Here is a 280745-nt window from a genome sequence, read left to right as displayed (position 1 = left end):
ACATACATGGCAGGTGGCATGGAATGTTTACAAACAAAATACCAATGGACACAGATGCCATTGAGTGTTGTCATATCAGTGCTAAATTTCCCGCATGGCGCTGCCAGGTATGCAATGCCGCAGCGCGCTAACTGAAGCCTGGAATACAGGAAACTGGCCAGCTCTATGTGAATGTCTCCCTCTCTCTCACTCTTTCTGTCTGTCTCTTGTCTATTGTCTGACCCCTTGCCAGCTGCAGTGCTGCAATGCTTAGCCCTTAGCTGGTTTTCATTTCAAATTCAAATGCTGTTTGCATCAAAGACGTCACATGGTGACGGCCACGCCCCCCCCCCCCCCCCCCCCCCTCACCTTAACTCAATTGCCGTCGTTATTATGACTGGCCAAGTGACAAAAAAAAAACAGAAAAAAAGAATGTAAAGCAGCAGAGGACAAGAATATGGCGTACTAAAATTGACGTGTGCTCTGGCCAAGCTGTTGGCCGCCAGAGGGCGCTTCATGGTCGCGGGCCAAATCGAAAATGAAGTCAAATTGCCAAAGATGCCACGTTTGGACAGCAACAGCTGCCAGCCACTATGCTATGTGTGTGTGTGTCTGCCTTTGCCTCCTCTATGTGTGTGTGTGTGTGTGTGTGTGTGTGCTCTGTTTGGTTAAATGGTTTGTTTACTTTGATTACAAAAATATGGTAAATGTTTGCACGTTTGATGTCTCACTGAGTGTGTGTGTGTGTGTGACTGTATGTGTGTGTGTGCGTTTGCTAGAGATGTGTAAATATCGTGACGTGATTGACGTCAAATAAGTATTGGTTAAGGCACAGGAAATGCCTAAAAATATAATTAAAACTTATACGATTTATTTTAGTTCTTTTTAATTTTCTGCGAAAATGATTCGCGAACTGCTTTTCTTTAAATTGTAAAAAAAAATAACAACTAAAACAAAATTTTGTTGCCAATTTTAAAATATATTTTATACTGATTGATTAAATTTTATATTATATATTATAGAGTTACTAAAGAATGTCTTGCAGTACTTTAAAATTTATGATAAAACTATTTATTATTTAACATATATATTTCATAATATTGTACCCATCAGAAATACTAGCAATATATTTTAAAACAAAATTAAATTAGATTAAATAAAAGTTTTACTTTATTTATTATTTTATTAAATACATTTTTGTTGTCAATCAATTAAAAAATTAATAAAAAATAATATATTTCCTTGCAATAATATTTTAAAATGTATTTTTTAGATTTTTTATATAACTATTAAAATATTTTCATATGTACATATATATATTTGGTTAATTAAAACTTAATATTTACTAATATTTTGTGCCATTAGATAAAAAATAAATTACATAAATATGTATAAAAACATTTTTGGTTTGTTTAAATTTGACTTGTATTATAATTTTGTTTAATTAGATCAAAAATTAATTCTATAAAATATGTTTTAAAATATATTTGTATATATTTATATATTTTCGTTTAATTTAAATGTGATTTGTATTATAATTTTGTCTCATTAGATAAAAAAAATTAATTACATAAAATATGCATACCCTTATATAAATATCTAAATATAAATATAGATATAAATATCTAAATTCATATATAAATATAGATATTTAAATATATATATTTATATATGAATTTAGATATTTATTGGTATCATCACTAATGCAGCTATTGCTGGTGCCAAAGCGAACAGCGAGCATAAGGATAGCTGTGCGCGGTGCAGAGAGTAGGGGGTGGGGCACTACCGAGGGGTCAGTGGCAGAAAGAAAAACAAATGCCGCTTGTAAAATCCGAAAGCTAACATTATTGCAAAAAATCTGCTCGCATACATTTGACTTTGGTTTATTTTTATGAATTTCCAATGCTGTCCCCGTCCAGTGCAGTTCCAGCTCCGTTGGGGCCTCCGCTGCAGTTGGAGGCCGGAAGTGGTGGTAGGCCAGCAGGTGGCACAGAGGGAATCTAAACAATAGTGCCGCCTGGGCTATAGCCATTGATTGAAAGCATTTTTTATGACTTGTAGGAATACATCGAATGCTGGCGATATTGAAGTAGAAATGCCAGCAAAAGTAGCTAAGAGAGAGAGAGCAAGACAGAGGGAGAGAGAGACAGAGCAAGATTGAAGGCACACAAGAACTGATCAGGCTTTTAAGATAAGAGAAGACGAAGAAGAAGAGTCAATTAAAATGAGAAAAGAAACACTGTGAAGGTGGAGGAAATAGACGAGTCTGACTGAGTCGGATTAGATGAGGGTTGGAAATGCATATGAGAAGAGCTCTATATACATATTTACTCTATATATTTGTACATACAAGTTGATATTTGGTATAGCTGACGACAATTTCGCATACTCAATTGAACAGCTCTCAAAATGCATCGTACTCCACTCGCTTTGGGGCAACTTTGCTATCGGCCCTCTGCTCTGACCTCGGTTGTGTTTGCATTCGTTTAGTTGGTGCGCGAACCAAATTTATTTGCAGCTAAAACAAATGAGAAGGTGGCGAGTGCAAGACATGCGAATACCCTGTAAACAGATACAGATATAGAAGTTGCTCTAAAATTGCAATTGAAAGTGATTTCTGAATACCTACTTTCAACTAGATACAGATAAAATTAGATATACACAAATTATTAAGTGTGATTTTTATTTTTTTAATGGTGATAACGTCTATATATTTTCATGTATCTTAAAAATTCAACTTGTATTCAAAAATATACATATCTTAAAATAATAAAAGCAAAAAAAAGTTTAAGAAATAATAACGTTTGACATAATTTTGGCATCCTTCACCAAATACTCAAAATTTTGCTGGCCACATTTATGGGTGTGCCCAATAGATTAAAAAAAAATTAAAATTTCGGAAATATTGTGAAATTTCTATGATATATTTAGATGAATGTGTATAGTGCCCTGTATATCCGCTCTTATTCGCAAAGATATCTATCCATATTCTGTCCATATTCGACGCATCCATCTGGCAACTCTATAAAGTTGCCCATACTCGACAGAGCCAGGTTTGCTCTTGTTTTTTAATTTTTATTTATTTTTTCATTAATAGGCTCACAAAGAGGTTACTAGGTTACCTCGTAGAGCTTTATTAAATTATAAAAAAAAAAAGATTTAATCAATGATAAAAGTAAGAATTGTATTTGATTCGTTTGAATTTGACTTCCCTCAAATGGAGCCTCCACAACTAGAGGGTTGCCAGATGGCCAGATGGCCAGCCATGTGTATGTGTACTTTCACTAGACTGCACTTCACATGGCTGTCCGTTCCGCCCTATTCGTGTTAGCAGTCGCTACAGGGTATGCAGCACCGAGCCAAAACGAAAGCATAAACGGGTAGAATAACATTTTTATTAGCTTCTCTTTGTAGAGCGGACGACCAACTGCTACAATCACTGCGTGCCGGAAGACAGCCCAGCTGCCACGCCCACAAATGCCAAATAGTTTTACACCCCACATGCGCGCGCGCGCGTGTGTGTGTGTGTGTGTGTGTGTGTGTGTTATATTTATTTTTAGTGAATTTTATTTTATTAATGCGAATTTGTTTGGCCAACGTCAGAGCCGGCGGCAGGGCTCCCGGCAGGATGCATGTGTGTGTGTGTGTGAGTGTGTGTGTGTGCTTGGGACACCGCCTGCTCGCCGGCTATTATGGCAGCTATTTGTTTGCCAACCAGAGCGGCCATCGACCATCGAGCATCGAGCAGTGCCGAAAAACGGCAGCCAGCTAGCTTTTTGGCCCTGAGAGGGTTGGCCTATGGGGCGTATGCGCTATGCACGCTCGTATAATTATTCTCGCGCTCGGCGGTCTGGCCGGAGTGGGCCGGCGTGAGTGAGTGCGCGGGGGGAGGGGGGGAAAGACGTAGCGGACCACATGTCGCTCATGATTAATTGAAAGATTCTCTCAACTGTTTCGGTATGTTTGTCCTTTGTTTTTGGGCGCTGCCATAGCCATAGTCGGGGCTATAGTTATGTGTGTCTGTGTGTGTGTGTGTGTGTGTGTGTGTGCCATCGCAGTGGCCCTTGGCGTTTTGATAAATTGTCGCAGCCTTTAAACTTAAACAAATTTCTACGATTGTCGAGTGGTTTGCATGGCAAATGTCAACAAGAGTCCCAGAGCCAGAGCCAGAGCCAGAGCCAGAGTCGGAGCCAGAGTCGGAGTCGGAGTTAGTGCCAGCTGCTGGACAGGATTAGCATATGCTGCTAGCCAGGGCAATAACCTGTCTTTGCTCTGCTCGACTGTTTCACTGTTTTTTTTTTTTTAATTCAATAAATGTTTACAGTAAAATTTTTATACAAATTATGATTGACAAATTTTGCTTTAGTTTCATTCATTTTTCATAAATTTCCTCAATTTCATTTTGGCATTGCTTATGCCGTGACGTATACCTGACATGTTTATATATTGATGTATTGGTATCGACTGTATAATGTGTCGATTCTCGATATTTTGTACCCCGCTATAAATCGAGAAAAAGTTCCATCCCCTTTAGAGAAATTCCTTTTCGATTAATCTGGATAATTTGCATTTCTGTGCTAATTGAAGAACAACAAAATTTTGCCCTTAACATTTCGACTTAGCGGTACTCCATTGTTCTATTATAGTAGCATATTTTTACTTGACTATGATGGTGCTTCGTTTCGTATATACCCAGACTTGTGCATATTTTCCAACCTTAAATCTAGTGCGTCTATTGCCGAGAGAGTAGGGATCAGCACTGATTTATTAGAGATTCTTATTTTATCGCTGAGTTTGTAAGACTAAGCGTTCGTCTCTTACATAATCTGACTCTGGGGTTGCAAAGGTGAGGCTCATCTATCTACTTATAGAGTCCGTACTTAACTTTTATCTTGATCTATCTTTTCTTATCTTTTCCTATCGTACTACCTGCTAGTCGTTGAGTGTGTCTCAGGCATGTATACCATCTTCGTATATTCGTATGCCTCAACATATTTATATATATCATTATTATATTATTTTATTATGATATCATTATTATTAAAGGTTGATCAGAAGGAAAATAATATGCAAATTTGAAGTTATTAAGTTAAAGGCGCTTAATTGCAAGCAAACAAATGTTTGTTCCAGGGATGGCGTATACTTAATAAAATTAAATTACATCCCTTAGATGATAATATAGTCAGTCAGTAGAGTATTTTCCGGCAACAAACCGATTAAGATGAATGCCCATTCGCTATGTCTTTTACAACTTGATAGTCTATATAGATAGATAGACATTTCCATTCACAAGATTCCATATGTATATGCCTATATCTGTATTACAGTTTGACTGATACTGCGATAGTAAAGGTCTTCGAGTCTGTCTGTCTGCCTGCACGCAGCAGTTCAGTGTCGCCCACAGCTGTTTGTTTATCTTGAAATGGAAAAAAAAAACCTATTATCAGACCTCACTGTGCGCTGTTTCGCTGTTCCGGTTCAATATCCATTACCGTTATGTCGAACATGGGCGAGCTGTTGCCAGATAAGATGCCACTTCAGTGGGCAACACGCTATCTGGCCACGGTGACGGGGCCGCAGCCAGTGCCAAAATGTCCGAGCACAAGATCACACTGGAGCAGCTGCAGCACGAGCAGCTGGAGCAAGTCGTCCGGTCGCCGGCCAGGAAACGGGAGGAGCTGCAAGTGCTGCTGATCGGCGCTCGGCCCACGCTCTATCGGCTGTCGCCACGTCGCCTGTGCGTCTTCGCGTCGATCTGCAGCGTCGCACTGATCGCGCTCTACGCCTACTGGGATGTGATGATGCTGACGGCGCTGAGTGCTCGGCGGGATGTGGGCGCACGCGACTTGCGGAGCCCGCTGGCCGCGCAGCTGGAGCGGGAGGTGCGCGTGCTCTGCTGGGTGATGACCACGCCCAAGTACCACAAGACGCGGGCGGTGCACATACTGCGCACGTGGGGCAAGCGGTGCAACAAGATCTATTTCATCACCTCGGCACCGGACGACGAGCTCGACACGATTGTCCTGAACAAGACGGACTCGTACGACGTGCTCTGGGGCAAGACGAAGGAGGCATTCACCTACTTCTACGAAAACAAGCTGCACGAGGCCGATTGGTTCATGAAGGCCGACGATGATACGTACGTGAACTAGTTAGTGTGAATGAACGCCTGCAATTAAATGGAGTAATTTAGTTGGGGCAGTTCAACCAGTGATCTACTTCAACTAGGTCAGCAAATGAATCAGTACAAAGAATGATCCAGTTCAACTAGTGAACCAGTTCAACTAGTGAGCTTGTTCGGCTGGAGCCAGTTTAACAAGTGAATTCGTTCAAGAAATGAATCAGTTCAACTAGTGAACCAATTAAGTTAGTGAACTACTTCTATTAGTGAATCAGCTCACAGAGTGAACCAGCTCCATTAGTGAATCAGTTCAGAGTGAACCAGTTCTATTAGTGAATCAGTTCACAGAGTGAACCAGTTCTATTAGAGAATCAGTTCTATTAGTGAACCTATAGTAAGTCAGTTAAACTAGTGAATCATGTAACGAAATGAATCAGTTCATGAAAGGAATCAGTTCAAATAGGCAATCAATCCGACTGCTGAACGAGTTCAAGTAATGAATCAGTTCCCCTGGCTAATCAATCCAACTAGTGTGCTAGTTCTGAACGAGCTCAAAAGGTGAGCCCGTGCATAGAGTAATCCAGTTCCAGTGCACCGGTTCAACTAACAAATTAGGTTTAGAAATAAATCACTTCAACTAGTGAACTAGTTCAGAAAATGTATCAGTTTATCTAGTGAACCAACTTAGCTAGTTAAATGAATCAATTCAACAAGGGAACCAGTGCGGAACTGAATAAGTTCTTTAACATACAAATGTGCATGCCCATATTTTCTCCTCAGTTTCAGCAGGTCTTACAATGATAAGAGCTTGAACCTCGTCGCAAACAGTTCTCGGCGTCTCTCTATCTATCTCTTTCTTTGTCAATCTCGATCCTCTGTCTGATACTCCCAATGTTTCCCTCTCTGTCATTCTCACTAAGTTTGCGCTCACTTCAAAATCTGATTTTCCTTCTCTCTTCTCGCATCTTTATCGTTAAGTATATCCATAACAATTTCCTCTTCTCTTCTCTTGCAGTTATGTATTCGTGGAGAATATGCGCCACATGCTGTATCCCTACTCTCCAGATATGCCCATTTACTTTGGCTACAACTTCAAGCTGTTCTACAGTCCATTTGGAAACGCAGTAAGTGCGAATAGTATTCCAGAATATTGAAGATTTTCATATCGTCTGTTGCTCGGTCGCCTGGTCAGTCGTACATGTCGGGGGGCAGCGGGTACGTGCTTAGCCGGGAGGCGCTGCGCATCTTTGTGCACGGCCTGAACGATAGCAGCAAGTGCCGGCAGGAGGACAATCATGCCGAGGACGTGGAGATGGGCGTATGCCTCTATAATCTGGGCGTGCTCGCCGGCGATTCGCGCGACTCAACGCTGCGCAATAGATTCTTTCCCATGGCCCCGTACACCTTACTCATGTCCAAATACAATGGCTTGGACTTCTGGCTCTTCCGGTACGCCTACTACAATCCCCGAGCGGTGAGTCGTATCACAGACTCACCTTGATTTCCTTTCACTTGTTTTGTTGATCTGCAGTGCCGGAACTGCCTCTCGGACTATCCGGTGGCCTTTCACTATGTGTCGCCCGAGGATCTCTATGTGTACGACTATTTCTGCTATGAACTGGAACTCTATGAGCGCCCACAGGTACAAGAGCGGCTGCCGGAAAAGATTTTACCCGGGCAGCTCTATATACCGCCATCGGACAATAGGTATTATGAGCCATAAATGCAAAGGGACTCTCAGCATTTTAAAGCTTTTTTTTTCGTATATTAAATGACGTAAGATAAATAAATAGAATTGCTTTCGAATCGTGGGTAGAGTTGATTTCATATATTATCGATAATTAAGGTACATAGCTGATAAGACTTTCTGAATTGCTATAATAATCGATAATCGACTCTAAGCTCACACACTCAATAAGCATTGTGTTATCGACATACGGGTATCGATAGTCTAGCACTTATAAGCCATTGAATTTGCACTCGTGCCTCCATTGAAACTCACTTTAGATCAACATTTTCGCAACAAATTGCATGCGGCCCGAGGAGGGGAGGGAGATGTTGTGCCAAGCGCAGGGCCGTGTGCGACTCGGTGTGGCCAGTTAAGTAACTGCATACATGCAGGCAATGGAGTCCATTAGGTCGTCGAGCCTGGGACAATGGTCATTAGTTCTGGGCGTTCTTATTAAGCTGTGGCTGCAGCTGCAGCTGCAGCTGCAACCCGTCAGCCTTTCGGCTCGTCGGTCCGTTGTCCGGGCAACAGGAGCCAGAACAGCAAATACAATGGGAACAGGACGAACAGGAGCGACAACAGGAACAGGAGGAACAATGCGAACAAGAGGAACAATTGTAATCAAATGAAGTTGAGCAAGACGATGATGGAGTTGGCTTGATGCCCATGCTATGCTGTGGCCCAAAGCCGAAAGCCAAAACTCAAAGCATGCTGATAGCTGCCCACGCAGCGAGACAGAAAATGGCTGAGGAAGTGGGAGAGAGAGAGAGATAGGGAGACTGTGGGAGGGGCATTTGAAATTGTAAATTATGTTTTTTGGCCATGGAGCGACGACAGTGGACAGTCAACGCTGCTGCTGCTGCCATTGGCGTTGGCCAGTTGATGGGAATGTTTGTTGTAATGCTGCTCCTCCTCCTCCTCCCCCTCCTACTCCTGCTGGATGGACGAGCAATGAACGACAATGAACGATGAGCACGATGGCCACCGGTCTGAGCAGGTCGAGTGGCCGCTCTGCTCTGGCGACCGAGCTCTAATTATGCAAACTACCTGCTGTTACTCAATTAATCTTGATTACGTTTGCGTTATCCAAATATAATTATGTTGGTATTAATTACATTGGCCAAAAGCGTCATCGGTGCTCGGCCTCGACCACAGCCCATGCACCAGCTTTCGGCCAGCATGGGCAATTTGTGCGGCTGTTGCGGGTGCAGACCTCATATCTGGCTCATATCTGGCGCTGCTCGGCATCTGTTGCCGCGTCCTCTAGGCATTAGGCCAAAGTGTTTGGCATTAGAGCAGCAACAGTGCGACCTCATCATAATCAATGGCAGCATTTCACGTGACTTTGACTTGCTGCTAATTAGGCGGCCAGCCAATGCGAGCCAAGGCAAGCCAAGTCAGGCGAGGGCCAGCCACTGCCGGTTCATGTGGGGCCAATAAACAGGCCAACGATTTGTAGGTGGAGCCGGGGCAGAGGAGCCGGGGGCCTGTTGCGAAAACACCTCAAACAATTTGGCCAAGTTGTGTGGGTCCTATTAACCGTAATGCAGGGCACGTTGAAATTTATTGGCCTTGAAAGCAAAAGTTTGAGCAATTCAGCTAATCTATATAAATAACAAACTTATTGACAGATATTAGTATTAGCATTAGTATTAGTATTTTAATATTAGTATTGGTATAAGTGTAAGTGCTAGTATTTGTATTCTTATTAGTATAAGTGTTAAAGAATAGCATTAGGATTATTATTATTAGTTTTAGTGCTAGTTTTATAATTCTTATGAGTATTTGTAGCTGTATTAGTATAAGTATTACTTTTAATATTAGAATCAGCATTACTATAGGCTTGGGCATTGGTATTAGTATTGGAATTACTATTAGCATTACTACTACTACTATTATTAGTATTATCATTACGATTAGTGTTACTATTAGTATTAGTATTATCGTCATTATTATTACTATTACTATTACTATGAGTATTCATATTAATATTGGTATTGGTATTAGTATTTGTATTAGTATTGGTATATATATTAATATTAGTATTTCTTTTACTATTAGTATTTGTATTAGAATTACAGTTAGCATTTCTACTACTACTACTATTAGTATTACCATTACGATTAGTATTAGTATTAGTCTTAGTATTAGTATTATCGTCATTATTAGTATTACTATAACTATGAGTATTTCTAATCGTATTAGTATTAGTATTTGTATTAGTATTGGTATAGATATTACCACTAGTATTACTTTCACTATTAGTATTAGTATTAGAATTACAATTAGCATTTCTACTACTACTATTATTAGTATTACCATTACGATTAGTATTACTATTAGTATTAGTATTAGCATTTGCATTAGCATTAGCATTAGCATTAGCATTAGCATTAGCATTAGCATTAGCATTAGCATTAGCATTAGCATTAGCATTAGCATTAGCATTAGCATTAGCATTAGCATTAGCATTAGTATTAACATTAGCATTATTATTAGTATCACTTTTAGTATTATAATTAGTAGTAGCATTTGTATTAGTATTGTATTTTCATTGTAGTACTAAGATTACAACTGGGATTACTATAAATTGTGGTATTAGTATTGATATTAATTTAAGCATTAGTATTGACATTTTACTATTAGTATAAGCATGAATATAACTAAAAGTATTCAGATGAGTATTGCCCTTAGCATCGGCACTACCATTAGTATTAGCAGTCGTATTAACATTAGCATACTGGAGACCTGGATATGATGTGTTTGTGACAGCTTTCGACTTTTCAGCCAACTCTTTTGGCCCACTTTTAAAGCAATTAAAATTTGTTTTGCGTGCCAGCAGATTGACCTTAGCTTTAATTTGGGTTAATTGATTTCGAAGATAAAGCAATTGCCATCGATGGCAAATGCATTTTCATATTACAATTGCAAAAAAATGGAAATTGATTTTTGGACTGGATTTTGCATTGCTTTCAATTAACTGAATGTTTTTTCTAGATGCTGTAGGAAAACATATAAAATCATTTCAATAAAATGCCATCAACGGCAGCTGCCGCGCGAGGTCACTGAACCGTTAACTATGTCACACAGTCTCACAGTGAGCCGGACCGATTGAGCCATTGAGCCATTGAGCCATTGAGCGATTGAGGCAACGGCAGATGCAACAAAAATGAGAATTGCTGTCCCATGTGTCATTTCGTCTCCTAATCGTTCAAGCGTCAATGCAGGCGATTTATTTGATTTGCTATGAGCCAGCGAGCGAGCGAGTGTGTGCGTGTGTGTGCCTTTGTGTCTGTGTGCCTGTGTGTGTTTTTGGTTGTAGGTGACTCTGGACCCCACAAATCATTTTCAGTTTGTACAATTTTTATGTCAACTTGTGTTGTGTTTTTTTTGTTTTGTTTTTGCCAGAGCTCGTTGCTTGCTCTGTTTTTTGTTTAGCCGATTCACAAACACACACTCGCACACACCTACACACACACTCAGACGCACACACATCCAATCACACACGGCACGCTTGCATTGCTGTTGCTCGGCTGCACTTCCGGCCTCTCGGCTGCACCGCCATTGACTGTTCAACCATGCCGTTGCACACACACACACACACACACACACGCCTATTCACACTCACTAGCCACATATTCACACACACGAACAGTATCAGGTTCGCCGGCATATCCGGACTATGTGCCAGGCATTGGACATTGCCGTTGCCGGCTGCAGCCAACAACATCGCACAGTGGTTCAAGATCTAATGGCAGCAGATTGAATTTAGATAAGTTCAAAAAGTATTCGAATACATATATAATATAAGGTATTTTGTATTAAGAGAAAGCATTTATGCAAATAATTAAATTTGTAATTAATGAATATTATTCATACAAAATAAATTAAGTGTTAAAAGTTTTTCGTTTTATTTTATTTTATTTTTTTTTTATGTGAATACGTTAGATTTTATTCAGGTGCAATAAAAGAAAATTCTGTAGCTTTCTTAATTTATATATTTCATATATATATTTTTTTATTGTATATATATTTTCTTGTTATTTTTTGTTTTGACTAATTATTTATTTATTATTTATTTTAATATTTTTAAATTTTATTTTTTAAGTTTTTATTTTTTTCATATTATTTAATTTTTTTAATATTATTAATTTATTATTTTAAAACTTTATTTTTTATGTTTTTATTTTTTTTTATATTATTTGATTTTTTTAAATATTATAAATTTATTATTTCTACTATTATTATTATTATTATTATTATTATTCATTATTATTGAGTATTATTATTATTATTATTATTATTATGATATTATGATTATTATTATATTATATTCTTATTCTTCTTATTATTATTATTCTTCTCTTCTTATTATTATTCTTATTATCTATTATGATTATTATTCTTATATATTATTATTATTATTATTCTTATTCTTATTATTATTTGCTTATTCTTATTATTATTATTATTCGTATCATTATTATTTATATTATTTACTTATATTATTTATTTATTTATTTATTTTTTTGTAAACGCATAGCAAATTAAGTATAGTATATTTACTAAAATATTTTTAGTTTAGAAATATAAAAATATTTAATATAATATAGTATAATGTTAATTAATTATATACATATACTATATACATATTTCATTAGCTTAAAGCAGTTAGTTGAATATTTATATGTACATTTGAAATTATATTTATTTATATGAATACAATTTATTTATTACACAGCTTTCTTTTTGATTTTGTAGCCTAAGTTTTGCCACCTGTGTTCGAGCCAATTTCGCTCAGTTTTCGCCCAGTGTGCGGCATTATTTGTGCCTCTCTGGGTTGTCAGCTTTTTCAGCTTCAAGCCATTGAAAAGTTCTCAGTTGCAACTGCAAATTATGTTGCCTGGTGTGCTGATTGTTGTCGTTGTTGTTGTTGTTGTTGCTGGTGTTGTGATTGTTGTTGTTGCTGGCTGTGCCTGATAATGGCACACAATGTTTATTTACTTGCTTTAACATTTTTGCTGTTGCTGCTGCTGCTGCTGCTGTTGCTGCTGTTCATTTTACTTTATTTTGCCAGCGCCCCGATGGTGCAGTCGACGGCGTGTTGCATGCAACATGCTGACAATGAGACACTTGAGCATTTGGCGCCTGATTGCATGCTACACTTTTACTGCACTGCACTGCACCGGGCTGCACTGCTGCCAGTGCACTGGCCAATGCAGCGCGTGCGACAGAGATGCCACGACACTGTGTTTGCCTCCCCCATCTCGTTCGCACGCAATGTTTGTCTGCCTTTCTGACTTTGACTTAACTTATTTGTTGTCTCTGTGACTCCCACTGTACGCGTGTGTGTGTGTTTAAGCTCTCTCTCACACACACACTCACATACACACACACACGAACGCTTGAGGTGTCCGGCAGGATTGTCGCGACGTCCTGTCGCTGCTTCTGTCTCTGCCTTTGCCTCATCTGCTGCCGCTGCTGCTGCTGCTGCTTGCGTCGCAGTCAACGCTGTAAAGTGTCGTGTTGGATTTGCGTAATTTATGCTCTATTTGCTTTTCGGCTTCATTTCACTTTTTGCTACTGTTACTTTTTGCAAAGTATTTCGAGTCTTACAACTACCCTGGCCCTATCTCTCTCTCTCCCTCTCTCTCTCTCTATGTTTGTGTGCGTTTTGCAGTGGTTTGTGTTGATACGACCTTGATATCACCTAGAATATGAAGATTGGAGATTTTTGTGCTTGCTGCCGAAGCGAACTAGTTCCAAAAATAAGTTCTTGCAGGTTCACATAAATGTAAATAGCAGAGAATTTGAAATCTTGTACGAGCAATTTTAGTATTTAATTGTACAATGCATTTATCCATATATAAGAGTCAACTTGTTGGTGCAACTGGTTCATATGAACTAACTCAACTAAGTTGGTACGCTGCCCAGTTCACATGGATTTACTTTTATTGACTTTTTATTTATATAAAATATTTATTTTTCAGCTGGTTCATATGAACTAGCTCAGCTGAATTGTTAAGCTGATCAATATGAACTACTAAATCGACTTGAGCATCCCTTAAAAACAGAGCTTAGCTGACTTGTGAAAGCGGTTCATATGAACTGACATATATAACTGGTTCAAAAGAGCCGTTCAGCTGACTTTTGAAGATTATTCATATGAGCTAATTTGCTAAGTAAAATGAAACTCGTTCTTACGAGCTGTTTAACTGACTCGCATTCGTGGTCAACTGACTCTTGGAGAAAGTTCATATGAACGGTTTAGCTGACTAGTTCATATGAACTGCGCATCAACTTTGCAGTAACTGACTGTAAAATGGTGCATATAATTAGATTAGATAATTATTAGCAGTTTAAGTGATCTGCGTTTCGCGCTCATATGAACTAGTAGCTGGTTCAAATGAACGGATTGATAAATCGATAAAGGTGGCTCAGAAGAACAATAAAACAGTTTATTTCGCACCGTTCAACTAGTTCATATGGCCTGCAGCTGGTTCATATGAACTGCTTTCTTCAAATTCAAATCCATTCCAATCGTTCCTCTCTCTTTTAGCTGTGCAGAAGAGCCCGTCAAGTCAAGTGTACCGCACTACAGCCTCAACGCCCAACTTGAACTCCAATTCCAGTTCCAGCTCCAGCTCCAGCTCCAGCTCCGGCTCCCATTACTTAGTTCAGTTTTATTTGGTTGCTGTTGTTGTGGGCGGTCGGCTTTGTTTGCTGCATTATTCTTATAACGTTGCTCGATATGAGAACTCAATAAATTTGCCTTACTTTGGCGGCTGTGTGAGCCATTTCAACAGGCGATTAGTTGCCAGGTGCCTGGTGCCCGGTGCCCGGTGCTCGGAGCTCCTGCTATTGCCTGGTTCAGTGGCAGTGCCCCACTGCCCGCGCCTGCGGCAGCTCTTGTGCAACAGTTGAGCGCCCCGGGCCAAATTGAATGGCCGGCAAAGGCACACGTGAGCTGAGCCGAGCTGAGCCTGTTGCCAGGACCTGCAACTGGCCAGAGGCAGGGGCGGGCCGCCAGCAGGGGAGGGCTGGGCCTTGAGCCTGTGCTTGTGCCTGTGCCTGTGCCTGGAGCTGTGCTTGGGCAACTGGGCCTGGACTTGGGTGGCGCTCTAATAGGTTTTACATAACACACACGTCGCAAATAAATCTAAATGCAACAGCAGCAGCAAAAGCAGCAGCAGCGACGTCGGCAGGAAGCTTCATGAAAAATCCTTTAGCAAATAAAATTTACATAGACCGCACACCAATACACACACACACACATGCACACCCATGGAGGTTTTCCTGTGAATTTATTTGAAAATTTATTGAGTTTTCGTGTTAACCATGCATAATTAAGTTTTGCCAGCCGTCGACTGATGTTGGCACGGAACACCCGGTGGCTGGAACTGGAGCTGGGCCTGGGCATGCAACATGGACTGAAATCTATTGGCCTGCAGCCGAAGCCAACAAGTTTTTCTTTGCGATCCGATGCCCTACGCCCTTGGGGCAGCCACTCGACGTTTTAACTTATTGTAAATAAAGGATTATCAAATGCCAGCTATCATTTAATTTATTCATCATTGCATATTACGGAGCCATCTGCGAGTGACAGCCGTCGGAGTTGAAGCTCCACACTGTGGCCCCAAATGTGCGCCACAATATTTGCTGAGCCCCATTGAACTTTCACTAAATGATAATCGAGCCGGCTGCATGAACTAAATCAAGTTTAATTTATACAAATTTATGCATACATTGATATGAGATTCTCGTGTGAGCTTTCAGCTGGGTAAACCGTTTGCGGAGCTTTAAGAGCACTTTAAAGCTTTATAGGGGAGGCAGTACGTATTTTATGCAAATAAGTAGTTTGCTTTGAGTGCTTTTAAAGCACATTAAAGTTCATTCGAGCTTTTTCATACACTTTATATACATTTTAGAGCTTATTCATGTTAATTGATAGCTTTCGATTTTCAGATCTCCGAGCTGTTATTAACCATTTAAAGATTTATTTTATTTTTTTTAGTAAATTGAGCAAATTAAACTTTTATTATACAAATTTATACTTGGTCCACATTAAGACTCTCAATTGATTAATCGGATTAAGCTAAATTTGTTGGATACAAAATTGTAGTTTCCTTATTTTTGAATAGAGAAAACAGCGCAACTAAGGAAGCATCAAAGCTTTTGAAAGCTTACAATACTTTAAAGCGTTAAAGCACATGAATTTTCTGAAAGCTGAAAGCTTTTGCAAAGATTTCAAAACTCACAAGTAATATTTATTACATAGCTTATCCTATCAAATTGTTGAAAATTATATAAAAATATTTACGCTTAATTAACTGAAAGCGCTTCGATTTCAAAATTCTTTAAATATCTACGCCCAAATGACTTTTATCATTTTCCACTGCCTCGATTAGGTCACATTTTTTACAGTGTAGTTTCCATGTTTACTGCACATTTAGTAGGCGCAGCTGCCAGTGTTGTGTAATTTTCGGGGCGTCAAAGTAAGGCTTTTGACTTTATTTACGATCGAATGCGGGGAACAATAAAAAGAAAACCCTTTGACAAGCTGTTCGTGCAGTTCTAATACTTTCTTCGTTCGCCTGGTATTTTTAGGGGACTTTAGGGGCTGACAGTGGCGGGCTTAACGCCGTAAATGTTATTAATGCGTCGCAGGCGCTGAACGCTAGGGGAAATCAAGTTATTTGACTGCTGCTCGAATTATTATTCCTGATTGCATTTATTTGCTTTATTTCTCGCACGGAACTTCATCTATAATGCAAGCAAGTTGCCAGACAGCACGGCGCCCAGTCTCCGATTGCTTTGTGCGCCCATCACGCCCACCACGCCCACTTTCAGCTCGAACTCCAACGGCAATTCCAGTGCCAGTTCCAGTTCCGACTGCAGCTCAGCTTTTGCTCATCCATGTTGTTGCCCTGTCGCCCCGTTTGCCCTTTTTGCTGCTTAAGTGAAATGCATAAAAATCAAATAATTTTCCTGTTTTTCATTTGCTTCACTTTGCTGCATTTACCGCGCACCGCGCACCCGCCCCTCCTTGCTGCCCTTGCCCTTGCCCAGCAGACTGCTCTCTTCTTCTTTTCTTTTCCGCCGTCTTCTTCTTCTCTTCGCTTTTTATATATATGTATATATATTTACTTTGCAGCCGGCTGCCGGCTGGCGTCTCCGGCCTGCCCTCTGCTGCACCAACTGCCAGCCAGCATTCGAAATGTTAAAAGTAATTTCCTCGACTATAGTTGATAGCTACTGTGCCGGCAGCTGTTTGCGCCCGGCTCCCCGCCCTCCTCCGGCCCTGGGCGCTGCCTCTAACAGCGCCCCGGAGTCAGCTACTACGCGCTTGTCCCAGAGTCGAGGTAATGGCATGTCCTATAGCTCGTGGGTTAGCTACCAGCCTTGCCCGTCCCTCTGGCCGTCCCTCTGGCCGCCCCTTTTAATACCCATTACATGCCATACCCGCGCCCCCGCCCCAGCCCCTGGCACTGACTTTCGCATGCAGCTGTTAGCATGGCATTGCACTTGGAGGCATTATTCTCCTGAAAAGTGCTCATCAAGGCTCATTTAACATTGTTTCAGCATCATAATCATAGCCAAGAGTCGGCGCTGCTGCAGCATATACCCTGTAAGTGTAATTCAAGCACTTGATTCGATTCACTCCCTGCGCAGTAGGCCGGAGCTCCATTTCCGTAGCAAATTATAAATTCCCAATTGAAAGCCGTAGAGTCGTCCGGACGTAGAGTCGGACGAGACGGTCGCAGTCACAATCACAGCCATCACACCGTATTGAATGTCTTGGCTAACAATGCAAACTGAAGTCGTTACAAGGGGACAATAAAACATTATCTTGCGATTGACATTTCCATTAGGGCGCATTGGCTTATTTAGTGACATTTGTGTTGTTAGTTTGTCGTTCTCTGTCCTCTCTTTATGTATCTCTGGCTCTCCCTTTCTCTGCTCTGCTCCTCGCCTAATGCTCTTACAGTCCATATTCAGTTTACTGTTCATTTTCCTGGGTAATGCGACAGCCCCGAAGGTCAGACCGAATTATTGGCATTCCCAATTGGAGTCTAATTAGCCCCGAGCCGCAGTAAAACACAAAATTCTTTTCTCGAAGCCAGCATCCGCATTTTTATTGAAGGAACGGCTTCGGTGTATATAGAGTAGTATAAATGACAGCTGGTTTTATAATCGTTATATTTTAATTGATTTATTAGGAATGATTAATAAGGTATATCGCCTTCATTGTCTTCACTGCAGACGATGAAGTATATCGGGAAGTGCGAGTATTGTAGAACTATTTGATCTGTATGAAACTATAAATTTCATGTACGCCTTTGGAATGCCCCGACCGATCTGCAAATGGAGTTACGGATTAGCATCTATAGTGGCATCTGTAGTAATCGGCTTTACTTACCAGTCACCATCTTAACTGATCGAGACGTGGTGCATTTAATAGAAAATGAAAATTATATATACTCATATGAGTTCCATCCTAGCGTCAAAATGGAATCATATGGCATATAGCTATATATATCGTTATCTATTTAAGTTATGCTTGGTTAAGCATAAAAGTTTGTCATAATCCGGGAAAATTAATACGTCATTGGCAAGTAGTGCAAAAATATGGCACTACCTCCTGATGAAGTAATCTGCGCAAAGAGAAGAAATAGTTTCATATGCATATATGGAATGCTCATTTCAGATGCCTGAACTCACCTTTAGCATGTACTTTTGCCTATATGAATATATATGTGGGTTCGGCTATAAAATTAGCCTACGATCGTGTTGAATGGCAAACAGAGATCCCAAGTATTCAGATTAACTAGTGTGCGGCTTTCTGTAAAATGCAAAAATGCTTCAACTGATTGCAAAAAAAAAAAATAAAAGAAAAACCAATAGTTCACTTACCCATTTAACAATAGTGTAGTTTGATGTCTTTGCTCTTTCAGTAGTGTAAATATGTACACGTATGGACCCGTGCGAGTGTGCGTTAAGTAACAACTTATTATAATTATAATTCTTTATTCTCTAATCTATGAACCGAAGGAGTTGGTCTTGCAAGCGTATAACAACCGTTTGGGCTCGGAGTTTAAAAAGCGAATCGCCATACGTCGTACAATGTTGCTTTCTGCAACGAAAAAAAAAAACGAAAAAAAAACACACACACACAGTTAGTATAATTTTGAGCAATTTACGAGCAAATTCACTTTTTTTTTTTTTTTTTTTTTTTTTTATTCACCTCCGAAATACGTTGTTTTATTTTATAAAAACGACATGCGAGCATTTTGGAATTTTCACAAAATAAAATTTTTACAAAACAAAAACTTTACATTTACATGAAATTTTGTAAAAAAAATAAATTTCCGAAAAATTATATACAACTGGAAATGTTGTGCCCAGCTGGGCGATCCGAAATGAACTGAGGAAAACACATTCTATGCCTAGGCATGTGGCTCGAAAAACTGCCAAGGCCTACTTGGATGCTAGAAAAAACGAAATCAAGGTAGAAAATTTGTGTAGAAACATGAGCATGGGACGTCAAGATACCGTTGCATAAAATGTCAGCTATAATGACATATACATATGTATATATACATGTCTATATATGTGTATTTATATGTGTGTTTATATGCATATAGTGCTTAGCATTTGCTGTCACAACAATTCGCTTCGTTAAGAGCTTTTGTTGGCATTGAAGCCGCAAAGGAGCTCAACGTGTTATGCCCGTTCATGAGAGCGTCATGGGTATATTGGTTTTCAGCAATCTCTCTGTTCGCCCGTACATCTGTCTATCTGTTCTTCTGCCTATCTGAATGCAAACCATTTCGCCGCTGTTGACGCTAAAGACTTGAAATTTGGAGCCTATCCATCCACTAGGGGCGTGGCAAACCGGATGATGTATTTGGTGGTATCTCTAGAGCTGCTAGAGAGTGGAAATTTACAATGAATACATTCTAGCGTTGACAACAGAAGGTGAAAATGATATAGCGGATGTATCTACAGTTATGGGGAACATGACAAATTGGCTAAAGTCGTATCTTCCTTAGCTTTAGAGCTGGGATCGGATATGAAATTGTTATTGATTTACGCAATAACGCTTTATATACAGTAGAATCCGGTTAAAACGAAGCTCAGGGAGCCGTCCTTATATCGAGAAGACGCTATAGCCATAACGGTTTGTCTGAGAACTAGAATTTTCGTTGCTATAAGCGTACGTACTTTATAAACGGAGTCATTATAACTAAATTCTGTATACACCAATTGAGATCTTGGCGCATTGTGCAGTTGGTAACGCTCAACTGAAATGTTCCTGCTTGTTCTCTGAGGAGTTCATGAGTCGCCTTTTCGGTTGCTGCTGCTGCTGCTCACGGTAACTGTTAATAGTCCTTGGCTGAGCTGCGGCCATTGATGGGGTGCTTCAATTGGAATTCATAAAGGCTCAGCCAGTCGCCCGCTAGTTGCTTTCCCATTCAAGTCGCTGCCAAAGGCTAGACGGCATTTAAAACTATGCGAAGGCTGTGGGCGTGGGGCGTGCGGGCGCACGCGTCGTATGCGCAATGTCGAGTGCCTCGATTTACATTCCTTTTATGTTGGTGGCTTTTTCTTTGCGGCCAGAGCCAGAGATAAAGGGGCAACTGGAGAGTGGCCGGCCCCACTCGGGGTGTTAGCTGGCTGCATAATTTGTGGCATTTGGCTCGGTTTGTCATACGGCAAATCGAAATGTTATTTATATGCCGTACGTGTGCGACCGGCGTGCCACGAAGCCGAAGCTGATGACGACAAATGCGACAATGTCGCAGACGTGCACGGCTTATCGCTGGCTCTGGCACCGCTCCGGCGTACCGACCCCGCCCACTCTACGCATTTGTGATAAGGTTTTTACGTGTCCGTTGCCAGCCAGCCAGACAGTGAGCCACCGAGCCACTCAGCTAGCTCCTTGGCCAAGGTGACCAACTGCCCCCTTCGGGGGCCAATTTGTAAAGGCCATAAGCTGCGAGCATTCATGAATATAATCACAATTTAATTAAACACATTCGGGCCAGGTCTGGGCCAAGAGTCTGTTGGGCCGACAGTCGACTGACAAGCATAGCTGCATTAAGCACTACAATTAAGTGTTGGAAAAGGCAGTGACGGCGCCGTGCACTAAATCGCCGATAAATATCTGTCGTGAGTCATCACATGAAAATATGAATATGAAGGTGCCGATGAAAATTCATATGAAAATGCAAAACTTATATGAAGATGAAGATGGATATGGAATATGTATTGGAATGTAAGTGTGAGTGTGAATATGAATGTGAATATGTATATGAGTATGTGTGGGAGTATGCGAGTGTATGTGAATAAGAATTAGAAAATGAATATTAGGCTAACTATGAATATGAGCATGAATAAGAACTATGTAAAATATGAATCCGAATTCGAGTATTTATATGGGCATTTGTATAAGTATGAGTGCGATTCGGAATTCAATATGAAAAGAAATTTGAAGTACAGTGTTAACATGAATATTAGTCTGAATACGAATATGATATTGAATATGAATATGAATGTGAATATGAATATAAATATGAATATGAATATGAATGTGAATATGAATATGAATATGAATATGAATATGAATATGAATATGAATATGAATATGAATATGAATATGAATATGACTATGACTATGAATATGAATATGCATATGAAGATGAATATGAATATGAATATGAATATGAATATGAATATGACTATGACTATGACTATGACTATGACTATGACTATGAATATGAATTTGACTATGAATATGAATGTGAATATGACTATGAATATGAATGTGAATATGAATGTGAATATGAATATGAATATGACAATGAATATGAATATGAATATGAATGTGAATATGAATATAAACATGAAGATGAATATGAATATGAAAATGAATATGAATATAATACTATTATATGTATAAAGTAGAGCATGAATATGAGTATTGAGCATTGGTATTCACAGCAAAAGTGTGAATGAACATATCTATATGAGCAGGAATTGCATATGCAAATGAGAGTCCATACGAATTTAAATATAAATTTGAATATGAATGAGCTAAGGTGTGAATTAGGCCATTGAATGCTCCAATATTCCACTGGGCTATTCAAATTGAAGCCAACCTAATTGCACAGCTCTGCCATAGGTAAATGTATTTATAAATCAATGAATTGGTAAATTAATGATTAAAATAATATATTCGATGGCGACTCTCGCAACTGTCTGAGCCAACAAAATGGGCTGGCATTTGCAGGACGAGCGTTCAGTCATATTTGATACATAATTACGAATGCATTCGGAAATATGAATCGAAGCATGAATATCAGATGCATATTAGCACATTAATTACGAGCAGCCATCCCAAACAGTTTCGATGAGGTAGCTAATTACACACACGGCTGATCCTGGGCCCAAAACTGTCTGTTCGCCTGGCAGTAAGCAGATAAGCAGTGCAGAGCTCTGACGCTGACTGCACGCCGGGCCGGAGCCCGAGACAAGGTGTTGCCGACAAGCTCATTCACTAATGCTACAAATTTATGAGCCAATGCATATGAATATCGTGAAACGTATGCCAGATCGTATATTAGCTGCTAACGATGCCGCAAAGTTCTGCTTGGCAGAGCTCATCAAATAGCTAACGTACTCTTGCCACTTGCTCTCAACTCGGCTCAGAACTATGCAAGTTTTCGTTTACGCATCTGTGAACCTTTCGGAGCAACCTTTATGGGTGGAGAGTAGCCTGGTCTGGTCTGGCTCTGGGCTGGCTGAGCTGGCTGATGGCCTGGCTGCCTGTTGATTAGAGCATCGCATCCACTTGACTGTGCCTGGCACTGCTGCTGCGCCTCGCTGCATTGTTCTGCATACTCCGTTTTCTGTCCTTCCATCGGCTGCAATAAAAATGTGTGTTTATTGATGCAAAACTTGCAGCAGCAGCAGCAGCAGGAGCAGGAGCAGTGGCAACTGCCAACGACAGAGCCGCAGTTGAGAATGGGTTTTGTTCGTGGCATCAGCAGCAGCAGCCGCATTCACAATCGACAGCAGCAACAATAGGTAGCAACAGTGGCATCGACACCTGGCACTGCTACCTCCCCCCCCCCCCCCCCCCTCTCTCTCTCTCTCTCTCTGCTCTCTCTCGCTTTCGTTCATTTTTCAACTGGTTTTTGCTCTTAGCCAAGTTTTTAGTTGGTAATGAGACCGCAGCGGCCGCAATGTTTGAGCAACGAGTGCATAATAAATATGCAAACTTTGTGGCAAGTGGCAGCTGACGGCGCTAATCAATGCGCAAAATCAAAAGTAAACAAATGTTTGCCAACCGCACCAACGGCCATTTGTCGGCTGGCAGGGCCGGGCAGGGCCAGAGCAGGGCTGGGCCAACAGCCAATGTCGAAAGTGGCGCCCGCAGCAGCCATCACGTGGCTGCCACTTGACTTTAGCGTCCTTGTCACAATGGCAACACTCACACGCACACACACGCACACACGCACACACACGTACACGCACACCCAGTCGCTGTCACACAGACACGAGCGTACGTACGGACTCGCTTTCATTTCTATTTCTATATCTATTTCTATTTCTATTTCTATTTCTATTTCCAACTCGCACTTCATCGTCAACGGGCCATCAATGGCAACGTGTCGCATTACTCAACATGGCTACGTGACTTAAATGCTGCCATGGCTGCCATGGGTCGGCTGCCATTCTGCGGTCTGCTGTCCGGCAGCCGCCGTCCGATGCTGCTCGCTCTCTCCCTCTCTCTCTCTCTCTCCCTCTATCTATCTGGCGCTGTCCCGCTGCTGGCCAAGACATAAAGCCCGCGCCGCACATTACGTAATGAATGGAAGCGTCCAACACTTCGATGCTCAAGCAGCTCAACTTGGTTATGCAAACAGCAGAGAAATAAAGCAAGCAAAATAAATAAATGGAAATAAAAAAGAAACACAAATGTTTGTGTAAGCGAACCGAGCGAAGGCGCTTCGAGATGGACACGTGACAATCAAATGGCAAAAAATAAAATAAAATAAAAATAAATAAAAAATAGTAATAAAAAGTAAACTGCAAATAGACAAAAACCGTTTTCTTGCCAAGGAATATCCTTAAATGCGAAATAAATGAATTTCTTCTTCATTGATAAATGCTTATTCAAGAAATTATTTATACTAATATTTGTATAATCATTTATATATATATATATATATATATATATATATATATATATATATATATATATATATATATATATTTATATATTGGAATGCAAATTAATAAATATACAGATTAATAAAAAAATAATAATAAATAATAAATGCCGCAAATAAATTTAACAATATATATGTAGCTTCGCTTTAAGAAACCCTCTTCAATTTCAGCCTTAATTTGTATGCGCCCCTGGGCGGGTATGCCGAAAATAATCTCATTAGAGGCGACCCTATAGAAACGTGCTTTCGGTCCTAACGCTGAGCTCGTAAGTAAAACTACGAACCGGATGGGCATATATTCTGTGAACTGTGAATTTACGATATGCATAAACTGCATTGTTATTTTCTGTCATACTGATCAATATCATTCCCGAAGTGAAATGAGTACATTCACATTGTGCCAAGTGCAATCTCTCTATGCATCTATCTGTCCGCCTGTCTATCCGTCCGTATGTTCGCATAAAGCTAGAGACTTGAGTTTTTAGAAAACCATTATACTCCGATATCTTCGATCTTATGTAGCATCACATGCATTTTCCGGCATGTGAGAAATACCGTTACTCAATGAGCTCAAGAGCTGAAATCTGAATTAAGAATAGGAAAGGTAAGACTGATAAATCTAGTGTTTACATTTTGTGCAAGTCTTACTGTTAAGATCCTGTATAGATTGCCGCAGTAATCAAACGCCCACGTCCGCTATGGGCGTGGCAAATCGCATCTGGCTATGTAGCGATATGTATATAATCTCTTATATATCCAGCACTGTCAGTGGGACTTGATATTCTGCAAGAAGTACTTAACGAGCTCTCACTCAGTCCTCTAGCGCACTTATAACATTTGGTCGTTTCTCGTTGTCTGCCAATAAGTTTCTCTTACTCACCCTCAGGCAAAAGTTGAGAGAGGAGCAAGCAATTGCTACGGCTCTTTGAAGAGTTCGTTCGCGATCGGCGAGCAAGCGAGATCGTTTGCTTGAGCTGCTATTGGTATATACGTATATGCGAGGGCACACAAACAGCGTAAGAAAATTGAGCGTGCTTTGAGTTATTTGCCTACGCTTACTAGATCTCATTGTGCGAACGTCAAACTGGTCTCTCAATAAACGATATTCGCTTAAAGATCGTCTCACACGAATAGCTCAACTCAAGGTGCTCTAGAGAATGCATAAACGAACAGAACCGAAGCTGCTTAGGCAGAGCAAGAGTGTGGGAGAGCGTAAAGACTCAAACGGTCAAGTGCTATTTATATGGGACGTATACTCCCTATTAGGAGCAGCAGCTGAGCTGATCTAGCCAGTCTGCCCGAAGGTATGAACGGTGTAAGATGTCGGTGGATCTGTGTGCTGTGTGAACATATTCAACTAAATTTTTTGTATATAATTATTATTTTTATTATTATCATTATTTTTCTACATATTTTATTTAATTAATTTTTATATTTATTATTATTCTATATATTTTATTGAATTAATTTTTATATTTATTATTATTATCATTATTATTATATTTTCATTATTTTTGTTTTTATCATATTTTTGTTTTGTTTTTATTTTTATTTTTATTACTATTATTATTATTCTACATATTTTATTGAATTAATTTTTATATTTATTATTATTATCATTATTACTATATTTTCATTATTTTTGTTTTTATTATATATGTATATTTTTTTATTATTTTTATTTTTATTTTTATTAATTTTATAATTATTCTACATATTTTATTGAATTAATTTTATATTTATTATTATCATTATTATTATTACTATATTTTCATTATTTTTGTTTTTACTTTTTGTATTTTTATTATTATTTATTATTTTTGTTTTATTATTATTATTATTATTTATAATTATTATTATATGTTTATTTATATTTCTTTTTCTTTATTTTTGTTTTTATTATTTTTATTTTTATTTTTATTCATTATTTTTATTTTATTATTATTATTATTATTTATAATTATTATTATATTTTTATTTATATTTCTATTGCTGTTATTATTATTATATTTTTACTCTTATTACTATTATTAATAATATTTTTTATTATTATTATCAATATTTTAATTAATTTATAATTTTATATTTTATAATTATATTATTTCGATTATTTATAGATGCAGCCCATTACTTTAAAAGAGGGTTTTAAACAGCTTTACATGTAAAACTATCAATAGGATCTCTCACACATAGCCGAAGCTTCATTCTTCAATTAGTATTTTTTTTATATTTAATCTAAACTCTAATAAATAAGACAACTAAATTTATGACAAGCAACACAATAATAATAAAATATTTCATAATTTTCCTTTTTTTTCGATTAAGAGAAAGACATTTATATTCCTATTTAATTTCTGTTTTTAATACGCATTGCTTTAAGTTTTCGCTTCGGACTGTCACTCACTCACGATGCGCTCACGCTGTCACCTCTGGCTGGCTGGCTGGCACTTGGTGCTGCAGAACTTTTCCGCTTTTCATTGCATACTTTTCAGCTTGGCGCACGCAGCTGTTGCTCGACAAAGTTGCTCGAGCGTCCGGCAATGTGCACTATAACTAATCCTATTTACCGGATGTTGTCATATCACGCGCGCGTCATTTGACCCACACACGCTACACACACACACACACACACTCATATATATATTTATATAGATATATATATATAGATTGGGTGGATATCTCACGTCTCAGTCTCAATAGCATTTGCTTGGCTTGACCATGTGCGCCCTGGCTGGGATCACAGCATCGGTGTCGACATCGTGCCACGTTCATTGCCATTGTCAACATCTTGTGGCCAGCAGGGACACGTAGCGACACGAGCTGTGGCAGGAGTGGCAGGAGTGGCCACTGGCATGACCCTCTCTGTGCCTGCTCCTGCTCCTGCTCCTGCTCCGTTCGCCTGCCCAGTCCTATGACCACAATTTGCATTGGCTGCTGTCAAACGCAGCGAGGCGTCTGCCAATTTATGAAGGCGACCCTTGAACCGCCGCCAGCGGCGTTTGTTATGCAATAATTTATCAATTTTTTAAGCACAATAAAAATTGAATTAAATATAAATCAAAGCAGGCGCGCACAAACAATGACAGCCAAAAGGAGTAAAAATATAAATAAAATGCAAATCAAGCAAAAAGGCGGCACTAACTAAATACTTTGCAGGGCGAGGGGCGGCCCATTAACAGGGGACAGATCGGTGCGGAGTCATGTGTGTGCGGGTGTACGTGTGTGTGTGTGTGTGTGTGTGTAAAGTTTTTAACTCTTGCAACCGCAGACAATTGCCACATGTTTGTACGGCGCCTGTGGCAGACCCTTGACCACGCCTCCAGCCGCACGCTGCTCAAAATTGGCCACAGACCAAAAGTGCCAAAAACGTTTGCAGCAAATAACAACAACAAAAACAACAACAATAACAACAACAACAATAATCATAGCAACAATAGCAACTGTTTTCTTCTGTTTGTTTTTGTTAAATTGTTGCCACTCGTTGAACAAGCCGCCCACAGCCTGCACCACAGTGCGAGCCACTCGACACCATTCGAGCCACCCAGCACCACCGCCGCTCGCTTCTGTTTTGCCTTTTTATTGAACTCGCAGACGGTTGACAAAAAAACGCCGCGCAAACCCTTTTTGTTTTCATTCACAATTGTTTTTTAAACAACTTTATGCGGAGGTTCTGTGACACGATTTCGCCTGCATTTCCACTATTTATACTAATTTATTTAAGCTATGAGCTGGCAGTAGTTTAAATTGCATAATATGATATGTATTTACACTGGTCTACTGTTGTAATTTTAGTGATTTTAAGCAAAAAGATAATAGAGAATCAGTTCTGGCAATAATTAATATGCAACAAGATATATCAGCTATATGAAAAAATAATATTAAATTTAAATAAATAATTTTGAAATGAAAAGGCTTTACAAATAAAATAAAATAATAATGATATTGAAAAACGACTTTTTTTTATAAATATACAAAAATTGTATTTTATAATTTATTATAAAAAATAAAAGGATATATGAATTTTCCTTTAAGAACAAAATTAAAATTTAATGTAAAAGAGTCATAAGTGTGCAAGTTTTTAAAAAAATAAAAAAAAGGATGTTAAAAACATTTTGTATACTACAAAAACTTTTTAATTTAACGAAATATATATAAAGTACAATTTAATTGATTTATTTTAAGATTGGAAATTATGCAATTAATCTTAATATGTTTTTAATAAAAGGCATAAAAAGCTAATATACAAAGTCAAGTACAAAACACTTCAAAATATACAAAAATTGTAAGAATGATAAAAAAAAAATGAATACGAAAATGTTTATTAAACACAAAAAAAAATTTATAAAATTCTAATTGTGCAGTAATAATCATAAACTTCTGAAAGATAGCTAATTATACAAAAATATTGTACATACATACATATATGCATATATTATTATACTGCGCGATTACATGTAATTAGACTTCGAGTTTTTTTTTCGAAATTCGTGAAATACTCGAAATAGACTCTCCTGACTCGAAATAATCATAATCAGGTAATTTATAATTATTTTCCAAGCGGCATCTCTGAAAAACTATGGAAGGTTTGCAAAGTCAAAAGTCTTAAAAGTCAAATTTGACACACGAAAATGCCAACAATAATGCTAGCACACAGCAAAAGTTATTGGTACTTTCTAAGTTTTCCATAAATTGAACACAAATTTCGTTAAATTCTACGGAGCCTGTTCCTGTCCACAAAATGCTGTAAAATTTATTTTTGAAAAACCTTAAAAATGTTGTTAAGACGCGCTCAAAGTTTAAGTTGCTGAGTGGGTTATAATTATGATAGGCACTGTAGTATATTTAAATATGCAACTCAAGTTGGAAAATTCTCCCGAGCGTGAGACACGAGAAGATGTTGCTAGAATTATTTTATTATTATAATAATTAATTATTTATTTTATTTATTAAACGATTTCGTAGTTTATGGAATGCGATAGCCGTGCAGTCTGCTTGAAGTGCAAATGCGTTTCAATGAGCAGCAGCAGCAGCAGCAGCAACAGCAACAGCAACAGCAACAGCAACAGCAACAGCAACAGCAGCAGCAGCAACAGCAGCAACAGCAGCAGCAATAGCAGCAACAGCAGCAGCAGCAGCAGCAGAAGCAACAGCAGCAACAACAGCAACAGCAGCAGCAGCAGGCGTTGCGTATGTCCTGGCGTGGTTGTGAATCCTGTGCACTGGGATTGTCTGTCCTTTTTGGTCGCCTGTCCCATGTCCCATGTCCTGTGTGTCCCGTGTCCCGTGTCCCGTGTCCTCGGCCTGGTCTTTGTATAAAAGTCATATCCATTGCGTGTTGTTGTCGCGTTTTTTCAAGCGTGCTGTAATTTTTTTATGCGCTGCTTCTTGCACAGCCCGCCCGCGCACTCGACAGTCCCATCAGCCACCGCCCCCTTCCCCTTCCCTTTGCCTTTCCATTTTACCCCCCCGCCATCGACCGACAGCCAGTGTGTCTACGCCCGTGCGGCTAGACGCATAAATATTCTGATTTGGCAAAAATTATATGCCCGTACGTGCTGCAGCTCTGGCAACTGCCCCTCGCGCTGCTCCGGCCGCGCCTTTGTCTCGATCTCCCCGCCTCCCAAACCGAGCCGGAGTGAGTGCTCTACGCCCAACCAACTGGCTCGATAATTTTTCGTCGCCAAGCGGCGCTATCGAACCCGCTTGGACATTGTGTTTGTCTCTCCCTCTCGCTCTCTCTCTCGCTCTCTCTCTCTTTTGGAGCTGGCCAACTGGTGGCCGTCGGCCGTTGCGCTGCTTTATGACAGCGCATAATTTACAAATGGGCCAAAAGCCTGTTGCATAAATTTAAAACCCAGGCACGAGCCCTTTCCAGGGCGCAGCGCGGTGTTGGCCACGTCAAGCGGCGCTTGGCTCGAGCCGCTTAAAGCCGCAATTCGCGTTCGCATTCGCGTCGCGATTCATTTGCATGTTGTGCGCTGCCTGCTGCCGTCTCCTGCCGATGTCCTCGGCGTAGGCGTCGTGGCCCCCCGCCCCGCCCCGCCCTCTCCAGCCTGGCCGCCTTATCGCCGCTGCCCTCATTGCTTCAGTCGGCTTGTCGCACTCTTCTTCTTATTATTGCTCTGCTTGTATATTTCCACTTCTTCTTCATCTTTTTTTGGGGGGACCTGGAGACGCTTTTATCTTGTGAATGGCTCAAACTACTTTTAAGTTGTTGTGTCCGCCTCACAGTGGACATTAACTGGATTTATAGCGATTAAAAATCGGCTTTTATGCAAATGCTCCGAGCGCTTTTGTCCAAGTGTTGCCCGGCTATCGGTTAAGTGAATCGATTCATTTACTCAAAGTAGTGCGAGCAATTATTGTGCAGTAATCGAGTGCGGCCGAAATAAAAAACATCGCCTATTCATTCATATTAATTAGCATTAAAATTATGAAATGTAGCAAACATTTTGCGGAAAACATTGAACATGATTTATCGCCTTGCAATGCAATGAATTATAATTAAATTGTACATAAATTATGCAGTTAATTAGCAAAGCGTACGGCGATTGTCACACAAAACATATTTCGATTTTATGTTCTAGATATTTTAGTATATTCTTAAATGAACATTACTATAATGGCAAAAAATAACAGGAACTATTGAATAAATTAAGTCAAACGATATTTTTGTTATGTAATTAAACACAGCATTAATTGGCAATTAAATAAAAGCTAATATAAAATAATTGAACGAAAACATATACAAATTGATTTAAATAAAAATTAATTTAATTAAAATTATGTAGGTCTAGAAAATAAAACAAAATTATTGATAATAACTTTTCATGTTTAATTAAATAAACGAATAAAATAAAAATTTATATTAAACAGTTTTTTTTAAATTAATAATAATATTTAATAATTAAATTAATAAGTTATTTATTAAAAAATTGAAAAATCTTAATAAATTAGATTTAAAATATCATATTAGAGAAAATTAAAAGTCGAAAATATTTGCAGAATATAATATGAATCAGAAATAATTGAAATTAAATATTATAAATAAAATTAGATATAAAATATTTAGTTAAGGGAAATTTATTAAAAAATGCATTCGATTATTTGGTTGACTTTGCAATTATGTTACTTTATTAATATTAAAAAAATTAAAATAGCATCTTCAAAAATTAAGTTAAAAAAAATTTAAATTTAAAATGATAAAATTAAAATTAATTGATGATAATTAATTAACAAATAATAATTAGCCTAAGAACGTTGAATACAAAATAATTATCCTAGCCCATGGCCATGATAAGAGCCAATGCAATAACGCCAAAAAGTCCTCGATTATCTTGTTAGCTAAAAATAGAATGTTTTATATCCTGAAGGTCGTGTAGTGCTCATTATAGAGCACTAATTTTAGCCGCAGCTAAGCTTAGCACATTTCAAACTACATTCTCAGCTTGAAATCGAAAGTTTCCACGCCGAAAGTTAGCATCGAGCGGGTCGCAATTCAATCAAGAGCGAGTAATTAAATCTGTTTCAAATTTCTAATTTATCCCATGGTATGGCCCATACCACACCCTCCTCTTACCAGCTAGGACCCTGTCTTGGAGCTGCTGCTGCTGCTTTTGCATTATTAATAATTTTTTAGAGTTGAAAAGTTTGGCTAAAGATTTTCTATTTCGTTTGGCGCTTAGCAAGCGACCCAAACTTGGCGCAGCGCGTCCTCTCCTCGTGATTTATTTTTCTCGATGATTTATGTATAAGTCTATATGGCGCAGGCTGTTTGCCTCCGGTTTGCCCAAGATGCTCCACTTGATAGGCAACGCCTTTCATTCGTTTGCCTCATTTGTAGCCTCGAGATTTTTAGTTGGATATTGCGATGTCATGCCATGTATCTGTGTGTGTGTTCGTGTGTGTGTGAGTCAGTGTGCTCGTGTGTGTGTCTTGTGGCATGTTTTACTAATAACTTTTACGGGACATTCGCAAATTTTGCAATACAATCGACAAAATGTTTACTCTTATCCTTGTCATCTTAATCCTTGTGCGCAATTTGCTGGGCTTGCCTTTTGTCTGCCCGCCGGGAAGTTCCTCACACAGTGGCCTCCTCCACTTATTCCCCTGCTCTTGGACTTCTTCTTCTTCGTTTTTTAAATGGGTTAAATAACCTTTTACAAGTAATCTCAATGCAATGCCGGGTTCGTTGGCTCTCCACAAAGAAGTCAGCCACACACACACACACACACACACACACACACACACACACACACACACACACACACACACGCACGCACACAGATAGAGTTGCGCGCGTGTCAGCATCAGTTACAAGGCTCCAATCCCTCGGCCCTTATTCCTGGCTCTGGCCACACTTGCCGGCCCCTCCGCGAGCTACCCCCAATCGCTGTCAGTGTTGGGTTGCTTCCGCCATTGTCGCTCTTATCAACAGCATAATTTGTCTTGGCGTGTGGTGTAGCTGGAGTTATCCCTCTCCCAGACTCCCACCACCCCCCTCACTCTGGCAATCTTTTGTATGCGGCACATCCCTTGGGCAAATAGTTGTTGTTATTGTTTTTCTCACGCTTTTGCTGTGGCAAACATCGTTTTGTGGCGCTCAACAGACGCTTGCCTGCTGTCTTTGGCATTGGCTCTCAAGTGCTCGCCCCCCCTCCCCACTCCCCGGCATCACATACGCAAATTGGCGACATACTGCAACTATTTGGTGTATTCGTATGTGTGCCTGTGTCGGTGTCTGTGTGTGTGTGTGTGTGTGTGTGTGTGTGTGTGTGTGGCAGCTGCAACAGCTTTGGCCGCCTTTTTCTTATATTTGTTCAATTTGATGGCAGCCACAGCTGCAACTGCAGCACTGTTAAACAACAAATTGATCCACTTGTCGCAGACAAAAGCCAATTGCGGTCCGCAGGATAAGACAATAAAATGCAACTGAGTAGGCAAATCTCATTTGCTCGAAGGCCGCAACTGCAATTGCAATTTGTAGATTCAATTTCATTCGACTCAAAACTGTGACGCATTCTAGATATGTCATTGTCATTGTCATTGTCATTGTCATTGTCATTGTCATTGTCATTGTCATTGTCATTGTCATTGTCATTGTCATTGTCATTGTCATTGTCATTGTCATTGTCATTGCATTGTCATTGTCATTGTCATTGTCATTGTCATTGTCATTGTCATTGTCATTGTCATTGTCATTGTCATTGTCATTGTCATTGTCATTGTCATTGTCATTGTCATTGTCATTGTCATTGTCATTGTCATTGTCATTGTCATTGTCATTGTCATTGTCATTGTCATTGTCATTGTCATTGTCATTGTCATTGTCATTGTCATTGTCATTGTCATTGTCATTGTCATTGTCATTGTCATTGTCATTGTCATTGTCATTGTCATTGTCATTGTCATTGTCATTGTCATTGTCATTGTCATTGTCATTGTCATTGTCATTGTCATTGTCATTGTCATTGTCATTGTCATTGTCATTGTCATTGTCATTGTCATTGTCATTGTCATTGTCATTGTCATTGTCATTGTCATTGTCATTGTCATTGTCATTGTCATTGTCATTGTCATTGTCATTGTCATTGTCATAGTCATTGTCATAGTCATTGTCATTGTCATTGTCATTGTCATTGTCTGCTTTGCTTAATACACCTCGCGTGACTTTTGACCTTAGTTCCCTTAACGAGAAGAGTTACAGTTAAAGCAAATTCTTTTATTTGCGCGCACTCGAGCTACCGAGCTGTGCATTAAGATAATTGCCATTGTTATAGATATTGATTCAAGGGTGAGTATAACTTATCCTTGAACCTACTGCCAGCCTGAGCTATTTTATGCTTTGTCATTGCGCTTGACACTGCATTTGTTGTCAATGCAGCTGCTCCAGCACCCTCTCTTGCTGACTCTCTCTCTCTCTCGCTTCCTCACTCTCTCTCTCTCTCTCTCTCTCTCTCTCTCTCTATCCTCTAAGCTGCTTATAACTTTATAATGTAAGTTGACTTTGTGTGTTTGTTTGCCGCCTGACGTCACAGGGCGAGCATCTAAAGCAGCGATATCTATCTACACGTAGCTAATGCCCTCTTGCCCATACACACACACACACACACACACACACGCACACATTTACAAATAGCCAACCACCCGCCCACTCGTCCCACACCTTGTAATTTCCTTTCAAGTTGGCGTTGCTGCCAATTTGGCTGATTGCTTAATCGCATCACGACGCTGCGTTGACGTCGACGACGACGACGACGTCGCTGCCGGCGTTGTTGTATGCGAGACGCGTTGCGAAATCAGCTCACTTCCATATTAAAACAACTCCAACAACAACAGCATTAGCTACAACAATGGCAATCTGTCTAAGACCGCCCAACACTTTCGCCTGCCACGCCCACACACATCCACAGCCAACGGCGCTCGCTCTCCCTCTCGCTTTCGCCTCTGCCTCTGTCTCTGCCTCTGCCTCTCTGCACGCCCGCCCGCGCTCGCACAAAAGATGTCGCGTATAATTTAATGACTTTGTATGCCTTGAATTTTAATGACAACAACAACACAACAGAACACAGTAGCAACACCAGCAGCAACAACAGCAACATCAGCAGCAGGAGCGGCAGGAGCAGCATCTATTCTGCTGTTACCCCTGCTGCTGCTGCGTGCTATCCGCGCATCGCTGTTGTTAAGGATAATGGATCAAGTGGAGGCGGCGGCAGCAAACAAGCGACACCACAAATTGCAGCAGCACGCAAAGCCGCAGCAACAACAGCAACAGCAACAGCAGCAACAACAACAACAATGGCAACAGCAACTAGAAGAAGACATTGGCATGCATGACAGTCGCCTATGTAGACAACGGGATTTGTTTGTTTGCAGCAACGATCAAGTCCTTCTAGCAGACACCCGAATCCACGCCTCCTGCCCTACGCCCTACAACCACCGCCCACCGTCCTCCGCCCTCTGCCAATGGCCAATGGCCGGCGCAAGCAGCGCGCATTACTTTAGTGGCAAAGATTTATGGCTTTATTTGTTTATTGTGCAGTCGAAGCTGGCGTCGCGCTCTCCAGCTATTGCTAGGGTTATTTTTTATGCCTCGCGAGCAGCACAGCAGCAGCAGCAGCGGACACTGCAGGACAGGCTCGAACTGGAACTGAAACTACAATAGGCAAGCATTGCGGACTTCAATTGCGACTCGGCAAATGCCCTGCTGCTAGCAGCGCCAGAAACTAGAGGGAAATTATCTACTACGATGGACCTGAAATAGTTTGAAGTGCAATTGGAATTTTTGACACAGCATGGAAGCTGTTCCCAGCCCTATGAATGCTGTGAACTCGTCTATATGAGTGCATGGTGAGGCTAATTCAACTGTGGAGAATAATAAACTATCATAAGTTTGCTGAAAGGTTTACTCAAGCAGCCTAGATTATGGTGTTCTATCAGTTAACTTTAGCTATGAGAGTTAACCCTAGTATCATATTCTTCCTCTAAGGTAGACATAGTTGGTTGCATAGTTGGTTGCATTGTTGGTTGCTGTTAGTTAAAGGAAAGGAAGTCAGAGATCAAATGAATTCATAAGTATGCATATTTCATATAATAACAATCTAATAATCACAGCTCTATGCTCTTATATAGGCTATACTATATTATATTGTATTATATTGTATGTATGTATTATTAACTTGTATGTCATTATTTTATATTTATAGGTATTATCATTATTTTATTGCTATACTGTTTTGTATTCTCTTTATTTTATATACACATACATATATTTTTTATAACTTTTTATGATTTTTTTTCTAATATATTTTTTATTTTTATTTCTTTTCCCATTTCTTTTTATAATTTTTATCATTTTTTTGTATTATTATTTTTATTCGTTTTTATTAGTTTATTGTCATAAATTTTGAATCATAAATTAATTAATATTATTTCTCTCACGCAATATAAACTAAAATTCTATTGAAATTTAAACTTGTTCTAAAAATTAGTAAATAAGAAAATAAATAAATAAGTAAATAAATGAATAAATAAAAAAATAAATAAATAAATAAATAAATAAAGAAAAATAAATCTGAAAGTAAAATGATATGTAATAAAAAATAAATAAATAAAATAAATAAATAAAAATAAAAAAAAAAACAATAGCCTGATTTCCCATTTTTAGTGGATTTTCAGGGTTTAATAAATGAATAAATATATATGCCACATAAATAATTACAGAAATTCAAATAACTATGAAATATCCGCACAAATCCTTTATAATAAGAGCCCAGATATAAGAGAGAGAGAGAGAGCCATACAAGCTCTATTAGAATAAACCACTACAGCTATAGCCGACAACTACATATAAACAAGGGATTATAGGAATATCTCTGCACGAAAAAAAAAAAACCTAATGAAATGCAAAAAAAAAGGAGTCTATGTCATCTATGCAAATAGAGAACTACGAATTTTTTTGTTGCTTCTATTTGAATGTATATTTATATTTTTGCATATTTCTGAAGTAATCTAACATAATTTGCTAAAGTTACTTAAGGATCGATATCGAGAGTAGAGCAATTTCCTTGAATGTCAAATAGCTGAGAGGGATGCATAAATGCTAATTGTAGAGCGCTTTACGAAGGGCCTATACTGTGTTTAAACAGCTTTCAGTTAAAGTGAGCTCCCATAAAAAATAAGTTTCTAGTTTTTCACAGACCACTTTTCCCACTTTGTGTAGGGCATTTGATGAGTGGCTTGGCCTGCTCTACATCCTGTCTCCCTCTCTCTGTCTCTCTGTTGCTCATGTGTATTTGTTTTTAATTTCTCTCTTCTCTCTCTCACTCCCACTCGCACTCGCATGTTTTCTTTTTCTTTTCGTTTTGTGCTCTTTCTGTTCGCCCAACTTGTGATGTATTTTAGCTTTTGCTTGCTGTGACTTTTAGCTCGGCGCTCGCTTCCTGTTTATTGACTTGTCTCTCAATTAAGTTGGAAGCTCAAAGTCCGCACTAGCATAACCATGCCGGGGCCGTTGTCCTGCCTCCTGCCTCCAGCCTCCTGTGTCCCGCCTCCTGCTGGCCGCAGCCGCAGCCACAGCCACAGCATCCTTCACGCAGACAGCGGGCACTAACAAGCGAACGCAGGACTGTCGCCTGGCATTGCGTGTCCTGTGTCCCGTGTGCCTAGTTGCCATTGTTGTTGTTGTTGTTGCTGTTGTTGTTGTTGTTGTTCGTGTCCCTTTTCTGTTGCTTACATACTTATTTTACTTTATTTTTTTCTCTTCTCTCTCGCTGCTGTTGTTGTTGCTCCTTAGCTTGCTTTCTGCGTTTCCAATCTCAATTAATTTGCTCATAAATTTGTTGCCAACTTCCACTTGTGCCACGGCCAAGCACTTGGGCCACACCGCCCGGCCACGCCCTGGACGGCCAGCCGAGTTGTCGTTGTCTTTTGGTCCTTGTTGGTTTTGCTTTATGCCCGAACAACTTATTTTTTATTGTAATGCCATCTTATCGCCCGCCCAGCTTCCAGCAACAACTGCGTGATGTATGTGCCTCAGTCGGGCTATCTCACTCGCTCGCTCGCTCTCTCTCTCTCTCTCTCGCTCTCTCCTTTCTTTTTTTCTGCCGTCTGAATCGTTGCGCCTTGGCCTTGTTTTTTAGCCGTTCGCATGGTTTATGTATTTTAATTTATGCTCCCCATTTTTGCGCGTGCTTTTTTTTTTATGCCTTTCTTAGCGTCTCCTGACGTTGATTTCTATCTATTGAGATTGAGCCAGCGACATTCTGTTTAAGCAACAGCAACAACAACAACAACAATAACAAGCAAAATGTCGTTTTTATGGCGCTTAATTAACTTGGCCGCCATTTTCTAATTGCTTTTGCTGTTTGTCCAGCGTCCTTTTGTCAACTTGATTGTGTTTTGTTTATTTCTGCGACCCAAAAAAAAAAGAGAAAAAGGAGGAAAAAAACATACAAAAACTAATATATAGAGGCAGAGAGAGAGGGAGGGAAATTGTTTTGCTTTGAATTTTGTTTGGCATTCATTTCTGTTGTCTTTTTATAGAATTTTGATTGGAATTTGTGATATGAAAATTTGGGAAATGTCTTGGATTATTAGTTAATTAAAGTGCTTAGCGCAACGCTAATGATCGTACCCAAAAACGTTAAACCGAAAAAACGGGCTAACCGCGTCGCTCTCTCTCTCTCCTTGTCTCTTTCACTCTTTGTTGCTGGGTTTTTTTCCTGCTTTTTTTGTTGTCTCTGGTTTTCCGCCTTTAGCTGCCTTTTCACTTTTCACTGACTTTGAAATGCGCAGATTTATTGCGACAATTTGTTTAATGACAGGCATTTATTTTGATGGCGCCCCAGAGGGCGGCAGTGGGTGGCCAGACGTGTGTGTGTGTGTATGTGTGTGTGTGGCAAAGGGTTTGCTTCTTAGCTCTCTCTAATGGCCTGGGTGTAGTTGAAGGTCTCGCCCAACCGCTCGCTCGGTTGCCACTGACAATTTAATTATTTTACGCTTACATCTTTCTTATGAGCCAGCCACGTGTGTTTGTGTGTGTGTGTGAGTGTGCCTGTGTGTGTGTGTGTGCGTGCGAGTGTGTGTAGCAAACGAGGGGCGCTAAATAAGCTAAATGACTACGTCTCAGGCTGCCTCTTCTGACTCTCTCTTTCTCTCTCTCTCTCTCTCTCACTCTCTCCCTCTTCTTGCTCTTAATGACGCCCAATTTAAGCAGATCAATTTAAATTTTGTGTACTTTTTGAATTGCCAAAGTTGGCTCAAATATTCTTTTGGCTTTTTCATACCCATTCACAAGACGAAGAGAGTATATAGGCTTTGCATCAATGCAGATGCATTTGGCTTTACTGAAGCTGAAGTAAATAACCTGAAATCAACAGCATTTAAATATTATTCAGTTAGTATTAAAGTCGTTACGAGTTCTCTTTAAGTTGACTCTCGTCATGTTTATTACGTTTTGGTATAACTGTAATACTTTTGGTATTATTGGAGCGAGAGATTTTAGGGCTAGCAATCATAGACTCACATAGGCAATTATCTTCCATATCTATACAGTATATGCGTTTCTCAGCCAATGGGGGCGTGGCAAGTGGACAGTCTCTATATGCATACAAAGTCTAGAGACCTGGAATACACTATGTATATGGATTTTTCTAGGCAATTTCACCATCAAATTAATAGTAGAAGCATGAGAAATACCATATAGTTAATAATACTAAAACTCGAGAGCATATTATATATGTATATAATATTATTATTATTATTATATATTATTATACTGGCTTGCTATAATATTTGTATATCTATTTATTACACTGGATCCTTCGTAGTGCTACCTTTGGTGCATGGTATACCAATAGAACGACAAGCTGGGGGTAAACTCGGTTGCTGTGAGCGAGTATTGCGCAGCAGATTGCACTCGGCTTCTGGCTATCTTCTTCTTCTTCTTCTCTTTTTCTGTGCTTTATTTAATTTGCTCAGATTAAACTTTGCTCGAAAATATAATTGGGTTTTTTTTTTTTAAATTTCATTTCCCTTTTTCGACGGCAGCCTTTGCTAGCTCTTCCTCTTCTTCTGCCTCTGCTTCTTCTTCTTCTTCTTCTTGCTAGTTGCGTTAATTTTGCCAATTTCGGAGAGTTTTCCTCTTCAACGTGGCCGACGTGGGGCAACGCTTATTTGTAAACGATCAATCATGCAGCGCAAATGTGGTGCCGCAGTGGCTAAGAGGCGTCCCGCTGCTGCCACTGCCACGCCCATCACATGTGTATATGTGTGTGTGTGTGCGTCATATAGCGACAATTTATGCAGTGTTAGGGCAACGATTGAGGATGGGCTTGCCAGTGCAGGGCTGGCGGGGCAGGGTGGAGCGCGACGTATATGGCGCATATAATGATATTTTTTTACAGCGCCAACTGAATATAATAACGAGCAGCAGGACAACGACGTCAGCGACTGAGCCATGGGGCATGAGGCATGGGGCATGGGGCATGGGGCATAAGCACGTGGCTGTTGCTGCTGTGGCTCGAAGACAAGGATATTGCAGACGACAACAGCGACGCAGATAGTTGTGGCACATATGAAGACAAGGGTCTGTCAAATACAAGTTTCTGGCGGGGCTGTGCCCCGTCGCCAAGCCCCACCCCGCCCACCACCAGCAGCGCCTCCAAAGGGCCAGACCAGCAAACGCAGAAGGAAGCGGGGAAAAAAAATGTAGAGACCCAACGTGCAGGCAAGAAAAATTGAAGATGTTTTTAAAGGCAACACACATACACACACAAACACACACACATGCATAAAGCAAATACGACTATGCCTTGCCTGCTCTCGCTCCAACTCTCTCTCACTCTCTCTCTCTCTCTCTCTCTCTCTCTCTCTCTCTGTGTACAATATAAGCAGCAGCGTTACACACTTTGCTCAAATTGACAGTACACAAAACTGTCAAAAGCAGCGCCAACAACAACAACAACAACAGCAACAACAACAGCAGCAACAGCAACAAAGTCTGTGAAATATATACGAGTGTTTGGTGGGTGGGCTGCAGTTATTTTATGATGCCCTACACATAATACCCAATATGGGGTCGATAGGCGAGCCAATAGAGCGTAAACTCTAAGAATGTTGCTCATCGGGCGTTTCAAAATCAACCAGATGGGTATTGCAGACAAGCTATACCCTGTAAGAAATACAGATACGCTTTGCATCAGGCAGCATACACTCAAAGAGTCGTCCATATCGAAAAGTAAATGTATGCAAAGACTCAATTTTATTGGTTCAATTAAGCATGAGAGTAATTTACAGGGTATCGGCTGGTAAACGTGCATTTGCCATTGGTGCTATATATACAACATATTCATGGTATACACTTACAGAATATCTTACTGAGTGAACTCTCATCTACTATAGTTTACAGGGTATCTTCTAGTCCAAATACGCTTCTACAGCAACTTACAAGGTATTTATCTATCTATCATTTGCTAAAGCTTACACGGTGTCTGCCTCTAGGAAATCTACTCACACAATTAGTTACAGGGTATCTCTGAGTGCACTATCATTAAGCATAGTTTACAGGGTATCTGCCAGTCCGCTAGCAGCATTAGTTATTTAAGCACTAGCGTTTGTTTTCCATACAAATATGCGAGCCAACGCTTGGGGACTCGCATACTTCTCTAGAATTGCTTACAGGGTATGACGCAGTGCAGTCTCTTTAACAATTACTTACAGGGTATCTGTCAGTATATTATCCAATATTTTCTCGACTTTTGCAATTGCTGGTAAATGTGCAAACTTTTCATGTGAATATTCTTCAGCAATTGCTTACAGGGTATCTCTTAGTGTACTCTCTATGCAATTATTATGCACAGGGTATCTTCTAGTGCAGCAAGTCTTGCACTAGTTTCCCGCTCAACTACAAGTTCAAGTCAAGCATTCCAATAAATATGCTGGGTAGCTGGCAGTCGATCATTTCCCTTGTTTGCCTCTTTCTCTCTCCCTCTCTCTCTCTCTCTCTCTCGGAAAACTTTGTCGTTGCTTGAAAATATGCCAAAGATCAGGGATCAAGATTGTATGCAAGCAGCTACCGGGCAGCTCTCAAGTGGACACACTCCCTCTCTCGCTCCCCCACTCCTTCTCGCTCTCTCACTCCGCGCTCTCTTTCTGCTCTATTATCTTTCTCTCTCTGTCTCCGTCTCCGTCTCTGTCTCGCTGCTGCAGTTGAGGCAATTGGCAAACATTTACATTAGCACTTGTTGGAGCTGCAAAAAGAGAGAGATAGAGAGAGGTAGAGGCAGGGGCGGCGGGTGAATGTGCATAAGAGGGTAAGACTCTTGTGCTTGTGCCTCAAGAGTCGCCTTTGCTGCTGTTGTTGTTGCTTTGCAAATGCGAAAACAAACGAGAAACTACGCAAAAAGGTATGCTACACAAATAAGCGCTGTGTAGTCAAGTTCGTGTGTGTGTGTGTGTGTGTGTGTGTGCAGTTGAGTGTTTACATATATTATAACGTTAGCTGGCTGCCACTGCGTTTTAGAACGCCACATTAACTACACAACATTGCACAGCGAGGGCGACGCTGAAATAAAGCAAGACTCCAAGACTGAAGACTCGAGACTTGAGTTTTGAATCCTCCTGCCTTCGCCCTTCGCCCTTCTGCCGCCCCAGTCCTGGCCAGGGGTCGCTGCCGCAACGACTACAACCGAAAAAAGGAGAGGGGACGCAAATAAAAAACGGGCAAGCTGAAGTAAACGTGGCTAACAAGAAACTCGCTGGCAAAAATTGTCGTCAACCTTAACGTCTGTTGTCGCTGGCAGAACAAGCGATGGGGGGGGAGGTGCAGAAACAACGACTATGCAAATACTCTGTCGACTAGAAGAGAGACAGAGATGTTATGAGCAGTTACTGATCAGAAGAGTGAGAAAGAAAGGCAGAGAGAGAGAGAGAGAGAGAGAGAGAGAGAGAGAAAGAAAGGCAGAGAGAGAGAGAGAAAACGAAAGATTATTAAGCTATACTGAAAAATAGTACAGAGGTCAAACATAATATAAGACATCATAGAATCTGCATCAATAGGTATTCCAGTATTCCGTACTGCTCAATGGAGCTGGGTGGGTTGGATGGGCTTACACACATAAAGAGCATGAGGAGATGATTTCTGCAGTAGGCCAATAGGAGATTAGAGGAGCATTGTGATTGATTATAAATAGATGTAAATCTAAGCATATCGATGGCTATGAGGCTCTCGATAGTTGTGTGAATGTCTGAAGAAGTAGAAGAAGAAGAAGAAGAAGAAGAAGAAGAAGAAGAAGAAGAAGAAGAAGAAGAAGAAGAAGAAGACAATAATTGGGAAGTACAGTCTGTATAAGTTTGGAAGATTAGCTGCGGAAATAGTTCGACTAAAGAATGAAATAAAGCCTCCTACAATAGCCAATACAAATATATAACATATATAACAAATGAAACATATATAACATGTATAACATATTACATCCAAAACATCTACAACGTATATAACATAGTATATTTAAGATTTATAATATGTATAAGATATGTAACATACATATATAACATATATAAAATGTATACCATATATTTTACTTATGTGACATTTGTAATATGTATAGCACCTATGATATGTATAACATGTATAACATTTATAATATGTATAACATCTATATAACATCTGTAGCATTGAAAGCACATATCATATGTAAAATGTATAACATATATATCATGTTTAACATATATAACATTTGATTTCAGACATCTACAACATCTATAGCAAATTATATCTATAACATTTCAGACATTTTTTTTTTAACATTTCCGTTACAGAACCAATCACTTAGCTAATATGCTTGCCTCATAGATTGTTCTTTGGCTGTTGTTCCGTCAAAAATAGCCGGGCAAATTTTGTTTGTATAATATCCGCTTCAATCTCTCTCTATCCCTCCCTCTCTCTCTCTCTCTCTCTCTCTCTTGCACTCACTGCACTCCTCCTCTGTTCTGTTTGCTGGGATGTGGCGCATTTTTATGCCAGCGTTTAGCAATTTTCACTGTTTTGCTTGGGCTGCTTGATGCCAGCTTCTAGTCTCAGGTCTCAGGTCTCAGGACTCTGGACTCTGGACTCTGGTCTCTAGCTCTCCAACTCTCTAACTCTCTGCTCGCTGTCATTGTCCTTTCGCTTTTCTTTGCCTCGCTGCTGCTGTTGGAAAATTCAAATTCTCATGTGCTTATATATTTTTCAGCTCGCCATTTGTCCACTAGCTGCCTCCATTTGCCCCAAACTCGCTGCTCCACAACTTTTCGTTGGCGTAATGATGCGTTATGCATAGAGAGCTTAGACTCCTGCTGCTCCTGCGGCTGCTGCTGCTCCTGCTCCTGCTGCTGTAGCTCAATGGCATTGGGGATAAGCGGCGAGTGGGTGGAGTGTGGAGTGTCGGGTGTGCAGTGGAGAGGGGATGGTATTCGCCTTTTAATTTCCGTTTGATTTCGGCCACGCCCCCAGCCAGGGCACAGCTGGACGGGGGCAAGTGGAGGCATGCGTTAATGAGAGCGACTTTTTGCCAAATTTAAAAGCAATTTCGTTCAGTTTTTGTGTAGTCGAGTGTGTGAGTGTGTGCGTGTGTGTGTGCGTGTGTGTGTGTGTGTGTGTGTGTGTGTGTGCGCCTGCACAACAACGAAAAGTGCCAAAAATAAAGTTATTTCATAATTTCTATTATACTAAAGTTGAAATGCAACTTTGTCCAGCAGCAGCAGCAGCTCGAAAATGTAAAATAAAATCAACGTATGAGCAAATATTTTTGTTGGCCTAGTGGACAAACTGCCACACACACACTCGCACACACACACACACACACATACACATGTGTTTATTGCAGTTGCAGTTGCTGTTTGGGGCAGTTGCTGTTTTGATTTATTAATTACAATTTATTATGCCGGATGTGTTGCCAGAGTGAGAGAGAGCTAGCGAGTGTAAGAGCGAGAGAGAGAGAGAGAGAGAGAGAAAGAGGGAGAGAGATAGAGCCGTCTGCAAATGACACTCTACAAGTCAAGTTTTTGATAGTCCCACCGCAGAGCAGCAAACGATTAGAAGATGAGCTTTAAACTCATGAACAGCTACGTTGACAGACAGACAGAAGGAGAGAGAGAGAGAGAGAGAGAGAGAGAGAGAGAGAGAGAGCGAGAGAGGGGGAGAGAGAGAGACAGTGTCAGGTGGCAAGCGTTTTCAATTTGTTGGCCACACAGCCTAGCCTCAGCTGTCATCCATGCTTACACATGTCCTTGGCCCCTTGCCGTCTCGCTCCCTTACCCCTTACCCCCCCTTTTGTGCCACATCCTTGCTGCTTGTCGCTTTGTGTCCTTTGCTGCTGCAGCTGTCGACCAAAAATATCTTTTGACTCTTTGCATCATTTTGCAATAACTTTTGCTCCTTTGATGACGTCTGCATTTGCATCCCCTTCTCCTCCTCTTCCTGCTTCTCCTCCTCCTGCTTCTCCTGCTTCTCTGCGCAAAGCTATTGAAGGTTTGGGCCCAAACGGAATTTAATCTTCAAATAACCAGTCGACTTCATTACAATTGATTTTGGCCATAAAGAGAGCAGCTCTTCATAGATGTCTATAGATATCTATGTATAGACAGCAAAGATTTGATTTTGTTTAGAGTTATTATATTTTGGGCATACTTATGCTCGTTCACACTGCAGACTCATCTGGACTCTTGGCTCAAAAGCCGTGCATGATATAATTTATCTATTTATTTTTTATACCCTGAACCCATTGAAAATGGGAAATCAGGAAGTAGAGTATGTAACGGGCAGAAGGAATCATCGCAGATCCCCTAAAGTATTTATATTCTTGATCAGGCCGACGAGCTGAGTCGATATAGCCCTGTCCGTCCGTCTGTCCGTCGATATGAGTGTGTCGATCTCAGAAGTTATAAGAGCTAGAGAGCTGAAATTTGGCATGCATACTCGTGTATACCACACGCAGTACAAGCTTATCATATTTTTTTGATAACACATCCGATAACTTTTTTATCGAAAATAATCGAAATATTGATTTTGTTTTTTTTTCAGTCCCATTTGACTACTTTGAGACCTAAAGAGTTCAGATTTACAATGTATATATGTACATATAATGAATACAAACATTTTGTAATTTAAAAATTTTTCGATACCACGCCCCCTTTTGGCTGCCCTTGCCATTTCGAACTATCTTGTATAAGTCGCTACATATGTATTATCGATTACATTGTCTGTTGGCCCTCGCATTGCCCACACAAATAGACAAGTATGCATCAAGCTGAATCTAAAAATTTAAATGCTATTTATAGTTTTTTTTTTTTCAGTCCGTATAAAATCTCTCCTTGTCTTCAAGGAATCACCATTGAGCTGAGGGACACACAGATAATGAATTCATTATTTGGCATAGCGAGTGCGCATTAGGAAGTCGCATATACCCGACTGCAATGCCAATGGCCAAATATATCTGACTGCAGCATTGCCAGAGTCGAGGGTTTTTAGTTTCCAATTATTCCTTTATTAGTGGGCAGTGAAATATTTGCATGAAAAGTGCTAAGGGAGAGCGAGAGGGTGGGAGGGGGGAGAGCGAGTCGAGTGACGACGACTCAAGGCGATGCGAGTGGGCTGACAAAGAGGAGATAATTACGAATCGGACTACTAATTATGAAATCATAATGTTAAGTAATTTGAGCTTAAATATGTAGCACTTCACACACACACACACACACACACACTTCTGTTGGCTGCGATCTGCGCGCAACATGTTCGAGTTGGCTCTGGTTGCAGTTGGATGCGATGCCCAAGTCCGAGGCAAAGTCAACGCGGAGTCTCTGCCCCGCACGGCGCTTGGGGCCAAGTTAAGAAATTGACGGCTGACTGCGGCGTAATTCGTGTTGCCTTGGCTTAAGCCCAATGCCATCTCAATGGAATTTGATTTGTTTGCCACGGCTGCAGCAGCAGGAGCAGCAGGAGCAGCAGGAGCCGCAGCAGTAGCAGAGGCACAATGCAAAGAAGCGCGAATTTTTAATCTTATCAAAGCCAGAGCCAGAGCCAGAGCCAACAGCTGCTGCTGCTGCTGCTGCTGCTGCTGCTGCTGCTGCTGCTGCTGCTGCTGCTGCTGTAAAGATTGAGGACACGCCGCCTGGGAGGCTGGAGCGGGAGCAGCAGCAGGAGCGGGAGCTGAGTCTGTGGGCGGACTTAGCTCCATTTTCACTTTCTGGCAGCCTTTGGCCAGCCTCGACGCTTAAGTAAAACGTATGAACTCATTTTGCTGCTGGTTTGGGCTTTTAATATACTCAAGGATTTATGGGCACACACACACACACTGATAAAGAGAGAGAGAGAGAGAGAGAGAGAGAGAGACAGCTTCAGTTGGCATGGCGTCGAGTTTATTTAAAAATGTCGGACTGCGGCTTTTGGTCAAAAAGTTTGCCGTTCGCTGCTGCTGCTGCTGCTGCTGCCTCTGCCTCTGCTGCTGCTGCTGCTGCTGCCACGGCACAATGGCCGCATTGCTCATCTTGTCGTTCGCTAGATAAATGGCCCCGGGGACAATTTTAATTTACTGGCAAGCCAAACGATAACATGGCCAGAACGTGCCGTGTCTGGGCAAGTGGCCGCTCGCGTTGCTTCTAATTATTAATCAGATTTATCAAGGGAATGAGTACGGCCATCTCGCTCGCACTCCGCTCCGGCGCTCTCGCTCTGTTTGCTGAATCCGGCTGCAGCATCAACTAGCTGTAATGAGCGCACATTGAGCCCATGCGGAGCTTGGAGCAATCAGTGTCGTGTTTTCTTTGCTCTATTTTTATTTTCAACAGCCCACATTTAGTTGTGGCTTCTCTCTCTCTCTATCTCTGCCTCTCTCTGTCTGTCTGTGTGTTTAGGTAGCTGCACTCATCCAATTGAGTGCGCAACTGTTCCTGTCAATTTACAGCGCGTTTGCATTTCAATCCCATTTCAAAGGACTCGACTTAATTACAAAACCCATCCACTATCTGCTGCACCGCCCCCAGGCCACCTGCCTGTACGAGCACCGCCTCTGAGCGTATTCCATCCCGATTATAGTTAAATATTATGGCACCCATGTCGGGCCCACCTCTCGCCTCGCATTCGATTCGGATTCACATTCCAGTGCCTAAGCCTCGTTCTAATCGCTTTTAGGTTCAATTGTTGAGCCTGGCACCGCCTCGCAGCGCGATTCCCATTCGGCCGCATTACCGAGTCAAGAGAATTAATGCGATTATTTAGTCTGCCAGCACTTGAATATAAATTTAACTCTACCCAAGAGCGAGCCCGCCATTTAAATGGCAGCGCCTCAAAAGTCCCGTACTCTGTGTGGGAGGGAGATGGCTATATCGTTGGGAATTTCGCGAAATCTCTCGGCTATATATGTGAGATGGATGTAAGCAAAACAAAATTGAGTACAATCAATGGGGAGCAAGAGGTAGAGCTGCAGAGGAATATAGACAGAATTTGATTTCAGTTGAGTTGAGTTTGTAGTAAATTCGTCTCTCTCTCTCTTTCTCTCTCGTTGATTTCAAAAGGCATTTGGATCTCTTCTTCAACCTTGGCATACTTTTCCTGCAACTTTATATCTAATATTCTCACTCAGCCGTTCTATTTGCCTCTTTCTTTCTCTATCTGTTTCTCTCTCTCTCTCTCTCTCTCTCTCTCTCTAATTCTTACCCTCCTCCCTTAACTGTTTAATGTTCTCTTTCTGTTTTCCCTTCTGATCTATTTCACTCCATCACTCATGCTTGACTCTCTTCTTTTCTTTCTCCCCCTCTCTCTCTCTCACTCACTCTTTCCCTCTCTCTCTCCAACTATTACTTGATTAACTGAGAGATGGTTAGATAGAGAGGAGATGGAGAGACAGTGAGAGAAAGGAGAACAAAAAAAGGAGTGAGATATATATATTTCACACTTTCTCTCTCTCTCTCTCTCTCTCTCTCTCTCTATCTCTCCCTCTCTCTTTACATCTTTACATATTCAAAACATTGCAATCAATTTGTGCTCAACCACCTACGCTCAGTTCCTGCCTCACGTTCTCGCACCACCCGCTACCGCACCGCCTCCTGCCCGCCCACACCGCTAATACGTCTCTTAAATATGTAATTAAGTATATTGGACTTGAATCTTTGGCTAATGCTCGGGTGGCGCGTGCAGCTGCTTTAGTTAAGGAGGCTGTTAATAAATATTAAATACATTTCGGGCCACGTCAAAAGGCAACATCAAAGCGCGCACGTAAAACGTTTACGTTCGCTCGAAGGCGGCGTCCGTTAGGATCCTCAGCCTCAATCGTCATCATCGGCATCGTCATCGGCACCGTCATCGTCATCGTCATCGTCAGCACTGTCAGCATCATCATCATCATCATCATCATCATCGGCTTTTGGCTTTAGCCGCGGGCGCGACTGCTCAATTAACGAAATGATGAAAGACGCAAGGGAACTAAACAGCCAAAAAAAGAGAGAGCGAGAAAGAGAGAGAGACAGGGAGAGAGAGCGGGGAGTTTGACAGCAGCAAAGCAAATGTCAAAAGTGTTTTCTAATTTGCGCCACACTCGGCATGCCTGATGAACAATGAGAGCAACAACAAATGAAGTCAGGAAAGACATAAATACACACACACTCACACACACACATACACACATAACATATATACATATACTTGTGTTTAACAAAGTGCCAAAAAAAAAAAAAAAAAAAAAAACTGCGGCGATTCCCTAGGAAAGCTGCAGCCATGGGCGCCCGCTCGCGGGCTCTACAAAAATGTTTAATTTATCAAATGTCAACGCCTAAAAGACGGCAACATTTGTCGTCGTCAATGACAATGCTGATGACTACAGCGACGCGACGCGACGCGACGCGGACTGCGGCAGCGTCCAAAGCCAACGTCTGTCTTGGCATTGTTAATACATCGCCTACATGGCCATAGCCACGCTGTTCCCCCTCTCCTTCCATCCCCTGCCACAGCCCCTGCCCCTGCCCCCTATCAGTCGACAGCCTAGAACATTTTGTCCGGCATTCGCCCGCGGCAATGTTTTGAAAAATGAACGTAGATTTCCCCATACGGAATTATTTATTGTCGCCATCTTCAGCTACAGCCGCATCTTCAGGCGCAGCCCCTCACCTCCGCACCCACGCCTACGTCACCGCTCCATGCCCTTCCCCATCTCCGTCGCCGACCCAGTTCAGTGCGAATCGAGTCGAGTCGAGTCGTGCATTTGTTTAATGAATTTGACAAGTGAATTGTATCGGCAGCTGTTTTCTATAATTGGCGATGACTAAGAGACAGCAATAAAGCAGCAATAGCAGCAGTAGCAGTAGCAGTAGCAGTAGCAGCAGCAGCAGTAGCAGCAGTAGCAGCAGCAACAGCAACAGCAACAGCAACAGCAACAACAACAGCAGCAACATCAGCAACAGCAACACTAGCAGCAGCAGCTATTGCAGCAGCAACAGCAACACTAGCATCAACAGCAACAGCAACAGCAGCAGCAGCAGCAGCCGCGACACTAGCAGCAGCAGCAGCTATAGCAACAGCAACAGCAGCAACATCAGCAACAGCAACACTAGCAGCAACAACAACACTAGCATTCACAGCAGCAGCAACAGCAGCAGCAGCAACAGCAGCAACATCAGCAACAGCAGCAACATCAGCAACAGCAACACTTGCAGCAGCAGCAGAAGCAACAGCAGCAGCAGCAACATTAAACAATTCGGCGCAAGTCCTCACCCACATCCTTCAATCTAATACCGAACAGTATTATTGACAGCGCTTAATGTGCACACACACACACACACACACACACAATATCTCAGTTATCAGTCAGGCAGGCATTAGGCACGCATCAAGTCGAGCATTATTTGTGGAGGTGTTAGGCAGGGGCTCAAGGCCCCCTCGAGCCTCCTGCAGCCATGGAGAATTTGCATATGCTTTTGCTTCGAGCTCGCAGCTAGTTAAGGGCTCAAATAAGTTGGAGCATGAAGCTATGACGAGGATTTCGGATTTAATGTAACAGAGTTGAGGTGAATAGTTTGATTAGATTACTTAGTTCATGAGTTAGTTAATCCAGCTATATTTATTTGTACTATTTGCAACACTAAATTGGAATTGCATAGATTTTTTACACAATTTAATTGCTTGATATGTAGCATTTTTTTTAGTGATATATCGTCTTGTTTTGGACTATTGGAGAGATATGTATGTACATGCATACATATATAGAAAAAGTGATGTCAATAAAACTACTTGAACCAAAAAAGCAAATATGAAATAACAAAAAATTAATATATAAATAAAATGATTATTATCATCAACATAAAATTAAAAAAAAAATAATAATAATAAAAAAAATAATATTAAATAAAAAAAAGTAATATATAAATAAAATTATTATTATCATCAACATAAAATTAAAAAAAAAATAATGAATGAATTAAATGAAGTAAAATAAATAAATAAATAAAATGATTATTATCTTCGACTTAAAATAACAAGATTTTTTCTTTGCTTTAGAATAAAACAAAAATGAGTCTGTTGATTATGGAGAAACTTTTTTTCCCCCCATTCTATAGTCCTATTATTTACAATATATAATATTACAATTTTCATTTTTAAACTGTTTCAGTTTCTATCTATAATCTGCACTCTTAGCTCTCTCTATTTCTCACTCTCTCTTCCTCTCTCGCTCTCTCTCTGTATATATGTATGTATTTCTTGATATCATAATTGATCTACGCTTCATAAATTTGTCGATTATCACGTTTAGCATTGCGCTAGGTGTTCCCTCAGTTGCTGTTGGTCACAGTCGCTGCGTCTGCGTCTGCAGCTGCCTCTGCTGCTCCGTCTCCTGCTCCATTTCCTCCTGCTGCTTTTGCTTTGCTTCAGCGCCTGCCACACACCCGCTCCTGTCTCTCTCCCTCTCCCTCTCTGCAGGCAGTAAAAAATATGGCAAAAAAAAGAAAAAGAAAAAAAAAGAAAACGGCGTGGCATAAAATAAAATGTATCTGCAAATATCTGTGGCCCATCTTAATATTTATTTGTATTCGCATTTATATTGCGTCCATTTGCTTCAGCTCGTCCTCGTCGTCCTCGCCGTCCTTGTCGTCCTGCTGTTGTCCTTTTGGTTCGCCTGTTTTGTTTTTACAGCGCACGTAAAATTGACCACAAATGGTAAGCACATTCCTTCGACTGCCACGCCTCCTCCGGCCAGCGCCCCCTTGCTTGCCCCTTTTTGCTTGACTATGCTCTATGTCTATGAGGCGCTGCGTCGCGTCGCCGCCTGCGCAAGTTTCATTCAATGTCCGTTCAATTACACGCACGATTTCCGCTTCCTGCGGCGGCGGCGACACAAGAAATAATAAAAAACGGTAAAAAAAAGAACAACACAGAGAGTGAGAAAAAAACCGAAAGTATATAGATATATATCTATATATGTGTGTGTGCGTGTGTGTGTGTGTGTGTGTCGATACTTTCGTGTGCGTTTATTTGACAAATATAAAACACATTTTCACCCTGGCAGCGCAGATGCCGCCAAGCGCCGGACTTCAGATCTGGATCCAGGTTCCGATCCAGACGACCGAGCATTAATAAAAATAATATTTTTGCTTGCCCTTAAAGTGTTGTGCGTGTGTGTGTGTGTGTGCTGTAAAGTGGCAAAAAACACAGCGGGCGTCGCTACGAAAAATTGTCGAGCTCAGCAGGAAACGTGGCGCGTCCTGTGATGTCCTTGCCGTGCAGTTGCCAGCCGTCAAGTTTGGGCCAAGTTTTGTTGCCACTTTGCAAATATTTGCTTGTCGTTTCGACTGCGCGCAAAACACTTTTGCAACAAGCGCCGCAGTCCCGGCCCCAGCCACGCCTCCTGCGGCTACTGCTGTTCCTGCTGCTGACCCATCTTCAGTTGTGTTGCCCCTTCCTCGTTTCTTTTTTTTATGTTGTTTCATTTCCTTTTCTCTCTCTCTCTTTCTTTGCTTCGACATCTTTTTCGCATGTGTCAAAAACTTTGCAAACTTCATTACGGTTATTTGGTAAGCGCGAATGCCACGCCCACACACGCACACACACATGCAAATGCAGCGCAAATTAGCAAACTGCTTACCAAGTCCAAGTTATTACCGTTAATTTTGTTTGCGTCAAAGTTTTGCTTAGCTTTCGAATACCCACTACGAGACGCCCCATGGGGTATGCGGTGCGCTGGGCTTGGTATGACAACAGTATACCCCACTTGATATAGAACGAAAGATATCCATCCACATATACATACATATGTACATATATGTATATATAGATTCTGGTCTAACATTGTTTTCTTCCATTCCAGAGTAACTTGTCGTTCATCATCCTCCAGCTGCGATCCTTTCGTTTGAGTGACTGTTCGATAGTTGGCCAAAGCGATGACAAGTCATGCTCTCGCTGTGGGCGTGGCCAATCGTTTGCCCATCTTCCGAATTACTTTTAGCCAGTTTTGATTCTGTCTGCGTTTTCCTACACTTTTTTTTCCTTTTTGTTCCGCGTACCGCCCTGCAAAATGATAAATTATTTTGTTTACTTGGCGTGTGGCAGCTATTTTCGTTCCTACAGCCGCATTGATGAGCCGAAAGTGTCTATGGGAGAGAGAGAAAGAGAAAGAGAGAGAAAGAGAGAGAGAGAGGATGGGAGAGGGAGGTAGAGCAGACTAGGGAAAATGCAGTTTTAAATAGTTTGCAAGCAAACATCTATTGATGGAGAGCAGAGTGAGATAACAATGATAATTTTTAACTTTTCATGAGCTCGTACTTTACTTCGTTTCGGGAATTTTACTCTATTTACTTATTGCGCAGTGTATGGGTTCCGCTTTATATCACTAAATAGTTTGGGAAAAGGGCATTTAAAAGTACAGTCCATACAGTTCCTGTATATATGTATGTATATATATATATGTATATTTATTTTACAGTTCCCAGAAGGTGCGGTAGTGCACAGGCTGCTGTTGTACGGAGGATGCCGTAGTGCAGAGGGTGCTGTAGTTTAGACTGCTTCAAGCAGGTAAGCATGGTGAGACTAATTTGGATTTATCTTAGATTTTCTCAGCTCGCAGGTAAATAACAGACGGTTGGTAGAGGCCGAAAAACGTAATATTCGATGTAGAATGTTGTTGTAGGAGAACTAAAGCACTGATGTGGGCCATTCCATCATTATTCTTTGGGAATGAGATTCGTACTCGAATCAGAGGAAGCTCGAAATTCAATATATAATCTATATAACTATACCTACATATACATTTATATAGCATAAACATTAAACAGTCCAAGGCATTAAGAGGAGTAGAGCTTAACGAAACCCAGATATTGACATGGCTTGCAGATCTCTGCTCGGCACTACCTTTAAAAGAAGCGACTTGTACTTAATAAATACCCACAGCATATCCTGCATAGTTCACATATTCAGGATATATTCCCATTCCCAATGAGCAGCAATCCATTTCCGATGGACCTACGCCCATTATTTTGATCTCTAATCAGGAGGTAATGCAATACCCATTATTTCTCCCTTCGATTTCGGAATATAATATCTTTTGGAAAGTTTCCCTCAACTGAAGAACTCTTTGGCTTTAAGTTTCTGATGCCATGTTGGCCTACACTGCGCGTCTTCCGCCTGCGGAGTGTCGGGGAGCGAGCGGAAAAAGGCGTTAACTGAATTACACACTTTGTGGCTGTTGCCAATACTTTGTTTCCTTTTAGTTGTTTTTGTTGGGTTTTGTGTTGTTTTGTTTTCCCCTCGTGCCCTCGCGCTGCTCCAGCAACACCTCGCTCTGGAGCGCAAATCCTTTGCTTTCACACAGCTAGCTGATTTTTCAACTTTTAATGATGCGCTCTTACCAAAAAGTAATAGCTGGAACGAATGCGATGCGCAGCGCAGTGCTGATGAAAGCTTGACACTCCCAGCTCCACTTCCCACACTCACAAGCAACAACAACAGCAACAGCAACAGGAGCAGCAAAGCAGCGAATAGTTTTTATGCGTTTTTCAAGAAGCTTTTAACGTTTTAATGGACACTCGCTGAAGGCATTGGATTGTGTGTGAGGCAGAGACACTCTGAAATGGAATTGGAATTGGAACTGGAACTATGTTGGGAATGGCTCTAGGCGCTGGCTTTGGCTTTGGCTCTGGCTCTGGCTCTGGCTCCGACTCCTGCTTTGGCTACTGATAAGTCTCTGGCTCACAGAGTCTGCCCAGTTTTACGAGCGAAAAGTGCTGACTGTTGTCCATTTAGTTGCTCCAAAAATTGTTGACATGAAACTGTCGCCATTGTCCTGCTCATCACCCTCGCCACCACCCCCTCGCGCCCGGCCCACCGCCCACCGCCTGCTGCCAGTCGAGGCTTACGCTTACGCCGTATGTTTGTGGTAAATGCTAACAGTTTTTGTATAATTGTCAACAAGCAGCGGCAACAACAGCAACAATGAGATATAACGTAAACAAGCAAATGCGCATGAGAAAATTTGCGCAAATGTCAGCACAATTCCTAAGCACCAGACCGAACCACCCAGACCCAGCCTCAGACTCCGGCCAGACCCACCGACAGCCGACCACAAGAACGCAAACGAGCTGGTAACAAACCAAGTGCCCACAGAAAAGATTATATTATGTACCCCAACCACACACACACACACACACACACACACACAACATCTTTATATGTATAAATTTGTGTGTGTGTTTCCATTTATTGAGTTAACTAAACAGCAACAAGCAGCAGCAGTAGCAGCAGCAGCAGGAGTAGTAGCGGTAGCAGGAGCAGCAGCGATAGCAGGAGCAGCAGCTAGCGCAGAACTCAAAACTCGAACTGGACTTTGCTGCGTAACGTTATTTCCGCACAAGGATTAAGCACTTGGCCAGCGGCAGCTAGCTGTTCCAGCTACAACTCCTGCTGCTGCTGCTGTTGCTGCTACAGCTCCTGGTTGCCACTTGGATTATCATTTTGCTGAAATAGCAAAGCCATTGGCAACGGCAGCGGCGCTCACAATAAAAATGCAAAAGGTGCGACGACTCATCAAAAGCTGATGTTGTCTTCTCCTCACTTTTTCCTCCTCTTCTTCTTCTTCTTCATCATCATCTTCTCTGCTGCCTTTGCCTTACCTGCCCGGCAGATTTTTCATCTTAGATAAAAAGTGTAACTTAAAGCCCAGCAGCATACGCTGAATGCACAGCTTAACGATCTACATCTATTTATATACCCATTCGAGAAGTGAGTGGAGCCTATTGGTTTTGTGCCTTATGAGTAGAACCGTCTTTTAAATCCTGTCCTGCTATACCTTGACAGCTTCAAATGCATTGACTCCCATTTGAGATTAGGCAAACAATTGTGGGCGTAGCATAAAGGGAAAAAAGACTATATCATGCCATAAAATAGTCCTTGAATCATCGGAGCTTTAGCTGAGTGCGTATTATGTAGTCGGTAGTGCTCGACTGCACCGTGTCTGCTTGTTCTCGGCTTGTTTGTTGTCTAGCCAATTTTTTTCTTATAAATATATAAATACATATGCACACACATATATATAAATATATGTATATACATTTTAATGCACTTGTTGTTGTTGGAGGTGCATAAAAGCTGCTTACAGTTTGACAAGCACTACCTGCTGCACCACAGCCCAAATGATTGTCAAGACAACGTTCACACAGAGATAGAGAGAAAGGGGGAGAGATAGTCACACACACACACGCTCTCTCTCTCTCTCTCCCACACACACACACGCACTGCTGGATACATTGTCTACTTAGTTAAGTTGTTATTTTTATTACGTTCCGCCTTTGGCAAAGACCTGCGGAGAGGCGGGCGCCTGAGATGCTTCTGCTATTATGACAACATAAGTTTAGAGATAGATGGAAACAAAAGAGACAAAAAAAAAAGAAGCAGAGCGAAGCTGGGCGGACACACACAGGTGGAAAGTGGGTGAGGCTTCACCAGGTTGATAGTGGAAATTTCCAGCGTTTTAAGCGCTTTGCAATAACAACAGGCGGCAGGGAAATGTCCAGTAGTCGATGCATAGATAAGGAGAGAGTCAGCATGAATGTAGCTGAGAGTGGGAGAGAGAGAGAGAGAGAGTGAGTGAGAGAGTAACAAAGAGATTAAAGTCATATCTTAAGTATACCCTGTATGGTAAAGCATAAATAATCAAGTAGATTAAAAAGTTCGATTAGTGAATGACTTATTGATTGACAAGTGATTGACCGACTGATAGAGTGATTGACTGTTGGATTGTCGGAAACAAGAACAGACAAATCCTTAGAAGAACTAGAAGTTCAACTTTCATTCATGAAATGTACTATCTGTAGTAGAAAATGTGAACTAAAATGATATTTAAATTTGATTTCATAGCCGCCGGTCCACTTGAAAGTCGAAATTGTGTCGAGCAAGATTCTAAATTCTTCTAAAGTTTATTCGAATTGACCAGAAGAGGCTAACGGATAAGAGATTACGTCTTCAATTAAAAAATCCAATTGGATCCTTAGTTCGTAATTTTATCTGCCATAAGTTGAAAATATATTAAAGTGTTCTTAGAGGGTATATAAATGTTATCCGATAGTGGATAGAAATGCCAGCGTTGCTGCAGGGCAACAATGGCAACAGCAGGAGCAGCAGAAGGAGCAGGAGTAGAATACAACATTGGCGACAACAAGGACAAAGAGCGTGGGCCACGATGAGGATATGCCAAGCAGGACAAAGCATTTGCAGCTCTCTGCTTGATTTCATTGAAATTGCTTGCCAGAGCACTAGATGGCAGATAAGCCAAGGGTAGGAGATGCGGCAGGAGCCGGTAGGGACGAGCTTGGGTCACAAAACAAAACAGAAAGCGGAAAAAAAGACAGTCATGGTAAGTAGCCATAACAGTTAGCCAGAGCTGAAAGAAAGTAGATCAGAGAGTTGACGATAGCTTAATAGCCAAAATAAAGTAGAACAGGAGGGCAGCATTCAAGCAGCACTCATGAATGCACTCATTGAATGAGCTCACAGCTGAAAGTGCTTGATCTTTTGTTCTTTTGGCCGAAGAGTTAAGCAAGCAGCTGAGCCAAACGAGCAACCGAGTGAGGGGTTTGAGTCAAGTGATATGCTGTTCTCTTGAAATACTTGGAAAATGGAAACCCTTTTTTCGTATAATTATTTTATTCGTTACTATTGGTTTCATTAACAATATCAATATGGCTTTCGTTGTCATTGTCATCGTCATTGTCATTGTCATTGTCATTGTCATTGTCATTGTCATTGTCATTGTCATTGTCATTGTCATTGTCATTGTCATTGTCATTGTCATTGTCATTGTCATTGTCATTGTCATTGTCATTGTCATTGTCATTGTCATTGTCATTGTCATTGTCATTGTCATTGTCATTGTCATTGTCATGTCATTGTCATTGTCATTGTCATTGTCATTGTCATTGTCATTGTCATTGTCATTGTCATTGTCATTGTCATTGTCATTGTCATTGTCATTGTCATTGTCATTGTCATTGCCATTGTCATTGTCATTGTCATTGGCGCATCTATCCTTATTATAGTATAGCAATTTCTCAAAATTCAGACATCTATATGTTGTATATTGTATGTTGATATCACTTGATATTATCTATGTTTTTAGCTAGAACGACATTTAGGCTACTCCCCGCATTGTTTTCCGATGACTTTCCGCCGCTCTCAAGCGTCGTCCGCTTCGCCCTTTAGCCCATTGTTTTCGTCACTTACAGTTACAGCTAGCCGGCTGCCGCTCACATGCCTAGTAGTGGATGGGACCAAAATTGAGTGCGCGGATGTGAAGGACCTGCACAGGCACAAGGACAGCCACAGGCTGGCGCGGTAGCGGGGCGGTCGGCGCCTCGATGAGAGCTATGAAAATACCTGCAAGGAAATTATACGAAAACTGAACAAGCCAAAAACAACTCGGGTTGTTATTTTAGAGTTCAAGTTAAAGTTAAGCAGCGCCGGAGGGTAGACGGACGGACGGACAGACGAACGGACGGACGGACAGGGCAGCTCGTCCTGCCAGCCAGCCAAGGACTCTGCAGAAGCTGAAGCCGCCTAAACGGGCAGACGACAAGCGGCAATGAAGTGCACTTCAATGTGAATGTGAATGTGAATGTGAATGGAAAATGGGTGTGGGCATTTGGCTTTGGGTGCATTAAGTGTACGCTGTGCTGTGTGTGTGTGTGTGTGTGTGTGTGTAGAAGTTGTCATTGTCTGTGCTCGTATCTTTGTAGAACAATTTTGCCTGAATGCAAGCGGCAAAATGCTTCAATGAATGAGTCAGTCAGTCAGTCAGGCAACCAGAGAAAGAGAGAGCGAACGAGAGTGTGTGAGAGAGAGATAGAGATAGTGCATGGGCATTGCTTTTTGCCCGTTTCTATTCCAATTGCAATCTCAACAGCAGCAACGCCCCCTCCCTCCTCAGCCGCCTTCCTCGAATGACGCGAATGGCGTAAAAGTTTTTGCAGTTGACTTAAGTGATGCCAAGTGCAAGTGAACAATTGTTGTTGTTGTTGTTGTTGTTAGTGTTGTTGCTACTGCAATTAGTGCAGAACGCACTATTATTATCATTATGAATTTTAAGCAATCAGCAGCAGCAGCAACAACAACAACAACAACAACGACAACAACAATTGAAACTTTAACTTCATCGGGCAACAATTCAACTTAAAGTTGCCTGCCTAGGGAAGTCCTTAAGAGCACAGCCAGTGGGCGGGGCCAAGTGGGCGGAGACTGTGGGCTGGATGGGCGGCTCTTCAGTTAGTCAGTGGCAGGGCAGCATTGTCTGTCGAGTGGGCCGTCTAAAGTAAACACGGCCAACAGCAGCTCCGCAAAAAGCGCCGCAATTGACTTTTGTTTTTATTGGCGCTGCGCTATTCTTCTATTTATTTATTGTTTACCTATGATAATTGTGCTATTTATTTATGGCGAGAGCAGCACAAATGCACGCCGATGCTGGGCGAGAGCTGGAAACTGGCGGAAAATACACGAAAATATTTACCTTTGCCACCTCCAGGGCGGACAAGTGGCTTGAAAAGCAAATGTTTCGATTGACTGACTGAATCCTGTCCAGTTGACTGATTGAGTGACTGACAAACTGATTGATGGACGGTGACTAGACTGATTGACTGACTGACAGTTTCATTGTGGAAGCATCTGAAATATATGTAATGCCTATTGGCCAATTGATGGACTGATTGAAAGAAAATCTGAGCTGACTAGTGTCGTTGTTAGATGGAGTTTGATTGAAGGAGAATCTTAACTGATTGATTGGTTTATTGGCCGATTGATTGCTAAACTTATTGTATGACTGAAAGAAGGCCTGATGCTTAGATTGCTTGACTGACTAACTGATGATGACGAAAGCGCTAGCTGATTGAATGATTGAGGTATTAACTGGCGGACGCACTGATTGATACACTGAGAAGTCGAAAAACTGAGTGAAACTGAATGAAAGAAGAACTGCAATAGTGATAGGTTACATTGACTAATTGACCAATTGACTGAGTGACTGATAAATTCCGTGTTAAAAACAGACTTAACGACCCCGCAACTTACTGATTGATTGACTGACTGATTCCTTATATCTCAAGTGAGTAATTCAATGATTGACTGTCTAGAACACGGGCACACAGTATCCCCTGGTCGTGCACTCCCTTCTATGGCACTGCAGCTTGCTAGGGTAAGATAATGTGCGCTGATAAATGTTAGAGTCTATTCTTTTATGATTGGGGATCAAATCGTATTTGGGTGCTAGCCCAGTTCTGATTATTGATAGAAGCCCACATAATTGACAGCTGCCAGATGATGTTGTTGTTGCTGCTGCTGCTGTAGTTGCTGTTAACCTTCACCCTTTGGCCGTGGGGCAACTGGTCGAGTGAATTGAGCCCGGTCCCATTCGGGGCAATATCTCCCTGGTTACTGTACAACAGTTGTATCTACAGCGCCAGACGCAATTTGTATGCAAATTTCATGAGAATCTCAACACATGCAAAAACAACACACACGCTCACACACACACACACACAGAGACGCGGAAACACAAAAAATAACACATACGCACACATACAATAAAAGCAAACGCATAAAAAAAGACACGAAAAAAAAAACATTGCCAGAGCGCGAGTAGCTCCAACTGTTGTCGGCCGAGGGGGTGGGCTGAGCGGTCGCTCGGTCGCTTGCCAATGATCGAAATAAAAGGCGAACATGCAACTTAATAAGGAATGGCAAAGCAATTGAAAACTTTTTCGGCGCCGCTCGCAAGCGAAGGAGAGAATGAACGAAAGAGCCAGACCTAACGGTGAATGTCTTGGAAATGCAGCGTCTTAATGAGAAGCCAAAGCAGCCTGCGCGAGTGTGTGTGTGTGCGTGTGCGTGTGCTATTAGCACAAATAAGTACCAGATTAGCCGCAAGAGAGAGAGGAAGAGAGAGAGAGAGAGCAAGGCAACCGCACTTACATATAAAGCAAATAACAATAATAGTAAAAGAAAAAGTGAAATTAAAATTAAATCTGCGCTGAGGCATTCTCACTATGTACATACATACACACATACATAACATCCTTGTCTTGAGCGGAGCAGCGCAGCGCTGAGCAACTCTTGCGCTCCCGCTCACACCCACAGGCATGCGGTGCGCCAACCGGTTACCGAACAACTACATTGCTCGCTCGCTCCTTTGTCTTCTGCTATGCTGCTGCGGGATTTAAGTGTGACTGTGACTGTGACTCTGACTCTGACTCAGACTCTGACTGTGGCGGCAGAAAAATACCAAACATACCAAAGCCACTTTCTATGCAAATTTTTATGTGTTAAATGCATTTTGTTGGATTTAACATTCTCGCTGATTTTTTGGTTTACATTTTTGCATACAAATGAAGCCTGTGCTGCCATCAACGAGGGAGGTGTGTTGTCTATGTGTGCGTGTGTGTGTGTGTGTGTGTGTTATTTGATGGTGGGGACAACAGCAGCACACACAAATTAGAGGATTAAGTAGCTTGGCTGCTGCTGCTGCTGCTGCTGCTGCTGCTGCTGCTTCCATTTCTGCTACGGCTTGCGCTGCTGCGGCTGACGCTGCAGTCGCCATTTGCCATTCGCTATTCGCCGTCATGTTCATTGTCTTGACGGCGAAGAAGCAGCACCAGCAACTGTGGCAGCGCCGGCTGCGGCGATGGCGGCGGCGAGACAATTACGCTAATTCGCCTGAAATTGTTTTGCATTTTCCCAACGCTGTCTGCTGCAGCCCGCATACGTAAGTATTTGCGCGTGTGCCTGTGTGCGTGTGTGTGCGTGTGTGTGTGTGTGTGTGAGTTGGATCGAAATCTTTTCAACGCTTGTTTAAACAGTTAAATTTGATTGCGTTGTAAATAAGAGACAAACAGAAAAGCGAACACGGCAAAGCCAACGCAGCCAGCAGACGGCGGCGAATGGTGTGAAGCAATCTATGAATACATTTATCTATGCTAAAATAACCGTAAGATCAAACGACCCCGGCTAAGTTCAAGATAACGCCAATACAAGATGATTGCATTATCTCGCCCGGCAAAAAACAAGCTGGTTGCAAATAATGTAATTTAACATGCATGTTTAACTCGATTATATTTACAGTTATACAGTTGAATTCAAAGCGCAAAGCAGGCACATAACGGCATACGACAAATGCATATAAGGTATATACATTACGGCATATATCCTCGCTCACAATACAATTACCCAACACTACTTGCATTTCTCATTTTCAAACACTAAACGCTGCTCATAGGGTATTTGTCAGTCGTAGCCGTTGCTCGCTCTAGCCGGTTCATTCATTAAAAATAATGAGAATTGAATACAATTATACCATTGGCTGCTGTCATGATGTCATCCCTAATTATAATAATTATCAGAATGGCACATGTTTTATGCAATTAAACATTGATTTCAGTTCGTTAGATATTATTGAATAGCAAACATTACATTCGATTTATTCGCAACATCATCAAACAAACAAACAAACAACAAAATAACGGAAAAAAGGGAAAATAAATAAATAGCAACAGCAAATGGGCTGCAAATGTTTTTCTTTTTCTGTTGTCCATAACAATATGTATTTATGCACATACATACATACATACATACACATTTCAATAGTTGAATGCTCGCCACATGCATTAACTTAAGCCACCCAACCACCTTTACCAATTCTCTGTTTTTGTTGTTTTTTTTCGATTTTTTTTTTTTTTTTTTTTTTTTAGCAACATGCATTATAATTAATTGATGATGTTTTTAATGACCCATGTTGCTGTGCATACAAAAACATATTTTTAACAATTAAACTGGTTGACGATCCACAGAGTGAGAGCGAGAGAAGGAGAGAAGGAGGCAGAGAGCTAGGGGGAGATATGTATAGAGGGATGGATCAAGGAGATATAGAGAGAGCTCATAAACTCATGTTCATCAGTTTGAAATAAATGTTATAAACATATACAAAATATATAAATAAATAAAAAACAAAAAGTTAAAGTAAATAATAATGATACATTAATATAAATAATACTAATAATAAAGGAATAAATAATAAATTGGATCATTTCTGGAGCAACTAGTGAACAATATTCATAGCTTATGGAATTAGAAATTTATAGCCCATATCTGTCTCTCCCTCTATCTTTTTCTCCGTCTCACTCATTCTTTTTCTTTCTCTCTGTCTATCTATATCTTTCTCATTCTCTCACTCGCTCACTATCAGCCTCTGCTGAAGTCAAGCCATAAAATGAGCAGAAAAAGCTATAAATTCTTTTAAATTTTTATTAAGCCAACCCGAAATATAGTAATAGTGCAATACAAATAGCATTATTAAATAAATTAGTAAATAATTATGTGAATATTTCATATACCTACATACATACATATGTACATAGAATACTGAGTTTCACATATATTTTGGTGAGATATTTTTGTTTCTCCACCCGCTTAACTCTATTTGCCCCAGTGCTCTACGCAGCGCTAGTACTTTTCCTGGTACTTTGGCATATTCTTTGCATCAGGTTTTCTGCATTCTGATGGCCGTTCGCCCCGCTATATGATTGAGCTCATTATCTAATCCCATGTTGGCTTCCCAAGCGATTCAGCGATATGGAAACAATTTCTGAGGCTTTAATAGGCGCAGCCCAGCAGCCAAATGTTCTCATTGGGAATATGCTTGTGTGCGAGCGGGGGAAGGGGGGGGGGGGGGGGGGGGGGGTTGGTGCAGTGGTGTGCGATTGGTAAATGGTGGCAAGCGACGTCGCTGTGGGCTGTGGACTGAGGGGTGGGGGGTGGCGGTGGCATTCGGTTTTTGGCAGTTGGTTACAGCGATTGAATTTAATTAGCTTATCATGAAAGCGTATTTCACATAAATTTATCAAAATTGCTTTACACAACAGCAGCAACAGCAGCACGACCAGTGGATGGGGTGCGGGGGTAGCTCATATCTCCCGCTCGCTCTCTAAGCGGCTCATGGACTTAAACGGGGTTGGATGCTGCTGCCGGGGTGTTGCCCAAATTGCATTACGGCCGCCCATTAAACTGATAAAAACGAGCAGCGAGCAGCGAGCATCGAGTTGAGTTGTGTTGACTCCGGCGACACTTTAAACTCAATGCCAGAGATGGAGCGAGAGCGAGAGGGAGACAGAGAGAGAGAGACAGAGAGAGAGAGAGAGACTGCGAGAGAAAGAGGCTAAAATTAAATTTATTAACGCACATTACAACGCACACACTTCACAGCACTCAAAGGCGACAAACGGAACAACGACTGCGAGAGGAAGAGAGCGAGAGAGAGGGAGAGGGAGAGAGGGAGAGAGAGAGTGAGTGCGGCTTGTCTGCGGGTAATAGCGACACTCTTGGTGGTTACTTGAAGGTCGCCGGGGCAAGCGGCGCCCTCTGTTTGCTCGGGCTCATAAATATTTGCGAAACAGTGTTGCAAAGTGCCAAGCAACATTTGTAGTGCTTGACAACGGCTTGAAAGGAAAACTTTGAGTGTTGCTCAGTGGCTGAGCTGTAATATTTACGACACAAGTGATGGAGCATAAAGCTAAGGATGGGATCAAATCAAATGGCAGTCTAGGGAATCGGGCAACATTGAAATTATGTACGCGGCATGGACTAACATGTTTTAGACTAGGGTTGATCTAAACAAGTACAGTAGAATCTGGCTATAAAGTCTCCGCCTAGAGCTCGTACGCTCGTACGGCTATTTCTTTCTGATCTGATCTTCAGACAAACTTTTATGAGCTGAGTTATGTGGTTATAGCGTCTTCTGGGTACAACGACGGTGCTTTGAGTGTCGTTGTTCAGGCACGAACATAAGGATTGGATTGGTGATCATTTCGTCAAGAATATTAACAATCATCATATTTGTAGTTGTCCTGTATATTATTAAGATTTCAACAGGCAACAATTCACACACTTGGCCCCCCGCAGAATGTTCAGGCATGAACATATGAATATACGATGATCGTATACATGCCTCCGACGCACTCAGCGACTAGCAGGTAGCGCGCTGTGAAGAGATAAGGGCCACATGTACGGACTGCATAAATAGACAAATGAAGATCAACCCTTGCAACCCCAGAGTCAGATTACGAAGGAGACGAGCGCTGAGCCTTACAAACTCAGCGATAGGATAAGAATAGCTAATAGACCAACGCGGAGTCTTACACACTCAGCGATAAGATAAGAATATGTAATAGCCCAATGCTGAGCCTTACACACTCAGCAATAGATACATTAGATTTAAGGGTTGAAATTATACATGAGTCTGGGTATATAAACCCAGGCTCAGAATAATAAAGATCAATACGAAACTAAACACCATCTTAGTCAAGTGTATTCGTTCAGTCGTTATAATAGGACTCTACGGTATATATCATGCTATAAGTAAAGAGTGTGTAAGTATATGGACAATCCACAGCGATTTATTATGGGCTAATTGTCATTTTGAGGAGTGACGTCTCTACATCTCCCATCTCTCCTACTAAGCTCTCCACATTTCCATCTCCAGCATTTAAGAGGAAGGCAATGGTCGCAATGATGCTGTTTGAACAGTGGGAATGAGCAGTATGCTTACACAAAGCAGTTTTAAAACGAATTTATATTAACTTTTCCAACTATTTAAGAGAATTATTTGTTTATTTATTATAGATTGGAATTAGTACAACATTAAGAGTCACTAAAGAAGAAGAAGAGGTTGGCTGGTGGAATCCCTTCTTCTGTAGCACTCGTAAACTCATTCTGTATTCGAGGCAATTCAAGTGGAGGCCTTATCCATTGGGGAACTACACGAAGAGAGCTGTAAAACATTTTATAAATTGATTTATTGATTAACAGCGTTGAAAATAAAAAAATGATGCAAGCTGCATGCAAACTTTACACACACACGCACACACACACACACACGCACACACACACAAACACACACACACACACACACACACACACACACACACACACGCATATTAGATAAGATGGGGTTAGGCTGTTCTATTTACGCCTTATCGATGGGGCGTTGCCGTCGACAGCGGCTGCGACTGCGACTGCGACTGCGACTGCGGCCTCGGCTCTTTGATAGCTGGCCAACTGTGCTAATTGATAAGCGACGTTAATCGGGCGTTTGCCAAAACAAAACAACGGCCGTAAAAATGTTGATGCCACTCAAGCGCGTGAATGTTGTTCGATAAGTGCAGTCTTCCTGTTGCGTCGACCGCCACACCTCAGCCGGAGCCACACCCACAAGCCGCAGCCGTCCGTCCGTCTCCGTGCGTCTCCTGCGCCTGGCGCGCGTTCATTTGTAGTGTCAATGCGATTATTATGATTATGTCGCTTCACCTGATGCACACGATGCTAATCGCTGGCTTGGGCCTACGAACACCACCCAGCACCACCCGGCACCACCCAGCACTCAGCACCCAACAGCGGTGCTGCATGCAATTGAAGGCATTTGTGCGTGAAATTACATTGAAAATTTAATTGTGCACACAAAGTGCAGGACGCTGTGCATTAGATACGCAAAATTTGCTCATAAATTAAAATGCACACCATGGATCAGGACAAAAGGCATGCCCGAAGCACCCACGCAACTGCAGACCCACCAGCCCCATCCCAGCTCTATCCCACCCCACCTCCTGCTGCTAACCAGCAGAGTGCATACAAATGTAGTTAACATCCAGCTGACATGTTCGGTTCGAGTAGAGCGAGAAGTGTAATTATCATTTAAATGAGTGTTTTATCAGTGACCAGACACCACTACCATGCACTGTGTGAGAGAGAGAGGGAGGGGGAGAGAGAGAGAGAGAGAGAGGGAGGGGGAGAGACAAACAAGGCGAACTACAATATATACATATTGACTTTGTTTTTTTTCAGTGAGAGTATACTACATAGAAAGTAATCTATATCTTATTAAACTCTAGTTCAATATGTAGATAATGTAGATAATGGGTAGAGATTATAGATACTTCCCTTGTATAGCATATCTTATGGGATAGCAGCAGTAAAATTATGAGGTATAAGAGGGATATAGATGAAACATAGAGAGATAAACTTGGGTAACATAAGAATTTAACATTGGTAGATGCACATAATTAAGGACATCGTAATATTACTATGTTATAGTATTGATACTGCATAATATATCTTATAAGATAGCCTTAGTAAGGTGTTTCATATGTGGAAGACCCATACCATATGGAAGATTCATTACAATAGACAATAGTAAGTTATATAGTCACATTAGGAGTAAAGGTTTACATTCGGAATAGTATTATTGTGTTATAATTGAAAGCAGAGAATCTTTCTATATGATAATAGAATATCTTATATATAGAAAGTAAATAATATATTGTGAGAAAGTATAAGTATTGAGTTACCTACTGGAGAGTAAGCATTTACATATGTATGTATGTATGTGATAATAATATATCTGTTAGTTTCATGGATTGCAGAGAATGTCTTCTGGGACAGTATCAGTAGATATTAGACATATTGCCTAGAGTTACGCTTCCCCTGGAATGTTAATATAATAAATGTCACCTCTATTAGATGTTCATCACAGTTCTGCAGATAGTGAATGTCTTCTGGGATAGTACCATTAGTTATTACAGATATTACCTATAGAGATGCGTCATTCTATATGACTATATTATATTCCATTTATATGACAATATGTACATAGATGGTATAAGGTATTTAAAGCGATTGTAGTAGTAGAGGTTTTCTTGTAAGAGATTCCATCTGTTAAAGTATAATTGATAGCTCTACAGATTACACAGAATTATGTAATATTGACAGAATTGTGTACCACCCATTGTCTCCTATAGGTGCAGCTAACCCGAAAGAGATTCTATACTAAGAGAGTGATGTACATATGTATATAAATATTTATTGGTATTATATCCACCTATATCTATTGAAAACCTCTCAAACTTGAACTCCATCTGGCCTAACTTAACGTAACACATCCTTGATAGCTCACCCCAGCTCAGCTCAGCTGAACTAACGGCAAATACTTCCAGTTTCCGATAAGAACAATTATCTCAGTTGAGGAATTGTTATGCGAGCACGCGATCTATCGATCTCTGGGGCTTGACATGACATTTGGAAGGCGATGCGACGCGGCCTCCGCGTGGTATACTTAATGCCAGAGCCTTCGCCTTTGATGGTCGGCTGGCCCTGTTATTGCTGTCACGGCGTGAACTTTGAACTGTGCGCTAGGCATTGTGTGCTCGAGCCGTGGCACTTGGAGAAAGTTAGATATTTGCCGTGTTTGGCTGTTGTGTTACGACCGCACAAAAAGTCGTAAAACCAGTTGATGCAATTTTCCAGTGCGAAAATTAACAAATACACACACACACACACACACACGCGCACACGCACACGCACACACATTCAGTTTGCGCTCGAGAATTCAATTTGTGCAGAGAAAACGGAATCCCAGTGGGTGGCAGCATTGGGGGCGTCTGGGGGCGTCTGCATCGTCTGTTTACTTGAGGTTTTTTACCGTTGAGGCCCGGCCGGAAGGAAGTGCAAGCGAATAAACCGAGCACAGCACAAATACGTCCCGCAGGTGTGTGTGTGTGTGTGTTTGTAGGTGGGAACTGGGCTGGATTTGGCTGGCATTGCCACAAGAAAGTGGCTCTCAGGTGGTGCAGTAGCTTTTTCTATATATAAACTTTTCTTTTTTTCCTTTTGCATTGGCAAAATTGGCACAAGCGGAAGTGAGCGACGTTTGCCCCACAACATGCTCCCCACCCCCATACACCACAGTACGGTGTATATTTATTAGGAAATTTAATTTCACATGGAAAAACGTCAAGAGCGCTGCACTCGGAGAAATGGTTCACGAGTCGGAACTAATATGCTAAAAACTGAAAAACTGAGCAACAGCTGAGGCAGAGGCAGAGGCACAGGCAGAGGCAGCGACAGCAGCAGCAGCTGGCATGAAGGATGCCACCGAAAGTGGCACTTGCAACCCTTTTGGCAGGCACTCAACGGCAAGCCAAAGATATAGCTGCAGATACATAATCTGCTGCAGATACAGATACAGATACAGATACAGATACAGATACAGCTATAGAGCTATACAGATGCAGGCGGCGGAGCAGCAGCTACAGCTATATGCCATCCACATGCTCGTAGACCATAAGCAAACACAAATGATGGCAATCTGTTAGTATACCCAGTCCCGCTGCAGCCCCTCGCCCCACTTGGCCATCCCCCGAACCGCTCTCACTCCAGGGAACAGTCGCCGTCTCTGCACAATGCTGGCCAAATTTATATTATTAATGCCTGTTTATCTACATGCGACGATGTCGCCACCATAGATACGCTGCTAACAACCACGTGCCAACCACCCACCACACACCACACACCAGCCACCACCCAACCACCCCCGCTCAGCCAGCCCGTTGCCTTCCTCTATCCCTTAACACCAGCAGCATTGTCTGTTGTCTTTGTTTTCGCTGCTTTATGAGCTTCGATTAATATCCGCGTAAACAACGCGAGGTCACAACACACAAACACACACACACGCACACAAATGCACACATACATATAGACGTTATTTATATGCAGAAGGTTGAAAAACTTAGCAATAACCAGTTAAACTAATAACTGCTGTCAGAATCGACATAAGACTGATATCTTATATCTTATATCTTATATCTAATATCTAATATCTAATATCTTATATCTTATATCTTATATCTTATATCTTATATCTTATATTATATCTTATATCTTATATCTTATATCTTATCTTTATATCTATATCTTATACTTATTCTTATATCTTATATCTTATATCTTATATCTTATATCTTATATCTTATATCTTATATCTTATATCTTATATCTTATATCTTATATCTTATATCTTATATCTTATATCTTATATCTTATATCTTATATCTTATATCTTATATCTTATATCTTATATCTTATATCTTATATCTTATATCTTATATCTTATATCTTATATCTTATATCTTATATCTTAATCTTATATCTTATATCTTATATCTTATATCTTATATCTTATATCTTATATCTTATATCTTATATCTTATATCTTATATCTTATATCTTATATCTTATCTTATATCTTATATCTTATATCTTATATCTTATATCTTATATCTTATTCTTATATCTTATATCTTATGTCTATGTCTTATATCTTATATCTTATATCTATATCTTATATCTTATATCTTATATCTTATATCTTATATCTTATATCTTATCTTATATCTTATATCTTATATCTTATATCTTATATCTTATATCTTATATCTTATATCTTATAATCTTATATCTTATATCTTATATCGATATCTTATATCTATATCTTATATCTTATATCTTATATCTTATATCTTATATCTTATATCTTATATCTTATATCTTATATCTTATATCTTATATCTTATATCTTATATCTTATATCTTATATCTTATATCTTATATCTTATATCTTATATCTTATATCTTATATCTTATATCTTATATCTTATATCTTATATCTTATATCTTATATCTTATATCTTATATCTTATATCTTATATCTTATATCTTATATCTTATATCTTATATCTTATATCTTATATCTTATATCTTATATCTTATATCTTATATCTTATATCTTATATCTTATATCTTATATCTTATATCTTATATCTTATATTTTATATCTCATATCTTATATATCATATCTTATCTTATCTGCATTCATTTCGAATTCACTTCCATTAATTATGTTCCGCTTCAATTCGAAGGCAACTTTGGAGGCAATATTGTTTGCTAAAGGTATTCGATTTGTTCGGTCGGGTCTTGATAATTAATCTATTGTTCTATTGCGAATTGGAATATCTGAAAGCCTGTGCTGTTTGCAGGCCTCCTTTGTCTGTCAACGCATTTAGTTACTGGCCAAGTTAAGCATAATTATTTGCATAATAGCCATCATAGGCCGACTGCAGTCGTGCAGCTCATTCAATGCTCCTGCATCTCCGACTCGATATACTCAATGCATATCCATATACATATACAAATACATATGTATGCATATGTATAATGATATTTATATTTACATGCATATGCTTATCATGTTCAGCATGCGATTACAGGCATTAGCTCAACGCTCATGATTACATCACATGATTGCTTGTAGCTGAGGCTGGGCTGACTCAACGCATTATTCACAATGCCAAGCTGAATAGATTCGGTTTAGTATTTAGTTATTGTTTGACTCATGCACATTCTGTAAGCTCTGGGCTTTTACGCCCATGCGCATTCGCATTCGCATTCAGCAATTAGTGAGCTTAATTAGTAGATACAGTTATTACTAGAACCTCGATAAGGCTCGCTAATGGCGTCTCATATGAAATGCTACTGCAATGCAAAGAAAAACAAAATGTTCTGCACTCGAAGATACCCTGCCAAAGAAATTACTAATTATTCAAGTGAATTTTTATAGAAAATCGTTTCAGCGCGCGAGAGCAAAAGATATTTGGTATATCTCAGCTGTTGGCGTAGGTCGAGCATTTGTCATATTTCCCATTTATATATACTTATATATAGCTATAGATATAGTCGCGTACGTATGCTCAAGTTCATGTCGCATTTCTCATTAATTTTTACGACCAGAGGGCAACACAACCTTGAAATTAAATTTTACAAGCAAACAACAAAAAAGTTAATGAAAAAAATAAACAATTTAAAATATTTTGCCACGACGAATTGCGTTATGCTCTCAGATTAGAATTTTTGCTATAAATATGAGTCAAAAATTAAGTAAACAAAATTGAAATTAAATTGTATATATACATATATGTATATATATATAACTAAATATATAAAAAAATATATACAAACAAGCAAATTGGGAAGTGTAAAAAATAACCATGAGATAAATAATATATATTCTAAAAATAAGTAAGAAAAAATATATTAGAAACATCTGAAAATTAATATAAAAATATACAAAAACGAAATATTATAAATATTAGCCACAAAATATTATAATATATGGTAAAGTATATATTTTAATTGTTTTCTGAACATTAATTAAAAAAATTTGTTAAATAAAAAAATAAAAGAAAAACCCTTAAAGTGAGTCAACAAAATTATAATATATACATATATACAATATACAAGGTATGTCTATATCTAAAATTTAATAAAAACCGAGGAAATGCTGAAAAAATCAATACTAATTCGCCGTAAATAAATAATATTTATTATGGGTAAATGATAATGAACTACAAAAATTTCTCAGATTAAACAAGAAAGACTATTAAAATCAACCAAAATCACATGTGTTAATATTAAAATATATCCCATATATATTAAGTAATAAAATAAAATATGTTAATTATACCAACAATATAATAATTCGATATTAAATTAACATGTAAATAAAATAATATAATAAAATAAAATAAATCTTGTACATATAAAATAATAAATGCCTAGATCAATAGATTTTTAGCTTCCTCACTCTCCCTCTCCCTCTTACTCTACCCATTCCACTCACTCTCTCCTTCTGTAGGAATTTATCGAATCTATTTAGCAAGAACACCTTTACGAAAATTGGCAAATAACGCCTGGCTGCCAAATCGAGCTATAAACTTATATATAGCCGCGTAAACAATAACAAAACTGAAAACATGTTTATTCTATTATGATAGCTTGTCTAAATATATGTGAGTTCATAATCAAATAGCGAAACATACGCACCCGCGGCCAGATTAAGAGATCTTGATAAACAGAACTGAGCCAATAAACAAATACAAATATTGCAAAAAAAAAAAGAAACATGCAAACACTCACACACACACACATACACATGGGAAAAGCTTTGGTAAACGTTCTTATCGACTGATCGATAATGAGTAGGCGGCCGGCGGCAGTGAAGGAAGTGCATTATGTGTGTGGCTAGACTGTGGCTGGGGAGCTTTTCTGGCGCAAGGGGTCGGCCGACGTGACCAGCCGCACATAGAGCGCGAAAGCTCTGCGGCATCGGCGACGTCACTGCCAAGGCCTGGAACGGTTCCCGCTGGGCCGGGCCGGCGCTATATAAAGCGTCATGCAGGGCGAGCGTCCCGCGCATATTGCAAACACTAATATCTTCAGTCGGGTCGACTAGCTCGAGTTGTCGCTAACAAACAAATACACACACGCACACACACACACACACACACACGTAGACAGCATGTGGTCCAAGATTGCCATTGTCGGTGCCCTGACCATGATGGGCGGTGTCCTCTACTCGAGCGTTGTGGACAACTTTGCGTATGTGGATCGATCCCTGGACGTGGCCATGCCCAGGGCGCGGCGTCATGTGGAGCAGCCGTCGGAGTGAGCGGCGCATGGAGTTGGAGATGGCTACGAGGGGAATGGGTTGGGGACGATGGAAGTAAAGTGAAGTGAAGTGAAGTGAAGTGGAGTGGAGTGGAGTGAAGTGAAGTGCTTGGCCAGTGGATTCGCTTGCAACTAGTTCACTCCGTGTTGTTGTCGCAACCAAATGAACTAGTTCATTAAGACCTCCAACAGCAGCAGAGCTGCCATCTACTCTCCGCTTGTGTTTGTACAGTCCATATGCATGAACCACAAGCGCGAACCAGCAGCAAATGAACCAGTTCTTCACAGTGCCAAGATGAACAATAGTCAAAACATCAAGCAAAGCAGTTCGAGCTTTAAATTACTATATAAACTTTAAGTCAACCACATTTTTTTTCAATTTTTTTTTTCTGTTTAGTATTTAACTTTGGCTAAGTTCCTACGCTATAAACACTATTATATTATGTGCAAGTTGTAAATAGTTATTAAAAAACCAAAAAAAAAAAAAAAACGTTATATTTGTTTTATGAATTAGAGGGAAATGCGTTGTTGAGGTGGTGCTAGATAGCAAAGCAACTAAAATATATGTAGATATATATGTACATATATATGTACAGATATATAAAAAAATGAATAAAAACGAATATTGAAATGAATATCTAAAATAAATATTAAAATGAATGGCTAAAATTAATAAAAAAAAAATTAAATAACTACTTAGCTAAAAATACATAAGCAAAAGTTTATTGCTTCATAGCAAAACATAAAAAAAAAAAAATAAAAAAATAAAATAAAAAAAACCAAATAAAAAACTGAATAAAATAAATATATAAATAAATAGCTAAAAAATATAAGAAATGAATAAATAAATCTAAATACCTTAAATATATTAATATAAAAAGAATATATATATATATATATATATATATATATATATATATATATATATATATATATATATATATATATATATATATATATAAATAAATAAAAAAAAAAAAAATCTAAACAGGTATATAGTAAAAATAAGTAATAACTAAATAGTTAAAAAAATATACAATACTACTAGCCAGTTCGCAAAAAAAAAAAAAAATTTTAAAATAAATATGAAAATAAATCTTTAAACAATTTTAAAAAGGTATAAAATACTAATAGCTAAATTGCTGAATAAAAATATAAAAATAAGTCGCCAATTAAATAAAAAGTAATAACTAAACAGCTAAAAGAAATATAAAACATTATTTGCCAATTAGCTAAAATAAATATAAGAAATATATAAATATAATATATATAATATAAGAATAATTAAATAAATATAAAAACCAATCGCTGAACAGCTAAAATTACTATAAAATAAATGTAATTAATAAACAGCTAAAAAAAAGTATGAAAAAAAAATTGTTAAAGCGTTAAATGTTGTACATTTCACATCAGCTAATTTAGTGAATGACAACATTGCATAATACTATATAACAGTAAGAGAAAGATATTTCATTTTTCATTTGACACGCCCCATATGCCGTCTCACATAGCCCTGGAACTTTCTGTAGCCTAACCAGCTTTACCTTGGCTCTTTAGTTTACTTTGGAGTATCTATTTTTCAAGGAAATATTTGCTGCACTCGAATAGGTGATATATCATATATATATCATTGTATCATCGGGGCTGGCTAACTAGGAGAAGAAAGGAAATAAAACTTGTAATTTATTGATATATATGAAAGGTATGTCTACATCTAAAATTTAATAAAAACCGAGGAAATGCTGAAAAAATTAATACAAATTCGCCATAAATAAATAAGGTTATCGGAATGACAAATGAAAGACTTGGACTGTGTATGCTACATAATATGTAGTATAAAATTTATATTTAATAGGAAGTCTTAAATTCTTGGGGCTTACGTTGTTCTTAAAAGTCGAAAAACGGATAGTCGAACAAAAGTTCAGTCGGACAATGCTGTAGAATATATATAGTATATATTTGATGGGGTGTACCAAGTCACCTGCTGCCTTATACATATGTATATACATTCTCAGATATCGCTAATGCCAATATAAACTCATATTTTTAATGGGGGTTCAGGGTACAAAAGGAAAGTTTAGCTAAATAGATTGCAAAAAACAGTTAGCAAGCATATGTTTACATATATATAATATTGTATATACACATACATACAGTATATACATATATATATATATATAAATACATATATTGGATAAGGCATTAGGAAATGAATAACTGAGTCGCAGCGAAACATGACGTAAGCTCATCAATGTGACAACAACAACAACAACTACAGCAACAAAGAGAGAAAGAAAATAAATACGTTGCGAATTATTGTTATCATGCGAACATATGTTTATATAGTCGAAGTATATTTGAGCTAAATTGAAGTACTTTTAGATTAACTTTGTTGGCCAATGTGTGTGCTTGTGTGTGTGTGCATGTGTGTGTGAGCGTAAAATGCCATTAAATCAAAAGCTGCTCCCATCAACAATCATATTTACTTTGGTTTCTCAAAACTCATTTAGGGCTGGCCACCAACTCGACTGAACTGAACCGAACCGAGCCGCATCAAATGGAGCGGCCGTAAGAGGGTGCGAGGGGGGGCGAGGGGGGGGTTGGTGTTTGGGGTGATGGAGCTTAGGGCTGACGGGCTGCCAAAATCTGTGGGCGCACTAAAAATGACTGGCGAGCCGCAAATACTTTGTCAGGATCAAGTTGACACTCGTTGCCCATAGGATCCCCAGCTCCTGCTCCTGCTCCAGATCCTGCCCCTGCTACAGCTGCCGGGCCCTTCTCTGGCTGTCTGTTGGCTTGTGTGTGCTGCAGGTCTCTTCTGTGCATGGCCGTTCGCATTTGACACTCTTTTTTTTTCACATACACACACACACACATAGACACACAGACAGTGTAGCCAGTGTGGCCTTAGGCCAGCTTTGCAGCCAACATGCGTGTGCGGAGGCATTTTGGCAGAACAGATTGTTGAAGATTTGATTTTGGGCAGCCACCCAGCGGCCGGCACAATCGTTAATCTAATGAAAGATGACGTACACTGAGCGACAAATTTTGGACTCTAGCTCTCCCACTCTCTCTTCCTCTCTCTGTCTTTCTGTTCTGTTGCTGTTACTTCATCCGATTTGCTCTGTTTGCTAATCATTCATCATGGCTGGCCAGAGTCGAGTCGCCAAGTAAAACAATCTGAGGGGTGTGGGTGCGAGGTGAGGGAGGCTGGCCGCTCAGTATTGATAGTTGGCCTAGGTGCCTGGTGCCCGCTGCCCGCTGCCCGGTGCTTGGCGCCTGGGCAAAGTTCAATCGCTTGTCTCGTGTCGGCTTACCGTAGTCGCTGCTCGCAAATTCTCACTAAAATTTGCAACTTAACGAGTTGTGGCGAGTCCTGGTCACGCCCACAGCAGGGCCACTTGTCGCGAGTGGGCCAATAAAATTTGATTAGCCCCGGGGCCGCAGCGGCAAAATCCTTTAGGTCTCAAGATTGCAGCTGGCCAAAAGGGGCCAAAAGGGCCGAAAGGGCCGAAAGGCCGCAGCAATATGAGAATTTATGTATGTTTGCCTCACTGTTTCGGCATTTGCTTACCACCACCCACACACCCACACCCACACACACACACATACACGCAGAGTCGTAGTGAAAGCGTGGAAGAGAGACGGCACTAACTATTGTATATTCATGGGGCCAGTTGGCAACTTGGCCAGGCCGGCAGGACACCGAAACGTGGCCCGAGGCCGAGCTGGCCAACTTGGGTTAATTTACATTATAAACTTTGAATATTTTATTGTTTGTCTAGGAAAGGACACAGCTGCCGGCAAAGCAGATCGTGAGTGCTGCTGCCAGCCACTGTCTGTGTGAGTGTGTAGCTGTGTGAGTGTGTGTATCTGTGTGTGAGTGGGGGTGCTCATGACCAGGCTGCGGCTACAACTGCCAGTTAAGACCACATTTATTGACACTTGGCAATACACAGAGATGCAGAGACAGATAGAGAGTGAGAGAGGGGGCGAGCATGCGGTCAGCCTCCTGCTGAATAGCTTGAGCTCAACATGCGGCACCGTGGTCAGGACGAGCCAACAGCGTCTCGTTGCTTCGATTTAATGACGGCATAAACATTTTTGTCCAAATTATGAGACAGTTGTCCCTATCCCCATGCTCACCTGGCCAGCTACCAGCTACCGGCTACCAGCTACACCTGTGCAGCTGTCATCATTAGCATTAACATTAGCATTAACATTAGCATTAACATCGACATCGACAGCGGCATCGGCATGGGCATTGTTATTGGCGCTGCTTGTTAAGCTTTTAAGCATCGGGTTACTAAATAATTAAACTATTTCCAGCTGCCGGCTCGTAAACCAAATCAACCGCAGTTCTCTGTCGCTCCCAGCCCCCAATGTGGGGCGCTCATAGGTGCAAGGCTATGGGTGAGGCTAATGCGGACACAAGCAGCTGATAATTGGAAATTGAAAATTGATATGAAAATGGAAGTGCTAACAGTAAGCAGAAAAGCTCTTCTTAGCTTCATTTGCGAATAAAGAGTAGAGAGAGAGAGAGAGGGAGAGAGGGAGATAGTGGGGTGAAAAGTATTCGTATCAGAAAAGGTGAATGGCTTGCCAGACTAATTGGTTGATGGATAAAGCTAATAGAACTTTTTGATGTGCCAGTTCAATATTGAAGGGATTCCACTTTCCGGGAAAACACAGTGAGCTTTCGTAGCATCTTGCTGAACAAACATATTTCGTAAATGAACGAAGCCTTAGAAATACAAGTAGGCTGTATGAGCATAGCTATATCCATTATATGACTATGGCTTCGCTACTAGGCTAACTCGCTTCTGCTCAGTGAAAATGATTAAACTATTTCTCAGCTTGCCCGCAGCTCTTTACATTGATGAATATTTAATATTGCATGTATATGTATTTTTATTTAGTAATTTCACATATACATACGTAAATATGTGTATTTTGGTTTTCTCGGAATATTTGATGGCATTCCATTCTCATTTAATAATTTAATTTAATTTTGCCCAAAGAGCAATTCCCGCTGTGCTGCATATTAGCTTACAGAATGTTCAACTCAAGTCGCATTCTCTTCGCTTATTGGCAGTCGAAACGAGCCTGTGCAAGTTGCTCAAGTAGCTATCTCGCTCTCACACAGCAACCAGCCGAGGCTACGTTCCGCAACAGCTATCGTTGTCTCGCTCTTGCGAACTAAAACGCATGCTCACGCGGATAACATTTTGACAACAACTCAGTCAGTGCAAGCTCTTCGCTCTGCACTAATACTAATGCAACAATGGCAGCCAATTGCAGCGAAATTCAACAGCTTCGATTACTGTGAACAGCAAGGCAAATATATTTGCTTTCTCTGTCTTACGAAAGCACTCAAAGGGTGTATAAGATCTGTGCTACTCTTTACTCTTTAGCCTAAACGGAATAGGCTTATTATTCCAGTGAGTCTCTCAGAGAATTCGACTGTGTTATTGTAAGTAAGTAAAGTAGAAGAAGAAGAAGCAGTGCAAGAATCGTATTTATGTCAGAGTTGTATTACAATTATTGCTGCTTAGCCTCAACTTTGTCTATTTGGCAGCGGCTTTTCTCTCAAATCTCTTAGCTAGGTGCAAATTCCATTTTATGCGTTTGCTACGTTTCGCTGCCGTCGTCGCAGTCGACGTCGCCATCAACTGAAGCACCCTTTCGCTTATGAAATCGAAAGCCTGAGTAATAAAAATACGAGACAATTTAAGCTGCAATTTAGCTGTTGTTATGCTCTCTCGCTATCTCTCCCTCTCTCTCTCTCTCTCTTTCTCTCGCTCTGTCTTGTGCCTTAATCCCAGCCATACGCGACGCACGTGACCCCAGAGCCAAGCAGAGAAAAGGAGTACAAGCCGAGCAGCATTTTGGCCAGGCCTTAGCTGGGATGGCTGCCTTGGCATACCTACGCGCCTGACCAAATAAATAATTTATAAATGTTTCTTATGCAAAGATTAGCAAAGCATTTCGACGCCTCCACGCGTTACACTTTTTGTTCAAGTGCAACGTTTAAGAAATCTTTCCTCTCTCTCTCTCTCTCTCTCTCTCTCTCTCTCTCTCACTGTCTCTTTCTCACGCTGCTATCTGACAGAGAAAACTCATTTAGGGAAATTCTTTTTTTTATCGCCAGCGTCGCATCGAAATTAGCCATGGCAGTGGAATGGTCGGATGCATAGAATTCTCGCATAATAAATTATAATGCAAATCCGCGCTTAAGATCACAACAAACAGCGCTGGAAAAACAAGGCACTTAATGTGAGCCAGCTACGCCCCCTCCCCCCCCACACTTGACTGGGCTGCAGGTTTTCTTCTTCTTTCTTTACCGTTTTTATTTTTGCGGCCCCCATTTAAAATGATAAAAATCGCAAACAATTTTTGCCCGGACCGCAGTCGACAATGACAAAATACCAGCGCACACACACACACATACACACACATACTAGAGTGTATCTGTGTGCGCAGTAGAACAGTTATTTTTTGTTGTGGTGGCCATCGAAATAGTTAAGCAGGCAATTTGTAACGCTCTGCACTCACCAATCAATCAATCGGCAGATAAACAGAGATGCTTCAGATGCAAGCGGCAGAGATAAGTCCGCCGACTAATAATTTATTTCGCCTGCCACATCTGAAAGTATTATTCAAAGCGCACAATCAAATCCCCACGAAATCGCCGACCATAATAAATGTCCACAGCTTCGCTGAGTATTTTTTATATCCCCACTGTCCGACAGCGATGCTCACTATTTGCTCGACGAGGGGGGAGGTGGGTGATTGGAAATGAAATGAAACAATACAATGTATTGTTAATAGTCCCAGTCTCTATCTGGGATCATTATTCTAATTATTCTCTATTCGAGGAGTGAGAGAGCGTGAGAGAGAGAGGTCGATAATGGAACGAACCGAAGAGTACGGCTGGAATCTCAGGATCTCTTACAGCTCTTTGCCTACATGCTGACAATTGTTATTCACGTTGTAAGTAGGGAAAAGCTTAAAGATCAATTGCAAAGCTCTCTAAGTTATGTAAGCCATGGGATGAGCGAGTGAGAGGGAAGATTTATTTCTTATGCAAAGCGCATTAAACTTGGGCTGTAACTAGGACTTGAGCCTTGCCAGCTTCCACTATTATTCACATGCCTAAATATATATAGAGAAATAGAGAGAGAGAGAGAGAGAGAGAGAGAGAGAGAGAGAGAGGGAGAGAGAGAGAGTGCGACTTACATCTACGTTATGTGATGAATATATTTATGGGTTAACAATATGTAAATTCGCATTTAAAACTTTGCCCGAAGGCTATTACCCACTAGCCCCTGGTGCTATCGGGAAACTTGTTAATGGCCAGTCGCCAAAGAGCGAGCGAGAGAGAGAGAGAGAGAGGGAAAGCGATAGGTAGAGTAAAAGTAAAGGAAAAGTAAAGAAAAATGCATTTCTAACTTTCGCCATATGCTAAACAAAGGAGCGTCAACTGGGGGAAAGAGCGACAAAAGTTATGCAGGAACTTAAGCATCTGGGGCGGTTGTGGGACTCCTGCTGCTCCTGCTGCTGCTGCGTGCAATAATAATGGTAAATAATAAAACGCAGCGAGAGCAGACGAAGAAATGATAATAATGCAGCAGCAGAAATTGGTCAAAACAATATAAATGCAAATGCAGCGCCGTCGACAGCGCTGCTGGCGTCGCTGCCAGCAATGGTGCAGCCCTGAAAGGCATTTTAATCAGCGAGCTGGCTCCCTCTCTCTCTCTCTCTCTCCAAGTGGGCGTGGCAGGTGCAGACCGCGTGTTCTGCATAGCAAATGCGTCCAGTTTATGGTCTGCTGGAGCAGCAGCAGCAGCAGCAGCAGTTGGCCAAGTTGTCAACCGACGCACAAGCGCCACAAGTTGCAATGCGTTGCCAGCTCCTGCCCCTGCCCCTCCCCCATCTCCCCTCTCCCCTGCCATCTGAGGCTGTCGCTGTTGCCATGTAGCAACGTGGCCAATTTGAGCGCCTTAGCTGTTTACCTGTTGACCCGCCCGCATGCATAAATCATTGACAAATCGCCCAGCGACTCCCATAACGAGCAGCCGCTGCAGCGAGTGGGCGTGGCAGCGCCTGACGCAGACAGCCAACGGAGCTGAGCTGAGTTGAGCTGACCTGAGCGGCTTTGGCAAACAGTGAATGAACACGCTGTCCAAAATGGATTAAGGCCTAGCAATGGGTATTACTGTGATTGATCACGAGATACCCTGTAAATGGAATTCTTCAAGTAGACAATGTGTGAGCCACAAATGGAATATGTGCCGGATGATTCTCGAGTCTTATGAGCTAGCAAAGGGTATTACCAGTGAGTGTGACTGACTGTGAGATACCCTATAAATAGAATTTTTTAAATAGAAAAGGTATGAGCTATAAATGCAATATGAACCAGATGATTCTCCAGTCTTATGAGCTGGCAAAGGGTATTACGAGTGGGTGTGATTGACTATGAGATACCCTATAAATTTAATTCTTTAAATTCGTGTTTCGTAAAGTTCATGTGTCCTATGGTCTAATATAGTGTGTTATTCTTGACTATGATCGACTTTGAAATACCCTATAAACGACATTCTTTTAGTAGACGATATAATACTCGTGTCGTATGGCTTGTCAAAGGGTATCACGAGTGAGTCTGATAGTCGAATACCCTGGAAGTTGTAAATTGCATATTTCAATTTGAGAAGGTGCTAAACATAAGTAAATGAAGTCCCAAATGATTATTAGGTCTTATAACCAAGTCTTCTGGATGAAATGATTGACTATGAAATACCCTATAATGTTCATATATTTTCTTGATGGGTATTCAGCCCAACTGATTGACCAGGAGTTACCCTAACATTTTCATATGTATCTTAGCTGAGTATTCAGCTTAACTGATACACACTGAGATATCCTATAATTTTTATAAGCATCCCAGACAAGCTATGAAGAAGGTGAATACAATTGAATGTGATTGAATATGAAATACCCTATGAAAAGAGTATTTGCTCGTCAAATTTCTTGACTGGCATGTTTATTGAGATTACTTTTATTTTCATTTATATTTTATATATTTTTAATAATTTTTTAAAATTATTTTTTTAATAATTTTTTTTTTATTTTTTTTTTTTTTAGTAAATTTCTAGCTGTGTTTTCTATGGGTATATCAAATGTGAAGCGAGTCCAGATCCGATTCAGAGATTCGTCAGGGAGCACGAGACTCAATGCAGTTGGAGGTTTTCTTAACGACAGTATTGGAGCTTCTTCTTGCCATAGCTATATGCTATTATATATGTATATATGTATATGTCTGTATATGCATTTGCTGTGCATATGTATATTTAAGTAAATTATTCGATTAGCATTGTAAATGGTTTATTTATGCGCATTTATCTGCTTCAATTGCAATTTGTCACGCCGCTCTCGTCCCGCCCCGCCCCGCCCCGCCACTGGCAGCATTTGGCTCGCCTTTATTGACTAATTAGGAACAACTGCAGCAGCTGTCTCTAGTTTCAGTCCCCTCTCTCCCTCCCTCTCTCTCCCTCTCTCTCTCCCTCTATCTCTCTCACTTTGTGCTGGCCTTGTTAATAATGTATTTGTTCCACATGACGTCTTCTGGCATTAGCCTTAATTTCAAAAGAAGCTCAGAGAGAGAGAGAGTGGGAGAGTGTGTGAGTGAGAGGGAGTTTGGTGAATTTGCATTTTCATTTTGGGGCGGCGTCAGTGGCAGCCGATGCAAAATGTTAATGAATTGCCGAAATCGCAATGCAAACGAAAATTCAATTTGCAAAAATAGCAATAGCAACAACAACAAAAGCAACAACAACAACAGCAACTGCAACAGCTGCAAGAATTGCAATAAATTCATAGCACATCTGCCGCCGCCTTGGCAGCTTTGGCTGCAAATTGCCGTTGATTGGTTTTGCTGCATGTTGCATGTGGCAAGCGCAACTGCGTGCCGCACTCGAGCACTTGTGCCTTTGCATGCTTCATTATATTGTTGGCTTAATTAAAGGATAATAGATTTATATGCTTGCCTTGCCTTGCCTTGGCTTGCCTAAGACCGAAAGTAACTAACTTCTGCTAGTATGTGTGTGTGTGTGTGTGTGTGTGTGTGTGTGAATATTTGGCTGATATGCCCATGTGCTTTGCCCATGTGCAGCTGCCAAGTTAAAGCGCAAACTGCGCATTGCCAGTGCTGCAAAACTTTGAGAACTTATTAGACGGCAGAGTCCAGAGAGCTGCAGCAGAAAAAAGACAGCAAACAACAACAACAACAACAGCAACAACAACAGCGAGCAACGGCCAACCAATAATAACAATAATAATAATAATAATAATATGCAAAAGGCCAATAATAAAGTTGTTACGACTTAAGCAAGCGCAGATATCTATCCCTTTCTCCCTCTCTCTATCTCTCTCTTTCTCTCTCTGTATCTCTCTCTCTCTCTTATGCAGCAGCCAAAGAATGTTAAGCGAAAAATGTTTGAAACATCAAAAAATGCACTTTGATTCCATGCAGCAGCAACGAGCAGCAGCAGCAGGAGCAGCAGGAGTAGCAGCAGCAGCAGCAGCGGTAGCGGCAGCGGCGTCGCATCGCCCGGCAAGGCGAAGCAGAGAGGCGCTCGAAAGTATGCAACGAAAATGTTGCGATGCCTTGGCCATAATTGAATTTATTGCCAAAGCTGTGAGCGTATAATCGAAATAAGTGCGAGCACGCAGTAGCCAGTGCAGCCCGCATGAGTGGCAGAGTTGGCTGAGGAGAGATGTATGAATGGTAGGCACTGTATGTAGTGATTGCAAATGGGAAATTTTTGGTTGGGGAATATTCGAGTGGCGTTAACTCTATGTAACAGTCGGAAGAAAACTTATAGAGAAAACTTATAGAGTGCAATAAGAGAGAGAGAGAGAGTGTAAGTGAAAGAGCGAGAGGGAGAGGGAGAGGGAGAGAGGTATAGAGGAAAAGTCAGAAGAAATCTAAAGTGCATAAGGCAAATAGATAATGAGACTAAGTAAAAGATAGTGAAAGAGATAGATAGATAGAGAGAGAGAGAGAGAGAGAGAGGGAGAGGGAGAGGGAGAAAGAGAGAGAGAGAAAGAGAAAGAGAAAGAGAAAGAGAAAGAGAAAGAGAAAGAGAAAGAGAAAGAGAAAGAGAAAGAGAAAGAGAAAGAGAGAAAGGTGAAACAATTCAATAGAGCGCGGGATAGACAGAGAGATAGACAGAGAAAAAGAAAAATTCTATGTAACAATCGTAGGAAATCTATGGAGTGCAGAGCAAGAAAAGAGAGAAATAGCGACAAAGTACGAGTAAAGAGACAGAGAGAGAGAGTGAAAGTATGTTAACATACAGAAAGAGAAAGGTACAGATAGAAAAAAGAATATGTAAAACTAGAGAGAGAGATACAAATAGAGAGACAGATAGAAATAGATAGAGCAAAGGAGAAATTGTATGTAAAGACAGAGCTATAGAGCACAGAGCACAGAGCAACATGGTAGTGAGAGCAAGTAAAAGAGAGAGAAGGAAATAGAGAACGAGGCAGAGAGATGCATACAGAGATGGAGAGAGATAAACAGAGAAAAGGAGAGGTAGAGATATAGACAAAGTAATTATTATAATTCATATCATTGCAATCATGGACGTTCCAAGTATATGTCGCTTGGTTCGTTCAGTCCATACGTCTACTGAATGTAATCGACTTAGATCAGCAGGAAATGCTCAAATTTGATTTACGTATCAGAAAAATTTAATGAAAAAGTTTTCTTGCTGGTCGAACTTGATAAAAATTTTAATATTAGAAAAGAAAACTGCTGAATAAAATATAAAATGAACTGCTTGAGCCTAAAAAACTCTTGGCCAAAAGAGTAGAGTAGTAAAATTTTGAAGCCAGTAAAATCAAAAGAAGCAGATCAGGTGCTAAATCATCTCAGCATTTGTGGAGCTCAATATTGATTGGTGAAATCTTAGAAGATCAACAATTCATGTACCCAAGCAGAGGCAGCAAAACGCTTAAGAACAAACCCGAGTCGAGTTCAAATTTGACTTTGCAGCCAGCGCAACTTGTGGGAAATAGAAAAATAATCACTCGCAATTGCAGCTGAGTGGCGCTAAAATTGCTTCATTATCGGTTTGAAAAAGAAGAAGAAATATATAGAAAAACAAACAAACCAAAACGAAAACAACACACAAAACTTGGTTAATTGAGAAAAGAGACCGAAGAGAATATATAGTAAAAAAATATAAAATAAAAATAAAAAAAAAATGCCTCAAGTTTCTGTTTACGCACACAATTAGCCAAACGATGGACTTGAGGCAAGTTTGCAGTCAGAGCGAGAGAGGGAGAGAGGGAGAGGGAGAGACAGGGATAGCTAGTGAGAGAGCAGTCAGCGCGAACAGAAGGCTTAATTATGTTTTCTCTCGCTGAGAGCTACAGTCTTCACTGTCACACACAGCCAGGCCAGAGCGCGGCGGGTCGGGCGGTGCAGCAACATCAAATGGAAACAAATGTGGAATCCCTAAGCGCTCGCTGCATGGCCAGAGCTGCGCTGGGGGGGGGGGGGGGGGGGGGGGGGGGCGTGGCAGCGGCCGGGCTTTCTCATTAGCCAAAAGGCCAACAGCGACGACGGACAGTGTAAATGAAATGAGCTGCTTTAAACTCAACTCGGACCACAGCGCCGAGTGTAGGTGGAAGGGAAGGGGGGTGGCGGGTGGTGGGTGGTGGCGGGTTGACCCACGGGTTCGACTGGGGTTCAGCATCTGGAGTCGAGTTGACGTCGACTCGCTGAAGTTTTATTGCATAAATTAACTTGGCCAAACACAATTTCGCAATTATTTTGCAATTAATAATTTATATGCCCAGACGAGCGAAGAGGCGTGGCTGGCGTAGGCGTGCGCCAAGCCCAAGCTGCTGCCGTTGCCGTTGCCGCTGCTGTTGCTCCTTTAATCTGATTTTAAATGGCGACTTTAAATGATGCTAACCACAACAGCAGCGCACCACCGTGCCACGCATTTATTTTGATTTTGACAGTCGAGTGCGGCTTTTGGCCTTGTTTAAGTTTTGCGGTCGAGTTGTCTGTCCCGTGGCCGTTGTAGCTGTCACTTCATTACTGTCGCACGTTAACTGGCCGAGTGCTTTAAGTGGCTTTCACCTTGACGCCAGCACAACAAGCCACAACAAAATATCTGTGTGTGTGCGTGTGTGTATGTGTGATGTAGTTGGCCACAAGGGAACTCATTATACAAAGTCCGGCTAACAGCATCTGCTCAGCTTCCTGGCAGCTCTGGCTGTGCACGTTTTATGACAATCACACATGCACACATACACACATACATATATGTATATATATAGTATATGTGTGTATATAAAAACGCATCCCCTTCTCACACACACACACACTCACACTCACACATTTTATACATTATTGGAAATCGTGCGCTTCGTTAGCGACAAATCTGTTGCAAAGTAGCCAGCGCCTATGCCGGACACACACACACACCCACACCCCCACACACACCCACTCATGAGTGTATATAGCCATGGCAGACTGCTTTCATTTCATTTCGCTTTGTGTGTGACAGTTTCAGTTCCGCCTTCGCTTTGCCTTTGGCATTGTTGCCGAGGCTTATCATTTATTGCTGCTGATTGGTTTGGCAGTCCATCCAGGCTCCATCCCATCCAGCATCCCATCCAGCAACCCCCCACACATTATCAATGGCATCTGGCTTGAATTTTGCATATGCATTGCATATGCGAGGCATTCACAAAAGAATTTGCCGCAAGTGCTGGCACAGCGGATACCCTGTAAAGCGGGCTGCGTCTCTTCAAGTGAGCTTACATTATATGAATGGACTTACATCTGGTCTCATGTGCAGCTCGCCTCATCATGGCCCATATACCCTGTAATTCCGCTCGTTTCGCTGTAGTCGCATTGCATTGATTGAAAAGTGCCAATAAAAGAAATTTAATTTAATTTTCCACATTCAAGCATGACCTCTCCTGCTCTCACTCTCACTCACTCACACACACACACACACACACGCATAAAATCGAAACGCATTTGTCAGCATTTTGCATTTAAACTTTTGGCTTTAAGTTGAATTTGAAACATTTGCCGCCATTTGCGGCACATCAAACGAAAAAGCCGCCACTTGTCAGTCAAGATGCTGGGTGGTGCTGCTGCTGCTGGTGCTGGTAGTGGTGGTGGTGGTGGTGCCAACTGCCAAAATGTGTTTAAAAGTTTAGCTGAAAGATTGCTAAAATATCGAAATGGATTGGTCAGCGCAACTTCAAAAGACAATCTCCTCTGCCCCTACCTATGCCTCTACATCCGCCTCTACATCTGTCTCTACCGCTGTCTTTACCTCCGCCGTCACCTCTGCTTCTACTTCTATCTCGGCCTCTACCTCTAGATTTGCCTCTACCTCTGCCTCTACCACTGCCTCTATATCTGCCTCTACCTCTGCCTTTAATTCTGCTTCTGCTTTTTCCTTTACATCTGCCTCTACCTCTGCCTCTGCTTCTGCCTTTACCTCTGCTTCTGCATCTACCTCTGCATCTTCCACTGCCAGAGGAGGTTCACATATTTCTTTTAAATTCATGCCCGATGTGAAATGAGTATATTGGTTGTATGCAATGTTCATACCGCTCTCTTCCGTCCGTCCGCCCGTTCCCATTCCTCCATACATTCATTCATCTGTCCGCCTGTCTGTCCGTCCTTTCGATCATTCGCCTTACTCTAGACACTGCATAAATTCGCCTCTACCATATGCTCTTGGGAACCGCCCCATCTAAGATTTCCCTTAATGGCATGCCAAATCGGGAAATACTATATACCCGGCATCATAAAAGTGCTAGAGACTTGAAACCAAGAATACACGTACATCCTTATGTTCCTCACTCAAGCTTAAAAATATACATATACCAGATATACCTATATCGCCCCTAGGGGAAGTGGTAAACCGCAAAAGATTCTCTCAGATTTTAGAGCTAAAATATGTGCAATTTGTAATACATATACTGGGTGTATATATTGGGTTATGTTTTGGTAACTTTTCTGGGTGCATGAACGAGTATTATGCAGTTGGTAATGCCCGACTGCGATTTCTTTGTTCGCCTTTGCTTTGCTGTAATCAACAGATGCGGCGTCTTAGAGATCTGTGGAATTCTTATGAATCTGTTGCCGATTTTCATAATTCGCATTTTTATTGCCGATTCTCGGGCAGAGAAACCAAACTGAGAGTTGCGAATCGCCTGGAGATATATGGCTTCGCATTAATATGGACAGACATTGTTGGGGAGCTGCTGTGGGTGCTGTGTGTTTAATCGTCTTTGGCAGCGACCACGCCCCCTTTTGGGAATCTAATCAGCGGCCCGCATTTGAATGGCGCCAGGCGAACCCACAAGGGCGAAGACATGGACGCTGACTGATTAGAAAAAATGCTGTAAGACAACAACAAGCAGGCGGGAAACAGCAACAACATAAGAAAAAGAAAAGTTTTCGGGGCTGGGGCAGGGGGCGAGCGAGGCCAAAATGAATAAAAAAGAAATTCATCAAATTTTGGCAGCGTAGCAAAAAGCAACGCGCTGCCCTTTGTTGTGCTTAATATTGAGGATACGGGCAGGAGTGGTAGAAGGAGCAGGCGAAGCAGCAGCAGGAGACGGAGCAGCAGCTGGGAGCACGAGCCGGCGACAGGAAGCGGCTTGTCAGCACACAGCAGAAAAAAAAAACACAGACGGGGGAAGAAGAAGCACACAATGAGAAATAAAAAATGTTGTGAAGAAAAAAAAAACAACAAAAACAAAAAAATATATATTGTTGAAAACAGTTAGCGAAACAATTTAATGATGAATGATGGTCAATAGCAAATTTCTGCTCCTTGCCGAGCAGCGAGCCAGCGCCATCATCCAGATCCACTGAGGCATATGCACATGGCTCAGCTCCGCCAGCTAAGCAGAGGCAGAGGCAGAGGCGCAGGAGAGATGGGGCAGGGATGGGGCACAGACTGAGCTGAGCTGAGCTGAGCTGGTCACAATGTTTTTCAATTGAAAACCAATTTATAGCAAAGTAACGAACGTTGAGCTAAAGTTGAGGCAAGTCGCACACTCAGATACCCTTTCCGCTACGATGTTTGCCTGAATGAAAGTTAAGTTCTATACATAAATGATTCGGATATTGAATTGAGGTCAACTTAGGCAATAAACACTGCATTTTAAATATAGATTATTCACTGCACAGCGCACAGTGTACCATTAAAGTCTGCGTATAGCAGAAACTTGGTAAGATGAAAATCATGTATATATACATATGTATATTGCAAGAAACTTACCTACATATGAATACAGTATTATTATCTTATTTGTTAACCTCAGTTCACAATCATAATTAGGTCTATATGTAGCTTAGCTTAGGGATTAGAGCTAAAAGATCTTGGTTCCTATAATATATTTATATATTTTTTATTTCATTTTTTTTTTATTTTGTTTTTTAATCATAAATAGACTCAGAGTGTGATAGATAATTGGACTGTATCCAAGTTTTGGTTAAATTCTTGCAAAAATAATAGATAATAATAAAATAAGCTCCTGCTGTACGAAGACTTTATTGACTCACTATATGCTTCCTTACACGAGACACTACATTTGGTTAATAAATATGAGAGAGACACGAGAATCTCGCAAAGAACTAGTTGAGCGACTGCATCGAATGAGAGTAGACTTACAAATGCTTGAACAAAGAGATCAGAGCACAAGGCGTGGCACTAGGCGTAACCAGCATGCGACCAGAAAAAGTTTATGATATTCCGGTAAGGAAAAACTTATCCTAGACTTAATTAGTTATAAAAAATATATGTGTATATGCAGGCTTTTGGCTTAAAAAATAAACTCAATACAAAACCATATTCATTTACTAAAAATAAAAAAAAAATAATAATAATAATAATATGGGGGTTTATTAAAAGCAAAAACTTAGAAATGAAAAGTAAAGCGCAAAAATAAAACATTAAACTATGTGAAATCATATGCCGAGGATACTTTGAGCTAATCAGTGTCAGGTAGGCCAGTCGCTCACTCAATCACTCAGTCAGTCAATCACTCAGTCTCAGTCAATCACTCAGTCAATGACGTATCAACCTTTAATGGCCGTTGCCCACAGCGAACTCTAACAGGAGTAGCAGCAGCAGCTGAAGTAGAAATTGAAGCTGATGCTGTCAGTGCTCGGCGTGGCAATTATCGGACGGCAGCGTTTGATGGGCGACTTAAATTGGCATTTATCACATTGACAATGCCGAACGGCATTTGTGTTCATGCCGTGCTTCATTCATTAATTCACGCCAACCATCCGTCAGTCCGTCTGTCCGTCCGTCCGTCTGTCCGTCTGTCAGTCAGTCAGTCAGTGGGACAGTTGCAGCTGCTGTCGGCGGGGGCATTTGTCAAACGGCTGGCGGTACAGTTGACACAAAAGCTGCACAGACGTTTACCAACACTGAACATGCTGCTCTCTCTCCCTCCCCCTCTCGCTCAGCGAATTCTGACAAGCTGCCAAAAATGAGGTATTTTTTTTTCGCATATCATTTGAATGTGGCGCCAGGGCATTAACTGCTGGTCATGCTCAGATAATGCCAGCTGATGCCTAATGCCTGATGCCTAATGCCTGATGGCTGATGGCTGATGTGTAATGCCAATTGCTAATGCATTACATGGCCCAAATTAATGCGCACTCCATGACAAGACGAAACGTTTCAGGGTCATGATTAACAGATCCCTCTGCCCCCTCCCCCCCTCCACTCCCACGTAACGGAGAGGTGGGCAGGGGGCGGGGGACTACGCCACTAGCGTATAGCCATCCTAGAGGTAAGCCAAGGCTGGCTCCATCAAACTGGCTAGCCAATTAAGTGCGGCCAGCAGCCACGCCCACTGCGCCCACTGCTTGCCGTAGGCGAGCCAATCAGCAATTGCAGCCGGCATTTGGGGCGCCAGCCTCGAGGCGTATAATTTTATTGTGATGAACTGATAATGTGACATTATTGTTGCTCATTTGTCAACAAATTACATCCGCAGAGGCCGCCCCAAGAAAGGTGGGCGCGGCGGGTGGTGGGCGTTGAGCGATGCGATGTGATGCGATGCGGTGTGGCCATGTATCAATCAGTGTGTACATAACGGCAACAAATTTGGCAAGGATGTGCCCGATGGGGCAGCGGAGTGGAGTGGGGCGGGGGGGTAGGGGGGGTGGCTAGAGCAAGTCCTGGCGCACATAATAAATGAATCGAGCTTGCATTGAAAAAGATCAAAAGTGTCAATAAAACAAAGCAGACAAACAAACTGCCAAGCGATACAAATAAATGCGTTGGACTCGCACACACACACGCACGCACACACACGCACACACACACACATCGTTGGTTCCTTAAGTGTGTGTTAAAAAAAAAAAAAATATACGAAAAGAGAAAAGGAAAAGGAAGCTCAAAGCAAGCGAAATGACAAAAGTGGCAAACGTGGCATAAATTACAGCAGCAGACAGAGAGCGAGAGAGAGAGAGGGGGAGAGAGAGAGACGCACACACACACATGCTTGTTGAAGGACCTTTTGCTCCTTGACCAGTTTAGTTTTTGGCTTCGCGCAGCTAACAAGCATTTGGCTTAAGCTTAGCTGAGTCGAAAGCCATGCCCAAGGGTAGCTACAAGCCTGTGTGTGTATTGGTGTGTGTGTGTGTGTGTGTGCAGCATCTTCGGCATCTTCTGCATTGACAAAGTAAATCAAGGAAAATTAAATGAATTATTGCTGCATTAAATGTGGACTGAGAGAGCAATATAAATTGTGCATGACTGTCGCTTGGCTGCCTCCCCCAGACACACACACACACACACACACACACACACGCACGCACTATGCTCCACTTCAAATGGACAGAGACAACTGGACAACGAGTCAACTTGACACTGCGCGCGGCCATTGCGTCTGGCTGGGGCCAGTGGGCGTGGCAGCTTCATCGAAGCGTTGCGCCAGCATGGCGATGCCACTGCGAGCCGCTCTATGCGATTCTCAGCGCACAGTATCATGCATTTTAGACTGAATTTCAGTTGATAAACACACAGAGACACACACACACACACACATACATATATACACACTGTGCTACAGCAGGATATCTAATAATGCACATATTCAATATTACTTCAACTAAAGTCGTAGAATCACTTTCTACTGCTTGATAATAGTTATAATCGTTATCCTATGTTGCTCAGCTTTTCATATGGTTTTCTTGGTGCAGATAGTTGGGAATCGAAGTAGGCGTCAATCCATGATTTCTTTAACCAAAGATAGTTCTAGACAGCAGTCCCTATCAATTGTTGTGCTCAATGAAGTTCTATTTGGAAATTTTCAGAAAAAATTTGGTAACTCTGCCTGCCAAAATGAGGGAAACATTAAGAATTGACTTTTTGCCATGCAGAAGACAAATTTTTGGCAATATTTTTTGGTAGATTATTTCGATTAAAAAAAAAAAATGGATTTATATGTATACATAATATAGATAACACTATGTATTATAATATAAAAAAAAAAATATAGTGCATAAATAAAAGCAGAAAGAAAATTAATGGACTTCAGTTCGGGAAATATGAAAAGTATTTAACATTAGCGGAGATCATGGGGGATGCACAATCCTATATATATACACAAATATACATATATGATATTATAATATGATAGGAGACATCTCTCTCTCTCTCTCTCTCTCTCTCTCTCTCTCTCTCTCTCTCACTTTTCTTTCTACCACTCTTTATCTCTACCTTTTTCAGAGTCATTTCAGTCTAGCAAAGTTTTGACCCGTCCTCTAGCTACATCATATTTATGCATTGACTCCAGGAGTTTAGGTGCTTGAAGTTTCAGCATCGTCAGAGTATTTGGGCAGCGGCATGAGACAGACATGAGGAGATATTCAACTTCCCTCTAGTTTTCATACTATTGTTTTTGTGCTGCTGCTGCTGCTGCCTGCTTCTTCTTCTTCTGCTTCAGCTGTTATTTTTTGTTGTTGGCCGGCGACGTTTTTACTATTTTGGACTTTGATTTATTTCAATTGCTTATAATTTCGAGCACGAGTTTGGCCCCGACTGTGTGTGGGGCTTGGGGCGAGGGCTTGAGGCGAGTCGAACGCATAAGTAGAAATAAATAAAAATAGATTAATAGCCGACACGAGCATCCGCACCATAAATCGAGCGACGCGCCCACAAATGATATAATGGCGCTGCCCCGAAAGGATAATTTCACAGCCGATCGATACGGATATGGATAAGCTATATACATACATATATATACATATATATGATGTATGTGTGTGTGTTTATGTATGTAAGGTATTTGGACTTTCAACAGCTCATCGCACACACACACACACACACACACACACACACATGCGATATCTTAACTTAAATTTTCAGCCAAAAGTCGTCCTGCGTTGACAACAACAACAATTGGCGCAGCAACAACAAAAGCTTTTAGGGCCGCATACATTTTTAATGAAACGAAATGCGACCATTAAACATTCCAGAGTCTGAGTTCGAGTCGCTCTCCCTCTCAGTCGCTCCGCCGCTCAGCCGCTCCCACGCTTTGGCTCTCTCGCTCCACCTTGCGTTTGGAGTCCTTGTCATGGACAGGGCCAGTCGCTGACTTCCTGTCTGTTCTGCCCATGGCCAATGTCGAACAGCGTGCTCCGCTCGTCCGCTCGTCCCACCCATCGCCCGTCGCCCATCGCCCATCGGCCAACGGCCCCGCCTCTCATTCGCTGCAGTTGCTGCTGCCTTTAGCAACAATTTAAAGTTTTATTAATTTTACCGCTCCACTCCCCGACGGCAGCACGCACACACACACACACACACACACACACACACACAGCTCACACCCCTGGGCTGTGCTGCAAGCGTTTCCCATTGTTGTTGCGAGTTATTAAAAAACAAGCAGCATGAAAAATCTTTTCTTAATTTAATATTTCTTTGTATAAACGAAAAGAATGAATAAAAAAAATAAAAAAAAAGAACACATCATCAGCCAAGGCGCACAAAAAGAAAACCAAAACAAAATGAAGAAAAGCACACAGCTAAGAGGAAGCACGCCGTTGACTTCCTGTTGCCTTTAGTCCGCCTTACACACACACCTAAGCACCCACACACACACACCCACACATACACATAAGCGAGCGACGTCTGACAGGCCAACTTTGATATGATTTTTCATTTATTTCCGCTGCTCGTTTTTGCATTTAGTCGAAAAATGCGCGCTTTAGCTTAATTATTTGCCATAAAAAATTACTTAACTCAACTGGGTCAGTTGTGGCGCCATCTCGCGGCAGCAGGCATCATAATTTAATTACCCAGACTCTCGGCACCGCCCCGCACCCCCCCAGTCAGCAACAGCTGTGTATCTAAAGTGCCGCCACTTTGCGAAGACTTGCCAAATGGAGTCGCCTGCAATTTGCAAGCCATTTGTCTGGAGCAAGCGAGACAGCAACATATGCATAATTACGTTAAGCTGACGGCTCAATTAGTAATCATATAAGAGATAAGAGCGGTTCATTTGCCTTGCCTGCTACTTATACTAATTGCCATTTGTTGGCTGCACTTATACACACACATCGAAGTGTATAAGACGAAGTGTATGAGACACGCACTACTTGCGTCCTCTTCACTCCAGCGCACGATCAATGCGGGGGCTGCGCGCTCACTTTCTGCATGCTGACTCGAGTGTTTGCAGAGGTGCGAGCGAGACAGAGAGTGTGTGCGAGAATAAAAGTGATGCGAAAATGGCGTTGACTCTGCTCACAATAAATACGCAAACAATTTATGCAAATGTTGTGCTATCGATGAGTATTATTCCAAGTCATGTGTCGGGGCGATTGAGAGGATTAATTCGAGCAGCAGAGGTGAGTATGAGTAGTATTTGAATAAGTGCAAGTGCAAGCTATCACAAACAGGAGTGAGGGGGAGAGAGATAATTGGCATGTAACAAGTGAATGCAATTGGCGTGCTCGTTCTCCTAGGCGGGAGAGAGAGTGAGTTCGAGAGAGAGAGAGAGAGATAGTCGAGCGTGCCTGTTCGGCAAGTGTATGCAAAATGCGACCTTGTGCCTCTGGACTCTGTTTCATTGGCCTGCCGGCGAGAGCCGTCGCCGTCCAAGCTCCGACAGAGCGGACCATTTGTTAAACGTGCAATTTGCATGGCGCACCCAAATGGCGCCCAGAGGCGTCGGCGACGGGGTCGACAGTTTGACACATGGCCCGGCCAGGTGTTGCAGACGGTTCACCTCGGTCGGTCTCTCGGTCTCTCGGCCTCTCGGCCTCTCGGCTGGACGGACTGTCGCTTGGCTCATTTTATTTTTTGCCAGTTTGCTTTCTGCCTCTTTGCTCGTGGCTTTTCTTCCTGTTTTGGTTGTTTTTGCTTTTTTTAATTGATTTCACTTAAGGTCTCATAATCGTGACACTTTGGCGCCTCTTAATTTGATTTTATTGGCCCTCAACATGCCAGAGGCCAAGGGGCTGCGGACTGCAAATAGAGTCGAGCCTGGGGGTGGCGGGGCGACGTCGCACTCAAGGGTTGAACGAGTTGAGCCGCCTCATTGGCGCGCTTTATGACGGCAACCTCAACGAACTTTATTATATTATTTCAAACACAAAAAAACCAAGAAAAAGAAAAGTACAATAAAGTCGCATTGTTCGCATTGCTTTTTATCTGCTCCTGCTGCTGTTTTTTTTTTTTTTTTCTTTTCTTTTTTCTAGACTTTTAATGCCCTTTGCCGTTGGTTCGCTCGTTCGTTCGTTTGTTTGTTTGTTTGTTTGCCTAACGCGGCTGCCTTATTTTCGTTTTAATTTGCGTAATTGAGTAGCTCATTTTAATTTCGCCGGCGCCCGTTCCCTTTGTTGCCTCGACGCCTTTCGCCTTTCGCCCTTCTCATAAATGTGCCGGCGCATGCGGCGTATGCGCAACGCCGCCTCGCCCCGCACCCGTCGCCCGTCGCCCGTCCAGTGCGACTGTCATTTCAGCTGGTCAATTGACCAACTGGCTAACTGACCGAATAACCGAGGAGCTGCCAAAATGCCTCTTAATTTCAATTTACATTTCAGTTTCAGTTTTCTGTTTTCAGTTTTCGGTTTCAGTTTTGGGTTTCAGTTTCAGCTTCAGCATTGAGGCTCCGGCTGGGCTTCCGTTGCTGCTGCTTCACTTCAAAGGCGAGCGAATCCTTGGCCGGGGACACATTTGACAAATGCGCGGCTGTCGTTGCCCGCAAATACTTAGTCAACGACAAATTACATTTAATTTAATTTTGTGTATCGTCGAGTATCTCTTTGGCAACTGGCAACTGGCCTCTTGGCCACTTGACGGCCCCACACACACACACACACTCGCACACACTAGGCAGCGCCGTGTCGGCCTGTCAGGCTTGTCCATTTTGGCGCATTGAAGCATTCAGCCATCCATCAGGCGATCCCAGTCAGGGAGCAGCACCGGCCAGAGCAGGAGACGGCGCACATCGAGCTGATGACAAAGTTGAGCAGTCAAGCGCAGGCCCACCTCTACCCCACGAACCCCCCCCATTGTCAGATACCTTATCCAGGATACTCGATCCCATCTGTCTAGCTAGCCCTTTTGCCCCCAATTCGCCCCCAATCAGTGTTCGGTGGGCCGCTCCATTGATGCCATTCATTTATATACACGGCTAACGCTGGCAGGACATTTAATTTATTAAAGAATTTGTAAAGCAATAAGCTGCCAGCCCACTGGCCACGCCCCGCTCCACGACCACGACTCGATTTCCATTTGGCAACCGACTCATCCTAGTCGATAATCGTTTTCATTAAGCCAGGCCAGCGAGGTTGTTGAACAGGCGAGGAGCGAGGAGACGACACGGCGGCTTAATTGCTACGTCTCCAGCTAGCTTTTTCCTCTCTCTCTCTCTTACCCGCTCTCTCTCTCTCTCTCTCTTTCTCTTGGTATATCTTTACGTCTCTCCATTTGGTACGACCCATCAGTCAAATGGACATTCACACTAAGCGACACTTTTTAATTAAAACGTAAAAAGAAATTGCACGCAAATCTTGAACGGACTTTGACTTCCCCATCGACCGAGGCCAGCGGCAGCACCGCATGGATTCTCCAGCGTCAGCGTCAGCGTCAGCGCCAGACCACAAAAATTCAATCAAATCACGGCGCATAGCTGACAAGAACATTATCCGTGTACCGCCCCCTACCCGCGCATCCCCCCCTCCCCCCACCCCATCGCCAACTCAATTCCTGGGCAGCCAGACATCATTAGGCAGCGATGGAAATGTCTTGGCGCTGGCTGAAGCGAAGGGTTTGTCATTGTCATTGTGGGTTGCCCATGTAAGGGGTTCCCCACGTAAGGGGTTGCTCGGCATGCTTGCGTAGGCATTTGACGTAAGCCATACATATACGTCACAATAAGATTGCTGGCGAAATCGCATGGCATTACAATGCGAGAAGGTAGCTACGAGCTACGGCTTGAATCAAAGCTCGTCGAGCGTTTGCGGACGTCACGTAAAGTGAATAGAACGGGACCACATATACGTATATGTACATATATGCGTCAGTATATGAGCGATTGCTAAATCAATTACCATATACTGTCTAATATTATGCTATGCTCTGTTGGTTACGAGTTTGGGTTGAATAAATTCCGTCTTACGTCACGTAAAGTAAGTACGTAGAAGGGGACCACATATATGCGTCAGTATCAGAGTGTTTACAATATCAAAAACCATATTCTGATTAGTTTTATACTATGTTCTGTTGGCTAGGAGTTCATATTGAATAAATACCTTCTTACGTCACGTAAAACTAATACGTAAAATTTGACAATAATGCTCGCGAAATAAAATGCTATATAGTGAAAATATTTACAAGTTTGGGTTGAGTAAACATGACTTACGTAACGTAATAATATTACGTAAGACCTAGTTGCATGTTATTACCAATCCTATTCTTTTTTTCATATAATGCAAAATGAATGTGAAGCTTAATGATATCCTAATGAAAGTATCGCTTACGTAACGTAGTGTTACGTTAATTAAGGCTTAGCTGTAGCACTTTAGGTTACGTAATATTATTTTCCTTAACTATTCATTGAACTTACTCGAGATTGCTAACAAGCTAAACTATGCCATCAACTTTCCCATTACGTAACGTATTAATCTACGTTACGTAAAGTTGAAAATCGATTTCATTTCCAGTCGCTTGATGGAAGTGAAATCGAATCGTATATTCCAAGACTTCACATACGTACACCAAATGTCAAATGCCGTAAGAGCTTACGTAAGAGTAGCTGGCGCTCCACTGACCAACAGGTCCTCCACAGCTCCGCTCAGGTCCCCTCAGCACGTCCGCAATGTACTGAATGCGAGCCATCTAACGGCTGGGCAATGACAGTTGTAATTGCTTCAGCCATTCCTCGATCGATTCACACTTGCAGTGGCATTCGCATCGCACTCGTTCGCACATTCACGAGCTGCCTGACCACAGCAATCCAATCAAATCGCAACACATTCAACTGCAGGGGAAGGGATGGTGGGATGTTGTTGTTCCCCCCTTTAATGCTCGAGCTTTTGCTTTCAATTTGACTTCTGGGCTAGGGATCATTAGGCGGCAGGCAGCCCATTTGAACCCCAGGCAAGGGTTCGTTGTCGTCTCGAGTCTGGAGTCTGGAGTCTGGAGTCTCGGGTCTCAAGTCTCCTGCCCGTGCCCGTGCCCGTGCCCGCGCCGTGTCTTGCCTAGCGTTGCCTGCTCATTTGCGTAATGCGCAAATTTAATTTACCAAAACGCAGCAAGCAGCTCACGCTCAGCAGCAGCAGCAGGAGTAGCAGGAGCAGTAGCAGCAGGAGTCGCTTACCCGCAACGCATTTGCTGTGGTCCGCAACTTATGTAAAAGTGCGGCAAGTGCGGCAACTGTGGCAAGCTCGGGCTGGCTCTCAATTTCAGGCAAAGAGCCAACGTTAATTGTGTGTATCCTCCAGCCGCGTGCTGCCAAACCTCGCCCAGTGCTCGTTTTAATCAATTTTTAATTTAAATTTAATAGAGTAATACGCTAGCCGAAGACGACGCCGGGCGAGGCTGGGCGACCTAACAGGCGTATTGAGCAGCGGGCAAGGCGCAGCCATTGACGTTACAGCCGGAGCAGCAGCAGCAGCAGTAGCAGGAGGAGCAGCAGCAGTGGCAGCAGTGGCAGCAGGAGCCGGTAGCGGGTCACTCACAGCGCAATGTCGTGTTTCTGTTGGTGTCGTTTTACACGCATTCCTAGGTAAATAATCTGCGGAGCGTCACTAATGCGCTGACGACAAGGGCGCCAAGGACGAGCAGGAGGAGCAGGAGGAGCTTCTCGGACTTGGCGGCGTATGCGAGTGCCGCAGTAAATGTAAATTTGCGCGTCATTTAATGTCGAAATGTTGGCTTTGCTTTTTTCGCCAGCCCAAAGGAACAGGAAGGGCTCTGTCTAGGGGGAGGGGAGGGGAGGGGCCGGGCCAGGAGGCGCACTTTGCAAAAGGGAATATGGGCTAAGGTGTCAGGGCAGCGGCGATATTCGAAGGATTAAGTGATTTTACCAAAATTAACACAAGTCCCAGCCAAACAGTTGACAGCGGCAGGGGCAGGGGCAGGGGCAAGGGGAGCGGTGCCTGGTGGAGCAGTGGAGTGGCGTCTGCTTTGCCCGGAATGGATTAAGTGAAGGGTGTGCGCGCACTTTCATCGATTTGGCCTTGGCGCTGACTCCGACTGCGACTCCCTCTGGCTCTCTGGCTGGCCGTGTGGGCGTTGGCCAACACGGGGCGTGGCTGGCGTTGTCGTTGGCATTTGCGAGTTGCCGCAAATTGCGTGTTATTTTGACCATTATGCGAGGCTTAACATAATTCAATTTATGGGCGCGACGCTGTCGCAGCAATGCAAAGCGTGAGCGAGCGAGCCAGCGAGAGGGGGGAAAGAGAGAGAGAGAGAGAGGGAGCGAGTGCGAGTGCGAGCGAGCGCTTGGCCCACTGTCAATTGGTTATTTATGCGCGCTTTTTAGATTTTAGCGGTTAATTAAAACACATTATTCCTTAATTGCTAGATTAAAATGGACTTGCAGCAGAGGCCAAAGAGAGAGAGAGAGAGAGAGAGAGAGTGAGAGAGAGAGAGAGAGAGTGAGAGCGAGGTGGGTAACGGGCATTTTAATGACTTGCAATTAGTTGCAAATTAGATGGAGCTTATCTAAAGTATGTGCCGGGAGAGAGAGAGAGAGAGAGAGAGAGTGTGGGCGGGAGGGGGTGGGGCATGGCAGCAAGCTGGCTGCTTACTTATTATTAGATAATTTTTGGTCAAAAGCTCCCCAGGCTAAAATTAAAGCGCGCTCTAAATAACAATGTGCGAGAGTGTGTGTGAGGGTGTGTGCGTGTGTGTGTGTGTGTGTGCGAGGGTGTGCGAGCCCGGCATTTGTGTGCGTGTCACGCTCGCTCTCCACATCAATGCGGCTGTCAGCATCAAAATGTCTCCAGAGCATTCGAACAGCAACTCGAGGCAAAAACTGCAGCGAACAGGTGGGGCGGCTGTCTGCCTGTCCACCCGCCCACCTGCCCACCCATCCACCCGCCCACCTGTCTATCCGTCTGTCATGTGTCAGTGGGCCAGGCACACAGTCAGTCCACACAGCTGACTCCACTGAGCCACTGGCGGTGCTGCAGTTTCCCTTTTTGGCTGCGACGGCGACTGCGACTGCGACGGCGACTGCGACTGCAACTGCATTTGTCCACCTTGATTGTCATAATTGGATTTCTTTGTGTGCGTGCGAGTCGCAACGTGTCGGCAGCCTGCAGCAGGCAGCAGGCTGAGCCCAGTTTGTCAGGCAGTTGCTGGAGCCCAGTGCGCCCGTCCGTTGTAATATAATGATATTAGGCTAGGATAATGTATGCAAGCTCCCTAATAAGCGCACTGCACATCATTAGTTATTAATTAGTGAGGCCGTTCGCCTGGTGGGTGGTACGTGGGGCGGAGGGCGGTGGGCGGTGGGCGGAGGGCGTGCCGCAGCCATTGTTCGACGCATTGAACTACACGAATGGCCGTTGGCAACAAGTGCAGCGCTGCATTGTGAATTATTAGCGACGGAACTAATTGAAAAACTCTGTTAGTTAAAAAGCCACAACGTTACGTAATTACGTCATTATTAGCCAAACGGGCCGCCTGTCTGCCTGTCTGTGTGTCCTGTGTGTCCTGTGGAGTGTAGCTTCGTGTTTCTGATTGAATTTTATTCCATGGGTGAGATCAATCAATGCGTCTGGCTTATTCGATGTCTGAAACATTAGATATTATTAGTATTATATTTTTGTAGTTTTGATCAGATCCGGAAATCCAATTGAGGCTTAGTTGTGGCTAGTGATGGCACGATTCAATACGCATTCGAATTCCAGATGGTGGCAGAAAAGTAGAATCACACAAGTAGAATCGAAACTGATGGTTGCTAGGGCCTCGTTGAGGATTAATGCGGTCCTGACTGGTCCATATCATTAATGAGGTATAATTAGGGAATGTTCGGAGAGTAAGCTGTTCAAGTAAACTACAAATATTTACCATATAATATACATATAGAAATATATATAAAGTGATTCGGTATGATTTCATTTATAATCACTTTAATATCATTGTGATTTTTAGTCCTTACGTAGGTTCTTTTCTCTTTTTTTTAGCCAAGTCCTGATCAAGACCCGATCCAACAGGTCTTAGGGGTGCTGGCGTTTGAGTCACCTCCTTATGCCAGTACGGCGGTTGACTAAATACTGCGCTGCAGTGCCTAGGCGCCTTTAGTTCTTCAGGGTATTTATTGGATTTTGTCATCAATTTCGATAACGTTCAGCTCGCATTCGATATTTCTTGTTCTTATGTATAGTTTCTGAGATTTTCCTTCGAAATGACTTCCAAAATGAAAATGGAATACAAGAAATAGCACCCTATATGTAAGTAAATATATGTATGTATGTGTATATCTGTGTATACACATAAGTATAAATGCAAGCATATACCAAATTATCCAGAAACTTCTTAGATAACTGTTAAGATAGATGCACAGTTAAATTAATAATAATAATATATTGTATAAATATCTGTAGTCCATTTTACACTTTCTAATAGCTATTGGTGCATTCCTGCTGAGATCGTTGTCCAACACTAGATGTGGCCATTCTGCAACACTAATGCCGACTTCTTGCGTGACGTAATGGCGCAATGTGGAGAGCAACTGCGTTACGTAAGTGGCAGCGTTAATTGCCATTACGTCTGCAGCGCTGCCACAGGGTGGAGCTGCCGCCTCCTGCTCGGCTGCAGCGAGTGCAGCTGGCTTTATGGTTGGACATTTGTGCAGCTATTCCTATGTCAAGTCAAGTTATAATGACCTTTTGTCCCTTGCACAACAACTACAACAACAACAACAACAGCAACTGAGTCAAGTTCCTGGCAGCAGGAGATGGGGCAACAGGAGTCGCTGCTGCGGCTGCAGCTTAGCACATTATTTTCTATGAGTGAACGAATCCAAATCCACAAGCGGTCCCCAGACGAGCCACGCCAGCTGCCGGTGGTGCCGGTGGTGCAGTCCGAGTGCCTCAGCTTTAACTAGTGCTTGGACCATTTCCATGCTGCAACTGTCGCATATTGAAACGTTAATCGCATTCGCATTCGCATTCGCTTTTGGATTCGGATTCTCATTCCCATTCCCATTCCCTTTCCCTTTCCCATTCTCATTCGCCTTTGCTTTTGCTTTTGCTTTTAGTTTGGCTTTGCAGCAGCGACGTGGCTCGTTGGCTTCTGGACAACGGCAGCTGGAGGCCAAAGGCCGTCATAGTTTCGCCTCACAGTTGGACGCCAGTTGGCATCCTCCGCCTCATCCGTCTCCTCCTCCGTCTCCTCCTGCAATGCAATCCACCCAAACAAGTTCGTCGACAACGTTTGCGATGATTACTTTTGGTGGTTGTTGACTGCGGCTCCCCCTCCACACCGGCCAGCTCGTCCACCCCGCCCAGCCCTCGGCCAACGCCTCTTAACCGCCAGACCGTTTTGGCCCAATGCAACGCCCCTTTGTTGTACGTGTGGAAAGTGGAGTGCGGTATGTGGCCAGCGGCAGGAGGCGGCGGCATGCGGTGTGCGGCGTGCGGTGTGCGGCGTGTGGTCAATGACATTTGCTGGAAGGCAGCAGAAGAAGAAGAAGAGAAAAAGAAAATCAATGCAGTGACAACTTTTCTCCCTAGTTCAAGATCCAGATGGCGACTGGGAATATAAGTGATACTGAGACTAGAAACGGAGCTGGAAGGGATAAGGAAGAGCAGCTGGAAGAGATATTGGCAGATCTGCTGCAACAGAGACAGAGAAGGCAATGGAAACTGGAAAGGAAACTGGAACGAAGCCCGAAGTATGCAACGAATGGGGAAGACAAGTGGGAAGAAGAACTGGAAGGGCTATTGATATTGGAATGAAAACCGAATGAACTGTTGTGAATGAGGAAGAGAGCTGAAAAAGAAACGAGACCATCAGATGAACGGGAAAGATACATAACTGGAATGGAATCTAAGAGAGGAACTGCAAGGGGAAATGACCTAAAGAGCAACCGAGAAATTTTCTATAAACGGAAGTATATTAAGAGCGTGAATGGAAGAAAAACGGAACAAAGAAGAATGGGAACGAGAGCTGAAGCGAAAAGTAGACCAATTGAGCTAAGAGGCAAACGAAAGAGAAGTAAGAAGTGGAGTCGATAGATCTAGTATAAGGGAAGTCTAAAGCTGGAAGGGAGAACGGGAAATGAGCTGGAAGAAGAAATTGAATATGGAAGGAAAAGTGGAACAAGCAGAAATCGGATCGAAAATGAGGCGGACAGAGCGCTGAAAGATAGCAAAATGGAAGAGAAATTTGAATAGCAATATAGAAGAGAAAGAGAAAGTGAAACGGAATTGGAAAGGGCAGCTGAAGGAGAACTAGCAGATCAGCTGTCAGGAGAAGAGTATCAAGGAGTGCAACAGTAAGCCGAGCTGGAACTTGAATTCGAAAGGGAACAAGTCCTGTTCCATGAGAAACAGGAATGAAATCAAAAAGACGACTAGCTAAACTGAAGAGAGCGAGAGAGATAAGAGAGAGATGACAGAGTGGTCACTAAAGGAGCAGCTGGCAGGGTAAGCGGAAATGGGAAGTGGCAGCTGGACACAGAGTCAACAGAGTCTGGAGCACACTTGGTGCCCACCTCAGCTCAGCTGGCTTTTTCGGCTGGCGTCCAGTTGGGTGTCCGATTGCAAGCCTCCTGGCCAGGCTTTGTCTGGGAAACTCGATAAGTGCGACGTGCTAATTGTGCGCCATAATTGGCACTGGCATTGGCACGGTTGGGGGATCGGGGCTGGGATGGGGATTGCAGTCGAGACCGCGCGGAAGTTGTGGGCAGCCGAGGGCGACGCTGCACTCAGCCAGAGCAACTATCAGCCAAGATGAAGGCCACAAACGATGTTGCTGCAACAAATTAGGCGTACAATTACCTCGCCAGGCCTCGCCAGGCTGACAGGCTGACAGGCGGGCAGGTGGACAGGGGCGTGGTGGGTGCTGTGTGGGCGGCAGCCAATGTAGAGCTGAGCTGCGCCGGCTGATGTGTTGGCATTCGCTCATTAATTCCATGTAGATTTACTTTTGCTCTGCGCTAATGAGGCGACATGTTTCCAACTAATTTCATTTGGCTCGAGCCCCAACAAGGCTGCCCCTCACCTGCCAGGGGGTATGCTCGAATTTGATGTGTGATATGTAACAGCTGAAGGTCTTAGCTTTTTATTTTAATTTTATTTATTTATTACATTTATTTTAGTTTTTTTTTAATTTTTATTTTTATTATTTATATTTTTTATTTTATTATATTTTCATTTTTAAATAATTTCATTTATCTATTGCATTTATTTGATCAATATTATTTTTTTTTATTTGAATACATTTTGTTAAATACATTTTTTATTTTTATTTACTTAAATTTATTTTCTAAATTTTATATTTACTTAATTTTTTTTTATTTTTATATATATTTTTTTATTTTCATATATTTTCATTTTATTCAATTTGTATTTAATTTTTATTTATGTATGTATATTTTTAATATGTGTATTATATACCATTTACTATATTTTATATTTTATATATATTATATTTTATTTTTATTTATTTAATTTTTTTTCGTTCATTTTCACTTTTTATTAATTTTTTTATTTTATTTTTTTATGAATTTATTTTTTTCTTGTTGTCAATTTGATTTATTTAAATCATTTTATTTATCTAATTTTTTTTATTAATTAAATTATTTAAATTTTTATTGCCTATATAATATTTTAAAACTGTTTATTTATTTATTTTGATCGTTGTATATACTTTGAATAAATATATATATTTAATTAATTTAAATTTTTAACTATATTGTATATTATTTTATATTTTATTTTATTTTAATAAATTATTGTATTCACAATTTTTTTTAATCTCTGTTGCATTTATTTATTAATATAATTAGGTATATAAAATATTATTTTAAATTATAAAAATATTCAAATCAATTTTCATCTCAGCCTCTTGCCCAGAGTAAGTTTTAGCTCACATTCCAATAAGACTGTTTATATGAGTCTGTTAGGGTATTCACTCTTTGCAAAACAATTCCTAGTTTTCCTTTCTTCTATTTTTTTTTTGTGCTCGAGTGGGCGATGCTCTAGCCAAATGTCTAAGCTGCAGCTGCCGTTCCGTGCTCCGTGCTCCCTGCTCCGTGCTCCAGGGCTCTGGTCGGTGCCTGCCTTGCGGTTAAAAGCAATTAATTTTGCAGGTTTATTATTGCCAGGGCACATCTTTTTGCCTGTTTGTCATTTAAAACGATATTTATCATTGTTGCCCGCTCGAGCTCATTTGCATGCTCCAAAAGTGGGTCTCGCTCTGAGCGGGAGTGGGAGGGGGAACGGTGTGGGAATGGACACTGAAACTGAAACTGAAACTGAAACTGGGAGTGTCATTTGCCCGATAACTTTTACTACGTATTTTTAGTATTTCATTTCATTTCATTTATTTTCTTTTTCCCATTTTTTTTGTCATTTATTTATTTTTATTTTTTTTCTGTTTCGCTTTTGTGGTGCGGATGGCTGGCAGCTTTTTCACTTCATCAATTAACCAAAGGCAACAGAAAATGTGTTTTTGTCTCTCTAATTAGCATGCACATAAACAGAGTGAATCCTATTAGGGAACCCCCGGCCGCACCTTCGCCCCGCGGCGCCGCCAGCCCACGGGCCATCAGAGTTGTAAAAAGCTGAGCGATAAATACTTGGCAAGTGGGCGTCGGTCGTCAGCTCTGCTGCTCGTATTAATCACGAGCTCTTCACTTTCTCTCCCACTCCCTCTCTCCCTCTCTCTCACTCTCTCATTTACTCCCCTCTCTCATTAACAGCGCTTAGCTGCAAGGAAACCAAGTCGAGTGCGCTCTCGGCCAAGCAGTGAAGAGGTTAGCCGGGCTTAGGCAAGAGCATTAGCTGTAAGCTCTTGGAAATACTGCAGACCGCATATCCACACAGCGCTACAAATTTTGATTGCAGCTCACTCTTTCTCGTACTCTCACTCTCCATCTCCCTCGCTCGCTCTCTCAGTGAATCCATCCAATGGGGCATCTAAAGTATTCCTCACTCACTCCTCAATTGCTCTGCTGTTCAAGCTGCTTCTTTTTCATTTCTTACTATTATATATTACTATATCAATGGAGAATCAGACTTTGCCCAAATTTCATTTGTATTATACAAATTGTATATCGAATGTTTCTGATCTTATGTACATATCGACTTGATATAGTCGCCCATAATATATGTCCATACGTCCCATAGATGAATCTGTGAGTCTCTCTCGCTCTGGTGCTCTATCTTCCTCACGCGCACACTATCTTGCTATCTCTCTCGCATCCAATCTCCCTCTCTCTCTTTCTTTTTCACTCACACAATATTTATGTCACTCTCTCTCTCCTTTACACACACCCTGTCTCTATCACTGTCTCTCACACACACGCCATCTCTATCGCTCCCTCTCTCTCTCTCTCTCTCACACTAAATTATCCTCTCACTCTCTCATCCTATCTCTCTCTGTCTCTCTGTATAGCAGTTTCTCACACTCAAGCTCACAATGTCTCCCGAGCTCTCTCACCCTATGTATCTCTCTCTCTCTCTCTCTCACTTCTAGATCTCTATCTCTCACTTTCCTTTTCTTTCCTTCTTTCTTCCTCTCAAGAATATCTTTCTTTTGTTCTCTATGTTTATACATATCTTAGCCTCCCCCCCCCTCTCTCTCTCTCTCTCTCTCTCTCTCTCTCTCTATCCCTCTTTGCACCCTCTCTAACCCCATTAAAGCTGTACGTATTTGCTAGGGTGCAAGCCTGATCAACGTTGCCTCTGCCCAGGTGCGTGCAGCGTGTGGAGCGAGTGCAGCCAACTCAGTTGGCTCAGGCAATTGAGTCGGCTGAGGGGTTCATTAGGTCAGCAACAGCTGGAGCAACTGTATCCTTGGCGCTGCCCACCACAATGGGGGCGCCTGTGCGTAAATGCTATTTGTGTCCCTCTCAGCCACTCTCCCTCCCTCTGCATCGCTCTCTCTCTCTCTCTCTCTCTCTCTCTGGCTGGGCGATTACCCCCTTATTTTGTATTGCTCCCGGTTTCAGGTTGTTGTTTGGATTTGGGGATTGGGGCTAAGTGGATGCGTATCTAAATGACAAGCGTATGCTCGAGATATGAATATGGCAAAGCCAATTACCTGGCTCGCCCGCACCTGACTCACACCCATCCCCTTCCCCCTCCCCTTCCCCTTTTCCTGTCGGGCTCACATTCGGCCCGCGGCTGCTTGGGGAAATGCAAAAACTGGCGGACGCCGTCTCCGTGGGCCATGCGACAAATTTGACTTTTATGCTTTTGAGAATTGCCTGTGACACAGATGCAGCCACTGGTGGGAGGGGGAGGGGGCGTGGCGAGTGGGGGGATTGGTGTGTATGGTCACATATTCAGATAGCACTGCAATTACAACAGGTATGAATGGCCCCAGCGAGCCACTTGACTCCGGCTCTGTCTATGAGGCGTACTCCAGCTACGGCTACGGCTACGGCTACGGCAACGGCTACGGTTCCAGCGATTTGGTTTCAGTTTCAAATACAGATGGAAATTCAGCATTCGGCATTCAGATTCGAATTCAGATTTCGTTGCGAGTCCGGCCGCAAAACGAACACGTATCCGTCTAGCGATTTGCCGTTAAACTCTGTTGCGCTGTTTCCCCAGTTTCGCTGTTTCGCTGCCCAAATGTAAATGCCAAATGCGAGAACTTTTTGATGAACAACATGTTTGGCCAATTGCCGCGCGGGGCTGGCTGAGGTCGGGTCGGGTTTCGAGTGGAGGTGTCATTGCTGATGGCAATTGCTGTGTGGGTGTATCTACATATATCTAGATCTGTATAGCTGTGTGTGCGTGTGTGTGTGTGTATGTGTGTGTGTGTTGGTCAGCAGCAGAGAATTAAAATTCAAATTCCAATTCATCAAGATAATCGCATTTCAGAACTTTTATTTGCCAAAGCGCGCAGAGAAGTCACATGTGTGTGTGTCAGTGTGTGTGTGTGCGTGTGTGCTTGCTTGTTTATATAGCCCGGGCAGCGGATGTTGTAAATATTTGCAAATAGCCGTCGCTGCGCCAACTTCCCTCACCAGTCCAGGCGTCCCTTAACGGACTGCTTGTTTGTTGTAGCTGATGTAGTTGTTGTTAAGCACACCCTCGCACACACACACACACACACACACACACGCACACACATACACACACGCACACACACACACATTTGACAGAGAGTGAAAAGGGGTTTTTAGGGCCAATTATTATTAATTGCTTTACAGATACAAACAACGAGCCCGCAGCGCATCCAACACCCAAATAACAAACTCGCACACACACACACACGCACACACACACACACACTCAAATACGCTCGAAGCATAAAAAGTCAAAAGAGCTTTAAAGTAAATTTCAATGGCAAAAATGAATTTTATATTTTTATGGCTGCAGCATTAAAGCCAAAGCTGATTATCGCTCGAGCTGAAACTGAATACATACATATATATATATATATATATAACATGCATATATACATACATACACATGTATGCATATCTATATAGAGATATTCATATTTAAAGCGTCTAAATTTTGGGTTAGGCAAACGCAACGCAAATCGCATCATAACAATGAAAGAGTTGAACTTTTTATTGCATAGATACAACGTAGCTATTCTTGAGTTGAGTCAAGCGGATTTTCCAGCCAGTTGCTCCGGGGCTGCAGCTGCTGCTGAGCCGTTCGAGCGATAAATTGATGCGATTTAGTCTAAAACAATTTAATTGCTAAAATCCAACAGATACAAATCCAGCTTATGCACGCCGCGTCTCACATGAGCAGCATCGACCAACATTCTAGAAAATTTTCCAAATTTTGATTTGTATAAATTTTTGAAATTTAATTTTATTTCGATTTTGATTTGTATGTGGCGGCGCCTTAAAGCAGTCGCAATTGATGGCGCCGCCTAAAAGTATGCTGCAGTTTTTTGAGCACCCACCTGTAAAACCTCGCGCCGCTAAGTGGTATGCAGCACAACATGTTTGTCGGCGGCCGCAGCGTGCCAACATGTTGCGTTCCACACGCTCGTTGCGCGCTGTGTGGAACGTGTTGTTAACAGCCGACGCGCTGCTAAGGCGCTGTAACCGTAACAGCAGCAACAGATCCTTGCCAAAAGTTGTGACGAATTTAAGGGCATAAAAACTTGCATTTGTTTTGTTATTTAAATTTATTTTTATTTGTGTCTCATCAATAATGAATATAACGTTACTTACAGTTCGCTTAAATTATACAATAATAATCATAATTTAATGACAATAAAGTGCAAAACGTTTCTCTTTCTTTCTTGAATAATGCCAAGTTTTTTCTTTTGTCAAGTGTACACAGGTATGTGTGTGTGTGTGTATGTTTTTGTGTGCTTAGACGGTTTCTCTTTTGCTTGCTTAGCTGTTTACTCTGCGCTCTCTTGTGGTTTATAGTTTTATAAAATATCACATTTTAAGCTTTCTTTTAAGAAAAAAAAAAAATAAAAACAAACAAAATATATGTTTATATATCTTTCTTTACATATAGTATATATAAAGAAAAGTAGCATGAGAACTAAAGTTAAGAGAACTATTAATTACAACTATATATTTTTTATAGCATTTAGCATTAAACGAGTTCAAAAAAACTTCGGCTTGAATCAATTCATATTTTCGTTTTTTTTCTGCTTCTGCTTCTTCTTCATCTTTGTTAAACTTGTGTTTGTTTTTGTGCTAAATTTTTTGTTTTCTTCATTTGTTTGTTAAAAGTTTCTGGTATTTGAATAGTTACGCTGTAATTTTAATTTTTTTGTTTTTATTATTTATTTTAAATCCAATATTTTTATGCATTTCATTATTTTTGTTATTTTATTTTTTGTTTTTCTTTCATTTATTTATTTATTTTGTTTTGTTATTTTGCTCTTTACGTTTATTTTAGACATTTAAAATTCTGCAAAGTGCAGTTGAGAATTTAAAATTTGATATATTCGAGTGTGTGTGTGTGTGGCAGTGTGCGTGCGTGTGTGTGTGAATTGGAGCGGGTGCCAAAAAGTATGCAATGCTTTTTGAACTATGTCCCACTCCATGGTAGTCCATGCTGTGGTCAAGTGGCTCTGCAAGAGATGCTTTCTCTCTCCCTCTCTCTCTCGCTCTATGCTTTCCCTTTTGCTCTCCCTGCTCTCTTCACACATTCACAATTGCCCAATTTAAATGTATTCTGTTCTGTTTTCTTTTTCGCTTATGTTTTTACGTTTTTAACTTGACATTGAATTTGTTTTTTACTTAGTTCGAGTTCTAATTCGAATTCGAGTTCGAGTTCGAGTTCGAGTTGACACCACATTTAGGGAATGCTGCTTAGAAATACAATAAGGACAGCTTTAGAGCGTGCTCTCTATTTAGTTCTGGAATACATACAATATGCTAACCATCGATAATACACATATACACATACACAAATACATATATGCGAGTTGTATGTATGTATGTGCATGCATTTTACTTTGTTTTTCTTTTGTTTTTTAAGACACATTTTTTTATGTAATTTTCTTTTTGTAATAATTAAGTCGACGAGTGTAAATTGTATTATCTTACTTTGTTTTTCTTTTATTTTTTTATTTTATATATATATATTTTTTAATGAGTCGTCGCTTCTTCCTTCTCCTCAGTTGGCTGTGCGTCAATTCAATTCAAATCGATTTCATTTATTTACATTTGTTTAACACTCAGAGCTTAGATCGTACTAAGAGTTATCTATGCATATAATAATAATAAGAGTATTTGAAAAAAAAAAATATATGTTTGTTTTTTATTTTTATTTATTAATGTATATTTATTTTATTATTAAAATGTTGCCATCAAATATCTGTTTAACTCTATATACAAGCATTTGCAATATTATAAATAAAAAAAAAAATATATATTGTTAGTTATATATATATGTGTGTATATATATATATATTTAAGTTTACAAATTTATGCATATATGTGTGTATATATATATTTTTTTTATTTCGATTTCAATTTTCGTTTATTTTTTAAATAAATGCGCTTAGTTAAGACAATTTCTGGGCCAGGCCAGGCCAGATCCTAGATCTAGTCTATTATACCAAAAAAAAAAAAGTTTATATATATATATATGTATATATGTGTATACATATATATGTATGCATATGTATGTATATGTATGCATATATGTATATATATAGAACAACAACAATTCTCAATGCTAATTCTAGACGGAATTTCCAATAAAAAAAAAAAAACTTCATATGCCTTTCACATAGTTTCATATATATATATATATATATATGGTATGGATATCAATTTATTATATGTACATGAATAAATAGTATGTGTGTAAACTCTATATTTCGATATAGACACATATATATGTATGTATATATCGACATATATATATATGTATGTATATATATATGCCTAACATTTATAGCGCGTGCCATTTATAGCCGGATATCAATGGATAATACATATATTTTAAATATATATATTTGCATTTTAACATTATGTTCTGTGTGTGCTCTCGAGAAGGTATACATCCATATAGTTTTGTGTATACATATATAGCATATGTATTTATATATATATATATATTTTAACACTCGAATTTTTAATCGTTTATCGCTAATCGTTTGCTCTTTACTTTTTCTTTTCTTTTCTTTTCGTTTTTTTTTTTGTCTTTAGATAAACACACTCAATATCTATAAAAAAATTCACTACATCTTTATATTTTTTTGTTTCTCTTTTAGGTATACTGCCTGTGTGTGTGTGTGTGTAAATGAAGAAACTACCTATATAACCAGCTAACATTCAACATCTTCAACTGCTCAATCCGTATCTGTATCCGTCTCCTGCTCCAGCTCCAACTCCAGCTCCTGCTCCCTCTCCATTCTCTCCATTCCGCGTCCCTCCTCCTGCTCGCGCTCCTCCGTATAGTATAACACTTTGTAGTTTGTCTGCTGTAGGTACCGTGTGTTCCGCCTTGCCGCGCACCTCCTGATGCCCACTCACAACATGTCCGCGAAGGAGCCGTATTGCTCGTGGAAGATCGGACGGCAGCACTCCTCGACGGCATCGTATTTGTAGCTGTAGCGACTGCGGCCAGTGTGACCGTATCGATGTTTCGGCTTCTGCTGCTGCTGCTGTTGTTGTTGCTGCTGCTGCTGCTGTTGTTGTTGCTGCAGTTTCTTGTGGCTGGCGATGGAGCTGTTGCAGCAACAGTTGCTGCTGCCGTTGCTGTTGCTGCAGCAATTGCTGCAATTGTTGTTGATACGCTGATGCTGATGTTGATGCGAATGCGAATGCGAATGTGGCTGGTAGTAGTGGATGGCGTGGCATGAGGCAGTCTTTGTATTGTATTCCTGTTGAGAGTGTAAGAGAGAGAGGGGGAGAGAGAGAATGATTTATTAATGCGAAAAGTGAAATCAAATTATGCACAGTTAATTGAAATTTAATCATGCATTTATTATTTAATTTATTACAAATTCAACTTGATTATATTAATCGCTTTCGTTTCACAATAATTTTACTTCAAAGACAATCGAAATGGGTTTTAAAGAGTCGAATATTTAGTTAGAAATTGAGTTGCTTCAGTCGGGATTAGTAAATTATGTGAGAAAGCAAGGAATCCCTCCTGCTGCATGGGATATTTTCCATCATCTTATATGCAGCTCTCTACTACTCTCTATTTTCTATTCATTTTTCTCTATCTTCAATTCTCTACTCTCTATTCACCTTCATCCATTCTGTGTTTTTTATTCTTTATTCTGTATGTATTCTCTTTTACTTATTTTCAATTTTCTGTTGCCTTTTCTCTATATTCTATTCTCTATTTTCTATTCCCTCTATTTATTATTAACCAGTCTTTAGTCATCTATCGCCTATCGTATATCGTATATCGTCTATCGTCTATCTTCTAACGTCTGTACTCTATCCTCTATCCTCTATCATCTATCCTCTATCATCTATCCTCTATCCTCTATCCTCTATCCTCTATCCTCTATCCTCTATCCTCTATCCTCTATCCTCTATCCTCTATCATCTATCCTCTATCATTTATCCTCTATCCTCTATTTTCTATCCTCTTTCCTCTATCACTGCAGTCTCCATCTCTATTTTCTATTTATTCTCTATTTTAAATCATTTTTTTTCCTTTCTCTATTCTTTATTCATCATTCATCATTCATTATTCTTCACCATCTATTCTCTATATTCAATGCAGCTTTTTTCTTTCTCTGTGTTCTCTCTATCCTCTATCTACTATCCCCCTATCCTCTATTAGCTATTCCCTCTTTTCTCTTATTCTCTATTGTCTATTCTATTTCTAGTTCTATTCTAGTCGCAATTCTCTCTTCTTGCACTCTTCTCTCTTCTGCTTTCCTTCTCTCCTGTGCCTGGCTAATTTCTGATTTCTTCTATTCCCTTGTCTCTTACTCCAGTCCTTTTATCAGTGTGTTGCTCACTCTCTCGCACCCGCTTCCTCTTCCTCTCCCCCTCACTCTCTTCCACTATATTTTGCTTATCAGTCGCCGTAAATTTTGAGTGTCTGTCTGTCTGGCTGCTGTTGCTTTGCTCTCGCTGGTCAGCAAAATATTGCCAAAAATTTGTCGCAACAAATTGCCAAAAGCTTTTCCCTTCCATTTATTGCCCCCTCTCTCTCTCTCCCACTCTGTCTCTCTGCCTTGAAGGTTGCTGCTGCTGTGGCCCTGAAGCCGCATATATATATTATCAATAAATTGCATCTGACTGCCAACGCAGTTGCTTCGCCTGCTTCAGTTTATTATTAAAAGGCAAAATAAAATGTTGTCTTTCTCCCTCTCCCACTCTCTCTCTCTCTCTCTCTCTCTCTCTTTTTCTGTTGGCACTCTCGTGCAGCTGCCGCTTGTGGCACCTTGTTCTAATTTATTTATTGCCGCATGCATGTACAATATAATTTTATTGGGTGTCTGGCCAGCAGCGGGTAGCTACCCGTTAAGCCACCCTTCGCCTCACTTGTCTATGGTTGCCATTTTGTGCTTGTCTTGGCATTCACACACACACACACACACACACACATTCACTTGACCGCATTGCGAGCTTTAACAATTACGTTGGAAAATTTGTGAAAAGTCAACTGGATAACGGGCTGCCAATTTGATACACTTGCTCCACACACACACACACACATACTCGCACACACACTCGCACACCCTTGTTATTGTTGCTGCTCTTCAAGGGGCAGCGCTTGACATTTGGCGCCAAAGTTATTAAGCGGATAGACGAGCTGCGTACGACGAAAAGCGGCTTAAACAACACGCAAATGTTTTACAAAAGCAACAGCACACACACACACACACACACGCAGCAGCACACATGAGCGTGTGTGTGTGTGACGCAAAAGGTGACCTGCCTCCGCCTCCGCCTCTGCCTCTGCCTCTGCCTCTCTCGCCTCGAACGCTTTTTGTTTTAAGTTTATTGATGTCGACGTGCGTTTTTCATGCCTCAGCAAACAGTTGCACGAAAGTGGACAAACAGACAGAGAGCGGTAGACAGAGAAAGAGAGAGAGAGACACACAGAGAGAGAGAGAGAGAGAGAGCGGGAGGAGAGAGGAAGCGAGAGAGATGATGGCAGACGCGTCTGCGACGTGACAAAACCCATTATAGATGCCACCGCAAAGATAACACTTCGACAGAGGACCCAGGCCAGCAGCAGCAGAGGCAGGGGCAGAGGCAGAGGCAGGGGCAGAGGCAGAGGCAGTGGCAGAGGCAGCAGCAACAGAGGCAGGGGCAGCTACAGGTCGACAGCAGAGGCAGAGACGTGGGCAGAGGCCAAGCTGTTGGAGTCTGAGAGCTCGCATGAAGCGCCAGCTGCAGCTGATGGATCTGTGCATGTGTATGTGTGTGTGTGAGCATATGAATGGCAATGAAACAGGCAGCCCCGAAAAATAAAAAGATGAGACTCATAATATACCCAGCAGGCGAAGCAATCAGGCATGCCAGACTAAAGAAAAATAAAACTCTAAAAATATAAAAAGAGGGAAGAGAAGAGAAGAGAAGAAACAGATAAAAGAGAGAGTGAGAAAGAGGTAAGGAGAGTGAGAGATAGATAGATAGAGAAAGAGAGAGAGAGAAAGATAGGTGAGAAAGAGAGAGAGAGAGTTGCTAGAGAGATCTAGATGGAGAGACGAGACGAGAGGAAGAGAGAGACCCGAGCGGAGCGCAGCGACTCAGCTCGCTCTCGCAGCTCGGATCGATAGCGCGCGCGCCAATCCGAGCGCGACGGAGCTCGACTCGCGCTCTCTCGCGTCGATAGAGCGCGCGCTGATCGGTTGAGAGAGAGAGATAGAAAGATAGAGAGAGAGAACGAGAGATATAGAGAATAAAGCACAAAAGTTATATCATATGCCTAATTTGGCATATATGTATATGTAGACAGATTGATACATACATACATACATATGCATAGATAAAACTAAAAGAGGAGAAATCTATATACAGTCATCTTCCCATCAGAAGTCCCAGGAGCTGAAGAGTTTTCCAATGTCTCAGAGTAGCAACAACAGCTCTTGAGACTGTGCAGGGTATCTGCTAGTCGGGCAACTGTATTTTGTTTGCACAGCTTCTGCATTTGTCTCACAGTTTTTGGGATATGGAGAGTAGTGACAAGGGCAAAGGTGCAAAGGGAGCCCGAGAGGGGTGCGGCTTCATAAATTTCATTTTGTAACCATCAAAAAGTTAAGTCAACGATAAATTGAATGGCCGCTTGATTGACTGATTGACTGGCTGACTGGGTGACTGACAGAATGAATGAGACGTTGCCATGACCCCGTGTCCTTCCACTGGCACCCAAACGAAAACCCACACCCAGCCAACCTGCTCCTGCTCGCTTGGACACAGTTGTCAGCTGGTTGACCCGAACCATCGCTCCCCCCTCCTTCCCCACACTGCTCCCTTTCCGAAAAAAGAGAGCATTAAGTCAGGCTGTTGGCACTGCTGTTCGTCGTCGGAAATTATGCGGCTCGTCGGCTGGCCAGACAGAAGTTGTGCACACATGCACAGCTGCCCACCTGCAGGCAGACAGACATCCTGGACATCCGCACAACATCAGAGGGCTTTACTATATATCCGAAAATGGAACAACAACAACTACAAAATGCCAGAAGTCAAAAGCCGTCAAAAAGCGTCATTGAACTTTTAACCAACTTAGCGGGCCATGTAGCGCACTGTCCACAGAAGCACGGCCTATGTGGGCGTTGGGGGCGTGGCACGCACAATGTTACATGCTCATATAATGAAAGGACACACAGAGCAGCAAGAGAGCGACAAATAGGAGAAGCAGCACCAGCAGCAGCTGAAGGCAGAGTGATAGAGAGAGGGAGGGAGAGGAAGGTCGGCATGTCCAAGGGTCAATTCATTGGAATGCTATAGAATAATATATTATGCATATATATGCATAAATTGGCTGGTTGAATAAAGTTGAGACTATGAATATATATAATCTATAGGCAAACAAATAAAAAGAAAACAAGTTGTCTAAAGAGACAGAAGGACAGAGAGAGAGGCAGGCAGATACAGAGAAAATGTATTTTTCTGAATTTGTTATATATACATATATAGTATAAATAATAAATACATATTCCATGGAAGGAATTAATGAAGCAGAATGAACATAATAAAGCAGAATTAGCTAACATTTTAAAGTATAAATATAAAATAATGCTCTTAAAAACTTTGTATAAATTATAATAAAATTAAAAAAAATGTAAAAAAAAAAATACCATACATACTTGATATTTATGTATGTATTTCTACCTATTTAACTGTCCATCTATCCATCTATATAAATACTCATACATACATGTATATCCCTATATCAATGGCAGCCTTTTCTTTGCCAAGCTTTGGCAAACTAACAAAAACTGTTGCCTACTTATTGGGGCGCAAAAGTTTTCGCACAATTTCAGCAAGGCGCGCAGGGGGCGCAGTAAGGCATTTTCGCAACGCACTTAAAATATGCTTTGACTATATTATATACATGTATTTCGATATCTATTGTAAATATTATGTACATCAATAATATCTTTAGCTTTTGCTGAATTAAGCAGTTTGCGAAAAAAAAAAAAAAAGTGTTGCCTACTTATTCGGGCGCTAAAGTTTTGACACAATTGAGCTGAGCAATGGCTTTTGCGGCAGAGCACTTAAAGTCTGTGCATGTATGTGTGTATGGGTGTGTGTGTATGTGTGTGTGTGTGTGTGTGTGTGTGTGTGTGTGTGTGTGTGTGTGTGTGCTTTTTCTTTCTGTTTTCTTTTTAAGGCGCTGGCGATTTTCGACCAGTGGAAAATTCTGACAGGTCATAAATTGGCGCCGCGAGTGGGCCAAAAAAGGGGCGGACACACACACACACACACACACACACTGCAAAAGCCAATGCACAGTTATCGGAGCGCAGGAGCCTCGCTTGTTGTCTGCAAACACCAACACCAGCAGCAACACACCGATGAGTGCTGCTGTTGGTTGTTTGCCCGCTGCCCGCTGCCCGCTGCCCGCTGCCTGCGTCAGGGCCGTTGTTTATATTCCGCACCGAAACGAAAGCACTACGAAAGGCAGCCCAAACAAAAGCCGTTGCACAAACATAGGTGTGAAGCGGACAACAACAGCAGCAGCAGCAGCAGCAGCAGCGACGGCAGCGGCGGCAGCAACAAAAAAGCAATAAGCAAAACAACATCAAACTAAGTGGCAATGCCGCATGCGGCCAGTTGGCCAAGTGGAGTATACGCGGCCCGAACGGAACAAAGGAAATTTTTTATTAACTGTGAAATGAATAGAAAACAATCAAAACAAAGGCTTAATTGGCTGGAAAAGTAATTAAAAATAATTTGTATAAAGCGAAGAGCTCAAATTGCAATGGCAGGGTATCTGGCAGTGCAGCACATGACAAATAATCCACAAAAATATAAATACAATTTTTAAAAATATTTTTTAATTAAGAGTCCTGAGAAATTGAAAAATGGGATGCACAAAAATATTGAAAAAAAAAAAAAAAAAACATTTTTAATGCAACATTTATTTTTTTTTTTATAGGGTATCCACTAGTCATTCACATTTTAAAAACTGTGAAAAATAATATTGATTGACTGAAAAATCAATAAAAAAAATAATAACAGCCTTTGGTCTTTCGCTCTTTGCGATTCTCCAGGGTATCTGCTAGTCGGCTATTTGCTTGCACACTCGCGCTTATTTGCTCGCTGCGCTGCATTGTTGCTGCGGCTGCTTTACTTGTACAGTTAATGAAGCAAGCGCCGCATCGCGTTACGTTGCCAAACTAAAAGTTCGACTTGGTCTCTGGACTCTGGACTCTCGTGCGGCGCGAAAAACACGGAGACGGAGACGGAGAAGGCCAGGGAGAAGGAAGAGGAGCAAAAAAAGGGCGAAGCAAATAATTGTCGCTCAACGTTTTATTAGCCGGAGAGCAACAAAATGGCGGCCAGCGGAAACGGAAACTGATTGTGCGGTGGTGCCCCCACCCAACCACCACACACACTCTCACAAACACACACACACACATGCACATACAAAGCAACGTTTGTCTATGCTGCAAATTGTCAAATCTGATCTCATTAAAAGCGCGCGCGATTTGTGCGCGTTTCGCGCGCGACTTTCCACCAATCAGCCGACCATTTGACATTTGGTGCCTCAACCGTTGATTAAGCGAAGCGACGGGCAGCAGGCGGCGGCGGCGGCGGCGGCGGTTACTGTGTGCCACACGGACGGACACACACGCCTGCGGCGCTGCCTCGATATCTCGTCAATCGTTTTGTTTGTTTGCCAAAAAAATTGACTTTGAGATGTGCTTTGCACAGCCTGATTGATGGGCGGTAGAGGCGGCGTAGGTAGAGCCAGTGGCAGCAGTGGCAGCAGTGGCAGCAGTGGCGGCAGTGGCGGCCGCGGCCAGATAGCAAAAGGACGACGCGGCGAGCCACCAGCGGCAATTCGGATTTCGTCTGCTGTTGGGGACGTCGATGCGACAGAGTCGCTTTTGTTTTTAACTTTAGCGCGCTCCTCCTGTCATTTGCATTCCATGTCTTCTTATTCTATTTGTTGTTGTTTTTTGGCTATTGCTTTGGCTCAGAGCGACAAACGACAAACGAAACACACGACGGCATTTGATTGCAGCTGCGCCGAAAAATTTGTGAACTCGCCTCTGGGCCAGGCCAACGTAGCGTAATTAATGTGTCTGCATCGTTGGCCCGCCTCGATTTGGTTCTGTTGCCAATGCTAAGGCCTGGCCTGAACTCGTTTCAACTGATTCGAGCCAAACATCACAAAAGCTCGAATGAATAGGCGAAATCGTAATTGCAGAATTCGAGTATAAAGCCAATGCAATCAAGTGAAACCAAACTAAAGAACTGCTAAGAGTCTCTTCATATTCATACTTCATATAGGGTATACATCCATAGGGAACAAGGGTCTAAGGAGCTGGACAAGGGGCGACTGAGGATCGCTGTAAAATATTTGATTATCTCTGAGGATATCTGAGGATCTCTGAAAAACTTTGATCTCTGATCTCTGATCTCTGATCTCTGATCTCTGATTTCTATATAAACTTCCTCTCTTTAGAAACTTCCTATATTGAATATCTCCTTAGGGAACAAACAGCTGTGAAACTTGACGACTGAGGATCTATTTGACATGTAAGTATGCATTGCTTCACATAGATGACAGTAAAGTCTGCCAGCTAAATTGAGTTAGTTTTATTCTAATCTGGCTACCAAGAACAACTGGAATACTAGAATACTATAAATACTGTGGAATTGAGCAGAATGAGAAAAGAAACACATTTCAGCTATGTATCGTAGCCAAACACTGCAAACGCTACACTCTCTGCATCTGCATCTTAAGGGAATCCGAAACGGATTAGATGAGAAGCACAAATAATGAAGATCTAAATGTTCGCCATATCACTGCTTAAGCGATAAAGATGCATAATAACCAGCAATAAAATACATTAAAAACAAGTAACAATGTCCGAGTCGGGAGTTTCCGAATAGGTAATATCCTGACTTCAATAACAGACAAGGCTACATTCTCCCAGCACCTCATCCTATTCAAGAATGTACATATATACTTATGTACTTTATAACGCTATCATTCAAGCCCTTAACAATCTACTCAAGACCCAGCTCTAGTATACATATTCCTCCATCGAGCTATATATATATTTAAGTTCATGGCAAACTACGTGATGGCTGTAAATTTTCCATATGCCATGGCAATATCAACTGCTATCTGGGCTATCTAAACCGCTTATCTGCATTATCTGTTGGCCATTTTATTTATGAGTTTCTTAACTGATTTTCATATACGATTTACTTATAAACGTCTCGCTGCAGCTTAAGCATAATTACATTGCACTATCAAAATACGCTTGGCAGTCACGCACACAGAGCGGGCGAGTGAGTGAGAGAGACAGAGGCAGAGGCAGAGGCAGAGGCAGAGGGAGATGGGGTGGGAGTGGGAGTGGGTGAGGGAAGGGACCCTCCCCTAGTGACATCCTCTCAAGTCGACTTTGCTGCCGATAATTTAATGGTCTGCCATTTAATCTGCATTGAATTTATTATCTTGGAAAAAATTAATCTTGATATGTGGCCCGCTTATGGCGACGCTCGCTCGCTCGCTCGCCTCGCCGTTCGCCTCGTCGTTCGCTCAACAGAAATAGCTAAAAAGCAGCTCGAAGCACGCGTCGCAGCCAGCGTCGCTTCGGTGTATATCTCATAAAAATTTGCAATTGCTGGCAACGCATCTGTTCGCCAAGTGTCTCTAAATCTTTAAAGAATTATTTACTACAGTTTTTCTTGTGCCCGCAGACGACGCAGTTTCACAAAAAGAAAAAAAAAAAAGAAACCACAACAACAACAGCAACAAGATAAAGCAGAATGGGCGCAAATGGTGGGTGATTTGCAGACAACCCCCAGGAGCAGTCGCAGTTTCAGTCCAAGGCTGACAATGTCACGCCAACAGCAGCAGCAGCGGCGGTGGCAGCGGCGGTGGCGTCGACAGCGGCAGCAACCACCAAACTGTGCTGAGCCACCGTTGAGCCACCCTCATGTTATTGCTCTACGCCTGCCATTGTCCGCTGTGGCCCCTGCCCCGCCCTGTCCACGACGGCGTGTCCTTGGTGAGGCGAGTCACCATTCCGTCTCGCCTGTTGGCGCCCTGCCAGCGCACACTGGTGCGAAAGCATGCGGGAAGCGATCAAATCAACGGCTGGGTAATTTTTTTACATATAATTGATTAAGAAAGACTTGAATAAAAATTTAAAAAAATTCGTCAATAAAAAAAAATAATTATAAATACTATTTATGAAAAAAATAAAAAAAAAATGTATAAAATACATCTGTAAGTATATCATTTTCAATTTATATTTTTATATATTTTCTTTTAATATTTTAAAATATAAAAATAAAAATATCAATAGTAGGATTATTTATTTGTTAAAAAAAAAAAAAACTATTTTAGCCTAATATTTTATCAATAAATGTAAATATAATATATTAATTTACATGATATATTTTAAGTATTTCAAAATTTAATATTAAAAATAATTAGTGCTAGATTTTTTTTTAAGCATAGATTCATTTTATTAAAATTATTTGAAAATATTAATAGAAGAAAAAATTTGATGAACTTAAAATATTTGCTTAAGATTCTTTAATTTAAAAATGTTAAAAATATTTTGCATTAAATAAATAATTTAAAAAAATATATTTATATATTTTGTTGAATAAACCACAAGTAATTTTTGTTATATATATAAATATTAAATAAATAGCTTTATATTTATATAAATATATTTAATATTTATATAAACAATGTAACTTAAATTAAATTATAATATTTTAATAAAATGTAATGAAATTCAAGAATAAAAATACATAAATAAATAGATTCTTTTTTTAATTTATGCTTTTTTTACTAACATTTATTTATTTTTGTTTTTAGTTATTTATTTTTATTTATTTTGTTTGCCTGTGCACCACCGTGACGCGCGCGCTTAGCTGTGCCTTGTCTGCGAATTTATTATGTTATGTCTCCGGCTTCGTTTCGGGCGCCATCAGTGGGTTAAGGTTTCTTTTTTTCGGTCTTCCTCTATCACTGTCCCTCTCTCTCTCTCTCTCTCCTTCTCTTTGTCTCTCTGTGTGTAAGTGTTGAAGGGCATGACGGGCAATGCCCAAGCCAAAACTAAACCAAGACCAAGACCAATTCCAATAGCAATAGCAATCGCTCGCCTGCTCGGTAGCCCGCCCCTGCTACAGTTTTTGTGGATCCTGGATTTTTAGCTGGGGACATGGCCATTTTCTATGTCACTCGCTGTCGCTGTCGCTGCCGCTGTCGCAGTTCCTCTTCCTGTGCCCAGTCCCCTGTCCTGCTGGCCATCATTCAATTTTAATCAGCATGGCTAAATCTCACCAGCCAGACAAGACTCTAGAGCCAACTGCTTATCGAAACTGGCAACTGTGCGTTGAATTTGGCCAACAGCGCACAACAAAAGGCAAAAGCGGAACTGAGACGCGTTTCAATAGCTGCCGGAATACTAGATACCCTTTCAATTTCAGCTCACTTTTTGCTTAGCTGGAGTAACTTTTATAAGAGAGAGAGAGAGGAGAGAGAGAGAGAGAGAGAGAGAGAGAGAGAGAGAGAGAGAGAGAGAGAGAGAGAGAGAGAGAGAGATGATAGATAAGAGCGAGCGAGAGATTAGCGAGGATTGGCGCTAGAGAGATAGAGATGCGCGAGGCGCGATTAGAGAGAGCTCGAAGAGAGAATGCGAACGTAGAGCAGAGAGAGAGCTATGTATATAGGGTAAAAGTCTATCGCTCTCTTTCAGTCTCTCTCTCCCACATCTCTCTCTCTATAGCTGATATACCCGTTGTGTATTCGGAAAATGGAAATATGTGGAGAGCACATTTAAAATGCGACAACAACAAATTGACAAATTTCAACAATTTCGCCGTTTGTTGCTCTACTTCTGCTACTTTTGCCTCTGCTTCGTCTTCTTTGCAATTGAATTGGTTTCATTTTTTTTTTTGGTATTTTGGCATTGTTGTTGGCCGCTTTGCGTTTGCTCATTTCTTTTATTATGGCTAAGTGAATGAATGCGTCCGATTTGCCTGCATATGTGGCAGCACTCCTATCCCTATGCCCACTCCCTGCTCCTGCTCCTGCTCCTACTTCCGCTCCTACTCCTGCCCACTTGAAATGCGGCATCTGACCGCCATTGTCCAGCTACGACGCCATGTGGAACTGCCTGACTCTGGCTGCAGAGGAGACCTGCTGGAAATCCATTCGAAAACCATTTTCATATTTGCGAACAGACGTTTGGCATTTGATGTGGCTCTGATTTTATTTGGGTTGCCCTTTTGCCAGCTCCTGCCCGTCGCCCCCGTCCGTCTGTCTGTCCGTCTGTCTGTCTGCTCGTCCTTCACTGTTGTTGGCTTGCTTTATTAGCCTGTTTTGTTGATGTTGCTGGTTACGAGCGATTTGGCAACATTTAAACGATTTTCAAGTGAGCCGCGCCGCTTGGCTTTCCTATTTTCTCTCTCCCTCTCTCTCTGTCTCTCCCTCGTCTGCTTCTTTCGCCAAGGGCTGCCAAGCACCGGAAAAGCTTACAGCGAGGGGCGAAGAGAGGGAGCACAACATACGATAACTGCTGTCAAATGGACTGTATACAAATCGTTTTCAGATCAAGTTTTTGGCCAAGCTGAAAGAAGTTTAACAAGTCCCAGAGATCACTGTATGTGTGTGTGTTTGTGTGTGCATCGAGTCAGATTGCAGCCAGGTAAATAATGCATGGGTGCAAGTGTGTGCCATAGTTGAATTTCATATTACATATTCAATTAAGAGCACACGCAGCCAGTGCATAATTGATGAACGTGGCCAAGCCAAGAATCACATCGCATCGCATCGAATCGAATCGAAGCGGGCTAAAAGACTATTTGATGCGTTTTGAAGAGCATATCAATGAGTGGGATTGTGAGCCAAATGCAATTACAATTTATCTAAGCAGAGAGAGAGAGAGAGAGAGAGAGAGAGAGAGAGAGAGAGAGAGAGGGGGGAGAGCTACAGAGTGCTTTACATAACTTAAGAAGCCAATGCAGCTCGTTGCCTGAGGTGCAGCTGAGTCGTATCTCTTGCTGTTGTTATATGTATATGTATATTCGATGCCTGAATGAATATATGAATCATTTGGCATTCACACTTGCCGCCATGGCAGCTAAGCCATTCATGAATTGATTCATTATGCACTGCAATATTTATAACAAATCCAATGACTCGACTGGAGCTGTGCGAACTCTATGGAGTTATTACTAAATGCTTGCTGCTTCAGTCAGACACCCACACGCACACACACACACACACACACACACACACACACACACACACACAAGCGGCTGTTCGCTTGCTACTTAACACTCGAGGCAAATTAGTTGCGCCGCAGCACAATTGCGACTATAAATCAACACATGGACAACAACAACAACAGCAGCAGCAGCAGCAGCGGCAACAACAACAACAACAAACAACACGCACTTTGCAACAGATTTTTTATGGTGCCCAAAAACGTGCGCCCTTGCGGATGTGAATGAGAATGCGGATATCAATGTGAATATGAATGTGAATGTGAATGTGAATGTGAATGAGAATGTGCTCAAAAGCATTTCAACAGTGTCTCCGTCTCCGTCTCCGTCTCCGTCTCCGTCTCGGTCTCGGTCACAGGCTCAGACTCAGATGCTGTCTTGCTCGAATCGAATCGAAGCGAATCGCATCGCTGATTCACCCTAAAATGCTGTGAGCATCCCCGCCCAATCGCCCGCTGCCCTTGGCTCAGCCGCGACCCTGTCGAATGCACAAAGCGCACGCACAATTGTGCAAATTGACAGATTTATAACAAAATGCAATGAATAACGGCATCGTTCGTTCGTTCGTTCAGTCACAAGGGTTGCTGCCGGCAGAAATCGATAGTTGAGCCAGAGAGCATATTGGCCGCATTGGACGGATTGCATCTTAGGCTGTAAGAGTTTTAATGCTGATATTGGGATTTCGATTTCAACAGGCGCCTTAATGGCCTCACTTGCCCACTCATAATCCCTGTGGCAGACCAAGAAAATGGGGGCATGTGTGTGTGTGCGAGTGTGCGAGTGTGTGTGCAAACAAGTTCCCACATAGCTGCCCGGAGAGATGATGCGGTCCGCATCCGAGTCCGAATCCGGCATTACCCCAGTTTCCATTGCACAGATGAATATACATATACATGTATATAAAAAATAAAAGTGAAGCTGAAGAAGAAGAGACAGAGAAAGAAAGAGAGAGAGAGAGAGAGAGAGAAAGAGAGGGAATCAAATCTATGAAGTTCAATCAGTTTTAATTGATTCATTTCGTGGGTATTGAAAGGGGGCAAACAGAGCAAGAACAAGGGCGAACGCAAGGGCAAGGGCGGGGGCGAGGGCGAGGGCGGGGGCGGGGTGCGGTGGCAAGCTGCCCGCTACAGATAATGACGATGTTGTCTGTTGCTGCCGCGCTGCCTGTTAATAAATTTATTATCTTGGGAATATCCGAGAGCGGCTAAAGCGACGCGTCGACTGCGACGTCGACGGCGACTGCAGCAGCGGTAGCGGAAATGCCTCGTTGATTTGAAATGGAGCCCTGGGTCTGGGCCAAGCCGCAAATTTATTATGATTAAAGTTGAAAAGTTGAAATTGATGCTGCAACAGTTAGAGCGACAACAACAACAACAACAACAGCAACAACAACAGCAACAAGGCTGAGCTGGCGAGCATAAAAAAATTGTATATACAAAAGATAAACAGAATTGGGACAGCAGTAGTTATAATAATGATAACGATAACGATTACGATAACGATCATCATGACGATAACAATGACGACGATGAGGAGCATAACCTCTAAGGCTGAGTCCCAAACGCTGCGAGAGCCGAGGCAGAGCTAAAACGTTTAGCAGGTGTCATTAGCGAAGGAGCAAAGCCTTACGAGTATATGCTGCTGCAGATCTTGGGAATTGACAGAGATTTTCAAGAGAGATTTTCACAGTTTATAGTATTTTATTTATGCATAGCAATTAATAAATCATGTGGAGTGAGTGCTAATGGAACTCTTTAGTACTGAGGCGGATATAAGAGACTCTGCTTTAGTGCATATGTATTTTAAATATACTTTATAGCACCATGCATAACCATTTATAGCGTAATATATAACTGTTCTTTGCAAGTTTTGGCAGATTTTTCTTATTAAATTTTACGTTTTTGCTTTCCATTTCGAAGAAGTTATGCTTTATTATTAATTTTTAATTTTATTATTATTTTTTTTTTAAGTTTAATGGAAGTTTATTTTTGTATTTTTTTTAAATTAATTTTCAATTTAAAGTTACATTTGGTTTATTCAATGTATTATTTTATTATTTACTTTATTTTATATCATTTAATTATTTTTTATTCATTTATTTTTTATGTATGATTTTTTTTATTTTTTTATTTATTTTCAAATTTAATTTTTTTTATTTAATTTTGTTTTGTTTTTTTTTTTTTTTTTTTTTTTTTTTTTTTTTTTTGTTTTTTATCTATTATTTATAGATGGATTCTACAAAAATTGTAATGAAATTCGATATGAGTTCCATGAGCACAGCCAAAAGCATTGTTAAATGTAGTTGAGTGGACAGTAAGGAATGAACCAATCTCAAAATTTGCTTCCTCATCAATATAATCAACTTCTCTCTCTATGAGCCTACAGGTTAATATAATGAACTTTGAGGTTATTTCATAATTAATAAATAATAATTAGCCTCTTTGTCTTTGTATTATCATACAGATAAATCAGATATTTCATCAATATCCCATATATCTATCATTCACTCTAATATCATCCATATCAGATATATCGGCAATATCCCATACATTTATCCTTCATTCTGATGTCTTTCATGTATCATATCAATATCTCATATACATTCAGTCAAATAAGTATGTATCTATCCTTCACTTCAAGATCTTCAATATCAAATATATCATTAATATACCATACATCTATTGTTCAGTCTAATATCTTCAATATCAAATATATCATTACTATCCCATATTGATATTCCCATACATCTATACTTCATTTCAATATCTTCAATATCATTTTCGATTAATTTTTAATAAAGATATATCATATCATATCAAATGACAACATATTATATAATATCATATCAAATCTCTTACTTTACTCACCATAACAATGCTCCATTTCTTGCATATGTGACGCAGGGCCTTTTTGTAGCATCACGGTTTCATGGTCCAGAAGTTCTTTTTGGGTTTCGCGCCGGTGGCCACTGAGATGGCGCCGCCCGTTGCTGAGCCCGTGGCGGAGGCAATCGAACGGCCCGAGGACCGCTGCTGATCCGCCGAGCAGCGACGCGGATAATTGAAGGGCGACATCGAGCTGCCGCCTGACATCTCGCCCATGCCCATGGCCAGGCTCGAGTTCATGGGCGGCATGCCCATGCCCATGGCCATATTCATTGGGCACGGCATGCCCATGCCCATGTTCATGCCCATGCCCATGGGCAGGCCCATGCCGGCTATGCCCTGATCCTCGCCACAGCTGGCCATGCTGCTCTTCGAGGTGGAGGTGCCCGAGGCTGTCGAGGATCGGCAGCTGCGCAAGTTGTGCGGCAGTGTGCTGCTGTTACCGTTATTATTGTGGCCGTTGCAGTTGCTGTTGCAGTTGCTGTTGTTGTTGCTGTTGCTGTTGCAGTTGCTGCCGCTGCTGTTGCTGTGGTTCATCATTGTGGGATTGTGCCCATGGCTATGGCTGTGACTGTGACTATGGCTATGGCTATGGCTAGTGGGCGTGGCCGTCTTATAGTAGCGCAAACTCTCATTGTAGCTGGCGCCGCTGCTGCTGCCGCTGCCACTGAAGCCGCTGTCGAGGTCGCCCTCATCGAACTCCGGATTGATGCAGCTGCTGTGCGCATGATCCTTCAGCTCCATGCTGTTCAGCGTGCTCGACAAGTTCTCGAGGCTGGCGTGCGAGGCCGAGCTGGAGTTGGACGCGGCGCTGGCCGCGGCGCCGCCAAGCAGACCGCCGCGACGCGGCCGCTGCCCGGTACTCAGCACATTCTTGCCTTGCACGGAGGAGGACGATGAGGAGGAGTTGCCAACGGCGCCACTGCCGCTGCCGCTGCCGCTGCCACTGCTGCAGCTGGTGCTGGTGGCCGGCGCCTCATGCTGTACATCGTTCGAGCTGGCGCTGGCCGGGCCGCCGTGACTGGGACTGATGTCGGGCGGCGTGGGCGGCATTATGAGCGCCTCCAGCGACAGATTTAGCTCGTCCAGCACACGGAAATGATTGTGCTGGACGCGACGCAGCTCCTCCTTGACGTTGCCCACACTGGAGGTGGCAATGCGATTGTCGGAGAGCACTTTGCGTATCTTCTGATCGCTAACCTCCTCGTACAGGTTCTCGGTGGTGCCGTAGCGTGTGGTGTACGTGTGCCTGTCCCGCTCCTCGGCGCTGGGCGACGACGACGTGGACTGCCCGCTGTGCGACGATGACTTCGAGCGGAAGCTCTTCGCCAGCAGCGCCCGGATCGAGTTGCGCGGCGGACTCTTCGACGGCGCGTGATGGTGGTGTCCATTGCCCTGGCCCTGGGCGGGCACGTTCGTATGGCATTTGGCGGCGCCGGGCTCGTAATAGGCATAGGAGTAGACGTGATTGAATGGCGCCGCGGCTGCCGCTCCAGCTGAGCCACTGGGGCCCATGGCTCCAGCACTTGGGCCACCCACACCACCCGCAACTCCAGCACCACCGGCACCACTGCCGCCATTGTAGGCCACATGCAGCGAGGCCGTGGACGACATGCCGGCCGCTGAACCAGCCCCGTGCGAGGGCGTGGCACTGCTGCTGCCGGGCGTCATGACGCCAGCGGCGAAGCCATAATCCAGCGACGAGGTGGACGACGACGACTGCGCCGTGGCGGTGGGCTCGAAGCGCTCCATGGTGGCAGCGATGTTCTTGCGTGACCATTTGACCTGCGAATTATCGAAGCGCATGATTAACTATCGGTCGAGTTGCTCTCCAAAAGCTCAGCGATACGCGAGCCGTAATTAATGATGTGCATACTTTCTGCGGGCAGTGTAAAAGTGTAAAGGTGTTTAATGTGCCTAAATTTGGCAGCCCTCGCACTCATATTTCTCGAAATAAATTTACCAAACAAGAATTTAAATTTAAATAATAAATAAATTATTACTAATAAATATATCATATAAGAGATATACTTTTTCATTGTTATTTTTAAACTAATTTTAAAATATTTTCTTGAATATAAAAAAGATAAAAAAAAACAGAAATTTTGTATTATAATTTAAAATAATTAAAATGATAATACAAATAAAGAGCAATATTTTAAACATTTTATAGTTTTATGCAAATTAAAAAAAAATAACAAAAATTTTATTTATTTTAAATTAGAATACATCTTTTTTTTTAATATTTTAATATTTATATATTCGTTGTGTTTAAAGTATTTTTTTTTTTTTTTTTTTTTTTTTTTTTTTATTGTATGTTACTATATTATTTTATTATTATTATTATTTTTTATAATTCTTTTTATTTCTTTTTATACTTATTCTGCCATATTTATTCAAATACTGTTTAAAATATTTTGATTGCTTGTTTTATTTATTTTATTTTTTTTTTTGTCATGTATATACATGTATTTACAAATGTTATTAAGTTTTTTCTTTAATAATTTGATTTGTAATAAATATTTTAAAATGATTTTCAATAACATTCAATGCATAAATAATATTTTAAATATAATAAAAATATGAATATATTTTTTTTTAATTATTCTTTGGAAATATTTATTAAAATCTCTTTTAGATATTTATATATTTTCCCAAAATTTTAAAAAATACTTCTTATTGTTTTTTTTTTTTTTTTTTCTTAGAGTAATAATATATATTTTAATAATTTATGGCTTTAACAAAGTTTTTGTTTTATTCTCACCTGTTGCTCCACATCCATTTTGTGGTTGCTGCGACGACTGTGTCCGCGTCGTCGTCGCTCCGTGAAGGGCTCGCCGTGACCGCCTTGGAGCAGCAGCATCTCCCCGTTCTGCTGCGACGACGATGAGGAGGACGAGGGCGGCGCTGGCATGCAGAACTCAATGCTGTCCATGTCGTCCGGAAAGATTAGATCGCCGCGATGGCCATGGTGATGGCCCAGCGTGGCGGCCCCATGTGCAAGGCCGGCCATGCCCATGCCCAGCCCGCCGTGGCCATGACCGTGTCCGTGCCCATGCCCGTGGCCGTGCGCCATGCCGTGCCCGTGCCCGTGGCCGTGGCCGTGACCGCTCATAGTTAGCTGATTGCGCTGCAGGTGGCGCATGGAGCCGTGTCCGGGTGCACTGTGCACAGCCACCGTGGTCTGTGTCTGCAATTGTTGCTGCTGCTGCTGCTGCAATGTGGGTGGCGGATAATCGGCCGGCGGTGGCGGTGCAAAGCTGGCGAATTGTGGCGAGGCGCATCGATTCTGAAATTTGGACGCGGCGGCGGCGGTGCTGCTGGCGCTGCCTGGATACATCTTGCTGCTCTCGTTATTTTGCTATGCCTTTCCGCTGAGCTACCGACAATAATATGCTGACGTTGTCGGTTATCGTTATCGCTATCGTTATCGGCTCCAGTGGCGAAGTGAAGAGCGAAAGAGCAGTCCACTCAAGCGCACATCGTCTAGAAGAGAAGAAGAGAGAGAGAGAGAGTGAGAGAGGGGAGAGAAAACAAAGCCATTAATCAGCGTTGGAATTGAAAGCGTTACGAATGCGCATGCGGGCGGGCGGATGAATGGATGGGGCATCAGAGCCGGAGCCCAAAACACAGCCAGTAATAGCAACAGCAACAGCAACAACAACAACAACAACAACAGCAACCGAACGACACATGACTGACATGCCATGCCATGCCAAAATCCCACAAATAAAAGCTGGAATTATGAGCTTTGCTCCGGCACCGAAGCAGCAGGCACTGAGCCAGCGAAAACTCCAATCCCAATTTATTTATGCGACCGCCAAACAAAACATTGTTGCCGCCGCAACAACAACAACAACAACAATAGGAACAACAACACGCATGTAAAACATTTGGCGTTGGCATGCCATTTCCCAGTTCTCAGTTCCCAGTTCTCAGTTCCCAGTTCTCAGTTCTCAGTTCTCCATTCCCAGTTGCCAGTTAGCAGCAGTTCCCATCGCCCATCTACCAGCACCCAGTTCCAGAGTCGTCCACTCGACGAATGCCATAAAACAGCATTAAAGCTATTAACAGGCGGCGAGCGCAGGCAGAGTTATTTCATACCCTCTAACTGGCAATTAGGATGGGGTATATGTATGCACTTGCTGCCTCCGAAGTGTGATGATAATGGACAAAGTATCAGATATGATATGATACATATCGGAGTATTTTCATATGCCTAACATATACATATATGTATATCGATCTAAATGTTTCATAAAACTTTTCATTGACTGATATTAAAAACTCATCTATATACATTCTGTATTTTAAACATATAAAAAGAATCTTTTTAATGCACAATGTAGAATGATATAAATTTTTACATTGTATGCAAAGTCTTTATAATGCTGGTATATGTTTTTACACATTTGTTTGTATATATATATCTGTTTTTTTTATTATATAAAAATATATGTCATCTTAATATTTATTTATGTGTTTATAAATAGTTTTATTTTTTTTTTTTTTTTATTTTATTTATGTATTATATAATTATTGTTTTTTAATTTTTAATAGTTTTGTATTTTTCTATATTTTTACATAATTTATTCATGTTTTTATTTATTTATTTATTTTTTTTTTTTTAATTTAATGCATTTTTTCTTTAAATAAATATGTAATTTTTTTAAATTAATTTTTTCGGTATTTATTTTTTTTATATTTGATATAAAATTAGTATTTTTCTTATATCTTTCTTTATATCAATATTTGATACCACCTATCATTTATATACATTTTTTGTTTTTTACGTGCATATGTTTGGGTATACTTATCTATTTTTTATAAACTTTTGTTACATAAACAGTTTTTTTTTATCATCTTTCATTTTATATATTTATAACCATTTTTCATTAAGATTCATACATTTTATCATTGTTCAAAAGGTTTTCTCAGGCTCTCCAATCTCTCACTTGTCTTGCACTTCTCATATGAAACGTTCAACTTTTTACAGGGCATCTGTCAGTCGTTGTCCCTGTGGTCACTCACTCGCTGCTCCACAATTCATTTCATGCTTGTGCTGCTTCTTCTCGTGCGTGTGTGACTGATAGCAAAGCCGAAACTGAGATCCGTTCTATCTTCGTTTTTGGCCGCGCTCCCACCCGCTGTTAATCCTTTCGCCCGGCTCCCCGCCATCCCGCCATGCCCGCTGCTCCGCTGGCCCACCCACCCACTTTTACGAGCCAGTGGCCATAAATCAATCAGGAGAGCACTGGACGCAGATCGCCTTTATGAGCCACTCGCAGCCGTCCAGCCGCAACTCGGCTAATCCTTGAGGCAGCCGGCAACGGAGTGCACCTCCTCCCACCATCCCCCTCTTCTGCGCTGCCTCAAGGCCAACGTCGTCCAGCCAATTGAAATGCTGGCAACATACAAATCTTTTTCATGCCACCGAATGTTGCACTCGCCACGAATTTCGTGTTATTGTTGCTGTTGTTCTCTCATTCTACAGGGCTTGATTCGTCAGCTATGCAATTTGTCGTCTGTCCTTTCGCTTCTCTCGTATATAAACTAATTGCTAGCACTGTACATTCTTAGCCAGAACTTTCTTTTCTAGTAGAGTATTTAGCATTCGGCATGCTTTGCTGCTATTTGTTGTTGTAGCTATGTTTGCTTTTTTTTCTGCTTCTTTTTTTTTAGGCATTTCGATTTCACTGCACAGCAATAACGAACTACAAACAACAACAATCGAGGAAAGCCGGAGCAGGAGCAGGAGCAGGAGCGGGTGTGGGAGCGCTAGCGGAATGCCTGTCGTACCATCGAGCAGCAACTGGCAATCATTTTTATCCAACGCTGATTGATATATCAAATTGATAGCCCCGTGCCGTGCGCCATGGCCAAAAATGTTGTTTAGTTATTTTTGTTATTGTACTTTGGGCAGCGAGTCGATCCTACCAGCTTGTCAGCTCTGCTGACGATGGACACCTACAGCAATAGGCTTTGCTATTGCTCCGGTTCCCTGTTGCTTTCCCTCGCTCTGCTACAATCCCTGCCTCAGCGGCACAGCCCCTCCTACTCCTTCTCCTGCTCCTGCTCCCTCTTTCCTGCAACACCCTCAACTTTTTGTGTGTCTGAATGCGTGTGCGCGCTTATTTGTTTCATCAATTCGACTCTTTTGTTTTTTTGGCTGTTTTGTAGCCTATTTTTGGTTTAGCCTTTTTCAGTTTTAGCCGATTGCATTTCACATGCAAATTTTAACGAGTTGTTTGCGGTCGTCTATGCCACAGCAACAACAACAACAACAAATCACTGCCGTTTATTTGCAGGCAACATTTTGATTTGGCTGATTGAGTTTGCCCATGTCGAAGATTAATAATAAAAAAAAAAAAAGAAAAACCAAAAAATAGGTGGAGAAATCCAGAAACTAGCCAAATGCCATAGCCGACCAAAAATGTCCAGCAACTGATCAGATGCATTTTTTTCCAATTTAAATAATAAAAACATTTCTCTAATATATATATACATATATATGGAAGTAGTAGAAAAATCTATATCCATGCAATTTCCATTTCCAGTGCATAATTGAGTTGCCTGTAGAAAATTGATTTTTGCTAAGCGCTTCGCAAACACCAATTGCCAATTGAACAAACAGCTAAGCAAGGATATGCCTATATATTATATATTCTATATTCACATACATATATAGGCTAGGCATAGAATGCGATTGTTGCTTGACTCATAGCACTGAAAGCATACTGAGCAGTGGCTCAGGTTCTTTGGCCATGTTTGAAATTTAATGAGACTTTATAGCTGAATTTTATATATTTAATTTTATTTTTTTTTTTATATTTATTTCAGAATAAACATATCATTATGAGATTTTATAGCTGAATTTTATATATTTAATTTTAGTTTTTTATATTTATTTCAAAATTAACATATCGTTATGTATAATTTTTAATTTTCTTTAATACTATTTTTGTTTTATTTTTTTTAAATTTCATATTTACTTTTGCATATTTTAAATTATATTCATATATTTTATTTATACATATTATTAAAAAATCTTAATCTAAAACTTAATATTTTATATCCATATTATATATTTATATTTTATACTTTATATTTTACATTTCATAAGCATATTTTATGTTTAATTTTGTTTTTTTTTAATATTTCAATTTTGTATTTAAATTTTATATTTGTTTTTGAATTTACAATATTATATGATATTTAAAATTTAATATATATTTTATGTTTACATTTTTTATATTTCAATTTTTTATTTTACATTCATATTTATTTTTATTTATTTTTAAGTTAAATTATTTTTAAATGTAAAATTATATTTAATATTTAATATATTGTTTTTCAAATTTTTGATTAATTTTATATTTATATTTTATACTATACATTTTAGATTTTCATTTATTTCATTTCATTTATATTTTATATTTCATATTTTATATTCTATATTTTATATTTTATATTTTATATTTTAAATATTATGTTTTATATTTTACATTTTATATTTTCTATTTTATTTATATATTTTCTTATACAACCTTTTTTTTGTGTCTATTTTGTGTAGCCCAACTACCGTTTGCTTCTTCAAGTTTCCCCATGACTATTTAGCAGTTATGTAATTGCCTTTGATTGTGATACATTCTGCAATTATAGTCGAGCCTGTTCAAAAAGTAGTTCAAGAAACAGCTATAATAGCTGGAATATGTAATAGCCAGGCTAAATTAGTTTTGCGCTATTAGCTTTTTGCTGGAATTACGTAAATTGTGTTTTCGATATATCAATTATCGATTTGCTTGAATCGATTAGCTTCTTTTTTGCCATTTTTTTTTTTTTTGTTTTTTGTTTTTGTAGCCAAGTCTCAGCTCAGCTGGACTCGTGCACAGGTAGTCATTTTTTATTCAGAATTGGCCTGATTGCCAGACACCGTTCGCCCCACTGACTGACTGGGCGTGACTCCCCCACTCGGTGTAGCTGTGTGTGTGTGTGGGCGTTTGGGCAAAGCAATTTAGCCGAGGCTATTTCTATGATTTGAAGTTGTTTTATTAAACTTTTTTCGTGCAGCAGCTGAAGCAGCAAAAGGTCTCTCTATCTATGTACATATGTATCTATCTGGCAGCCAAGAGTATCTCATGGATACATGGTGGCAGCTGTGGCCAATTCAATTGGGAGTTGGGCAAAAGCTAAGCAAAGGAGAGTGCAACAGGTTTCAGTCGAACAAGATAAGGTGACAACTCATTAGTTCCCACTCTTACTCTCTCTCTCTGTCTCTCTCTCTCTCTCTCTCTCTCTCATTCTCTCCATTTAGCTCTTCCCCCCTCTGACTCCCCCTCAGTCATGTCAACTCATTAGCACATTTTGTGCGTGTTGCACATCATTAGAAGGCAGCAGCGTTCAAAAATCTAACTGCAAGGCATCGTCGCCATTGTCGAGTGGCATGTAGCATGTAGCATGCGGCATGCGGCATGCGGCATGTGGCATGTGAACGATGCTTTGTTGCCGCACACGTGCCACACGCTGCACCCACACCCGAGTCCAACGCCCCGAGCTCAGTTTGCCATAGTCAAAAATTCATTGATGTCAATGGCAAGCGTCGCCCATGCTCCATCCACTCACTCGACACACACTCACACACTCACACACTCATGCACTCATTCAATCGACATTCAACATTCGACAGCTCTCTTTCGCCTTGAGCCCCAACGCATCATGCATATGAAAATTGGCCAATTTGGCGGGCCAATTGAACTGCCAGCCGTAATGCTGGCCAAAACAGGGATCGAGCGACGTCTGGCAGCGACGCCCGCTTGCTGCTTGCCGCTTGCCGGTAGCGCCACAGCACCACAGCACCACTGCACCACAGCTGCCAGCTTCCGGCTTCCTGCGCCCTGCGCTCTGCTCCCATTCAGGCATCCTTCAACGTAATGACTTTAATTAACATGCATTGACTGTTGTTGTTGTTGTTGTTGTTGCTGTTGCACTCGTTGGTGTTGCACTCTAGCTGCAAGTGGCTCGCTCAAGTGGAAGTTTTGGCAAACGCGAAGCAGCTTGCCAACAAGCAATTGCCACACGAAATGTAGGCCACAAATTGAGAGCAACAACAGCTGCAACAACAACAACAACAACAACAGCAACATCTAAAGCAATTGCTATAGCAGAACAATTAATTAATAAAGCTTCAAATTTTCTGTACAACACGAACTGAATGAATGGGTCAAGTGAATAAATGAATGAGTGTATTCATTGCAGCAGTCGACCGTCTCTGGCTATTGTCATAAATTGTCTACTCTTGCTGTTAATAAATAAATTTATTGTTTTTTTTTTTTTTTAAGCTCTTAGTTTAGATAAATTTTATTTGGAATTTTAAATGGATATAAAGTCGGCAAATTTAAAAAAAATATATATATATATATATATATATATATATATATATATATATATATATATATATATATATATATATATATATATATATATATTTATCAACTTTATTTCCGTAAAATTCCATCTAAATTTAAATTTTTATATTTATTTATTTAATTTCTTTTTGTCTTATTTTAGAAATGTAAATATTTTCCGTCTCTAACTATTGTCATAAATTGTCTACTCTTGCCTTTAATAAATAAAGTTTATTGTTTTTTTTTAAGCTCTTAGTTTAAATTAAATTAATTAAATTTAAATTAAATTTATTTGGAATTTTAAATGGAAATAAAGTTAGTAAATAGAAAAAAAAATATATATATATATAGATATATATATATATTTAAACAAATTTTTTCAACTATTTAGAAAGCATCATTTATGTAAATTATATAAAAAATATAACAGTTTTTGTTTTTTTTTTTATTGACTATATGGAGCATATTTTTTTTAATGATATTTTTCAGACAAGTCTATATATTATTATTTGTTTTCTATCTATTATCAACTAAGTTGCATTTCATTTACTTGTATAAATATTCGTCTATACCTCATCCCATTTTGTTATTTATTTATTTATTTATTGTAGCTTGTTACAATTAGAATAAAATCAGCTCTAATTTAGGACTAAGTCAGCACTGATTTTCCTATAAGCTATACCAATTCACAGTTTTACAACAGATTTCGCAGATGATGAATTGACTTGACTATAGAGGAATTCGGGTATATAAGAAATTGTCACTCCCCATTATTGCCGCCTTATTTATTTTCATCTAAGTTACCTTTTCACATCTCTCTCTCTCTCTCTCTTCCTCTCTCATTATAATTTTTCCCAATTATTCGCTCAGCCAATTATATTCTTAAATATCATAATGAAATGGATATAATTAGTTTTTATTGCATCTTTATGCTTGACAGATTCGCTCAATTATCTCATTATGTTGTATCTTTATCTCTCTGAATCTGCACCTTCAATTTTTCTCAATTTGCAGCTCTCATCGTATTTTTCATTTACGCTGAATTTCAGCAAGCATTTGGCCACACTATGGCTTTTACTTGTACAAATCTTCTTCTTTAGCTGCTATCAAGCACAGGCACACACACACACGCACCTACTCCTGCCACTGCTCTCGGGGCGACAAAAAAATGTGAAAAATAAAAAGAAAAACCAAAGCAATGGCAAATCTAACCAAATGCCAACACAAATTTTGTTTGCACTTTGTATTAGGTTGACAAAAATCAACACCCAGACGGACGGACAGACGGACGGACGGCAATGGCTATGGAGACGAGCGTACAATGTTCTTGGAGCTTTGCCTCAATCAGAAGTCAGCCAAGCAAAGCCCTGCTGGGCGAATGCGAGCTGACGAGGGCAGAGCAACGTAGCTGCAGTTACTGTAGATAGATTTATGTTGCCAAGCCGCCCACACATTACACACACACACGCACACAGAGAGACAGATATGTGTGGACTGGGCTTAGCTGTTTGTCTTTTGCAAATGTTGGCAATATTTTGTGGTAAAAGGTGAATTTATTAGCACTCCCCACGCAGTCAGTTCTTTCAGTCTTTCTTTCAAATTATGGATGCCATATGTCTGTCTCCTTGCTACAGCCATCTCCCTCTCCACCATCCTCTCTCTCCCACTCTCCCTGCGACTGCTCAGTCTATGCCGAAACGCAACTCTTCAACAATTTCAGGTTTTCGTTTCGTTTCTTTATGCAGCTACCTGCCCTCCCCTCCCCCCCCTCGCTCTCTCTTCCTCTCTCTGTGTTTGTCACTGCAACTCACTCGCTTTCTCTTTCACTCTCTGGCCCAATTCTTATCGTAGGCGCTGCAATTTAAAACACATTTTCGGGGATTAAAATCTTGACAAATCATAAACAAAACGGCGTCGGCGAGGCAGCTGCGCGCTCTGCACGCAATTACGGATACATTTGTGGCTCTGTATATCAATGAGTGTGTGTGTGTGTGTATCTTTAGACGACAGACTGATTTACTTGAGCCTAACAAAAGAGAGAGAGGAAGAGGGAGAGAGAGAGAGATGCTCCACAGCAACAACAAAAAAGGCAGTCAACGAGCCCCAAAAAGCCACAATGACAATAAAATACCACACAGACACACACACACACACACGCACACTCGCACAGCTGAAATGCATATCTAATAGAGCGTGTGTGCGAGCGAGACAGCTAGAGCCTGGACAAGCGCTACGTAAAGCAGGAAAATTCTTGCAGCTTCTCAGCTTTTGTCCAGCGACAATTTATGAAAAAAAAAAAAAAACTAAAATAAAATGAAAATCTTTAGCTAAACAGCCAGAGAGGGCAGACAGAGCAGACAGGGCTGGCTGGCAGAGGGCGGGAGAGTGGCAGCCCTGCCCAATGCTAGCGGCAGCCGCCGCATAAAAGCCACATGATACGCATCTTTTGGATTGTTGCTCTTGAATTTTTTTTTAAGCCGCTTTTTGGTTGACTTTGCTGCGACATAAAACACAATAAAACTGATATAAAAAAACACACACGCACACACACGCACACACACGCACACTGGACAGCCAAAGAGAGAGGCAGAGAGGAGGGGAGATGGGGCATGACTAGATGAGATTGGGGAGCAGCGGCCATATCGAGGCTGACAACGCTTTCAACGCATGTCAATGTCGACATTTTCAAATTCCAATAAGTTTCATTTGCTGTTGTTGTTGTTGTTGTGATGTTCTTTGATAAAACGGTAAAATCAACAAAATGCACACACACACACAGAGAAGAGACAAGATAATCGTCTCCATATAGTATACATGTGGGTCGCTCTATTTACAGTATTTTCTTAAACTTACCAGCAGGTCGAAAAGCTCAATTTCCCCTCAAAAAAAAAATGTTCAGTTCAGCTCAAAGTGCTTGGCCTCGGCTGCTTATAAATATGGAAATGCTGTAATCATAGAGAAAGAGAGAGTGAGTGCATTGAATATATATATATATATGTATGTGTACAATTTAATTAGCATGCGTATACTTTTGGCATACACTATAAAAGGGAATAATAATAAGCAGCAGCAGAAAACTGAAAACTGAAAATGAAAAACTCATCAAAGTGAAATTTGCATGTGGAATGCAAATGTTTTATCAAGCGTAAGAAATTGAGTTATACAAATACGACATACTAACTACAGTGCCTGTCAGACACACACACCCGCACACATTTACATTTTAAAGTAAAAATGTTTTTTTTTTTTATTATTATTTTTTGGGTCAATTCCATGGCTAATTGAATGTTTGTCGAACAGATTCATCTCAATTAGTTGTCAATATCTGAATGTCAAATTGGCAGTTCGTTTGTCTGATGTTTGCTTTATATGAACTACACACACACACACACACGCATATATATACATACATATGGGCCTCACTGTCTCTGGCTGTCTTTGACATTGCAATTGACTTGAGCTCTCATTACAATTGAATTAACTCTTTGAGCAGCAAAAAGCCAACTGATTGACTGGAACTGAGAGGACAGTCTAAGCTCAACGCCCATAACCCATTGTTCGATTGTCTAGATCGAACTCATCTCGTGCTTAACTAGCTATATCTAACAATTTTGGACTTTATAACGAAATTAGCAAGCAAATATGTGACAGTGTGGGAAGGGGGGAAAGGGGCAGTCACCACAGAATACTCTGTACTCTGTTGGGTATGAACGAGTCACAAAAGTAATCTGCAAAGATCTTAACTCTGCCATTTAAGAGCTATGCAATGGGTGCATATAGTTAATTTTTTCCCAATTATCCAATCCCTCATAAGGTATACACAGTCGACTCTCGATAATGTGTGCCCCTCTTAATCAAAACCCGCGATAAATCGAACTAATTCTATGCCCTTGAACAAAATTCGTTTTCGATAATTTGAATTTCTGCGAAAATCGAAAAATAGAACCTTATATCCTTGACATTTCTAATTATCGAAATTCGCTTGTATATATGAAACTCTATATGATTTTTTTTCAATTCAATTTCTCAATATATATGTTATTTTCATTAATTTATTTCATATTGCACTACGTATGAATGAGTATATCAACTAAATATATGTAAAGCTGGGAATGCAGCCGACCCATCATATCATAAGCCAATTGCCCGCATTGGAAACTACTACGCCGAGTGCTACGACAGCAGCTCAGAGCTGAGGCACTTAAAAAGCTAGCAGTGAGAAGCTTAGGGCTAATAAATCAATTTCTGGGCCAAAAATATATCCACACAGTGAGCGAGAGAGAGAGGGAGAGGCAGAGGGAGCGCTGAGTAGAGGTCATAAAAGAAATGTCAAAGCAGACCGCAGAATGCGCGCTGCGATGGCAATGGAAACTCTTTAAGCAGCTTTAACAAACACACACACGAAAGGCAGCTCTACCTCTGGTAGGTGAGCGGTAGAGGCGGACAGAGAGGTAGATACGTATGTAGGTAGGTAGGTAGGGGCAGAGGGTAGCTTGGTTAGCTCCCACTCTCTCCTCACACAAAGTCCGAGGCTGAGGCCTTCTGAGTTGGGGACAATTTTTTTTGGCACTACCCAACACCCTCCTCCCAGAAAAAAAAATGTTTTAATTGAGCGAGTGTTGGCAGACCAGAAAGAACGCAAGCAACAGAACAAATGTGTGCCATTTAAGTGAGAGAGAGCGAGAGGGAGAGAGATAGAATATATAGAATAAAATACAGTGGAGACTGTCGAAAAAGTGAAAGCATTTCATAAAGGCAACGCAACCAAATGCCACAGCTCGCAAAGAGCTGGACTGAGCTGAGGACAGACGAAAGAGGAAAGGCGAAAGGCGCAAGGCAATGGCAATGGCAATGGCAATAAAATGAAATAGAATTTTAAACCACAGGCAAACGTGCGTTATTCATTTTTGAATTTATAACACAATTGGGAGAATGTCGTGCCGTGTACGAAATGCCAAAGGAGCTGCGAGCAGGACGAGCAGAAAGAAACAAGCAACAACAAAAAAAAGAAAAGTTAAAGGTGAACTAGATGCCGGCGGAGAGTCGCAGGAGTCGCAGGAGTCGCAGGAGTAGAAGGAGTCGACGACGCCAGCAACCAGAAGCTGCTTGCCAACAAGAAAGGAGTGAAAATGCGCAGCAAAATAAAATGCGTGGCTCCTTTGCCGTGTGTGACACATAAAAATAGAAATAAATAAGATGTGCCTCTGTGTGTGTGCGTGTGCGTGTGTGTGTGCGTGTGTGTGTGCGTGTGTGTGTGCTCTTTGGCATGGTCTACCTTTGCTGTCGTTGCTCGCGGAGCAGACGCCGTTGCGAAGCCTTGGCAGTTAAAGCAAATCGTGTTGTAGCAAATGCGACTAGAATTCCTGCTGTCTGCTGTCGTCTCTGCTTTCCCTTTCCTCGCCCTCCCCCCTCGCTGCCCTTGCCACAGCCATGCTGCCAGCGCTTGCAAATGACGCGAGTTCACAGCAAATTGACAAAAATGTCTAAGGCAAGCAGAGGCAGCGCAATGAATGCGGCGGCCCGCCATGATAATCAAACGCAATCATGATATTGCCAAGATGATTATGATGCTGTGCACATACATATATTGGCATCAAGTATGAATGGGCTTTAAGAGACTTGAACACAAATATTAAAGCAATGCCAGAATCGAGGCATTCACATGCAAATTGTAACCAGCTCCAAGTTCGTATGAACTAGTTCACCTGCAACAGCATGACTCATGACTCATCGAACCCGATGCCCCTTCAAATGGCCAAGTTTGTCGCTCTAATCAATTTACAATTGTTGTCCAATGATCTGTGATGCAATAATCGTCCGGGCAACCTGAAGTCCCACAAATAACCCATGTGAGCGAGTGTGTGTGTGCGAGTGTGTGTGTGTGAAGACCCACAGGCAACCCTTTTCTTTTTCATTTTTTGTGTCGTCATGTTGAGCTACCTCATGAGTCACGTGCAAGGCACCGGCACTGGCATTGTCCTGAGCCTGTTTACATGCAGATAGCTTCAGCTGCCACCCAAACCCAGCCCCGACCACTCCCACTCCCACTCTATAAATGGGCGCTCGACAAAATTAAGCATACATAACATTGGCATTTTCATATGCTTGTCATGGCCATAGGCCATAGATGGGGGGTGTGGGGGCACTCGTTCGCTTTATTCCTTCCAGTACAATCAAGCAAGACGCTGACGACCTTGTAGCAAAAGTTATTGACTGCACACACACGCACACATATGAGTGTGCAAATATGTGTGAAATTTATTTGCCACAATACGGGAACAACCCTTTTTCGGGCCATGAAGGGTTGCTCAACTGCTCAACTTCGATTACAGCCCCCGAATTTTTGTTGTTGTTTAAAATCAGTTGATTGCACAAATGCTCATTGAACTAATTTTATTTCGTTGCACACCCACACACACATACACAGAAGGCAACTTGAGCCACGTTTACATTTCATGGGTTTCCATTGCCATATGCAAAAGGCCAAAGCCAATTGGCTGAAGCCCCGAGCCTTACCTGAACTTAACTTAACTGAGCTGAGGTGAGCTGACCTGCCCATTCGAGCGTTCCGCTGGGCTAGCTAACTTATTAGTCCGGCGAATGCCCGACAATGTGGACAAACACAACGGCAACAACAGTTTGTGTTATGTCCTTTAAACAAAGTCAACAGCAGCAGCAACAACAACAGCAGCAGCAACAACAACAATGACGCTGATCAAATTACCAGACAAGCTGGTTGAACTTTGATTCACTCGAGTTAAGGACATGGAGTCGTCCTTTTTCCACTTTACTCAGCTTTCCATTTTTCCAGTAATTTCCATTCTGGCCACTTTCATTAATTACAGCTGCAAAAATGTGTAAGCTGACAACAAGGCGGTTGCGGGTATGCGCTTTACCAGCGAAAATGCCTGAAATTTCAGCACAACAACAGCAGAACAACAAAAAAAAAACCCCAACCCCAACGCCAACGCCAACCCCCACCCCAAACACAAACACAAACACAAACACAGCACAAGGCAAACATAATTTCCACAAATTGCGTCAAATTTGAAACAACACGAATCCATTTTTATGAAAATTGAGCAGTTGAGCTTCAATTACTTTGAGTTGGTCTCATTCAGGTTGCCTTGGCCCCAGTAAGCCGAGCTTAAGTTCCAACTAATAATAGATGCGCAGCAAATTAAATTAAATAAAAAGCAAAAGGATATTTAATGAGCATTAAAGACAATTATTATACAGAAAATAGAGAGAGAGAGAGAGAGAGAGAGAGAGGGAGAGGGGGTGTGTGTGAGACAGACTGAGAATAGAGATTGGGGTGAGACTCATTCGATTCCAACTTTTCACTTCATCAAGTAATGAAAGCCTTCTGCTATATCTGATATTGCATTTTTGGATCATTTTGTGACTCAATGTTGTTGGTATTTATGTGACTTTGACTTTGACTCATGTTTAATAACAATCTCGACTGCTCATCTTTGAAAAAAAAAAAAAGTTGCAAAGAATTTACATCAAATGCTGGGCTAATGTTGCCACAGGCTGACTCCCAGCTGAAAAGGCAGAGGCAAAGGACGATGCTACGCTACGATTGAGCTAATAAAAATGTCATCGAGGGCACAAAAAATTGATTGGAAGAAACATTGGCACAGGTGAAAGAGATTGCTTTGACGGCATCGAAATGGATATTCCAGAAGTTCTTTACAAGAACAATTCCAGAAAGGAAAAACCAAATTCGGAATAATTTTTAAACAGACCTTCTATGTATATGGTATATTTCTTAAGCTTTCCATATGTAATGAAATGAACGAAGTTGGAGCTTGAATTGTCTCAAATAATCTGTGATTATTTCACGCAAGCCATAGAGATGGGAAATTTCTGGACTTTGGAGTCATTTTTCGGTATTTTTGTATTTTTTAGTATTTTTTTCGGTATTTTTCGGTATTTTTTCCGGTTTCATGCGCATTTGTCCGAAACTTTAAAAGACCAGGAATATTATTGAATGTGATTTAATACTACGATATTTCGCATCGAAAATTATATAATTAAAAAATCAGTCGACGAATACAAGAGTTAGAGCCAAGCAAAGTCAATTTGTCGGTATTTTTAGTATTTTCGGTATTTTTCGGTTTCGTGCGCATTTATCTGAAACTTCAAAAGTACAGGAATATTTTTGAATTTTGTGATTTAATACTACGAACAAATTCGCGCCAAACAAGGCATTCCACTTGGAAACTGCATTGGAAAGTCCACATGATATGAACTAGCAAAGGCAGAGGCTTGACTAATTTTTCGACTCGATCCGAATATTTAATAAATTATTTTTACTTTTATTTTATCTATATTTATTAAATATTTTTTATCTAATGTATACATATATTTATTTAATTTTGATTTGTCTTTTTCTTATTATTATTATACCCTGAGCCCATTGAAAATGGGAAATCAGGGTATAATGGTTTTGTTAAAAGTATGTAAGAGGCAGAAGGAGGCGTGGCAGACCCCACAAAGTATATATATTCTTGATCAGGGCGACAAGCTGAGTCGATTTGGCCCTGTCCGTCTGTCTGTCCGTCCGTCCGTCCGTCCGTATGTATGAACGCGTCGATTTCAGAAGATATAAGAGCTAGAGACTTCAACTTTTTTTTAAAATGTCCGTATATATCACGCGCATATCGAGTTTATCACTAAAAAACGATAACTCATTCCGATACTTTTTTATCGGTAAAAAACCTTATCGAAGATCACTTAAAAAACTATATCTTCTACATCTTTCAAGCTAGAGTCTCCAAATTTAAAATGTATATAAAGATGTATTTTATACAATTTCGGTTTTTGTTAAAATTTACCCCCCACCCCTAAATCCACCCCCTCACCCTCATCTTTGTAAAAGTCGTATATCAAATACTAGAGACTTGTGCTTCGGTATACACATACATTTAAACATCATGATTACGTTCTGAAAGTTTCATTACGATCGTATGTCTAGAAATTAAATTATTCAACAAATAAGTTTTCATTTATTGCCAACACTGCAGCGCAACCCAAGCGCAATCGCCTATATATGCGTGTGTGTGTGCGTGTGTTTGTTTGTATGTGTATGTGTGTGCGTGTGTTTGTTTGTATGCGTGTGTGTGTGTGTGTGTGTGCGTGTGTGTGCTAATTATTATTGAAATATCAGTTCCTTGTAGGGTTCAGGGGATCTCGTAGTCGAGCTGTCTCGACTAGAGCTTTCTTTCTTGTTTTTTTTATCATTATTTATTTTTACTTTTATTTTGAAATTAATTAATTTATTTATTAAAAAAACAAAAAATACATTTTAATTTATATATTAAATATATTTACATATAGTTCAACTTTTATACATATATTTGTAGGCATATCGAGTTCAACTTTAAAGATTCTACTCTGATTTGTTCACTTGATTTATTATGCAACGAAAACTCAAATAGTTTTTTTTTATTTTATTTATTTTGGTTTTTTATACTTTATTTTGACATCTTTACGAAATGGCCGTCAGAGCAAACAACAAGAGTAACAACAAAGTTTATGTTTTTTTTTTTTTCTGTTTTGGCCACTTTATCTGTCGAGCACTAAAAGCTTTCAAGACGTTCATTTACTAGATCAAAAGCATCAGCCATGGGCCCGGGCAGCCCAAGTCCATTGTCCGCTGCAGTTTCTTTGGCATTTTGGCAATTAAATCATTTTGGTCATAAATCGAATTTCGGTTCACACACACACGCACACACAGGATAATAGAGAGAGAGAGAGAGAGAGATGCATAGACACACGCATCTTCAGTGTTAATCCAATTAACTGGCATCAAACACATTCCTTTCTATCGCCCTCTACCTACAACATAAAAACCCAACAACAACAGCGACAACAACAACAACAAACAGCTAAAAACTAAAAACAGTTTCAAAGAAACTCAAACTTTGGAGTTTTATAGTTTGTTTTGAGGCTGTTACAAATTTCATACGAAACTTGGCTCCAAACTTTTCAACGGCATTTCATTGGAATAGCTCCAACAACATGGGACGGGCCAAAGGAGTTAAAAGTTGGCGCTCCGAGCTCCATGCCGCTTGCCTCACGCTTGTAGGTGGAGCCGACAGAGATTTGCAAAGGTGGCTCAGCGGGGCTGTTCGAAAATGTTTTCATTGATTTTTACGAGCATCAAACGCAATCAAATAAATTCCTCTTCATCTCTCTGCTCCTGCACCCCTTGCACTGCCATCTCCTGCTCCTGCTCCTACTCCTGTTCCTCCTCTTCATCTCGTTGTTGATTTTGATTTTTTATATTTTCTTTTTGCTTTATTATTATTAGGGGCTTGGCGCCGGCTGCCGAATTGTTGGGCGCCCTCTCCCTTCGCCTTGCCCCACGATTTGCGTGTTTTGCAATCACACCAACAACAACAACAACAACGGCAACGGCAACGGCAATCGGTCTCACTATTATTTTAGTTCGGGACGCGTTAGTTTTACGAGCCTGTGGGCCCCACTCCGGGACGCCTTTAACGATGCTGCTGCCAGCGATGTTATTGCTCCTGTTGTTGTTGTTGTTGTTGCTGCTGCTGCTGCTGCTGCTGCTGCTGCTATTACCTCAGCTGCCGCTGCCGCTGCCTGCGCCTTGACTCTGGTCTAACGCGTGTGCGTGTCCTGTTACGTGTCGTAAACGCATCATAAACAGCTGACACTCCACACACACACACACACACACATAAACACAGTTGTAAACAACACACATGCTGCTTTATCAACAGAGTTTTAAAACACAGATTTTTCACCCGACAGCCGCAACGCGCTATTCGCATTATTTTTGACCATATTTTTCGATTCGGTTTTACGTTTTCATCGTGACATTAATGTCGATTTGAATAGCCTTTTATATGCGCGTGCTCTCAGCTCGATATTACTTGATGACATTTATAATTTACTTCAATTTTCTACAAATGCAATGGGCAAAGTGATAGAGAGGGGTTTAGGCATATTCTAGATACCATATGGGAAACGGGAGTTTCAGTCAAATGGGATTTGTGAATTGAAATGAAAATTTAATTGGAAGCAAGCTGTTTGAAAATTTAGAATCTTTAATACTTGATATTGATCTTAGGTTTGAGAGAGCTTTTCTAAAAAAAAAAAAAATAAAAAAAATACAATTTTATTAAAATTCTAATTTCATATTAATTAAATTATATTTATAAAAATAATATAATTTTCAATGAATAATTATAATATACGATTTTTGAAATTCATATTATTTAATATTTTTATTTCATTATTTTTTAATAATTTATTTCTTATTTATTTATTTGTTTATTTATTTATTTTTTTTTTTTTGTTATTTATAAATATTAAATTTTTTTATGAATACTTTACTTTTAAGAATGTAATTAATTACAAAACATGAATAATAAAAGTAATAATAAAATAAATAATAGAACCATTTAATTATTTATTACTACTAAAAAGAATGTTATCACATTAAAAATAATATTTTATTAATTAATATTATTGCAAAATAATATTAATGCAAAAAAAGATAATTATGATCGATATTTTATGTGCATCTATTTTAGTTGTTTATTTCAAATTCATTTTTGCACGCGTATTACTTTGGGTAATTTTTTTATAGCTCTCTCTCTATTTCTCTCTCTTTCTATTTTTATAATCATCTGTCCTTTTCTTGCTGTAGTAATAGTCTAATCATTAAACATCTATTCTTCAAGATTTATTTCTTCTCTTCTACTCCAACATTGTCATTGTTCATTGATATTATATTATATTTATATTTATTTATTATTTATTTTATTTATTTTTGTATTATATTTATTTTATTTTTTATTATACATGCATTTATTGAGTTTTAAATTTGTCTATATCTTCATTTCATATATTTAATATTTAACCAAAAGATAAAGTTAATTTTCTTTGGCAACTTAAAACTCGTAACTCTCGATAGTTGCTATGAAAATCTGTTTCTATTTCTTGGTGTTGCAGCTGTTGCTGTTGCATGACAGTGGAAACGTGTTATTTTATCAGTCGTTGCTGTTGCTGCTGTTGCTGTTGCTGTTGCTGTCTGTCAGTCAGCCAGTCAGTCTATCTGTCCGTCTGTCCGTCCGTTTGTCTGTTTGTCTGTGGCAAAGGTTTGATTAGCCATAAAAACGCGCATTTGGTGTCGACGCAGTAAGTACTTGTTTTCCTGATTGTTGGTTGCCTGGCGTTTTATGTCAATACCGCAACTGGCAGGGAGTTGCCCCGTGCCGCTGCTGGCTCTGCTGCTGCTCCCGCTGCTGCCACGCAACATTTTGTGGCACATTTTTTACGAGCTTTCGTATTTGAAAGTCATAAAATGCATTTTAACAGCTTCGCAACGCGCTGCCTCTGACAGCGCTCAGCGAATCCAGCTGCATGTTTTTGATGATTGCTGTTGTTGTTGCATGGATTGTTATTGTTATTGTTTGGCTGTTGTCTTTTTATATTGCGTTTGGGCGCATCAAGTTATTATTATGATTAGATGAACCTTAACCCTTGACTGCACACTGGAATTTCGCAGCCCAAAACGAGGAAAAACAAAACAAAATAGCACAAGAAAAACGAGGGAGAAAAAAAAAAGGGAAAACATCTTCATCAGCCAAAAGGGCTGCAGCCCAATAAAATGTAATTAATTCGGCCAAAAACTTTTTACCAACCAATAAAGCAAGCACCGTGAAGAGCCAGCAGCAACAGGAGATGGATGAGGAGGAGCAGCAGCAGCAGCTGAAAAAGCAGTAGCTGGGGCATTTGCATGTCAAGGATGAGCCAAAAGCCACCAAAAATGCCACAGAAACTACTTCACGAGCTTAAACAGGAGTTGCAAGCACAATGAGAGCGAGCGAGCGAGAGAGACAAAGAGAGAGAGCTGGAAGTTAGCAGCTGGAACTAGCTAGGCAAGGGACTGAGGAAGGGGGCAGGGGGCACTACAGGGCAACAGGAACCGGAGCTGAGCCACCAGCAGCTGCTAGACATGAACTTATAAAAGCTAGCAAAACTCTTGAACCGAACTCGGCAGAGACGGATGCATGGGGCATGGGGCAAGTGGGGGGCCGAGGTGGGGTGTGGGGCTTAGCTATGACTTCTCTGGCAACGCTGCATTAAAAAGTTAATAAAAGTGGAGCATGCCACAAGTCGTGCCGCAATTTGCGGCAGCTGCAGCTGCAGCACAAGGATATGGATATGGATATGGATATGAATATAAGTACACATGGCGCATGCATCTGTGCGTGTGTGTGTGTGCATGGCAACTTAAAGCTTTTGGCATGCTGCAGCGCAAAAAAAAAACGAGATGAAAAAGAGAGGGAAAGAGAGGGGGGGGGGGGGGGGCACAAGCTTGCTGCAAGCAAGGTGGCATAAGCAGTTCCTTTGACTTGCAACTTGCAACTTGCCACATGCCATTTGCCACTTGCCACATGCCACATGCCAGCGCACAGCCCGCACACAAATGGCAAACAATTAAAACGCTCAACATTGAGCAAGCTGCGGATTTATCGACACACACACATACATACGTATATACACGTGTGCGTACATGAAGTACAAGCAACTAATTGCAACAGCAACTGCTGCCAAGTGGCGCCACACTTGTGGCTAAGGGTCCCTTATCCGCCAGTCAACTGCAACTCAAGTAATGCGGCCAATTGTAAATATCGAATGTGCCACAAAATTGGCAGCACACACACACACACACGCACGCACACGCACACAGCCACCCACCCATGCACACACACGAATATAATTGCATCGAGACTAATTAAGGACGCATTAAAAACGATTCGTAGCTTCAACCAGAAAGTGTGAGCAATTTGTTAAGTCGCGCATCAGGTTGCGTAAAAGTGCTCGAAAAGCAAATAAAGTGTGTGTACGTGTGTGTGTGTGTGTGTGTGTGTTTGCAAAAGTCGAGGCTTCACTGTAGCCACAAGCGGCAAATGAAAATTAACTCAGCATTTGCTGCCGTTTTGCTGCTGTTTACCCCAGCGACGGATGCCGCCAACTAAACAGAAGTTGAAATGTATCTTGAAGCAACTTTTAAATACACTTGCCACACTCGAATACCCTGTAAGGGACAACAATTGGGTACCTCGTTTCTCTATGGAAATAAATAAACTTTGAACTAGTCATATATATTGTATATATATCGTAGCAGGTAATACTAATACAAACTCCTAGTCATACATGTACATATAATGTCTATATCGTAACGTCAATATCGTAAGCGAACAGAAATATCGCGCAACAGAAACACTTGTTCATATACCGTATATATTGTACATACAAATCATAGCAGCAGAACTCTTTCACGTACTTATATCGTAACTGCAAGACTATCCCATATATCGTATATATTAATAATATCATGTCGTATCAGCTCTAATGTACATATATTGTACATTTTGTAATTGTCAACTCGTATCAGCTCTCACATATGTATATCGTAACGTAACACATATGACACATGCTGTCAATATCGTAACGTAATAACTCTCACATATCTCGAAAGTATTAACAATATCGTATCAGAGCAACCCACACATATGGCGTATATATTGTGAATATCCCAACATAAAAGCTCTTATGAATATCGTAAATATTGTCAATATCGCTTTAATATGACTCACCTATGAATAACCGTATGTCTTTTGCATTCTCAATATCGTAACAGAATACAACTATACTATTTATTGTCCACATCATATCAAACTGACGTATATCGTATGTAAAGGCTTTTACATACATACATATATCGCAAATATTGTCTATATTCGGAACAACTTTCATATCGTATCGCTTAATATATAATAAGTTTTATTCATTGTCAATATCGTATCTGAAGGGCAAGCTATTAATATCGTAACATAAGCACTCTCACATATTTAGTACATATTATCTATATCGCATCAGAACAACTCTTATATCGTATTGCATATTTTATTCATTATTCGTATCAGAATCAAAATATCCTATACTGCATGTCATGAATATCGTAACATAAAAACACACACATGTACCGTAGATGTGGTCAATATCGTTTAGCACTGACTCTACAACATATCTCTCACACGATATTCACATAATACAATATCGTATGAGTATGTCACACGCATTCATTCTTAATATCGTATCAGTCAGACTCTCACACATATCGTGTTCTCGCATATACATCGTATCCGCAAAGCCTCTCGACTTTGTATACATATGTATGTATATATGAGGCATATCGTAACAGCACAGTCCTCTTATAGACACATACGCATCCATTTACATACATAAATACTCGCCCAATCAACGTATCGAGTTTCTTATGTTTTATTTATATACGAAAAAGAGAAAAAGAAACCGAAAACCGAAAAACAAAGACGCAGATGTGGCAACAGATAGAATAACGATATCTATATTGACTCGCCTCGGCTTGCTATTGATTTTATGGGAAACCTAAAAGACTTTGCATGGCCATAAAGACGCGTATATGTATATGTGCCCATATACATATATGACATCTGTTATGTTTTGGCTGATCGATAATTGATTAATAACATTTAAGAGACGATCGTGTTAAGAGTTTTTTAATGTAGCCAAAGTGCTCAACTCACTCTCTCTCTCTCTCTCTCTCTCTTGCACTCTCTCTTTTCCCCTTTCTCTCTTGCCGCAGCAGTTGTCTGTCGTTTCCGTCTTTGGGCTACGCACGTGATTGGAAATTTGAATATACGATATGTCGGTGTGTGTGTGTGTGTGTGTGTATAAACGACATATCAATAAAGCATTAAAATAATAAAACGAAGGTAAGCAAATGACAGCGACAAACGTGCCATGTCCAGGCGCTGCGGATGCCACGCCCAGTCGTTGCTGCAACACCTTCGACTTTAATATGCCGCCGACGTTGATGGCAAACTTTTTGTGCGCCCGCACCTTTTGTCAACCAGCAGCACGTTGTACCACCAACCCACCCACCCTTCCTCTCTCTCTCTCTCTCTCTCTCTCTCTCTCTCTGTCTCTCTCTCTCCTGGCACAGCTTTCGTTATATTCACTCTAATTCAATTTGAAGTGCAAGCATTTTGCGTACTGTGGCCGAAAGCCAAGTGAAAACTTTTCTTACAAATCGTTTTGGGGGCGCTGGCTGGCTGACCGCTGTCCACGGTGGGCGTGCCATTGAATTTTTGGGGCACTGCATAACTCCAGCTTGAAGCTACTGGCCTTGTCGAGTCTTCATTTGTAATAAGTTGCGAGGCATTTCGCATCGAGCATCCCGCATTGCATTTCATTTGGTCTCGGCTCTGACCGAGACTAGAACGAGTCCAGCAAGCATCCCAGCGATGTGGCACGCCTCCTCGAACACAAACACGCACACTACAACACACACACACACACACACGTATACATATGTATTTGCAGAGCTTGCCCCACCTGCGGCTCGGTGTGTCTGCCGTACGTGACATTTGGCGGCGCCACAAAAGCACGTAAAAGAAAATACTCTGTAAATCTGTACGTCATTTCATCTTTTCCGTAGTTTTTCTACGCTCTGGCGGCGGACGGCGGCTCGCTTTTTGCCGCTTGGCGTCCGTCTGCTGCAGCTCCTTTTTCTTTGCCCCCCCCACTGCTTCTCCTCTGGCTTTTCTATACTGTTTTTCCTTTCTTTGCATTTCTTTTTTTCTGCTGCTTCTTTTCTTTTCTTTTCAGTTCTTTTTTTTCTCCGTGTTGCAGCCTTGTTTACAACTGCGTCGCCGGCGAAGCGCAAAAGTGTTTGTTGCCGCAGGACGATCGAAGGCGAAGCCATTGAACGCCAACTGAAGCGAGCGAGACAGGGCGACTAGGAGACAGACAGAGAGAGAGATAGAGAGAGAGAGAGAGGGGAGGCGAGTGCCTGGCCTGAGCTGCTGGAACTGCCATAAATTTTGCTTATCTAAACGGAAAAATACAATTTGTAATTGAAAATATTTGTGCGCACTTTTACACACACACACACACACACGCAGACACACAAACACACGTCTGCTAAGTTTTTCATGCTACTTTTGCCTAGTTTTCGGGCCAAAAGCAGCGCCGCAGACTGCTCAAATGGCCGCTCAACATTTTAATGGGTTTCCGTCGCCCTGTTTAATTGCCATTGCGCCGTTCTATGTGCTTCTCACAAATAAGCCATTTGATTGACAGACAGGCCTAGCAACAGCCAGAGCTGCCAAAAGTATTGCAATTACTGGACAGCATAGCTATACATTTAGATAAGTAATCCTCTTTATAACCGTATAGCCATAGCAATAGCATTCATATAGATATATAGCTATACATTTAGATACATAATCCTATATATAACCGTAGAGAACTTAACTGATACTCATACATATATCACTGCTCTGCATATTGTGACTCATTTGCGCCTCTCTATGCGCTTCTCATGATCTCCATAACCTTTCGAATTTGTTATACTTGAAATTCCTTGGGCAAAAACTGAATATAATTATTATTTTTATTTTTTATTTATTTATTTTTTTTATTATGAGAACTTTGAGCTGTCTACGTTGGCTGGCTGAGTGAGCGTGAATTTTATGTGAATTTTGTGGCATGACAAAGAAAATTTTGCGAACAATGTGTGCTTGGCCATAATGTGGACAGGTCTTATGGACCAGAATACAAACATCTATATATATATATATATATATAGGTGTATATGCACATGTATATATAATACATATAATACATACATATGCATATTCATATACGTGTATATATATATACATATATATAAATGTTTTTTTTTTTTGTTTTCACAGGATGACTTTGCCGTTTAGCGCTTGGAGACGCCGACCAGGGCGGGGCGAATGCAACGCTTGTGCAATTTGTAGCCCAATTTGTTGACTTGCACCACAGTGTTGGCATCGACCGAGCTGTCCACCGTCTGGAAGAGCGCCTCGTGCAGATTGGGATCGAATTTCTGATTGATCGGATCCAAGATCTCGATGCCATGCCGCTTGAACACCTGCTGCAGCGAGGCGCACGTCAGATTGAGGCCCTCGTAGAGGCTCTTCAGTTCGGCATTCGTGCTCAGCTTGTCCTTGGGCACCGAGCGCGTGGCATGGCCCAGCACATCGGCCACCTCGATCAGATCCTTGCAGAAGCCCTGTATGCCAAAGAGCTTGGCCTCGTCGATCTGCCGGTTCAGCCGACGGCGCAGGTTCTCGCCGTCGGCCAGCGCGCGCTTGTACTTGTCCAGCAGCGTCTTGTGCTCCAGCTTCATGGAGGCCAGCTCATGCGCCAGCCAATCTATTTCCGACATGGACGTTCCACTCTTCGGCTCATCATCATGCGATGATGTTGGCTCTGACGATAGTTCTTGCTGTTGCGATAATTCCTGCTGCATCGGCTTGGACGATTCCTGCTGCTGCTGCTTGGACGACTCCTGCTGTTGCTGCTGCTGCTGCTGCATCGGCTTGCACGACTCCTGCTGCTGCATTGGCTTGGACAACTCCTGCTGTTGCTGCTGCTGCTGCATTGGCTTGGACGACTTCTGTAGCTGCTGCTGCTGCTGCATCGGCTTGGAAGACATCTGTGGCTGCTGCTGCTGCTGTTGTTGTTTTGTTTGTTCTTGTTTGTGTTGTTGTTGCGGCTGCTGCTGCTGCTGCTTCTGCTGCGGCGTTTGTTGATTTTGCATTTTCTTTGTACTGTAAATGCGACCAAATTCCTGAACAACTGGTGTACGCCGTGTGAGCAAATTATGTGCCGCTGCCATTGCCCTGAGCTGGGCCAAACGTTTGGCGAGCATCTTCAATGCGAATGCAGACTAAACAGACTGCTTGCAATCGATATGAGTTGAGAATTGAAAACTTGTAAAACTTGTAACTTTTCGTTGTAAAATATGAAATTTTGTTTATTGCAGCGCTTGCTCTCAAATGATTGACTCGACAAGCTCAACGGGTAGCAGCAATGGAGTAAATTCCATCGATAACTAGATTGTTCTGTTTATGTAATATATGTACATATATATAATGTCTCTGACCATGTCTTTATTTTTCTTACCAAGTATTTCGGATAACCTTAGCCAAGTCTATGTACTGAGAACTAAAATTCTAGGAATAAAATTCTATACAAAATTTTAGCTTGATTTATATGCTATTTCTAGCAATAATACTTGGATGAGCTGACGTGCTTCACTCTTTGGAATCGCATAAAACTATCGATAGGCATTGACAATACTCATATCGGATGGACGTTAGCCAACACTTGAGATACCCAACAATTGGAGGCTTATGAAATATGCGTTGGGCCCTTTGGCTAGCGTATGCAGCGCTTGCCGTCTCCCATCTCCCAGCTCCCAACTCCCGTCTCCTGCCACCAGGTCTGGCACCACAAATAGAATTGACACGCTCGCAGTTGGCAGCGCAGTCGGCGTCGCAGTTGCATGCCCATGTCAGCGTCGCTAACAATAATAACAACAAGCTGGGCGCAATGCCCACATCGGGTCGGAGCGGGCCTCGACATCGTCTTATCATAATGATGACGTTTACATTTCAATTAACGAAGAACAACATAATTGCAGCAGTCAAATTATATAATTATACACAAACAACACACACACAAACACACACACGGACACGCTCGCACATGTGTTTAAATATAACGAGCTGTCTGAGAGGGGCGGAGGGATTGGGCATTGGAGCCGTCGCATCGACATGACTCGGGCATTTGATGCATATTGAAGGCGGCTGGCTCTTTGGCATTGGGATCCGCTGCTCTGTGGCAGCTGCAACGTTGCGGACGGCGACGTCAAATGCTATGCAGGTGTTGCCCCATGTGTCAAAAAATAATCATTTCGGAAATCACTTCACAGCCAACAAAGAGCGCGAGAGACAGAGAGAGAGGGAGAGTTTGGGGGGGAGAGCGTGCGATGCCCGAAGGAGGTGGAGAGCTATGTAGACGGCGTGTTAGGGTGGTGGAGCGGTGAGGGGCAGAGCGATATGAAAAATGCGTTCGTTAAATGCACCCGGAACGGTGCAACGTGCCACGCAATGGGGCAACATGAGTGCCGGACCAGCGAGAGCGAACATGGCAGCCATAATGCAGCGCAGTCCAGCGCCTGCCAGTCAAGTGCTCGAGCAGCAGGCAGGCAGCGTGCGAAGCCCAGCCAGATCCAGGGCAGACCAGACCATGCCAGGCCAGGCCAGGCCAGGCCGGGCCATAATTTGTATAAAGCGCTGTCTGTCTTATAATTCCATTTCAACATTCAATTCAATGAACGACTTGAAGCAGTTCCCAGTCAGTCCAGTCGATCGCAATGGGTCGCAGCTGCGTGCAGCTACACTGAGCGAAATCAGGGCTAGCTAGAGGCCATTGCGGAGCTAATGCGGCAGCAGTGTTGGGCAACGCAACAAAATGAGCTTTATTATTTAAATAAAATTAACATGCAATATGCAAATCGTGTTAGATAACGGCGCAAAAAGAGCTCGGTTTGTGTATACTTAGTGCGAGCGAAAGCAGTGTTGGGTAACGCATGCAATAAACAATATGTGCGATTATTCATGTTTATGGCAAACTACAGGCCACGTACAGCGAACTATGGCGAAAACAGTGTTGGACAACGTAGCAAAATGAGTTAAATTATGAATATGAATACTGCTAACATAATTTATACATAGGCCAGCTAATTTCTTTATTAATTACACTTAAATACAGCGAAAATATGTAGCAAACAGTATAAAATTTCCATACAAAGCTTTGCAACTTTATCGAAATGGCTGTTAATACTTCCTTCTCTCTCTTTCCCTCTCCATCTCCATCTCCATCTCACTCTCACTCTCGCCCCGGCTTCTTTGACAAGCTTTACCCAACACACTTTTCCACATGAATCGATAAAAAATATAAACATTTTTCGATTTCAATTCACAAATCTACTCTGCTGGCTGTGGTAAAAAGTTTTCGTTATGAGACATCATAGAATCCCTTGACATTCATTTCACACGCCTGTAACTGGGTAGAGCTCAACTAGCTTACAACATTTGTTCATTATTGTTCGCACCGTTGAACTGAAGCCAGCATTTTATTTTTTTTAATTTTTTTTTTTATTTCCAAAATTCGTACGGTTTTTTCCAAATTATCGTATTTCGTTTCAAAATAATAAAACGCGAAATGGCATCTGACCTGAATGAAATGATTCCTGATAACTGCGAGGAGGAGCTGCAGGCATGCCCGCACTGTAAGCGCACATTCAATCCGGCGGTCCTGGCCAAACACGCGGACATCTGCGCTCGGGTTGTGAAGAAACGTGAAGTATTTGATTCGTCGCTTCAACGTCGCGAGAGATTCAGTTTCTTCAACATGAGCCTCCGGGCGACTCGCGAGCCGCAACCCAGCACGTCACATTCAACAAATACAGTGACCACCAATAGGAACGCCGCCGTTCCCAATGCGGAGTCAGCTGCCCAGGAGGATTCGGCTGCAGCCGCACCACCTCGATCGGATGCGACTAATAGGCCCAGGCGCAGATCAGGGCCAAGCACATCTGCAAGCCAAGAGTCCTCGACGAGCAGGCGCCTCGACGCTCTTCCATTGGAACGCTGTCCATACTGTGAACGCAAGTTCAGCCAGAAAGCCATTGACAGCCATATGACGTTCTGCAAGGAGAAGAGTGTGACGGCAGCCTTTACCGTCGCCTACGGGACCAGCCTAGATGACAAGATATCGGCCAAGAAGCGCATGGAGGCACGCATGAAGTACAAGCCCCCAAAGCCAAAGTGAGTCATTTTTCTGACATATTGGGCAAGCACTACTGAGGAATGAGCAATGAATAATGAGTAGTGAATAATATCTAATGACCGATGACTGGTGGCTAATAACAAATGAGCAATGACTAATGACTAACAATCAATGAACAATAAGAAATGACTGATGGCCAATGTCTAATAACCAATGACCAATAGCCAATAACCAATGTCATGTCTAATAATCAATGACGAATGACGAATGACCAATGACCAATGACCAATGACCAATGACCAATGACCAATGACCAATGACCAATGACCAATGACCAATGACCAATGACCAATGACCAATGACCAATGACCAATGACCAATGACCAATGACCAATGACCAATGACCAATGACCAATGACCAATGACCAATGACCAATGACCAATGACCAATACCCAATGCCAAATGTCTAATAACCAATGATCAATGACTAATGACCAATGCAAATGACTAATGATTAATAGGCAATGCCAAATGACTAATAACCAATGACCAATGCTAAATGACTAATAATCAATAGCCAATGACTAATGACCAATGACTATTAACCAATAACCAATGACCAATGACCAATAACGAATAACCCATGCCCAATGAGCAATGAGTAATGACCAATGACTAATGACAATTACATGAATTATAATGATAACGATCATACCAATAATTATAAGGCCTACAATAAGAATGCCAATGATAGTGATCAATTTTCTAATACTATAACATAACAAAAAATCTCTGACACTATCAACATCTTATTACAATTACAGAATAGATATTATCCTAGCTCCCATTATCATTTCAATCATGATTGCCAACGTACATCATTTCCATTCATAATTTCATGTACTAAATCAATTCCCATTCCCGATATAGGACCAGGAACTCAAATCATTAACAAAATTTTTCATGGACAAACCTTCTGACATACGCAAACCTTCAATATATCATATCTTTCAAATTTTAAGCGAAAAAAACAATTGGAACTACACGGAAGCACACGTACTTCCGATTCTACACCAAACACGAAAATGAAGCACAGGCAACTCACACCCAAAATCAGCACCAATAAACAAAATAAATGGAAAAACAAAAACAACAAATATGATCAACTCACGTCCACAACTGAAGCTGTCGCATGTCCACAGAGATGCAGATTGAAATTCCATAATTCCCTTGGAGAATTATCATATCATATTATCGTAAGTTCTACTGCAGACATACTTATATGTAAATTGTGATTTGAGTATTTCAACTTATGTCTGTTTCTTTCAGTGTATGCTCGGCGAACAATTCAAGTCCGAAAACCAACTGACACGTTGGCGTCCGACGTTGACGGCAGCGTTATGAAAGAGTGAGATTTTTAATTATTGTTTCCATGCAGCGCTCTCTTCTCTTGTGTGTCGCATGTCAGAGCCGCAGCAGTCCAAGCTCTCCTTTCATATACACGTATTCATTTTGTATATATATATATTTTTTCTTGACAACTGTAACAACCTCATAAGGAGCACGCATAAAAATGCCCCCACGCATTTGAAGCTCGTGAAAAAAAAAGGAAAGAAACAAAAAAAATTGCAGTTAAAATCTAAATCTAAAAAAAAGCAAAACTCAAAATTCAAGAAAAAAAAAGAAAAACGCAAGCAAAAATATTACGAGTTCGAATCAAGCTCAAAGAAAATGTTACGAGTTCGAATCAAGATCAAAGAAAGAACAAAATGTTAAGAGTTATGGAAAAGAGGAGAAACCCCAAAATGCAAGAACACGGACTGCGGGCCAAATGAAATTGTTTTCTATCGTGACACATGAGAGCGCTTTATAAGGTGCTGCTGAATAAAAACTTGCCTGTGTGTATAATTTTTCATAAAACGGTCCCACAAATGTGTAATAATTTATTAACATTTCGCTCCCACACAAAACACGCACACTCACACTCACACACACACACATACACACAGACACATACCTCAGCCATTTAGTGGTTTCGCTTTCAGCATTTTTGATTTAACCCGATTGAAAGCAAATTGAATAGCAACAGCAACAGCCGTAGCACCTGCACCTGCACAGGAACTACCTTTAGTTGTGGGGGGGTGGAGGGGTGGAGGTGGTTAGCTGCTTTCCGGAGATATGGTAACTACATACTATATACGATGGCCCAGCCGGGTAAATGGCAAACAGCGGCGCTGCTCTTGTTTGATGAAGCGCATTAAACAAATAACGCCCTGGCAATATTTCATTAAAAACTCGCAGACAGCCAACACATTTGAGTGAGTCTCTGCCATCTCGCTCTCGCCCCTCTCCCCCTCTCTCCATATTGCGTACCAGATTTAGCCATCGTTGTGTGGTGCTAATGCAGCTTTGGCGTGTGTGCCGCATTGCCATTTGATGCACTCCACTCCATTACACATTGGCATTGTGTGCGCAGATAGCAGAAAACGAGCTGCTTCCAGCCGGAGCAGGTAAAAGGAGCTGAAGCACAGGTGAGGCGGAGGCGGCAGGAGGCAAAAGGCAGACTAATGAGCGCCACGAAAACGAGCTATGCCCACACACAACTTAAATGTTCTCCTCACTCATAATGTGAGAATCATGTACAACAGCAAAAAAAAAAAAAAAAAGAAAAAAAATATTTAAAAAAATGGAAAAAATTGAACATTGCATGTTGAGCACCAACAGACATCAGTTTGAACCAGCAGCGGAACCAGTTGAGAATTCCGAACTGCTTGCCGTTCGCTTCTCATTGAATTATTGAATTCATTTTCGATTCGCTGCTCGTCAATGGCGCAATTAAAGCTGCAACTGCCGCAGCTCATAAAATTTTGAGCTATTAATAAAAGTGTGTTCACAAGTGCTCATTGCACTGCCACGCCCTTTTTGGGCTGACAGCGAAAGTTGCAGTTGTTAAGCCTTGACAACACGTTAAATGTGCCTGTTAAGCTTTGACAGCTGCCGGAGCATAGGCCAAATAGCCAAATTAACACAAATAAATGCACAAACTAAAAAAAAAAAAAAACAAACCAATGCAAGAAAGAAAGTAATTGAGAGAAAAACTAGATACAATTTGTGTGCCCCCATTTTAATTATTTTACATTTTCTGGAATTTATTTCGCAATTCATTTGAATCCTTTTCTCTCTTTGGTATTTGGCAAACTGAATAAAATAAAAGTACATAACAAACAATAATTGAAATTGACAAAAATTCGTTTTTCTTCTGTTGCTTAGAAATCGTTGTTGTTGTTGTTGTTGTTGTTGTTGTTGTGGCTATTGTGACTGCTGCCATTTCGATATTGCTTCAATTTAGCTGCAAATTATTGCTTTGAGCCAATAATATAGTATTTCACATAAATATGTCTTTTTGCATGCCCGCCCGCTGCCGCAAAAACCGGGGCATATTGGCTCTGTGATGCATTTGTTGTTGTATTTTCCTGCTGTGCTGAGTATTATGCAGTTGAGCATACCCGGCTGCAACTCATTGCGTTGCTTTCATTTGTAGTTGTACTTATTTACATTGTCTGGCTTCCTTTCCTTCGTTGGAGACTTTACATTTGGAATATATACAGTAGAATCTGGTTGTAACGACACCGCTTATAACGTCTGTACGAAAATTATGGTCCCCAGGCAAACTCTTCTGAGTAAACTTCTTATACGGTTATAGCGTCTTCCGGATATAACAGCAGTTCCTTGAGATTCGTTAGAAGTGGTTTCCACTGTAATATATATTATAACGGTGCACTCTTCTTATAAAGTATTTACATGAGGCGAGGCTAAATTGCTAAATACTATATTATGTACGCTGACCTCACAGAAATGCGCTTATCTAAGCGACTAGAGACTTGACATGCTGAATATATACCACTTTCAAGTATATGCTGCTATATAGACCCACTCAGTATGGACTCTTAGACACAAAAAAGCTAAATAAGTAAACAAAAATGATGAGAAAATAGTAAATATATTCATAAAAGAATTCAAATGTCAAATATGCTCGCTTTGACAGACTAAAATCAAATATCGATATCATATATCGATGATGTATCGATATCATATGTATATATATATATACTATATTGATATCGTATATCGATGATATATCCATATCATATATCGATTATATATCTACGCCCATCGACTGCCTGTCAAATATCGTAAAAGTTTTCAACCTAAAATCGCCAAATTTAACAGCAAATAAATGGGGGTAATACAATAAAATTAAGGCTCCGTCTCTGTGCGAATCGTGAATGTGTATCCGGCAGTTAGTAAGGCCCGTTCTTACTTGCTTTTTTTTTTCAATTTTGCATTCAACGTCGACTCGAAAAAGGCAAATTGAATTTGGCTAATTGGTGTGTGCATTTTTAATGATTATTATCTAGCGAGCCGCACTCAAAGCCATATACATATGTATATGATATATGTACATACATATGCATGTCCATAATACATATACATATATGTGTATAAATAACAATATGCGGCAGGCGCTAAACTATGAATTAATGAAATAAATGTTTATTACTTTTATTTCATTTAGTTTGTGGCTAATACTAAATACACATGCGCGTGTCTACATGTGTGTGTGTGTGTGTGTGTGTGTGTGTGGCATGCGTGTGTGTAAACGTTAACTGTTATTAGGGCATACACACTACTTCCTCTCGCTCTCGCCCTTTCGCTCCTTTACCCTAGCTCGCTGTGAGACGTAAATAAAAATGCCTCAGCATTTCAATAAAAAGTTTTTATGTTATAATTATGGGGCAAACGAGGCAAAGACAAGAGCGAGCGAGCGAGAGCGAGGGTAGAGGGTGAGGGAGAGACTCGGAATGCGTATAAAAATTAAGGCCTACGCCACACACACACACACACACACACCGCCCACGCCTCCTGGCACACACACACACACACTGGAGAACGTCGCGGCTTGCCTTGGCCCATAATTTTTCTATTAGACAAATATGTAAGGCGCTCGGGTCGAGGGCTGGTGGCTGGGGTGTTTGTTGTTTGTCATGTGAGAGTGTAATAAATTTTATTAAAAACACACAGAAACAGCAACAACAGCAACAGCTACAGCTACAGCAACAGCTACAGCAATAACAAGCACTGCAACACGCTGGACGAGCCGAAGGAGGTGCCGCGCACATTTGGGTCATCATACGTGACCAGCACTGGAATGCCTCGAGTTGGCTGCCAGCCCTCGCCCCCCGCCCGCGCCCTTGCCCGTGTCCCAGCCCACCTTTTAGCTGTGTAAAGAGAGGCAACGGGAGCGGGGACATTGCCTGAATGTCCAGCTGAGCCAACACATAAAAAGAAAATAAACAAAAGGCCAAAAGGCAACGAGAAAAATGCAACAAGCGCAGCGGAGGAATTGAACCTGAGAGGGGGAGAGACTGAGAGAGAGAGAGAGAGAGAATGGGGAGTAACAGTTTGCGTAACGGGCGGCGGGCAGGAGGCGTGTGGCTGTTGGCTGTTGGCGGTTGGCGGCTGACGCTTGTCTTAGATGTGAAGTGGAGCCCAAGTTAATGGGCGCTGAATGAAGTTGACCGGCTGTCAGAAGGCGCCATAATTACATTTCACACCAGGCGGTAAACGACACAGTTGTCCAGCCCCTGCCCTCCACTCGTATCAAGGCAACAGCTTGAGTTGCCGAATATTAAATGCTCTGATATATAAAATATTATTTATGGCCAATTAATTAGGTCCACAGCAGCTTTAGTCTCAGTTCCACATTGAATCTTTGAAACTCTGACAATGTTCAGGTATAAAAGTTGAAATATCTCTTGCTGATCACTTTTATCAGCTGTCAGCTAGTCTAGACTTAGATGAGCCGCTAAAAGATTTCACCTAATTCGTAATGAAATTATTTCACTTTCTCTATGGGAAACATATGATGGGAATGCTCGGATGGGATGCCCTGAATCATGCTTTAATATGCCGTTAGAAGTGTATTAAAGCTATGCCATCAATTTTTTGGTAAGAAACTTGATTTGCGTGTGCTCTACACGGCTCTACAAAACAAATTTGAAGCACGTAGCTCTTCTAGAATCTGAGATCGCCGCGTTCACGTGCTCGAACAGAGAAATTCGAGCACATGTCTATAGAGACAGCTCATTGTCGTGCTTAAAAATATATATAACTTCTGGGTACTTTGACGCTTCCTTCAGTCTGTTACACACATTAATACAAAATCATTACACCCTGATTTCCCGTTTTCAATAAGTTCAGGGTATGAAGGGTCTCATAAAGCCTTGACCAGCTCTGACCGGCCCAGTGGATATTTATATCTGGGCTGAGGCATGCCTCAGGTTGAGTGCAAATGAGTCCCTCGCCCCCTCTCACACTCCTCTCTCCCTCTCACTCTCTCCCTATATATATATCGATATATTCCATTAGAAATCAGCGGTCATAAATTCAATTCAAATCAAATTCAAATAAAACCGCTTGTTTGAGCGTAGCCCTGAGGTCGCTCTATCTGTCTGTCTGTCCATCCGTCCGTCTGCATTGAACAATTTTTTGTTTACGCAAAAATGACAATAAAATCAAATAAATGAAAAAAAAAAGAAACTGGGAAAAGCCTATATCAATGATACAATTTAATTAATTTCGACTTTTAATGACAGAGCGCACAGCGCACGTAAATTATATGACAATCAACTAAAATTTCTATTGGTAGCAGAAATAGAAAAAAAAAGAGAATCAACAGAAAAAAAAAAGAAACAGGGGAAATTTAATAAAACACAAAATAAACACGTGGAAATTTGATGACACATGGCAAATGTTTTATTTCACTTTTTTCTATATATGCGACAAAATTTAATAAGAAAAAAAAGTTAAAGAAAAAATATAAACACACACATATGTATGTATGTATGTATATAACGAGGTATGCTTGTTGACATAGCCCTTGTTAAATATTTGCGATTGAAATGTTTTTTATTATTATTGCGGCAATGGGAAATTTGTGTACGAAAAGTTGATGTAAGCTCGCTTGGGAGGTCAGAATATTTATATGTATATGCCTATATATACATAGTTGAGAACGTGCATATATAGTGAATATATACGTAGCATTTTGATGAAGTTTCAAATTTTTATTGTTTTAGGGCATCTTTTTTTAAGGAACTTGTATATGGAAAACATTTTTTTTTTTTTTTTTTTGAGGTTATAAAATTATTAGACAATAATAATAATGATAGTAGTAATAAGATAAAAAGAAAATTTTTAATATAATTTTCAGAATAAATATAAAAGAAAATATTCACAAAAAATATCGGTATATATATATATCATAAGAGAATGATATCATAATATATGTATATATTATATGTGTCGCATCGCGAATAACGTAATAAAGCAATGGAGTGTTGTAAAACAACAAAACGTTTTTTAGCACAGTGTTGGAGGTAGTTCCGGTTGTTGCTGAGTGAGACTGAGATGGCTTATGGGCCTTTTAACGCAAACTAATGCGAGTGTGATTAGCTGTGGACAATACGGAAGAAGGCTGCTAAGAGATAATAAGAGAGTTTTGAATTATAGAAGTACAGCGACCCAGGGCAATGGTTTTAGAACCTATGAGAAGTGAACATCATGAGCAAGCTGCGACATCTCTGTCAAATATATACAAATATAAAGTATATACATAAGTATAACCTATTCCGTACTTTCAAGAATTCATTCTTGAATTTCTAAGAGATAGAGATAGAGAAAAAATTTAAAATATATACATAAGTATAACCTATTCCTTATTTTCAAGAATTCATTCTTGAATTTCTAAGAGATATTCGCCATCGTTAGTTCACGGTATACAAATATCTATATATAAAATATTGGAAAATATAAATATATATATTTTATAAGTTATTTTTAGGCTTCACTACAATCGAATTGAAACTTTTCAAACAACTCTCGCAATTTGTCAACACGCCATGAATGAGATGCCGCAGGCACAATGCAAATTGACAGAGTTATTACATTTTCTGTGCATGTATGTGTGTGTGTTTGTGTGTGTGTGTGTGTGTGTAAAAACCGCAATTGAAATGCAAAATATTGTGCATATTTAAAAGTCAAAATGCAATCATTGAAAAAAGGTGCAGCCGGAGCAATGTAAAAATTGCCTAGAGGCTAGTTCTCCCAATGGGTCAGCGGTTGGCTACGGGCGGACGACGGTGGGGACGGCGGGTTATTGGTGGTGCATTTAATGGCAATGCACATTTTACCTACAAATCCCAAATTGGACAATATCAAATAATTTTTAAAGGCACGATAACAATAACCAAAAATGTATAACTCAAAGCACACAAAGAGAGAGAGAGAGAGAGAGAGAGAGAGAGGGAGAGGCGGCAGGCGTGGCACATTAAGGACACCACTTGGCAGCTGGGAAGCTGGCCAAATGCAATTTATAGTGCGTGTAAATGAACTGCTGACCAAAGAGCCAAACCGAACGCAGGTCTATTGGGGAAATTGCCCATGCAAGTGTAACTATGTTCAACCAACCCAGTTACCACTCCCCCCCTCTGCGTCACCCCTTTCTGTCCACCTAACCAAGCTCTCTTTCGCTGTGTGTATTAAATTTATTGATTTCCATATATTTATATGTGTAAAATGCCATAAATTACAATTATTTAACAGAGCCATGGACGAGGCCGACACAAGTCAATGCCCGCCCCACACACACACACACACACACACACACAAGCAAGCCTGAGCCCAGCAATTGGGGCGCAGTTGGGTCAGTGGTGTAGTTGTTGTTGTTGTTGTTGCGTCTTTGTGTATGTTGGCTTGTTGCTGTTGCATAATTTGTTAGCCAAATTGCAACTCAACAAGCTAGCAACAATGAGCCCGAAAACTCAGCAACAGACACAGGTGCATACAACACACACACAGAGAGAGAGAGAGAGAAAGCATTGACTGCATTGCCTCCACACCAGACTCATCAAATATGCAAAATTTGCCTGCTTCAGCTGTAGCAACAATCCAATCCCAATCCAATCCAATCCAATCCCAATCCCATCGAGCTGCACGCCAAAGATATCCAATGACTCAACGCACAAAAGCGTGATATGTGATAATGTTAAACAGTGATCTAATGTGAGCACACATTGTAGAACCCTTATGTCACTATAAATATATATAAATATATACATATACATAAATAAATAAATATATATATATATATATATATATATATATATATATATATATATATATATATGTATATATATATATCTATATCTATATATATATATATATATATATATATATATCTATATACATATATATATATACATATATATATATATACATATATATATATATGTATATGCATCAGCAATCGTTTGAGACAGACGTTTTATCAGATTACGTATACGCAATAGATATACATATATGTATGTATGTATGTATGTATATATAGAGGCAACTCTTTGAGTTCTCGCATTGGATTTTATGGCTTTAGTGTGAAGTGAGGACTTTAATTAAATGAATTAAGGCATTGCAGAAACAGTTTTAATATATATTAAATATATATATTACATTTCAGTTGAGCAAAGGAAAAAGAAGTGAAATGGCTTTATATAGCTGAGTTTAAATTGAAATATAGAGTTAATATACATATATATATAATTATTACTATTACTATTATTATTATTATTATTATTATTATTATTATTATTATTATTATTATTATATTATATTATTATTATTATTATTATTATTATTATTATTATTATTATTCTTATTATTATTATTATTTATCTATTTTATTCTATTATTCTTATTATTATTATTATATTCTTATTATTTTTATTATTATTATATTATTATTATTATTATTTTATTATTATTATTATTATTATATTATTCTTATTCTATTATTTTAGTATTATTATTATTTTTTATTATATTATTTTTTACTTCTTATTATTATTTCTTTTATTATTCTTCTCTTCTTCTTCTTCTTATTTTCTTCATTTTCTCTTATTTTTTTCTTTTTACTTTTTCTTTCTTCTTACTCTTCTCTTCTTCTTCTTTTCTTCTTCTTCTTCATTCATTCTTCTTCTTTTCTTTTTTTCTTTTCTTCTCTTTTTCTTCTCTTCTTATGCTTCTTATTATTTTTTTTTTCATATACCCATATCACATTAAATTGGCTCAATCATCAACTAAGCTCCATCATCCCATATCACCTCAAATGAAATTTGCATACATAATGAACAATTTGAATGCCTGCCAACTTGGAGTTCTTTGCTCTTGCGCATCTCATCGGCTGCAGCCGAGTATTAGAAGCCAGCCCACACAATGGCAGCTTGACGATTGTGGCTCTGCAGTTCTGCCGCTATTATAGAGTCCGAAGCTTATTCGCTGCGGTCACTCCGCTCTTGGGCTCAGCCAAATGCCATGCAAATAGGTGAATTTGCAATCAAAAGAACAATTTTCATATTTAAGAAGAGTCAAGGAGAGAAAGAGAGAGAGAGAGAGAGAGGTAAAGAGAAATAGACACAGGCATGCACTTAATTTGGTAATTGTCTAAAGGACAACGAGTCGAAAGGCAAAAGACACAAGCAACACAGAAGCTAGGCATATGCATATATGTATATCTATGTATATATTACCTATACATGTATTGTATTTAGATAAACACACACGCACACACATGTATGCCTATCTATGTGTGTGCGTGTGTCTCGGCCAGTCTTGGTCATTAATATTAATTTCGTCTTTAATTTATTGTAATTTACGTGCATTTGATAAATCGTATTATTATTATAAGCAGTTGCCGCTCTCTCTCTCTCTCTCCCTCTCCCTTGCTCTGCCTGTCTGCGTGCGTGAGAAATATGTTTTCTGGCAATGACAACCCCACAGATATAGATATATATTTATACATATATGAAACTTACCTTTTGCTCCTGCAAAGCCTCAGCTGAGTTTCAAGCACGAGTTAAAGCTGCAAATAGAAGTAAAAAAAAAAAGCCTTTGATTAGTTTTGCTAAAATTAGTTTGAATTTCTCAAGTACTTCGATAAACACGTTTACAACGTGGCCAATTATAAATCCTTAATTATTATTATTAGCAAATAATTCGCGCTAATTGGCCCTTGAAATTAACTTTTTGCCGTCTTCTTCTGATTTCATTTAGCTGGTTAAAAGCATTTAATGCTAATTAAAATTAAATAGAGTTAACTAATGAAAATACTGAAAAAATCATGTATTATTTGTATTATATGCAAACCGATTTTTTTTTATGCTTTTTAATTGATTTGCAGTGCGTAAAAAATTATGAAATAATTTGCATTTATTTGCTAGACTTGAATTTAAATTTCATGTTGAGCTGACAGCTTTAAGTAAAAACTTGGCTCGAATTGAAATGCGCATTATTTGGATTTTATTTAGCCTAATGTAATGTTTGGCCAAGAAATTCTTTTTTTATTTTATTTTATTTTTATTTTTTTTTTTATTTTATTTTATTTATTTTTTTTTTTTGCATATTTATACCCATTCACGAGGGTAATTATTAATTAAATTTGTTATGTTACTAAAAAAAAAAAAAAAAAAAAAAAAACAAGTAAATAAATTAATAAAAAAATAAAAATAAATATGTAGAAAAATATATTTTAGTTCATTATGTGCCATATATGCCAAAATAAAAAACAAAACCAAAAAAAAAAAAAAAATAAATAGAATTCAATACTCAACTGACAAGAAAAAAAAATCTCTTGTATATTCACGTAAATATTAATATAATTTTGTATATTTATATTATTAAAAAATAAATTTAAAAAAATATATTGAAAACAATTTTGCATTTCAATATATGCTATGCCTAAAATAAAATTTAATATTAAGCTGGCAGGCAAAAACAAAACGGAATTCGAATTTCTAGCGAATTTCGTTTTGTTTCAGCAACAAAATATAAAAACTTGACTTTTGCTTGCATAATTCATATAGCTTAAGGTTTGCATAAGCAGATTTAAATACAAAATAAAAATTCAGTTTGCCACACATATGCGCTCAATTTTGATAAAAACTTTATTATTTTTGACTTAGGTAAATATTTATTTAAGCATTTTGATGCTTTTATTATTTTTGGCTAAAAGCAATGCTCAAATGCAAACTGTTAAATATATATAGAAAGTATAAAGTGTGTGTGTGATGTGTGTATGTGTTTATTGAATGACAGTGTTAAAAAGAAAAAAAAACTCTTGTGCATGCGACAGGGCAGCGCTTGAGGCGCTTTACGAAAAGTTCAAAAATCTCATTAAATACAAGAGCAGCCACAACCAAAACAGCAACAACAACAACAATAGCAATAACAATTGCAATATACTAAATATTTATGCCTTGCTGTAAAGTTGTTTTTCTTCCTTTTTTTTTTGTTCTTTTTGTTTCGCATTTGACTTTCATATAAAAATTGTGTAAAATAATAAAAATAATTTCGCACACACACGCACATATTGTCGCCAGACGCCATTTTCTTGTGTTATTATTGTTGTTTGTTGTTGTTCGTTGTTGTTGTTGTTGTAGCTGCTGCTGCTGTTGCGTGTAATGGACGCCGTTATGTGCATTGACATTGGCTTTGGGCCGAGCGCATCGCTGGCATAGCGCAAGGACAACATGAGCTCTGCTCCTTCCTTCTGCATTACTTTGGCTTGAATGAGCTTTGCCAGCCAGCCATCCACCCACCCGCCCGATACCCGCTACTCCCCCTCCCACCCTAATAGCTGCCATTCTCGGCACGTTTATAAACGACATAAATATAATTAAATTGTTATAAAAATGCATTCAACAAAATAACAACATGAGAGCTAACAGCGATTGGTTGAAGGGTCTCTGCACACTTGTCCATTGAGCATTACAAGTTTATGGTCTGCACTACACGTATGTACTCCCCGCCGCCTCCAGCTGCCCCGCCTTCAGCTGCTGCTCGAAGCGCACTTGAAATGCACTTCAATGCACTCGTTTGCGCCGGACGCCGAGCACTACAAATAAGTTATCTCTCTCTCTCTCTCTCTCTCACACCCTCGCACCGTTAGGGCGCATTGCTGCTGACAGCCTCTCTATGTGATTCTCATGCGTGTGCAATTGCAATTGTTTAGATTTTCAACAAGCATTAAAGCTGATTTAAAGCCCGTTGTTAAATGCAATTAGAAAACGAACCCATATATATATACATATGTATATATACATACACATATCGACGACATCTGATTCATTTGAAGCCATCGTTATTTGCCCTTCGATTGGCTAAACGTTTAGCAAATAGCTCACTTTGTTATCGATACATTTGATGGCCCTCCATGTAAACACCCACGCACGCTGATGAGCGAACGGAAAGCGGCTCTCGCGCTTGCTTATCGATATTTGACATGGTCGCGCCTCATTTGCGGCTCGTTTGTGCTTAAAAGCTGAAAGATAAGAGTAAGAGCCCGCTGTGACCGTGTCGCTGCTGGCTCCATCAACAAAATGAGCTCGCTTTCTGGGGGCCACCCACGACCCGCTATGAGTCGAGCAGCGCTACCAATCGAACAAAATTATTGCAATAATCAAATCAATATATATATATAAGATATGTGTGTGTGTGTGTGCAGCTTTTGTGTCTGTGAGATATCGCATGCCATCATTATTAATAGAGTTCATTAGCTGCAGACAACGCGAGACGCGCGTCGATTGGACATATCGAGTGAGCCGTGGCTAAAATGTTTAGCAAGAGGAAGAAGACAAACCCGTTTTCTCTAAACGAAAAGTCTCTTTAGCTCATTCCCTGAATTCCAGAGTGTGTGTGTGTGTGTGTTTTCGTTTCGTTATGGTTTCGGTTGAAAAATGCTTTGTTTATAAATGCGTTTATCATTCACTTCATGCGATCTCTGTTTTCTTCACATTGCCCTTTCTTTAATGAGAACTAATGAACGCCTTGGCAATGCGATCGTCATCAGCAGCAACATCATCATCAGCATCTGGATGATCATTGCTGCCGGTTTTGAATTTTTTGGTCATTGTCAAAAGAAGAAAAAGTATTTTTATTCAGCTGCTTTTATTGTTTACACAAGAGCAATAAAAAATCACAATAATATTTAACAAATACCCCCACATAAAAGGGGGGCCAACCCACACACACTCACATTCACAGGCAACGATTGGTCGTAAAAAAAAAAAATAAATAAAAGATTTATAAAACAAAATCAGCTCGAAATCTGTTAATGCAAATGCCAAAGACTCCAACCGTTTATATACATACATACATACATACATACATACATATGTACATATCTCTGAGATCTCTCTGGCTAATTATGTTTGGGGATCATTTGCCATATCAATCACAGAGCTGCAGCCAAAGATTACACGTGTGAATTTATGGCAAAGCATTAAACTGAATCGAGTAGAGCTGATAGATTAGAGAGATATACATATGCATCTAGATAAATAAGGCCAAGAGTACCCCAGCCTTGCCGCAGCTCACCAAATTGAATAATTTGATTGACACGCAATAAAAAGAGATAAACAAAAAACAAACAAAAAAACACTCGAAACTCTAAAAAATCAATATGAGCTTGGCTATTTATATGGTTCAACTATCTCGCTCTCTGTCTAAAAGTTAACCCTTCTAAAAAGGAAAAAAAAAAAAAAAAAAATCATATAATTTCCTTAAACAAAATGTCGACAACAACAACAACTAAACACGTAAAAGCCAACTACTAAAAGTTGCAGCACAAAAACTAACAAAGTTTTGTTCGTTTCGCCCATTTCCTGAGAACAACAAAAAATGTCAAAAAACTAAAAATATTTAGTATTATATACATATATGGTATGCATGTGTGTGTGTGTGTGTGTATCGGTATGTGTTGGTTTATAAAATTATGTCAGCAGTGCTTAACAACAACAACAACAACAACAACAACAACAAGGATATGTGCCTTGCGGCACAGGCGTGTAAATTATTTATGTGCCAACTGTCCTTCTTATGAGCGCCATTGCCACCCCACTCGGCCCGCCTCCCGCCTCCCGCCTCACATAATCCCAATGTGACACGCATGGCTCCTGCTGCTGCTGCTCCCGCTCCTGCTCCCGCTCCCGCTCCTGCTGCCACCAGTTTATAAATAAAAATCATTATTACTGACTGAGCCGCGCAGCTCCCTCAACTGGCGCTACGCTGCTGTTGCCCTCGTCGCACCCCCCACCCCCCTCTCCTTCGCTGCTCCTGCTTTGCCTCGCGCAACCTGTTCTCGCCCAGCGCCCTCACTCTTCCCCTCTCTGCCCGCCTCTCTTTCTCTACTGCTGCTTCTTACACCTCTCAGCTGCTGCTGCTGCTGCCCTGCCCTTCAGTCTCTCTCTCTCTGCCCTCTCTGCTCCTTCAGTTTGGGTATTTTTCAGCTGGCGACGTTGGGAGTTTTCGTTTGAAATTAGCACGCATTGTCCTTAATTGTTGGGGCGTTTGGGTTTTCATTTTGGGGCTTGGGCTTTCCATTCTTTCATTCAGAGTCTCTCTCTTTTTTTTTTTTTTTTTGCTGTTGTTGTTGTTGCTGTTTAACAAGCTTGGGGTCTGGTAGCCTGCCAGCCCTGGCGTGTACGTGTGTGTGTGTGTGTGTGTGTGCCAAGCCAATGACTCGTTTGGTTGGCTGCGTGTTTATTTATTTGACTTGTGCATGTCGCTTTTGGGTGTTAACTTTAATAATTAACGGCATTAATTGCCGCACATGTCACATGTTGGCTTTCGGCTTGTGCCGAACCACCCGAGCCACCCAGACGACTCGCACCACTCGTGCATAGCCATGCATTTTGTAGAATTTGTATCCAATTTATTTTTCATTCTTTGTATTATTTAAGAGCTTATGTCATGTCATATAATCAGCCGAAAGATTCACAGAAACAACAACAACAACAACAGCAAGAGCTACAGCTACAGCTACAACAGCACAGCTGCCCCGCCCACCAGATCGCAATACGCCCATCGAATTTGAACGCCTACCTTGGTACGAAGACTGCATTATTCATAAGCCCTAAACGTTAATTATGCACATGCCAGCGGGTTTTTTAGCTTTTTTTTTACTTTGTTTAGCTTTTTCGGGATTTGGATTTCGGTTTTTCAACTTTTGGCTTTTAATTGCACAAGCGTAAAATTTCAAATCGAAAGAAAACAAAATATGTTAAGAGTTTTGTTTTATTTATTTTATGTTGCGGCCTTTTTATTAGGTTTTTATAATTCAAATATATATATTTAAATAATAAAAAGCCAAATAAATTTTTACAACTAGTTAGCTACAGAGACTAACGTTTTTAGAGAGGCAGAGGGAGAGAGAGAGGAAGGGGGAGAGGGAGAGAAGGGCTTCAAAGCATAATCATGTTTTAAGACAAAGGAAGGATGTAAAAAATTATATATTATATATACTGTAGGAATTTTAAAATAAAATATCTTAACGATTATGGCAAAAAATTAAAAAAAAAATATTAATATATTTTAAATAAAATAAAAAATAATAAATAAATCGATTGTTGAATCATGCATTTAAGCTAATTGATTATTAATTTCAATTCATTGATCAAAATAATTGATTAATTATAATTAAGTCTCGATAGTTTGTACGCTGCCAAATCAAAAATCACGATTAATCGAGAACAAGTTTTGCTCTCGATATTTGAATCTATGTGTAAATTGAAAAAAGAAAGACTGATCCCCTTACCATTTCGAATTATCGGGACTAGACTGTATTAATTAAATATTTTATTTTTAATGTTGTTGCTCCAAAAATATTTGTCATCATTTTTTTATGAAATCTGGAATTCAGAATAATTCATATATAAAATATTTAACAAACTAACTTCCTTCAATCCCTATAGATTTGTTCGGTTCTTTGAGCAGCATATTCAAGCTAAAAAGCTATGAATGCGGGCAATATAAAGCTGAATGAGTTCGTATTACGCTCAATGCCTCAATCAGCTATTCATGGGCTAAATCAAAAACATGAAAAATATTCATAGAAAACGATATCTTAACTATTATGTGTATAGCTATAATAGTTAGCAAACTAAAGCTTGTTTTATGGCTAGAATTCGCATTAAAGCATGCCAGAGCAAAATGCCAAACTTTGATAGAATAACTTTTAGAATGTATTTTACATAAATTTAAATAATGAATTCCAATCAAGATCTGATCGATCGATCATGCTTATTGATGCCCCCTTCAGCTGTTCTTAGGCAGGTCAAAGAATGGAGAAAATGAAAACATTTTGTGGATGCTGATATCTGTTTATAAAAGTGATTAACAACCTATATTACCTTGATGACTAACTACTTGGTAAAGCTAACATTTCTAGCGGCCTTTCAGGACAAAATCTTATATACAGCAAACACGAGTAGGACCTATCTAGAACAACTTTCAGTTCCAACTGTCTGCATTCATTCGATAACATTTCGATAACAAACCAAGTCAAGTGGCAGTCGTTAGTTTGAGAAGTTGGGGGCATGGGGGGCTTGTGGGGGAGGGGGAGGCGTGCCCAAGTGATGCTCAATTAAAGCAACGTTTTGGCCATAAATGCCAGGCACTTAACAAACCCCTGACGATTATGAGTTCGACAATGAGGATTCGGGATGAGCCCAAAGTGTGTGTGTGTGTGTGTGGCATATGATTTTCAATTTATGCCACAAATCCGGAACCCAGACAGACGCCGCCAAACTGTTTTCATATTTTTCTTCTTTTTTTTTTTTTTTTGCATTTTGTGTGTATTATTTTTATTATTTTCTCTTGTGTGCTGTTTTTTTTTTTTTTTTTTAGGTTTTTTTTTTTTTTTTTGGCGGCAGCTTAACGCCTACGTCGATACAATTTGAGTTGGGTCGCAATGAGGCACGAGGCAGCAGGCAGCAGGCATGAGGCGTGGCACGACTGCGAGTGGCATCAAACCGAGTCCAAGTGGCAATGGGGTCGTCAACAGCAGCAGCAGCAGCAGCAGCAGAGGCAGCGGCAGTGGCAGCGGCAGTGGCAGCATTTGTCGTAGTCCTCCAACAGTTTTTGGCGGCCATTGAGCGCCATTAGGCGGCCTGTGCAGACATTAAAAACAGCTGCCATTGTCGCTGTCGCTGCTGTTGCTGCTGTTGCTGCTGATATTTTTGTTGCTGTTGTGGCATTTTTTGGAGCGGCGCACAAAAATTGCCTGTTTATATTCGCAGCGACAGCAAATTTTATTATTATTTTTGTTCTTGACAACGACAGCAGCTAGCAGAAGGAGCAGGAGCAGCAGCAGGAGACATTCTGCTGGCAAGTCCTACAAGAGGGACACAAACTGTAACAGGAGTTTTTGGGACATGCAGCAGGAGTAGCAGGAGCAGCAGGATAGCGCGTCTAGTATCAGTTGCCTGCTTTGGGTTGATTTTATGCACACTCCCATAAAGTGCAAAACGGGCATATTGGCTTTGCAGCAACAGGCGGTGCTTGTCGAGCGCTTGACACAGATGGCACTGTGTCTGAGTGGATATGCAGAGGGCAGCTGATAAACTCACAGAGCCTTAATGCCCCATCAGACTCTATAAGAGTCCGAGAGTCTTAATACCCTATCAGACATGTGTGTGTATGTGGGCAGTAGTCGGTTCTCGGGGAGTCAGGGAGTTGTCTAATGGGGAATGCCGACTAGTTCACAGTTACACAGTGCTTAGCTCACAATAGATTATAGAACAAGTGTGCCATCAAGACTTTATTAAATCAACAGACATTTAGAGTCTGTGAGATATATTTATAGATGCAAATTATTGTGAATAAATGAAGAGGAAGAGGACAAATATTCACAACTATTGTGAATGAATATTGTGAAGAAAAATGATATATCATACGATTTTATTGTGAAAAAAAGTAAAAAAAAAAAAAAAAAATTAATTAAAATAAATTAAAATTAAATAAAAATTTATTAAATTAAATTTATTGGGAATTGAAGTAAACAAAAGGAAAAAAATGTAAAAAAAAAAAATGAATTCAAATAAATTAAAATGAAATAAAAATTTATTAAATTAAATTTATTGGGAATTAAAGTAAACAAAAGGAAAAATTCAAATAAAAAGAAAATAATAAAAATTGAATTAACATAATAATATATAAAATTATATATCATGAAAAATACATAAAAAAAAAAATGCAAATATTTAGGATTATTTTTTGTGAATGGAAATATATATAGGATTATTTTTTTAAGTAAATGAAAACTACCATATTTAAGATTTTTTTATGAATAAATGAATAATAAATGAAATAAAAAAAAAATATTAATAAATAATTAAAAAAAAAAAAACACATAAAATAATTTTCTTTTTATTTAATAAATGAATCAGAAGTGTCAATTCAGTGAAATTTAGTGCTCCAACTATAGCTCAAAGAACTCTTATATTTTATTTTAAAGAAAAAAAAAAATGTTATTGCTCCTTTAGCTACATCTTATAAGACTTTTGTCTTTGATTTCAAAATCGCTCACAGACTCTGAAGATCCAAGGTATTTAGTTATCTAACTATAAAAAAAAAAAAAAACTCATATATTTTAGTTAAAAGTCTTTCCTGGAATCTGACAATCCAAGGTATTTGATCTTCTAGCTATTATTTAAAAAGGTCTTATATATTCTTTAAACCAGGGTATTTGCTGGTCTAGCCATAACTCAAAGAACTCTTATATTTTGTTTTACATCTTCTACTTCTGCGCCATCTTTAGATTTTTTTTTTAGCAAAATTTGCATTTATGCGCCGAAAACATTTGTCTAGCAGCCGTTGCTCGCTGAATTTGTTGCATCGACGACAGACTCTACAGAGTCAGAGATGAGTCAAGGCGGGGCGTCGCTGGGTGTCTGGCGCGGCACCTTTTGGGCGCAGCGACGGCGCATGCCGCTTAGACGTCGCGCAACCAATTAAAGAATAATTCATTTCAATTGAAGTCAATCAAAAGAAATAATTTCACGCTTAATCAATTAAGTGCCTGGGGCACAAAGAATGCCAAACAGACAAACAAACAAACAAAAGCAAACAAAGAACATTTTATGCTGTTGAGATTTTTGGGGAATTGGAGCAAGCGAATGCGACATGGGTTAATCAAAGAGGCGCTGATTGAACGGCCATATGGAAGAGCCATAGAGAGCTGGAAGAACATAGAGAGAGAGAGAGAGAGAGAGAGAGTAGATCGCCATCATCATCATCGCCATTATGATGATGATATATGGGCACATATATCAGAGAGACACTTGAGCTTTGCTTTCGAGCCCCCAACAAATTGATTTGATGGCGGTGCTGAAATGCCGCCAAGTGGCACTTGAGCAAGCCAGACTTGAGAGATAGTTATATATATGTATATATATGTATGTATTGCGATTGTTCGATCAATTTATATAGAGTGAGAGAGAGAGAGAGAGAGAGGGAGAGAGAGGTAGGCAGCGCAATTGAAATATGCTGAATTGCAGCTAATCAGAGCGGCAGAGCCACAATTTTGTTAATCAGTGAATGTTTATGAAACTGGGCGAGAAATTAGACGGCGGAAAATATTTTATATTATTTATATATATATTCACTCAGCCCGCTACAGTTTTTCCAGCTCTTTGGGTTGAATCTCCTCTTGGCTTATCTTTAACTTTAGCCAATTTGGAAAAACAAAATATATAACAAAGATATCAAATTGTGGGTATATACGTTAGTATTCCGTTTTTTACTTTTTTCCTGTTTCCTCATCGAAAAGGTTATTTTAAAAGTTTCAATTTCAATATTATTATTTTTTTTTTAATTTCAATTAATATTTTATGTTTTAAAGGCTTTTGAAGTTAAAGTTGAGGTATAAAAAAAAAAACGAATATTAATTTTACATACATACATGCATGAATTACAGATTATCGTCTTGGTGCCTTAAGGCAATTTAACTTAAGCTCAATTTAATTAAATTTCTTTTAAGGGCTATGACAAAATATAATAATTATATTTATAAAGAAAATACATTTGCACTTTGCAGTGAGAGATGCTCATAGAAAAATAAAAAAAAAACTCAAATAATATTTATGCAGGTAAGACTTCACATGCTACACATACATATACATATATAGCTATACAATAAAAAATATATAATATTATGCGCATAAATATCTATATATTTTTTTAAATGAAATATTCACAAATTTTCATGCAGCTGCCTTGGGGCAACTTAATCCAAACAGAATTTAATTAAATATATTTGTAGGTACGGACTATGGAAATTAGCAATTTTAAAACTGATTTTTTTTTACTTGGAAAAAAATTGTACAAATATTTATAAACTCATATTGAATATCTAGAAATATTCAAAGAAAAAGAGCTGCAGTCTAGAGTTTAAATATTTTAATAGGAAATACCTGAAAAGCCGCAACAAATTGTTAACAATTTCATATGCTGAGCAGAGAAATTGCAATAGTTGCAATAGACTTTTTGCTATTAAAAAGTTTACAGGCCGACAACAGAGGGCGCCACAAGCACGCACACACACATACACACACAATGCATGTCTGTGTCTATGGTTTTCTACTTTTTCGCTTTTATTATTATCATTTTCTTTTTTTTTTTCGAGTGGCACACGCATTGTCAAAAACATTTGCGCTCTTATGCCAGGGCCACCCAGAAATTGTTTGCTGCAACACAGACGATCGGCACAAGCGGGGGCAACGAAACGCAAACGAAACGGAATGGAACACAGTGCAGCTACGACGACGGGAACAGACAAAGCCAAAGGCAATGGCAAAGCGTCGCATTAATTTGTCATTTTGCGCGTTTGGCGACGACGGCAAATGGGGCGCAATGATGATGGAGTGGGCGAGCCGGCAGAGTTTGCACGACTATGCCAACATCAAGTGGCGCAGACACAGATACACACACACACGCCCACACGCACACACATACACACACAACACTTATCACATACTGAAAACTTTGTTTTTTGCTTACGCGCTGTAAAAACTTGTGTATTTTTTTTTATTAAAAAAAATTCTTTTTTTCTCACAACTCTTTTTTTTTTTGGCTGTTGTTTACACGCGCTGCCTTTTTGGCTTCTATTTCCGCTGCCACGCACACACACACACACATACACAGGCGCGCGCGCAATTTGACTTTGAAAAGTACAACAACAAAAAATGCAAAACTTTTATGGGAGAGACAGAGGTAAGGCAAGGAGGATAGCCCAAGTGTGAAGCGGAATGGTAAAGGCTAGCAGCGGGGCTGTCAGGCAAACATTGGTGGCCATGTCTAGCACACACACACACACACACACACATACATATGCACTGCGGTGGCAGCCACTTCATTTGCTTGCTCATTAAAAGTTGCGACACATACAAATGCAGGCGGCACGAAGTCAACACGTTTGCCAGCATGTCAAGTGCCAGTCAGAGTTGCCTCTGCACCACCAAAGGGGCAGCAGTCAGCAGCACCACCATGGCACAATGAATGTCAAGAACGAGTGAAAATTTGCGCTTAAATGCAGCACAAAACTACAACGAGGAGGCCAGCGACCCAACACCTCTCACTCGCTCAGTTACTTTCTCGCTCTCTCTCGCTCTTTTACTGCCTCTATCTCTCTTTTAAAATACATATAATGTATATATATTTGTACAGACTTGCTGAAAATGCACAAAAAATTTGTCACATTTCAGAGAGCGAGCGAGCGAGAGGGAGAATGACTGAGCTGAGCTAAACTGAGGTGTGTGTGTGTGTGTTTGTGTGTGTGTGTGTGTGTGTGTGTGTGTTTGTGTGTTTGTGTGCATCAGCGTGTGAGGTGCTGCTGCCCCTGTTCACATTTCCTGCGCCCTGTCTTGGTCATTATTATAATTTTTCATGTCTTGACTTCACATAGCAACAGCAATCAACACACACACACACACACACACACATGAGCTGAGGCTTAGCGGCTTACTGGAGCGTGCTTGGGGTTGGCAGCTGCACAGGTGTGTGCACACACACACACACACACACACACTAGTCCGTCTGTCAAAAGTACAAATGACTACAAGTCGTCCCAGTCGAAATCGGATTCAGATTCAAAATCCGGAGTTTTGCTTGGCTGCCCACCGCATCGCCACTTGGGTATTTATAAAGCAGACCACATAGACACAGTCGAGTCTATGAAATGCAAGTGTTCGCATAGCTGATGAATGTCATCACACACACAGAGAGAGATAATGAAGACCTGATATGTGTGGGGCAAATTTACAGATGCAGTGAAAGTTACTAATTAACATGAAATGATAAGAGTTCAGCTCGACTTTATTTATAAAACTTATGAAATATGAATAATAGTTTTAGCACACGGATAATTATTATTATTTATTTTATCAGTATTGTCATTGCCATTGCCATTGTCATTGTCATTGTCATTGTCATTGTCATTGTCATTGTCATTGTCATTGTCATTGTCATTGTCATTGTCATTGTCATTGTCATTGTCATTGTCATTGTCATTGTCATTGTCATTGTCATTGTCATTGTCATTGTCATTGTCATTGTCATTGTCACTGTCATTGTCATTGTCATTGCCATTGCCATTGCCATTGCCATTGTCATTGTCATTGTCATTGTCATTGTCATTGTCATTGTCATTGTCATTGTCATTGTCATTGTCATTGTCATTGTCATTGTCACTGCCATCCCCTACTCCACTTTTACTTTACTTTTAAGTCTAAGAATTAGTTCAGCCCTAATGGAACCATTCAGTTAACTAATCAAATAGCATTAAACATTCCATTTCTCACCATTTTCAACTGTCTGCGACTCTTCCTCGTTCTCTCTCCTTCTCTCTCTCTCTCTCTCTCTCTCTCTCTCTTGGTCACCGACTGAATGTCGCCGAAGCTGACCCTATAAATAAGCACACGAATGGGTCAGTCTCTCTTCTTATTAAGCAATGCCCCACTGCAATGCATTAGCTAAGCTAGCCACCCGAGAGCCCCAACTGCGCAACCCTTGTAGATAGTTTGGATTCGCGTATCTTTATGCTGTCGGTCGTCATCAGCTCCGTAGCTCCGTAGCTCCGTAGCTCCGTTGCTCCAGAGCTTCAGAGCTCAGCGACATTTTGCTAATTAAGCTGTGCGGTTCACGTTAAAATTGTTGCAGGCACCGCAGCACCATCGGAACATCGCAACGCCGCACCGCCGCACCGCCACACCACCAGCTATTAGCATTTTTATGTTGGCAGAGAGAAGGCACTTGAGGTTTATCTGGGCAGAGTTTATGTCTGGCAGCGGTCACTACTTAGTCTGATTATTGTTATTATGGCGTCGCAGTTTTCATAAATTCCCAGCAAGTTATTTTCCCATAAATTCAGCGGCCAGACGTAGTGCAAGGACAGCGTCGGACAGGACAGGACAGGATAGGACACGACATGAGAGAAGAGAACAGGACGGTACGAAGTGGGACAGGACAAACCAGAGGACATGCCGACAGCTCCACAGGTAGACAGCGACTAAGACAACAACGACGATGACAACAGACAGACAGATAGACAGACTGAGAGACGGGGCAGACAGAGCGAGGGCAAGGCATTGCGACAGATAGCTGGCAAGACGCTTGGCGCTGTGTGTGCTGTTGGAGCTAGCGGGGGCCGCAGTCGGGTCGTCCTGTCAAGACGCAGACGACGCTGAGGCAGCAAGCCGCAGCCATAAAATGTCGTCGATGGGCAAAAATCTGTGACGGGGCCAGGAGGCGGCAGGGGGGCGGAACGTAAAGTGAATGCACATCATGAAGCAAGCACCTGTCCCAGACGCTTTGTCCTTTGGGATGCAATTTAAATTGGCATTCCACATGACGGCCAAACGAGTGCGAATGCGAGTATTCATGTGCAAGGACATTCGCCGCATTTAACTGAATTGAACTGAACCGAGCCATCATCTAGCCGGGCCTTAACTAAAACCAAGCTCTACCTCTAGCTCTACCACTACCTTTACCTCTACCTCTAGCTCTACATCTGCCTCTACCTCTACCCTAGCTCTATCTCAACTAAACCTGTCAACCAATATCACCTGCTCTATGCGTGGTATTAATTTACTTCTACTTCCACTTCTGCCTCTTCTGCTGCCTCTTCTTCTTCTTCTTCTACCCTTATTTGGCAAAGGGTATAATAAAGTTGGCATTGCTTATGTGCGAATCGAAAAGAGTTTAATATTTTCTTTAATTGGACAGGCAAACGAAGCTGAAATTGTTTTCAAGTTCTCTATATCTTAGTCGAAGGCATTTGCTTTTGCCAAGGAACTTGACTTTGACTAACTTGAATTGCTGACAGCTTAGTGAAGAGATGTGAAGAAATAATATATACCTATTATACTGACTATATGTTCTTTATATGTTATTAATATTTGCTCGATATATTCTTAATATTTACAATCGAGTCAAAAAAAAAAAAAAATTATCTAGAGCTTAAGATATATTTGTGGCATGATTCAGTTATATTGTGGATCAACTGAGTACCTATATATAATATATATAGTAATATATCTCATGTGATATCATATGTAAATAGTAGAAGAATGACTTCAGTTATTCTGTATTTGTATATATCATATATCATATCATATCATATCATATCATATTGACTTGTCTGTCGTCTATAATCTCCAGATAAGCTTAGTCAATAGGAATATTACTTTGATGATTTCATCAAGTGCCCTGATTCAAACGCATTTCAACATAGGGTATCTGCTAGTTTAGCATTGCTCATTCATATTTCGTATGTCTGTTTTTTTTTTTTTAACACATTCCTTTTCCGTTGATTATTATGAAATGTGGCTTTTGCTATTGTCATTATATGTTGTTGTTGTTGTTTATTGTCTTGTGCAAAAATCATCAGCGACCTTCTCAGGCTAAAGTGACTTCTCGCTTCCCGCTTCTCGATTGTCCAGTTCTCTCGATTCTTATTGCTCGACGCGCATTCGTTCCGAATTGCATTTGTTATCTTGTCGCGCCCCATTGTCGTCATAGTTCTCAGCCACTGGGCAGCCGTTAACGCTTAGGTAAACAAGCAGCAACAACAACTATTTGCAACAGCAACAACAACAACAGCAACAATTTAGTGTCGGTTCCGCTGTCTGCGGCATGTTTTTGCAGCGCTTCAACGGTTGCTGCACTGCTGTTGCAGCCATCATCATTACAGGCATTGGCCGTTGCCAATGCCAATGCCACAACTTGTCCAGTTCTCACCTCTCTCTCTCTCCACACTCCACACTCTGCGCTTCACGTAATGCTTATCTTGCTCATGTCGAAACACGAATGCTACGCGTCTGTGCGCCGCCTGCCGTCCAGCTATCAATTGGATATCATCGCGCCAAGGTGCTGCCACTGCGATCGACCAGAGATAGCGAGCAGCGCTAAGCATTGCTCAACTTATGCAACTAAATAGTCGCGCCCCATAATCCAACCCCCTGTGTCCGCTCTACACTTATGCGCTGCTATTTATTTATTAGTTAATTGGCTTTCATTAGGGCTCTCTAGGCCCCAACTACTTACTGGAGGTCTGTCATTAAAGAGCGCTTCGATTCCCATATTTCGATGCAATCAGTGAACTTTCTTTGCGCAATTATTATTCATTAACATTTGCTTTTTATGATTCATGGGAAACGTGTGGAATTTATTGGACTTAAATCGAATTGAATGGGTTACATTATGTCTGCCTTATGAGACATTGTATAAGCTAAAGGTGATAGGATATGTTCGACGGATATTTATTAGAGTCGGCCATATGAATATATATATGATATTTTAATAATGATATGATTATGATAGTTAGTAAATAATAGTTAAAGTTCAGAGAGTTCTATAAAGTTATTTCATAGTAATATTTTTGCAATTTCGATTCTTTAAAAACTATTAAATTTTTTTTTTTTTTTTGCTTCAGCATATAAATAATTATAAAAACATATATACTTATACATACATATTTATACACACATATACACATACATACATTTATACTAAAGATTATAGATTTAAAAATTATCTAAAAAAAAATGTTGTTTTTTTTTAAGGCACAAACTGTTTCTAGAACTTATGAGAAGCGCATAGAAGAGCGACTTTTCACATTATTTATTATTATTCTTTATTATTAAGCACTCAACCGTGCTAGGTTCTACACTCTCTAAAACACTTTCCCTAATTGTATTCAAAAATAAATAAATCTAGTGCGAAATACAATATTTTGAAAGTAATTTGAAACGCAAATTTGGATAAGCATATTTATTAATTTTTAATTTTAATTCGCAAATTTGCAAATTTATGCGTATGGATGGGAGTGATTTATGCCAAAAACATTTATGAACTGGCAGCTGTTTACTATTCTCACTCTCTCCCCCTCTCTGTCTCCCTCTCTCTGCCTCTCTCTCTCTATCTCTCACTCTTTACTAATATATTTTATAGTAATTTAGCTTAAACATAATACATATTTTGATGTATAATTGTTTTAGCTCTTGTGTAATGTGATTTTCAGTTAATACGTAAATTAATAATAAATTGGTTTCAATGTTGTCATTTCTCGTCTAACGGTTCTCCCCCACAATTGCCGCTGCCTTCTCAATTATTCGAAATATTCATGCGTGATGAATTATTTTTGTTAAGCTTGCTCCTTGCTGCCGCTTATCATATTAAGTATTTCATTTGGCCAACTGAATTGTTGCCAAGCTGCTGACTACTGGCGCTGCTCCCAGCATAACTCTGGCCACAATCGGCCTATTCCAGAGATTCTCAATCGCCATCAGTGCGGCTATCTGATGATGATGAGCATGCGAATGCTCAAGCTCTTATCTAAAGCTAAAAAACTGAAAGCTAAAAAGCTAAAAGCTAAAACGGACTGCCATAGGTCCAATGCCAAATGCCAATTCCGATTCCCATGTGCAACATAATTTGTACTTTAATCGTGTGGCCAAGAGCTGACGATGCTGCTGCTGCTGCTGCTGCTCATCCAGCTGGCAATGGCCAGAGCTCTGCTGTGGCTTCCACTGTGGCTTCCACTGTTCACTTCATTTTCATAAATGCCACATTAAAGATGCTGCCGTTGTTGTTGTTGTTCGGCTCGCCGCAGATCGCTCGCAGAACAAGACATAGCTCTGCCATCAAATGACATTAGCCTGGACAACACACTCTACGGCTATGACAAAAAAAAAAACATCAAGTAAAGGAAACGAGCTGAAACACGTCCTCGGTTGCAGTTTTTACGGCCAGTTTCAGCTGGTGGGCGCGACGTTTGGCGGGGCTTCTGGAATGGGAAACTGGTAACTGGGCGTAGGCATCGTCTAGATACCTTTAGCCAATTTATACAAAACGCTGATCACTTTATAAGTAAGTATATCATCATTTATACATGCGCTTGCCGAAGCCAGCGAACCGCAAGCCAAGTAAGGCTCGACAGAGGGCCAAGACGACAGCAACGGCGACTGCGACGCTGACGGCGACGGCGACGGCGGCAGCGACAGCGACTGCGGCTACTTAGCCATGTCGTTTTTACCGTTTTTGGGCGCATGGGGCATGCCAAAAATGTTGCGAACGTCTCAGCGTTTTGTACAGTTTTGTTGTATTATTATTTATTATTGTTGTTGCTGTTCGTTCTGGTCATTTATATTGTGTGTGCGAGTGTGTGCGAGTGTGTGCGAGTGTGTGTGTGAGAGAGCGAGTGTGCATGTGTCAAGTGGACTTGTTTAATAATTTATGATGAGGCCAAAAACGTAGATCGTGCGTTGCGCATTGCCAGCCATTAATCATGCCGCCAGTCAGGCCAACAGCAGCAGCAGCAGCAACAACAGCAGCAACAACAACAGCAACAGCAACTCCTGCGAGAAGCGCAGCGGCTGCTACTGCTGTAGTAAAAGTTCAATTACCCGCCAAATCAAAATTCAATCTGCTGGCTACAAAAAAGCAGTAAGGAAAAAACAAACAAACAAACAGAGAGACAGAGAGACAGACAGACAGCCGGAGAGACAGTAAAATCCGCTGGCCAGCGCACAGTAGTTGCACGGCTGCTGGCAGCGCCGAGGCGGACGGAGGCGGAGGGAGGCGGGGGCGTGTTGCCACTGCATATTGACTGCAGTCTGCAATGTGGTAAAATCAAAAATTCCAAACGCATACGACAGACAAGCATGACGACGACGAAGACGTGGAGTAGCAAAAGCTGGATCAGCAAACGGCAGCAGCAGCAGCAGGAGGAGGAGTGGGGGGAGGAGGAGGAGGAGAGGGCTAAGGAGTAGCAGCAGCTGGAGGGAGACGTCTGAAGTAGGTAAAGACACAGCGAATCATGTCGTGGCGGGCGTGTGCTCAGCCATGGCGTAGGCAGTGAGGACGCTGATGCCTGATGGTGCCCACTTAGCAGCGCCAGAGATCAGATGACAGCGAGAAGACATCGGCGACGTGGCAGGATAACATTCAGCCAGTCAAACAGTCAGGCAGTCAGGCAGTCAAACAGGCAGGCAGGCAAGCAGGCAAAAACGCGCCCAAAAACCACCAAAGGCTATCAATCAAGAGGCGTACTTCAAATACTCTAACTTGCGAATAAGTTGACTAACAAGTGGGGCAATAAACTGAGCGCAAAGTACAGTGAATGCTGACTAAGAGGAACCAACGAAGAAGGCAGTTGCATTACAACTTGACTGATAACGAAATGAAATGGATAACGATAATGCTGCTAAAAAGGGGAATAACACTGTCAATGACCATGGTGACAATGTAATCATAGCAATAATAATGCTAATGAATTGTTAATAATAAATACGATGGCGATGTTTGTATGAATAATAATGAACATAGCAATAAGGATATAATGATGTTCCATTTTTAACAGGTATAATCAAATTATAATTATTATTATATTATATGGGTATTATATTATTATTATTAATATTATTATTATGCAATATTAGTTTAATTAATTATTACAAACTATATTCATAATAATAATATTATTAATAATCTTATAAAGTCAAATCTCGATAATTTATAAATCGAAAATTATGATATATCGAAAAAAAATCGAGTTTCTATGTCGAAAAAAAAAAACAACTGATCCCCTAGCCATTTCGAACTATCGGGAGTCGACTGTATTAGTAAAAATAGTAATGATAATTAATAATAGTAGTGATACTTAGTAATAATAACAATAATTAATAATAGTAATAATAATAAATAATAATAATAATAAAAACTAATAATTTTAATAATAATAAACAATGATAAATACAAATAATAATAAATAATAATAATAATAATAATTAATAATAATAATAATAATAATAATAATAATAATAATAATCCTCCTCCTCCCTCCTCCTAATCCTCCTCCTCCCCTCCTCCTCCTCCTCCCCCCTTCCTCCTTTTCCCTCCTAATAAATAATAATAAAAATTAATCATTTTAATAATAATAAACAATAATAAACACTAATAATAATAATAATTAATAATAATAATATAAATAATTAAAAAGAATAATTATAATAGTTAATAATAATAATATAAATAATTGAAAAGAATAATTATAATAGTTAATAATAATAATAATAGTTAATATTAATAAAACTAATAATAATAATTAATATTAATACTAAAAAAAAAAATAATAATAATATCAATTATCAGTTTGACTCTGATAGAAAAAAAAACCTTTTCCATTTATAGGGCTTTAAAGCCCGAATAAGCTGCTCGCTTGTCTCAACAGTTTTTCCGCAGACGTGAGCTTAACCCAATTCTAAACTATAAACTAGAGTTGTATCAGATATCTACAAATAAATTATATATCTATATTGACTTGAGAGTTGCCGAAGAAATCGAAAAAGCCAGCGAAACTTTGTTTCACTGAAATTTGCAATGCGTTTGGCAGGGTATATAGCGAGCGAGCTCTCAGCGTGACCTGAGGGCCATGTGTGGCTCGCAACTGTGTATGTGTGTGAGTGTGTGTGTGTTGGCCACGTAGTAGGTGCAAGCATAAGCGCTACTAATCTGCTACTCAGTGGCGTATCAAGCTAAGCAGCATGCCAGCGAACAAACAAACAAACAAACAGAGAGACAGACAAAGAATCAAACAGAGAAAGACAGACACAGAGATGGAGATAGAGAGAGAGAGAGGGAGAGAGGGAGAGAGAGAGAGACACACAGAATAGAGCCTGGCAGACGAATGGCAAATGCAGGCAGCTGCTGCTGCTGCTGCTGCTGCTGCTGTCGCTGCTATGCTCATTGTGTGTGAGTGATCAGACAGCCGCAGATTACGTATACGCCGCGTTGTGTGCTTAACTTTTTGACTTTGGCTGTGGCTTCTGCGGCAACAGCAGCAGCAACAACAACAAAAACAATATGAAATATACCTCTGGCTGCTGCTGCTGCTTAAAAAGTCCGCTCAGGTCTCACAGATGCCGCAGTCGCAGCCTTCATTTGTTATTCAAAAGTTTTTGGCTGCCTTTCTGCTGCTTCTTCTACGTCTTTTTTTTATATCTTTTTGTTGTTGTTGTTTTGCGCCACGTACGCAGCTTGACTGAGGCTGGGGCTTGAAGAGCGAGTCTTAGCCAGACACGACATTTGTCCAGCAGCAGCAGCAGCAGCAGCAGCAACAGTCGGGCAGGTCTTTGGTCTTGCCATAATGAGCTGCAAGTGCAGACTTTAATGGCTCCGCTTGCACAGATTTGATAGTGAGATGACTTCAGCAATGCAATCAACAAAGAAATGGGCAAAAACTCAGCTCGGGCACTCGGGAATTTCCAAGTCCGCGCACAGTAAACATCCAAATTAAACTATTTATACATGCTGAATTTTAAATACTCTCACACACAAAGTGACATGCATATGCATGCATGTCAACTCGACTGCCAGCAAATGCAACAAAATTCTTTACAATTTACAAAAAAAAACAAATACCTGAAATGCCGCACACACTCGCCAGCATAAGTATGCGTACACCACAAATAATTTAATGGCTCTGCACGGGGATGCGCTATCAGACAAAACATTATCAGTGTTTATGTCAATTTTTTTATATATACATATATAAATAAATATATCTCTATATTTCTTTTTAAACTATCTGCTTTGTTGATTTAGCGAAACTACAAAAAAAAATATATATATAACCCAAAAAAATAAATAAATAAACAGGAAAATGCAGGAAAAACTGGCTACAAAAATGGCAGACAAATATTTTTGGGCCGGGAAAATTGTGCGAGATATTTATGCCAACATTTCATGGTATTTATTTATTTATTTTCATTTTTATTTTATTTTTTTGCAGTAAATTTATTGAATTTATTTCCACTCTGCGCTTGGCTTTCTGCTCTTGGCCATTGCAGAAAAAATAATGACTAAAGTGATATTTATTCGAGCCCGAAACATAGCAAATAGCCAATTTCATACAAACTATGCACAGGCATACGATTTAAATGGAGTAAGTAAACAACATTTGAGATGCGAACGATTAGAGATAGGGCAACACTTCGGACTGTGAAAACTTGGCTAACAACTGAAGCTTGCTTGATTTGTGCCAAATGTAAAGCCAACAATTTCAAGTACATACAATGGATGTACAGTTACAGCTGGGAACTTAGCTTTGATAATCGGGCAAATGAAGTTTCAGTAAGATCTCAAACAATCGCATATCGAATCGATGCTATATGGAAATCTACTATCGACAACCTATTATCGATTATCTATCTGGGAATTACAAATTTCCTAATAGAATAACTATAACAAGTAAGAGTGCTTTAGGTGAGACTGCTTGACGAACAGAACTCCTCTTCATAGAGCTGACACTCCAATAATGTTGACATACACATGCTCACATAGGCACACACGCATCGGCAAGCGCTCTGCTTCTAAATTTCAGCAAGGGTTCTACTATGATTCATTATTTATTAAATATCTTTTATTCTAATGGGATTTTCTACATCAAATTTAGAGAGCATAATAGTGATAGTCAAAGCACAGAGTCCAATATTTTAGATATCCCTTTACATTTAAGAGAAAGAGGCAAGAGTATCCTAGATGCGAAATACATTTATTAGAAATTGACAAAGACTGGAACTTTCATTATATTCAAGCTGAATAATATTATGAATAATTATCGATAATTAGGAAATGGACTGAGTTATCCAAAAAGAGATCGATTCATGCTCGTACTCGTACTTAAATATTTCGAATTTCAAATAGTAATATCGAGATTCGCCAAAGCCGGCTTGATTGACGTACATCCATTCAGTTTATCATACAGATAAGGAATACTTCACAAATTTCCACAAATTATACCGTAAAATTCCATTCTTGGTAGGCATACAAATATTAACAACAAAAAAAATGCAACTATTATATATAATAATATATATAAACAGAGGCCTATTGCTGGTCCATTTCCGACCGCTGGCGAAGTCAATCTTCATTATTGAAATTAATTTTCAATTATTATTAAAATATTATCATAAAATGCGCAAAAACGGCAAAATGCTGCACAAAAAACATAGTTACAGCTCATCTTGAATAATTGGCTTTACTAATAGACTCTAGATATATATATATACATATATGTAAGCATATATACAATGTGATTCTCACATTTTTTTTCCTATGCAGCTATATTAACAGTTATGCATTTATGTCAGTTTGACTGACACAAAAAAAAAAAAAGCAACTGTTAAAAAAAAAGTTGAATAAACTCTCTCGCAACGCTGGCTAAATTTGTGTAAATAAAAATTATGTTAATTATAATTTTTTTTCATTTTTTTCTTTTTGCTTTTATAGGTGTGTTTTTGTTGTTGCTGTTGTTGCTGCTGCTGCTGCTTGGCTGTGGGCTGCAATTATGCTAATTGTATTTTCAATTATTATATGTTTATTTATTATTATTTCAGTGGGCGCATATCACTCTGGCACGCCCCGCCCCCTTGCACGCCTCTTGCTGTTGTTGTGGCACAGCTGATTAAAATTATGCAACGTTCGTCGATTTATGATAAACGCTGCATGAATTTTAAGATGATTTCATTTCCATCAAAATTAAAATTGATTTTTCCGTTGCTTGTCTTCTTCTTCCTCATTTTTTCCACAACAATTCAACTGTGTGTTTTTCCAGCTCATTTTTTTGCCCCCTCCCCCCATTTTTCTCCTCGCCAATTTACAGGCCCGAAAGCCTATAATTATGCATACCCACACATGCACATATGTTCGCACACACACACACATACATGGACATATGTATGTGCATACGCATTCATTAAATAATTATGCTGATAATTAAAAATGAAGTGGACAGCTGGCTGAACTGGCCAAAGACTATCTGAACACGCACTGCCTTTTCGCGTATTGTCATCGCAGCATATACCCTGGAATCCCTCAGTTAATCGCATTAAATAGTCGCTCGTTGCCTCGCGACGTAACAACAACAACCACAACAACAACAAATTCAATAAATGCCGCAACAAAATCCTTTAGATTTATCTTACATTGTGATGACGAAATGGATTTTATTTTTAATTCTTATTTGAATTACGCGAATCTCCAATTGGGAAATTTTCATATGTGTATCTGATGAGAAACTGTTTTCTCTATTGGTGATGATTGACTGACTGGCCAGCTGAATAAATTCATGATTGATTGATTGATTGATTGACTGACTGCATATGAAATAGCTCTACTGAAGTGAGCTACAGATCCCAACTGATTGCTTGATTCTATAAGAGAGAATAGGGGAAGCCAGTGAGACAGAAAGAGAGCGAGAGTGGGAGATGGAGAAGGAGACAAGACTGGGGAAAATAGTCAGAGAGAAAGAGAAATAGAGAAAGCGAGAGAGGCAAAATGAGAGAGACCAAGAGAGATTGAGAGGAGGAGAGAAAAGTAAAGAAAGAGGTGGGAGACTGAGAGAGAGAGATAGAAGGACAGTTTATACGAGAGAGAGATAGATGCAAGGAGAGGGTAAACGAGACAGAGAGAGAGACAAAGATGGAAGGAGAGTGCGAGTGAGCAAGCGAAACTGGGAGGATGACAAAACAAGAAGGAGAGAGTAAGCTTCTGATCTCCCTCACAAGCAAGACTGAAAGACAGAAAGAGACAGACAAAGTAAGAGAGAGAGAGAGAGAGAGAGAGAGCTAAAGACAGAGAAACAAATAGCCTGGGAGAGCTCGACACACACAGACTGAGAAAAAGAGACGGAAGAAGTGATCCCTCAACTGATCGATTGACCGACTGAGAGCAAGAGCAATTCCAACTATTTCATATCCAATCAAATTCCATCGCATAATTGCTTTTAGATTTCCTTCACCAGCTCCGCATCTAGCCAAGCGTCGCCAGGTCGCTGCTGTCCTCCTGCACACTTCCCTTCGCTTTAAGGTTGAAGGAGCTTTAGTTTATTAGCGCCATATGCGTCTGATAAATGATAACGCTGCTCCGTTCCGCTGATTATGCAATTGATTAAAATGAAGAATGAGCAAAAAACAAAAACAAAAAATTGCTTGCAATAGCAACAGCAGCTGCTGCTACTCCAGCTCCAGCTGGTGCTCCTGCTCCTGCTCCTGCTGCTCCTGCTGCTCCTGCTCCTGCTGCTGCTGCTGCTGCTGCTCCTGCTGCTGCTGCTCCTGCTGCTGCTCCTGCTCCTGCTGTTGCTTCTGCTGCATCAGCTCATAATTGCGCTGCTCCCTTACGTTCGTTCGCCAGCCTCGCCAGCCTTATCATTATCCATATTGCATGCCCTTTGGGCTGCCTGAATCGATCTGACTCCTTGGCCTGGCATTTGTTTAATTAAAGTGATGCGCATGCCGCATGCACCCGTTTGCCAGTTGACCATCCCAGCTACCACCCCCTTTTGCCTGCCCCTGTTCCTGTCACACACTCAGTGCATTGGCTCTGTGGCATCAACGGAGCGCTCCGCCAATTGGAGCCACAAAATATTTTCGAAAAGCCGTTGGCATTATTTAAAATGCAACGCAATGCGGCGCTCGAAATGCAATCAATGTGAATTAAATTCCCGGCTTGCAGCCAAGGAAATTTCACTCCGGCAGTCGACAGCGGCCGCATGGCCCCACCAACTGACCAGTGCGAGCCACCGAGCCACCGAGCCATCGCGGCGGCAGCAGGTGAGCAAAGGGGGCGTGCCATGGCCCAGGCAGATGTGGCAGGTCAGTTGCACGTTTGAGCCGTGGTCCATTTACGGCTCGCGGTTCCGTCTCGCAGCCTTATTTTTGCTTCTATTTTTTTTTTTTTTTGTTTTTTTTTTTGCGTTTTCGTGCTGCTGCTGCTCCAACTGAGAGCTGGCCGCAAAAATGTTGCACAAAAACTGGGCAGCTGGCCGGCAATTTAATTGAGCGTGAAATATGTGCCACCATTTCAGGAGGCAGCAACAGCAACGGCAACAGCGGCTGTGGCAGCTGAGTTGTAAGTGCAAAGCACTCGAAAGACCCCCAACATAACACGATTCCTAAAGGCTTCAAAGAGACATCGCTCTGGATATAGACTATTCAAGTCTAAGCATAAGATAAACATATTTTGCACTACAATTTCATTTTGTTAACTGATCTTGCCTGACTCCTGAAGTGCACTTCAGTTAATAAATTATAATAAAATAAATCAAAATAATATGTAACAGGCAGAAGGAGGCGTGGCAGACCCCATAATATATACATAAATGTTCTTGATTAGGGCGACGAGCTGAGCCGATTGAGCCTTATCTATCTATCTATCTATCTATCTGTCTGTTTGCCCATCTGTCCATCCATCCATATGTATATAAGAACACGTCAATCTCAGAAGCTATAAGAGTTAGACACTTGAAATTTGTTTTCTTAGAGCCGTATATATCACGCGCATATTGTGTTTGTTTCCAAAAATCGATTACTACCCCTGTTTTATTTATTATCGATTGAAAATCTCATTGAAAATCAGCTATAAGATGATTTATTTTACAGTTTAAGAGCTATGTATCTAAATTTATGTTTATGTTTATATTAATCTATTTATATTTACATTTACCCGTATAAATATGTATATATACATAAAAATATCTATCTATATCAATTTCTATTGATCTATTTATGGCCATTTATCTTTATCTATATATCTCTATCTATATATCTATATATAGGCATATCTATAACTATCTACATATATCGACATCTATCTATACCTGGCTCTATCTATATTCATATCTATCTATATATCTACATCAATTTATCTATCTAGGTCTTCATATCCATCACTCTACAACTCCATCAACTGAAGATTATTATTGGCATATTGCCAATTTATAAGTAATTACAGCTCACATTATAACACTTGCTCACTCATTTCGCTTTAATATCTGCGATAAACAATAAATGTGTTTTATTTCGCTTGAAATCAGATCCAAACACTTTGAAGTTCTCTGCCAATTGTTTTTAATTACCCATATCAGTAGACTTTTATTGCTAGTATTTGATTGCAATAACTGTATATGGCATTTGCGGTGTGTTTACGTCTCTTTGCGAAACGTTTAACAGTTATTTAATAGTCGTGCCAAGTATTTACCAAAGTTATCAAATTATACATTATTGTGTGCCATATTCATATTACTGACACCAGGCTGAAACTTGTTTATAAATTATATTCAATTAGCTCTTCAAGCTAAAGAGAGTGGGAGAGAGAGAGCGAGAGAGAGAGAGAGAGAGGGATAGAGTTGAGAATTTCAATTTTTTTGCAGCTGAATCATTGTTAAATTGTTTTCCAGCTAGATTTACCGTATTCATTATATGCTATGCTCCTTTTATGGGCGTGCCCAGCAATATCCGCACTCAGAGCAGTTTTTGCTACGCTTATCGCTCTCTCTCTCTCTCTTTCACTATCAACTGCTTGCCTCTCTCTCTCACTCTCTCTGGGATTCTTTTATCAATTCGTTTTCTTGTTTTTTTTTTCCTTTGTTTCTGTTACCAACTTGTTTCTTAAATAGCAACATGCAACAACAACAACAACAACAACAGTAACATCAACAGTAACAACAACAGTATCAACAACAGCCTTTAGCATATTCTCTCAGCTTACAGCAGGCGTTGCCCTTGGGTTTAGTGTTACCGTTACACAATCCTTGGCAGCTGGTGCGTGTCTTGGCTAATTGATCGCGCTGCATGCGCTCGCAAAAAAAAACTATCTCCTTTTACCAGTGCTGTTGCTCTGCTTCTGCTTCTTCTTCTTCTTCCTCTGCTGCTGCTGCCCTTATGGCAGGCAGAGCGCTACCGCTTCTTCGTGTTGTTGTTGTTGCTTTTGTTATTTATGCATGTTTATCGGGCTGCTGTTATTGTTGCTGTTGTTGTTGTTACATTTAGCTGCTGAGGGCGCAGGTCACGGTGTTTTGGCTACGGCAAAGGCGGCAACTGCATCCTGTGCCTGCTGTTTCTTTTTTTTCTCTTTTTTTTTTGTTCGTCTCTTTTTGCTTTTCCTTCTTCACTTATATTTTTTTAACTGATGCCGCACACATGTTTCCCTCACACACACACACACACGCACATGATGATGCTCCGGTTCAATTACTTGTAATTTTAGCCGCAACAACTACAACAACAACTACAACAACTAAAATGTTCCCCCTTTTTATCACGCTGAGCACAAGAAACAGGTAAATAGACAATTTTCTAGAGATGGCCGCGTGACACGCGTGATGTGATCGACAAAACTCACGAGGATTTATGATTGCTGATAGGTAATGCTGAAATTTAGGTTCCTGCTAATTGTAGACAAAACACAATTTACCCTAGGCTCGTAATCAACTGTTAGCTAAAGTCTGTTAAGCCAATTATAGACTTTAACATAACAGAAATGCCCAACATTAATGGTTATAACATATGCCTAACAGAATATTAACTTGTATGTCTACAGAATGTTTGTTTTGATACTGTTGAAATATTTAATAGATTGTAAGTGGAAAGCCTGTTAACCCTTTAACAGATTTCAGCATATGCTTAACAGAATATTTATTTGATGTCTACAGAATGCTAATTTGCTTACTGTTAACAAACTTTACCTGATGTAAGCACAGAGCCGGTTAATTTATTAAAAGACTTTAGCATAACAGCAGTGCCTTACACAAATTGTAATGAGATATGTATGCTAAACAGAATATGTGTGTCTGGAATGTTAATTCTCATACTGTTAAGATATTTGATCAACTGTAAAGGAAAATGATGTTAAATCATTTACAAACTTAAGCATAACAGCAATGCCTAACACAAATTGTAATAACATTTGCTAAACGGGACATAAATGTGTGTCTGGAATGTTAATTCTCATACTGTTAAGATATTTGATCAGCCGTAAACAGAGAGTCGGTTAATTTATTAAAAGACTTTAGCATAACAGCAATGCCTAACACAAATAGTAATAACATATGCTAAACAGAATATTATTTAATGCCTATAGAATGTTACTTTTGCCACTGTTATCATATATTTCTCTTATATACTGTTACTACTACTATATAGTTAGCATATGCATATGCATGCATTTAGAGCACTTTATAGATTACTAGCTATACGATCTTAGTTTCTCGATTCGGCAGCTGCTCACATCCTGTGCTATGGCGCTCATCTCTAGTTAACTATCCTTTCGAGTGTTCAATGCTTATCGCTGGCTGTCTGCTAATGTGCTGGTGTGTGTGTGCGATTGAGGGTGTGTATGTGCATGTGCATGTGTGCGTGTATTCTCACCATTGCCAAGGGGCATGCCGGTGCCTGAGCCGTGTCGTCCTTTGGCTGTATTATCCCTGCCCTCTGCCATCCTTTCGCTCTGGCTGCCTTTCAACCTCAAAACATTATGGCTCGGCTTTTGGAGAAAGCCGCTTCAACTGCTCCTGCTCCTGCTCCTGCTCATGTTGCTGCTCCTGTTGTTGTTGTTTTTTTCTTTTCTGCTTTTTTTTTTCTTTTTTGTTTTGTTAACGTTTTACGCTTTAAAAGTGATTTCGCTTGAAGCATCATTATCATTATTTGCCGCTGCTGCTGCGGCTGTCCTGCCCCTGTTTATATCCTTTTCATTTCATGCTCAAGTTGTAATTGAAGTGTAAATTTTACATCTGTTTAATATGCATTAAAAGCAACAACAACAAGAACTACAACAACAACAGGATGCATCAGGGCCCAAATGATATTAATATTAATCAATAAAATGATTAAGGCCTCAAGGAATCAAATTTTTCCATCAATTATTGCCCCACAATTTGGACTCATTATCCACGATGGTAAGGTTCGCTATCTTTGCCTTCCTGCCTCTACGCCCTGCCTCCCCTCTCTATCGCGCCTTTGCTGTCTCTTCCTTCTCAATATTTTGTTGATTTTCCGCTGTTTTTCCAGCCGTCGAGTTTCCGTAGCCACAAATACAGGCGTATGTGGGCTGATTACTACAGCACTTGGCGCTGTCTCCACTCTGGCTGTATGTGTGGGCGCCCCTCTCTCGTCGATTCTCAACGCATGTTGTTCTGTTTTCTATTTGGTTTGTTTCTGTTTTGCATTCATCTGGCAAACAAGTCACGTACCCTATTCTGGGGGTTGTCCTGTCAGACGGGGGGCGTGGTTGTGCCACCATTTTGTAGGTAAACCCCTCACACACACACACACATCATCATCATCATCTTCTGTATAGACACAACAACAGCAACAACAACAACAACATGGAAAAGTACAAGAAAAATATGTGCATAAAACTTTTCTAATAATCAGGATAAGCAGCTGGCAATGGGCTCATTTCGGGCCGAAGGCTTTTGGCTTCTGCTGGCTAAAGTAACAGAGACAAGCAGGAGGCGGGTGGCAGCAGGAGGCGGTGGGAGGCACATGCAATGCGCCTGAACGAGCGCGACGTAGCGTGCAAAATTAATTGCGTGACTGACCAAAAGAAGAAAGCGAAAGCCCAAAGTCGAAGCTGAAATAAATATTCTCAAGTGGGGCTGAGGGTAGGAGGGGGGTGTGTGGAGGGTGGGCCAGCTAGCTACTTGGATAAACACTTTTGTAGGCAATTTGCACAAGGGCTCGTCGGGCCAGTATGTATACCCAAAGGACATGCAATTGAAGCGTAACCCTGACCGAACCGGACGGACACACATTGGCACAGAAAGCTGCTCAATTCGTTCGCTTTTTGCCAATCAATTCGTTAAGCGCTTTTATTGAATTCAATTTACTGCGCTCACTCTCTGTCTCTCTCTCTATCTCTCTCTCTCTCTGTCTCTCTCTGTATATCTGCCTTTTTCTATCATAATATAATTAAGCCTTGAATATAGTTTTAAATGCAAAGTTCAACTTGATGCAAAGAATTCATTTTGGCTTCACTTACAAATTTGACTTTGAAATTTGCATTAAAAGTTAAGCCAGACGGCTAACTATATACAAGACAAGATATATATGTATATACATATATATAGATATATATATAGACATGTCGCAACTTGGCAGCTGCTGAAAGAGGCATCTGTATATCACCCTTTATGCCACGTTCTACCCACACACACACACACACACACACACACGTACACTGAGAGACACAAAGATTATGCAGCCCCGGCTGACATCTTCGAGTCAGCGATGCGAAGCGAAGCCAAATCCCTGGGCATATGCTAAATAGCCTTGGACACACGCACACACACACACACACAGATAGAGTGAAGTAAGCGCAAAATCAGAAACAGATTTTCGTTGAAGGCAAGTTGGGGGCGCCTTTGAAGTGCCTGCCACAAAATTGACAATGTTGAAGCCGGAAATGGCAGACGTACGAGAAACGGCCGAACGGGCGACCGACTGACTGGGCGACCGGTTGACTGGGCGACTGGGCGACTGGGCGACACAGCACAGATACATACATAGATAGAAATGGCCAATAAATTGAAATTGTTGCTAATTTCTTTCGTTTCGTTTCGCGCAAATCGAAAAGAGCTGCAACAAAAATGCGCAGCTCAAAACTTATTTCTCACAGATTTCAAAGTAAATATGCAAAATATTTCTTCGTACCACATTAATGCATCAGCTGAACACTGGCTGCCGGGGGGGTGCGGAGGGCAGCAGCGGGCTTCGAGACTCGCTTGGCTGCCTGCCCGGCCGTAGGGGCCAAGTCGTCACTCAGTTGTCGCCTGCAATGTGGGCGCGAGCGAGCGCGCGCTCTCCTCGTAAACTACAAAAAGAAATCAAGCAAAATGAAGAAGAAGAAGAAGAAGAGGAAGAAGACAGAGTAGGAGCAGCAGCAGCAACAGCTGACAAACCGCAGCTTAAATACCCTCAGATACATAGAGATATGTAGAACTCCAGTAAGATATGAAAATATTTATAATATACATATGTAGAAAATCATATATCTATATGATTTTCGTATATGATCATCTAGAAATTTATGATCTACATAGCCTCTGTATGCATTTTTATAAAGATTCTTCTAGATCGTCTATAGATAATTTGATGAAGAATCAACTAGAAGTTCTTATAAATGATCTATATGATCCCAAGTGATGAACAGCTTCTAGATGATCTTAGAGCTGACCCTTTACATAACATATACAACAAATTAAATAACTTCTAGATAAACTTTCGAATGATTTATAAAATTTCTTTTTAAATTATCTTCTCTGGATATCTTCTGGATGACCCTCTTAACAATAAAGAAATAATATGATCTAGATGATCCCAGTGATAATCTAAGTAAGCTCCTCAATGAACCTACAAATCTTCTACTAGATGATATACCAAGAATGTCTTCCAGATGATTTTTTAGATGACCTTCTAAATGTATATAAACAATTAAATCTAGATCTTGATGATCTTCTAAATGAGCATCTCAATGATCTTTCACGCTATCTTCTAATAATAAAAGGTATGTAATGTTTTTTATAGAAGATCTTTCAAGAGTTACTAAAATATATAGCAGTCAAAGCAATTGTTTCTAGAAGTCACCATAGGACTCTGTCAGATTAATTGAATTTTCTTTTACTTTACATATAGCCATAGTCAAGCTCTTCCCCAACGATCGCTCTCGATATCTTCTCCATTCTCAAGATCAGACGCAGTTACGCAATGACTAATGTGGGATTGTGTGCCCACTCGCTGGAGTGTATCATGGAAACAACCTTTCGAGCAACGGAGCTATGCGAAAAACGTGCAACAAACTATGCGTTCATCTCGCTCTGGTCGCATGCTGCTTGCCCCTTGCCCCCTCTCTCTCTCTCTTTCTCTGTTTCTGTCTGTTGACTGGGTCTGTCTGTGGGTCCCGAGCTTAAATGTTGGCGGCATGTCATGGAAATAACATTAAAAACACATTAAAACCGCGAGTGTCTGGGCAGCACAACAAAAGCTAAACGATGTGAGAAGCCAGATAGTGTGCGACAAAGATTGTTGAGGCGCTTGTTGTTGCTGTTGCCGTTGCTGTTGCTGTTGATGATGATGGCCAGAGCCAAAAGCCGAAAAAAATACAACATAAAGACAGCCAAAACCCCAAACGAAACAATTGCAAAAAAAAAAGTCCAGAAGATATATAAAGTAAGAGGCGAAGCTTGACTCAGACGTTTGCCATCCGCCCAAGCTATATTACAACGCTTGACTGTTAATTTGCTTACACACACACACATGCACACATGCACACACACACACACTTACTTGCAGCCTGGGCAAATGGGTAAAACTATTTGCGTAACATTGTCGCTGTTTTGGATCACATACCTGCAAAGACACAGAAGAAGAAGAATATTAATAGAGCTACAGCTATAGATACATATTCAGATACAGTTGTTGAAGGCAGATAGGAATATGCACATAGTCACAGCTAGATAGATGGAATATCTCCTCTGGTCTCTGCTGACAGTGAGCCTATCAAATGGCTTCCGTTCGACTGGCCACTAATTGTTGGCAAGATCTAGAGTTACGCTGGCAGCTTTTCGGCAGAGTATCCCAAAGCAATTAGGCACTGGCTAGAGGAACTACGCCCGCAGACCGCAAATTGGAATGGTGGGGGGGTACGCTGCTATAGCTGCTCTAGCTGGAGGAAGCTGGTAAATGAAATCGATGCTCGCGATACTTGGTTACGCCTCATTAGGCGGCGCAACTTGTTAGGCAGATGATAACAAAGCAAAATAGATGAAATACATACATATATAATAGAAGAAAATATATATACATACATACATCTATCTACATAGACATCGTATTCACCATCATCAAATGGAATGATAGATGATTCTTCAAATTGTTCCCAGGCTATTTACATTTAACTAACAAAGGCAAATGCCAATTTCGACAGCTGCTCGCCAAATAATTCTTGGCTAAGTCTGCTTTGCCTCAAGAGTTTTCGTACTTAAAACATTTTGGGCATATTTTACAAAAACATTTCCATCGCAGTTCATGAAAGATAACAAATACATTGAATGCTCTTGACGTGCGCTTACATTGTTTAGTTCTGTAATTTGAATTTGTGCATTACCCAATGAAATTGCTGAAAACTGAATGAATTCATCGCTCTGTAGGACTTTTCATTATATTTAATAACAATGTAATGCTGCAAACCGAAAATAAATTGTCTGCCAAAGTGTACTAAAAGAGCTTTAAGCGCATTATAAAGCCAGACGTATTCATGTTGAATTATACGAATAGAATGAAAAATAAAATGTAAAGGCATTTATAATCAATTTAAAATTGAAAAACATATGAATCTGAATCAATTAATTGTAAATAAAAATATTAAAAAAAAAATTATAATAATGTTAACAAAAAGAATATACAAAATATAGAAAATACAAATAATAGAATTAAATGATAGAAAATATTAAAAACAGAAAATGTAAACAAAAAAAAATCTAATAAAAAACAATTAAAATGAAAAAATAAAAATGCTTTACAGAAAAAATTGAAAATTCCAATAAAAATAAAATAAAAATAAAAATAAAATTAAAATAAAATAAAATTAAAATAAAGTAAAACTGAACTAAATAGTAATGAAATAGGATTAATAAAATAAATTTAAAAAAAAATATAAATAAATTATATTAAAAAAAAAAAATAAATAAATAAATTATATTTAAAAAAAAATAAATAAATTAAATTTTAAAAAATAAATAAATTAAATTTTTAAAAATAAATAAATTAAATAAAAAAAAAAATAAATAAATTATATTGAAAAAAATTAAAATATATACAAATATTTAAGTTTGCTTATAAACTTTTTATTTATTATTACATAGTTTATAAACTTATGTAAAAAAAGATGTTTAAAAAAAATACTTATGTCTAAAACTAAGTTTTAATAACTTATTTAAATTAATATAGTTTTTAACAAAAACCACGTAATTCAATAATAAATTAGAATTGAAAATCTATAACCGAATGCTAAAAAAAAAACGAACATTTTCATATTATGTTCATGTAATAAAAATAAAACATATTAAAGTCATAATTAAAAATCATCCTTTAAATTTTATATACCAAAAAATTTTATGAAATACTATTTTTTATTAAATATTATTTAAATATTCTTTATAAGGCAAACACAAATATTAAATTTGCAGTATTGCTATAATACTTTGAAGTTTTTTGAAATCTGCCTTAAATTTACAATTTTTGACTTCTGATATTTGATGTGAAAAGTGAAAAGGAAATGTTCTCACAAGTTTCAGCTAACTAACGGCATCTGCTGTCGTTCTGCTACTGTGACTGCACTATGCTAAGTAGTTAAACGCTGCCACGCCCACGCCACCAACGCCCCAACGCTCTAATCAATTTGAATGCTGTCGACATAGGTCGCTGGGGTTGCTCCTGGCCTGTTGGGTTGTTGGGAGACCTGGGTTGAGTGGGTTGTGTGGGTCGTGGGCTATGTTTGTGGCCAATGACTTGGCAGTAAAAGTTTTTCACGCGACACGCGCATAAGCCATGAATGGATATGATATAGGTATAATATATATAAATTCTTAGAATATGCATATGTGTGTGCGAGTGTGCGAGTGTGCGAGTGTGTGTGTGTGTGTGTGTGCGTGTATGTTTTCGGCTTATGATTGATGATGCCATTGATTGATGCATGACGCGCTGCTTGTCGCAGGCGACGACGTCGGCGTTGCTGCCTTTTAATTGAATTTTCAAAGCTGCCTTCGACAACAACAAGGCAAACTTTTTGCATGCTTATCAGCGGCAAGCACACGCCCCGATAGCCACAGCCACAGCCAGAGACCCACCACTCCCCCACCCCTAGGCCAAACACGACTGGCCCCTAACTGCGAGAGTTGTAAATTTATGCGCTGGCGTTCAGCAAAATGCGCCGCATAATCGTCGTCATCAACACATTTTATTGCAACATCATTGGCAGCATTCACAACAGATAGAGAGGAGGGAGGGTGGGAGAGAGAGAGAGAGGGAGAGAGTGGCAGCAAGCGTAAGCATATTTGTCATTTTCTTTATGCTTTTGCCATTTCTTATTGCTGCTGCTGCTGCTGCGGCATCTTCAGTCAACGGCAGCTTTTGTGGCCGCAAGTGAAAAATGACCAAAAAATACAACAACAACAACAACAACAACAGCAACAGAAAGGCAAAGAAATGAACGCATTGCTACCAAAAGTAGCTGGCCAAATTGCCATCCATGTCTGTTTTTTATGATGCACAGCATTTGAGACCGCCTCCCCTCCCTTCTCGCCCCTCCTCGCCCCGCTCCCTCCATTCCCCGCCTGCAGTCGCATTCGTTAAGCTCCTGCTCCACTTGTTGTTGATAAATGGCCAGGCCAATCAAAATTGTTTATAATTGTCATTACAGCCTTCATGCTCTCTCTCTCTCTCTCCCTCTCGCTCTCTCATTCTTTGGCGTTGAGTCTGACGACTAATGCGGCACCTTGGAATGGTCATGGCGTGCGTTGGGCAATTTCAATTAAACGCTGACTCCTCCAGAGCCTCACCAACCAACCGCCCGACCGAACGCTCGCCCGCTCTCTGCTCTCTGCTCTGTTGGCCATGGCCATAATCACAGCCACTTTGTCACCCACCCAGTTGCTTGGCTGCTTGGCGGCTGCGGTGGGTCCGCTGCCTTTGGCTTAATGCAGTTGCCACACGCAACTGCCGCATAAAAACAAAATGTTTTCGTTACCGCCCAAAAGCAACAAAGTAACTACAAGCTGGCATGGGCCTCTACACATACACACACACACACACACACACACACATGCGCGCAGTAGGAAGTTGTCGGCCTCGAGCTGTTGCCGGAAATGAAGATGATGCAGCACAAAAAAAATATATATATAAGACTATGAAATAAATAAACTAAAAACAACGACACTCGCAGCTCGCGACTCTTGACTCGATTCCCATTTCCATTCCCATTTCCATTCCACGTTCCCACTCCCATTACGATACATAACAATATTTGTTTATCTATCTATAAATGTAATTTAGCTGTAAACGTATGCGCCTTGCCATATTATTTGCTAATGCCTCAGCCGATTCCGAGTCAACAAAGTGCTCCGCATGCTCGAGCGGTGCTTCTCCTCTTGGTGCATTGACATTTTCGCATGTTTAAAAATAAATATTGCTATTCGCATGCCTCAGCTTGAGGGCGACCGGGTTTTGGGGGGGCGCTATATGGGGTCAAGCATTTTAGTGTTTACCTTTGATTCGCTATCTAATCTTTGATCAATGCGAATTTTTACAGTTAGATTTTCTAACTCAATGCATTTATTGCAATTTGCTTTTCAAGTGGTTGAAGGGATGGATTTTTAAATTATATTTTTTAAGAATTGTTAAATACATTTTGAATAGACTTGGTAAACTCGTCTAAAAAATATACTTATATTAAGCGAATTTTATATTATTTGAATGTAATATTAGATGTGAAAATTTGTTATTTATTTATATAAATTATTGATTATTATTTTTAAATTGTTAATTAATTTTTAAATATATTATTAATTTTTTAATTATTCATAAAGTTTTGGATTATTTATTAATTTTTAAATTCTTTAAAAATTTAACTTCAAAAATTTATAATTTTTAATATAATTTGTTTTTGAAATTATTAATTAATTTTTAGATTATTTATTGATTTTAAAATTATTTACAAATTTTTAAAGTGATGAAAAGATTTGTAAATTTTTTATTGATTTCTGGACTATTTATAATTTTTTTATTAATTTCAAATTCATTTTTATTTATTTTTAAATTATTTATAAATTTTTAAAGTGACGAAAAGATTTGTACATTTTTAATTAATTTCTGGACTATTTATATATTTATTATGTTATATTTTATTAATTTCAAATTCATTTTTATTTATTTTTAAATTATTTATAAATTTTTAATATTTTTATATTAATTTTTATATATACCAAAAACCATTTTATTCAAATCCTGCGCATAGAATTTTGGGAATATCAGTTCTTCAAATGTTTTAGGGTATCTCGTAGTCGAGCAGTCCCCACAAGACTTTGTCCTACTTATTTCACTTGCATTTCCACTTGCTCTAGCCCAACATATATCGGCAATTCTTAGTTAGTTTGGATAATCCCAGTGAAATATGGTTTTTAAAAACCGCAAAGACAAACAATTCAATTAAGCCAACAACAACAGTACAATAGCAACAACAACAACAACAACAATAGAGCTACTTTTGTTGCAACATTATTATCTGGCTTAATTTTTGCGATTTCTGCTGCCTTTTGTTCAGCAATTTTCCAAAGTAAATTTGCTCTGTGATAAGCTTTGAAAATGCCAACAATTTTCCTCTGCTCTGTTGTGCTGCGCTGTGCCAAAAGGAAAACGGCATGCACAAAAGTTAATATTATTTCCATTTCCCATTTTCATTTTCATTTGAATTTCCCAAAAAACTTGTTTTTGTTTTTGCCTTTGCAGCAGCAGCAGGAGCAGGAGTAACAGCCCAGAGTCATCCCTCATGCTGTGAACAGTTGTTCCTCATGCTATTTGCATTTATGTGTGAGTTTTATTTCCATGATATTTGTATATTTATTTGCATTCGTCTTCCCGCTTCTTCTTCATCTGCTTGTGCTTTTTCTTCTCCTCCTTTACCTTATGCTCATACATAATTAATTTCATCAAATATTTTATTTAATTGAAGTCTTGTATATGACTTTTGACTACCCAAAGCAAGAGCAATAACGACAAAGCTGTCTTGAGAGTTCGGCACAGTGATTGACGGCCGATTGGCGAGATGGAAAACTATTGGAGAATTGTAGAGAAGAGAGAGAGAGAGAGAGAGAGAGCAGCAAGAAGTGCGAGACACTTGAAGACAGCTGAAGTAGAAAGAAGCAAGTGCAGGCTTGTGCCTTGTGCCAGTTTTATAGCTGAAGAAGAGGAAGAAGCGAGCAGAGAGAAGCTAATTCTGAGGAAGAGAGATTAGCGAGAAGCTAAGACAATGTGAGAGACTTTAAGGCACTTCAAGCTAAGAGAAGCACTTGAGACACTTGAAAGCGCTTACAGCAGAGAGAAGCAAATACAGGCATATATGTAGCTGAAGAGGAGAGAGAAGCGTGAAGCTATGAGACACTTGAAGCAGAAAGAAGCGATTGCAGGCAAAGAGCCAAAGAGAGAAAAGCGAGAAGCTGAGATGCTGTAATAGACTCAAAGATAAATCTTAAAGCCAAAGAGAGAGAAGCGAGAAACTATAAGACACTCAAAGGTATTTGCAGCAGAGAGAAGCAAAGAGAGCAATGAGAAACTGTAAGACACTTGAAGAAGAGAGAAGCTTATGCTGGTGAAGACAGAAAAAGAGAGAAGCGAGAAGCTGTAAGACACTTGGAGGCACTTGAAGCAGAGAGAAGCAAAGACCGAAGCCAAAGCAAAGAGGGAAGTGAGAAGCTGAGAAACACAAGCTGAAGAAGAGAGAGAAGCGAAAAGTTGAGATATTATGAGGAACTGAAAGACATTTCAAATAGAGAGAAGCGAGTGCAGTTAAAAGGAAACTCGAACAGCAAAGCAGAAACTTCTTGCGCTTCTCTCCCTCCCATATTCTCTTTCTCTCTCTCTCTCTCTCTCTCTCTCTCTCTCTCTCTCTCTCTCTCTAAGCCTCTCCCTCTCTCTCGCTCACTCTGTTTCCATCTCTCTCTTTCGGCTCGCAAAAGTTTTTGCCATATTGTTGTACCACTGTGCCAAATTATTGACGCTGTTTGTCTTTTGTGCAATGGCAATGTTTGTTCCTGTTGTTGTTGTTGTTGTTGTTGTTCTTGTTTGCCTCTGTGTTCTTTCTTTTTGTATGTGTGTGTGTGTGTGTGTGTGTGTGTGTGTATGTTGACTGTAAGAGCCAAAACGAGAGCAAGAAATGGCCAGCACTTGAGTGGCAAAAGCTTGTGGCATGTTGCTTTTAAGCTAATTAACTCAAAGAGAAACAGTTTTCAAAATGTTTTCGTAAAATGCTTTTACTTTACACACTCACACACACACACACACATACACATACCTATATATATATATATATATATGTATATACATCTCTCTGTGTGCATTTATATTTGCTTTGGCATTCTTTTTGTAACTTAACGCCAGCCCCAAACTGCATCGCCTATAAAAATGCCCATCAGCATCGGGCCTAGTCCCTGGTCTCCATTCATGCCGCATGCCACATGCCGCGCGATCCACCTGCAGCGGCATTCAATCATAACGCCAACGACAAAGTCATAAAAAAGGGACTCGAAATTGATGAGGTGTGGCACTGACTGTCGCCCTTACCCACCTGCCCCCGCCCCACTCCCCCAACCCCACACACCAACAGCACCTTTCCGCCCCTTTCAGCCCATTTAAAAGAAAATTAATTAGCGCCTGGTCGCTTGGCCTACCATCCAAAAAAAAGAAAAAAAAAAGAAGCAACAAATGAAGACGGAAAAAAGATGTCGGAAAATGGAGAATGAAGAATGAAGAGAGCATGAGCTATGTGGCAGGGGCAACGCCAAGGGAAGGGGAAATGAGAGTCGCGTCGAGTCGAGAATGGAACTTGGCATCGCTGCCAGTGGGCGTCCCCTCATCAGCCAACTCCGTGGCGTTGCCTCATCATTTTTTGTTTTTTTGGTTTTTTTTTTCTTTTTCCTCACCCTCTCGCACTCTGCTGGTGTTTTTCGTAACGCTCGACGGGCAAGTGTCATCCAAAATTAATTGCTAAACAAATGTCTAATCTTTGCCATTTAAAAAGCGCATAAATCAAGCGCAAATCAAACACCATAAGAAAACACACACACACAAACACATACGCATACACACACGAACAGCAGAAGCCAAAAATAATTTGGGGCGAGTCAAAGCAACACAAATCGAGCTAAAATGATGAACTTTAATATGCCCAAACTTTGCTCTGGGCATTTTTTTGACAATTTAAATTCATATTATTACCATAACTATAATAAATTATAAAGCAAATAAAGAAAAATAATAACAAAATTATTTAATATAAATTAATTAGGATTAACAATTTATATTAAAGTATATATATATTTTTTTTAATTTAAGTCTACTTGTTTAGTGAAAATAAATATAAAATATAAATATATATATAAATTATAAATATATAAATATAAATATAAATATATATAAATTATAAATATATAAATTATAAAAATATAAATATTTATCTGACTATTTAAATATTTAAAAAGTATATTTAATTTTATATAAATAGTACATAATTATTAAGAAAATAGAAATTTAAAGCCTCAAAGCAAATGTTGATTTTTTTTTTAAATTATTATATAAAATAAATTATTATTAAAATAGATTATTATAAAAATAAATTATTATAGTTTATTTCTAAAATATATTTTATTTCATTTAATATTATTATAATGTACAATATGCTTTAATAAATAAAAATAACAATAATTATTAAATAATTAAGAATTTCATATTAATTTAGTCAGCCTATATTTAATATAAAATTTTAAAATAAACATACATTAAATTTCTTGTTTGTTTTTTTCTTTAAATAATAATATATATATTGAAAACCAAAATCAAGCTTTAATAAAATCAAAACTGGCTTATTGATATAGCTATTATTATATCTACATATCAACATATATGTATCTATATATTAATGATAGTGCCCAAGTTAGGCCAACCGCAAGTCGGCTTCAATTTTTTGCTTGCTTTTTCGCCTCATAATATTCTAATATTCGAACAAAAAGCCAAAGAAACATATTTCCTATATACATACATCTATATGTATGTATATTTTATTTTATTTTTTTGAGCTTATAGTTATTTAATAAATGCGGGTCCATAAATGTCAGAGAGTTGCGAGCGCAGCACTCGACGCTTGTCGTGCCACAGCTACGAAATGCAATACTAACTCCAATCCGTAGCACTCGACGGCAAGTTCCTTAGCACGCCCCCCTCACCGCTCCCTGCTCTGGCCCCTGCCATTCCTACATTCTCTCTCCCCACCCCACATTCCTCTGCCCTGCTTGCCTTTGGCTATGCATTTATGATATACTTTTTGCTCTTTTGGCATTCGCAACGCCTCCGACGCGCTCAGTCGGTCGTTTGGTCGCCTGGTCGGTCGGTCAGTTGCACTTATTGCCAACTTTGTTCGCCTGCAGTTCAAAGATGCCACCTCGCACTGCACTGCCCCAGCCACTGCCACAGCGACGGCCACAGCCACTGCCTCATTCATAACTCGCTCAGCGAAATCCCCTTTACTTTGTCATCTTCTGTTTGCGCTATGCTCGCTCTGGCAGTTGGCTAGCTGCTTCGATTTTAGCTAGAATATATACAATATATATATAAATATATATGCATATAATATATATATATATATTTATATTCCAGCATAAGTTCATTCCATATTCACATGACTTTTGTAACCTCTGAATACTAATTAGACTCAAGGTAGATTAGGAAGCAAAAATAAAGATCTGATTCTCAAATAAATATAAACGGAAAAGAATTTTTTTGTACATAGTATGCAAATATATATTCCATTCTCTATCTCAGTGAATTCCTCAGTGTTCCTATATCAAGCTATATATCCCTGCCTTATCGTGTGTCTCTCTCTCTTTCTCTGTCACTTTCAAACTCTCAATCTCAATCTCTATCATTATTTCTTCTTTTCTTTCTTTTATTCTTAGTCTCGTTGTTTCTTATTTTTTTTCGATCTTTCTATGGTCCCCTCTTTAATCTATCTGACTCACTATCAAGAATATCTGTTTCACTACCTTTAGAGCTCTATTTCGCTTTCTTTTGATCTCCCGTTCACTCCGTCTTTCTCTCCATCGTTCTATTTTCCTGCTCCTTTTCTCTTGATGTCTATCTCTTTCTCTTTCTCTCTTTCCCTTTCTCTCTCCACTCCTTCTAATAGAGCATTCATGCATCGGTGTGGCACAATTCAAATCTTTCATTCATATTTTTCTGCTTATTTTGCTCTTATTTCTCCACTCTCTTTCCGTTTTTTCTCTTCTCCTTCCCTATTTTTTTTTTTTTGTCCTGCGTCACATTTTATGCGTTGAGCGCAAATGTAAATTTTTATGTCACTGGAATATTTCTGGCTGCATTGACGGAACACTTTTGAGCACCTGGCTAGAAACTTTTTTGCACTTTCTCTAGCACAGTTACATGGTTGACTGACTGCCCACTATTCGCTGGCCACCCTCCATCATCCCTCATCCCTCAGTGCCCTCTGTCCCGCTGCAGACTTGTTTGACTCTTTGGCACTCTGGTCTATAGCGAAAATATTTATTTGACAGTTTTCATAGACGTTGCTTGTATGGCACAAAGGTCCTTCGAGTGGCGCACGTCCTGCCGGCCTTTCTAGCCATTGACCAGGCCCTGTCCTTGCTTCTTGCGCCCTGCTCCTTTCCCATCCTCTTCCTCTTGCCCTTTCGCTTTGCCATTTGTGCCCCATGGCTAAAAGTTGCATGCGTCTTGTGCACAATTTTAACACTTCTTGTGCAAATTTTATGCACTTTCTTTGCCAGAGTTTTTCAGTTTTTCTCGCTTTTCTGGCTTTTCTTTTTTCGTATTTTATATTTTCTGCTGCTGTTTGTGCTTTTCGCACTATTTGCATTGTTGTTCTGGCTGCCGTTGACTGTTTGTAAAAATTTAAATTCTCTCCTCTGTTGCTCTCATGTCTGCGTGGCCACAATTAAACTTTACGACTGCAATTTTCATGGCGTGTTTTCCTTATTTATATTTTTATTAGTTTTCATTTTCATTTCCAGCTTCTGTTTCTTTGCGCTTTGTTTGCCTCATGCAAAGTTTTTGTCAAGCTTAAAGCGTTTGCTCAATTTTATTGTCATTTGGGCAAGTGATAAAAATTATATGGACAAGACAGATTTATATATGTATAAATATATATTTACATATATACATAACAAATTATTATATACTTGTTTGTGCTCTTTTGGTATTTATTTATTTATTTTTATTATTATTTTTTTTTTTTAGTTTTTCTTTCAGGTTTACATAAAAAAGTTTTAAAAAAAATATATAATAAAATAGATAAAAAAAAAATATTTATCAAATATTTATGGGTAAGTTTTCATTTCGAATTGCTTATAGAATATTATTTTTATCATTGAATTTTGTTGTTCAAAATTTATTATTGTTATGAAGACAACATTTGCAATTTTCTTAATTTTTTCTATTTTATTTTGATTTTTATTTTATTTTATTTTTATTTTATTTTTTATTTTATTTTTTATTTTATTTTTATTATAGTTTCATTTATTATATTTTATTTTATTTTTATTATATTTTTATTTATTATATTTTATTTTATTTTATTTTTATTATATTTTTATTTATTTTTTTATTTTTTTTTTAATTATTTTTTTTTTTTTACAGCTTGAAAGCTCTTCATGGCTAAGCTCAAGATTTGATTAGAGATAAACAAATAAGCTGATGTAAGCATTAACAATTGAGTAACTTCAAAAATCTGCCACACACACACACACACACACACACACACACATAGACACACACACACAGAGAGAGAGGCTGCCGCTGGCCACACACTTGAGGCTGGCTTTCGAGCGCGTTGCCTAATTAGAGTCCAATGCTGACGCAGCACTTAGTAGCTGCCTAAGCGGGTGTGGGGCGGGAGGAGAGTGGAGGGGATTGAGGATGACTAAGGAAAGTGGGGCAAACCTTTTCATTGATATTTGATTACTTCACCATATGGCAAAACAATGAGCCTTTTGTCAAAGACTCGCTGGCGACGCCGTGGCACGCTGTTCAGCTTCGTTCTTTTCTGTTCTGCTCTGTTCTGTTCTGCTCTTGCTGTTGTTTCTTCTTTTCCTTTCTATTTTTGGTAAATTTCCCTTTTCGCATTTGGTTGTTGCCAGCGGCATTTTTAGCAGCGGCGTCTGCTGCCTGACATTTGATGTGGCTGGCAGCGAGCGAGCGAATGTCTTGCCTCAAATTTCAATGAGTGCCACACAGTGACACAATGAGACTGGCCCGAATCGAATCTCTGCCACTTGAGCAAACGTTGCCAACAACAGAAACAACAAGACGAAGCAGCAGAAGAGGCAGAGGCTGAGGAAGAGGCAGAAATTCAAGCGAATGCCAGTTGCCGACTCTGGCGATTTGCTTATGGCAATTATTAACTGCCATTTGATATGCCGGCGGCAGGTAGTCAACGATGCGTGGGAGAGCAGCACACAGGAAAGAAAGAGAAAGAGAGAGAGAGAGAGGGAGAGAGGGAGAGAGACACACTGGCAGGCAGAGCAATTGTTAATGAAGCATTAAGCAGCGCCTCAAGGATGTGCATAGACGGGCAACAGCATTAGAACCAGCCGCAGCTACAGATAGAGATACAAATGTACGAAAAGAGTGAGAGTGAGAGAGTGTGAGGAGAGCGGCAGTGGGAGTGGGAGAGCTACAGATACAGATACATTTACAAATAGCTCGGCCTGTGAACGGAAATTGCGCTAAGTGCCCTGGCACGCAAAATAAACATTGAGTCCCGAGTACCGAGTACCGAGTCCTGTGTCCTGTGTGTCCTAGGCTGCCTTTAATGCCAGCACTCTGCTGCTGCTGCTGCAACTGCTCCTGCTGCTCCTGCTGCGCTGCCTTTTTGGGTGCAACACACTGTCGAGTACTCAGTCAGTCAGTGCGGGTTGCATATAATTCTTCTTCGTTTTCTCTCAACAAATTTTTTCCCATTTCTCTGTGTGTGTGTGAGTTTTTTTATTCTTATTTCGGTAGGGAGCAGTGCATTAACCCTACGGTAAGCGAGGGGAGCAAAAGGCGAGCACAAGGGCTGAACTATGCTAATGGCAAGTCGCACAGCTGCTGCTCTCTTTCCTTTCAGCGAAGGCGAACTTTAAGGAAATATTATTGAAGAAATTTAATGGAAAATATTAAGGTTATCGATACGTGCAGCGATAACGATAACGATCAATCGATGAAGAGGTTTAGCGGAAGAATATTAAGTACATTTTATGACAAGTACTGAAGTCATCGATATACGCAGCGATAACGATAACGATAAATTCATGAAAATTCCCTAATCAATTGCGTTTTATATAAAAACATATTATAGCAAGTTCAATGACACTTATCGATTACTTAACTTTTAGACAATTGAATTACTTAGCGATAAATCGATAAACATAAACATGTAAATATTATATTAAGATCTTGAGTTCATAAACAAATTGAAGTAAAAATATTTTTTAGTTTGAAAAACAGTTTTATTTATCGATTACGATTTATCGACAACTTACGATAGCTTTAATAATTGACTTTACTTAAACTCTGTACTTTGTCATTTCAATCTTCTCTCATTTTGCATAAATCCAGAATATATTTACCATATATGTATATCGTTTATGATTAGTAAGTGCTCGATAATGCCGCTTTTAGATGTTTTTCATACTCTAACCGAAATCAAAGCTGGATTTTGCCTTGTGTGCATTTCTGCAGCTGGCTGACACCGTCATAATACCCACCCAGGGGCTATAAAAAGGGCCAACAACCGCAGTTGGTTGCTAGTTTCCCTTCTTTATTTTGGTAGTACCAACTCAGCACCCCCGCTCGGCCCTTAACATGTTTTTCTGTGATTTTTTGTTGTTTTTTGTTTTTTGTTTCTTGTTTCACTTCACCCAAAGTCCTGGGCTTTGATTGAGAGGCAACAGCAGCCAGCCAGCCAGTCAGTCAGTCAGTCAGCCAAGCTCCAACACAAAAGCGACGCCACGGCGCCTCCTAGCTGAGGGGGGGCAGCCTCTGTGTGACAGCGAAACCTGCGGACTCGGATGGGACGTACCTCGAAACTTGGGGCTCAAGTCATTAGGCGCGGCTATGGGCTATGCGCGTGGAAGTCCTAGTCCTGCTGCTTTGTTTGACAATTTTGTGCTCCCCCGAAAAAAAAAAACTAAGAGAAAATAGAACCGTGCAGTCATTGTGTGCGTGTGTGTGTGTGTGTGTGTGTGTCTTAGCCAAAGGAATCCGATTCCCTTTTCGAAAATAAGCATTGTAAGGGTGGGCGACTGCGTATGTGTGTGTGCGGCTAGTTGTGGGCGTGGCTGGCAGGAAGCAAAATGTCAGCGCGCTTAATTTTTTGCTCATGCGAGAACGCTCGCTCCCTCGCTCGCCCAAGGAGCCCCCAAGTCAAGCGCCAAAGCCAGCGAGGGTAACAGCTCGTACAGTGAAAAAAAAAAAAAAAAAAAACGCCAACAACTACAACGAAAATATTATAATAAATTCACAAAAAAAAAAGAGAGTAAAATATAATAAACTTGTAGCAAAGGGCGCGGCACACACACACACGCACACACACACACGCACACACACACAACATGAAAATAATATGTAATAAACTGTGCGCTGCAGTGGCAAAAGGCAAAAGTTTGTTGCAAGTCGACACACACACACACACACACACACACACCCCCCCCCTCGAACGATGACATGCGCCTGGACTGAACAGGTGAGCACCTGAACAGGGAGCCAACGGTGCTTCAGGGCTTCTGGTTAGCCCGGCTCAGGGTTGACGCTGTTTTGCCAACTTGTCTACTTAATCCAGCGTGGGGGAGTTAACGCCGCGGCACCAACTTAAAGGGTCATTCATTTTAATATGCCACACGATCCGCCACGCATGGCCAGCTACAGCAATTGCCCACCCTCCCACCATCTCAATGGCAACCCCACTACTACACAGTTGGCATCCCCAGCCATTGGATTATTTGCATAAATTAATTACAAAACGCTGCCGCAGCCGTTGGCCATGTTTGTTGGCGACCAAGTCCAAATGTGCGTAACTGGAATTGGATATTGGTTGAGAGAGAGACAGAGAGAGAGGGTTGCGTGGCCTGAAGGTATGCGTGGACCCAGGCAAGGGGTTGCCAAGATAAACTTTTTTAATTATGAAAATTAAGTGCAGCAAAGGACTGCAATGAGCGCGAAACTTTGTCAACGCAAGCGAAACATATATAGGAATCTGCGTATGTGTGTGTATGTGTGTGTGTGTGTGTGTGTGGGTGAGTGTGTGTGTGCTACCTGCTGGCCAACTGGTGGGTGCCGAGCTGGGCCAAAATTGAAAGCTGTTTTCTAAATTGGCAACAACAAATGTGTTGACATTAATTGGAGACCATTGTTAATGAATGTGAATGAATGTGAATGAGTGTGAATGTGCATATGAATGTAAATAACCGCGAAAAAAAAGCCAAAGCAAAAATAAACAAAAAATGCTAAACAGCAAATATATCTCAGTAAATTAATTGAATGCAATTAAAAGCGAACGAATGAGTATTCATAATTTAGCTAGAAAAAGGCTAGATCTATTGCGAGCTCACTTTGCATATGAATCAATTGTGAATAATTGTGTGGATAAATGTTTGTAAAGCTCATTTCCGAATGAACTGAGTGTATTCATTGCGTACTCAATTCATTTGCATAGCTCATTATTTATTATTCTGCCGTGCATCTATAAATATATAAATATAAACGAAAATCAAATTGATTTGCATATTCGCAAGTCAAGTGAACGAGCGAACGCACAGATCTTTGAAGTGAAATGCTTAAATATGAATCAATTATTGAATAATAATTGAATATATCCATTAGTAGCAATGCGTGAGGCGTATGCTAGAGTGCTATAGTAGAGAGTGATCTACTAAGCCTGAGAGGGACTAAATTCAAGTATTCTTTTATCCACGTATTTCTTGTGGTCATCGATTATCGATTATTATCGATAACAAGCAAATGTCACTGCCCATATTATACAGTTATATAGCGGATATATAACGAATGAACGTACAGGCAGACAAACGCTGAAATCTAGATCGACTCAGTTCTACGTCCTGATCTAGAATTAGTATAATTTTTTAGCCGCTGACACGCCTTCTGTTGCCTCTACATATAATTTCATAAAATGATGCTCATGTAGGCTGATACTACTATTTTCCTACTACTGTACTACTATTTTACTACAATTTTACTTCTATTCTACTACTATTTTACTACTATTCTGCTACTATTTAAATCGTACACTACTATTTTTTTACTATTTTACTACTATTCTCTACGATTTTACTGCTATTTTACTATTTTACTACTATTCTACTACTTTTTTTACTTGTATACTACTATTTTATTCCTATACTACTAATTTACTCCTACACTACTATTTTGCTACTATTTTACTACTATTTTGCTTTTACTTTACTCCTATATATCTATTCTATTACTATTTCACTCCTATACTACTAAAAGTATTCATTTAGACCACAAACTGCATTCGAATGATTTTCTTTTTCTGTTTTTGCATTTCTCTTGGAACAAGCTCAAATGAATCATAGACACTCATGCTGTGTGTTGAATACATTTTGACAGCAATTTAGTGAATCGTGTGACTCAGTTTGAATAGTCGTGCCCCGGAGTACAACTACGATATGTATTAATAGTGCCCGCATTACTCAAAAGGCATTCACTCCACGTAAGATTCATTCGTTCGCTCGGTCGTTCGCTCGTTCGTCTGTCCACCTGCCTGGCTGAGTCACTTGCTTGGCTACTTTCTCGCCAAATGGACCAACGAGAGCGACTGATAGAGAGGGGAGGGGGAGGGGGAGGGGGAGAGATGAACTAAGACAAAGTGTGCACGCCTCCGCCTTAACAATTCGAGAGTAAATCACGCCAATCACTCGACAAAACTTTTGCATAACAACAAAGCCAAAGCGATAAATGAAGACAAAAACAAATCACAAAAAACAAAAACAAAAAAACAAAAGAAAATAGACGCCAATGGCCAATAAGTGTGGCCAAATGGCCGAAAAGGCGAGACCAGCAAAAGGGGGGCTGGGGTAAATGAGTCTTTGTCATTGCAAGGGGCCATTCGCTTTCCATTCATAATTTGATACAGATGCCAAAAAGTGTAAAGTGGAATAGCTAAAAGGAGAATTGGGGCCACAAATAGTTGTGCCTCCTTGTTACCCGTACTTACTCACTCTCTCTCTCCTCTCCTCCTCTCTCTTGCTGTCCTTGTCTGTGTTTAAAAAGTATTTTCAACTTTTGGCCACATGCTTCATTTATCACAAATTCATTTATCATTTGTCGTCATACACACACAGTAGCCGCAAAGCGAATGCTGAGAATGCGAATCTGAATCCAAATCGAAATGTTAGTGCGAGACAGAGACAGACAGACAGACAGAGAGAGAGAGAGAGAGAGAGAGAGAGTGAGGAAGCCGCTACAAACTAAGCCCCGAAAAAACTGGCGGCAGACGAAGAAAAATGATAAAGCAACAGCCATGAGCCAGGAGCCCGGCCAAACACAGAGAGCAAGGAGGCAGCATGGAGAAAGAGTGAGAGAGAGTGAGAGAGAGAGCGAGAGAGAGAGCGGCAGCAAGGGGCTTAAATTCACATAGCTCGATAAAAATGTTGGCAGAAAAGCAAAGCGCCCTAGTCAAAAAAGAAAAAAAAAAAAGAAAAGAAAAGCAAGAAAATAACTGCATGGCAAAATGAAAACCTATTTGAGGGGCGCCGAGAAAAAAATAAACGAATGAAAAGTAGTGGAAAACAAACTGAGGCAGGCCGAATTGGCAAATACTCTCGTAGAAAATATATAAAAAATATAAATATATAAAATATTTTAGATTTTTATAAGAAAACCTATCGATAAATAGAGTTGGCTATCGATGAAGTTATCCAAATTATCGATAGGGTAATATAAATATAAAATATATATTTACAAAAATATACATTTCGCAAAGAGTAAGTTTGCTTAAATAAATTTGTATTATTATAGACATAAAATTTCTTTTTAAGTTGATAAGAGGATAAATAAAAAATTAATCAAAATTCGACTGAACCTTTTAAAATATTGTATAATAAAATTTTTTGAAATAAATATAGTTTTATTTAAATATAAAAATTTGTTATAAGTACAGTAAAAACTTTCACATAAATTATTTTGATTTAAACTGCCTTAGAATATCTTTAAAATAATATATAAATAAATATATAGCCTTGAGTTCTGAGATAAAAAATCAATCACTAATTTATTTTATTATTTTTTTTATCAATTAATTTATATATATTTAACTATTAAATGCACTTTAAGCACTTCTCTTTAGATTTAATAGCCCTTAAATTTACGAGACTTGTCTTCTATATATTCAATGCTATAAATTTGGAGTCAAGATTTTTAACTAGGGAGCAATCTGAAGTTCTCCTGCTGAGTTTTCTCTATTAAAAAAGGCTCCCTTAGGATCCGCTAAATTGCTTAGAAAACCCCAAGCAGCTTATGGAGCTGCCAAGCTGCGCCCAAAATTCCTTCAATTGCTTCCCTTTAAATATATTTTTCTTATCAAAATAATTTCTCTTAATTTTGATCATGTTTCATTCGCAATTTCATTCAAATTTTTGGCATTACATCAACGGCATAGACGTATAGACGTACTTAAAATGTAATTACTTGCGTGAAATTACGCAGCACAATAAATGCCATAATTAATTCCAATTACTTGCGCAATGCGTAATTAAGTAAATGTAATTACCACTAATTATTAATTAGCTTTTAATTGCATGTTGGGCAAACATCTTCGCCAAGTTAGTGTACCCTTTTTTTGTTTTTTTTTTTTTTTTTTTATTTGGCTTTAAAGGCAACTCGTCGCATTTATCGCCCAAAAAAAAAAAGTTGAGGAAACTGCAAAAAAAAGGTCAGGAAAAGCTACGAAAACACAGTCGCGCGCTGGACGCAAAGTTGCCAATGAAGAAGAAGAAGAAGATGAAGGCAACGTGAAGAGCAAAAAATCCGTATAGTATATCCCCAACGAAACGAAGCGAAAATAAAATTTCCAGCTAATGACAAAAATTTCCGGTTTCGGCAACAACAACAACAACAACAACTAAAAAATGGCAACTTTTGTTGGTGCTGGGCGCAGGAAGAGCCAAGGCGAGTAGAAAAACGCGACCAAATCGCGCTCGTCTAATGATAAACTTTGCCATGCGGGACAACAACAACAACAACAACTACTACTGCAACAACAACAAAAGTGAAAGTGCACAATTTATGGCCTAACATGCAGCTGTTGCAAGCGCACCAAAATTGTTTGCCAAATCAGTTGTACAGCTAGCGATTTAAAACGCCCACAAATCGCGCGCGACTCTCGCGCGTTGTTGTTGCACTTTTTGTGTGTTTGACAGTTAATTAACGTTGTTATTCATGTTATTGCTATGTATATGCCACAAGGCGAACGAATGCCCCCATACACCAGCATCATCAGTCGCATCATGGCATTCACAATCGCTCCATCGGCTCCATTGTGAATTGAGCGCGGCCCTTTGGCGATTTGGTGCGCGTGCGTTGCACGTTTGACGCCACATTTGCGGCAGATTGGAATGTTAAGTGCTTGCCGCCGAAGGTGTTGCTGCCCCACCTCGCCCACGAAGAAGAAAAGGAGTTAAACAAGACATAACATAACCGAAAAGCCAACACACACAGTGCGAAATTTGATGAGGGCCACGCCAGACACTTGAACCGAAGCGTAGGTAATAAGGTAATGGCAAAGCTAATGGCTAATGGGTAATGGGCAATGGGTAATGGGCAACGGCTATGCTGTAATGGCCAAAATGCGACATGAGGCAATGGGTAATGGCTAATGGGTAATGGTAATCCGAGCCAGCTCATGCGTCTGCAATGCTCTTTTTCTTACCCCTTTTAAGTGTTTTTTTTTGTTTTCCTTCTCTTCTTTTTTTTTTTGGCTAAAAATTGTTTTCATTTTGTGGCCACATTCCGAGAATCGCATTGCAGTTAAAAAAAAAAAAAAGAAAAACACGAAATATAGGTGGGCGTGTTCACACTTCATGTTGACACGCTGACTCAGGCAGGTCGTAAAAATGGTCAGCATTAACATTTACATTATTAGGTAATGCACCAGTTAACGTTCATATGAATCATGTTTCAATATTCACAGTATTCACTTGCTTCACTCAGTGCATTGGCACAGTTTTCTGTGAATATAAAAATGAATTTCGCATCTTATTAGAGTGAATATTAAAATGGATATACATTTAAGATATTCAAATTATTCATGAGTGCATTCAGATGTAAAACAATAAATATCCATTCTTTAGTTATTTTAAATATGATTTTTAATGGTCTATCATGACTACGTTTAGGTTTATTCACTTGATTCATGAGTATACTCACATTGTTCGTGAATATAAAAATTATTCATGAGTGCATTCATGTATAAAACAATAAAGATTCATTCCTTAATTACATTAAATAATATTTTTTGGAATCCTATGATGAATACGTTTGGGTTTATTCACTTGATTCATGAGTATACTCACATATGATTCGTGAGTGTATTCACGGCTTGCTTTTTTTAGCTGTATTTTCCTGCAAAGTGTGAGCTCATGAGAGTCATGATTCATTTCATTCATGAGTGCAATCGAACAGGCTTTTTATAAAATATTCGCTTAAATTCAAATTAATTCATATGTTTATTCATTAGGTCTGGAATGCACTGGTGGCTTCCTCACATTATTCACATAAATGATTATTCAGATATTCACGGTGAATAAATTCATGAGTGTATTCATTGCAATGAAGCTGTATTCAAACTGCATGAACATGACATTTGACTAAGTCTTTCACTTCAATTGAGCGTGCTCAAAGCTTTTCATGAATACATTCACATTCATACATTCATTCGCACAATTAGCCTAATTTGGCATCAACTATTTGGCTTAAACGCAAATCATTTGGCGCTTGCCATTTTGACAGCTGATGCGGGACTGGCCCAGAGTCTAGAGTCTAGACTCTGCAGCGTCTCAAGATACTCACTCCTTTGAGTGTTGAGTGGAGTGTGTTGAGTGTCTCGTTTGAGTGCTTCAATGTGTTTGTAAATTTACATACATACAGACATACTTACATATGTGTGTGTATGCGTGTGTGTGTGCGTATGCATAGGTATGTAAATCAACACAAATTTTCCCACGTCGTTTCGACAACAAAATTAAAAAAAAAAAAATTTATATATGTATTTGAAAGGCAAAACTCATTTATCAGCGGCATTTCAACAACAAAAGCGGCCCACATACAACAACAACAACAACAACAAGAAAACTACGCGTCAATGCACAAGAAATGAGCAGCATCATCGTTTATAGAGAGCATAGATAGGCTCAGGCTCAGACACAGCCCATAGACATCAGATGACAGTGTATACTGTACAGGCACACACACACATGCACACACACATGCACACACACATGCACACACACATACATATATGTATATAACACTTTGTATATATAGATGATTATATAGTGCGCTATTTGGCTCTGGGCGACATGCTTATTATCGATGCTGGCATTTCTGCTTCTTCTCTTTTATTAATTTTTTTATTTTTATTTTTTTTTCTCTCTTCATTTTTTTTATTATCTCTTTTTCCCATACATTTTGTAGAAGCAGACGCCATTGAATTTATGGCCGACATTTAATTGCAAATTTGTCCTCTCAAGGAATTGGCACAAAATGTGAATTGAGTTTCTTAAGAGAGGAGAAAAGCCAATAAAAAAAAAACTACAAGAATTTATAGGGTATATGAAGAATGCGGAGTATGTGGAATATGTAGAGCATAGACGATAAAGTAGACAATGATAGAGAGAGAGAGAGAGAAAGAGAGAGAGAGAGAGAAAGAGAGAGAGAGAGAGAGAGAGAGAGATAGGGAGTATACTTATGATTATAGTACTACGGCAAGGTATAAAGAGAGAGAGAGAGAGAGAGAGAGAGAGAGAGGGGAAGAGAGGTGGATACTTATGATTATAGTACTACGACAAAGTATAGAGAAAGAGGGAGAGTGAGAAAGAGAGACAGAGACTATTCTTATGATTATAGTACTTTGATGAAGAATATATAGAGAGAGAGGGAGGGAGAGAGAGAATATACCTATGATTAGCGTACTTTTTGAGATTATATAAGGTAGTTTGGATATATATGATATATGTATATGAAGTGTTATGTAAACTTATTGAGGGACATACAGTGTTTAGGGAGTATGTATGTATGTATATAGGCCCCCATACATAAATTCTATTGCTATTATATGGTATTTTTAGTGTATTATATCACACTATAGATTAGACATATATGTATATGTCCTGCTATGTGAAGTTTATGTTATTTAGGAGATTTAATGGGTTTCCTATGATATATGGATAGTGGGATATATGTATATAATATACATTTATGGGCATTTCCCATGAAATGAAACCGCTTGGATTTTTTGTAATTAACTATCAGTGTCCGTACGGTTATTACGACGAAAATTCTGGACATATGATTATGAATACTATGTTGCATATACAGGAGAATCCTCGGCTGAAGGAACCGTCGTTGTACCCAGATTCCATTTTATTTGCAATGCTTACATTTAGTATACGTGTCTATAATCTATGTGATATATTGATTAGTCAAGTCTCAACCCAAAGTAAAACATAGATACCCATACACACACAGACACATACATTTACAGGGTATATCTCGAGTCATGCTTAGGATTGGAGCAGCGATTCGCATGTTGTCAATTAATGCGATTAATGCGAATAATGTGCTTATTTTCAAGTATTCGTAACACAACAAATATGCCTGGTACGCAGTCGAAAATAAATCGGTCTCTGTTTGTCCATTATACAGATGGATATGTGGCTGCATAGATGTGAATATATATTACATATAATGACTACAAAATTGTCATTAGACACGGCGCATAAATTTTGAGCAGCAAATAAAAACTTTAAAAAATAAAAACAAAAAAAAGCAAACAGAGCGCATAGTTCTTTCATATGTGGTTCCACTTTGTAATCAAATTATTTTGATTTAATTTGCTCTCTCTCTCTCTCACACTCTCTCTGTGTGTTTTGTTTTCTCTTATTTGTGAAGCACTTGCGAAGGAAGCGACAAATGCTGCCCCATCAATTTTGTGTAGGCTCCCAATTTAATTGATTTTACAACTCGCGAGTCGGTGGCTTCGTGCTTAAAATTCAAATCATGAAAGTGTTAAGAAAACGAGCAGCCAGGCAAAAAAAAACTAAATAAATAAACATGTGTGTGTGTGTGTGCACTCGAGAAAACCCTAGAGAACCGGACTCTGAACAGGTTCTGTCAGCGAACTGTGAAGAATTTTTAACCTGCCCTGCGTCGCGGTCGCGGTCTCGAGTCCGAGTGCGACTCCGGGTCCAAATCGTGTACAGAGCGACAGAGACAGACACACAGAGAGAGAGAGAGAGAGAGAGAGGGACAGCGAAAAAAAGGCACCCAGACGAAACCAGTTCCCAATAATAAAAACTAATTTATTTACTAGTTGTAGTAGGTACAAAACGCACACAAACGAAAAGAACAAAAATATTGAGGAGCAAGCAGGAAAGGAGTCAATACAGAGAGAGAGAGAGAGAGAGGGGGGGAACAGAACTCAAGCATGGGCGACAAACAGTTCGAGAAACTGCGTGTGTGGCTAATCAGAATCAAATTGATTTAAATTTGAATGGTTCGACGAGTAAAGTGCGTGCTGTGGTTGGGGGCGGGGCCGCAAAAGGTGGAAAAAAAAAAGTGAGGAAAAAAAATACCGATAAGCAGGGGCAACCAATTGTTGTCGTTGTTGTTGTTCAGGCCATTTGGTAGTTATCTTGCGGCTGCTGCGGCCTTTTCTCTCTTCTTTTTGTCAATCTTAGCTTCTTTTCGGCTAAATTATGGCCACGCAAATGGACGAAGAAGCCGACAAATAGTTTTGGAAATTCGTGTCTCTGTTGATATACGAGGCGCAAGATATAACGCATATTTGCATAACATTTGAACTAAACAAAACGAGATAAATACCGGCGGTTAGCTGGAGGGGGGGAGGCGGGGAAATAGTTCGAACCTCCAGAAATTAGCTCGAAACCAATTTGAATACAAGACCAAAAAATTTGTCAACAGCTGCGCAAACTATTTACCCAGCAACGGCAGCAGCATCGAGACTTGAAGTGGAAAATAGTTGAGAGTTTTCAACAACAACAACAACAACAACAAATGAACAAATGTACATGTATAAGAAAAAACCCTTCAGTTCAGTTCAGTTGGATTTACAATCAACAGCTAGGCGCTAATGGATTGGCAACTATTTGCAGTTCGTTCAAACAATTGAACTAGTTCCAGGTGGTGGAAATTTTGGAGCTGAAAAACTTTGATTGACAAACGATTATAGATTGTTCCAAAAAAGTGTAGGTAGACGCCCACTTTCTTTGATTTGTACTTGAGCGAACTGGAACTGGTTCCAAATGAAGCGCACAAAGAGCCAGTTGAGCACATTTTTTAGTAATTAAACGCCTAGAACTAGCTCGAAATGAAGAGCATAACACTTATAAATTTTCATGTTAGATACAGTTCAGGTGAACAAATGAACTAGTTCAAAATTATTCAGTCAAATTAATTAAAATTTTGTTGACATGTCATAGAGATATTTTAGTATATTTCTATATACTTTCTACTCTTCAGTTCATATGAACTAGTAGAACTAGTTCGAAATTTGGTAGATTTCTGAGCCCGATTTCTATTTTAGTATATTTCTATATATTTTCTACTCTTCAGTTCATATGAGCTAGTAGAACTAGTTCCAAATTTGGTAGATTTTTGAGCCCGATTTCTATTTTAGTATATTTCTATATATTTGCTACTCTTCAGTTCATATGAGCTAGTAGAACTAGTTCCAAATTTGGTAGATTTTTGAGTCCGATTAAAAGATCGAAGAGAGTTGTGTATATATATATATTTTTTAATTACTTTTCAGTTCATATGAACAACTGGAACTAGTTCGAAAAATTGTTCAATAATGTTGGTCATTTAACTTTTGATTAACTTTTCAACAAATTCTTCAAGCCAACAACTCATATGAATTATTGAACTAGTTTTTTGAGTTCATATGAATACAAGAAAAGTTCAACTATTTAACACAAACTTTAAATGTGTATATGGATAGTATATATGAATAGAACTAGTTCAAAAGCGCTGCAATGCCACGAATAGCAGTTGATTTTATTTGGAATTTTTATCAACCAACTTCATTTTCTTTCTGTTTCGCCTGAAAGCCTGGGAACTCGAGCTGAGGTGCTGCTGATGCTGCTGCTGCTGCTTACATAGATTTGCTTAGGAATGAAGTTAAGAATTTTGTCGCTTTTGCAGTTTTGCAGATTCGCAGATTTGCTTTGGCCTCAAAGCGAACAACACATTGTTTGCTGTTGCCCTGGCAACTGAGTGGAGCCAGAGACTTGGCATCCCCTAAGTGAGGCTGACCTTTGTGCCATGCTAATGCTGCATCGAGTCCCACCACGGAGAGACACCAAAGGTCAACGTCAACCCACTCACTCACTCGCCGGGCTGACCATCAACTGAGCAGCGGCAGCAACTCTCAAGTGATATGCAAATCTGTGGCAAGCAAAGGAGAGAGAGAGAGAGAGAGAGAGAGAGAGGGAGAGATACGTTGCCAGGCAAAGGAGATGAGGGAACGAGTGGAACTGGATGTTAGCCAGAAGCTGTAGCTGATTGCCCGAATGAAATCAAAGTAATTTGTTGTCTCTGCTTTTCGCAGGTACTTAAACGAAATCCAAATAAATAATTAATGATCAAGTTGCGGTTGAAATCCGAGTATCACTATGTACCCCGCCCCGCCCCTGGCCACAGCTCACACTCTCTTCTCCTCTGCATCTTATTATTTTTTTGGTTATTTTGTATTCGGCTTATGTTTCCGTTGCTTCACAGGAAAAAAAAATATAGAAAACAAAAGGTAACAAAATTCTAGAGATGCAGAGCTGCGATATAGATGGAAAAAGAAGTATGTATATATGTATATATATAAAATTAAGCGAAGAAGAAATAACTACAGCTGCGAACAAAGCTGGCAAGGCGCAAGGCAAGGCAGGGAGCTGCCCGCAAAACTAACTCAAAGATACAAAATCTGAAGGCAAACATAACAAAAGCCAACGAACGGATGTTGGCAGCGGCCCATTTAACAGCAGCCACAACAACAACAACAATAACAACAACAGTAATAACAAGAAGCAAGCAAGCAAACTGAAGCGCAAACTTTTGCGCTCACTTTTGACGTGTGCTTAGCCCCAGCCATTAGATAGAACCTCGCTGCAAACAAAGCGGCGCCAAAGATGCTCCAAGCCAACACACAGACACACACACAGACACAGAGCGAGAGAGAGGGGGAGAGAGAAGGCGCCCTCGTTGGTTGACAACAGGTGGCAACTTGAAACTGACTCAAGATATCGCACCACCTGACCCACGCTGTCCACTTACCTTTGCCGTTGCCTTTGCCTTTTCCTGCTGCTGCTGCTGCTGTTGCCACTAAATGCGCTTAGATCTGGCTAGATGCATACACGATGCACTTTAAGCATATATGTATATATATATATATACGTGTATGTATGTATGTGTTACCTGCAATTGCACAGAGAGAAGAAAAGTGAGCATTAGTTGACTTGGCGCTTGGCTAAAGGAAAATGTTCTCCTGGCTTAGTGTTTGATTCATTTGAGTATAATGCTTATAATTAAAAGAAAAATAAAGAGAATTAAATAAGAGAAAGAAAGCGGTAAAATACAGAAATGAATAATAATCATAAATGAATATAATAAAAATAAATAAATATATAAAATAAAGATAACAAAATAAATATACATATATATCAATATATATCTGTTTCAATTTAAATTGATGTAAATAATAAATAATGGAACAAAATAATCACGAATTAAAAACAAGAATTTAATAAATAAAACATATTTTATATATATATAAATAACAAGTAAGAAAGCTCTAGTCGAGACTGCTCGACTACGAGATCCCCTGAACCCTACAAGCAACTGATATTTCAATAATAATTAGCAAACACACACACACACACACGCATACAAACAAACACACGCATACAAACAAACACACGCACGCACACACGCATATATAGGCGATTGCGCTTGGGTTGCGCTGCAGTGTTGGCAATATAATGAAAACTTATTTGTTGAATAATTTAATTTCTAGACGTACGATCGTAATGAAACTTTCAGAACGTAATCATAATGCTAAAATGTATGTGTATACCGAATCACAAGTCTCTAGTATTTGATATACGACTTTTACAAAGATGAGGGTGAGGGGGTGGATTTAGGGGTGGGGGGTAAATTTTAACAAAAACCGAAATTGTATAAAATACATCTTTATATACATTTTAAATTTGGAGACTCTAGCTTGAAAGATGTAGGAGATATAATTCTTTAAGTGATCGTCGATAAGGTTTTTTATCGATAAAAAAGTATCGGAATGAGTTATCGTTTTTTAGTGATAAACTCGATATGCGCGTGATATATACGGACATTTTAAAAAAAAGTTGAAGTCTCTAGCTCTTATATCTTCTGAAATCGACGCGTTCATACATACGGACGGACGGACGGACGGACGGACGGACGGACGGACGGACGGACGGACGGACGGACAGACAGACGGACAGGGCCAAATCGACTCAGCTTGTCGCCCTGATCAAGAATATATATACTTTGTGGGGTCTGCCACGCCTCCTTCTGCCTGTTACATACTTTTAACAAAACCATTATACCCTGATTTCCCATTTTCAATGGGTTCAGGGTATAAAAAGTGGAAATAATAAATAAATATATATTTGTTTCAATTTAAATTAATGTTAATTTTAAATAATGGAACAAAATAAATAATCAGGAATTAAAAACAAGAATTTAATAATTAAAAAAAAATATTTTATATATATATAAAAATAAAAAGTGGAAAAATAATTAAATATATATCTCTTTAAATTTAAATTAATGTAAATATTACATAATGTAACAAAATAATCACGAATTCAAAACATGAATTTAATAAATAAAAAATATTTTATATATATAAAAATAAAAAGTGGAAAAATAATTAAAGTAAATGCAGAGGAATAAAATTGATTTATTTATTTATTTATTTTCTTTTCTTTTTTTTTTTTTTGTATATTTTTGTGATTTTTCAATATTTAATTTAAACGCAAGATTAAAGAGGATTTTAACTGTCAAATTGTAAATACCAGAGAATGCATTTAGCAACTCAATAACAACAATTTGTGGATTAGTTAGATTAATTCAAATTAAAGAGCTTCATGAATTTTTGCATTTTGGATTTATTTAGTAAACATTGTTTTTGCTAACCAAAAAAAAAAAAATTATAATAATAATTGCAATTTAGGGTCAAAATGTCAGCAGCTCGAATTTAAATTTTTAATCTAGCAACAATTTAGTAGTTTTGTTGAACAGTGTTCACTGTGTGTGCTTCAGCTCTCAACTCAGTTCAAGTGATGCTGCTGCTGCTTCTTGCCACATTTCATTGGGCTCAAGCGCCGTTTGACCCCAGACTTTTTTTTTTTTTTTTTTTTTTGATGCGCAGCAAACAAAATAACAACAACAACAACAACATAATATAATATAATATAATAAGAGCAAAGCTCGCCCAAGTTCAATTTCTTTGTTCGTGATTTTTATTCATTTAAAAAAGTAAAGTAAAGTATATGTATGTATATATTTTGTTTATATACATATATATGCATACAACAACATCAAGTCGAAACTTTTGCTAGCCTTGCCAAAATTGCCAAACTCTCAGCGAAAAAAAAAAAATCCGACAAAAAACGAAAACATAAAGAAAAGAAATGTTTTTTCCGGTTTGCTGTAGATGTAAATACCTTGAATATCATAAACAAGTTCAATGATACATATATAATTAAACAATCTGAAAAGTTGCAAAGAAAAGAAAAATATATACTTTTTATGTGTATATACATACAAATATATTGTCCATAGCAAATAAGCCTAAGTCTAAGCTCTAAATTTGTAGATATTTAAGGTATTTAATAAAGAAATGCAAGATTTCAACTTAGCTTAGGTTTTTGCCCATTAGAAAATATATAGAAAATATTTATTTCCGTTTATACAAATTTATATTATATATATAATTTTTATATAAATTTATATTATACATATAATTTTTATAAATTTTTTTGTATTCCACAATTTATATTTGATGATTTTTTAAATATTTTTATGATTTTATTTGTCTACTTATTTTAATTTAATTTATTTTATTTATTTATTTGTTTACTTATTTTAATTTAATTTACCTCAATTAATTTGATTCATTTTATTTATTTGTTTTTACCTAATTTAATCGTTTGATTTTTTATGCTTTTTTGTTTGTTAACTTAATTTAATTTAATTTACCTCAATTAATTTAATTTTTAATTTATTTGTTTTTTTTTTTTAACCTAATTTAATTTACTCAAATTCACTTGATTTTTTTTTTATATTTTTATTTATTTGTTATTTTTGTTTGATTTTCTTAAATTGACCTCAATTAATTTGATTTTTTACTTAATTTAATTTACTTAAATTTATTTGTTTAAAAAAAAAAACATAAAAATGTTTTCATTTATTTGTAATATTTCAAAACTTTCTCTAGATTTTTGTAAGTAAAAATGTCTCTAATATAATGTATATAAATATATACTATTTATATGAATTTCGATATAATATAAACATATTATATAATATAAAATATATGATTAAATATAATATAAAATTCGCCTGTGATGTATAAAAAATTTCCTGATTGCGCATTTACAGGTATAGAGAGAGAGAGAGAAAGAGAGATAGAGAGAGCGAGACAGAGGGAGAGAAGCGAAAAATAAGATGCTGCCAATCGGATACTCAATCGAATTAAAATGCATTCGAGTAGCAATGACACTGACACTGGCCAAAAAAAAAAAAAAAAAAAAAAAAGAAAAGAAAAGAAGGAAAATTAAAAAGAAAGAAGCGAAATTTGTGTTTGGGCCAGAAACGAAGTTAAGGCGGGCCGAGGCGGGGCAGCACAGATACAAGATACGGCGTCGAGCACGAGGGGCGGCCAGGGGGCGTGCAGGGGCAGCTGGCGATGGCTTAAACTGTGGCAAAAGTTATTGTAACTTTGCCCGCAGCTGAGGCATGAGGCATGAGGCATGAGGCATGTGGCATGTGGCATGCTCTTTCGATGCGGCGCTATCAAGCCCGTGGGGCGTTGGGGTTTTTTACGTTTTTTTTCCTGTTTTTTTTTTTTTTTTTTTTTTTATTTTTTTGGAGGCGCACGACACGCGCCTACTGCGACGCATTTTTATTCTGACCTCAATCGCTGGCTGGCTGGCTGACTGGCTGACTGGCTCCCAGCTTCCTTTGTTATGGCGAAGTCCCCCTCTCCCCTCTCCCCTTGCATCTGGGCAGCCTCAAGATTTGTTGGGGCCACCCTCTGACAAAATTTGGCTGCCCTTTCCGTGTTTAAACAGTGCTTCCTTTTCTTTCTCTCTCTCTCTCTCTCTTTTTGTATATACCCTGTAAAGTTATTGCGAGGGCGGCTTGCCTAGACACCACAGGAGTGAGAGCGGCATTGATTAACTATAATGCTTGACTAATTTTAGCTCATTCCAAATGGAAGATGAGAAATCTTAAGCCAAGTTAGTTAACATTAGCTGTTGTTAACTTTTCTTTATTTATATTTCAGTTATGAATTCAGTAAAGTCTTGACCTTTTCAAGGCCAAAGACAAGGCAGAAGCTGTGTATATGTGGGCATATATGTAGCTCTATTGTGGAATTTGGAGCTCCACAATAAATAAAAAACAATTCTACGGCCCTAAAAATCTACGAGATTCGTTTATATATACGGACAGACAGACAGACAGATAGACTAAATAGACTATAGAAACTATATAGACTATTGGAACTTGTCGCCTGATCAACAATATATATGTATATACTTTATGGGCCCTGCCACGCCTTCATCCGTCAGTTACATAGATTTTAATTGAAGCATTTATAGTCGTTTTTCCCATATTTCCCAAGAAACTAACTTAACTAAACTAATTGACAATTTTTTATTGGAGTTAGTTAAGCAAAAATATTTTTTATTTTTATTTTGTATTTATTTATTTTTTATTTTTTTTTTTTTGTTATAAGAAAATATAGCTGTACATATATTAAAATTTTATTTTAGTGTAATTTACGATTTAAATTCTCTGTTTCTACATTTAATATCTGTTACTTAAGTATCGATACCTTCAATTCCCATTGCCCTAATTTAAGTCATAATCACGCCAGTTTTTACAGGGTAACTGTTGGTCACGCCCTTTGGCATACGCCCCCGATTGCTATTCAGCTTAATTTTATTTTTTGCTCCATATCAGAACGCAGCTTCTTGGCCAATTGCTTTTGAACGTTCATTCGTCGCGTTTTGTTTTATATTATTTTTTTTTTTTCAGCTGTCTTTGCGTTTTTTTGTTTTTTTGTTTTTTTTTTTTTTTTTTTTTTTTTTGCTCTTGGCTTACAAAGATGCTTTTAAATGATTAAACGCTGTGATTTCTTATGTTGGCTGGGTCGCCACTTTGTAGCTACATACATACACATATATATGTATGTATATATATATATATACATATATATATTATTACATTCTGTTCGCCTTTTTTTTCGTCTTTTGCTGCTCATTTTGTTCTCTGGCTGAGATTTCACATGGTTGACATTTCGGAGCCCAAATCAGTTCATGATGATAATGATGATGCTGCTGCTGATGATGATTATCATAATTGAGATTATGATGATCAATGTATTAGCATAAGCAGGCATTCATATTTTGTATTTTTTTTTTTTTTTTTAATTTATTTATTATGTTCATCATTAAGCCAAACGTTTGAATTGTTCGCCCGAAATTTGACTGCGAAATTAATTGAAAAGCAAATTCGGAGCTAAAAGCGTGATAAATCACAGAAATTATGAGAAACGACAAAAGAATTGGGGAAACTAGTTTAAATGCTTTGACAAAGGGATATGTTAATAAGCACAAAAATACCCTGTAATAAATGTAAGACATTTGTTTCTCTATATATGGATAGATGTATATATTTCTAGATATGGATTTAAGCCTATATAAACACATATCCCTTTTTTCGTATCCCCGTATCTTTAAATATTCTTAGAATAATTTTTAACAAACATATTTTTTTATTTATATTATTTACTTCTTCTTCTAGTTAATTGTCCCCCCTCTCTTTGTCTCTCCACTTAAGCTAACGGATTCATTGAACTTTAAGTCTGAGGCAGTAACATTTGGGCACACAATTTCCTTACGCCATAGAACCCTTTTTAAAGCAAAGCAGACTTAAAACAAAGCGCAACAAACAGAGAGTGAAACGAGCTTTTGGCTGGCAAGCATTCAATTCGAATCAAATTGATTCGTTTCAATCAACTGTCAATCAGCATTAGATTTGTCTCAATAATTTCGGAAGCGAAAGACAAAAGACTTGAACTGTCTTCAGGCAGAGCAATGCCTTGAGAATTTAAGAGTTTTTAAATGATTTCTTTTACGAAGTTTTCAGGTTTTTCAAGAAACTTGACAAATATTAAAAATTACATGAAAAATGATTTTTTTTTTTTTTTAATTTGTAAAACAAACCTTTTCACTTTTTGTCAATATTCATTACGTTTTTAGGAAATGCAAAAAAAAAAATATATATATATATATAAAATAAACGAAAAATAAAAATGAATAAATATAAAACAAATACATACAAAAAATTAAAAAAAAATAAATAAAAGAAATTTGCAAAGCCAAAATAATAGAAAAATTAAAAATATTTAACCTTAATAAATTTCTGTTTTCCTTAGATGATTTAAAAAAAAGTTAAATAACTTCAAAAGTAAATTAAATAAATGGTATAAAAACTAAAAATATTTAAAAACAAAAAATGCTTTAAAATAATTGAAAAATATATAGCAACTAATTTCATAAAAAAGTAAATATTTGTATTTAAATATTTTATTTTTTAAATTTTCATTTAAGTTATAATATATTTAAGGCTATATAAACTACAACTATATATTACATATTATAATTAAATAGTAATGTTTAATTTTTTATTATTATATAAAATTTATATATTTTTGAGCTATTTTGTTTATACTATATGTTCATCTTGTAAGTATTATACTATTGCAACTGCTCCATATTTCCACTTTTTAAATTCCTTCTGGCTTCTGCTCAACTATTCGCTGTTCATGAATAATCAACAAATTAGCAAAGCTTCACTGGCTTCACTCTTGCTTTCGTTGCAAATGCGGCAGCCATAAAATTCCCAACTGGTTATGGCTTAGCCGGAGCAGCAGGAATTTAGAAATGGTAAAGTCTGTTAATGATAGAACTGGAAGGTTCTCGAAATGGACAAATGGAGAGTTACATATATATACGCATAAATTGTGTTAATTTGCTATTTAATATTATTCAATTGTACTAATTTAAAGCCTCATCTATACATATACATACATATATAGATTAACATATACATACATGTATACATCCATCAAAATTACCGAAATACATGCATACATACATACAGATGCATGCGTTTTGCCTTTGAAGAAAATTCTCTGTTTAAAAAACACTTTCACAACTCCATCCTGCCTTTTTTTTCAAACATTTTAATTAAGCATAGCGTATACACACACACACACACATACATGTAGCTATTGTCTATACGTAGAGAGAAAGAGAGCGAGAGAGATAGCTCTAACAACTACATCCAAATGCTTTGGTCAAGTGTCCAACAATGAAAAGGCACAAAAATGAAAACAAAAACAAAAGCAAGTAGAAAGTCAGCTACAATTGTTAAACGGTGCATTCTATGGCAAGTGGAAGAAGGAACGAAAGAAGCGGGAAGCGGGAAGCGGAAAGTGGTGAGCAGTAAGCGGGAAGCAGCACGGCAAAGAGGAAGACGATGACGAAACGGTTTTTGCGGCTGGCAAAACGTCGAGCAGAAACAACAAAAACAAAAAAACAAAAACAATTTGTCAAGCGTTTGCCCACTCCAAGGCATTCCAACGGCACTTATCAGCAAATCAAAGCGAATCTCTTTGAATCTCTCACTCTCTCCTTCTGTCTGTCTATCTCGCTCTCTCTCTCACACACACAGCAATTTGCTGCTGATTAAATGCTCATTTTGCTCTGCTCAAACGTCTGGCGAATGGAAAACGTTAAACAAAAAACCCAAAGTATAAGAGTTAATTATTAAATATGAAATTGCTTTTTGGTTTGTTTTAGTTTCTTGCATTTCTATGAACATTTTTTTGCTTTTCATTTCAATCAAGTGTTAAGTAATTAATTCTCTATTGAGCTTTAGAAATATGTTTGAAATGTTAAAAAAAAAAAAAAAACAGAAACAAAAATAATTATGCAGGCGCAAAGAAAATATTTAATTACAAAATGAATAAATACATAGCCAAAGCTATTTATAGTTGAAGTTAAATTAATTGGAGTATTATATTTTTTTATTATTATTTTTTTTTTCTCACACTTGATTTTTGTATATTTAAGATACCCTTTTTTTACATTTATATACTTTTCTTTTTGATTTATTATATTTATATATATAAATATTTTTTTTATATTACATTTCATTTTATTATATGAATTTTTTTTTAATATTTTATAGCCTATGGTTTACGTTTTATATATTTTACTTTATATATACAGAAATTTACATATATGTATTTTTTGGTACTTATTATTCTGCATGTTAGGTTTTTAATTTTATATTCTTCTATTATATCTTTTGTTTTATTTATTTCTACATTTTATAAATATATGCTATATATTTTGTTTCATTTTTTTTTTTTCTTATTTTTGTTTTAGCTTAACTTCCATATCTATCAACAGGTGAGCTCTTCAGTCGTATATACCCCATCAACTTTTCATGCTAATGCTCATAGAAAGTAGTTGTGCTTTTGGTTTTTCATAAATAGAAAATCTTTCAATTTTTCTATTTATTTATTTTTTTAGTTTGTCGCGCGCGTGGCGTCCGTCTATAGAAGTTGAATAAACAATCATTAAGAGTCGTTAAAGGAAGCGACCAAAGAAAATGAAAATGAAAAACAAAAATCCGTTGAAAAGCAGCTAAATTGCAACTGAAAATTGAGCTTTTGATAAGAGCAAGGGATTTGGGGCTGCGGCTGGGGTTGGGGCTGGCGTTTGCAATTAGGGGTTGCAGCTGTATGTGTGTTTTTCCACTTCACACAATTTCCAATTAGAATCAAGGAAATACAGCTAATATGAGCAGAGGCAAGCTATGGCAAATTGAAACACATATACCACATAAAATTGAAAAACAAAATTTATATCTATACATAATATGAGATCTACAATATACATCTAGAGCGCATTTGATAAGTATTTACTGAGAGTGGAAGAAAATCTCTGCAAAGTATCTCTTATTATATTCCTCAAATTTAACAGTTGACTGAAAATATCCCACACCAACAAAATGTAAACTTAAAAAAAAAACTATAAAACTTGATTTTATCACATTTTCATAAGCAACGCAAACTCTCAAAAAAGTTAAATAGTTTAGGGCACTATGATAACTTTAACTTCAATATACAATTTCAATTATAATCATAAAAATTATGAAATTATATTTAAAGCAGTTAAGGAAGAATTTCTTTGTTAAAGATAAGCTAGAACTAGAAAAACCAAAGAAAATGTGAAGCACTTGGGTATAGCACAGAGAGAGAGAGGGAGAGAGACAGAGTGAGAGACATAGAAAGAGAGAGAGAGAGGGGGATAAGCCAGAGTTCATAGTTCAAAATGTTGTCTGGAAAATATTTGAAGGGCTTCAACTAATGAAATAAAATTATTATGAAAAATAATTAAAAAAGATTAGAAACAAATAAAAATATAGATAAACAAAAAAAAATCTTCTTAGCTGAATTTATAGTAAATCGGTTTTATATTATTTATATACATGTAAATATATTTGAACTTTTTTTAAAATATCATTTACAGCTTATTTGATTTTATTTTATTTATGTGTATATTTACATAAATATATACATTAAATTTTCATTTATTATTATTAAAATTGAATTTAAAAACTATAATTTTTTTACTTGATATGTCTTTAATCCATGTATGAATATTTTATATTAATATATTACAAGTTCGACTTCGATTCATCTATAAAATGTTAGAAAAGATCACAAGTTTTTTTTTACATAGATATACAAAGATATATATATATATATCTATACAAATTGTCACATAGATTTTCCAGATATGCATTTATATCCATTCTATTCCACATATCATACATAAATCTCTGAAAACTCGAGTCTATACGAATTTTTTGTATGTTATTCAGAGAACTTTAACAAAACTTGTGCGACTTTTTTTCCAAACTTTATAGATGTCTGTACATTTATAATTCTATATACAAACGTATATCTATATAATTCTATTGCATTTCACAATTTGCGCAGCATGAGAATTTTTCAAATTGATACCAAAAACCAGCAAAACCGACGCTAAAATATCTGTTTTTTTTTTTTTTTTTTTTTTTTTGGTTTATTCTGCAGCAGCACTTAAAACGCGTCGGCTCATTAAGAGAAAACCCCAATCCCCAATTGCACACACACACACACACACACGCGCGCACAGCAGGCACTTAACAATGTCAAACGCTTGTCACCTCCCCCGCCTCCTACTCCCTGAACTCCTCACTTCCTCTCTATGGACCCCTTTGCCTAATGCAGAGAGCCATTAAAATGTCATGCACTTGGCGCGGCGAAAAACTAAAACCAATTTTCCATTGCAGCTCGCCGCGACTGCAAAACTGCCAAAAACAAAAAAAAAAAACAAAATGCAGAGACTAGAATAACCAAAAAAAATGTATATATTATATAGGAAATAAATTGAGTGCGGGTGCGACAGAGAGGACATGAGTTTTATTAGCCTGCCGCTCAATTACAGCACATACAAAACAGTTGCCGCTGTGGTTGCTGCTGCTGCTGTTGTTGTTGGTGTTGCTTTAAAGGGTGCGCAGCAAAAACCACGAAACTGCACAAACAGCAGCAGCAACAACAAAAACAGCAGCGAAGGCATATTGAAAATGAGAATACGATAATAGCGCGGCTTAGGCTAAACTGATCGCACACACACACACATACACAATTGCTCTCTCACGCTGACCGAGCAAAGCGAAGGAGCTGCACAGAGCGAATGCAAAGACAGTGCGAGAGCAGGTAGCTGCATTTTGAGTTGCTTTTGTAATGCACGTAATTGTTGTTGCTGCTCTGTCCATGCCTATGCCCATACCTATGCCTACGCAACGACAACACCAAGAAGAACAGTTAGAAATGGCATTACCTTTTTTTTTGTGTGTCGGCTAGTTGTTGTTCTTCTTCTCGGTTGATTTTCAATTTTGTTTTTGTTTTCTTTATTTGTATTATTTTGTTTACAGCTTCTGTTTGTGTTTCTTCTCTTTCGTGTAATTCACAGCTTTTGCATATGTTGTATTTTGCATTTGAATATTTCGCGATATTCTACTATTTCTTTTGCTTCAAATTTCTTGCACTTTTACTTCTTTTTTTCTTCTTTTTTTGATTAGCACTTAGAATTTCATTTAGGGAACACACACCAGAAAAAAAATTTGATCTTTTTTGCAATTTGTTGCTGTTGTTGTTGTTGGGCGAACGCGTACCGTTACCGAGTCGAGCTACCGGATCCTTTAAAGGTTCACTTTGGCGTGGGAGTCAGCGCTCTCACTCTCACACCCACACGCTTACACACGCACGCGACTGTCCCAGAATGCGTTAATAAATCAAATAATTTGTGGTATGTTGAAGACGAGCAAATTATTAAAAAAAAAAATTAAATAAATTAAATCTGAAAACATACACACGCACACACACAGAGGGAACGGCAACAAAGGCGTCGCGAACGCAGTGGCCAAATAACCGGTTTACATTTACACGGGACAGCGCCTGGGCGACCGGCATTTACAATTGCAGCGAATTCGTTTCGTTCAACAAACGCTCAACAAATCACAATTAATTCAACCGTTACCGTCCGTTGCACGACCGCCTCGTTCGGCTTTGTATTTGCTTCTGTTCATGTTAATTTAACAGCGCGTTCAGCTGACTTGTCGGCTCTGTTACTCTCCTGTTAATCGAACCAAATGTGTTGCAGTCGAACATGCTGGCGCTCTTAACGCGCTGTTATGGTCGCGGAGCGCAACAGCGCTCTGTGCGATGTTCGAGTTGGCTGTGGAACGCATGTGGAACTCGAACTTGCGCTGTTAACAGAGCAACTTCAAAGCGAAAAATCTTTGATATTAAGTAAAGATATTTAAAATTTGACAAAAATTTAATGCAATTTATAAATAAAATTTGCATGTACTGCTAGGAGAGGAGCATTTTGGCGAAATTGGTTAACAGCTCCAGTTGAAGGAAGTTCGAGTTGCATGTGGGCTGAAGGAACGACTGAACCGGTTCAACAGGATGCACATAGATAGAGATAGAGAGAGAGAGGGAGAGAGAGTGACTTGGTGTGAGGGAGTTAGAGAATGTTGTGCGCTGCAAAACAAGCTACCAAAACAAAAGACGAAAAATGTAGCAACAACAACAACAACAACAGAAGTAAAGCAGAGAATTGTTTTTCTTTTTTATTCGGGTTTTTCGCTGTGAAGTAACCGGACAACAATTTTTTTTTCGCTCTGCTCTAGCAGCGAAAATGGCAACGCTGCTGGAATAACCGGTTCGACAGCGCAGGAATGCACAAAATACCAACAACAACGGCAGCAGCGGCAGCGGCGGCAGCGGCAGCAGAAATAATGCAGCGTGCAATGCATCGCAATGAACTAAACCAAAAAAAAAAAACAAAATAAAGACAAAATAAATGAGGAACAAAAAACGTGCAAGCGAAACAAACACAAACAAAAAAAAAAATCAAAGAGTTTGCAAAACTTGCAACTGGAAGGGGCGACTGGCTGGATACCCGATAACTAGCAGCAGCCTCGTTGTTGTTGTTGTCGTTGTTGTTGTTGTTGTTGTTGGCTAAATGACATAAATCTGCGTGGCAAACAAAAGACTTAAGCAACGAACGTGGCGCAGCGTGCAACTGCAAGGCTGCAACTGGATTACTGTTACACGGCCAGGCCAACTGGTGACCATATAACGGTAAATGCAACAACAAAAAATAATGATAATAATACAAAAAGAGAGAGCGAGAGAGACAGAGAGATAGATGGAGATAGGTAATGGGAATAAGCAGAGCGTAATCATGTTGGTAAACGTTCCAAAAGGATTCCAATTGGAATGCTATATGAAATGTGATGAATAATTATCGATAATCGATAAAGATGGCAAGAGGTCAAGAGCGAATGAGGGAGATAAATGGAAGGAGCGAGAGATAACCAAATATAATGAGCGATCCGTATTTATAAGGGCAAATATTCCAAAGGGATTCCAATTGGAAAGTGTGAATATTGCGGTAATTAATAAGATTATAAACAAATGCAGATACAGAGTGTGGGGATGATATGCATGTAGTGCTATTCTAGAGAGTGAGTGAGAGAGATGCATAGGGGATTAAGTACAGAGTGTTCTTAGAAGCAAATGATCCAAACTAAGTCCAATTGGAATCGAATGAAAGGAAAATAATAGGGAGGGAGAGGAAGGAAAAAAAGAGATGAACAAATAAAAAGAAAGAGTACGAGAGAGAGGAAGAAAGAGAAGAAGAATGAGGAATCAAGAGAGAAAACGAGGTAGAAAGAAGAGAAGAAGTGAGAACAGAGAAAGAGAGATAAGGAGAGGAAGAGAGAGGAAGAAGTGGAGAGGAGGACAGAGAAAGAGTGTGAGAGGGGGATGTAGAGAGTGAGAAATGAAGTTTAAGATACATAGAGAATGAAAATTAGGGAATGACAAATAGAAAGAGAGAGAGAGAAATAGAGAAAGACATAGAGATAGGAAGAGAAGTAGATATAAGGAGATAAAGCATCTATGATACTAAAATTGATTAATGAAATACCAAATTAATTCATCTTCTTATCAGAGATGAGCCAAACTTGAAATTCATGAGAATCGCGTAGAAGGGCGAATATGTATATAAAAATGCGTTAATTTGCAGGCAAATGATTTGTAAATCTGCTTACACAATAGATCAAGTTACACACATATACATAGACATATATACATATATATGTATGTATATACATATATGTATGTATGTACGTGCCCCTATCGTCATCTATATCTATGTATACCAAAAGCTAAATAAGCTTCTAATTTGATTTATGCTCATATGAATTCCATTTCATGTCATTTCCAGGAACGAGCCGCAACACATCTCCAATAAATTTTGGCATGAATCTTTCGAGTTGTGGTAAGACCATTAAGAGCACTTCGGCTCTCCTCTATGTAGCATAGATAAATCTATAATCTATCTATGTATAAATGTGTCATTTGAAGGTATTTTATTTGGCTTTTCATTTTAGCCGCCGCTTCTTGTGAAATAACCAATTGACTATCTAAACGAGTTGACTAAATGTATAAGGCTTGATTTGCTCAGAGCTCATATTCTATATACTAGGCTGAACAGCCCGTGGAATATGACAATTGTGGTTAAATATTTTGTGGGGGGAAGGAGGCGGTGCTAGGCTCATCGAATATGCTTCTGTATGATAGGGACAGCTAGACGAGTAGATCGTGCTCGCTCTATCTATCTCTATATTTATTATTAATTATAACTTATTATTATTATTAATATTATTACTATTTTCTTTTTTAATTTTGTATATTTTATTTCTATTTTAAGTGTTGGCTCAATCTAGTTCTACATAAACATTAATAATAAAAGAAAAAATCCAAGATGATCTATACTTAGACAATATTTATATGTATATAAATATTACTATTCTTATACATATATACAGAGCTGTGAAACATGAAGTAGCGCTACTTATAAATATAAAAAACATTTGTTCGACTTTTTTGAGAATCGTTTTAGATATATAAAAATGTTGTATATTTTTGTGATAATTTTTTATTATTTGTTGCAATAATTGATTGTTTTCTGCTTACAAAAATACAAAATAAATAAATAGGACAATAAATATATCGAGGAGAAATTCATTTGCAAGTGGTGTGATTTTATTTTTCACAGCTGTATATATATTTATTTTTATTATGATTTATTTTTTTAAATATTTTTTTTTTCAATAATTTTTTTTAATATTATTTTTTAATATTATCTTTTAATATTATTTTTTTATAGTATTTTTTAATATGATTTTTTTTTATAATTTTTTTAAAATTATTTTTTTATATTATTTTTTTATATAATTTTTTTAAATATTATTTTTTAATATTATTTTTTTATAGTACTTTTTAATATGATTTTTTTTTTATAATTTTTTTTAATATCATTTTTTTATATTATTTTTTAATATTATTTTTTTATAGTATTTTTTAATATGATTTTTTTTATAATTTTTTTTTAATATTATTTTTTTATATTATTATTTTTTTTTTTTATATTATTATTATTATTATTTATTTATTTAATTTTTTAAATCTATGATTATTCTACCCAACCTTATTCTGGACTCAGTCGAGTCCAGTCTAGAGACTAGACTAGACTCCTGCTTGCATATAGCATCTATATAGTAAACAGAGAGAGGTGTATTACCTATAAATATAGGCATATATTATTATTACTTCATTCATATATATGTATATGATCATATGACATAGGAGTACTCCAAACTCGCTCAAGTCGAAGTGCAACAAAGTATTCAAACTTAGTTTGAGCACATAAAACAATGTATATACACATACATATATATCTTTGCTTATGCATACATCTCCCTATCAGTTGATCGGCCATGGAATATGCCATTTGCTATTCTAACAAATAATACACAAATAGATTTGCGACTTGAGTTCGTTTTGTTGCAATTTCGTCTTACGAGCGAACTCTGATCTTTTTTGTCTTCTCGGGGCCCGACGATTGGGTTTCCCATTGTTGCGGCTGCCGATTAGAAACCGCAAAAAAGACAAAAATAAAAAATTTAAAAAAACACGCGACAAGCAAAAAAAAAAAACAAATCTGACCCAAAAATAAAAAAAAAAAACAGAAAAAAATGAAATAAATAAACAATTTTCTTGGCTGCTTCGAAAAAAATTATGCAAAGCGCAGACAAATGCGCAAATTTGAAAAATGCCACCAGCAACAATGGGAGCAACAACAACAACAGCAGCAACAGCAGCAGCAGCAATGTGCAGCAGCTGCACTCGCATTGCGAATGCCCCGTTACGCCCCCACCACCCCTGGCACTAGCCCTGCCCCTGCAAAAAGTGCGGGCGTTACGTGAAACTTTGCCACAAATCAACTGGCGTCCAAAAGTCATTGGAAAAGCAACAAATTACGGCCGAGAGAGATTCGTTTGTCTTAATGATCGACTAGCGCATATCCTACAATAGATCTATGTGTGTGTGTGTGTGTGTGCGTATGTTCATGTAACAAACTTCAATTTTCCCACTCAGTACGTCTATATTCCTTCACAATCTATACCCTTACTCTACTACTCCTCTCTCTCTCTCTCTCTCTCTTTCTCTCTCTGTTTGTGTCTTTGTCTGTCTCTGTATATATATCTCTCTCTCTATTTATTTATTCCAGATAAATCCATCCATTGATCTCTTTCTCTTTCTATCTTATTCTGTCTGTCTTTCTCTCTCTCTCTCTCTCTCTCTCTCTCTCTCTCTCTCTCTCTCTGTGTGTCTATGTTCCTCTCTATTTCAGTTTCTCTCTCTCTCTCTGTGCCAATGGTTCTCTCTATCTCAGTTGCTCTCTCTCTCTCTCTCTCTCTCTCTCTCTCTCTCTCTCTCTCTCTCTCTGTATCCATGATTATCTCTCTTCTGTTTCTCTCTACCTTTCTCTCTCTACCGTTCTCTCTCTCTTGCACTTCTCTCTGGCTCATCCTCTTTCCCTCAGTATGTTAGACAACCTCGAAATATTCAGAGCCCTCCGCACTCGGCTAACACAGTTAACTATTATTTGGTTGTTTCTCCTCTTTTATCGGCTCTTATCTTTACGGCGGACTCTTCATGGTCTACGATAGGCAGCCTCTCAATCAGCTTGATTGACAGCGCGTCCAGCATAATTTATGCTAAATTTATGACAAACCCATCGAGTGTCGCAGGCCTTGCCCCACAGCTAATATGCTTGCTGGCTTGGCTTTTTTTTTTTTCGGCCAGTTTTATGAAGTCAGCGCGAGTCCAAAAAACAGAAAAAGAAACGAATGAAGAAAAAAAAAAAAAACAAAAATTGCGGCCGTAAACAAATCGAAATGCGAGCGGCGCTCAGATCGCTAATGGGCTAACTCGGTGCGGGCGGCCCGACAGAAAAGGGCGTTGCTTGACTTGTTGTTGTTGTTGTTAAACAAATATTACTCATGGTCCGGATCTGGCCCGAGCTGGCCTGGCCTGGGCTGGCCCGGTCATGTTGTACAGCATGGCTAACACCTAAGAACAACGTGACGACGTCCCAAAACTAAACGAAACAAAAAACAACAACAAAAAATTGAGCGGACAAAAAAATTAGAGAAAAAAACTACAGCAACAACAACAACAACAACATTAACAGAAAGCCAAGTCGAAAACGCGTCGAAAACGCAGCCGCAGCCGCAGCCGTTGACTGATTGTCACGGCACGATAATGAAATAACTTGTTATACGCTGTACGAAGCGCGTGTAAGGCAATCGGGTATATTGGTTTTGGTCTTTATCTGAAAGTGACCATATATAGAGTACAACTTTGAGTGATCCTAGCAGAGATCAAGTTGAATCTACTTTGGTTAGCCTCTGCCGCTTACAGTTTGAGAGTCATTTGAAGTCTTTTTAAGCAATCTCATAAAATATATACAGCTAAAATATAGCTATAGCTACTAGAGCTTTGGTTGAAAAGTCACTGGTGGGCAACAATTCTCACAATTGTGAATGTATAACAGTTAAAACTGTTATACAGGCAGTGTAATATAGAACATAATGAAAAATTTCAATGTACAAAAGGTTTGAAAGCCGTAACAAAATTTGTACCTATAGTTTCCCAGGTCTTAAAGTCACTAGTAGAGTACAGTTGCCACAATTTTGGCATATTTGAAAATATAACAGTTTCAAAAGCAGTGTAGTCTATAGTCTATAATGCAAAATTTGTAAGGTATGTAATATTGGAATACATCTGGCAAGGTTTGAGAATCACTGCCAGACAACATTTGTCGCAATTGTGCAAAAATTGTATGTATAACAGTTTTAAGAGCCGTGTAGCTCTGTGCACAATGCAAAATTTTAATGTATGTACAGTTTGAAGGCCAAAGCAAAATGTTTGCCTATAGCTGCCTAGGTTTGAAAGTCACTGGTAGAGCACAGTTGCCCCAATTTTGTCATAATTAAATGTATAACAGTTTTAGGAGCAGTGCAGAATAGTTAATAATGCAAAATGTTCATGTGTATACAGTTTTAAAGCCATAGCAACATCTTTACATATGGCTTACCAGGTTTTACAGTAACTGGTAGGCAACAATTGTCACCATTTTGTCGCAAGTGAATGTATAACAGTTGAAAAGGCAGTATAACATAGTCCCTTTGCATAAGTCCCAATGTGCAGTACAGTTTGAAAGCCATAGCAAATTCTTTGCATACAGCTGTCTAGGTGTGTTGTTTCCCGCTCCCTCTCTCTCTCTCTCTCTCTCCCTTTCTCTCATTCGCTCTCTCGCAATCGCTCACCAATTGTACATAACCCACAGCAAGTAGAGCATCTGGCGGTCGTAAGAACTTCCAAATTTGTCAGTTAATTTTGTTTTTTTTTTTTTTATTGTGCCAAGTTTCATTTCGACCAAACAAAAAATAAAATTGAAATATTGCAGGTATAGGGTAGAGGGGGCTACGTGGGCCGACAGGAGGAGGTTATATTGAAGGTGCATAAGCGAGTATTTGTGGCATAGTTTGTTGTTGTCATTCTTGTTGTTGTTGCTGTTGCTGTGGCGGCTGCATTGAAACGTGCAACAACGCGCCGCATTCCTTTTGTCAAACGACTCCAAAGCAGCGACGGCGATCCGACTGGGATCGAACGGCTGCGGCTGCGGCTGCTGCTGCTGCTCTGGGATCTTTAGAATGCCAGCAACGCAGCTTTTTTTTTTGTCAGAGTTCTACTCATTGTTGCTGTTGTTGTTGTTGCGCATTGGCTTTAACTTTGACTTTGGCATTTCCCCCTTTGCATGCCCTGCTCATGCGCAGCGTCGCCGTCTGCAGCCTGAAAAAGTATCATAATCATATTATTTATGATTGTATTTGTTTGCAGACGCCGCTGCAGTCCAACCGGGCCCGAGACATTGCCACGTCTCGACGTAATTGCTGCTGCTGCTGCTGCTGTTGTTGCTGCTGCCGCTGCTGTTGCACTCGCTGGGCATCTTTCGTGCCACACTCAACTTACCACACTTCACTTGGCAAATGAACTGGGCGCAACAGCAGAGAGACGAGCATGTGTTTTTGCCATTTTCAAGGGCACTTTGCCCGACTGCCACAGGCCAAGCCATGTGGAGGCACAGTGGGACAAGACTATGAAGTCAGATACAGCTAAAAGATACAGAAATAGCTAAAAGATACAGATACAGATACAGATACAGATACAGATACAGATACAGATACAGATACAGATACAGATACAGATACAGATACAGATACAGATAGATACAGATACAGATACAGATACAGATACAGATACAGATACAGATACAGATACAGATACAGATACAGATACAGATACAGATACAGATACAGATACAGATACAGATACAGATACAGATACAGATACAGATACAGATACAGATACAGATACAGATACAGATACAGATACAGATACAGATACAGATACAGATACAGATACAGATACAGATACAGATACAGATACAGATACAGATACAGATACAGATACAGATACAGATACAGATACAGATACAGATACAGATACAGATACAGATACAGATACAGATACAGATACAGATACAGATACAGATACAGATACAGATACAGATACAGATACAGATACAGATACAGATACAGATACAGATACAGATACAGATACAGATACAGATACAGATACAGATACAGATACAGATACAGATACAGATACAGATACAGATACAGATACAGATACAGATACAGATACAGATACAGATACAGATACAGATACAGATACAGATACAGATACAGATACAGATACAGATACAGATACAGATACAGATACAGATACAGATACAGATACAGATACAGATACAGATACAGATACAGATACAGATACAGATACAGATACAGATAATAATCAGATACAGATACAGATACAGATACAGATACAGATACAGATAAGATACAGATACAGATACAGATATACAGATACAGATACATACAGATACAGATACAGATACAGATACAGATACAGATACAGATACAGATACAGATACAGATACAGAATACAGATACAGATACAGATACAGATACAGATACAGATAACAGATACAGATACAGATACAGATACAGATACAGATACAGATACAGATACAGATACAGATACAGATACAGATACAGATACAGATACAGATACAGATACAGATACAGATACAGATACAGATACGATACAGATACAGATACAGATACAGATACAGATACAGATACAGATACAGATACAGATACAGAGACAGATACAGATACAGATACAGATACAGATACAGATACAGATACAGATACAGATACAGATACAGATACAGATACAGATACAGATACAGATACAGATACAGATACAGATACAGATACAGATACAGATACAGATACAGATACAGATACAGATACAGATACAGATACAGATACAGATACAGATACAGATACAGATACAGATACAGATACAGATACAGATACAGATACAGATACAGATACAGATACAGATACAGATACAGATACAGATACAGATACAGATACAGATACAGATACAGATACAGATACAGATACAGATACAGATACAGATACAGATACAGATACAGATACAGATACAGATACAGATACAGATACAGATACAGATACAGATACAGATTCATCCATTTCAAATAGACTTCGTCCCACTGTGCATAGGCATACTTTTGTATGCTAAATCGCTTATCGGCAGGCCTATGAATTCGCCAATTGCTTTGGCTTTACTTATTGTTTTTAACTTCAATTTTAGCCAACCTAGTGACAGTCACAGTCGAGTCACAGTCACAGTCACAGTCACAGTCACAGTCACAGTCACAGTTGCAGTCACAGTCACAGTTGCAGTTGCAATAGAACAGAATGAAAACTTTCAAAACCTGTGCGAGTGGGTGTGAATGGCTGGCTGCATTTGATGGCTGGGACAATCGCTTGGTGAATGCGCATTAGAGACGCTCGCAGGCCGAGTGAAAGATACAAATGTATCTCATGGATGCGCTAGCTAGGCAGCTAGTTACGCGGCTAACTTCAAGGGCAAGCCGTGCCGCGGAATGCGGCAGGCATGAAGACTCAAATCTGCAGACGGGCAGGAGGTGGATCGCAGGGGGAGTGGCGGAGGGGGCAGCCAGCGGCCTCACCAGGAGGAGGCAGGCAGTTATAGTTATGCAAATATGCTGAGAGATAACGGTGCGCGTTCCATGGCCAAGCAAGGCGAGCAAGGCCAGCTCCGCTCAGCAGCTGGCAGCGATCGGAAAGGGCACACACACACAAACATGCACACACACACACACATGCACACACACACACACATGCACACACACACATTAGGCATTTGCCTTCGCTTTTGTGCACAGCTCATTTCATAGCCGCATAGATTGAAGGCCAGAGAGCCAATGCAAAGATAAAGCTTCAGCCACAACGATTGCGCCTTGGCCCGTCTCCTACCGCCTGCCGCCCTCCCCGGCGACCTCTCACCCTCTCTCTCTCACCCTCTCTCTCTCTCTTGCTCTCGACTGACAACTGTCGGCTCTTTGGCCATGGTCAAAACTGCTGATGGCATCATGCTGTTAGCACAGCAGCAGCTGCTTTAACATTGCCTTAGGGCAAATTCAAAAGAAAAGTACAAAAAAATCTATATACATGTGTGTGTGTGTGTGTATGTGTGTGCTCATATTGAAAAAGCGTATTGCACTACGCTTTCGACTTTGTATTTGAATTTGTTTTTCCGCTCAACTTCTTGTGTCACTATCGAACTTCGACTCTAATCAAACAGCAGGCGCTTGCATTCAATGCAGCTCCAGCTCCGACGGCAAAGGCATTCACTTGCTGTGTCTATGTGTGTGTGTGTGTGTGTGTGTGTGTGTGTCTGTGGCAGGTAACATTGCGGTATGAATATTTCTTTGAAGCAAATGGGAATCAACTTGTAAGCTCTTCACATGCAAATATTTACATATATATATATATATATATATATATATATATATATATATATATATATATATATATATATATTTATGTATGTATATAAATATGTATATAAATTTTTACTTCATATATACATAAATCTATTTTAATATAAATGATTTCAGTTCTCTCAACGTAAGTTATTCTCCATATCACATTTTCTATTTCAAAGGAAATCACAAATTTCTATTACAGAAAATTTCAAAATTCGCCCGAGACGTGATAACTTATTTAATTAAATATTGTTTGTGACTAGTTAAAGTTACCTGCTGATATACGTCTTAATATTAATTGTCTTCATACTGAGAAAGAGAGAAAGGGGGAGAGAAAGGGAGAGAGCGATAGCTGGGAGGGAGTTGGGTACTGGAACTCATCAAATGCCCAAAGAATTTCATTGGACAAATTCAAAGAACAATTACGGCAAGCAAAGAGCAAGAAACATGCAACTGCACAAATGTCAGCTGTGTGAATCGCATAGAAGGGCGCTCTATATGTTTACCTATATACTAACAGCTTTTACTGAATTTTGTGTAAATAAATAAATATAAAATATATTCAAATATTAAATATATAATATTTTGTTGGTGTTGCCTAAACTTTGATCAATTGCCTCGCCATTCTGCGCCTCTCTTCCTCATTTCTCTCTGATGTTATCCATTTCTCTCTCCATTTCTCTGCCTCTCCCTTCTTCTATGCTTTGCCCTCTTCGCATATGCTCTGTGCATTTCTGTCATATCCGATAGCATTGTCTCTCTATATGTCGCCCTCTCTCTGTCTCTCTCTGTCTCTCTCTTTCTCTCTCTCTCTCTCTCTCTCTCTCTCCTTATGTATCTCTCTCTCTTTCTCTATCTGTCTACCACTCCCTGTGTCTCTCTCTCTCAGTTATATTCATTTTTTTCTTTTTCTGCATGCTTTTTACTATTTTTAAGGCCTCTATCTTTCTTTTACTCCTCTTACGCCCATTCACTCTCTATCCCTCTCTCTCTCTGTCACTCCCTAACTCTTTCTTTCCCACTCTTTTCTTCTTTCACTCTCTCGTTCACTTGATCTCTCCTGCTCTCCTTTGTCTCTTTCATCTATATCATTCCCTACCCTTGCTTCCCCTCTTTCTCCTTTTTATATATACTCCCTGCCTTTGTTTCTCTCACTTAGCCTCGCTTGCTCTCCTCTCTCCCTCCCCCTTCTCAGCATCTCACCCTCCCACCTCGCAGAGATAGGCCCAATGTGCCCAGAGATTTTTGAATATCGTATGCTAAATGATTATGGGTCGATTGTGACTGAGTGCTAATCGTTTAGCTGGCTGCAAAACAAGCGCCTTCCTTATTAGGCACCAGCTCGAGCCCAGTGGGGTACGCAGGGGCAGCTGTTTATGTTGCTGGAGCGAGTGCTCCAATGCATACATATGCACAGTGGCTGTGAGTCAATTTAGTGAATGGCACTAAAACTTCTCGAGTGGAAGCTATGAATAAGACGCGGTATAAACTAAAAGGCAGGCCGCGTAATTGAAACAGCAAACTAATGACAAAAGCGGCTGAGTTTTGTTGTGTTCGCATTGTTGTTGCTGTTGTTGTTGTAGCGATTGTTGTAGCAATTGTTGTTGCTGTTGGTGTGAACGTGTCTGCAGCACACGAAGCCAGCGAGTCAGTGTTAAAGTTGAGAACGAAATTTGAATTTATAAATACCTTAGGCTATTGCATGCATGCATATAGAACGTGAATAAGCAAGTACAAACACACACTCACACACACACGCACACACACATAGACTGGGCGTTGGCTAGTTTGTAGACACATTCACAGATCGTTTAGTCTGTCAGTGCAGCGGAAATGGCAGCGCAAGTGCAACACCTGATGCGAGTGATGTGTGCCAGAGTCTCAAACTCAACTTCAACTTCAGCTTCAGCTTCAACTTCAACTTCAACTTCCAACTCCAGCTGAAAGGTAAGCATGTGGCAGCAACAGCAGCTAATCAACAGGTAGGTGAGAGACTCGTTCTCCAATGTGGCAAAGATCACAGTAAAATGGGAAGATGAGAAGCGCAGAGAGCGGCCGTCAGAGCTGGCGCTGCTTGCTGGCAATTGCTGATTACCATAGGGCTATACAAGATGATGCTCAAACCAATAATTGAGAAGAGCTCTTGCATATTTTCATGTAATCGCAAATTGTGTTTGCTTATATATTTTTTCAATTACTGCTTACGTTATTATTTATGTTATTATATAGGTGTATAGGTGTATAGGGGTATAGGTGTATAGGGGTATAGGAGTATAGGGGTATAGGGGTATGGGGGTATAGGAGTATAGGGGTATAGGGGTATAGGGGTATAGGGGTATAGGGTATAGGGGTATAGGGGTATAGGGGTATAGGGGTATAGGTATATAGGTGTATATGGGTATAAAGGTATAGGGGTATAGGGGTATAGGTATATAGGCGTATAGGGGTATTGGGGTATTGGGGTATAGGTGTATAAGGGTATAGGTGTATAGGTGTATAGGTGTATACGGGTATAGGTGTATAGGCGTATAGGGGTATAGGTATATAGGCGTATATGGGTATAGGGGTATAGGGGTATAGGGGTATAGGTGTATAGGGGTATAGGTATACAGATGTATAGGGGTAAAGGGGTATATGTGTATAGGTGTATAGGGGTATAGGGGTATAGGTATATAGGTGTATAGGTATATAGGTGTATATGGGTATAGCTGTATAGGTATATAGGTGTATAGGGGTATAGGTGTACAGGTGTATAGGGGTATAGGTATACAGGTGTATAGGGGTAAGGGGGTATATGTTTATAGGTGTATAGGGGTATAGATGCATGTGCATATGTGTGTGTATAGCATATGAGCACATATGTATCTTTTAACAACTATAGGTCAACATATGAATCGCTTTCATTTCAACTATCGCTCTTCTACGCGATTCTCATGAATTCCAATAATCATTTCCATTTCATTTGATTTGTGCGTGATTTTATTAACTCTTTATTAACAATTTAATTACATGTCTCAAGGGAGATAAGAGAGCAAAAAGATGCTTTGGTGCTTCACTCTCTTTCTCTCTCATTCTCTCTTTCTCTCTCTGTCTCTCTCTTTCTCTCTCTTTGTAACGGTATCCTCTCTCCTCTGTCATTCTTGCTTTTGTCTCTGTCTTATTTTCATTCCCTCACTCTTCGGACTTTCTTGATTCTCCTCTGTCTCCATCCTTTTCTTTCTTTTTCTCTCCATCCGGCTTCTCTGTCACTCTCTCTCTCTCTTTCTAATTCTATTTACCCTCTTCTCTGTCGTTCGTTTTCTCTCTCTGTCCCTTTCTCTTTCTCTCTGTGCCATCACGTCTCCTGTCCTTCTCCTCTTACCTCAGTCTTTAATCTCTCATTTCGTGTCTCATTCTTTCTTTCCTCTCCCTCACTCTCTTCCTTTATACATACATATGTCTTAGGCGCATATATTTCGCATATTTTATGCATAGATTCTTTTCACTTTCAATCAACTTATAGCTATAGATCGCATGTGCGTGGGAATCGAAAGGCCTCAGCCATCCAAGTGGCTTAACTAGATGTTGTTGTTGTTGTTGTTGCCTGGATTGAACTGCCAATCGCTTGCTGATTATGCCAATTGCCTGAGCGCCGCTTAATTGCAGCCAAATGCGGCAGTTGCGCCGTCGCCATCGCCGTCGCCTCGTGTCCATGGCAGGCCCATAAGTTGGGTGCCCATAGTTGGGTATTGCAGTTGCAGTTGCATTTGCTGTTGCAGTTGCTGTTGCTGTTGCAGTTGCAGTTGCAGTTGTCTAAATTTGACAGTTGTATGAGATTTATGACGCCGCACACTCGATCATATTTGACTTAATTGACAGCGGCAGCCACGACAAACTGCCACCAGAGACACGCCGACTCACGCTGGAGGCGTCTGGCGGTGGGCGCGGCCAACAACAACAACAACAACAGAAAACAAAAGCCCCGCAACAGGGCTCGCTGTGTGGGCTGTGTGGGCCCAAGGCGTACGCCCACTGCAACAGCTCCAGCTCCAGCTCCAGCTCCGACTCCGACTTTAGCTGCAGCTGGCATATAGTTCATACATATGTATGTACATAGATCCAGCCCATGGGCATCCTAATCCTGCGATATTTTTACATCCATTTGGATTTCCATTCGTTTTTCATTCGACCTCATGCATGTTGCAGCTCTTTCGCTTGGCTCCAGCTCCTGCTTCCAGGCTCCTGCCGAAGGGCTTCACTGTTCATCGAGTAGCAATCATTCTCGCAGGGCTTCAGCCACACATTTTGGCAATCAAATGAATCATTGGAGTCACTTTTTGCTAATCTATTCAAAACTATTTGAAACCAATTCGAAATAAATAAAGATTATCTGAAAAAAAAAATAAATAAATTAAAATTAAAATATATTATATATTATAAATTAAAACAGTCTCTCTCTGTCTCTCTTTCGCTGCCTCTCTCATTCTCTGTCTCTCTCACTCTCTCCCTCTCTCTGGCTATCCCCGATTTTTAATGCTTTTACTTTGTTAATTTGCCCACAAATGAAATGCAAAAAAAAAACAAATTAATAAAAAAAATAATAAAATCATTAAAAAATAGCTAAAAATATTATTAATGATATCTCTTCTTTATCACTTTCTCGTCGTCTCAATCTTTCTCCTGGAGTTCTCATATACCTTTCCAGTCTCTAGGACTTTCTCAATCTGTCTCTTTGATTTTTATCCTCACTTTTATTGCTGTTTTATATATGATCTCTATCTCTGTCTCTCTCTTTATATCTGATTTCTCGTCTCTCTCTGTGTCTCACCAGTGTCGCTCTATCTCTATCTCTCTCTATCTCCCTTTCTCTCTATCTCTCTCTCTTTCTCTTACTCTCTCTCTCTCTCTCTCCTTCTCTTTTTCTGTCTTTGTATTATTTTTTATTGGCTGGCATATTCTCCTTACGAATCTTTCCATCTTACTCTTTGATTGTCTTCATTTCCATCTCTCTCATAGATTTTTCTTCTCTCTTTTTCTGTCTGTCCCACTCACTCTCTCTCTCTCTCTCTCTCTCTGTCTCTCTCCCTCTCTTATTTTTGGCCTTGCAAAGAAGTGCCTTTGCTTAAGTCCCGCTCAAGTCTTCCCTTCAACCTAAATATTTTTTGTAGTACTTGTGTATTATATTATGAACCATTTTATCTATACAATATATTTATATCTTAAGTGTTTTGGGCAAATGTTTGCCTAGTCTAGCGAATTTCGTTATCTATCAGATATGAGAGTTTTTTTTCTTTTGGTGTGCCAAATGGCTTGCAGTTATATGCCAACAGATTAGGATGAGCGACTAACTAAGAAGGCGGCTCCCAGCCTGCCTGCCTAACTGGCCAAGTTTGCTCAACGCTCAATTACCCAGCAGCAGTTGCTCTGTCTCACGTTGCAGCGCTCTCTCTCTCTCTCTCTCTCTCTCTCTCTTTCTCTCTCTCTCTATGTATATGTATATAGAATCGCATTAGCCGTTGTGTTTGATGCGATTCTGTTGCGTCTCTTGGCTTATGTCGCTCTTGTTGCCACTGTGTGTGCGTGTGTGTGTGTGTGTGTGTGTGTGTGCTGTGTGTGTGTATGCGTCATTTGAGCAGCATTTATGCGCCACATTCAACATTATCAGCATTTATTTTTCTTGGTTTTTATTTCGCTATTTTCCAGCGTAATTTCATAGCCGCAGCCAGAGTCGAGTTGAGCAGGAGTGGGAGTCCAAGTAGGAATCAGCGACGCTGTTGGCGTCCACGTTTGGTGTTGTGGCACTGGAGTGAGACAAGTGTTGCTCTTGTTGTTGTTGTTGCTGTTGTTGTTGTTGCTGTTGTTGTTGGTGCTGCCGCCGTCAATGCTGATAACAATGTTGATGATGAAAGCCATTGATGTGAGCTGTGAGCTGTGATGACGACGCTGTTGCTGATGTCGCACTCGCCGCACTCTCCCTCTCACTCTCCAGCTCACTCTCTCCCTCTCTCTCCCGCACACACACACATATGAACAGCTTCATATAAAACATATAAAGTTGCGCTTTATCAACAATGTGTCCAATTTATGGGACGCTGCCTGCCATGGCTCTCGGCTACGGTTCGGGCTTTAGCCGGTCGCATTCTGCTTCCACTTCTCTTCTTTGCTTCTTCTTCTTCTTCATTTTTATTATTTTTATTGCTTGCCGCGGACGCACTTAGGCAAAGTGCAGTCAACCCGCTCGCCACCCGAACCACGCTTCAGCACCGCCTCCACCTCCTCCATCTCCTGCAGCCCGACAGCCCGACAGCCCTGGGCCTCTCCTCATGGCATGGCCCATCATCAGCTCCTCAGAGCCGCTTCATTTGTCACGTGCACCGAACGACCCAAAAAGATAACAACAATGATTCGATCGTAATTGATTTCAATGCCCAAACGCCGCGACAAGCACTTAACACCTTTTCGCCGGGCGAGCGGGAGTGCGAGCGAGAGGGCGAGTGCGACACTTGCAAGCGTAATTATGAGCCGCAACTTCTGATGCCACAGCACTGAATCAGCGACTCTATAAACGTATGCCTCTCTCTCTCTCTCCCCCCTCCCCCTCTCCCACACTACATATATATAGAGTACAGGTGTGTGAAAAATTTGTAAACAGCCTGGGAGCTGGTCCCTAATGAAAACCCATCCAGCACTTAATTGAAAATATCAAATAGTTATGCATGCAGCGCGTAAAATGTGTGCAAAGAGAGCTCAGCATAGTTGGCGAAAGTTTTTGCGATAAAGACTGTTTTTTTTTTTTTTTTTAAGTAATTCCTGTGGAGGAAAAACATGCTCTATAAAGAGGTAGACATAGGTATTTATTTTATATATTATATATTAATATCAAGTGGGATGTTTAATAGAAATTAGCCAAATTTATTCAACCCTAAACACATTGAATATGAGAAACCAAGGGCAAATGGTATTTTCTTTTTCATTTGTATTTATTTTGCATATTCCTTTATCTTATCCCATCTTAATTTCCGGTATATACCAACGAATTCTATTTATTTATTAAGTAAGTCTTAGTTTTATATTAACTCTAATCTCTAATAAATAATTTTAAAACTGTTTATAAGCTTTGATTAAATTCTATTAATTATGTTTCTATTTATTGTACTTATTGCTGATGGGAATATGGGAGTGATAGACAGCAGGAGGCGTGGCAGACCCAATTAAGTATATATTGTATATTCCTGATCTGGGTGACGAGCTGAATTTAGCTCTGTCCATCCTATCCGGCTGTCCGCCCGTCCTTCAGTCCGCCCGTCCTTCAGTCCGCCCGTCCTTCAGTCCGCCGTCCTTCAGTCTGCCCGTCCTTTAGTCCACCCGTCCTTCAGTCTGCACGTCTGTCCGCTTGTCCGTCAGTCCGTCCACGTGTCCGCTTGTCCGTCTGTCTTCCCGTCATTCCGCCTGTCCGTCAATCCGTCTGTCTGTCTGTCTTCTCGTCCGTTTGCTCACCCGTCTGTCTTTCCGTCCGTCTGTCCGCCCGTCTGTCCGTCCGTCTGTCCGCCCGTCTGTCCGCCCGTCTGTCCGCCCGTCTGTCCGTCCGTCTTTCCGTCTCTTCACCAGTCATTTTCCCCTCCTCCCTCGCTCCTCCTTCCGCCTATTAAACTGTCTGTTCGTCAGTCCGTACGTGTGTCCGTCCTTCCAACTGTCCGCCTGTCCGTCCGTCCGACCGGCCGTTCGAAAAGAGCACTCCTGCTTGTTCTTATTTCCGAATGGATATATGTACAAATGTACATACATATATACCATGTATACCACTTATAAACACCATTTACCCATAAGCGCTCTGCTCAACAATTACGGCGGATTTGATTTGTAATTCCAGCGCATTACGCTCTCACCCATGTCCCTGACCTATGGCCACAAGTTCAACCATTTGAAATGTTCAATTAAAATCTGGCAATTCTCTTGCTTGGACATGTTCTGACTCCACTTCGATTTCTAAAAAAAAACGCAGATTTTTTGTGTAAAATTATTGATCCAACAGAAGCCCCAAAAAATGCCGCAACCAGCATAATCCCCATATTTTCGACATATTCGCTATATTCCGCTCAAGTCGAATAAACATTCACTTTTCATTATCAGCGTACAAAAATCCCACAAAAACAAATCTTTTTTTTTTTTTACCATGCAAAACAAAGCAAAGCTCATAAACATACGTAAAAACTGTACCTTTACAAAAGCAATTATTTATCTTCAATCATTTTGGTTTTTTTTTTTTTTTTCATATATATATTTTTATTTATTTTATTTTTTCATTTTAAGCCTGACAGCATGATACATTAAGTTCTCAGAGAGAAATAAAAAAAATGAATATATATAAAAAAAAATACCAAAATGAAAAATGCAAAATATATTCAACATATTTATCATTTGTTTCACTTGTGTTTATTGCGGATAATTCATATTTGTTATTTAGCTCAATGAGCGGCGGCCAAGCGCGTTGGGCTTTAATCCCTTTATTTTGGCTTTTATTTAATTGGCAAATTTTAAAAACACACACACGCATTTATTTTCATTTTTTTAGTGAATATGTGTAAAAATTCCTTTGCCTGCCACAGTTTTTCCATACCCTGTTGAAAAAAAAAACGCTGTAAAAAATATAAATCAAATGAAAAAATTATAATTAATTGATTTCTTTTATTGGCTTATATATACATATACTTACATATACATATATACATAGTTGAAATCAATTTTATTGTTATAGAATGAAAAGAGTTTAGAGGGTATTACTTAAAAATTTCTATAAATTACTGCGCAGCATCGAGAGGTGTCTTAAAGGTTATTTTATAGGAATAATAGATACATGCATATTATATACGATTTTTGTTATATTTTTATATATTATATACGATACTTGACATTGGAGTAAATAAAATATTTTTATATCGAATATCTATATATGGCTAACATAAAATATTTTTAGCAAATTATCTTAAGCAGACCTATCTACAGATGTATGTAACTCTATGACTGTGTAGCTCTATATATAGCTCTACAGTTCGACTACACTCTCTACATCTCTTGTAATTCGCTGTCTAGAGTCGTAGCTCTATAGCGCTATAGCTGTTTAGCCCTATAGCTATCTCTTTTTTTGCTCCATAATTGTACAGCTCACATTATAGCTCTATATATAGGAGTACAGCTGTACAGCTCTGTAGATGTTCCTTTATGGCTGGTTCTCTGCCTCTCTCTATAGCTCAACGGCTCTAGAGCTTTGTTATACCCTGATTTATAACTGTACTTATGTATAGCTTGCTCTATAGCTCTATAGCTCTATAGCTCTATAGCTCTATAGCTCTATAGCTCTATAGCTCTATAGCTCTATAGCTCTATAGCTCTATAGCTCTATAGCTCTATAGCTCTATAGCTCTATAGCTCTATAGCTCTATAGCTCTATAGCTCTATAGCTCTATAGCTCTATAGCTCTATAGCTCTATAGCTCTATAGCTCTATAGCTCTATAGCTCTATAGCTCTATAGCTCTATAGCTCTATAGCTCTATAGCTCTATAGCTCTATAGCTCTATAGCTCTATAGCTCTATAGCTCTATAGCTCTATAGCTCTATAGCTCTATAGCTCTATAGCTCTATAGCTCTATAGCTCTATAGCTCTATAGCTCTATAGCTCTATGGATCAATATTTCTATATCACTCTCCGTAGCTGTGCCCTTAACTCAATTTGTATATCTTGCTCTAGGCTCAATAACTAACTCTATGGGTCAATAGCTCTATGGCTCAATAGCTTTCTTTTCAGTTCTGTCTTTTGCTTTCTCTCTCTCTCTCTTTTTCTCTCTCTCTCTCTCTCAACAGCTCTATAGTTCTACATTTACATTATCATTTATAAAACAACAAAATATTTCTTTATTTATTCAATATGTTTTCTGTTCAATCTGATGTATTATTACCTAATATTTAAATTTATTATTATGTGTTATTATTATTATTAGTATATTATGCATGTATTGTTGCATCTATTTTATTTATTTTGCACATTGAATTTAACCTTAAAATAAATATGCAAAGGGTATTTAATAGTCGTGCTTATTAGACAACATTTTTACGCAATTTTTTATGTTCTATATACATTTTTTTACAGTTATTATTTGTTGTTGTAAAGCTCAGTTTTTTTTGTTTTTTTTTGTTTGCCATTGACGTTAGCCCAACAGCTCTTCGCCAGCCCGCCCATAACTGCCCCCCCCCTTCCCCCTTCCCCCTCACTTAGCCATTGCATTCCATATTGACGATTTTCTTGTTGTTGTTGTTGTTGTTTGTTTGCCCGTTGTGCTGCTTCCTTCTGGTTTTGGCTGCAGGCGTTTTGCCAGTTGATAGATTGCAGCTGTTCTTCATTCTCTCTCTCTCTCTCTCTCTCTCTCTCTCTCTCTCTCCTTGTCGCTCTGTCTCTTTCTCTCTTGCTGTATGTCTCTATCTCTGAGAGCAATGCAAGTGCTACGCATGCAAAAACATTCAACGAGCTGTTTGTTCTTATTATATACAAACATACATATGTGTATGTGTATGTGTGTGTGCATTTTGTGCGCCAGCTAATGGCTATTAAAGCATCTCCAAAAGTCCAACTCCAAACTCCAAGTCGCAGTTGAGTGCAACGCAATGCGTTTTTCCCAAGCCAAATTGCATTTTGTCGCTCCCGCTCGCCGCATTTACAGTTTTTGGGTTAATTTATTATTGGGATTCGGCTGGATTTGGTGGGGCGTGACAAGAGAGAGAGAGAGAGAGAGGGAGGTAGAGGTGGGGTGTCAGTTTAAGAGCGCGCGCTGCTTGTTCTCCACGCTATATTGCAGGCGGGCTCATCTGTCAAACGAGCTGTCAAATTATTAAGCGCTGCCAGACATGTGAAATATGTTTGGTAAGGAGCCGGGCTTAGCCGCAAACAGAGCGACAGAGAGAGAGAGAGAGAGAGTGTGTGTCTGTGTGTGTGTGTGTGAGAGAGATGCAGACATAACTGCAAGCTCTTAAGATTGATCACCATTAGCTTCTTTGTTGTTGGTTTTGCCCCTCGTAAAACGTTGCACTCGTTTTTGTTCTTGTTTTTTTTTTTGACTGCACTTTACTTTTTTCAGGGGCAGCACAGCAATTCGTCACTTTCTGAGAGGGTGTGCGTGCGTGCGTGTGTGCGTGTGTGTGCCTGTGGTGTTTGCTATTTGCTTGGACTACCACTTGACCAAGTTTGCCGGCTTGCCACGCATCGAACGCTTCGTGTAATTCATCAGCCACGCATTCTCATTGTTTAGTTTTTCACGTTCTTTAGTTTCCTCTGATCGCTGACGCATGACACCCTCCATCCTCCTCCCCCCCCACATCAGCCCTTGGCTGCGGATGCGACTGCGACGGCGACTGCGACTGCGACTGCGGATGTGAACGCGAAACACGCATCCGTGGCGATTTGCTTAATTGGTTAAAGACTCTGGCAACCAGCACGGCCGTACGGCCGGACGGCCGCAAGGCTTCGCACTCAGCCAGGCAGAGGCAGGCCTCCGCCTCCCTCCGAGATCAAGCGCAACTCCAGCTGGCAGCCAGGCGAAGAGCAAACGCTTTGCAGACAGTTGAGCATGCCCACGCCAAATATTTGCTTATAATTCTACATATTGTAAACCTGTGATTGTAAACATGACTCAGGGAAGATAATAGAGTGAAAAAAAAGATATATATAATAATATAATATAATATATATAAAAAAAATAAATAAAATATATATAAATAAATAGAGCATTCTCTAGGATTTCTTTTGAGCCTTTTCCAGTCTCTCTCTCTCTCTCTCTCTCTTTTTAAAATGCACTCTTTGTGTATAATATTCTCAGTCTCTCTATCTCTCTTTCTATCTTTCCATCTTGCTCTGTCGCTTTATCGCATTCACTATTTCTCTACTTTTCCCTCCTCCTCTCTCTCTCTCTCTATCTCTCTCTCTCTCTATCTCCCTCTCTCTCTCTCTCTCCCTCTCTCTCTCTCTATGTTTCTTTCACTCTTTTTCTCATTCTGGCTTAAATTGCGAATGATGTTTACATGTTTTTTTAGGAATCTCTCTCACTTTCTTGCTCTCTAAAAATCATTCTCTCCATGTGAAAATCATTTTCTTTCTCTATGAATATCGTTTGCTTTCTCTCTCTTTCATTCCTACGTGCACTCTCTTCTCTCTCTCTCCCTTTCTCTCTATCTATCTCCCTGTCTTCGCTCTCCCCCTCTTTCTCTTACTAGCTTGTCGACTCTGCATCTATCTTTCTCTCTCTTTCTTATTCTTTTGCCATCTCTCTCTCATCTGTCTCTCTCGTCCTCCCTTAATATCTCTCCCTCTCTTCTATCTTTCTTTCTCTCTGTGCATTTCTCTCAATCTTTCTACCTTTCTTTCTGCCGCTATGGCTATCTCTCCTTCCCTCTTATTCCCCAAGATTCTCCCTGTCTCTCTCTCTATCTCTTTAAAATGCACTGATATTCTCAGTCTCTCTATCTCTCTTTCTATCTATCCATCTTGTTCTGTCGCTTTATCACATTCACCATTTCTCTACTATTCCCTCCTCCTCTCTCCCTCTCACTCTCTCTCTCTCTCTCTTTCATGCGCTTATGACTTCTATTGCAGACATCACTGGAAACTTATTTCCCAGCTCAATTCAATCGGGGCCATTTCTCGCTTGAAGAAGAAGCCAGACAGAGAAAACGCCAAATAAAACTAAAACCTAATCAGATTTTGGGAAATCACAAACTATTTTTAGCGTTCCCAAAAAACTTTTACACACAAAACCAGCTAAAAGTACGCATTTCGTTTAATTAAAAATAAAAAAAGAGAAAGAAAGAAAAGAAACGAAAAGCGAGAGCAGACAAGAGATGTGTGAGCGAGAGAGAGAGAATGAAAACTTGAACTGGTTGAGGGCGCATCGCATTTGCGTTGTGTCATGCTGGATATAAAATTTCTTTTTGCTGCTTTTACGACCCGCTCTTATCACACTTGCCGCTGTCGTCAATCAAAATGCGGCGGCGACTCGCTTCGAATTGCGTGGGCCCTGTCTCTCGCCGCTCGCCGCTCGCCCCCTGCCCCTGGCCAGTTGGCAGTTGCCACCTCATGCTGCTGCCCCCGTCCAGCTGGGCAACCTTTTTTTTCCTGGGGTTTTTTTTTTCGCTGGGTGCGTGTGAAGTTTTTAATTTTCAACTTTAATTTAGACAATTCTTCTATTTCGCACGCCGCTGGCCGCGGCGGCGCAGCGGCGACGAAGCGTGGCGACGCCGACTGCGAATAACAATACGAAAATTAATGAAAAGACAACAATAAATAGTTGTCGGACACAAAATCCACAAAATGTCCGCGAGAAATCAACAAAGTGTCAGCTGAATGGGCTCTAATGCTCCGGCAGGTGCTGGAGGACTTCAGGGTGTCAGCAGGCTGATCCTCAGTCAAGTGCCACTGACTTAACACACACACACACACACACACACAGTTTTTATGGTTCGGGAATTCGTTCATCCACATCGAGCCAACTGCCGTGCGTGTTGGCCCAGACGCAATTTGCTGTGGGGCGTGGCCGCAATTTGGCCAAGATGCTCAGGTAGCCGGCAGAAGCTGACCAGCATCCAATTGCAGCTCAAGTTCGATGCGGCCAGCGGCACGTGGCGGCGGCAGCGGCGGCGGCGACGGCCAGCAGTGCGAGGTCAATGGCTGCTGCCTGAATGCGGCGCAGCGCAGCACGTATACAGTTAACTCGGCAAGTGGGAACGGCTTTTGGCCAAGCAAATCACAGACAGCTCAACCCCACCACGCCAGGCACACGCATTTGATTGCCGCACTGGGAACAGCTTGTGGGCTGCAGCTGCAGCCAAATGTGAAAAACTATTCACTTTTGATGGGGCAATCGATCAGGCGAATATTTCAGTCGAAAGCTATTCGACTCTAAAATGAAAGCACTTCAAGTGCGGAGGAAACACTGCGAATGGAGACAGATGAGTAGAGTGGGAACAGTTTTAGTCAATTCAACTTAAGCTGTGCAGGACTTACAGAAGTGAGAACAGTTTGCTAAGCCAATTCGACTGTATAATGATGTGGATGGATACAGATGACTAAAGTGGGAACACTTCTAGTCAATTACATTTAAGCTGTGCAAGGCATATAGTACTGGGAACAGTTTGCCAAAGCAATTCGACTAGAAAATGAAGCGGATGGAGACAGATGAGTGAAGTGGGAACAGGTTTAGTCAATTCAACTTAAGCTGTGCAAGACTTACAGCAGTGAGAACAGTTGGCCAAGCCAATTCGACTCATAAAATGAGACACACGACTAAAGTGGGAACAGTTTTAGACAATTAAACTTGAACTGTGCAAGGCTTATAACAGTGGGAACAATGTATAAAGGCTATTCAACTCTAAAATGAAAGCACTCCTAGTGTGGAGGAAATTCTTCGGTTGGAGACAGATGAGTAAAGTGGGAACAGTTTACTGAATTAAATATAAGCTGTGCCAGGCTTACAGGAGTGGGAACAGAGTGCCAAGCCTATTCGATTCTAAAATGATGTGGATGAATAAGTGGGAACACTTCTAGTCAATCACATTTAAGCTGTTCAAGTCATATATCATTAGGAACAGTTTGTAAAGGCAATTCCACTCCAAAATAAAGCGGATAGGATAGATGAGTAAAGTGAGAACACTTTTATACAATTAAACATGAGCTATGCAAGGCTTACAACAGTGGGCGCAGTGGGAACAATCCATAAAAGCCACTCGACTCTAAGTGGGAACACTATTCGTCAATTAAATATGAGCTGTGCAAGGCTTACGCTCTATGCAGCAGTGGGAACAGTTTGAAAAGACTATTCGACTCGAAAATGAGACACACGGCAAAAGTGGGAACACTTTTAGTGATTTAAATATAAGCTGTACAAGGCTTAAATTAATGAGAACAGTTGCAAAGGCAATTCGACTCTAAAATGAAGCGGATGGAGACAGATGACTAAAGTGGGAACACTTTTAGCTGCCAAGAGTTACGCACTGTGCAGCAGTGGGAACAGTTTTAAATTTGCCTGCCTTTACAATTAAATGGGAACTCAAGTATAATAACAACGAAATTTCAGAACTAATATTATTATCAATAGTAGAGACTTATAATAGACTCTCAATGCTTCAGTTAGGCTCTACAAATATAAGAGTAGAAATTTACAATTTTAATTTATATAATTAAGACCTTAAAGTACTTTGAAAATGTTACTTAAAATTTTTCAAATGTATTTTTACGTTTGTAATTTATTTTTTTTAAGAGAAACTTATACAAATATTTTAAAAATTTATGTACTCATTTATATTATATACATATTTTTTATATTTATATACATATATTTAAAAATAATTTTAAAATTTATTGTTGCCATATATTAAAACAAAAAGTATATATAAATTATAATATATATGTATACAAATTTCAGTTAAAATTCCCCTTAAAGCGAATCAATTAAAAACGTTTTAAGAATATATGTATGTATGTAAGAAATTTGGAAAGTACATTAAGTAAGCCAAAAGCTTGATTTATGTAAGCAGCTACATGCTATATGCATACCTATATATAGCTACAATATATATGTATAAATATATATCTGTATACATATTTACAAATATCTGGGCAGCATTTTGTGTGCCTCGATCGCACGTCGCAGATACAAATGTATCTTAAAGATGCTCTGTGCGTGAACTGTGCGCCGGAAATCGAAGCTTACCAAAGCCAGCCGCAGCGCCCAGCAACAGCAACTGCAACAGCAACAACAACAACAACAATAGCTACAGCAACACGCAGCATTCAACATTCAACATTGCAGACAACATTGGAACTTCGAAAACGAAACCCAAAACTCGTTGCGCATTTTTGTTGCTGGAAACTCAAAGTCTGCTTCATATCAGCATTTTGTTCCATTGGCCTGGCCAACAGCAACGATTGCCTTAGCTAAGTAGAGCGTTTGGTAACGTGACTAGAGGGAGTCAGAGCACATGCGAATACAAGCTATGGGTACTCACTGAATAAACTGGAATTGCTTTAAATAAATGCAATTATTAATTACTGAAATATATATATTTTTCAATTTAATTGCAGTAATATTATAGGTAATTCTTTTAGTTAAATATTATATTTAATTACTAAAAAAGTATATTTTTTAATTACAATTGCAGTAAATTTAATAACTAAAAAATATATATTTTTTTATTATGATTGCAGTACTTTAATATATTTAATAAATTTTATTTTTTTTTTTATAAAATTGCATTAATTAAATATAAATTTTAATTATATTTAACTGCAGTAATTAGTATATTTTTTAAATATTTTTTTAATATTTAATAATTTAATATAATTTTTAAGTAGTTCATTACAGTATTGTAGTTCATTACAATGTTGTACTCAAATAAATTATTTTTTATTGTTTATTATATTTTCATTAATTTATTTTATTTTTTTTTATTTCATCAAAATAAAATATATTAAATATATAAATCTTATATATATGTCTTAGATATATAATATGAAATATTTTAAATATATTTACCATTTTAAAATACAAAATTTGCTGTTTCTGCTTTTATTTTTCCGTATTTTCATGTTTTTATATACCTTTATGTAAGTTAAATTCACACTTGCCTATTTTAAAAGTAAGTTTGGATCACACTCAAGAGCTTCAGCACAGGAAACATGTACGACTTTACCATAGTAGTTAGCCTAAGCCTCAACCCAAAACTCATAGATATACATCTATACATCTATATATTTATGATTTTTAGCCAATATTTTTAATTGGCATGCATGGATTGAAAGTTATGTTTTCTCAATAATTGTTTCAAATTTCTATTTTCTAGAAAAATGATTTGGATAAGCTATAGCTTGAAATGCTTTTTAGTAAATGAAAATTTTAAAAATTGTTCCACAAATTATGCAGTACATTATAATACAACAAATTGTTTCTAATCCTAAAAAAATTAAGATGCTGAAAGACTTAAGAATCTCTATGTTTATATAAGGAAAACATTTAAGAATTTGTTTAGCCAAACATTTCAATATGCAATGTCTCTTATATATCTAGGTTCACAGTATGTATATATATATATATATATATATATATATATATATATATATATATATATATATATAGGGGTTCACAGTATGTACATATGTATATATATGTATAGAGCATTCAGAATTCGTTGCCTTTTGGCATTTGTTTAACCAGTCCGTTGCAGTTGTTGGGCTGTCAGACTCGCAGAGACCGTCTGACTGGCTTCCTGGATCTGCGTTGGCATGAGCTATCTCACTCGCTCTGCGTCTCCCTCTCTCTCCCTCTCACTCGCTCTCTCTCTCTCTCTCTCTACGGGCCGAGTCGAGCCGTTGCTGTTGCTATCTGCCTGTAGATTTATTGTGTGAATTGGCATTGACAAAGTGCATTTATTGGCGCTCGTTGCTTTTTATAATGTGTTTTGATAACAATTCCATTAAAGTGAAGAAGTTTATAATAATTTGAACAGTCAAGCCAGCCAGAGCAGGGCAGCAGGGAGAGAGAGAGAGAGAGAGGAGGTGGAGGTAGACGGCCCAGGGCAGAGTGAGAGCAGGCAGCACAAGTTTGTTTGGCTGTTCAGTTTGGCTGTTGCTTCGGCGCATTCGAAATGGACAACTGCAACAGCAACAGCAGCAACAGCAACTGCATTGATTTTTGCGTTTTAATTGATTGTTGTCAGTCAATCACATTGTTAATGCACATGCCCAGAATACTACAACTTTCTGTGTAACAGTGTGCGTGTGTGTGTGTGTGAGTGCTTTATTGCATTCAATTTGCTGTTGTTTGTCAATTAGTTGCTGCCTCTTGGTGTTCCTATGTGTGGGCGGCTGCTGTTGTTGTTGTTGTCGTTGTTGCTGCTGCCGCTTGTTGCTGTGCGTGGCAAGCAAACAGCCAAAGTTTTAATTGGCTGCATTATTTATTGTTTTTCACTTCACCGAACTGCCAGCGGCGACCACAGACCCACATTTTCAAACCTTGCCACAGTCGACAACCTTAACCAACCGACACCCACCAACAGCCACGCCCCTGCCCCGCCCTATCACCTATCAGAGTACTGCGTGCACTGCTGAAATTTGCTGCACTTCAAAAATTACATTTGATATTTGACGACGAGCCGTGGCTCTCTGTGCGTAAGCCTTCAAAATCCTGGTCAAATTACAAGCTCATAATTTATATTGCAGCAAACAAGTTTGGGGGTGGGAGGGGGAGGGGTTGCAGGCTGCCTCTAGTTGCTGGCTAGCTGTTAATACAAACATTGTAGCACACTTTTGATAAACACCTTCTATTTATGCGATCTAAGAACAGCCGGCCAGAGAGCTGGCCAATATTTTGTTCTACTTGAAAATGTATAACATGAAGTGTAAACAAGAGTTTGTTAATGTAATGTAATATGGGCAGTGCATACCCTGTAATTGGCTATATACTGGCTTACTCCTGTATAAATATATTTATTTTTTTATACTCAATCAGCGAAAGTAAAAATCTGAATTGAGATGCTTAAAGCTGCTCTATTTTATTATTATTTCTTTTCTTATACAAAATCTCAAACTGTTACACGCTTAAAGCAGCCGTTCTCTTCGCTTCTCACAGGCTAGGAATTTTTATACTTGTAATATAAGCCATACATACATATTCTTATTCATAATATGTAATACATATATCGAGTTTTTTGGTTTGTACTTACAATATTATCTATATATATATTTTTTTTTTTTTTAAGGGTAATTTTAATGGAAAGTCGTATAGAGAAAGGATCTCTCCCTACTTATTTTTTTTTAAAACAAATTATAAAATATATTTATTTACAGCTTAGCGCACCGCTACCTTATTGATAAATTTATCTAAACAGAGAATTACAATAATTTATCTACTTAAAAGCTATATTAATACTAATATTATATATGGAGATATTTATGGAAAGTCGTATAGAGAAAGAGAGAGATACAGCATAGTAGAAAAATTTCATGGAACATATGATTTAACATGCAAAGGGAACACGAAGGATGCGCTGATGCCCAGTATATATTGACCTATCGATAGCATATTATGTATCTTAAAAAAATAAATAAAATAAAAAATTATGTATAGTTAAATGAACATACATGTAATCTAAGTATAAATCATCTTAGCTTTCTTGCTACTAATTTGTATAATTATTAATAAAATATACACACTTAAAAAAAAATCAATTAATATCCATAACTTATCTTAATTATCCAGCTCCACTTTCAACTATTTGCAGCCAGCTTATTTTCCCCAAACTGCTTCAAGTCCAGGGTATCCCTCGCTTCTCAGTATTCTGCTTATTAATACAAGCAAACAAAACCAGAAAAAAAACAACAACAACAGAAACAAAAGCAACAAAAAATCGTATTTATCCCACATATATAAATAAACGCTTTATAACTGCCATAAATTGTCGCAAATTGTCATATTAATTTGTTTATTGGCTCGACTCTTACGAAGTAGTAGCTTCAGTAGCCAATGAAACGATAATTTATGCACTCATATCTACTTGGATTTATGTCGCTGGCACTGTATTTCATCAAGCGACTGACTCAGCATTTGCACACAGTGCAAAGAGCTCCCCATGACATGTACGTATATTTATGCATTGTATGTACATATATGCATATTTGTATATCAAAATCAAGTTAATGAAACATAATATAGATAGTATTTTATCATAGCGCCGAATTCAGATGATAGATTTACTCAGTTGAGTTTGGTATCCGAAATTAGACTTTAGCAAGGGTTTGCTATGATTAGGATTATGATTCCTTTGATTAGTTGTTGCTCCGTTTCCCTTTTGTGCAGCATTCGTAAACGTTTTGACAATTGCCTTTGGCTGAACATAGCTGATAGGTATTTCTTGATATCCAGATTAAGCGGATCTTAAAAAGATTCTCATTTTTCGGGCAGCATACTTGCTAATCTGGCTCTGATAATATATATCCTTCATTCATATACACTTACTTTTTGTGCTCAGTTCATGTATTTTGAAAACATTTTGCCTATACTACTTTACTTGTTTTTAGGCTCACTCTTGAAGCTCTCTTGCTCTTTCTCTTTCTCTCCTTCTCTCTCTCTCTCTCCCCACCTCTCTCTATCTCTATCTCTCTCTTTATCTTTCTCTTTATCTTTCTCTCTCTCTCTCTCTCTCTCTCTCTCTCTCTTTCTCTCTCTCTCTCTCTCCCTCTCTCGCCTTAAGTAATAAGATCAGACTCTCAGCTTATACTAGACTTTATAGATATAGATATATTATCGAAAAATTGGGCTAAACATGCAGGAATATATTGGGTTCATTCCCATCCGTATATATACATCTATATACTAAAAGCATATCACCTTAAATCTTTGTATACCTATGTAAATTGTTTTAGCTTAGACTTTGCTGGCAGCAGCTGAACTGTATTAGACGTTGTAGTACTCAGTTTTGTCTCGATGGTTTTGTATATTAAGTATGATCATAAATTACCCAACATGGTAAATAAGGAGACCTGAATGATGTGGCCCTCAATATTTAACCCGGCCGTAAATAGTTGAAAGGCTTATAATTCCCAACTCGCCAACTAACCTACTAGCTTTATGCTGTACCCTATATATGCATATTATATTAAATATACTCTATATACAAATTCCAATTGATGCCCTCCACACAGCCTTTGTTGTTCTTAAATTTAGTCAATTGCCGTACGTTGCTTGGCTGGAGCATGCAATGGGAATGGAAAACGAAAACTGTTTGCTTAACGCTATGCTAGTTACATAAATACACACGCACACACATGTGTATATGGTGTACATATATGTGTGTATATTTGCATTGCCATTAACCCATCCAGAGAGTGTGCGAGAGAGAGAGAGAGAGAGTGAGAGAGATGGCACCGTATGCAGCTGTTGCCTTTAACTATTTGTTGAGCTTAAGGACAATTCGAATTCGGATGCCAACAACAACCAGCAGCCCAGGGTAGTTGTGTGTGCTTTTATTATTTTAACTCTTTTGCATGAGCCCCAGCTTGGCCCTGGGTGCTGGTGCTGGTCCGTGTCAGCCCCCTTCCGTTTAGCTCAGATGAAGATTAATTATAGGAAAATTCGTAACATTTTTCATGCTTAATCTTGGCGCTCATCAACGCAACAACTCCAAGCCCAAGCCCAACACCAACCCCAAGCCCAGGCACTGCTCGCACCCCAACCCCCAGCACAATCCCGTTTGCCGACTCGCTACGCACGTGGAGCAAAACTAACTTATTAATAATAATAATTGTTTCATGTGCGTTTTGGCTTGGCCAACAACTGCTCGTCTATTTGCTGGCCCGGAACATGTGTCACAGTTGCCGGATCGCTCGCCCCTTCCCCTTCCACGTCCACTCCACGCAGCGGGACTTAAATGTGTGTATTTGAAAAATGATTTTTAGCAGCTTAGCCCAGAGAACTGCACTGCAATCCATATGGCTGGGAAAAACCACGACTTCAAAACGCCAACTCCCCTAAAAAAAAAAACTCGACAGAAGAGAAACCCAAACTAGCTAACGCCGCTGGAGGCCCTTGCCATTTGACCAGGCTAAAATAGTCTAACAGTGCATATGCTCTATAGGCAATAAAGTTGATGGACTTACTATGGGGAAGTATATGTATGTATGTGAAACTGTATAATAGAGTGATTTATGCAAGATCAGTAAGTCCAGTATGATATATGAATGAGTATGGAAACTGAAGTTCTCTTAGGATAAGCTTCATATAAAGTTATTCCAATGGCTGTTCAATTGGGAATTTAGTTATAGAATATAGAATGATATCTATACATAGAGAGTATATTTGCATAAAATATATATTATACATATATCTATACAAACTCTACACATATTACTATACTATCATGGCATTACATAAATATATTCATCATCTAAAGAATCGGCATATATACGTCTATTTGGTTAAAGTTGCTGATGGACTACTCGGGCTAGAATCTTAATAATTATTGTAATTCTAATCAACATATTATTAACATTTAATACTAGCGTTACTTGCTTTAGCTAATTGCAATATTACAATTCTCAACTAATTTATTCATGGATTAGAATTCATAAGCTGTTATATATTCAAATGTTCAGTGAAATTTACGTAGATTTTTTTTTATATATATGTATACTCTGAGATTTTGCTATTAAACTACAAATTTCAATATTTTGTATAGCAAATTTGTACAAAAATCTATAAGCTCGAGGAGTCTAAGTATATAGAAAAAAAGTCTAATTTAATAATCACAAATATAAATTAATACATGAAAACACATATAATTTAATATATTAATGAAATAATATTCCTAATTGGAACATTTTAGTATATTCTCATATTAAACTTGTACGAAAATCTATCAATTTATAAGATCTATAAACAGAAAAACTATGTAAGAGAAAATAAAAGTCCCTTTAGAAGACTTTTAAAGTCTTCTTAACTAAAATATAAATCTCTATAAAATTGCTTAAAAAAACCTAACCAAGTAATCAGAAATAAAAATTAAACTACGTATCGCATATATGATATATAATATATTAGTGAAAGAGTACTCCCAATTCATGTACATAATTTGTCTGCATGTACATATGCTCAACTAACCGACTGTCCGTCTGTCCGTCCGTCTGTCCACTCGTCCGACCGTCCTTCTGTTAGTGTTGTTGTTTAACGACTCTGTACGACTGCTACCTGTTCGGCAATTGGAATGGAATAGAGTGGAATGGAATGGCATTGGAATGGAATGGTGTGCGGGTCGCCTAAGTGGCCTGCTGGTTGACCAGAGCCGCCGGAGACATTAATTTTATTGTTTTGACTGAGCGCGCGAGATCGAAATCTCGAGTCTCGAGTCTTGAGTCTCGCGTCTTGAGTCTTGAGTGTGTTCTGTGTGGCGCGCGGTTATTGATAGTTTTAAATTAGGGTCAACAATGCGCTGGAGCAGCCAGGTTCAACAGTTGCCCGGTTGCCCAGTTGCACAGGTTGCTGAGCTCTTGGCATGCTCCAGGTAGCAATTTCTTTTAATTACAAGCTCGGCTTTAAGCAGTCGTCGCCGCTGCAGGTGTTGCCAGGCAGTTAGCAGGCGCAACTAATGTCTAGATAATGGCTTCCACTGACCCCGCCGACAACCGGCGACCCCGGCAACCCCGGCGACTCCAGCGAGCAGCGAACAGCGACCCCCCCAGCGGACGGGCCTGACACACGACCAAGAAGTAGCACAGAATACCTCATCCAGAAGCAATTGGGTCTACGGTGGCAATTTGTAAGTATGAGCCACAAAATTAAATTTTAAGCGTTTTCTCAGTTGGTGGCGGAAGCTACGAAAATATACTTATCCAGAGAGAGACAGAGAGTGAGAGACAGAGAGAGAGAGAGCAACATAGATGCACACATGTATCTGGCTACTTTAATGGATTATGAAATAAAACAACGTGTCCATCAGGTGAACAAGCCCTAAGCCGCATCAAGGTCTACATATACATACATATCTTACATCATATTTGGTAATAAAAAATGTATGTGACAGGCAAGAGAAGACGGCGCCAGCCTCTTAAGCCTCATATATACACAGGTGGCACCGGCCAGTTGATCCAACTCTGCAGCTCTCGCTGTGTCCCTCTGTCTCTAAGTCTGTCTGTATGAAAGTGTCGATCTCGAAACCTACAGCAGTAAGAGGCTTGAAACCCTAGAAATGATTTTATGTAACTGAAATCTTATTAGACTTAAAATTACTTTTACCATTTCCAAAAAAAATGGTTATAATACTTTAGTAAATAGAGCGCATAGGACAAGTTTTCGCAACTAGAATTATATTATTCAATAACTAGACTCTCCTACAGGACTTTTTATTCATATTCAATACATATGTATATCTCTATATATGCTATGAATATCCCATTGATATCAGTGTTCAAAACTCCCTAAAAATTAAGAAAAGTCGAGCGCAGAGCAGAAACCATTAAATTTTCAAATTGTAAATCCCATTAGCAAACTCTTATCACAGCATGAGTTACAGAGTATCTGCGACTCGGATTCTTCCGTATTTAGTCTTTTTTGTCTTTTAATAAGAATGCTTTAAACGATGTATTACTAGACTTGATAGACCCATCTAACTATCTCTACCTATCTGCTTATTAGCTCGATTAACATTGATCTAATGTTCGAATCTTTAAGAGATAATATCCTTCATGTCACTAGTTCAATGTAGTTTAACAGAAGTCAAAATGTTTCTAGACTAGCTCAATCTTGCCTATACGAACTCAATATGTTTCATATAGGAACAAGATATGACAATTCGATTTCACTTATGTATTTGTTTATAATAGTCTGCCAATAGGGAGTGCTCGACTAAGGCGTAGCCCAATCATACCAAAGTCCAGAGCTTACATATGTAGTACTATACCCATTTATACATACATACATATATCGACTAATATAATCCGTTACATCCACTTATATGTATATATCAAGATATTCGTGCGTTGGATATAGCACTCCTCAGAACTAATGACCATACAAAAAAAATCTTGGAAAATCTTTTATAGTTTGTTATTGGTTTTTCTTTTTATTAATCACTTCTTAAGAGTAGTTTAGTTTTTTTTTTTTCTTTTTTTTTCATATCAGTTTTTGTTATTCTTTTTTTCTCATACATGTTCTAGAAAATATGAATTTGTTTTTCTTTTATTTTTTTTTTTTTTTATATTTTGCTTTTCTTATTTTCTCTCATTATTTTTACACACTTTTGGATGTTTGCTGGTAATTTGTTACTGTTGTTGTTGTTGTTGTTGTAGTTGTTTGAAGTTGCTATTGTTTGTTTGTCTGTTCGTTAGCTTTGCTATTTCATTGTACAATAGTTGAATATATCTGTGGGCAAACATGCACAAACCAATATGCCCGCTTGTATATATCAGCGTAATATAGGGTGTGTATACAACGCATATTGCACATATGTATATACTAATTATACATTATACAGATCTCTACATCAGTTGTCTCTTGTGTTCTATACATTGTTTCATTGTGTTGTTTTAGTTGTTTTTGCTTTTTTTTTTGTTTTTCATTTTATTTTCAGCTCGTCTTATATGCCAAAGTGCATATACGCTTAAGTTCTATATGCTTGTATGTGGGCTATATATGCAGGTAGGACATGAACCGTAAAATAACAAAGAGTTGCATACAAAAAATATCATAGGAATACATGTATATCAATATATGTGTATATATGTTTCTAGGTAAGTTCTATATATATGTATATATATATTTCTTTTCTTTTGTTTTGTTTTTTTTTTTTTTTGTTCATAGTTTTAAATATTTGTTTCTTTTTTTTTTTTGTAATTTCCATATTTGATTCTCCTCTATATATTGCCTGGTATTCAGATGACAGCTCGAGCCTTGAAATTATTGTTACGTCAGATTTGTAGATCCATGATCTATGCCTACGCAGCTATGTGCTATGGGTAGGGAGGCAGCGACGGGGAAGGGGTATACATGTGTCTCTCTCTGTGTGTGTATGTGTGTGTGTGTGTGTGAGTGTAACTTGATACTCACTAAATGTAAGTACGATCGTGTCGTATCGTATATATATATATATGTATATATTTCACGATTATACAATTTGTTTTCAACAGCTTTTCTATATATCAGAAGACCAAGTTACCGTTAAGTCGTTAGTTTTTTGTTTGTTTAATCTTTAGAAATATATTAGAACAACGCTTGTAGGTGTGTGTAGTGGTAGGTGTGTGAGTGTGTGTGTGTGTTTGTTTATTGCACCCTTATCGCATATAGCACATATATCTTCAAATTGCCAAAGGCAAAACAACTTTTATTCAGATTTGTTCTATATATATATATATGATATATATATATATGTGTATGATATATATATATGTATATAATCACAATTCATATCATGATTTGGGCGAGTATGTGTGTGTGTGTGTGTGTGTATAGAACTGTTTAGCATACGCTTGAGCCATATCCACAGATTTAATATATATACATATATACTTATATACATATATATACTTCAATCATAGATTTGCTTACAGCGTATGTGTGTGTGTGTGTGTTTTGTAATATTTTTTTTTTATAACTCTTAGTAATACAACAATTTATTAAGTTCAGCCAATCATCAGCATTCGGTTTGTCTTAGCCTAGGCATAGCATATACACAGATATACTATGTGTGTGTGTGTGTGTGTGTGTTTGTGTATATATATATATATACATATACATATATATATCTTTGGTTGTGTTGGGCTTGCTTTTATTTATAAGTTTTGAATGGTTTTGTTATAGTATTAGTAGGGGTAAAGATTTTTGCGTTTCAGCTCCATATCGAGATCGGCCAGCTGCTGCAGAAAGCCATCATTTGGTCGTATTTCACGGCGCATGCGCACCGTGCGTATTGCGTCTACGGCGGACATTTTGCGGCAGATCATCAAATAGGCCAGGACACAGGTGGCCGAACGTGACATGCCCACCAGGCAGTGCACCAGGATTTTGCCTAAAGAGCGAGCGAGAGAGAGAGGAGAAGCTTTAGCTAATTTGCATTGTTTGCTTGCGCTTAGTTCCGCTACTCACCGCCGCTGCTGATGGCGCTATCTATGAATTTGGCTGCCACATAGAAGTAACGGGATATATCCGTCGTTGGCGCATCGATCATCGGGAAGCCCATATATCTAAAAAAGCAATCCTTATGTTGACGTCTGGACACACACAACGAGAACAACAACAACGACAACGACAATGGAGCACACAGAGTGAGGGATGATAGATGCGTGCATGAACAGTGATGTAGAAAGATACATATATACAGAGAGAGAGTGTGCGGTGGAATAAATAAAAAAAAGAAAAAGAAAATTTTGATTTTTTTTCGATTGATTTTAAGGTGATAAAACAAAGTGCAAAAAGAAATCAATAAGCTATACTATGGCATGGCATGTTATGCGAATCTACGTAACCCATTCTGATCATGATCTCACCTGACGCTGGGCATATCCCGATAGTAACTGTGTCCCGTGTCCACCTGGCCATAGCGACAGCCCTCCGCCGCATTCAGCACGTGTGTGATGCCCGCCATGCGCAAATAGGTTTTGTTTTTGGCCGCCGCGCTAAAGAACAGAAGAAAGAGTATTAAGAGAGAGCTCCGAGAGAGAGAGAGAGAGAGAGAGAGAGAGAGAGAGTGGGAGACTTACGCATCGCCTATGTAAATGCCCGGATAGACCTCATCACAGTCAACATCGTGTATGGCGCACTCGGCACGCCTCAGGCCCGGTAGTGTCCGGCAGGGTGCCATTGAGTAGTGCAGGACTCGCTGCAGCTGCCGACCCGTCGTCTGTTCCGAGGTTTCCAGGCGGCTGGGCGACTGCAAGCAAACACATAAAGATTAAACTCAAATCAGCCAAGCTTGCATTAGTTATCATGCGAAGTTCAATGAGACTGAGCAGAGATCAATCTCAATTGTTAGACTGTGTTAAGGATAAAGCGCAGCTCCCGAATTGGCGTGAGTTTCATATAAATCTAGATCTGAAACTTTAAGAGATTCGCCTTTCATTCAAAGAAGCTGAAAAATATTTAGTAAGTGTTAAAATCTTACGCTGAAGCCAATTGAGCAAGACTATATCAATAATTTCTAATATTTAAAAACCAACTTTACTCTAGTTAAAAACATGTTTGAAATACTTTGAGAAATTTAAATCAATTCAACTAGATATATTTTTGTTTTTGTAATCAGAAAAACTCTATAGCTAAGCTATAAACATATGTATATAGACTCAGCTTTAACTATACGTTCGCATCTCTAGTAGAGGGCTCGTGGTACAGTTATCTCAGCATGCATGTCATGCACATTTGTTCAGCAGATCTCAAGTATGATGAAGTATGATAGGCATAATTTGTGCTCATCTGGAATCTGTAGTTTATTTGTTTTGATATGTAAATTTGTGTGCGTTTTGGCAGCGGAGATTATTTATGGGCATCAAGTTCAGCGCGGGCCTTTTGGGCTCCCTTTGTGTGCCAGAGCAAGAGCCAGAGCCTGGCCAAGCAAAATGGATGGCAGAGGCGAAGGTCGCGGCTGCTTCGAGCCGCCCTCGTCCTTGGCGCGTTGAGCTCGTTTGTCAATTTCAGGGACAGTCGCCAAAGTCAATGGGAAAAGTGAATGTGAAAGTCTTTTTCCTTCTTTTCGTTTTCCCCCATACATATACATACATATATACATATTTATATAGATATATATTATATTTTTGCCATTCTGTTTTCTTTTTTTTTAGTTTAGTTTAGTTTAGTTTAGTTTTGCTTATCGGTTGTCTGCTTTGTCATAACATATTCAAATAAAATCAGCGACAGCAAGGCGCCCACAAGCAGCGGGCGGGGTGGGGGTTCAGGAACTGTTAGTGACAGTTAAACAAGCAAGAGAGAGAGAGAGGGGGGCGAGAGAAGAGAATGGAGGAGTGCGATTGGGGCTGGTCCACGTTTCGTATGAAAACTTTTACTTTTTGTCGTGGCATTCGACCCTGAGCCGAAGACAGACAGAAGCCAAAAGCAAAAGCGAAAATCATCAGAGCAAAAGTTCTTTCACTTTTCTGCTTGATTTTGATCTATTGTGACTGATCTTTGGCATACACATAAATACATACATATATGCACAATATACATATGTATATATATATATATATTCTTTAATAGATACATTTGCCTATGTTAGACGCTTATTTATACACAACATTTGAACATTTTATATGTTCGACTAGAAGATTTATGGCCAGCACCGCAATAGCTATGAGTCTATGGAATATTTATCTTCAGTTAGATGTGGCCAAGGCCTCTCTCTCTATAAATATATATATGTATATGTATGTATATGTATTGCTTTTGTTGTTATTGGCAAAATGTAGTTGCAAGCATCTTAATGGGAATTTTTTAGTTGGCCAAAGCAAGTGTGTTGCACACACACAAGCACACACACACACACGCACATGTATGCACATAACAAACGACATTTCACAACACTGGACAGCATGCTTTGCGCTATGGATCGCTGGCAAAAACAAACCTGATAATAGTGCGGACTATATCTATCGCCAATGCTGCTGCTGTATCTGTCGGTGAGTAGCTGCAAAACAATCGATGAAGATCAAGAGGAAAAAAACTAAATCAAAAATAATCAAAGTAGTCTAAAAAAATTAATAATAGTCAAGGTAACGTATATATAGATGGGTTGAGGCCTACAAAAAGAAAATTTCTTGTATATCTTAAATAGTATAAGAGGAGAATATATATTTATCCACAAAAAAGTAAGATAGTGTTGATAAGCGTATAAAAGTTAGGTTATAGTAGACGGTAAAGCCTAAGAGAAATATATTTCAAGGTCTACATAGTATTATGAATGTGAACTGGGGACAGCTAAAAAAACGTTTAACTAGCAGCTCTGATAGCCTTTTAAATGGATTT

The 280745-nt window shown here is 39.5% G+C and overlaps 7 protein-coding genes and 1 long non-coding RNA gene across 11 annotated transcripts in view; 3 read left to right on the top strand and 5 right to left on the bottom strand.

Moving 5' to 3' along the window:
- Nucleotides 1-5540: 5540 nt before the first annotated feature.
- tgy (twiggy) lies at nt 5541-7823 on the top strand. The gene is made up of 4 exons (XM_030389132.2): nt 5541-6118; nt 7116-7224; nt 7293-7574; nt 7632-7823. Exons 1-4 carry the CDS (start codon nt 5571-5573, stop codon nt 7821-7823), a joined length of 1131 nt encoding a protein of 376 aa, XP_030244992.1. The 5' UTR covers nt 5541-5570.
- A 10112-nt stretch (nt 7824-17935) lies between these two features.
- LOC149090646 (uncharacterized) lies at nt 17936-19253 on the bottom strand. The gene is made up of 5 exons (XR_016197418.1): nt 19075-19253; nt 18744-18963; nt 18552-18672; nt 18250-18484; nt 17936-18188 (listed from the first exon to the last, which is right to left on the bottom strand). It is a non-coding gene; the product is annotated as an uncharacterized LOC149090646 (long non-coding RNA).
- A 53921-nt stretch (nt 19254-73174) lies between these two features.
- Nucleotides 73175-91665, top strand: LOC108652570 (uncharacterized). 2 transcript variants are annotated; one of them, XM_089264424.1, is made up of 2 exons: nt 73175-73455; nt 91651-91665. In XM_089264424.1, the coding sequence occupies exon 1, from the start codon at nt 73294-73296 to the stop codon at nt 73441-73443; it is 150 nt and encodes a 49-aa protein (XP_089120550.1). In that variant the 5' UTR covers nt 73175-73293; the 3' UTR covers nt 73444-73455; nt 91651-91665. The 2 variants fall into 2 exon arrangements, with proteins under 2 accessions (XP_089120550.1, XP_089120549.1); XM_089264423.1 differs by lacking the exon at nt 91651-91665 and adding an exon at nt 73499-73785.
- Nucleotides 91666-111342: 19677 nt separating this feature from the next.
- Nucleotides 111343-128601, bottom strand: LOC108657528 (uncharacterized). Its single transcript, XM_089264741.1, has 2 exons — nt 128381-128601; nt 111343-113482 (listed from the first exon to the last, which is right to left on the bottom strand). The coding sequence occupies exons 1-2, from the start codon at nt 128381-128383 to the stop codon at nt 113129-113131; spliced, it is 357 nt and encodes a 118-aa protein (XP_089120867.1). The 5' UTR covers nt 128384-128601; the 3' UTR covers nt 111343-113128.
- Nucleotides 128380-240897, bottom strand: LOC115565378 (uncharacterized). Its single transcript, XM_089264727.1, has 5 exons — nt 240135-240897; nt 170443-170489; nt 140656-140747; nt 131163-131884; nt 128380-130183 (listed from the first exon to the last, which is right to left on the bottom strand). The coding sequence occupies exons 4-5, from the start codon at nt 131736-131738 to the stop codon at nt 128432-128434; spliced, it is 2328 nt and encodes a 775-aa protein (XP_089120853.1). The 5' UTR covers nt 131739-131884; nt 140656-140747; nt 170443-170489; nt 240135-240897; the 3' UTR covers nt 128380-128431.
- On the bottom strand, nt 155573-156755 carry LOC115565215 (grpE protein homolog, mitochondrial). The gene has a single exon (XM_089264230.1). It carries the CDS (start codon nt 156584-156586, stop codon nt 155612-155614), a length of 975 nt encoding a protein of 324 aa, XP_089120356.1. The 5' UTR covers nt 156587-156755; the 3' UTR covers nt 155573-155611.
- On the top strand, nt 158828-161434 carry LOC115565216 (zinc finger C2HC domain-containing protein 1A). Its single transcript, XM_089264231.1, has 3 exons — nt 158828-159551; nt 160445-160770; nt 160844-161434. Exons 1-2 carry the CDS (start codon nt 158947-158949, stop codon nt 160464-160466), a joined length of 627 nt encoding a protein of 208 aa, XP_089120357.1. The 5' UTR covers nt 158828-158946; the 3' UTR covers nt 160467-160770; nt 160844-161434.
- A 35420-nt stretch (nt 240898-276317) lies between the features above and the next one.
- LOC108657755 (dual specificity protein phosphatase 3) overlaps nt 276318-280745 on the bottom strand; it is a 13575-nt gene continuing 9147 nt past the window's right edge. Inside the window, exons 3-7 of one of the 3 annotated variants that reach the window (XM_018110410.3) lie at nt 280348-280407; nt 278492-278661; nt 278279-278407; nt 277878-278002; nt 276318-277800 (exon numbers count right to left, since the gene is read on the bottom strand). In XM_018110410.3, coding sequence (XP_017965899.1) covers nt 277595-277800; nt 277878-278002; nt 278279-278407; nt 278492-278661; nt 280348-280407 — 690 coding nt within the window. In that variant the 3' untranslated portion in view covers nt 276318-277594. The remainder of the gene's footprint in view (nt 277801-277877; nt 278003-278278; nt 278408-278491; nt 278662-280347; nt 280408-280745) is intronic. The other 2 variants (XM_018110411.3, XM_018110412.3) reach the window with 2 other exon arrangements.

The sequence above is a fragment of the Drosophila navojoa genome, chromosome X (assembly GCF_054131105.1).
Source record: "Drosophila navojoa isolate 15081-1374.11 chromosome X, UAZ_NAV_1.0, whole genome shotgun sequence".
NCBI classification, from domain to species: Eukaryota; Metazoa; Arthropoda; class Insecta; order Diptera; family Drosophilidae; genus Drosophila; species Drosophila navojoa.
This window is presented reverse-complemented; position numbering and strand designations above follow the sequence as displayed.

Bases quoted from the DNA above. Each gene is read 5' to 3' on its own strand.
- tgy (XM_030389132.2), top strand. From the start codon at position 5,571: ATGTCCGAGCACAAGATCACACTGGAGCAGCTGCAGCACGAGCAGCTG. The intron at 6,119-7,115 runs GTACGTGAACTA...CTTCTCTTGCAG, and splicing joins ATGAAGGCCGACGATGATAC to TTATGTATTCGTGGAGAATA. The intron at 7,575-7,631 runs GTGAGTCGTATC...GTTGATCTGCAG, and splicing joins CCTACTACAATCCCCGAGCG to TGCCGGAACTGCCTCTCGGA.
- LOC108652570 (XM_089264424.1), top strand. From the start codon at position 73,294: ATGTGGTCCAAGATTGCCATTGTCGGTGCCCTGACCATGATGGGCGGT.
- LOC115565378 (XM_089264727.1), bottom strand. From the start codon at position 131,738: ATGTATCCAGGCAGCGCCAGCAGCACCGCCGCCGCCGCGTCCAAATTT. The intron at 130,184-131,162 runs GTGAGAATAAAA...GATAATTCGCAG, and splicing joins AAATGGATGTGGAGCAACAG to GTCAAATGGTCACGCAAGAA.
- LOC115565215 (XM_089264230.1), bottom strand. From the start codon at position 156,586: ATGCTCGCCAAACGTTTGGCCCAGCTCAGGGCAATGGCAGCGGCACAT.
- LOC115565216 (XM_089264231.1), top strand. From the start codon at position 158,947: ATGGCATCTGACCTGAATGAAATGATTCCTGATAACTGCGAGGAGGAG. The intron at 159,552-160,444 runs GTGAGTCATTTT...TTCCCGATATAG, and splicing joins TACAAGCCCCCAAAGCCAAA to GACCAGGAACTCAAATCATT.